We start from the raw sequence: 243,216 nt of genomic DNA, 5'->3' as shown, positions 1-243,216 counted from the left end.
CCATTTTCTGATTAGATCTGTATTGTCTAGTTTTATGCCAAATTGATACAAACTGAATGAAGGAGCCTCAATTGGGAAATCACCTCCGTAAGTCCTGACTGTAGGACATTTGCTTAATTAATGATTGATTGGTGGAGGAAGAGTTCAGCCCATTGCAGACGTTGCCATCCCTGGGCTGGTGATTCTGTGTCAGAAGCAGACTGAGCAAACCTGTACGAGAGCGCCAGTAAGCAGCACCCACTCCCTCCCCCAAGGCCTCTCTCTGCATCAGTTCCTGACTCCAGATTCCAGCTCTGCTTGAGTTCCTGTCTAGATTTCCCTCTTTAATAGACTACTGTTTACTGCTCTAATGGGTAGTGTGAACAAAGGAGAGTGGAGCCTACAAATGAGGAGCACTAACGTCTCATGCAGGAGATACTAACTCAGTTGAGAGCATCAGAGAATTTATCCTCTCAGGGTTAAAAGTCCAGTCACAAGATAAGCCACACGTGGTGGGCAAGCTTCATGTGGTAGGCAGATAAGCAGCACATGGCAAGAGCGTGGCTTTCTATAGAGGCATATAAACAAATAACAACGGCCAGGTGTAACGATTATCTAAAATAAACTTGTATCTGCTACATCTGGGAGAGATATGAAAGCACATTCCAAGGGCAATTTCGTGACTTTGAAGAAACTGAACTCACAAGACTCTTGTTTTCTTGGAGTTTTCTCACAAGCAATCAGAAGTCCCCTCATATGATTCCATGTTTTGGACTTTGCAGAAGTGTAAGCCAAATAAACCACTCCCCTCCCAACTTATTTTTGGTCATAGTGTTTCATCACAGAGATAGAAACTCTAACTATCTAAGGCAAGGTCTAAGGCCTGCCCCATGAGACAGAGCCTGCAACTGGAATTGTTAATAGGAATAAGAACCTGTAATCAGATAGGTCTTGGGCTCTAGAGAAGACCCTAATACTATAATTCTATTCAGGGAATATACTATTCCAACAGATCCTAAAGATGTTGTTATACCCAGAAATCAATGTATCTTTTAGCAATCTTCAGAGAAGCTTCTGGTAGCAGATGGTGATTAACATAGAGACCTTAGCCTGGTCAGTGTGCAGAGAAGATGCTCAGCCTGAAGTGGGATACATATTGTCCCCTTTCCCCAAGGCTCAGAGTTCTTCTCCCAAGAGGGCACTATAACATTATAAGAGCCAATGGTGATGGATAACTTAAAGTAAACTGTTTTGGAGTTGTCACAGTGATTGTGACAACGTGCATAAGACCTGTCCATGCTCAAACCAGACACATGAAGTCACAGAACCTAGCTGAGGAGCTTGAAAAGGGAGAACCAGTTTTCCCACACCAATTCCTGCCTTCTGGGTCCTGCCTCAAGTTCCTGCCCCATCACCATTAGTGATGCATTGTGGCCCAGAGTTACATAATGAAATAAACTCTTTCCTCCCTAAGTTGGCTTTGGTAAATGTCTTATCACAGCGACAGAAAGTAAATGAGAACTCCTGGGACCATTTAGCCTGGACAGTGGTACTAATGGAAGGTGGAGAGACAATAGGGATGAGAAAATGGCTAGTGAGCCACCCAAGACCAAGCGGGATCAGGATGGAGCAGGAGAAAGAAGCAAGGGCTGGCAGGGTGAAGACGGCTTGCTGCAGCCTTAGTGCAGCCCATCGTTCATGAAAGACGCACCTTTCTAGAGACCTGGCCTGTCGGATTTAGAGCATTAATTGGAAGGAGGCAAGCCAGACACATGTCTCAGCATAATAGAAATGACAAGAGCAGGGCAGGAGCTATGGTCTAATCAGGATGATGTAATGTTCCTTATAAGGCTCCCCTAGCCTGCTGCTTAGTGGAAGTTAGGAAAATGCATAAATATCAGTTGAGTTCTGCCTAGCTAAAGTGTTTGAGTGAGGATTTTATAATAGCTGGGGACATCCCCACATCATCTTGCTGGCTGGTATTTTATGACACTGAGAAGTGGGGACAGCACGTAGTTGAATCCAATCAGAAGGTCTGGAACACAGGAGTGATGGATGGCACATCCAATCGCAGAATTTCAGGCTGTCAGCTGTTTATATTACAGTTGGTGCTGAGGGATAAAAAGAAAACCAACTTAGCTATGAGCCAAAATACTGGCCTGGATTCTTCAGAAATGTCAGTCTTCTGGTTGAAAGTGAAAGAAGAGTGAAGAGATTAAAGAGAGGCCGTCATTAAATGCTGGACGGTAAATGCTCACAGATTATGCTCAGAAGATCACAAATGCTGTGCAGTGGTGATGGAGAGGACTGGGGGTATGGGACCCTGGCCCACAATCAGCTCAGGTAGAGCATCGCTTTCACAGGGCTAACATTTCTTAACTATCTCTGCCCATCTTAGAGAATATTCCTTCACCACTGACACTGAAGGAAAAGAGGGATTCTGGCTGCAACATATACTCAAATGATTCAGAAAAAAATGAAAATTATATATATATATGTATATATATGGGGGAGTATATAGAAGGAGATGCGTAGTAAATGTAAATATTTGTGTTGTAGTTGTATGTTAATTTGTATACAAAATATTCTTTTTTCCAATAAAAACAAGAACAAAGTGTCCATGGCACAAAGCCCTGTGTTTGGGAGGTAGTGATGGATGAGGATGGAGCACAGACCACTCATTATCTGTTTTTTACCTGGAAGGTTCTCAGACAGCAATTGCTGTTTCAATAGAGACTGTCGAAACCCTTCCTCTCAATCCCAGCCATGTCCCCTCTTCCTTTTCTTCCTCCTCCCATGTGACAGCTCTCTTCCTTTGCTCTGTCTCAACCTTCTAAGCACAGACAGAAAGTCTGTCAAAATAAACAACACAGCACCTCAAGTCTTCTGCCTGTGAGGGCTCCAGAGTACTGTCTAAAATCAGAAACCTCTGCAGAATGTAAGGCTGCTGGGTCTCTTTCTAACCTCCAGAAAAGAATAAAAATAAAAAGGTGTGGGGAGGTCTCACTGTAAGATCTTATTTTATTATCTATGCTCCTTTGCTTCCCATAGCTTGCCATACACCAAAAGGGCCAGAGAGTAAATTCAGGGTCTTTCTTGCATGAGAAAACTTCCCGGCAGACGACACTCATCCTTGGTTGACCAGAACCACCTGAACTTCTCACGAAAGGATTATTCAGCTCTACACAAGGTCTGGTATCACAGAGGCCCTGCAGATACTCAGATCTGGTGGATTCTTTCTGGACACAACACACTGCTCCAGGCTCTTATTCCCACTGGGTCCTTTCTTCCATTACTTTCTTCCTCTTTACCCCTCTACTCTACATTTCTCAACTCATTCATCTCATAGGTTCTCTCCCTGGTGACAGAGAATCACTGATCTTCACAGGAATTCAGATAGTTGCCAATCAACACGTGCTCTCTCTCAGCATGCTTCTCTTTTCCTCCTTAACATCTACTCTGTGGAAATGGCCTGGGCTTTCCTGCATTACTCTATGAAGCAGTTTTCCTGAGGTGTGGACTATGCATCTCTGTGTGATAGATGCTGATGAGGAGTTGAATAGGTAGCACCCTCAACTTATTCTTGTACATGTGAACCAGATGCCATCTGAAGTGATTTGCCCGTACCTAACCTGACACAGACTTAGGAGCTGTCTGACTAACTGAAGTGACCGTATCATGCCCACATGTCCACACAGGAATGGAAGAGGGAGGGAGTGAAGTCCATGTGGCTTATATCTGAAGCTCAAACACTTCACATGACTGTTCACTCAGCTGTGCTAAGGATTTAACACATGTCTTTCAATGCAGAAATTAACAGTGAGAAATTAAGAAGGATCTTAATTGAGCACCTTTTCATTTCCAAGATGGTTTCCCCTGTGGATTCTTAGAAGGGAAAAGGGAAAACCATCTTGGAAATAGAAAGATGTTCTTTACAGAATCTATTCTTATAAACTAATTATTAAGATGAAAACAACCATGAGGCTTACATAAGCATTTTCAGAATTATTCTTATCACTTTCCCACTTATTTAAATAAAAACATTACCCAGATGTGGTGGCTCATTCTTCTAAGCATAACACATGAAAAGCCCAGGTAAGAAAATTGCCACCAGCTCCTGGGGTACGTATTGAGCTGCCCAGGCCCCATTATGACAGCATGTTTCAAAGAACAAAGAAACAAAGATATAAACAAAAGTACTCTAAAGACAAATATACAGAGCTAAGGAACACTAGTATTCATAAATTTAATATGACCAAATATATTATTCTTTAAGAAAATGTAATTAACTTAAAATTATTCACATTTATTTTTCAGGATAACGATAAGATCTGGTGATGGCATCTACACAAAAACTATGGAAGAGCAAGGTGTCCACTATCAGCCTTTATGCAGGGCTCACTGCCAGGTGGGGGTGTCTCCACATTCCTTCCAGTATTAACCAACTCTGGAGACTGAAATGATGCAAGACAGTCATGCAGGACACAGGGGATGGAGGATAACCTTCATGTGCTCTCAATACATGGTTAAAATTCAAAGCGAAAGCCTGGCCTTTTCTTCTTGGGCGAGAAGCAGACATTCGGGATGAAATGGAAACTGCAGGGAAAGCAGATTATAGATCACGCGCTCAAGTTCAAAACTATTAACACACTTCAGTCTGACACCGGCGTTTTAATAATAGCCATCGTAATTATGAAATAGCATTGCCAGCGAGGACAGATGTTACAGAGTTTGGAAAGAAATTGTCATTTAGAAATTTTAAATTGGTGTAATTTGGGGGCTGGAGAGATGTTTCAAGTGTTAAGAGCACTTGTTCTTGCCAAGGGTCCAGGTTCATTTCCTGGTATCTATATAGTGGCTCATAATCTATATATGCAGTTCTAGGGGATATGATACCCTCATCTTGCCTCTTTGGTCACCGCCTGTGGTACACAGACATGTATGAAGGAAAAACACATATACATATGAACTAAAAGTTAAAGAAACTTACCTTTAAGACAATTGCATATCCAGTATTTTTTTTTAAACTGGCTTAAACAGAATTGGGTATGTGTTTGCAGAAAGCTATGAGCAGTTAACAATATTTAATACCATAAGTAAATTTAATTTCCTAGTTTTGTTTCAAAATATATGGTGGTGATTTTTGTTGTCTTTCACCCCCCCCCCCCAAAGGCTGAGATGTGCTATGTAGCTAGGGTAGTCTCAGTATGTAATCCAGACTACTCTCAAACATGTAATCCTGCCTCAGTCTCCTAAGCATTGAGATTATAGATGTTTCTACCAATCGTGGCCAAAATGCCACATAAGCTCATGTATTCTCAAATAAACATTATAGTTGACATTTAAAAAGTGGCCATTTTATTCCATTTTGTAAATCAGTAAACTGAGCTCTATGGAGTGTCAGCTACCTGTCAAGTTCACTTAGTGTAATAAGTAGAAACACGGGGCAGAATCAAGACATCCTGTCTTATTGCCTTCTTGGTTGTCAAGTACCACATTCAGTACAGTCTCAAAGTACTGGGTTAACTGTAATCATTTCATTATTGCAATAATAGACACCGAGCTTTCAGGCTACACTGTTAACTAACTGGGTGAATCAACTCTTCCAAGTACAGTGTTCAATGACATAGATGTCTGTATATCTGAAGTTATCTATGAAATTTACAGATTCCAAGTTAAAGGTACAGCATACTGTGGTTTCAAAGTGATCATTCACAGACAGCTGTATCCTACAAACAAACAAACAAACAGCAAAGTCGTTGTCTCTAGAAATGAGTTCTTTCTTTGCATCTGCATATGTTTCTTCCTCTGTGGTGCTAGGGATGGAAGCCAGGTACTCCTGCCTTTTAAGTGCTCTGTCTCTGATCCTCTCTTGCTTTCAGGCCTCCAATACTTCACTTATAACGTATTCCCTACGTCATCCCCAAGGGTAGGAAGATGGAGCGAGGTAAGCATGGGAGTGTGTTAAACAACACAAGGCAGTCTACAGCTATGGAATGAGGTTGCCCAGGTGGCGCTTGTGAGGGCACAGGTTGGTGGTGATAAAGCTTAGGGTTACAGCTCAGGAAAGTGTCACTCGGAAGAAGACTAGGAACCACTGAGGATCACGTCATCATCTTTACACAGAAGTCGGAGTGAGTCAATGAAATGCCACCACCAATGACTAGAAATCAGTGAGGCCCGAAAGAAAGAGAGATGATGAGACAAGGGAATGTATCCCGTATGTGCTGAGGGATGATGGTGGCCGAAGCAGGATCTCAGCCTGTGGGAAGTGCCCAGAACTCCCCCATCGCAAGCATGCTCCTCTTCCTGTCCACATAGCCTAGAAACAGCATCAAAGAAGACTGGAATGGTTGCCCCTCAAGTCGCTTACTTAGAATATTCTCTGAAGCTAGAAGCTCCGAATAACCACAATGGGACACTTGGTAGGGAGAAGGCCCACTGCAGAGTTGCAAACCGAAGCCCAGCTAACAGGTGTAAACTTCAGAGCACTCAGATGCAGAGAAAGGGTAGCTGCGTCAGAGTATAACAGCTCACTACTGTTGCGAGTGGGTGGACGCGAAACAACTCAGATGTATGCTTTTGAATTAGGCCCAATTTCAAATATTGGATTTCTACCTAGCAGCATCATCGTTGATTTGTTATTTTTCTTCTGTGTCATTCACTTTCCTTACCAATGAAGAAAGGAGCTAACATGCTTTGGTTTGGGCATTAAATAAAATAACACACACACACACACACACACTGGGCAGAGTAGGAGGCATGGCTTCTGATTTAAAAGATATAGCAAATCTCATCAGTAGATTCTTCTAGACCTGGGTGCTTATTTTGCTTCTGATGTGTTCTTACGCATAGTGAAATGGATAGTAATTGGAGAGCAAAATATGTCCATATCGATTTCTGAAAAAAGTAAGTGTGTGTGTGTGTGTGTGAGAGAGAGAGAGAGAGAGAGAGAGTGTTAGGAGATTGTTACTTTCTGTGTTGCCAAAGCCTGGTGGCAATTCCTGGGTGCTCCAAAGACAGCTTGGCACAGAAAAGTAAGAAAAAGCCTTGGCTGGTGAGGCAGCCATGTGCACTGAGGGGACTCCATACCCTTTTTGGTTTTGCTTGAGCCTTTGCTGCTATACACTAAATTATGTAGCTTCTATTAAGCAAGTACAGCTTTATAGAAACATTCGAAAACTTTTTTTTGGTGAGATACTAGTCAATATTCTATGAGGAGAGCGGACAAGAGGGAAGGAGCCGGAGAGCAATCTGTAAGGCTTCCTTTGGAGAGTTGCAAATCACAGGGTTATGAGTTAGACAGATATTTACAAGCTCGGCCCAGACAGAGTACAGTAGTCTATAAATGCTATTCAAATGATTTACAGAGGCCCGTTCTAGAACATGCACGGCGTCTGGGAATGTATTTAATTTATTCTCAGGGCTGCACGTCGGCATTATTCAAAACAAGCCATTTACAGGGAAATGTGCCGCCCTTAAACTAAAGTGTCTCTTGTGGGTTTGGAACAGTTGTAACTGTCTAATAAATGCGTCCATCCCCACTTACTGTACAAGCCAATGTAAATGTTCACACGCTATTCTGCAAGCACCTTATTCTGTGGGTTGAGGAAACGGTCTGAGGCATATGGCTGAAGACCACTCCCTAAATGATAAAGAGCCTGTGTGGAGAAGAACCTGTTTTCCTTCCTGGGATTTTACAGAAACGTGAAGAGAAAGCTGTGCTTTATTCCAGATCCTGTTCTGTAGACTTTCAGCTGTAGCTGTATGATCTGATTTAAACTTTTGAGGCTCTCCTAACAAGTTGGAGATTCTGAAGACTCTGGCACAGTTGTACCATTGAACAAATGTGCATTCTGCTAGCACCCAGGATAAGAAAAAAAAAAATCATGCTCTGGGCTTTTCTGCATTGCTATAAAACTATTCATCGATGCTCATCAGGAAGTACAGGGTGCGGGGGAAGGCAGCACACAGTCCCAGAGAGGACAGCAGAGAGCAGGCTGCCCCCCCCCCCCGTTAGGGCTTGGCTTGTAGGTTGAATGTTTGGTCTTCAGCTGGCGATACTGTTTGTGAAGGCTGTGGGATGATAGCAGATGGAAGCCCTCTAGCAGGAGATCACCGGAGACAGGCCTCAGGTTTCCCAAGCCAGCCCTATTTCCTGTCTACCCGGACCCCTGACTAGCCAGTGTGATGGGCTCCTGCTGCTATGACTACCCTGACATGGAGGACTGAATCCCCTCAGAAATGTGAGTCAAATGAAACCCTTCCACCCTGGGGGTTGGGAGGGGGGGTCTTTCATGTTCAGGGAAAAGAGGGCAAGGGAGTGAGAGAGGGAAGTGGCTGGGGATGGAGCGCCCAGCTAAAGCACCCATAGGTTTTATGCTAATGGTTTACACATCTCACAAACCCTCTGAGTAAGAAATACTAACTAACCTTGCTGTAGATATGACTTTGAACTGGTCCTCCTCCTGCTTGAGCGGGCATCATAGCCATATGCTGCCACACCAGGCTGCGATTCTAGTGGTTCATATTTTAACAGGAAATGGTGTAAGTTCCACTAGATGAAATTAGAAGCAACAACACTGTGAGTCCTTCGCAATCTTCCCCCAGGCTATGCTGTGTAGAGACTATTTCCTTTCTACACGGTTGGAGTTTGGACAACTGTGCTTCCCCATAAGGGATCTCGTGCAAACCAGCCTTTTCTTTTTCTTTTCTTTTCTTTCTTTCTTTCTTTCTTTCTTTCTTTCTTTCTTTCTTTCTTTCTTTTTTTTCCACTAACTGTCCTTTGTCCTGGGAGTGTTGATTGTTGGTCTCTGTCTTTTGGACATTGGTTTAGTATTTCCTTTTATGCATGCAAAGTCTTCAGAGAACTCCAAGCTGTCATGTCACTGAGTCTCCGAGCAGACAATCTTCCAAAGGAAAACATTAGTTCTTCTGCTCAATGAACCTTTGGGGTTGGAGATTCTGACATTTAGCTCAGAGAGCCAGTGCCTATTATCAGGCCTGATGGACATAGAAGCCAAGAAATCCCAACTTAGGTATGTAGGGCTTTGATAATACAGGAGTAATCCTAGGATTCTTTTAATGATTTATTTTATTTTATGTTCATTGGTGTTTTGCCTGTGTGTGTGTGTGTGTGTGTGTGTGTGTGTGTCTGTGTGTGAGGGTTTCAGACCCCTGGAGCTAGAGCTATAGACACATGTGAGCTGCCATGTAGGTGATGTATATTGAACCCAGGTCCTCTGGAAGAGAAGACAGTGCTCTTAACCACTAAACCATCTCTCCAGTCCTTCCACAAAGATTCTTAATTTCAATATAACATGGGTTGTATTGAACAGTCTATTTGCATATTCGGTCATCAATGGCAATAGTCATTTGGATTTTTTGTAAATTATAATAATAATTGTACCATTTCCCATGGGTAAGGAACCTGGGCTACCACAAGTGCTACTATCAAAATGTTATCTTAAGTCAAACATCACAGAGCAGCTTCTGAAATACGTATGTGACCAATGAGTAATGGTTACTGTCCAGTGTCCTACTGCAAAGCATTTCTATCCCACAACTGACGTGTAGTTATTTTGTTTCCTTATCTCAGGGAAGCCTTTGAACGTAATTTGAAGTGTGCAATAATGGAAGAGAAATTGTGCTGATCAATCCATGGTCATTAGAGCGCCAGCACTCAGAAGAAGACATGAGAAGGGTATCGCAGAGAAATCTGCAGGGGCAGAGATGAAAGAAAAATAAGCCAGGCATGGTGGCTAACTACCTGTTCTCATAGCATTCAAAAATTGACATAGGATTGCCTTACCATGTGGCCAGCCTGGTCTACATACTAAATTCTAAGCTAGCCTGGGTTAGCTATGGGGGAAGGGGGTGGGAGAAAGAAATAAAAAAGTATTCACATACCCACATTAATGCACTACTCCTGCATTAATTCAATTTGTACATTGGTTAATTTGATTGAAGTAATTTTACTTCAATGTATGACAAACTTAAGTTGACACACAGATATTATTTTTGATATTGCTTAACCATGATTTTAACATTTTTTGGTTCAGGAACAATCTAAATGAAGCGAAATCAAAAAAAAAAAAAAACTTTTAATAGAAATTTTTGCAAAGTTCACTGATGATTTCAAAACACATGCAACTTCTTTAAACTTGACAACACGGAAATAATTCCTTAATCCACCATTCCAGGTTTTGTTAATCTGCCCCAATAGAGTGATTCCTGTCGTTTAATAAGAACTGCACCATCCACAGATAAGCCAATCCCAGTCTGGCTCTGGGACACTCCATCGGGTGTCATGCCCTTTGCCTGTGGAGATTTACTGTGGGTCCTCCATTCTTGCAAGGTAATGGCTTTTGTCAGGCATCTTTTGCTCTTTCCAACTTAGAATATTTTATTGTCTTCTTAACAACTCAGTGACCTGTCGAGAACCACTTCTCTGGTCATATATATATTCCTACCAATTTTTTCCTACCAATTCTTTAAGGATGAGAGTAGCATTTAACAGATATCTCAAAAGTACAAAACAATATGCAAGTTCCCTAAACAACAAAAATAACTAAAGACTTCTTCACTTTCTGTTCAAAAATGATAGAAGCATTTTGAAAGTCAAGGCTCAACATAGTAAATGTGGAATTGGATATGCTGTGTTTTGTAACTATAGACAATCGTGCTGAAATCAATATGCAAATAAGAAGTATGGCAAAGAGAGGGCTTGAATTTTTGAAGCTATGTGTAGGTTAGTTAGCATTATGAAATAGTGCAAGGGAATGGGTCTATCTCAAAGGCCGGGAAGATGTTCCCATAGAAAGAATAATTTTGGCATCAATAAATCTAGCACAAGAGTGATATAAAAGGTTAGTATTTTAAAATTAATTGACTGCCTGTACAATAGGAGGCAGCAATGAGAAAAAGAAAATAGCAATACAATTTCACCTGCTGCAGTATCAAAATATGCAAACACAGCAGTAAATTAAGAGATGCACCCCCTCTGTAGTAAAAAGCTACAAAGCAATGCTAAAAGGAATCAAAGACATTAACAATAGGGCTGCATACCGTGCTGGCGGCTTGTGTAGCTATTTATAAGACAGCAGTCCTGTCAAAATTGATGTAGAAACTCTACATATTATCTATTAAAAACAAATTTGTAAGAAATTATCACTTCAGTTCTAAAATTTCTCTGAAGTATTGATATAAAATAGTTATGCTTCAAGAATTAAAAAAAAATAACAATGATTGCTATTACTGGATTTTGAGACACTCTACATCTCCAGTAATTAAGGCAGTGTCATATTAGTATGTGTACAGATGAGTAATCAATCGATGGATTAGGAACAGACCATTCTTAAGTATTCAGTTGATGGTCCCTGAAGGCAACAATGTAATTTGAAGATCCTGTCAAATGGTGCTAGAGAAAATGGCTATTTGAGAATGGGGAGTAATGAGCCTATGGAAGATATGCTTGGAGCCTTGCCAGAGTCTTTGGATGTTTTCAGGCATCTTTTTGTGCCTCTCTGCCTGACTTACTGCTGCTGACACGTGCCCAAGTATGTCCAGTGATTGCCACAGGAGCTCATCCGACCTTTCCAAAGCCCTAAGTAGAATCAAAAGTCCCTCAAAGATTTGCCAGCCACCCAGGCACAGCCATAAACAGTCAAGCGATACACTAGGAGACAGAACTCCCTGGTATAATGATGCCCATGAGATTCTGTCAGGGCCAAGGTCAGCCTAGGACTTCATCTGAAATTCTGATTTCTTTACATTTTGTCCTCATTTACTTTTGTCCTTGTTTCTTCTGGGGATTGTGGGAATATTTTTTTTTATAAATAATTTGCAATGGATTATTAGCTCAAGGTCTACTCTTGAAAGAATTTAACTAGTCACCCAGTACAATCACCACACACACATACACACACACACATACACACACACACACTCATTAACATACACAAACACTGCCAAAACACATTGCATACACACATTCACACACTGCACACACACATACACATATAAATTACTCAATAATCATTTTTTAAAAACATTTTTTTGTTTTGTTTTTCAAGATAGGGTTTCTCTGTGTAACATCACTGGATGTTCTAGAACTCACTCTGTAGATCAGACCAGCCTTGAACTCACAGAGCTCTGCCTGCTTCTGCCTCCTGAGTGCTGGGATTAATAGCATGCACCCCCACTACCCAGCAATAATCACTTTTAAAAGTAAGGTATTTAATTCTGCTTGAAGACTTTTAATAATTAATAATAATAAATGAAAGATTCCTTTAGCAGGGCTATCCTATTTTCTAAATATGGGCTAATGAGCAATGATATCTATACAGATTTTTAATCTTACAGTATACTCACAGTAACTACTACTGTGTCCATATTCCTAAGCTAGAAATGACACAGAAGTCCTTTAACAAGGAACACTTGATGGAATGGTTCTAGAGCCTTCACTCAATCACCCAAAAGGCAATGGATTTACCTTCCAACAACACACATAAATCTCATAAACACTGCGTTAAGCCAAAGAAGCAGAGCATAAAAGAACTGTGTGGTTCTTTTAACGTAAGCTGAAAGGCACAATGTTAACTAATGAAACCAACATAAAAGAGTACACGGAGTTACAGGAAGTTCAAAGCAAGCAAATTTCATGGGTGTAGTAGAAGGAAGAATAATGTCTAAGTGTAGATGAGAAATTGCATATGCAAACTGAAAAGTTACATCAAAGATTCTGTGGTGCACAGAAATTGACTTATATTTTTATGTTTGACAGCTAATAAGATAAATATAAAACCAAAAAACATTTTCAAAAGCTTCAGGTTTCCTAGGAGCAGAAACTAAAATACGTATGTAAAACCACAAACCTTAGCATATTGAATAACAGAAAAATGAAGCTGGATAAAGAAGCATCCCACAATAGGAGATGCAATTTCAAAATTAAAGTTGTGGTCTTCAAACACACTAACACGTTTGAACTTGGAATTTGTCACAGCCAAGTTAACATATGTTCAAGGCATCACTCCAGCTTGCTCAGAGTGGGTTTGCAAAATTACAATGTACATGATAGTATCTCACCTTTATGCACAAAAATAGTCTAAAAGGAACAGATGAATATTTTCTAAACAGATCTGTAAATAAGATTTATTATGCAAAACAGTGGGTGAAAACATAACCCTCTGTGTCTCTAAGTACAGTTTACATTCTTAAAGAGAGGAAGTTTTGGGGAGAAGGGAAGCAATGTACAGTATGTCATTAATTCATAATTCATGAGTTTGTTCCTAATTCAAAGTCCACCACATTTATATGCAGAGAAATATGCACGTAGAATATATATGTACATAAAATATATATTATATATTTTTATGAAAATGAAGTTAATAATTGCATTATTGATCTAGTCAAGAACACAATACATTTTCCTTAAAAGAAAGGCCGAGAATAAAAATAAGAAGAAAACTGTGTGAAGATACAGGAAAACATACAAACAGGAAAAGGAAAGAAATGACACTATTTATCAGATGAGTCCAAGGGAAATTTCGGAGGTAAAAACTATCAGCTGAACATTGCAGAGGCCAGCATTTGTGAACTTTATTGTGTTAAATAGCATGGTGCCAAAACTATCACCACAGCAGGAGTAATGTGATGGAAAAGTAACTATGATGGCATTCTGTAGTAGACAGCTGGAGTCTATAACTCCTCAATGGGCTAATGGCAGATAATGACTCAAAGATATTGAAAAATATAATAAATGGAGCTAACGGTTTTCAGTGTACATGTACCCTCACAAAAACAGTAATTTTGGCCAGAAACCGTGAAGTCTTAACAAATTTGAATCAAGCAGCACTCACCCTTGGACACATCTATATACATATATAATAGACATACATATATACATATATAATATATATATACATATACAATATATATAATTATGTATTATATGTATGTCTATTATATATGTATATATGCAAACAAAGATTACAGAATTAATGCTTAAGCAATTAAATGTTTTGAAATTTGAGAACTGACCTCTGCTTTGATAAGCTGTCCAGGAAAGAAGGGCATTTGTGGCTTACAGGATTTTGTGACGGTAGTGACAGTTGGAGCACCATGTGTCAGATGATAGGTCAGCATTAGGCCTGACTCCTTTAGCTGGAGCTGCCTTGCTCAATGGCTGTCACAGGTAAATTAAAAACCTCGGAAGTCTTCATCACTATACAACACAGCAAAGACATTTAAAAGCACCGTGTCCTACTTAGAAAATGTATATGTCGAAGCCAAAGATGGGATGAATATAAGAAAGAACTTAATACATGAGGAAACAAGAATTTAAAAATTAGAACCAATGAAGAATAAACCACTAAAACGAACTCCTGACAAAACTCCACAAGTATGAGAAACACGGCGAAAATTCCAGTGAGGCAAAAGGAAAGCTCATGTTTTCGTGCATAATCAGAAAGCTTTTATCCATGGATTAAAAAAAAAAAAAAGCTCAGGGATTCCAGGATTCCAGTCCTGTCTAGACTGATCAACTGAGGAAGTCACCGCCTTCTTCAGTCAACACCCACCGCTGGGTTCACAGCCGCTAGCTAGCTCACATTCTCCACTCTCTGTCTCAAGCATGCAGAAGTGCAGGTTATTACAGAGTACTGATGTGCTCAGTTTAGAACATCAGTGCCCAACAGGGGAAATTAAATCAACTCACTTAAATACACCACAAAGTGCTCCATTTCAATTATGTAACGCGCATACTAAAATAAGTTTCAGAAAACCAAATGTTCTATTTTAAAATGCAATGAGCTCTCAGTGAAGGGACTGTCTTTTAAAACCCTGTTACTAAAAAAACGTGTGAGATAGCGTCAGAGGGCATTCGTTCACACACACTTACACAGATCCTCATTGTGGCTCATGCTAAGTGCTCATTCAAGAAAAATCGTAACTCTATGCTTGCTGGAGAATAAATGATATATACATGCCCTGGGAACCAAAACTCGCCCAAGCATATGAAACAGTAAAACCCATGCACCCTATTTCCTTCAGTTTCTGCCTTGGACTGATTTAGTTTCCTTCACCTCCTTGTTATCCCCCAGTTCTTCTTCCCAATGCATTTCCAAAGCCCCCGCTACCATTTCTAACACATCGCTTTGTTCTAACTGCCTTGCAATGGGCAAGGTGGTCAGTAGCCCAGTGATTAACTACCCAGTGCCTTATTTGGTGGACTCTGATGAAATGAAACGAAAGTTACATTTCAGGAAAAGAATGTCTTCTATTATTTTGTCAGATGGAACAGGAATTCACTTGTGTGGAGGAAGAGATATTTTCTATAGAGTTTAGCGTGCCCTACGATAGGCCTCTAGTTTCCCACCCGTGTTGCAATCAATACAAGAGGTGTACTGTAGGCTTCTGCCCCATTTCTCTCCTGTCAACATTACCCTATAAGCACCCTCAGCTCATACATGTCATTTCTATCCTACACACCCTGGAACAATAGATACCATTGTTCTCATGTCCTCGAAGAACCCTGCAATCCACAGATTTAATTGCCATGCCGCCATCTTACTTGAAGACCTATAAAGGTCACTCATATATTGGCGAAATGGAAAAAGAAATAGGACTAAGGAATTCGCCCCTCTGATGTGTGTCACACTGCTGACTATTAAAAGAAAATTTGGTAAGATAACAGTGAGCAGAACTGTTAAATCAACACGTGGTACAGGGGATAATTATGAAATCATGGCTTCCTCTTCCTCAGGAAATGTGCATTAAGATGCTAATTAAACTTTAGGCACAATGATCCAGCTCTCTGTCTTTGCAATGCTCATCTCCATCGTCGGCACTGATTAGCTTTGAGGATGCCGGGGCATTATGCAAAGATCGCACAACTTGACACAACTGTGCAGTATATTTAGATATAGGGAAGTAATCAGCCGTGAGTTCTGATTCCCGTTCAAAGCCGCTCTGCACAGTGAGATTAGCATGGTGGCTGGGAGAAGATCCGGTGGTCAGTGTACCAACAAGGATCTGAGGATCTGACATTAACACTGTTGTTCTGAAAGAGTGTTACATGCATTCATCACAGTGATGGTCACCTGAGACTGCTCAAAATTATTATTGACGTTAGTCAAGGCTATTATTACTCCCATAATGCAACACTACACAAGCTTCTGAAGGAACAGCCTTGTTATTTCACACTGACAAGCGAGCAATTGGCTATATCATCTTGAAGATGCATGAATGGAGGTTAAAGCATTTTCTTCATCCCCACTTTAAAAACTCTCTCTCAAAAACAAAACAAACAAACAAACAAACAAAACTAAAACCCCAAAACCCAAGAATTATTACACTTGGAAAACTTAAAGACAACAGCTTTCCCAAGGGATCAAATGCAGATCGCCACACCAGAACAACATCAGAACTGTTCCTACATAAAGAAACAGCCCTTTCATCAAATGCTTTGACCTGAGAGCAAGAGTTCCATAGCAAAATGCCTAGAACTTTCTGGCATCTTCTGTGAGTAAGTTAGAACAGGTGAGGAGGGTCATAACCTCTTCATTTACTTAAACTTCCCCAGGCTTCTCATTCTTCCATATGTAGATTAATAAAGACTGAGTTAATGTCCATCTTAATGTTGGAAAGTATGTATCCTGTCATGGAAGAGTTATTCAGGCAGTTAAAATACTTTGCTATTGAAATAAACAGTACATTTTAAAGAAATAACTGTGTTCAGCCTAACTAGAACATAATTCTTCCAAAATTAAGTGAGTTAATGATATAAACCCCAAACCTCTGTCTTCCTCAGACACAATAAGTTTCTTGTCAGCTCAGGGCTTGATACACAGAGAACTTTATTCCAACTCCCAGCCTAATAGTCACCTACAGTAAGTAGTACTTAAGTAGGCAGATTAGTGATGGGACTAGAGGTAACAGTCCTACCCTGCGCCTGGCCCAAAGTACATGACCCAAAATGTAAACTCTCAATATATTTAAATTTCCCACAAATAGATGATGATGAACTAATAAGGAATAGCATTGAGATGGAGTGTGTTACTGGTGGGTCATTTTAGTACTGCATTACCTTCAGAATCACTCTGCAGATAAAAATAATACATATCAGAACTCACTGAATGTTACAATAATTAATAAGGATTCACTAATTAATAAATGCAAATGTGAGTTACTTATTTCAAAGATACTTTCCATTGTAATAGCAAGATTTCCCTAATTGTTCCACACTTCATGAGCATTTATTTATTTATTTATTTATTTATTTTCATTTTGTTTTTCGAGACAGGGTTTCTCTGTGTTGCTTTGAAGCCTGTCCTGGAACTAGCTGTGTAGATCAGGCTGGCCTCAGACTCACAGAGATCCACCTATCTCTGTCCTCCGAGTGCTGGGAGTATAGGCATGCGCCAACACACCCAGCTGAGAATTTAATTTGATGCATCCAAGTTCTTTCTTTGCACTATTTGGAACTCATTGTGGTTTTTCTTTTCCTATCTCCAAGCAGAAGTATAAGCTTAAAATATCAAGATTTACCATATGGAAATGCCATTTCAAATATGCTATTTGATGTTTTCCACATTGCTCTTATGTTTTCCTTTTTCTAAAAGAAGGAAAAATAAGACAAATAGTTAGCCTATTATTTTTTCAGCTCTGGAAAGAACAGCAACGTAGGAAAAAGAAGATCTCATCTTTTGGAAAATAGTAAAAGGCAAATACAGAGTCATGAACAGAAAGAAGCAGCATTGCGCAGTGGGCCGGCGCTCTTAGGGGGAAACCGATACTTCCAGGATGAAAACGGAACAGAACCAAGACATTATAAGGAGTCATTTGGTGCCAGAGAAGCCCCCTTAAAAAACGGTGCATGGTCGACTCTCAGCATGATCATTACAGGCTATTTTCCTTGTTCACATTCTCAATACGAATGCCTCGGAAGAGGCAACAGTGTTTTAAGTTGCTCATTCTTATTTGTAATTGGTCATTTGTTTTCCTTTTGCTTCCAGTGATGGGTGGGTTCTTGGGAAATATTCTTCTCCCGTGTCACTAGAGGAAAGCCTTAAAACTCATGTCGTGAATTTATAAAGAACAGAGAAGGGAAACCGTGGGAGATTCAGGCATCAACAGAGGAAATTACCTGTGGGCATTTGCTCCAAGTTCCCCACTCAGACATGACACAGTCGCTGGGACACAGAAGGGCACAGGCCTGGGTTTCTGAGGGAGCATCATCCTGGTTGCACAGGCTCCTGTCCACTGTCCCTCCTTCACTGCCAGCAGTACTCACACACCTGTGTGGATAAAGACAGACACATTTAAGTGACTATCAGATGGAGGAAAACAAACCGACATCTTGATCTTCTTCATCCACCGGTCTTTTATGGAGGCATAACTCAAAAAAGAAGCCTTGATACAGCAAGTAAAAGAATTTGGAAATGTCACAGGTACTGGCTGTCTTGTCCAGCTCCCTTTCTCCAGAGACATGACGTATACATATGTCCAGCCCTGAGTGCATAGTCCTTCAGTTTTTACACATCTTGAGAGTTCTAGTCTCCAAATACTGAATAGACGACTTTGTTTCATCCAGAACATTCATACTTTCTGTGCCTCTTGTATTCCTTTCTCAAAGTTCCCAAACCATCTTCGTACTTACTCCACACATCATAGGGAACAGGAAAACAATGCAAAAATAAGGAGTCATTAGTAAAGGCACATGGGTTTTACCTGTCTATGTGGGATGTGGACATCACCATCAAAAGGTGACATGCAAACATTTCTATGGCCCACACAAGCCCAAGGATATACCTTACACCTATATGGCTGATAGAGCATCAACTTCAACTTTAAGATGAAACATACACAATGATATCTGTCATCATGTTTTGGGTACACATGAAGAGAATTCAATCATACCTAAAGCACAGTGTTGTACCCAAAATGGTTTAAGGAAAATGCATGAATGATATCAAGGTTTGGCAAACGTGCCAATGATGTATAAATCATGTCACTCTGCTGGTTGGGAGAGTATGTAAAAAACTGGTTGAGAGTTTCTACTCCACACAATTTGGCATTTAAACAGAAATGTGTAAGACTCACAAACCATAAACTAGAGATGCTTACGGTGACAGTGTTCATAAACAGCCAAGCCAGGAGTAGTTCAACTGTTCAATATTATACAGCAGCTGTAGCCCTGGTCCAAAATGCATTGACTCCAATAAATGGTGAGGATGCATGGATTTTTTGGTACACAAAATGCCATGGGTGGCACATATATGCTATTAAAGGTAGTTGCACCCAGAGTCTCTATATTCTATGATGATCCTTTCACAGACATGTTGAGTCTGAAGGGGTAATAATTTGTGGAGCCTGACTAGTGGTTTCCCTTAGAAAAATGGTTAGTGACTAGCAGGGGCATAGGTAATCTTAGAAATACTTTGTTTTTTTTTACTTCGGGCGTGGCTGTGTGAGTGCACCAGTGTTATGAAAACTTACCTGGCCATATTTCCTCGGTGTGGCCACTTATCGATATTTGTATCTCAGAAATTTATTTTTAATACTAATACTAATTTATTTTTAATACTAAAGATCAGCTGGGCTTTTGTTTTTTTTTTTTTTGTTAGATGTCAGAAATTATTTTTTGGAATACTTATTTTTTTATTTAATTTTTTTGAGTCAAGGTTTTATGTACTCCAGGGTGGCCTTTGAACTTCCGATGCTCCCAGCGTTACTTCTTAAGTGCTGGAGATTACAAGTGTGGCCTGGCCTTATTTAATAAAGAATTCTGACGGCTTACTATTGTTCCAGGACCTGGTTATTGAGGTACAAAACCAGTAGAAAATTAGACATAGTCGCCATTATTTGTGAGTGCTTTTTTGGGGGGTGGGGGAGATAACAATAGAAGTGAACATAAAAATAGCAGTGATATCCAGATGGTGGATATCAACGTCCCAAGATGTAGGAGTCCGAGGCATGAACACTGTGACTGTGGGGCTGTTTGAGGCCAGGCTGGGACAGACAGATGGGACACAAGGCATTTGCTAGAGATACCAGGGTGCTCACTGCATTTTGAGAGTGATGTTCTGAAGCACTGTGGTGTCTCCCTCCACACACAAAATTATGCTGTCTTTCATCAGAAGAGTTTCTTTTAATGCATTAAAACAGAAAAACAACTTCGGGAAATGAGGTGGGAAATGAAAGATAAAAGTCTAACCGTACTGTACAGGGGAGCAACGGAGCAGAGTGAGTAGAAAGGAAGAGTAATGTCGGCATGGGGGGGGGGAGGCTTGGCACCAGGGCCTCTCTAGGCTTCCATTCCTTCCGAGTTAGGGTCAATAGGAGAAGGAGGGCACATAGAACGGCTTCAGTCTCTTTCACAGGACAAAATGAGGAAGCTAGAAGGTGCGTTCTTTCTAGATCTCATACACCGAGCTGGTGTTCTTGTTTCACTGAGAAAGAGAAGTTAAGTCTTCTGGCTAATGATAGCCAGTGGACATAGACATCGGTTTCTGCTCATTTCCAATATATCACAAGAGCAGTAAGTAACAAAGGTATTCGCCACCAAAGAGCACCTCATGGTGATGATTACAAGAGTCGCATTTTGCTGTAGCCACAGCTTCCTCTTCTCTCCTCTTGCAGAACCTCAGGAACAAAACTGTGTTCATAGTAATGGGGTGCAGAAAGGCCTATCTTCCAACTACCGGGCACCAGGTACAAGATATTTGCCACAAATTAGATGGCTCATATTGAATATTGAGCCTTTAAGAGACAATAAGGAGAGTAATTACATTTATATTATAGAAACCTCTCAAAGAAAATTCTAGAATTTGTAATACCAAGTATTTGGGATGGGGTGTTGGGGTGAAGATGGCGTAAAATGCTAGAAGGATTTTGGAAATGTGTCTAACAGGTATCTAGACCCCCAGATGTCCTCCTGCAATTCACACAATCTGCAAGGGTTGACAGAGAAGCAACTCTAGAAATGTTTCTTTGGTTTTTCAGGCTTCAGAAGTCACTGCCTGTCTTTGGTGCTACTTTCTTCCGCCTACAAAGCAGAATCCTCACAGTTCTTCATATCTTCCTACTGTTGTTAAGTCCTCTTATTTCTCACCCCCTCTACCACTTTTAAGTTTCTTGTGAATGAATGTGCCCACCCAGACAGCTTAGAGAGTTATTCTACAGCAAGGTCTTTACCTTAACCATACAATGCCTGACAATTCTCTCTCTCTCTCTCTCTCTCTCTCTCTCTCTCTCTCTCTCTCTCTCTCTCTCTCTCTCTCTCTCTCTCTCTCCACATATCAGATTCTAGGAATTAGAATGCACACATCTTTGGGGGCTGCTGTTTTCTCTGCCACACTAGAATCCTTTCACTGTGCTCCCAGAATACTGGCTATTAGAATTATCTGTTTCGCTCACGACTGGAGGAGAAGTGTTTCCAGAAACCCAGAGCGGTCCGCCAGTGAAGATTAAGAAGACTGAAATTGAAGGTGATTCCCAGATGAAATGCAGTCATCCATCCATTATCTACCCCATGCCATCAATTTTCTTGCCCATCTCCTCTTCAGGAATCACTCACTTCACTCAGAAGCTGCAAAACTGCTTTTAGGCATTCCTGGTGTTTGCTGTCAACACTTCCTGCCTTTTCTTCCCTCCACGGTTACATCTTGAACCCCATTAGTCAGGGTTCCATTGCATAGTAGACAATCCTCTTATCGGAGTCATTCTGACCCGCTATCACCAAGTTCAGCCATCAGTGCTTACCTCAGGGAACTCGGTGGCATTTGAGACAATTGATTACTGCATTTTTTTTTTTAAAAAGGCAAACAAAACTCTCTTCTTGCCTTTATTCCCTTTGTTTTCTTCTTATTTCCCTGGATATTTATTGGTCTCCGTTTTAGAAACATTCTCTTTGAGTCTTTCTAACTTATAAATGTTAGAGTTACCTAGGGATCAAAACGTTATCAACATATAGCAAATTTATAAGCTAATGACAGTGACGTTTATAACCTTAATCTCTCCTCTGAATACCAGCCTGTAATAGATCATTTGGAAAGCTAATATCATATCTCAAATTTCACGTGTTTGAAAGCTAACTTGTTTTCCTGTCAAGCCTGGTTCTCACATTTCCCAACTTGACAAATGGTTCCACCATCCCTCCTGTTGATCAGGCCAGTTAACAATCTTTATATTTCCTTCTTTCCCATTCTATGGCCATTTTATCATCATATACCATGTTCTGTAGCTTTGAAATTTATCCTAAGTTTGACATTCTCATTATCTTTAATTTATTAAACCCAATTCAACTGACAGCCTCTCTCACCTGGAATTCTGCAATGGCCTCAAACCTGTATCTTCGCTTCCAAATTTCTGTACCCTTCAGAACCTTCACTGTTCCACCCCTACCTGGTACTTTTGGACATGTATAAAGGGGACCTCTCTCTACCCCTCTACCCCCAACCTCCCATAGCTTCATGGCTTCATACTGAATAATGTACTGCCTTCACCTTCTTTAAGAATACATCATAGTTTTCATGCCAGCACCAGCTATATGGGACATCTGGTCATTCTCCAATCAAGACAGGCAGCATCTGTCACATGCTGCTTTCCCAGGGGATGCTCTTTTACACCCAGGCAGGTCTCTCATCTTATTCGGGTTTGTGCCCAGATTTCACTTTTGTTGACCGATCTCTCTAAAGTTGGACCTCTACAACTCCAAACCCACTGCTGTTTTATTCTTGGCATTTTAAAGAGAACGCCATCTTATCTTATAATTAATCCATGTGTTTGGTTTTTTTTTGCCATTTTTAGTTTTTATTGAGGAAACAGATACTCCTTGTTCACTATTTTACTTCCCATACCTAGAACCATGTCTGGGACATAGGAAGCAGAAAGATCATAAATTTGGCTTGGACTGAAGGTTATCACAGTCATGAACCAAGAGTGAAGCAGTATTCTAGCACTGAGGTTGTAAGAAAGGGAAGAGATACTCTGTTTCAGTCATCGTAGGTCGTATTAAGATCAGTAATAGTTTGTGGTCCATTGTGCCTGGAAGATTTGCTTCACATATGACATTAACAGCGAGCGCATGCTTGTCAGCTAGGACCACCATAGCAAACAGAAAAACATCATGAGAAGGTAGCATAGGCAATACAGATGTATTTTTCTCCTCATTCTAAAATCTAGACATCTGATTGTGTCCCTTTTCCACAGCGTGGAGATCTCAGCTCATTGTTGATTCTGCATGGAGACAGGCGTTCCACAACCCAAGAACATTGCATTCTTTTGCCCTGTGTCAATGGTTTTCCCTCTGCATGCATCTGTGACCTTATCTCCCCTTCCATTATTTTGCATTGTAGAGGGGGCCTCATGTGGTTCATGTTGGCCCCAAACTTCTGTTCCTTCTGCATCTGCTTTGCAAATACACCACCATGCTTAGCCTCCCAATCTCCTCTTCTCATGCAGATACCATTCAGATTGGACTAGGGCAGGTACACTGCCTGGCTTTTCCTCTAACTACCTTATTTCGTTTATCTCTACTGCAGTGGGAGGTGCCCAGGGGCCAGCACTTTGACAGACTGATTTGTGGAGGGGTAGAATTAGTATGCCACATAAGAACATCTGTTAGCTGTATTCATTATGTGTTTATTTTTAATGTATCAGGCTGCATATGTATGAGCTGAGAGGTATGGTTTCAAGGAGCTTAGATGCCTGTGTTTTCCTCCATTAGTGTAAAACAGTTCTGTCAGGAGCAATTGGTTCTTTTAAAGCTTTCTACCTTCCTTGAGGTTTCCTTTTAAGATTGCAAAGAGGCCTAAACAGGAAGGAAGTGCAAGATGATGTCTTATAAACCTGCTTGGCCAGTCACTTTTCACAGTCATGTGAGAGTATGATACAAGGCAGAGGTTCTTACAAAGAAATGGCCCAAAGTCCGCTAGAACCTGCGCCATAGAGACTGTGGACACTAGGAAAGGGAAGTGAGTTCTCAGCTAGCTTCTGCCTGGGCTAGTGAGAAACATCTTTATAATTCTGCCACTTACTATTGCTTTTGCCATACCTTTCTGAGCTCTTGAAGCACTGGAACTGCTAAAGTGGCCATTATGGGGTGAATTACTGAATGATGACGTTTCCCCGAGGTCACAGTCAACACAAGTAAGCAGTCTATTCCTTGGAGATAGGTTTCTAGCTAGTGTCCTCTATGCTTTTGTGGTGGGATTTTCTACATCTGGAAAACTAATGCCCTGTGCTATTCAGGTGGGTAATCAGTGACACTAATCTTCCTTCTTATTTTACATACTGCTAACTGTGTATCAATGCTTCAGCTTTTACTTGTCCAAATGGCATCATTTTATTGCTGTTGTGCTTTGTGGTGAAGGCAGTTGTTCTTGGGTTCCAAGTTATCTCTAAATGTACCAACCTGGCAAACTCAGATAGAGGATGCTTTTGCTTCCAGGGCTTAATGTACAGGACAAAAATCCTTTGACAAGCTTCCCCAGAGAGGCCCAAAATATACAACTGTTTTATAGATGTGCTTATTTTGTTAAGATGTATAAATATTATATGTAGATCACATTGAATTTTAGTATGTGGGGCTAATTATGAATGGTTTAAGTTACCCTTTTCAGTGTGATGCAATAGCATCCCCAAATAGATTAAAAGCCACCCGTGCTGAAATTGAGATATGGCAAAACAGTGAGAATCTCTTGATGTGTTAGCAGTGGTGGCTAGGAGTCAAGGAGAAGACACTGATCTACTCCTTGCAGTGAACTGTTCCCAGTATAATTAGGAAATAGTAAAGATCATAAGTGATGGACTACAGAGGTCTTCCCGCTGCTCACAGGGTAGGAGGCATATATTAGCTTCCATAGATTCTCAAGTTCAGCATAGTCAGAGGACACAGAATGGCTATCATCAGGTTTCTGGATAGCAACACCAGTATTTTTTTTTTTTTTAGGAAGCTCACTAATGCTCAGTCTGTTCAATGTCACACACCTGATTCTTCTAGATTGTGTTCCTTTTCCACAGCGTGGAGATCTCAGCTCATTGTTGATTTTGCATGGAGACCAGTGTTCTACAACCCAGGAATATTGATTGCACTCACTGTAACACGGGACCGCTTCATGAACCTGTCAAAAGCAGGGAGAAAGAAAGAAAAAGAAATCATGTGCAACTATTCAAGTCATAGAAACTCCTTTAGTAATGCCCGCAGAACATAACCTGAGAAGTGGCACGGTGGTCTATTAGCCAAATCATATCCTCCCCCAAGGAAGACATATGTGGCTGCTCTGAATTTAGCAAGCTGCCTGAAGAAGTACACAAGAAAATCGACTGAAGTCTGATGGTATTCCTTCACACACAAGAGCAAAGGACAGCCGTTCCCCACCAGGAGCAGACTTTCTGTAAGAGGCATAGGGAAAATAAAACCTCCTGACTCACAGAGAAGACTTGGAACAGGCAGAGTAGAAAAGAAGTATGCAGTCTCCTACCAAAGATGCAATTAAGCTTTTCCTTCTAAACAGGGGCCAAATATCTCTATCTTCTCATGTCCTCCTTTCTAATTCCATAAAACTGTAGAAGCCTGGGCAGAGCCCAAGTAGAAACACAGCCCGTAAGTCCCAGGTAAAGGCAAGGAAAAGCACAGTGTAGTGGGACAAGGGGACAAAGCTTGGAGCTCTGCCCGCATGCTCACTGAAATCACGTGTGACAAAGTGACTGGAGACGCTAGTTCTTAGGATTCGCAATGTCAGGGACTGTTTTTAACCTTGGAATTCTATTTAGCCCTGGCACACAGAGCTCACGAGGTAAAGGAGAGCATGGGGTGAAGACCGAGCATGGGCAAAAGCAGAGGAGAAAGGAAGACAGGATGTGTGTGGGGAGGGGGAGGAGAACAGAGTGGTAGCTGGGCGGTGGCGCACGCCTTTAATCCCAGCACTCGGGAGGCAGAGGCAGAGGCAGAAGGATCTCTGCGAGTTCGAGACTAGCCTGGTCTACAAGAGCTGGATCCAGGACAGTCTCCAAAGCTACACAGAGAAACCCTGTTTCGAAAAACAAACAATAAAACAAACAACAAAACAAAATAGAAAAACAACACAAGCAAACAAAAAAGAACAGAGTGGCAGGGTGGGAGTGGCAGGGGGACAGAATAAAGAGGCAGCTACTTACAGCTAAGAAAAGTCTGCTCCTACTCTCACAGGACAGTAGAGGGAAGAGAAGAATCTCCCAAAGCAAAAAGGCAAGATTCTATCAGACAGGTACTCAGCTAACAACCAAGGATTTATCTTGTCCAGGCACACCAGTAGAATGCGGCTTTCTCTGAATTTCTGTGTTATCTGTCCCTATCCTTTAATGCATAGTAATATGTATTTTCATAAACACTTTAATATGGAACACAAGAAGGCACAAAGAATCCCTTCAAGCAACTAAGCAATAGATCAAAATTAGATTTAAAAGCTAACCTGAATAGAAAATGGGTGGGAAATCCTCTGGGTAACATACCCAGTTTTCTTAAGCTATCAATACAAGAAGAGCTTACACGTCTACACCATACTCCCTCCCATGTAAGCCCCAAGATCAGACGGGAAATGAAAAACTGCTCAGATGCATGTACCTGCCTCGGCATGCATAGATTTGCTGTCTTTTATTCCCCCCTCCGCCCCCCCCGGGTGGTCTGAGAACCACAATGACAGACTACTGCAAAGCACAGGGAAGGTCTGCGGAGAAAGATGATGAGCCATCTTCTCAGTTAAGGGTAGAAAACCCACTGCCTCTTCAAAGACATTCTCCAGTCTTGTGGGGTTAATTGACGTTTTTCCCTTCTCCATGTGTACATTCCATTTTTTATCTTTAGTGCTGAAAATTAAACCCACAGCTTTGTCTAGGCTGAGCAGGCACTGTACTGGTAAGCTGTATTCCCAATCATGGTCTCTATTTTAATCCTGTTCATTCTCGGTGATTAATGCCTGTCCTCCCCTCAATGCCCAAGTAAATCCATTACCTCTGTCTCCATAGCCTGTGATGTTGAGGTCCAAGCATTCCAGCCCAGCATGGTAGTTAGGACCACCACAGTGTGCATGGCTGGGGAGGAAACACTCATGGAAGGCCTCAGCTCTACCCTGTCTGTGATTATCTCTAGGTCGTGCAGTATCTTAATAGTTTGTTCACTCTGGTTCTATTAAAAATCTCTATAATTTGGACCTTAAATAAGACTGAGCTAATATAGACAAACATATACAATTTATACTCTTCACATATATGTGTACTACACACACACATACACACACACACACACATTTGCTGAAGAGAGAGACAGAGACAGAGATGGAGGGAGAGAGAAACTTGTCAGTGTTTGGCAGGGGACAGGAGAAGGCTATGTTTTGGAAGATATCAATGAGTCTTAGATAAACCGAAACACATTTTTGAAGGTACCCAGTTTGCAAAATGTCTTTCATTTAACTCTCCCAGTGCAGCCCACTCTACAGCACCAGGAGTATTTTACAAAGGACAATAAAATGCAATGCAAAAGAGGTAATGGCCTTTTCCTCAAGATCTGGCATGAGGGGGAGCAATGAGCTCTGTCTCCTACAGCCCTTGTTCATCAGGCTTCCCCAGGGGAGGTGGGTGGTTCAAAACCACCCTCATTAGGCAAGAATGCAAGGGGAATTTTAAAAAGAAAAATTAACTCTTTGGGGTCTGATTTCCCGCTGTCGTCTTTTCTCTCCGACTGCTGGGTGTTGCTGTCTGGCCGGTGCTGATTTTATTATTATAGCTTTATAATGAAATGTGTTTCCACGTGGACTTTATCAGGGAATCATATGAAAATGTTCTTGCAGGAGAGAAATGAGCCGTGGGAAAGTTAAATGAAAATCAGTTCTAAATGGCACAAATTAGGGGAAAATAAGAGCTTTTAATGGGGCCATGGATGCTAACTACATTGCAGAAAACTCTAAATCCTTTGAGAGAGGCACCGTTTCGTTCTCCCAGAAATGAGTCCTATTCATTACGTCTTCACTGGGGACCTGGGTTTTTATAATTTTGCCAGGTCTAGATTCATATCATAAACTCATTCACCCAGTCAGTCTTTTAATATTCATGAAATAAACCCGCGCTTGCTGCAATGGATCTGTTTAATTAAGCAACACTTTCAGCCACCCCTTTCCAGCTAGATGGACTTCCTGGGCACAAGCTTGGAAAGAGGGCCTCTGTGGGGCTCGGAGTTTGTTTCTATCATATATCACAGCCTTGGAGTCCAAGGACCTAAAAAACCAACAAACAAAATAACCACATGGTAAAAACTATTAATGAATGAAGAGGAAGGAAGGGAGGGATGGAGAAGATACATTCACAGCCTCTGATGTGCTGTTGCAATAAACCTTGCAGCACAGCTGCCAGTGAGGACCTCAGTAGAATCCTTCAGCCCTCAGGCCTCCAGCCTCAACACTGGATACTTAGCACAATATAAAAATCTGTTCCGAGGCCCATTTGGGACCAAAGATCTTGCCGAGCCAGAGCCAGAGCCAGGCTCTGTCCTACTGCAATGAGATGGTCTCCAGGAGTACTAAGAGTTTTAGCACGATGTGCTTCCTTCTATCCTAAATGCTGTGAGCACTTTACCTGAGAAGTATGAAACTACCTCTGATGAAACCCCGAATCCTTGGCCATTAATAGTAAGAACTTTCCTTCTGGATTTCTCTGTTCATGTTGTCTCTCTGTCTTCTCCATGCCTCCCACTTTTTTTCTATTCAGATTCCTTCTTTCAGCTTACCAAATATGATCATTTTAGATTTACTTAATTACTTTACTCTTTTCCACCCTGACTTTAAGGTATCACATGGCTTCTAGAGTTTTTTTTTTTTTTTTCCCCTAGCTTCATCAGTCTGGCTTGCATGTGATTGCCCACAATGTAATACGTATGGTGGTGAACACCCGACCATGGGCAACTGTGCCCACATCCTGTGCAATTGTGACATCACCATCGGCAAAAGATACCACAACAACCCTGCGTGTAAGATGCTCTGCCTGAAGTCTTCGTCATCAGAGTCATTTCAGTTCAGCCAGGCTGGTGTGATCCTTACCTGTAGCTAAAAACAACTAAAGCTTGGAGAAGTAAATTCCCGAGCTGAAGTGTGAATGTGGCTGTTGCACTCTGGAGATGTCTGTTTCCCATAGGCATTATCTATATACTCAGCTTGTTGCAGCCAATCACCAATCAGCAGCCACCAAGAGATGACTAGTATTAATGACATTCTTGTGGCTGTAATCAAATATCTGGTGGCCAGCAAGGTAAGGGGGGGCATTTTATTTTGACTCATGGTTTGGAGATACAGTCCATGGCAGGGAAGATGCTGCTTGAGGGTATGGCAGCATGAGATGGGGCTGGTGGTACCTGGTCATCCGTCAGAGCGGCTTGCAAAGTGTCAGTCACTTCTTTGAGCAAGGCTCTACGCACTGAAAAACACTACGGTAGTGGTTCTTAACCTGTGGGTCGCAACCCCTTTGGGGTTGACTGATCCATTCACAGGGGTTGCCTAAATCCATCAGAAAACACAGGTTCATAACAGTAGCAAAATTACAGTTATGAAGTAGCAATGAAAATGATTTTTCGGGTTTGGGGAGGGGGGGTCACCACAACATGAGAACTGTGTTAAAGGGTCACAGTGTTAGGAGGGTTGAGGACCACTGCTCAGCAGAGCCTCCAAAGCTGTGCCACCAATGTGGCTGTTCAAACTGTGACCCTGTCCTGAACATTTCGCCTTCAAAAACTTAAGATTCCTGCCTGCTTCTTTCTTTAGTGGTATGCATGATGCTGGTAGTCAGCTCACACCACAACTCACACAACAAGTACTCAAAAACAAATCCTGCATCTGTAAGACTTTTTTTTCCGTTATCATTACTTTCTAAATAATGAAACAACTTTGTATTGTATTAGGCGTGACAAGTAACCTAGAGTTGACTTAAAGTATACATGAGAAAATGCACTGCCAATATGCTAATACTAATCTATTAACATAATATACTTGAATGTATAGACTTTAGTTTCTGCAGATAGTCCTGGGAGCAGTCCCTTGAAGATACTGAGGAATAGTTACAGTTTAAAATTCCCACAAAAGGAAAAACGTGAAGTGTTTGAGATTGTCTATCAGATAATGCTGTTTTTTCATATAGAAAAACTGCAAAAGTAACTTATTCTTAATCTGTGGATATGGGGACTCCTTTAACAGTTTCTTAAGATTATTTCTTAAAACATCAACTTCTGAAACCGAAGCAAGAGCAGACATACATCTTTATAGAGTAGCTGGAGTTATTTGAATTAAAAGTGTGGATTGAAGAGAGAAATCCATAAATGTTTTCAAACTGGTATCTGCAAGTGAATCATCCTGCCTCTGCTTTTATGCTGGGGTCCTGTTAGGGAAACCTGGAGCTGGCTTTCTGTGGTGAGTCTTTCTAGGTCAAGCGAATGGCTCAGAGATGTTGGCCATTATCAGTTTAGTTCAACTGCTGAATTTATGGTGAGCTCCCCTCCACTTTCCAGGCATTTTTATAGGTTGACTTCATCTGCATGGCTGTGGCACAGACATCCCCAGAATGCCATCACACCAGGCTGGTTAAGAGTCATCCCTAGATTTCCGTATGCATTATATAGTTTCAATTTGATATTAAAGTTGATCCTCACAATGCTGAACAAGCAGCACTATTTATAAAATCTATTGATGAACACGTTAAACAATAAGATATTTATTTTAAAAAAAAAAAGATAGTTGGTGGTGGCTGTAGTCCTTGTCTCCCTATGGCTTCCAACTGGACTTTGAAGGTCTGAAGAAGAATCCACACAGCAAACCTATCTACAAATTCAACGTACAATGTAATCTGAGCCCCGTTACTTTTGTCTCTTGTCAAAAGATGTGACACTGTTGTGATTAATGAAATTTTAATTTAACTTGAAGTGCCCCGTTGTTGCATTTGAATGAGGTCATCTCTCATCGGGAAATTTTCAACCTAGTCTAAGAGCAGAAGGTCCTGGTGGAAAAGCTGAGTACATAATACAGACAGGCAACACACATCTCCAGAGTGAACTCTCAGATAGCCACATTCACACTTCAGCTTGGTCATTTTAGATAATGTGGAAGGATCACACCAACCTTGTCAAACTCAAAGGGGCAAGGAACTGCCACCCCTTTACATAAATAGGAAATTAACTATCAAGAAGGCTGAACCCTAAATTTGTAATACTACCTAGATTTTGGTAAAAGGCATCCTGATGGGAGACATCATTCTATAAATATGTTTCTCTTATTGGTTAATGAATAAATCCCTGTTGGCCAATAGGAAAGAAAGATAGGTGGGACTAGGAGAGGTGGAAGATTCTGGAAAATGTAGAAGAGTTGTGACATGGTCTCGGGAAGAGAGGACGCGAGTCTGGCGTTCTTGGTAAGATAAGACCATGTAGAAATACATATGTTAGTAATTATGGATTAATATTTAAGACAGAACTAGCCAATAAGAAACGCTATTAACTGGCCAACAGTTTTATAAGTAATACAATATCTCTGTGTGTTATTTGGGGCTGCTGTTACTCTGGGACCAGGCTGGTGGAAAACTGCTTATTTTATTTTTGGAAAGGAATAGTGGAGGATTCTTTTTCTTCTGAAACGTTCGTTCTAAGTGCCGTTTCCCTTTCCTCTCTCTTTCCCTTTTCATTTGTTTGCAGTCTTCTTTTTGTTCTAAATCAGTTTCTTTTTTTTGAAAGTGGGTTTTATTATGTAGCCTTGGTGGGCCAGCTGGCTGGGCTAGAACTCAAGGAAGACTGTTTGCCTCTGCATCTGGAACAGTGAGACTAAAGACTTGTGCCACCAAACCTGGCCACATTATTCATCTTTTTAACACCCAGGGCTCAATATCAAGGCTAACACCTTCACCGAGGGGAAATTGTGAATTGCTCTAATTTGAATGTGCTTGTCCCCTATTTACTTTGAGGGCATGCAGGGTCCAGGACCCAAAGTGCTATGTTCATAAAATTGAGAGTGGAAATTCAGTGTGGCTATTGGTTTTCGAGTGTGGCTTCCAAGGAGTGATGAGATTAGGTCATGAGTCAGCAACTGTCATCACTAAAGCTGTGGTAGCTTCATAAGGACCAGGGGAAGAACATATGAGTGCAGAAGGACATACATTCTATCCACGGGGTGAGTCAGCCCAGGGGGCCTTGCAACAGGATGTGCGACTGATGGCCGAAAGTACCTCCCCATCCCAGGTATTTATTATAGAAATGAAAACCTGACTACAACATGAATGACTGCCACACATCTACTTCCCTCGGCTTCATGACAGGAATGAGACTACAGTATCCTAAACTGTGCACGAATTTGTATCCATGTCTTTCATGCACCCTTCCTTCTTGAGGGATGTCACATAGAGGCAAGCCACCACTCCAGAATGTGCTAATAGAAAGAGGCTGCAAGGTTCTCATTTAAAGGCCCAGAGCTACCTGTGCTGACACTGTTTAGATTACTCGCAACTACAAATAGCTACAAATAATTTAATTAAAAGACTCTATGTACCTTGAGTATCCCTAATATGATATCCAGAATATGGAATACTCTAAAACATGCAAGTTTTTTTGAGCCCCACATGACATCACAGGTCGAACATTCCAGGTCTTACTTCATGAGGTGGCTTACAATTAAAACACAGCTATACTAAAAATACTGCATAAAAATAGCTTCAGTTTATGTTCATGAACACAGATGATTTTCATATGTGGACTTGGTTCCCATCCCCAAGGCATCTTATTGTTTGGATACAACATTCCAGACTCAAAATAAATTCCTACATCCCAACTCCAGTATCCCAGACGAGAGTACTCTACCTGTAATGTTATGTCCTCACTTAAAGCCGATTTATGGTTACCCTTGTGTGCTATCTAAGTGAACAGGAAAATAAATCATGGGCTTAAAGTGAACTGAACCAGTCAGCAGCATAAATTAAAGTATTTTTTTTCATATGACCTGTGTAATATTCTCTGAGGACAACAGTAACATGCATGCATGCATACTCATCACATTTGGTGTAGCTTACAGAGCCGAGAAATCATACCAGCCAAGGCAGTGTGGGGGAGTTGAATTAAAAAGCCTAATTCTGCCCCACAGCCCTTGACAGATAATCACAACAAATATAACACAAGGAGGGGTCTCTCTCTAGGGTCTGAATGTCTTTGTACCTCGGGAGATGTTTCTTACTGACACTAGGATGGTATGAAGTCATGGGAGCCATGGAGATTGTTCACAGAATGCCAGGATTTCAGCCATGGTTGCCGTTCTGATTTTCATAGAACAGATTATAGTTATCTGTCAAACTCACATGAAAAGAAGTAATGCCGTGGCAGCAATGATTGATATTTCCAGAAAATACTGGATGAGGCAACTTCTTAGTATTTCAAAAGAGGAATAGGAAAGATCACAAACATAAAGACATGAAACAAATCAGTCACAGGAGGAGAGATACTGCATGATTTCACTTGTATCAGGTGTCTCAAGCAATCAAACAGACACAAGCAAAGAACAGAACAGCATGAGTCAGGGGATGGAACTGCAGAGATGGAACACTGCTAATCAAAGGATGCAAAATTTCCATTGTACAAGGTAACTTACAGAGACCTTCCATATGGCACCATGCCCATAGATGACAAATCTGTCATATATGTGGACACATTCAAAAGGGTAGGTTTCATATTTAGTCCTCTTATTACAATAAAATTGTTTAAAGATTGGAAAGAGAATGTTTGTCTCAGAGAAATTGAGAGCACATGGAATATTGTTCGCAGTTTAGTGTAAGAGCAGATGGATGACGGGTAGATGGGTAGGTATATGGGTAGATGCTAAAAAGATTTTAGGTAGAAATGGCAGATGAGGGCTGGGAAGATAAATGATAATTAGATGATTGATAGATGATAGAGATGATAGTATGTGATAATTATGGTAGATAGAAACATATATGGGCAGACAGACATATAGGTAGATAATAAGCCTGTGTCCTAGAATATTACAGCAAAAATATTCACCAAGAAAGCTATTTTCTGTGTGGTAACAGAAGAGAGACTGGGAGCTGAAGAGAGGGTTCAGTGGTTAAGAGCCCTTCCCAACTCATGCTTCCTGTAGCTCCACATCCAAGACTTCTGTGGGTTCCTGCATTCCCATCTGCACACAGGCAGGCACACACACACACACACACACACACACACACACACACACACACACACACTATATATATATATATATATATATATATATATATATATATATATTTATTTTAAGGGGAAAAACAAAAAAGAGAGATAGTATATTTTTTTTTAAAGGAGAATGCCTTTGCAGAATTTCCCCTGTAACTCACAGGAATAAGGTGGGGCTAAAATAATCTTTGGTTGACAGGTCTATTTTCTCAGGAACAATGTTCAAATGGGAAGTTAATAAAAAAAAAAAAATGCCTGGTGGCATTTAGTTTTTATCAAGAAAAGGAGAACGTGCCTGACTTCAAGCTTGTGGCTTTCTATTCTCTAGGAAATGAATGTTGTGAAGGGAAAAGGCTTTCTCTGTGGGCTTTCACAGGGAGAGGGAATTCCACGACAGAGCTTCATGCTTTTCCTGTTCTCTAGGATACATATACCCATCTACTCACTTGACATGTGCAAGAAGCCTAAGGAGAACATCCAGGAAAACAACACGATGTGTATCATTAAAAAAAAGTGTTCAAATAAGGAGGCAATGTAACCCTCGTCCTGTAAGTGTATGGTTAGACTGCCAGATTCAAATGCGTAAGGCTTAATAGCCCTTCTTATCTTTAATCTAAATTGAACTGATGTGGACAAGTGGGTTGTTAATCAAGCAAACAAACAAGAAATCTAAATGTAATTCCTACTACTAGTGCATGGAGGGTATGATTCATAAAGGATGAAGCCTGGGAGCTCGAGGTAATGGGGGAAGAAAATAGGAGAACAATAAAATAGGATTTTATAAGACTTCTGATAGTCACAGCAGGATTTATTCCAAATAAAGGTGGGAAAGACCCGATCGTGTTGAAGGTGGAGGAGAGGGTGTTGAGTAGGAAGGCTGAGGACAAAGGGAACTGGTGGGGTCTCAGCATGAGGTTGAGGTCACAGCTTAGTGAGCATGTTAGCCTCAGAGTCACCCTCTTCGGTCCTCTCAGGGAGCCTCTAACAACACATAGCGCGGAAGAAGACACCGTGAGATGCAGGCATGAAAATGAAAGAGGCATTCAAAACAGCCGTGTGACTCTTGGGAATCATTTAAGTTTAATGTATTCTAGAATGGAGGGGTCCATTCACGTTTTTTGCTTTATAACCCACAGTATGAGGGAAGGAAGAGCATGTGCCTCCAAGTGCTCCTGATTCTAGAGACTACTCATCCCTCACTAGAAGAGCAGCAGAAACTGCGGGGAACTGGCCAAGAAAGTACCCCTAACATACTCCTTATTCTCTTTTATGTTGGCTTACCTGGGATAAATCCCACACCAGGTGTGACCTGAAAGCAATCCAGCTTTCTGAAGATTTGCTCTGAACTGACTCTTGTCTCCAGTAACAAGACCAAAATTCAGTCTGACTTCAATTCCAGGAGCTAGTCCAAAAGGAAAGCCCATAGTTGACAGGAACCAACTTTTCACACCACCATAGCCATCCCTAGGTCCTAGGCCCAACTACAGTCTGTTAATCACCTCAACAAAAAAGCCTTCCCTACTATGAAATGCACCAGAGTTCTTGAGCACTATTCATCTGCAGGAAGTAAGAAGGTAAATAAGAAGAAACCATGGGCATATTCTTTATTCTGCTCAAAAAGACTAAGTTTTAAAGAAGTAAAAAAAAAAAAAAAAAAAAAAAAAAAAAATATTACAGTCTCTACACTGTTGCCCATTGTTCAAAATGAAGCCGTAGTGCTTGTTCATAGTAGGATGCAAAGGAAGGGATTATGGCACCATCCCAGAAGGCGGATCAATTACTATGATCTTGTAGTTCTGGGAAAAGCTAAAGATTTAAAGTAGTTAAAATGCACCCCTAAAAAGACCTTTGCATAGGAGACACCTGCTATGATTATCTACATGTGCCTGGACACACACACACACACACACACACACACACACACACACACACACACACACTCCCATAGAAAAGTGGAATGAAATGTTCTCTGCATGCATGGACCCCTAATAGGTCAGAGGTTAATGCTAGGAACAGCACAGAATGGTTGGAAAATATGAATCTGTACTCAATGTCCTTTCAGAGTGAACTTGACTTGTCTAGTGATGGGAGATGTCATTCTGTAAATATGTTTCTCTTACTGGTTAATGAATAAAGCACTGTTGCCCAATAGGAAAGCAAGATAGGTGGGACTAGGAGGCAAGGAGGATTCTGGGAGATGTAGTAGAGAGAGTCAAGAGTCAAGAAGATGTCCAGACCCTCTCTCTGGTAAGATAAGACCACGTGGAAACACTTAGATTATTAGAAATGGGTTAATATTTAAGACAGAGCTAGCCAATAAGAGACACTAGTAACAGGCCAACAGCTTTATATCTAATACAGAGTCTCTGTGTGTTATTTGGGGCTGACGTGGCTTTGGGACCAGGCTGGCAGAACAACTGCTCGTAACAGTCTAGGATGAAGTAAAGTGGAAGATAGGGCTAGAAATGGAGGTTGATAACCATGGATCACACAAGCTGACCTCTGTAGAAAGAGCAGCAGGATTGATTGAGTAATGGAATCCCTGCCATTCTCTCATAGAGAGATAAATTGGGATCTTGGCTTTGACTTCCACTCTACTTCTATCAATCCTACACACATAATAAGGACTAATTGAAAGCCACGGTTTTATGGAATAAAAAGCATTTTGTTCCAAATGTTCTTCCTCTAAGGCAGCCAGTAATGGAGACAGATAAAGACAGAAACAGCCTGGCGCCTCATCACAGAATAAAAGCAGAATTATATTGCTGAGAGAGAATGGTTGCCTAGAACCAAGGTGACTTAGCCTTCATCCTAGTAAAAAAGTAGCTGGTGATCTGCAGACACCACTCCCAGTGAGTGCAACCATCAGTATAAGGAACAAGTCATGGGAGCTTTAAAGTGTGGTTCAGAATTCTTGAGTTATTTGTTCATGTAAAGAGGATGACATTTATAAGCCTGTCTTGGATAATGTGGTAAAACATAAATCCACTTGTTAAAAATCACCAGGAGATCATGACTGAAAACTGAAAATGCTATAAGTCACATTTTCAGAAACAAAAACACAAAGTATGGCCGACTAGGAGAGAGAGGAAGACAGCAGACAGAACTGTGTACAGAGGGTTTACAACCTGTGCTGTAGAAGGACACACTGACATATGCAGTGAATGCAAGCTATGCAGAAATACTTCAGGGAAGGTGCCCCGGGGTCACACACTCTGATGCTGCTGTCACATAAGCTAAAGCTTCAGCCACTTTTGCTAATTGTGCAAGATTTGACAAATTTGGTACAATTTCATATCTAATTGCTCTAGCAATCCAATCCCACATCAGGATGGCTTTGGAAAGCTGAAATCCGAGGCCTTTAATATTTCGTATATTTATATGAATCCAAAACACGTCCATCCTCCTCTGATTTATCATAGTATTGCCGATAGTAACTGAAAAACATTACTAGGGATGTCCTAGGTTAATTAAGGACATAGATCGATAATTTTGCAAGCTTTCATTTAATTTTACCTCTGCTCTGTTCCAGGTGGGACTATTCAACATTTACCATGCACACCTAAAGGCAGACCCTAGTGCCATGGGGTAGATGGCTCGCAGTAACAACTTGCTCTCAGAAGTTAGTGCCTGTGTCTTAACATGCCTGTGTTGCACGTAGTGTCTGTGTGAGCTGGACTCCTGAAAGTTTCATGTTAATGGATGTGGGGGAAGTTCTAGGAAGCACAGAGTTTGTGGTTCCAGATACATGAGCTGTCCAACATTTGGGGCAGGAGTGTCTGTTAAAATATATTCTTCCTTAGCAGGAAACACACTGCTTCTAATTGATAAAATGACATCTTCTGGGCAGTTTAGGGGATGGGAAACATCAGGCAGTTTGTTCATATTGGATTCCTGTCCTTCACTGTAGAATTCCTTGGTTGGCTCCTATTAAACTGATAACACAATTCTCTCTGGGGGGTGGCTTCATCCAAGCAAAGGGTAAAGTGAGCTTTTACATCGTGTGAAAGATGATGCCTGGAGCGTAGTGAGCAAACCAGTCTGAAGGAAGCTTCCAGAAAAGGGCTTTTCTTCAGGTTCTGCCATTGATTTTTTTAGTCCACCCACTTAGGGGATCCAGCCAGCCCAGTTTTTCTCCTTATAACCTGGCATTATCAGTTACCATTTTCAGAAACATGAAGCAGAGATACATGTACTTGAGAAACCGAAAGAATTAACTGTATTAAGGAACATTTATTTTGAGTATTATTTTGACACAAAGGCAAAGTAATTCTGAAACTGCAAATCAGCCTCATTTTAGCCATCAAAAAAAAAAAAATTCCCTTGAACTCCCAAGTAGTCCAGTCCAATAAACTTTAAATACTTGCTAACACTGCATACTTAAAGCCTGGGAGAAGCAACAGAAAGAAATTAAATGCACACCTTAAACTTTTATGCTTTTACACCCTTCAAACTCTGATAAACTGCTGAGAACAAGGGCCTTGCAAAGAGTAACAGCTGGGCCAGCAAGCCACCCAAGTCACCTAAAATAGCTTCACTGTTGCTCATAAAGAGTCAAGAATGAGTTAAGTCCCACTGACTTGTCATCTCTGGGCATTTCTCTGGAGTGTGGAATGTTTCTTCCTGAAAAGAAAAATTCTTCTATGCTAAAACACGTAATTAAAATCACACCATGTACTACTAGGGGGCGACATTTTCTGTCTAAGGCAAACAATATTGGTGAGGAACACAAAGAAAGTGTATGGACCTCACAGAATGACTCCTGATTGAAGATAAATATCTGATAACCATGGCGACAGGCTGTAAATTTTCTTTTATGAAGTTTCCTTTAATTTCCTGTGTATGAATGTTTTGTCTGAATGTATGCATATGCTCAGCGTGCATGCTTGGAGTCCATGGAGACCAGAAGAGGATATCAGACCTCAAGAGGCTTTGAACTGCCTCTTGAATGTTGGGATCCAAACCCAGGGCCTCTATAAGATCAGTGAGTGCCCTTAACTACTGAGCCATCTTTCCAGCTCCGGAGAGTATTTTTTTTTTCCCAATTGAGTTGAACCTTCTTAATTAGTCTCACATTAATTCTACAGACACTTCTTAATGTCTACCCATTCTCCTCTTCCCCCATCAGCAAACCACTAACCAACCTCTGCCCTATGGAGTCTCCTGGTTTTGTACATTTCATATAAATGAATCAAATGCATTTGTGGTCTTTTGTATGTTACCACTTTCATATAATATCTTTTCAATGTTTATCATCCTTGTAATGCTACTATAGTCTATATAAATGGATAGTACTCAATTATATGGGTAAACTACATTGTGTTCATTCTTTCTCCATCTATTAGGCGTGGATAGCTCATCTCTATCTCTTGTTTGTTATGGCCAGGCATCTAGGAACATTTAAATGTCCGTTTTCTCATGAATATGTGGCATCAAAGCTGTGGTTTACAAGCCTGGGAGTGGAATGCCTAACTTGCATGGAGATGATGTTTACTTTTTGAAGAAACTCCAGAAGAGTACACAAGTATCTGAAATTCTTTCCAGTTCATTAGCAATGCATCTGGGTCACGGTAGCTCCTGGTCCTTGCCAATGCTTATGGTCATCTGACTATTTTAATATAGGCATCTAAATGAGGATGATGTCAGACTCATCTTTTGTTTTCATTTGTCTATCATATGCTTTCTGGCAATTTGTATATTTCCTCCAAGGAAGGTTTTGGAGAAGGGTATAGTTAAACTCATGTCCATTTGTTTTCTAGACCTACTTGTTTTATTGTAGGTGTTCATCACATATCCACGGTAACAGCTTCTCACAAGGTACATGATTTGTAAGGACATTTCTCCCCCTTTGTTGCTTTCTTCACATCAGGTTCTTGTTGTGAAGGGGAGGATTTTGATATCTTCTTCCGAAATTTTGTTGGCATTGTCTACTTTTTTTTTTTCCACTTTGCTTTTAGTGAGTTGTAGCTCTTATTCACACATTTGCTGTCTGCGGGAGAGCTGAATAACTATGGCCATATTGCTTACTAAGTCTTACATGTAGAACACATTATCCTTGTATCACTGTCCATTTTATACTGGATATTATAAACTATATTCAAACACTAGTTTTAGTTTTAGATTCTATTTTGAAAGTTTTGTATAGTGTTCCTCAGTTTCAGAGTAATTTCTAAATGTGACCTCTGAAAGTGCAATGTAAGGTAAAAATGATCTGATATTCTGGAGTTGAAGATTATTCAGAAGGAAATATGCCATGAATTAGGAGAGTGTCAACTCATGGTTTTCAACCTTAGAAATGACTTTAAGTCAACATAGTGAAACTTTGTGAGGCATGAAGTCCTATGTATCATGCAGGATAATACACAGCTCTCCATGCAATGGGTATTATTTGCAAACAGAGAAAACACTTCAATAGGATTAGAAGGTCTTATCTTGATCAACATTTACAACACTCTTGGGGGTTAAGCATGTGGACATGGACTATACTTTTAGTTTCACCAAAATCATCTTTTGCTTAAATTGGTTCTACACGCCAACTTCCACAGAGCATGAAAGGGTGATCAAGCTCAAGAATTGCAATATTTTTATAGGCCATGATGTAACCCTCAAAGGCCAAAGTGAAGCTTTGGGCACACCATAAAATTCTTGGATCTGAAATGCTACATGTGGCCACTGATCAGCAGAAGACTTGCAGGTCTAGAATCAAATATCTCACACATTCCCAGTACATGGGATCAAAATTACCAAGTCATTTTATTTTCTCTGCTTAATCCCTGTAAAGCTCTGAATGTGAGGGGAATGTGAATTCTCCTGTGATTGATAAACTCACTTTAGCTGCACTTAGCTCCCAGTCCCTAAGGCATCATAAACATCATTCCAGTCTACAGTGCTTCTAGTCTCTAAAAGCATTAGTGATGTTTTCGTTCATTATATGACCAACAGTATTTCAAACAAGAATCAGGATGGACTGAAATAGCATGTGGATTTATTTAAACTATAAAAGTAAGGAACTTGAGGTTTATATGAGATACTGGTGGAATCTTGAAAGTAGATTAATGGTTGTAAAAAAAATGGTATGAGTAAGGGATCAAGAGAGAGACAAGACAGATAGCGCATGAATTTTATGCGTGTGGTAGCTAGGAATGTGGTGCTCCTTGAAGCAGTGTGAATCTGTGTGTGGAATTCTCAAACACCGTTTGGAGCTATCCTGACTGTGCATCTAGAATTCCCCCAAGGACACTTTGAAAGCACAGAGCAGACTCCACAGCAGAAAGCTTTGGAGACTGGTACATTGTGCTGGTTGTGAAACCTTAGAGCACTGTTCTGTTCTCTCCCTCCCACAAACAAGCCAACCACAACAGACTCAAGCAGATACAAGTCATTCGGGGGCTGTCTGAAACAGCCATTCTGCTGCAATAAAGGAACTCATTTGATAGCAACATTTAAAAAAAATCTGAGTCCTCAACAGGAGGTTCCCTCGCCCCCCCCCCACGTGTGAATGATGTTTTGATCAGGATTTACAAAGAGAAAATAAAAATGCTGACTTGTGAAGGAAAACCATCGAAGCTTCTTTCACTAATGATAACAGTAAAGATGAGAAGAGATGGCAGCACCAACCTGAGCCTTTGTAGGATCCGTGTTAGCAGTGCATGACGAACAAAAGGGAAAGAAAATTATAGATGCATTAGTCGAGCTGCTATTACAACACAGAACTGAAAAAAAAAAAAAAAAGAAGTGAAAAGTCCTTTCTCCTGGTCACTGAGGATCGATGGCTACACTTGGTGTGTCCTTTGAATGCTTCTCTCTCAGTCCCTAAGTGAAGCACCCGTCTAGGTGGAAACCAAACTTGTGATTTGGGTATGGAGAGCACACAGATCTGAAAGACTTTCTCAAGCTGATTCCTAAGGTCAGGGGCCCAGGAACTGAAACAAAACCCTGCAGCTGAACTCAGACTCCTTAAGAAGAGCTGTTGTCACAGTCAATCAATTAGCAAAATGGCATAGAAATTGTAATGTTTACACTTTTGCATGTCATACTGACGAGATTGACTTAGAGCAGATTCTACCACAATTACTCTAACTAGCCTTCCCTACTCTTATCAAAGCTTACATTGGGAGCTTATTGGAGTGATAGACAAATTCTGTCATCTCTAAAACTGTTCTTTGATGGCATGTTTGAGATATTTCTATTTCTTACATTAAAGTCTTAATACTCAACTCATATTTGGTATGTAGCCCATATTTCAAAATTTGTAGAGAGATGAATGAATTTATGAATATACTCTCAAGGAAACAGATTGTAAGTACTTTAATATAACTGAAAAACTATAACCCAAATCTGAAATCCATTTTTATTTTAATTCAATGTTTGCTCTTCGATAGAAAATATTAAAATCTTAATTAACAGAATAGTGTATGTCAGGGAGCTAAACTGGGTAGGTCAACTAAATGTCCATGTATCTTTACGACTACATCTTTAAGACTACAATTACTTTTGAGTCCACCCATTATCATTTCAATTTATAAGTAATGGTAGCTTGCAAACAGAAATCACTGCACACAAACTCAGCAGGTAGTTACATTTGCTCTCACTATTACAGAAAGATCACCAAAATAATCATGTGTTGTAAATTGTATCAGCTAATCAGAAGAATCGTATATTTGGCCTTTGTATAGAAGTATAAATCATTAAAAATGCTTAATGGTGAGAAGCCCAGAAATATCCTTGACAGAAATGTCTGCTTCATAATCTGTGTAGGCATAAACAACTCAATGCCCAGCAATCAACGGTTGCCGAAGAAGGTTCACACAATTGGTTTACTGAACATCAGTGTCACATCTGTGCAGAGGAATATTCTGACTGACCATTGCTACCAAATCTTGCCAATGTCTGCCCATGGATTGAAATTTAGATCAGTAGCTATGGAGACTTATGGCCAGGATTGGTTCACTCCTACCTTTGTGTGGATCTCCAGAACTCAAAGTGAGTAGAGCTGTAGGGATGGACCTGTGCGGTAGCCAGAGTGATTTGATTCTGGTCCACTGAATCATTGCTCAGACTCATTACCTTATTCATTATTGATACTAAGTGGGTAAAGGGTCATCTAATTGAAAAACAGTGAGTGATTTACTTGATATGTTCATTTGATACGGAGTGACAAAGAAAAGGTATCAAAACTTACTTTTGACATTGATTAGGTCACAAGAATCTTCCAAGTCACCAACAACCATACTATACACAAGAATTTGGGTATACCATGAGAAATTCATTTGTATTTGAAATTATATGCATTGCTTTTTTTCATTCTGTCTCTTGTAAATACCTCACTATCATATTTATTTAATTCCTAGTTAAACTGTAAATTTCCCAAGCACAATGAATCCTCTATTGCTGTAGAACCGAATTCTTTAAGATTCTCCCCGCTGCCTTTCGCTCTCTACACAGCCTTTATCTTTCTCCTTAGGTTTCTTTAAACTACTTCTGTCTATTTCCTCTGTAAAATACTGCTTCTCTGCTAAAATTGATGTGTCAAAATTGTTTAAATTTCTCACTGGGGCAACTCTATCTCCATATATTTAAATATTACTCTCTTTCTCTCTCTTGAAAGATCATTTCACATTTCACTATTTCTTGCAATAAATTTTCTCAAATCTGTGCTTCCATGACTCCCAAGATATAGCAGATTCTATCTATCTATCTATCTATCTATCTATCTATCTATCTATCTATCTATCTATCCATCCATCCATCTGATATATACATACATGCTTACACACACACTATATATATATATATATATACACATACATACACACACACATATATATATACATACATATGTATATATATATATATATATAAACTCTCACACACACACACATACACACACACACACACACACACACACACACACACACACACACACACACACAAATTCTGTCTCCATAGACAGAGCCCAAGTCTGTTTTGTCAGTTTTGAGACCAGAATTAGTGGCTCATTTTGTGCCATCACCAGGGATACCTACTCTGCTCCCTCAGCTTTTTCCATGTGGATCCACACCAGTAACTCGCCAGGCAGCCTCCAGGGTTCCAATGTCACACTGGTGATACACAATCAGTCCATTTTGTCCTCAGGCTTGCAGCTTCTTGTACCAAGTGGTGACTTGTGCCTCTGGCTCTCTAGCCTGCAGACAGTTACTGTGGGGCTATCCAAGACATTTTTCTAGAGCCCAGATTCTTAAATCTTGGGTTATGATCCTACGTGGGGGTCATGCGATTGAATATGGAAGCTACAGAGACTTGAAGCAACAGTAAAAAGATTTCTTAATATACAATGAGGAAAATTAACTTGAGGTGAAATGCTCACCTCAGGTGTTGACTCTGAGTTGTTTCTGGTGGCTCTCCCATGTTGCAACATATGATTTCCCTTCAGCCTTGGCTCAGAACACAGAACGTGTGTGCCCAGCCTTGTGTATGTTATCACTCCATGCAGCATCAACAAACACGGTCTCAGCTCAGAATTAAGACTATTGTTTGTTTCGAACTGCAGTGTTCCCTCAATGCATGCAAAGTTTTCTGCTTTCATAGAAACATGACGGTTTACTTACAACAATGAAGACTTTTAATATGTTTCTACCATCATTCCTTAGCAAGGAACACATCAGGACAACTTTGAGCTGTATTCCACTGGAATATTTATTTTAAAAATTGCTATTTGTGCTGCTGACTTGCATTTCATTAGAATTCACTAAATGAATTTTTGCCTTGGGATTAGAACAACATTTCTATCTCAGAGTTGGCCTTAAATATACCTTTGTCCCTTTGCACTGTGTCGTTATGTGAAACTCAATCCTCAGCACTCATGATTATAAAATCAAAATATCGACCTACCCTGAAAAAAGTGGAAGACACCTTCCTACATCCTGCAGTCTCAAGTACTCAGCTAAGACTTCATATATGAGAAAGTGTAACCATCTCGCTGGTATGTAAATTTGCAACTGATAGCATATACAACAAAGAATCCTTTCAAGGTGAGTATCCATATGGTTTATTATCAGTAACATTTGGATTCTATGCTACTCATATACACAGACTCATGTAAAAAATGGTAATGCAAGGGTTATGAGTAGGAGCACTTAGGAAGCCAAGCTCTGAGACCAGCAACTACTCTGCTTCACCCTCCAGCACCTCTGGCTACATAATTCTTCCTAGTGCTCCAGAACCATGGCAGCATGTCCCTGCCTGTGAGTTCCTTCCCTCTGTCCTCAAGCTACCACACCACTTTTCTTCATGGCCTATACTCTCTTTGTCTTAAAGAACCATTTCCTAAACACTCTTTCCTGCAAGCCAAATTAATTTTATTCATATTGCCCTTCATCATCTGCAAATACATCAACACGCATGTGCACATACACAAACATCCCTGCATGTGCATTTCTTGGTAAATGACTTCCTTCATTAGAATACAGACTTCGTTGGAACTTTGACTGCCTTGAGGAAATGATGTCTAGGATATGTGAGATAATTGTTATTTAGTAAACAATTACCTCTTTGTATACCAAGAATCTACTATATCTTAACTAAGGACTATGAGGATTTATAACCACAGAATAAGAAAATATTGTGAGAAGATATATTGATGCTGTGTTATATTGCATGGGTCATTACACAGAGAAATAGGGATAGAGGCTTGCAATCTATCTTCATGAAACCAGATCTGTTCATTATGTGGAATGAAATATCATTTATAGCTAATGCAAATGATAATTGAGGTTCCTCATGGGGACATGTGAACACATGCTGTTCTTTAGGAACGGAAGAACATACATCTTCTCTGCAGGGCCACAGATTTCAACCTAGTGTGTGAACAACAATGAATCTGTATCACAAATCTGGAAGTGCTGGCTATCATAAAGTTCAATAAAATGCCAAAGAGTACATGAAAATATGTCCTTATAAAAACAACTGAGAAAAAAATGGAATGAATGGATAATTATGCAGAGCAAATCAGATCACATCCCTGGGGAAATACATAAATTGACTATACCTATTTGTTCTTGTGAATGTTTATAGTTTTGTGATTAAGGAGACATTATAACTAATGGCCACAACTATTTCTTTTTGCCATGAGATAACTTGCAATGGTGCATTATACATTTTTATATTAAAGCTCTCTGATAGGATTCCTAATTTAGAACTTCAGAGATGGGAATATTATGTTTACTGCTCAGATAAACTTATGTGTGTGTTTCTGTAATCTTAATGTGAGGTAGATAAAACTTCATATTTTAAGTATTTGTTTTGCATTTAGTGCATGGATTTATGCATATACATGAAGAATTGCATTCATCTTACAGGCAAAGCCAAGGAAAGCTAACAGTGTAGACACAGCTCCAAATCCCTTCCTTCTTCCTGGAGTGACTGCATTCTGAGGCCTCCTTCGAATCAGATAAGGAAGAAGATGCATTGTCCAAGAAACTCGCTGTGGTGTTCTGAAGGCAGCTTCTAGTTGGTCATAAGGTGCTCTCTCTCCCATATCCATAGTGACATGAAGGGGATCTCTGTACAAGACTTGGTAGCCACTAACAACACTAAAAATAGCTGCTCTACTCTTCGATCTCGTTAATTCTCTTAAATCCTTCGTAAATAGGAAATGAGACACGGGAAGAGATGGCTATTTGTTTTTGATGGCAGAGACATAAGCAATGAAGGAATGAGCCCAGGTCACAGGCAGGAAAGAGATGGAAGGATTAGGAAAACAATGAGTTTCAAATATTGTAGAAAACTAAAGTCAGGGCATAAAAGAATGTTTTCCTAAGTACCACTGTAGTGTATGTATGTGGACACACGTGTGTGTATGTGTGTGTGTGTGTGTACGCACATGCGCACACAAATGGGCATAGTTATTATATTTACTTTTAGACTGTAGATAAAGGAAAGCAATATTGGAGAGAGAAAACATTTAAGGATGTCACTACTAAACTGTTTAGTCAGTCTTTACTGTGTTTCATGTAATAAGAGAGGCAATCTATCAAGCAGGCAAACAAACAATGCTGTCAAGAGGGAATGGCTCATTCCCAAAGTGCTCTAATCCTATGCATCTCACAGAAACCTCACCCTAGGTAGGCTGACAGCATCCGTTCTGCATCCTAGGCCAGGACCCTGTGAAGACAGTTACAACAATTTGCAAAGAGAGAGATTACGTCTTTCTTTACAAAAGAGCTATTACGGAACTCTTGCCATTAGATTATTTGGAATCGACAGTGGGTCAGGTCACTAACCATGTCCTCTGTAAAAGCGGAAGATATCAAAGGAAAAAATGAGAGCAATGATGATAAATACTCAGACTGTTTTGCTATCCCATATCAGGATGGATGCGGGCGGGGGGGGGGGGAAGAGTTACACATGTGGCTTTGAAGGGAAGGATGAGAATGACGTTACTTTTTTTTTTTTTTTTTAAACAAAGCTTGCTGAAGATCAAAGTATGAAGCTAAGCCTCTAGTTACTCATAGAGGTCAGGCAGTGGTGGCACACATCTTTAATCCCAGCACTCAGTAAGCAGAGGCAGGTGGATCTCTGGGACTTCAAAGCCACTCTGGCCTACACCAGATCCATCCAGTCTCAAAGAGAAATAGAGCCAGGTGGTGGTGGTTCACGCCTTTAATCCCAGCACTAGGGAGGTGGAGACAGGGGTGATATGCCTGGGTGGAGAGAGGAATATAAGGTGGGAGGAAACAGGAGCTCAGAGCATCCAGTCAGAGGATTCCCAGAGACAGGATCTCCCAGTCAGTCTGAGGGTTCAGTAGAATAAGAACCAGTGGCTGGATGCTCTGCTTCTCTGATCTTTCAGCGTTAACCCCTTATATCTGACTCAGAGTTTTTATTATCAAGATTAACAGTTACTGGGTTTACCTAAGTTTAGACCTAAATAACAGCATGGAGATGATGAAAATGTCTTTCATGGGACTATAGAGGAGAGCTGACTTAACCAGTGTTTGAGGAACAGACCTCGATTACATCCATTCCCTTTCGACAGAAGATTCAGGAAGCAGTCTATGCAGAAGTGCAACGTCCTTTCAAAGATGCTCATACAGAACAACATTGACATATTCTTCTGCCCCCTCTTATTTGTACTTTCACTTAGATATGCTCACACAATGTATACATGATATTATATGATCACATAAAATCTAGGAACCGCAAATGAAAGAAAGAAAACAGATAATATCAAGACAGTCTGAGACTGCCTTAATTTATCTCCAGCTGCATCCACTTTCATGCAAATGACATAAGTTCTTCTTCCTGGAAGATACAATTTCCTCATGTCTATCACCCTTGCCTTGCCCATTCTTCGGTTGATGGCTCCGAGGCTGGTTCCATAACTTAGCTGTTGTGACTACTGCTTCAGTAACATGGGTGCACAAGGATCTCTACGATGTGTTGGTTTGTAGTCCTTAGGGAAATGCCCAGGGATGGACCAGCTGGGTCATATGCTTTAGTTTCAGTTTTTATGAATCTCCCTTATTGACTTTGATAGATATTGGACTAGCTTGCTTTCAATCAACTGTGTACAAGAATTACTCGAAGTAGAATGTTCATAGCTATTTTGAATACTAGAGGAATAAATCAGGAGTGGGTCTAGCCAAAGAAATTAATTTATCACTAGTGAATTAACTGCAATTAAAGACAGTTTTATGACTGAAGATAAAAGAAATATACACTGTCATTTTTAACATATCATAGATACATTAGTAAGAAAACATTATTTCAATGTACCTACCTGAATCATTACATATTCATATATGAATATCATTGTATGGTTTATTTATTATACTGTCTATTTATCATACATGCATATATAAAGATATAGGCACAGGTTTCTGGTTATATATGCATCCACAACTCATGTAAATATATATTATCTTGAGATCTTTATCTCTACACTCATTCATTATCTACTTTATAAATACATTTTTGATTATAAAAGTCAAAATATTAATTACTTAAAGAACAATTGAGTTTGTATAATTTAAAAACAGATAAAACAAGAGAGAAAGTCAGAAAAAAATAAGAAAGCCAATTGTATTCTGTACTTGAACTCTGAAGGACACAAACATGCTTTGTCTCTGTCTCTAACCAAGCAGCTTAATAGTTTGTAGCAAATCATTTAATTTCTTACACTCTCTAATGAGGATGTCTTATCTTTAAGATGTTAAGTTTTCCCTAAGGGCTGTGATTCCATGAAATTAAACCTAAATTAAATGTGTTTCATAGGAATTGTAAAGTAAATTATAAAGGTCATAGAAACGAAATAATCTAGAATCATTTCCTGCTTGATCTAAAAGGTTTTCCTTTGGTGTAACTAGATGATCTTCAGTTTCTTCAACAGTAAGTGCTATACGAGATGGGAGAATTTTTCTTTTAGGGCCCTGTTAGTATTCGGGCATCAGTACCGGCCTGTTCTTGGGATACTGATAGGATACAGATACAGCTGCAGCCACTAAGAGCACCAGCTGTGCACATTCACTACATTCCCCTTTAAAAGGGCCCACCTCCCATCTTTTCTTTTCTTTCTCTCCCGTCTCCTTCCCTCTTCCCCTTTCTCCCTCTCTCTCTTTCTCTTCAGCCACTCTTGTCCCTAGCGACCAGTCTCTGCCCCTACCCCTTTCCTTCCCCTTCTCTCTCTGTCCTCTTTCAATAAACCTCCTATGTGAGTCCAGTTGTACGTGTGACTTCTCTTCCTGGCATTTATTTTTAAATTACGGCAGGCCTGAAGTGGTAATGACTTCATGTGCGTCTATAAAAGCATTCATTATTGACATTTGATGTGCAGAACTGACAGGATACAGACTCAAGATTGTTCTAAGAAAACCACCATTGCTGTTTATTCATCTATCAAACATTCACGCACTCTTTCCATGCTCTCAGTATAACACTAAACAATTACAAACAACTTAAAACGCTGATGAGTTAGCATAAGACATGAATCCCTGGCACAACACACCTGGACATTAGCGGAAGAAAATGGTCGCATAGGTGCCTCTGCCTGAACTTCACCTTCAGGCGCTGCAATTAACTACAGGTGTGAAAAATTATGTGCAGTCATAATTATGCCTAAAAATACTTCACACAGGTGTAACTGGTCAGTTGAATCCTCCCAAGGGATCTGTTGGTTAATTGGGCCAGTTATTAGATAATTATAGGTATAATCACATGGATTTCCATGTAATTTTATTCCTTACAAAGTCTAGTGCCAAAAATAATATATGTAAGCCTAAGATTTCATACAACCTCCCTTGAGAGTGCTGTTTGCTGACTTTCAAGCACTGGACAGCTAGGATCTTTTGCTGGCCATTGTGTGGTTGGTACATACAAACTATCACTGTTTGCTTCAAAATTACTCCCTGTCCAACACAGGGATGAGGGTTTCATCTTCTTCAGGTTATTGTTGTTAGTCCAGTGTTAAGCCTTAATGTTGTAACTGACCATAGTAAGCTTTTGTGTATGGATGAGACAGCCAGACAGCCTTGCAGTCTCAAGAGTACAATCACAACGAACATCTGAGTATCATATTTGATAGGAAAAGTAGGACATGTACCTACTGGGTAGGACATTACTGCTAGAGGCTAGAATGCATAACCTCACAGAATAATCTTGCTTACTGTCATTTTGCCCCATATTCAGGTTATATAAGCAGCAAGTTTGTAATTGTCATAGACATAAATAATGACCAAAGCTGGCTGGCATTAATAAGCAATCTGTGTCAAATATTGCCTATTCTGATACTTGGAAGCACATTAAAGTTTTGTTTACTATGTGAAATCACATATCAAAATTCAAGGATCAATAATGCCTGTGTAATATTTCAGTAATTCAGCCCTTGCCATATTCCTTGTGGGACCAAATTCAGTCACTTATCATTATTATGGTAATAAGCTCTGCCTCTATTCCCATATGTTTTAGTTTGTTTTATCCTGGCTCTGTTTGCTATTTCCAGGCCTCCTGGCATACTTCTGGAAGAAGTATCCTGGCTCTATGTAAATCACTAGAATGCTATAGACTGAAGGTGTCCCCTTTAAAAACTTAGGTGTTTCCTGTGTAGTGGTACTGGGAAATGGGACCTGTAGATGATGAGGCTATGCGGTCTCCTAACTTGTAAGGGAGAATAGGTACTTTCTTAAAATACATATGCTGTGGTATTTAGTCTTTCTTCATCTTCCCTCTGCCCTTTGAACATAGATAGCATTTCCTCCTTTGGAGGATACAGCTCTCAGTAGATGGCTGAGACTGGACTTTGAAGCCTCACAAACATTAAACAATACATTTAATAAATGAACTACAAAGTCTGTGGCATTTTGTCATTGCAACACATCATGTACTGTGGTACCTTTTTTATTGCTTCTCTTTGGGTCTCCCAATTTTGCCCATAAACGTCCAATGGGTGAACTTTTCATCTTGGTAAATACAAAGTACTGTAGTGACAAAACAGTGTCATTATTTAAGCAAGGCAAGTGTCCAGGCTGTCTTGGAGCTCTTTATTAATCAATGTGGTGGTGGCTTATAGCCAGAAAGTATCATCACACTACCCCTCAGCCCCATGTACGTTATGCGTTGGTGACAGTGAAGTCATTGAAAACAGTACTGATGAACTCAGTGTCCTGGCAGGTCATACAGTGATGTCCAACAATGTCCCAGCAAGTCTCAATGATTACTGAACAGATCAGATTTCAGCATCTTGAGTTCAAAGAAAAGGTTGCAAATCCTTGGAATGTCCAAGCATGGCACACTTTATAGGGCTGGTGTCATAACTCAGCCGGGCATGGGCAGAGAATGTGCGATCCCTAGGTATGGTTCTGGCATCATCATTAATAAAATAATCTATCATCAACTTTATTTATACGGAGGGTATCTCTCTCCTTCCCTCCCTCCCTCCCCACTATCTCTAAACATATGATGACCTTCATCCTTATTTCCACATGGACTCTTCTGGAAAGTAACATTTTTAACAATCTTTCTGCCATCTATTGAATATGCTTTAGGAGTTGGCTCTCAGAAGTTCCAGTGTAGGCATAAGTCACATCTCTTGGGCCCTTGGGGCTTCACAGCTTGCTAATCAGTCAATGATTAGCTATTGCAAAGCTTTGGGAGGCAGACACATTTCCACAAAGAAAGGACCACTAGGCCCTTAGCAATAGACCAAGCATTGACCCCACTCTCTTGAAGACAATGCAGAACATGTTATGTTACCCATGGGAATTAGTTCTCAATTAGCAACCAATATTTAAAGGGATCAAGAAACAAATCCTAAAAAATCACTTTCCACTTAGTGTTTCCAATACCGCTCAAAGGGTGCTTCTTCCCTCTTTTGGTACTAACTGGATCATCATCCTCTCATCTCTCCAGTTCAAAGTATGTAGTAGGGATTTGCATGCCCCCGTGTAATCAGATGGAGATGCTGCTAACTTACCGTGGTCTCCTGTTTCACCTCAACCATAGCAGGAAAAAAAATAATATGATTTAAACCACCAGTTTATATATTCTGAATTTTTAAGAAATCAGAATAACTTGAAAAACTTTAATCTCCAACTTGACTGGTTTCTGTTGGTCTTTCAACATACAGGTGCATTGTGGATATCTTTCTCCTTTGTATTTCCTAGGGAGATTCTGTGAGATTCCTGGGCATTCCACACTTGCTAATTCCTGATGCCTATTCATTGTCCTCATCCAGGCTCCACTCCTCTTAATTCACTGTGCTTATGAGGTCTCCCTAAACAGCTTTTTATATGGGGACCAACATTAGCACCTCAGCATGCTTTTAACACATTTTAGGTGAAGGAGTTGATTATGCCCTGGCTCCACTGAAAATATCATTCGTGCTGTCTCTTGTATCCCCAAAGCCTGTCACAGTTATTAGTCTGTGGTTTATTCATTAAGTAAGGGTAAGGATACATGCTTGCAGATAGTCTAGTGGAGGAGAACGGGAGGGTGACAGTCCTGCAAAGTCATTCCTACAACCGAAAGGAGAAGCACTCTTTTGTGAACAGTGGGGGATTATGGAAGATTGAGTTTAGCTGCTATGACTCATGAGACATGGAGTTTGTTGAGTAAAGATGTTTTGAAGGAAAACAATTGAGTATATGCAAATGTAACATCTAAGAGAGTTGTGAGGTATGTGTGCTCAAGGAATGCAAAGAACATTTGATGTGGCTAGTGTGGGTAATGGAAGGGTGAGGTTGAAAATGCTCTGTTTTCTGTGTCAATCAGCAGGACCTTCCCCTTCATACTAGCTGCTTGGATACCAGCATGTGCTTCAGAAGCTTCTCATGCAGGAGGCTGGAGGTTTGTACTGTGACCGTCTCAGGAGATCCCAATACAAGTTCCTCAGATAAATTAGTGAGAAAGCTTACTGATATGCAGTGGGAAGCCCAGGGGTGAGTATTTCTGGAGGATTCTTACCCACTTTGGGATGAAGATGTAGCTACTAGGAGTATCACCTCTCAATGAAGATGTTGGCCAGCTTGTAATTCTACATGTTTGCTACTGACTTTATACAATAAAGCACTGCACCTGAGCAAGTCTGTAACAAGGCATGGGAATATGTTTTTAGAAATAATGGCTTCTCTCATTACCTAATGTATCACATCATGTATGTCTCATACAAACCTATTAGGTAGTTCATCACTCTTTCTGTTTAACAGATAAGGACAGAATAATTTGCAGAGGTGAAATGGCGTTCAGCATTACATAATGCAAACACAAGAGTGTGGGATATTAGTAAGGAAATGGACTTTGGGAGCCCATTCCACATAGAGGGAAACTCAGCCTAGACACATGGGAGAGGGCCTGGGCCCTGCTCCAAATGATGTGACAGACTTTGAAGACTCCTCATGGAAGGCCTCACCTTCCCTGGGGAGCAGAAAGGGGATGGGATAGGAGTTGGTGGGGGGGAACAAGGGAGGATGGGAGGGTGAGGGACCTGGGATTGACATGTAAAACAAGCTTGTTTCAAATATATATATATTTCCTCCATCACCAGGTTATTTTGCGAATGGCTGTGATGTAACTCCCAGGGTCAAGGCAAGCAATCAAGAAAGGAAATACAAACTGGAATTTGATTTTACTGAAGTTAAAAGTTCAGGTAATCTAAATAATGTGTGTCAAGACTTCTCCTGCCCATGACAGAAACCAAAGTCTAAGAGGTTTAAGCAAAATCACTGCTTATTGAATCTCATGGTTGAAAATTCCATGATGGACTTTAGAACTCCATCACTCAGGGAACCATAAAATAACTCCATTACATTGGCACGGGTAAGACGGCTTCATCCTTCAAAGATCAGGACCAAAGTAGAGAGAGCTTGCCTTTCCCCAAGCAAGCCCTGCTCACTGCTATTCTAATTGGTTCAGGGTCCATCTCAGATCAGCACCTATAATCTAGTCCACCTCTATGCTCTGATTGGCATGTGGCAGTGTAATGTTTGCCCTGTACCCAGTCCACAGTCAATGCCACTCAAAGGCAACAGTCTACATGAAGTAGGCATGTAAGGTTTCCTTGATGGGATTAAGAAGGGATATCCCCCCATGGAGGGAGCCACACTGACAGATACCCACAATGTTCAGTTAAAATAGAGTAGAAAAACTCACCTTGATTTTTTATGACCCTGACAAACAATTAAGCTCACTGATTAATGGGATGATGTTTCTTAAAATTCTTCATTTCTTTAAGGCATGCCACCCCCCCAAATGATATTTTAGCAAGAAATTTTATTTTTGATGGTTTCTAAACAGATACGAGCAAAACATTACCAAGTCCTACAAGTATGGTTTTCAGACACGAACCTAATCCATTCAAATAAAGTTATGCTGTAAACAACTGATGGAATTTCTGTCTTTTGTTTTCAAAATAACCCAGTATTCAATCAAATTCAAGCCCATTTTTAAACTTTAAACTAATTTGTTTGTACATATAGCCACAGTCATTCTTCAGCCCAAACACATGGGTCCCTTTAATCCTTTAATCAATATTTCCTTCAAGCTATTCATTTCTTGTTTTCTCTCAAGATCATTCATTTCTCCAAGGAGAGTGGCAGTTACCGACTCATCCCTTTGCCGGTTTACTACAAAGCAGATTAGCTTTCAAATTTCATTTACGAAATGCTTTCAAATGTTACTGGTTAATGACATTTTATTTTATGTCCACTTGAATATACCTGTTTTTAATCTCATAATTATAACGAAATAAATTAATCATGCAATTAAAAACCCCTGCTTCCTCTGTTATTAACTGAAAGCTTATTGAAGTTACAGTTTCAGGTTCACCTTCTTGGCTCCCATCAGTTTCTCCAAACACTTATGAGTTGACATATGATAATTGATACTGCTGTAATTGACTGTTACCCTTTTCAGAAACTGGGCTCTGAGGACTGCCCCCCTCCCCGATGAATTAGTGAGGCATAGAATATACTCTGTAGCCAGGTATCCTATTTAAATTCACGAGTCAGAGAGGGGGTGGTAGATCACTGGTTCTCTTCCCATCTTTGCATAAGCAGGAAGCTTAGGAGACCCAGAAGATGGAGAAACCAGAAAAACTGACTGACTGTCAGGCTAGGAGGGACTATCTGGATGAAATGTCTCCAGGAGAAGTGTCATCGTAGGTAAACAAAGAGAAGAGGTCAAAAGAAGGGGTCCGGTAGACTAGAGAGTGAAAAGCCAACTGTATACTAGCTTTGGCAGAGACTTGGGGAAGCCAGCTTTTATTTGATGCACTGGGGATGTATGACTACATTTGGAGCTAGGAAAGTGAGAGTAATTTAGATACATAGACACTTATCTAGCCCTCTCCGACTCACGAAATACTTATAAACATATGATTTCATCAGCAGCTTTTTGCTCTCTATCTTTCTTCTTATTAGCTACTACACTGTATCTATATTATTTCCATTTCTAGGCATGGCACATTATAAAATATTACTATTAATAATATTTATACAAATTAAATTGCACCATTATGTTTGCAAAATGTGGCCCACATCTATCAACGCGACAAATTACAGATGCAAAACACTGCTTAAAGTGCATAATGACAGCACATTCTAAAATGTATCCCTGAGCACTAGTTAGGAATTCCAAGGGAAGAGAGAAGAATTATACATAGCCAGGAAATGGATACATAAAAATAAATAACTAATTCTTGGAAAAAGGGCTTGCCTTATCAAATGCATGCCTCAAAGACATGCTAATGAACTGTCTCTCAAAGTGCAAAGACTTTTGTGAGTACCCAGGAGCTGACAGCTACTCTCCTTAGCATTCCAGGCTCTCCCCTGGAATGTTAAGAGTGAGAATACACTGGGATGTTTGATGTTAGGGCAAATGCTAGGAAGTACGCACGCAGTATACCTGCTTTCTCTGGAGTGAGCCATGCTCTAATATTTTGCCCTGTGAATACATGACTCATGGGAACACACTAGTCATGGGTGATCCCTGTAGTTTTGGTCCTTTTGGTTTCCTAAACGAACATCCAATATTTATTTCATACCTAATGCCAAGGCTGGTGCCAGGCCTGTGGAAGAATCTTTACAGGGAAAAAAGGTACCTAACAAAAACACCATAAACCACAAAGCATGGTCACTCATTGTCACCGAGCTAGTAGAAGACACATATGAAAAAGAAATTACATAAGAAGATGCCATCTACAACCCAATGGCTGCAGGTTCTAGACTGTGATCGTCCCTCAAACAGTGAGCAACTGGCTGCTATCCATCCATCAGAAAGTCCCTAGACAGATGAGAAAGGCCCTTGCACATTCATGGAATATTACTCCTAATGAGAAGGGTAGCCTCATGTAATAACAACTTCATCCCACTGTACATTATTTTCCTGACCTTATGAACATATAAACATATATGTATATATGTGTGTGTGTGTATACATATATGTATATATGCTTACAATTCAACATCATATATGTACTATATATTGTATATATATATATGTAAACTATAAATATATACATAGGCAAGTATGTGTGTGTGTTTGTGTGTGTGTGTGTGTATGTATTCTTTTTGCTACATAGTCAACACTTGGAAGACAGATTAAGGACACCTTAATTGTTGGGATCACTTCTTGGGCAATGTTTAAGATGGGACAGACACTTACATCTATAACAATACCTTTGGGACATCATAAATAAAGATGCAACTGCAACCTTTTCATAGCAGACTGTGTAGAGAAGTAACTAGGCAGCTTGTACTTCAAAGCAGCTCGCATTCCAAGTAGAGGTGAACATTTAAGAAAGAAACATGAGTAATGAGCTCTAACAAATGGAGGCCTCATGCTTGGCTAGCCAGGCAGTGCTTTCCAGTGGCTCATAGTGCCAAGGTGAGGCTGTAGCACATACAAACAGCTTCTTCACAACTTGGGAACAGCAGAAGCTCTACGAGCCAGCTGGGGACATTCCAAGGGCTTCCTGAATATTCCATTTGTACCTCAAGGCACACCTTTAAAATGAAATTTTGCTGCCAAATCTTTTGACATTTTGATAGCATACAAAACTTCCAGCATCAGGAGCTCCATGGCTGCCAAGTCTCAGGGTTCAGTGTAGAAAATACAGAGGCATTTTCAGTGATGGGCCATAAACAGAGTTGGCTGAACCTCAGAATTAATTAGCACAGTACTTCAATGGAGAAAACCATTAAAGAATAACTTCACATATAATGAAATCCTTCCATGTACCTTTTAAACTATGAGTTGAGAATATGTTTGTTCAGAATATACCACAGCAGGGACTTTAATCAATAGCTTCATATCTAGGCTATATAAAAGTGATGGTGCCTGAATCCCCCCCCCACACCCATAGCTGTAGTTCTGTTTAATTCTTACTTTATGCAAATGAATATTTTTTTTCTGCATGCATTTTTGTGTTCCCTTTTGTGTCTGGTGTCTGCAGAGGTCAGAAGAGGGCAGCAGATCCTCAGAAATTAGTTACGCATGGGTTATGAGCTGCCGCGTCGGTACAAGGAATATTACTCTGACCAATCTCACCCACCCCATCACTGAGATCTTTATTTTAAAAGTATCTGTTTCTAAATGAGGAAGATCTAGGTCTTAGGCTGGAGCAACACAATGTAGCCTAGCGATGTTTGTCTTCAGAGACTGTTTTGATCGTTGTGGTTACGCTGGATACAGGTCTACCTGAATATTCTTGGATTCAATGACCATGCCGGGGAATAAATGATGAGTAGGGTGGGGAATGGAACAGACATGTTGAACAACATGACATGAGGAGGCAGCTGACTGTGTCAGCCACACACTACGGTACTCATCTCAAAATCTCTCCTGGAAGTGAAAAGTGAGGGGGAATTTACCAACAAAGTTGAAAACAGGAGAGCCTGTCACATCACTTACTCCATCACCCTTCCCCTTTCACACGGACACAAAGGAATAGCTGGACATATCTCAGGAAATCCTGGCACTAGGTTCAATCATTTTTAGCTTCTTCTTACCTGTAAAAATTATGAAATAAGAAACAGTGTGAGATCCCAAATGCGAGGTGAAGCTGAGACTTCAGGCCTTTAAGAAGTGTTGGTCTTATAGAGACACATCTTAGCCAAATGACAAATGGCTGAAGATTGTATCAGCAACTAAATTAGTGTGGCGAAGTAACACTTCTTCAATAATGGTAGGAGAGGCCATTGAGAAAAGAACTACAACTTACAGTAAGGAGGATGAATATGTACAACCCATTTCACCTCGGTGAATCTGGAATAGGGTTTATACACTGCACTGTTCTGAGAAATGCGTATCACTGTGCAAAATGTGAGGGATATAGTATGGATGCAATAGTAATTCGCAAGCATATTTATTCAAACCATGTGTCTGTTGAGTAGCAGGATTCTCCAATGCATCAGGGATATTTAAAAATGAATGAAGTGCAATCTTTGCCTTCAGACAGGTAACTAGTTTGAGTGTAATCACCCAGCACAAATGATGGTCATCGACTATGTCCTAGATTGAAGAAGCTAATTCCTCGGTGCTCTTGTTTGCCTAGAGACTGCTCATCAAAATCTGTTCTTAACTGAGTAGCAGGGGGTCTGCTACAAACTTTTGTCTCCATGAAGCTGGATTTATCAGTGTCATTGAAATCATTCAAAGTATGAGGGAGAGGTGTAAGTGGTACCCAGCTACAATGGAAATTCCATAGGGGTCTTAATTCATACATTCTTCCTCACTCAAAAAAAAAAAAGGAAGAAAGGAAGAGAAGGAAGGATAAATTAGAAAAAATGGCAGAAATAAAAATTGAAAACAGAACTCCCAATCACTTGTTTCCATTTTCTTATCATTGGTTTATTCAACAAGCATTCATCGAGACTCCCCTTTGTGATAAGGAATAGATTAAATATTGAGAAGAAAGAAAGATGTGTAAACAGACAGACTAAATTCCTTGGAAGTTGTAGGGTTGTAATGGAACAAACAGAGATACAGGAATTAGTCTTATCTCTTTTGTGCCCAGATGCTGTGTAACTTATCTCAGAGAGCACAAGCAATATTCAAGGGACTTGTAGGACTCTCAGAACTATACATTGATAATTGTCTGAGTCTGGTCCCATAACACCTGTGGGTGCTATGGTTATCACAGCAACAGGAGTTCATTTGAGTTGCTCCAAACCTCAAAAACTGACAAGGCACCCAGCAAAGTCTTCGGGTTGAGTCCAGAGGAAAACAAAACATCATCTCTGTTTAGGAGACTTTCTGGGTAAAATTTTCCAGGAAGTGCTATGTACAGGAAGACAAAATTGTTGCCTACAAAGAGTGAGTCCATGTGCTGAAAAGTCTGTCAGGCTTTGTGGACGTCTCATGACTGGACAGGACTCTGAAGCTAAGTCCTGTGACCCAGTACTATGAAGCATGTTTACTCAGATTGCCAGACAAGTCTCCAAAGCTGGGCACAAGCCAGCACACCTACTCCTGTCCCTGATTGGACAGAATGATTTTGCCAGGTGGAACCTTCTTCTCTTCCAGCCACATTGTGACCACAAAAAGCAAACAGGGTTGAGACACTGACAACTGAATTCAACTCTCACTACTCTTTGCATTGAGAGCATGGTTAATGGAGGAGGAAGGAAATCCAAACTGAGGATACAAGGCAAAGAACAAGAATGTGCTTCCCCTGAATTCCTTTTCACTGAAGACTGGGTTCTATATTTTGTCTATACTATTGTAATTGAAAAAAGCTTTCTTCCCATACAGTACACAATCATTGATGACAGTCATAGTTGACTGGTGTGGCTACAATCCTTACCTAGCCCAGATGCTCCCACAAGGCAACAGCTATGCAAACATTTGTTTTTGTTCATCTGTTGTTGTAGAAAACAACAACAAAAACCATGTAATTCCATGGACAATGGTAACATTCTTATTTGCCTTAATAACCATTTTACCCTTTTTCTAGCAATATTACTACGAATTAGAGACAACCTGCACCAGATGAATGAATAGAAATGATGAATGTATGTCTTAGGGACTCTATTGCTGTGATAAACATCATTGTCATTTCGATGAAACAATGATAAAGTTGGACAAAACCATAGGAGAATTAACTAACCCATACTTTAAATTTTCTCCAGTGGAAAAGAGCAGCCCACACTCTACTAGTATATTATTAATATAACTCATGCAATCAGTAGGATTGTTGTGTGTTTAATTTGGGGTTATGGTTGCAGAGGGTGAGAGTTCATGACTATCACTGACTATCGTTTCAGGGAGGCAGCCATTGTGCTAGAGCAGAGCTGAGATTAGTGGGAGGGAGGGAGGTAAGGAGAGCACCACAGTCTCTAACTCCCACTGTAGAGATTTTTCACAGGGTTAATTACTAAAGAATAGGAAGTGCCTACAGGAAAAAAAAAAAAAAAAAAAAAAGGGGGCACTATGCAAGATCAAGAAATGGAAATTGTCTGCCTTTCAGCATCTCTGTCACTAAGGTCAGGTCACAATGCAGGACACACCTCAGACTATATCTTCATTTACATTAGCTGTCTTCTAATGCCAGGAAGAAGAGACAATAGGTATTCAGATATTGTATACATTTCTGCAGCGACTCCCTCTTTCTCTGAAGCATGTTTCTTTTTAGGGATTTTTATGCCAAATTTTATTCTTATATTTTAAGCATTCATTAGACCAGTCTAAGGATTTGAAAAACCTATAAGACATTCTAAAAGTATAAACCAGGGGCACTAATGATCACTTTCTGGCAGATACTTTCTCCTTTGCGTCCTCTAGGTGTGTTGGAAATGAACCTATTATCGAGTTTCAGTCCAGTGCATGTCCTCTCTGCCCCTTTAAAGTTCCAGAGTGCTAGAGCTGAGGTGTCAAGCTACCATGTGCAGGCTCCTGTATTAGCAGATTTCTGACCATGTTCTACCAATTAGAGGCCTCATGCAAGGATGGAAATCAGCAAGGAGCTAGTCATTCTCTTTGGCAAGCTTTCCTGTCATGGCAGGGATAGTGAAAGCCTGTGCTCTGATCATTAAACACATTAGAATTCCATCCAGGGAAGAGACAATGGCTCCCACTTATCCCAGCTGCCAAAAGCGCTGGTGATACTGACCAGAACTCTTCCGTCAAAGCAACTGCTTCTAAGACAGTAGCCCTGAGGCGGTACCATTTTTCTGGTACCTGGAGATATTATTCTCTTCCCCTTCTTTTCCAGCTTTCCCAGAACCTTGATAAACCTTCCAGAAAAAAATATTTTCTGGTGTTGATTTCCTGAATAGACAGTGACTGATAAATATCTTTAATTCTCACAATGACTCTTCAGCAGGCAGGTTTGTTATTTTTCCCTTACAGAGGAGGTAAATAATTGTTAAAATAGTTAACTGAGCTGGCTAAAGCAGTCTGATGAACAAGTAGAAGGGCTGTAATCAGAACTGTAGTTTCATGAGACATACATACCCTTCTCACCTGATATTAAGCACTATGCAAGTATGCTAGGAAAACATTAATGTATTATATTCCAATCTTGAAAGTGCACATGGCAAATAAATACAATTCACAATGATATATGAAACCAGTATTACCTTTTAGGTCTCTCAGTGAATGAGACATCACCTGATCATTGCTCATGGCCTTTGATTAAAGTGCTCCTCAGAGTATGTATCACATAGGTTGTCACAGGCAGAAAAACTGCAAGGCCAGGTCTGAGGCATTCATCAAAATTTCATCTGATGTATCATGGAAAAATACTAAAAAGCATATGTCATCACAGAAAGGGTGAGGGGCAGAGAAATGTGGTAAGGGACAGACACAGAAATGAGCTGTGCTGCAATGTAGAGATATTAAAATCACAGTCTACTAATGTGGTGCATTGATGCCTTACACACACACACACACACACACACACACACACACACACCCTTCCAGCTCTCTAGACACCAACTCTCTCCATTTCCAGTTCCTGGAGACTCCTAGCTTGCACCACTGGCTCATTTCCTACCTCTGATGGTTGATGGTTGCCTGGGAGATCTCTGATCAAGTTTGAGATCCCAAAGCATTTCCCACCGTGATTGCCCTACCTCTACCTGCCTGTAGAGCAAATCATTCTCAATAAAACACTCATACTTTATTAATTAGGTTATGTTTGGACAGTTTTATACTAGATGATTTTTGTCACATTTAGTACGTGACTGTATATTTTATACATTGTGGGTAGACTGAGGATCATGAAGGCATGTTAGTCCACAGTACTCAGCTCTTATCTTTGCTTTGATACTCCATTGGTCAAGCCTGTGTTTTATTCGATATGCAAGCCTAATTCTCTAATCCTCCTATTAAAATACTTATTTCCTGTGATTTGGTAGGGTGTAGCTAACTTCCTTGGGTTGGAGTTTTCCTTCCAGTACATTCTGTAGGGCTGGATTTGTGGATATGTAATGTTTCAATGTGGTTTTGTAAATCTATAGTGATTGAAAGCTTTGCTGGGTATAGTAGTTTGGGCTGGCATCCATGGTCTTTTAGTGTTGGTCAACACCAATCCAGGACTTTCTGGCTTTCAGAGTCTCCATTGAGAAGTCAGGTATAATTCTGATAGATCTGCTTTTATAGGTTACTTGGCCTTCTGCCCTTAATAGTCTTCCTTTATTCTGTATGTTTAGTATTTTGATTATTATGTGGTGGGGGGACTTTTTTTGTTATTTAGTCTATTTGGTGTTCTGTAAGCTTGTACTTTCATAGGCATGTCCTTCTTTAGGTTGGGAAAATTTTCTTCTATGATTTTTGTTGAATATATTTTCTGTACCTTTGAGCTGGGCTTCTTTGCCTTGTTCTATTCCTATTATTCTTAGGTTTGGCATTTTCAAGGTGTCCTATATTTCCTGGATATTTTGTGTTAAGGATTTGTTGGACTTAAGATTTTCTTTGGTTGATGAATATATTTCCTCTAGTGAATCTTCAACACCTGAGAGTCTCTCTTCCATCTCTTGTATTCTGTTGGTTATGATTGCATCTGTAGTTCCTGATTGTTTACCCAGTTTTCTATTTCCAGCGTTCCCTCAGTTTGTGTTTTCATTATTGTCTCTATTTCAATTTTCAGGTCTTGAACTGCTTGAGTTGTTTCCTACATCTGTTTGAGTGTCTTTTTGTTTTTTCTTTTCTTTCCTTGCTTTCTTTAAGAGATTTGTTGCATTTTTTATTTTTTGGGGGGTTGACATTTCCTCCATTATTTCGTTTGTTTTTTCCTTCAATTTCTTTAAGGGATTTTCTCATTTCCTCTTTGAGTGTTCTGTCATCTTCATAAAGTTATTTTTTTTTAGGTCATTCTCTTCTGTTTCATCTGTGTTGGGATGTTCAGGTATTGCTGGTGTAGAATCCCTAGATTCTGATGGTTTCATATTAGTCTTTCTGTTGAAGAATGTGTTCTTATACTGTTGTCTTCCCATCCCTTATTCCAGTCTGTACAGGCTGGGTCTCTCCCTCTCCTGGTGGGTACAGGTCCAAGGCTTTCTCCTCTTCTGGTAGGTGTGGGCCCATGACTGGAATGGCCCCAGATGCTGAATGCTTTGGTCTGCCTCCAGGTCTCTTTCCCTCCAATTAAAATATCAACCATATAGTAAAACTGTCCATTTCTAATGATGTGCTTTTTGATGATTTTCCAGATGTGTTGGAGTAAAATGTGCTCTCCTCTCAACTCATATCAGAAATGATGAATCTCAACATAATCTACTGCTTATTAATATTCTGATTCACTTATAAGTATGAGGGATCGATTAGAGATGTATAGTACTGTGAAAAATATGACAAGAAACCCCCAATGGCTTAAAATTGGAGGTCTTTGTTAATGAGATGGAGCTTCAGGAAAAGAGTGGGAAGTGTCAGGGGTCTGCACAACTTTCAGAGCTTTGCAGTAGTGTTGTTTGGACCTTTTCTTTCTCACAATTGGGCCAGCCTCAGAGGACACATGACAACCCTCGAGGCTGCTCTTACTCCCTTTGGCCTATGTTTTCCATGGTACGAAACTGGAGGATGTGTAGGATTGTGACCCACTGCCGTTTCACGAACCTGGTGGCTGGTTCTGCCATTGGGTAAGCAGTGGATCCCGGGCATGTCTTTTACTGTGTCTCTGTTCAGTTTATTCTTTTGAAGAATGAGCATAATGATTATGCTGCCTTGTTTTTATTCTAGGTAAAGTGTTTTAAGCATGGCACTTTCATAAATTGCTTGAAAATCTAGAACTGTTATTATATGCTTTTCAAGCCAATTAGATTCGCCAGTAGGGGGCTGGAGAAATGCTCAGAGGATGTGAGCACTGGCTGCTCTTGCAGATGACCTGAATTTGGTTCCTAGCACCCACATGATGGCTCATAACCATTCATAACTCTAGATCCAGAGGATCTGATTCCCTCTCCTGGCTTCTGAAGTCTCTGGTCCTCATGTGGTGCACATATATACATGTAGATAAACAAAACATTGAAAAATAGATCTCTAGAAGTTCTTAAACAAATGACAAAAACCAACTAGTCTTATGATTTACAAAAGCATTTAGAATAGACTTAAAGAAATTTATTTTTCCATAATGTCGTGATCAGAAAGGCATGTAATGAAACTTAAAACGAGTTTAAAATCTGTCAAATATTACCTAAAATAATCATCTTAGGGTACCGAAAATGGGATCATATGGCCTGGGGAGGGATCATACCAAGTTATTGGCAGTTTGATGGTTTTTTTGGGGAAGTCAAATCAGTTTCTTTCTGAGATGTGGCCCCTAAAACACAATCTCCAGTCGATGGCCCCACACCCATGCGTGTACAGGCAGAGCTAAGAGTACTCACGCAGGGAGTTAGGAGGGAAAGTGGTGGTGGGCACCATGGGGCAGGAACAGGAGGGAGGAATGGGGGTGGATTTGATCAAAACATATGTGCAGTTTTAAACTTTTCAACCATTACAAGTTCTTAATGAAAGAATGCCAAATTAAAATCCATTAATATAAACAATGATATACCCCAACACTAGAACTATCCTCTGAAATTAAGAGAAAAAACGAAGGTAGGTAACAACATGAGACTGGTTTATTCCTGAAACACTATGTGCTCTTTAGGCATGAGCAGTGATCTGGACCATAGGACTCGGGCATCTCCCTGCCCACAGTGCACAGTGCAGGCAGCCAGTGCCTCAGTCTTATCCTTGATATTTGCAGATTCGGTGTAGAGAAGGCGAGCAAACAACAGGAAGTTAGTGGGAAACTTTGAAACTGAAGGAATCCTAGAAAGGCTGAAATCAATTAGCTTTCCAGTCACCCCTGGTTGCCTTAAATCCTTCCGCAGAGGGCACAGGGGTGATCCGGGGAAGAACAGAAAGCCAGGGCAGAAGGAAGAATCTGCTGGGACCCTGAGGCCACTTGTCAATCAATGCAGAGCTCAGGGGGGCAGAGGCTGGAAGGGTGACCCGACTGTGACGTGCAGATGTAACCTCTGCAAATGTCACCGGCCGACCATAAAACAACAAGGGAATGCGACAATCTAATACTGAAAAGACATGGTGGAGACTGCACACAGCATAGCCTCCAAGCATCACAGTTTAAACCCATGGGCATTTAATTGACTATTTGAAATAAAATAAAACACACAGAAACAACACTCTTTAGGAATAAATAAGGACATGGGCAGAAAAGTAACAGCAATATGCCTCTATGTGTAGGTTCTCATAAAGTTAATTACTATTAGGCGAATAAGTGCATGAAAAAAAAGAAAGAAAGAAAACAGAGTAGTTCTCTGTATTCTCAGATTTAAAGAAAGTATATTCAAGGAATTAGAGGGAAGTGTGTTCAAATATTTTTAAATGGAGATGAGTGAGTAAATCGATTTGAGGACTTGTGTCCAATCCAAGGAATTAGACATGTGACAGAAATCTTTAATATAGTGTCAAATATTCCCATAGTCTTTTTTTTTTTTTTATTGTAGTTGAAAAGAGAAAGGAGAAGAAACGTAGTTTACTAAATGACAGACAGCAGCCCGAGCTGGTGAAAAGTATTTGTTTTATGCAACTAAGTATCTTAACACTACCACCCTGCAGGGACAAAAGAAGACTGTGTCAGGTGTGTGACAAAGATTGGACTGAAACAGCTTAATGAAGGGGATATTTATTCTGGCTCATGGTCTCAGGTCTTTCAGCCACACTTGCCTGGCCTCATGTATGTGGGAAGGCATCACAGCAGTGGATAAGAAGGCTATTTGTAAGTGATGGGAATAACAAAGAGGCGGGACACAGGCTGGGGTCCAGGCTGGCCTTTCTTCACCTGATTTCTCCTCCAAGTGCAGTGTCATATTATAGTATCGTACATCACATGACATCGTATATCAAGGGTGAGCTTAGAGTCCTCGTGGTCTGTCTCTGTAAATGCCTTGATGTGCCCCCCCAGGAGCAAGCTGCACTAACCGCCAGGTGATTTAATCGTATTTCATTAAGTGTCACAGAGCCTGTGCACAGGCTCTTGACAGACCAACTCCTGACAACAGCAATAAAAAATGAAAACACCAAAAGCGACAAACCGCAACAAATAGAAAGCGTGTGTTTAGTAGCAGAGTTCTCTTCAGGAACAATGTGCTCCAGGAGACGCTGGGATGACATTCAAACTGTTGACAGGAGAAGTGAAAACACTAAGAAGTTCATATCTAGCAAGACCATCCATCAAAGCTGAAAGACAAGACTTTTTCAAGTAACGAAAACCAAATGCAACTCATTGCAAGGAAAGTTTCACCACACAAGGTACTAAGATGTCCTTTAGATGGAAGGAAAACAACAAAAAATAATAACCTGCCTTACATAGCAGAAATGAATAGCACTGGAAACAGCAGGTAGGTGTACTAAACAACCACAGATATTCATTTCTCTTCACTTCTTTCAAGCTAAACATTGTGTAAGGAAACTCTGTGCCTACACTTTGGAGCTTAAATCACATACATAGCACCCGAAGAACATTACAAAAAAGAGTAGAATGTAAAGCATTGCTGAATGTTATCAAAAGTTTGCGTGGGTTATACTAGATTAACATAAATTAATGATGCATAGTAAATGTCTAATCATGTCAATAAAGCATGATTACACAGATAGAAGTTAAAGAGTGGGTGAGATGATTATTTAAATATGTAGAGGGTGGGGGCATGGCTCTGTCAGTAAGTACACTTGCTGCCCAAGTGTGAGGACATGAGTTCAAACCCCAGGCAAAAGCTTGGCATGTGCTTATAATCCCAATGAGGACCAGAGACAGGGGATCATGGGACAGGCTGGCTGCCAGCCAAGCTCCAGGTTCAGTGAAAGGATCTGTCTCTGTCTCAAGGTAAAGTGGAACATGATATCCATGTCCTTTCGGTTTCTGCACATGCATACACAGGCATATGCACTTGCATACACATATGTATATACCATAAATATATGTATCACACACATGCACTGTGTACCCCTCCACAAACACACCAATACTATCCTAAGATATGTAGAATGATAGGAAACAGCTGAATTCTGTATCTAAATCCAAATGTATCAATTACTATATTAAATGTGAATCCATTAAACTTGAAACAACAGAGACACTGTTCTCTAGAAGCAATTTGAGTCTCTGGAATCAGTGTGCCTGTGTTCATATGTCAACCTCATTTCCCAGGATTCTGGAAAGAGGTGCTGCTTCAGCTCTGAAGTGTGGCTCAGTGTATGTTCTGTGACTCACTGGCATGTTCTGTGACTTACTGATGTGTCCTAGGACTCACTAGATGTTCTGGGACTCACCAGTTCATTCTGGAACTCAAACAGGGTGTCCCAGAACTTACTTGTATGTCCTGGGACTTACAGGTGTGTCCTGGGACTCACTGTATGTTCTGGGACTCACTGGTGTGCCATGGAATTCACTGGTGTGTCCTGGAACTCACTGGTGTGTCCTGGAACTTACTGCTGTGTCCTGGAACTCACTGGTTCTTTGTGGGATCCACTGGTGTGTCCTAGGACTCACTGTATGTTCTGGGACTCACTGGGGTGTCCTGGGATTGCATGGTATGTCATGGTATTCCCTGGTGTGTCCTGGAATTCACTGGTATGTCCTGGGACACACTCTATGTTCTGGGACTCACTGGTGTGCTCTGGGATTCCCTGGTGCTGCTTATCTGAACACAGGGCAGAAGAGACTTCCAGAGCAGGACCCTGGAAAGCACCTGCACTGCAGTCTAGGGCTAAGTACTCCTAACAGTACTGTCCAGTCTTGACGGTTCTAGGCAGCAGGCATTTTCTGTCAGAAGCATATTCCAAATATACTCTCTGCTGAGAAGGTTTGAGGCCCACTCCTCTAGAGCTCAGGGCCACATGGAGAAAAAACTTATGCATATACATTCTCCCTGACTAATCTGCTTTCAAATGGTTTCTTTCAAACAACTGGAATCTGTGCTTGGCTCAGTTTGTCGTGTTTCAGATAACATGTTAGAATGCCTAATTTAACAAATGTAGCAACTACCATATGCAGTCAGTATTTCAGATGCGAGTGTTTATCTTATTAATATAACAAGCCCGTGAAGTAGACACGGCTATCTTTTTACTCCTGCTATCTTTTCAAGCTTTTGACACAGATGCACAAAGACTGGTTGTTTCCATACGTACGGGAGACAGATTTGATCACAAAGAGCCTGGTTCTCTAACAAGCATTTGTAATCTTTGCACTCTATAAATTAAAAGTCCGGATCCACTTAACATGTATTAATTATTTTAGCTAAAATCATCTTTTCAAAATATCTACTTTACTCAACACAACCAAAACAAAAAGGGGAGAACACAGGTAGAACAGGGAGGAGGGACTTGAACATAGTAAGGAAGAATCAAGGTTTGGAACCAATTTGTTTGAAAGGCATACATGACATTACTGCAGGATTTACAGCCCTTCATTGCCTAATCCGGATCATCATTGGAGCCACAGGAAGGAAAAGAAGATTGCTGGAGGTTAGGTACAAAGCTGGACAGTAGTAGCAAAGATCAGAAGACAGCTTAAAAATCACTGTGCTCATCATCTTCTATCTCTCCCTTTCCCTTAAACTTTGGGTCAGATTCCTCATCAACTCCACACTTAGACACGTCAATCATTTCAGAGGTACTCATTTAAGCAGGTAACCAGCCCCTCCAAATATGGACAATAAAGGCGACTTCAAATTTTGCACAGACATTTACAATGTCCTGGTACACATCTCCAGGTGAGACACCTAGAGATCTCCAGCCACTGCCCTGCACCTTCCAAGAACAGTTGAGCCAGCCTCGCAGGTAGCTCACCCCATCACGAAACTGGCCTCCCCAAGCAGAAAAAAAAATCTGTTTTAGGAAAGGGGACTCCTACTTCTGGTTCTCCAGCTGGAACTTTAAACCTCCCTTGAAGCCTCTGAAGTTCGCCCCCTGGTGGTCTCCCAAGAAAATGCAACTTCCTCTCCTCCAAATGGAGGTGACTCCATTGGCACCCATGAGGTTCTGCGAGCTGTTCAAGCTCCCCTCAACCCCTCTTTATTTATTTTCTTTATTTCCCCTCTATTTAATCCTAACGCTTGTGTCAGTTTGTGGAATGAGAGGGTTACGAGACACAGGCCTCCGTCCACGCTCTTGATCATGCTGAAAATTCAATTCCTGTCTGCCTTTCTCAGTTACTTTTCCATTTGATCTCTGGGACAAGGGGATGGCCCAGACGTTTTGGGAGGCCTCTTAGAGGAGCCTCGGACCTAGGAGAATACTAACGGTAGCACAGCAGATTGTCCGAATTAGCCCGGATGGGCTTTTCCATCAAACCTTACTTCAGAATTTCCAAATTGCTTCTTTCTCTGCAATGTCAGGGAAATTTGATGTGGTGAGAACAGAGGGCTGTGAAAGGGTTGTTGGCTTCCTATTCAAGGTCATCAGCATGCCTAGGGCTGCTCTGGGTGTTCTATAAGCTTAGTGTGCAGAATTCTATTCGGATGCTTACATTTTTACTATGATGCCAGGAGCCAGGCCTTCTTATAGCAGCTTCCAGAATATTCCTAGACAAGTCCATTTACAACAAATATGGCTTACATCATTAGGTCATCATAAAACTTGTAAAACTTACTGAAAAATCATGGGGGTCAGTGGCCTAGTCAACTTACAGTAGCAACACTGAAGCTCGCTCACTCTGCTTCTCCTATTCTTTCCTGGAAAGCCATAGTACAAGTTGTTACAGCGTGTCTATCCTATCATTCTGTTTCCTGGCAACCCAGGTATTGTCCAGTGTAAACTCCAATGTTGTGGCATGACCCTCCTCCCGTGTACTTGGAGTATGCAAACCGTTGTTTCAATGGTACCTGGCTGATCTGCTAATTACACTACGCCTACAGTTCCCACGATGACAATGCATCTTAAAACACTACTTGTTTATTATGGGAGACTACCAGCCATCCTTTATAAAGCATCATCTCAGAAGGCTGGTCATAGAATATCCATCCAGGGGTGATCATGTGACACAAGATGATACCCTATGCAGTGAATTTCACTTCGTGAGTGGACAGGTACAGACGTTTTGTGAACTGAGGCTTCCTTGACAGCATGGGGACACAGAAACATCTCCAGTGCACATGTGGGCTAATGCATGCACATGCTTCCACCACTGTATGCCAACCTGTCCCCATGCAGCTGTTGTTAATGGTTCCTGGGAGCTTGTGGGGGCAGGGCAGTCTCAGATCTCTCTCCAACCTCCCCAGCTCTTCGCAGACAAGATTTGCCTTCTCACCAAAACTCCCAAGCGCTTTTCATCCTCATTAAATTTGGACAGCGCCTTTGTGGTCGACGGGATAAACCTCTCAGTGCCCTAGGCCACTGAACGCTGATATCTTCAGTGCGTCTGCACTTTTGCCATGGTGCAAATAGCATTTTTTCCCCATGGCTGTTCCTGACCTGTGACTCACTGCACCAGAGACAGACACAAAGGCAGACTCACTCTTGGACCCCTGAGTCACAGACTTGGTTCATGGACTCTCCGGTGGCCTTGCCGAATTTCCCTTACGACTGACTTCTGAGAGGTCTGAACCAACCTTCCTTCCCTTATGCCATGACTGGAGGTCAGAGTCCAGGGCTTCCCACTACCACTCCATGAACACTTCCTCATAAACAATGCTTCTGAGTCTGCTTTGAAAAACTCTTATTTCTATGGTACTAAGACTGTACAAGAGGAACCCTGTGGATCCTGTTGGTCACTTTAGGTTAAAGCTAGTGATGTCTCCACCTGGTTTGAAGACAGGTTTTCCTATATTTGATTTCATTGATGGGTCCAAAATAGAAGGAAATGCTGTACCGTTTTGGACATGTCAACAGTAGTTTGTCTATATGGATTAGATGGGAGGGAGGCAATCCAACCTCAGCCCTCCGGGAGGTTCACTAAAAGGTGAGGGGGAACAGACAGGTGGAAAATGGCAGCACTCTCTCAAAAACAACAGCAGCAGCCAAACACACACAGGGGGAAAGACTTGGCCAAACGTATCCCGTATTAAATGTGGCTATCTCTAGTTTTTACAAATGTCTACAGTACAGAGACTGTTACAAGCCTGCTTCATCCTGGAAGCCAACATTACAAACCCATGGAAGCCAGGAAGACACAGGGATGAGGCTGGCTAGAAATGGTACTCAAAGCAAAGGCAACCTGAAGAGCTATGTAGAGACTCACGAGGATAAATATCTCCCCACTGGAGGAGTCACACATTTCATCTTACTTTCCCATCCATAATCTGCTCCTGAGTCTCACCTCCATTTAAAAGTCAGGGCTCACTGGGGCTAGGTAATAGCCATGCCACAAAAATGAGGTAACCTGGACCTTGAGAGCATGCCTGCAATGTGCTGAGCTCTGTGCTATTTCATTTACAGCATTGAAAACATTTGCCTCATGAGAAAGGCGTAACTATAAAATTACATGGTGATAGCACCTCATGTACAGAGACTTCCATTTTTCCAAACCGTTCCCTATGTTTCTGCTCTCCACACACGCTAAGCTTCTTTGTAAGGAGTGTGAGATGGGCTACACTCTGAGTTTGAGCCATGCCCTTCAGGTGAAAACAAGACAGTGATGACCCACAAGCACACAAAGAAAGCTTGTTGGGTGGACTATGGCAAACGCTCTGTGTTGGCCTGGAGTGTCAGTTACATTAAAGTGTGTAGTTGTTACATCTCACTCAGCAGTGCTTAGCTAGTACTGTACTTGATTATGTAATTAGATCTCACTAACACTGATTTTTCAAGACAAGCAAGAAGTCCCAAAGTACAAGAAAAGACTTTTATTACAAGTACATTTTGTTTCTATATGAACATATGCTCTCTGCATGACTTTCTGCAGTACTCTGAAATTAAAAACCCATCAACATAAAAGGAAACATTATAGCCATCATTCACAGAGTCAGTGATTTTGCACAAGGCTGAGATGGAACACAAGGGGTCATCATAGGAAGGGTAACCTGAGGACAGGTTATATTTAACCCTGCATCAGTGAAATTACTGACTGCCTCAGTGACAAAAATGCCAATTCATGACAATTGACACAGTGATTATAATGAAAAATCTAAACTTCTTTGAGTTGGCTGTCTCCACCACATTTCACTCAATAGTCGTTTTGACTCAATAGTTTCGTCTTAGCACCAGGGGCCAAGTTTAGGAAGAAGCTATCTTATATTCTTTCGTACCCAAGACTTAATGAAAGGCGTGAACTCTGTCCGAACATCAAAACTATTTCTTACCTTTCTCTCCTTCACCCATTTCCCGGCCCCCTTTTCTACATACATGTATATAGGCATCCAATTAACTGACACACATGTGTATGAGTATAACTGTATAAATGAGTTTATGCTGCATAGTGAGCTGGCTAATAATCTGGGTGAGTACACAGATTAACAAGATTATGCTCAAATTAGAAATTATCCAGACAAGAGAATGTTAATGTTGGAGAATAAATCCAAGGATCACATTCTTAGTGCACAAAACTGACTTCCTCACATTGGTTTCATCTGCTCTATTTTCCTACTATACCAACATGTTTCACAATGCATCACTTATTGGCTTATGAGTTTCATACATTTAGGTTTAGGAAAAGCACTGAGAGCTGTCAAATCAACATGATTAGCTATGCCCTGATCATCAGCGCCCACTTAGTCTTTTTCCTGCTTAAATTTCACAATTCATTCGACAGGATACAGCTACCAAAGGACTTCCGGTTGTGTGTGGGAGCAAGGCAATCTCTCTAACAGAGAAGAGCCTTGCTCGGAGTTAGTTCTGACAGTGCCTCCACAACAAACCACTGCATTTGACTTAATTGTGCTCCCGGCTGCATCAGAGATACGAAGCTCCTTCCTAAGGCAAACAATTTACAGAGAAAGTCATGGGTGTTTGTCTTGAAGAAGTCTTGAATTATATGCAATTTGGGAGTGACACTGTGTCTCCTAGAAATGTCAGAAGCTATTCCTGAGCAGTTTCACCAACATGGTTGTCCAAACATGACCTGAAGATGAAGAACACCAACAGACATGCTTACATGCAAGGGGGGAAGCTCAGGAGGCCTCGATCTTAGACAAAGGGCGCCAGGTAACTACGGAATGCTGAGAAAGAGCGCACCAACTAATTACCCAGTATCAAATGGACAGCTCTGAAAACACACACATAACAGTATAGAGACAGAGCAGGTTGCATTTATGTATTAAGTACATATGTAATAAAATTTAAAGAAAAGGAGACCATAAATTCGAAATAGAGCAAGGATATTGGGTAAAGGGGAAGGATTGTGGGAGGAAAGGGTAGAGGAAATTATGTAATTAAAACCTCAGGGGGGAAAAAGTATTTAATAAACTCAAATCACCTGAAGGACCCCCACAACACCATCACAGAGGGTCATGTAAACATGACTGTGGAACACAAACTTAGTACTTCCATGGTGGTTTCTCTAAAGCACTTAGGAGAGAGGGAAAAGCAAAGTGAATGGAAGGATGGTCTCATTTTCACAACGAAACGCAATAAAATATTGGGGGTACACAGATTCTGACCTATTCAATAATATACCTCATCAAAAATATCTTTGTATAAAGCTAGGACCAGAGCATATTGGTGTGCTGCTGAAGTGTCTATAACACAAGAAAGGAATCCATACAGCCATCCCCACTTAGCAGGTGTGTAGTCTATTATAGGCCCTTCATGGAAGACAAGGACATATTCCGGTGAGAGGCATTTCCTTAGATTGTGGACGCCTTTTCTTTTCAGCACTTGAATGCTCTTCAACATTGATAATGAGATATATTTTCATGCATCAGTGGTACCTAATGCCTAAAGGAATGGATGTAGGGAACTCTTTGTTCTGATCCAAGTAAGCTGAGTGTAGGAATACAACCCCTATAGAGCCATCTTTTAGTAGAAAATGTCACAATCCGAGGTGAGTGTAAACGTTAATTGCTTCTGCCATGCTGCTAATTTTAACTTTACCCCTTTGTGAGACATTGGGATTTTCAATCTTATACAGCAGGCAAAATTTGAAAATTCTCGTAAAAAATGAATACTATGAAAAATCTCACAAGACCTGAAAGGTACGAACTGAACATTCCAATGCAAATTTTCCGTAATCTCTCTTGTGCTTTACCAAGTTCTAGGCTCCAGATGAGGCTGGGAGGAGACATGGAACGAAGGACTTAGTGACATAGGATGTGTCATCACTGTGCCTCTTAGAAACACGCTAATACGTTTAGCTCATCTGTGTAAACAAATGAAGTCTACCAACGAGTTCTTATGGAATTCCAGACTCTATACTAAGAGCTGTACCCGTACCATTTTGTTTAGTTCTCATAGTATTCCTCCTAGGATTCAGAAACACAGGTACCATCACTTTGGGGCCATTACATGAGGAGGCATCCTAATCAGATGACTGAGTAGCTCAGTGTGTAGAGCATGTGCATAACATACACAAAGCCCTGGCTGGGACCACAGGCAGAGCAGCAGTCATGATAGCCAAGACTGGGAGGACCCTCTGATGCAGACTTGAAAGTGGAGGCAGAATTAGAGAAACGAATGTGAGAAAATAAGGAAGTCCTACACCGAGGGATGTGTTGTGCTGTTGTTGACGATGAAAACTCTCACTATATATAATAATGTGCTCAAGCTTTAGCCAGACTGAAGCTATCCATATGCACTTCCCCCTTGTAATCACGGAAAGATACACCTTCATACTTTCTTAAAACTCTCCAGATTGAATGAACCCTTGCAATCTCTATGTGATCTTGCTAACAGGAGGGCTGGACACTGTAGTAGAATAGACACTAGAAGCAAATATCCCCTGGTACTTGCTGCTAACATACACATGGCAATCACAGCAGCAATTAGCTGTCATACTACCATTTCATACTTGAATAATTGCTTTGCACCTTACATAATTCAAATTGGAGTGACATCGGAGTGTGGGGCAGAGTTCACCTTTCTCCACACTCGGTGTCCTGCATTGTGAAAAAAGGTGTTAACTGCCATGGAGAAGAAATTTTCAACAGGTAGGTTATTTTTAGTTTCATCTTGGTAAGAAATATAACCTTGAGGGTATAAGGATAGGGTTTCAAATGCTCTTAAGAATTATGCTGGTCTAGTAAAGTTTCACTACTGGTTTCTCTTTTACGATACATTATTTCACTAGGTGGTTGGCTAGGTTTCTAGTCCCAGGCATGATTTCCCTCCAGCTGAGAGGGCCTTCAGTCTAATTTGATAACTGCTGGTTCCCAGCCAGATATGAGCAGCACTATTATACCATTAGGGCTATCTTTCCATGCAGGTCACTGCTGTGATTCATAGGTGTCAAAGATCAGCAAGACCATTGATTTCTCTACTCCCCTGGTAGCTTGTACAGCTCCTCTAGCAAAATGAAAGCTAGATGGCAGGAAGAGGCTTTCAGGTTAGATACATCTCACATCTTCTTATTCCTGAGTCCAAAGTGTGCGATGTCTTCAGGACTTAGCTTCAACATCTAAGAGGTAACCAATGGCAACAGCAATAAGTATCTATAATATACATACATACACAAATATATACACATATAACTCATATACCATACACACACACACACACACACACACACACACACACACTTATATGCTTTATGTACTTTATGTAATGAAGATAATATGATTCCTTGAGGCTTTAGCAACACCTGTAGTTTGATTTCTTCCTCTCCCCTCCTTTTCCTTCTGCACTGACCTCCTTCCTCACTTCCCAATTAAGGCCCACTTTCCACATTCCCCTCTCCCTCTTCCTGTCACCTGTATCCTGCTGTTCTGCTCTTTAGCTTTTCCTGCTGGTCTCTTTTTACTCTGCTCATTTCTATGGTTCAACCATGTTATATGCCCGTATATGATGACTTCGAGTTAGCAAGCACAAACGGGAGAGAAAAGAAGCTTCTCTTTGCATCAAATGGAGATGGAAAAGTACAGTTTCTTATAATGCAGAGATCAACTGATCATGGTGATGGCATCCTCAATTGACAAGTCTACAGCACAACTCCTGCACACAAGGCTCAGGGAGCATCAAAAAAGAGGTAGCAGAATGATTGTAATGAGTCAGAGGAACAGGAAGTCTGTTGTGAGACTATGTCTGACACCCTGGAGTAGGTTTTAGGAAACTGAACTGTTTTTTTGTGGGTGCTGAGAGCTGACCTTGGTACCTCTGCAGCAGCAGTACACACTCTTAACCACTGGGTCACATCTCCAGTCACGGCCTTTGAATGTTTTGAGCTTTGAAATAAAACAACTTTCCAAAGACCAGCATTGATTTATTCTTGTAGAGTCACACCCAGGTGACTTTAAAACTGAGAACTATGAAATCTTCCTGCTGTTTAAAAGTGAGTAATTTCATAAAGGTAACCCTGTCTGGATGCCTCTAGTAGGTCAAGCTGTGCAATATTGCTCTTAGGGAGATAACTGCTGTAAGAAATAACCTGAGACATCATGACTCCAGAAAACAGAAAAGAGACACTATTAGTCCTCCAGAACTAACAACCCTATTGTAATAGTACCTGAGAAATGCATGTTAGATAAAGCACAAGTCAGGTACTTCAAAAGTAGGAATTATGAGTATGTTCAAGGATCTGAAATGAGATATTTAAAATCCTTTAATGAAGTAAATGAAAACAGACAGTTGAATAAAATAATAAAAACAGTTCAAGATCTGAAAGTAGAAATGGGATCACTGAAGTAACCTTAAAGCAGAAATAAAACTTAGGATGTAGAACAAAAATCTCAGAGGTAAGCCTTATCAGCAGACTACAAAATACAGAAGAGAATATTTCAGGTCTTCAGAGCAAGGTAGAAGAAACTGATACCCCAGTCCAATAAAATGTTAGATTAAAAAAATCCAGGCACAAAACATTGAGGAAATTTGGGACACTGTGAAAAGCCAAAATCTACAAATAATAAGAATAGAGAGAGAAGAAATCCAGGTCAAAAGCAAAGAGGAAATTTTGACAAAATCATAGAAGAAACATTTCCCAACATAAAAAAGGAGGTGCCTATCAAGGTGCAGCAAGCATACTGACCATCAAGTAGACAGGACTAGAAAAGAAATTCCCCATAACACAAAACAATGAAAACACTAAATATGCACAACAAAGTACACTAAAATTTGCGAGAGAAGAAGACCAAGTTAAATATAAAGTTAGGCCAATTAGAGTAAAACATAACTCTTCACTGTAGACTCTGAGAATCAGATTTCTACAAACTCTGACAGACCATAGTTGCAATAGCAGGCTACTATACCCAGAAAAACTATCAATCACAAAAGACAAAGGAAAACATTACATGATAAAGACAATTTTAAACAAATTTTATCTACCAATCCAGTTCTACAGTAGGAACTAGAAGAGTCAGTCTTAAGTGTTCAGTCTCTCTCTCTCTCTCTCTCTCTCTCTCTCTCTCTCTCACACACACACACACACACACACACACACGAGTTTAGTCACACCCAAGAAGATGCAAGGGATAAATAATCCAAGAATAATAAATCAAAAGAGAAAAAAATTCATGCCATAACAACAAAATGACAGGATCAATAAACATTTCTCATTGATAACTCTCAATATTATCTCAATTCCTCAATAAAAAGACAGACTAACATATTAGATTAAAAAACAGGATACATCTTTCTGCTGTATCTAAGAAACATACCCCACCATCATGAAGAGGTATCACCTTAGAGATGAAGAAAGGTATTTTAAGCAAGTGGACTCATGAAGCAAGTTGGCCTAGCCATTTTAATATCTGAAAAATTGCTTTCAAACAAAAACTAATTATAAGAGATAGAGAAGGACACTGTATAGTCATTAAAGGAAAAACCCATCAAGAAAATATTGAAATTCTCAGCATTCATGCCCCAAGCCCATGGGTACCCAAGCTCCTAAAAGAAGCACTGCTATGGCTAAAACTACATATTGAGCCCCACATAATGACAATGACAGTGAATTTCTTTAGTATGCTACTCTCACCGATAGACTGGTCATCTAGACAAAAACAATACCTAGATGCCCTAGAGCTAAATACTACCACAAATCAAGTACATCTAGCAGATAGCCTCAGAACATCACACACACATACACACACACAACCAAATAATACAGTTTCTTCTCATCAGCTTATGGACCTTATGCCCAAGTCGACCGCATTCTAGGAAACAAAGCAACTCTCAAAAGGTAAGAGAAAATCTGGACAGTGGTGGTGCATGCCTTTAATCCCAGCACTCAGAAGGCAGAGACAGGTGGATGGACCTCTGTGGGTGCAAGGCCAGCCTGGTCTATAGAGTGAGTTCCAGGACAGGCTCCAAAGCTACACAAAGAAATACTGTTTCAGGAAAAGCAAAACAAAGCAAATGGGAATAATTCCCTGCATCCTGCATGGGTTAAAGCTGGGTGTCAACAACAACAGAATCAGCAGAGGTTACAAGTTCAAGTTCATGGCAACTGAATAACCCATTCCTGAATGAAAAATGGGTCATGACAAAAACCAAGAAGGAAATTAAAAATGTTTTAGACCTGAATTAAAATAAACACACAGCATACCCAGACATATGAGACACCATGAAGTTGGTTCTAATAGACAGCATTCATGGCACTAAGTGCCTACATTTAAAAAAAAAATGGAGCGGTCTTATATTAGTAAATTAGTGACACATCTAAAAGCTCTAAAGCAATAAGAAATAATACCCCAAAGGAGTAGACAACAAGAAAAAAAATCAATGAAACAGAAACAAACAAACAAAAACACAAAGAATCACTGAAGCAAAGGTTTAGCTCTTTGAGAAAAGTCAACAAAATAGACAAACCCTAAGCTAAATTAACTGAAAGATGGAGAGAGAAAATCCAAATTCATAAGATGAGGGATGAAAATGGGGACATTACGACAGACAATGAGGGAGTTCAGAGAACCAAATGATATAGTTTAAAAATACGTACTCCACAAAACTGTGTGTGTATAAATATATATGTATGTGTATATATATATGTGTGTGTGTGTGTAAATACATATGTACATATATATGTATGTGTGTATAAATATATACGTGTGTATATATGTACACACACACACACACACACACACACACACACACATATATATATATATATATATATATATATATATATAAAATCAGCATGTCACCTGGTCATCTTATGCTGTTTCTTTAGCAGAATGATACTATTAGGTTTAACCCTAGGCCCATGATCTGTATATGTAGTCTCAGGTTCTTGGACACATAAACAGTGTCTTGTATGTGCAATATCTCATGGAGTGGGTTTTGATTGATTTCTTCCTTAGCACTTGTGACACTATTGTAACAGTGTATCTTGTAGGCAGGTCACTGGTGTAGGTCACAGGGTTTATAGCCTAGTGATATTGATGACTTCTTTTCTCCTCCAGTAGCATAAAGAATAACTTCCAACCAGGCTGGAGAAAACCACAGAAACAGCTGACCAGAACAAGCAGGGAGCTCATGGACCTCAGACTGATAGCTGGGAAACCAGCAGAGCAGTGACCCAGATTCCCTGAATGTGGGTGTTAGTTTAGCAGGCCTGGGTAGTCTATGGGGCCTCTGGTAGTGGATCAGTATTTGTCCCTAATATATGAATGAACTTCGGGAGCCCATTCCACATAGAAGGATACTCTCTCCTACTAGACACACAGCATAGGGCCTAGGCCCTGCTCCAAATGATATGACAGACATTGAAGATTCCCCCATGGAAGGCCTCACCCTCCCTGGGGATCAGAAAGGGGAAGGGATGGGGGTTGGAAGAACAGGGAAGGAGGGGAGGGAGAGGGAACTGGGATTGAAATGTAAAACAAACTTGTTTCAAATTTAAATAAGACATATTATTATTAAAAAAGAAAATAAATGCACTTAATAATTAACTAGACAATGTGCAGAGTGTTAGAGACTCTGAAGCATTCTTCAATGAGATGTTCTTTCATCATAATATATAAAAGGAGGTAGAAATATTTTGAGTCAACAATAATGGATGACTCCAAGGAAATGGTATCTTCCAGACATGATGGGGCTGAGGTACATGCGAACTCACAGTGACTGTGGTAATACAGACAAGACCTGTACTGGTTCAAGACAGACAGGGTCCCAGACCGGAGAGGGGAATGCAATGCAGATGTGGGTATCTCTCTCCAAATCAAGAAGCTATCTACAATGGATACCTGCTGGCAAAGAGAAAATTAGTTTTCTTCAGTGGAGTCATACTGGGCATATCAACCTCACTTCAGGTCAGGAACCACACCTAAGCGTATTTGGCCAATGCAAAACAAACTCAATGATATTTTTTGTTTCATTTTGGCAGGGGTTTTTATTGCTTATTTGTCTTACTGATCTCTTGCTTGTTTATTTTGATTTTTCCTTTTGTGTTTATGTGGGGTTTTGTGCTTCTTTTTTTGTTTGTTTTTATTTTTGTTTACTAGAGTTTTTGTTATTGAAAAAGAAATAGAAAAAAACATAAATTTGGGTGTACAGAAAATGTTTTCGATTTAAAAACTAAAAAAAGAACTTTTACTAGAACTTGAAGGAAAAATAGTTAAAAGTTACTTTATCATAAATGTTAACCAGAAGATTTTCATTTTCTTTTCCAACCAGGAGCCCAAATGCAAGAGCTACTATGAGTTTGGAGGGGAATGAGGATGTGTGTCGTGTGTGTGTGTGTGTGTGTGTGTGTGTGTGTGTGTGTGTGTGTGGTATGTGTGTATGTGTGTGTGAGTGTGTGTGTGAGTGTATGTGTGTGTACATGCACATGTGGAGTTTCACTCCTGGGAGTGCTAAAAAAAGGTAATAAACAATTTTTCTGCATGTCTTTAGCTGTATTACAGTTTGAGTGCTTGTTAGCTTGTATTTGTAGTATTTATTTACCTACATTGGGATTAAAATCATTTGAAAATTATGACTATTATTTGAAGAATGACTACTTCTCTGTAGAAAATAGAACGTCTATACAAACAATCATTTGATATTCTGCCTGCCATTTCTGATGACCCCAACTTTAATAATGGAATAGACATCTATAACTCCTCAACAGAAACCTCTGGATAAATTTACATATTTCTGGGGCCAGGCATGCTGTACTCACAAAACATTTTACTGAATAAAAGATCATCTTTATGAAAAAAAAGTTAATGAGAACTCAAACTCTATGAAATGAAATTAAAATCCATTTTGTAATTGTCCTTACTGAATGTTTTCAAGATAATGATCACTTGAGCATCCTCCTAATTACATGAGTTTGTCTTATGAATAAATAAATCAGAAATTTATGTTGTCAGCCATGATCAAACATGTCCTGTGTTTTCCAAACAGTGTGGTTCAAGGAAAGAAACTGTGGATATATTAGTAATGACAATGGTTGATAACTTGAAGGAGCGTGCAACAGAGAGAAATCTATGAAAATAATTACAGGCAACCGAGGAAAGCTGGAATGGGAGAGGTGGCCTTCCCTAGGGAAGAGCACACCAATTCGTAGTTCAGTGACAAAGGATTAGCCCTGAAAATATACATAAACGTAGCAATTAGGAAACTCCATGTGTATAAATATGCACCTATGCATACAATAACAGTAAAAAGTGAGACCACGGATTTGAAGAAGAGTCATGAGGGGTTTATGGGAAGGTTTGAGGGGAATAAAGGGAAGGGAGAAACTTTGTAATCAGATTCTAAACTCAAAAATAAATTCTACACATGAGAAAAGCTAGCTGTAAATTTGGAAGTGTGAAAAAGAAACATACACACACACACCACAGAGAGAGAGAGAGCATCCAATAACATCAGAATTGGAGAAGTCAGCCTATATGTGTGGTACAGTTGTGACAGGGAGCCCTGATTGGCATGTTTACATTTATCTCTGAAACAAGGAAAGTGCTAGGCTAGCTAAGCTGGACAGAGCATTAACTTCCTCATTAGGAAACCAGTTTCAGGACCCACCTTCCCTTTTCCTAGCTACAGGAGATTTTAGGAACATCATCTTACAGCACTAGGTCTGGAACCTGCCCACAACCTGAAACAATTCGAGGACTTGGGAGGTAAATTTCAAAGCCTATGATACTGTTAAAAAAAAAAATTGTCTTTCGTTTGTACATCTTTACTTGTAGGATTTCAAAGAATGGCTTGCATTGCCGCTCATCTACTCTAAGTTGTTCTTATATTGTGTGGTTTTGATCTGTAGCATATAATATTTTGAAGTAAGAATAAATCAGTGAAGTCAGAAAAGTCAGTCTAAATTGAAATATGTTTCAGTAGGTACATTTTGTTTTTTAATATGTAAAAGAAATTACCTAAGGATCACTTATGAGGAGAAGTATAATTTATCTGTTAGCTGTGGCAGATACCAGCATTTAAATGTTGAGAAGTGTATATTTCCTTCCAGTACTGGTATGAAGGATACACTGGAACAGAATACGTTTATGGAGAATAGGTATAGTTCCCTTTAATTACATCACCCCCTCACAGTTTACAAGAATGGAGAGCTGGGGCCTGCACAGTAAAGCTTCACGAATCTCTGAGTGATTAAAAACAGATGAGGTTTGGGTCTTCTAAATTACTAATGATTAGTCATTCCACAGCGTCTGGTGAGATATCCACTTCGCCAGCACCTGCTGCACTGAGCACGCCCATTGGGGCGTGGGGACAGGTGCAGGTGTGACCTGGTGGGACTAGGTCTGGGCTCCTGTACCCCAGCTTGCTCTGTTACTTCCTGGTCGGAGACAGAGAACATCCAGAGCATCCTTGGAACAGGAAACTGTGGCGGTCATCTTTTTCTGGTGTGAGTGGTTTCTCCCCAGATAAAACATCCATGAGCCTATCGTTTCCCAGATTCTTATTTACCATGCATTTTCTGGTGTCAGAAGTGTCTCCATTCTCACCAGTGCTGAGAAGAATCAAACAGATAAAACTAGTCCAGACCTTTCTGGATTCTAGAGTTGCTGTGGGTGAGTAAAATCTATTGTGACTGAGGGAGGTAAAATACCAGCAAAAGACAGAGTGGTCTGCTAAGCAGAGGCTTTAGGGCTATTGCTTCATTACCTAGTGGTAGCAAATATTAAACCATCCTGATTCCTTGAGAATCACGTGACTCGGAAAGTGTAGCCACTGACCTTCTTATGCTTTTATTCTAGATACTGCTAAATATAAAGTACAAATCCGATGGGCAGGAATGTCATCACGAGTATATGGTCTGTTGCACAGTGCAGGGACTCCGCCACACAGGACCAGAAAATCAAACAAAGAATGACATCATAGTGAGAAATGAGTGATAGAACATGCCCCAGAATTTTTCAGAATACAAAATAACACGTCCTGTGGGTTGGGATGGAGATGATGAGGTCACCATTCTTGGAGAAGGCAACTCACAAGGAATAATAATGCACAAATTCAGAGAATGGAGGAATGGAGCAGAATGAGAATGAAACAGATTGCATTGTTTGTGAGAAAGGAAGCAGGTTGGATGGAATTCTAGATGACAGGGGAAAAGGCATCCCTAGAGACACAGCCTCAGGCCACGAAAGGCCATGGTTAATATGGAAAGAACAGTGCACACCATCTTGGTGTAATAACTGGTGGCCACAAACCATGTTTTCTCAGTACGATATAACTTAAGAAATTGGAAGATATAAGTTGATTAATATAAAACATAGCTTAGGAAGCTGAAAGTTAATGCAAGATGCCAATGTTTGGGAAGGCAAGAGGGTTTTAGGTAGGGATGATGAGCTGTTGAGTACTTTCCCAAGGACATTAGCTTAGCCTGTTGCTTCCATTTGCTAGCCTAGATCCTTAAGAAGGCAGGAAAATGAGGTCATGAGCTGTCAACCTAGAACATGGTTGCGGTAGCCCAGGACTCAGATATAGTATTTCAAGCAAGTACTACATTCTTTTTATTACACTTGTAGTTGATTCACAGAAAAAAAGGTATTTAAAGAGAAACTAACAATAAAAGTAAAACTGTATTTTGAAGAATACGTAGCAGTTGTTGTCTGAGCTTTCCTGTATCTTGTTGATCTTCATCTATGGTATCATCATATGCAAAAGTGGTAACATTAAGAAAATTCAAAAGGTTCCCAGTCACCAGAGAGTATGCCAACTGTTCAATTCAGCATACTATATTCTATTTAATAAGGCTGTGAAGCAGACTAATAAATTTTAAGCTATTTCTAAGAGCAAAGATTAAATTAGTAATTTTGTGTTAACCACAGCTTAAAATTTAATAACAAAGACTCTTCATGTAACTTGGTGTAATCAAGAGGTGGGAAGATTGGTGTCTCCTGGGAAAGTGGTATACTGTTGTTTATTTACTGGTTACATTTTAGATTCAAAACAGCATAGCAACTATTATTACAAGCTCAACGGCTCCTTATAAAATAGGAAAGGTGCTATGGAATGCAAAGGTTTACACTGGGGTATATTAATAGCATCATTTTCAAGTAGTGTGGAAGCTAAGATACCCATTGGGGAGTAGCTGTCTGATTCTTGCTGTTGCAGTATGTTTATATAAAAGCATCTGGTGAAAACGAAAGAACAAAATGCTAAATACATAATATCACCCATTTATATGATGTCACTGTTTCTTGGTTGTTTGTCCATATTGTAGTTCACGTGGGTATGGCGTTGTTTCTTTCCAATTCATAAAGCAAAATTAAGGTTGGACCCCTGAAGCTGGCCTTCACCACCAGCCATTCTTTTATTTGGAGATGGTAATAGATTTTATTTGTGGTGGAAGCTGTGAATTCCGAGTGCCCTCACTCATCTTACTGTTCAGGTGTGTGAGCTGCTGCTGCTATGTCGGAGAGGAGCTCAGAAAGCCAGCAGGGCCATGTCAAGTTTTTTATTAGCCTTGGAATCTTCTTTGATTACATATAATAAAGTTAATCTTTGCTGACATTTAACTTGCCTTTTTGCAGCCAAAATAATAAGATTCGTTCTACAAGCAGACTGAGAAAGCAATTGTTAAAACCGTAAAGGAAAAGGAGAGGTTTCAGGAAATTTAGTACCCAACTTCCTATAAATCTCTATGGAGAATAACAATGAAGATTCATGCATTAAGTACGAATGAAATATGAGAACAACCACAGTATTGATGTCTCAGATTGTCCTTAGCTTACTGCCAAAGTACACGAGACTGTCCTTTGTCTTAAGTGCAAATTGCTTATGGCATTTAAGAATTCTGCAGCCCTCAGGAGGCAGAGGCAGGTATATCTCTGAGTTTAAGGCCAGCCTGGTCTGCAGAGTGAGCTTCAGGATGGCCAGGGCTACACAAAGAGACCCTGTCTCGAAAAACAAACAAATAGTAATAAAGAAACAGTATAAAAAAATTTAAAATCTTCTACTGACATATCCTGTATGAGGTGCGTCAGATAGCTCATCTAACTGAGTCCTAGTAAGAGCCCTGAAATTTAACTCCTGCTATGTGGAGGAAACTGTGAAATGAATGGGATCAGGATGGGGCTCCAGCTCTTTCCATTAAGTACCCCTACTCCCTTTATCACTAATTTGACACTTGAGCTATCTTTTAGAGGCACATTATCCCAAGGGGACAAACATGCAGTGCCTAAAAGCTACATATACCATGGTGTGAGGTGTCGATTCAGAGGCTTCTCCCCAAGAAATGAGTTGTTGATAACAGTAGAGGTGAGGTGGTTGGCAGGCCTAGTTAGCATAGTCATGGTAAGAGAGTCCCAGCAGGTAGGAATACTGAACTCTGGAAAACAAATCTCAGATGGAAAACAAAGGGTGTTTTTGTTAACTTCGACTTTATCATTTTGCTTAGTTGGCTCTCATTAACGGGGGTTGGAATTTGTTCTGAAATGAGCAAAAGGCATAAACGAAATTCCTTTTCCACAGCTTTATAACCGCCAGTAGATGTGTGTATCCTGAAGGAGCGGAAGAAGACTTGGGGTTAAATGTGATGGATAGAGTTAGAAATGGAGCTAATCAAGAAATTGCTCTGTCTCCCTTATTGAGATGCAAGGATTGGCTCAAACCAAGACTAGATTAGAAGTGATGCGCCTTAAAAAATGGGAACAGGTTTTGCAAATCTCAAACTCATCACTGATTGCTTAATAACGTCGGGTATTAATCAAGACACGTAGGACAATGGAAACTTGTACATTAATCTTCTGGGAACAACTTAATTCATTTCCTTCTTTCCTTCAGTTAACAGTAAAGTTGGGAATGCAAAAGCCTTCCTAAATAAGTCAGAATACAATTTCATCCAGTGTATCATAATCTTGACCTCAGCTTGACCTTATGCTCAACACAACATCCTATCCACAATGAGCCCTTGACTACCTGTCACAGTAAGCTTTATCTATCAACCGGCCACAAACCTTGAATCACCTTGGAAGAAGGAACGGGCATGTCTGTGAGGTATTTCTTTTAATTCCTAATTGACTATAGCAGTACCCACTCCACGGAGAGTGGTACCATCTCAGGAAGGTAGTACTTGGTGATATAAGATACCAGGCTGAACAAGCCAAAGTGAGCCAGCCAGTATGAATCATTCCCTACCATCTCCGCTACAGGTTCCCAGGTCCCTCTCTTTTTTATCTCCTGATGACGGACTATGACCTGTAAGTCAAATGTTTATGTTGGTCTTTATTTCATTATGGCAACAGAGAAGCAATCTAGAACAGAAATTGCCGTTAGGGTAGGGTCTTGCTGTGGCAGACCCAATACCTTATTTCAGGAGAGGATTGTGGAAGTGTCTGGAGTTTTAGACTGAAAAGCTGTTGAATGCTCAGAGCTTAATGGCACCTTGTGGGAGCTCAGAAGATAAGAGTGCTAAGAGAAATTAAAAAAAATGAAGGCCTGGTTTGTGAAGTTTCGGAGGGAAGCAAAAACTCTGTGGATAGTTTGAATTAAATCGGTGGTTTCTGTTATGTGACTTGATCTGTTGGGGTGGGCGGGGCTGGCAGTGGCACCAGGAGTTATGGCAGGGGTGTGGACCAGTTTTCCTGAGCCCATTTCCTATGGTGGGATAACTTGCTCAGCCTTAATACAGGGGTGAGGGGTATGGTCCTGCCTCAACTTGGTATGCCACGCTTGTTGACTCCCTAAGGAAGGCCTTACCCCCTATGAGAAGTAGATTTGTGAGAAGAAAGGGAGACAGGTGGAGTGGAGGGGAGAGGAGGAGGGAGGGATAACTGGGGTTAGTTTGTAAAATGAAAAATAAAACAAGTAAGTCTGTGGTTTCTGATCATCAGAGGCTAAAGGACTTGCTATAATTAGCAAGGGACCAGAACAGCAAATGGGAAGCCTTACTTTACTGGGACAATGGAAGCTAGTTAGCTGGGACTGAGAAAGAACCCAATTAATAAGAGGTCATATCATTCAGGCAAAAATCTTCTGAGAAGTATTTTCTCGGGGTCAGCACACAGGAGCTCTGGTCCTAAGAAGGCCAAGGCAGCATTTAAGCTGGAGGCTGACCCTGGCGATGCATAAGATTGTCTCACACAAGGCTGGTGAAAGGGAGGCAGGAAGGTGTCACTGAGAGCAGGCAACACGTGGCCCTGGGTTTCAGGGTCAGGGTCTTCCTGAAAGGAGAATAGGAAAAGTTGTTGGTGAAGGTGAAGCCTCAGTTGCAGAGGAATCCCCAGGACATTGAAGATCTCAGGAACTCAGAGTGTCCATGAAGGACAGGGGCAGAAATGGAAAGGCTTGTCTGAGCCTTTCAGCTCAGGTGTCTTGTGCTGCAGATGGTTGAGCTGGAGAAGTAGGGTTGCCTAAGCCTTTTGCATCCCAGAAGATCATAAGTGAGTTCCTGATGCCAGACACTGAGCTTTATCTATGGCTAGACTTGGGTTTTGCTTTGCTTTGATTGTAACTCTTTTATAGTACTTCCTTTGTGCAATAGGAAAATATGTGGTTTGTTTTGGACTTTACTGGAGCCCATAGATAAGAGACTTTGGATTTATAAAGAAAACCTGCACATTTAAACTGTCAAAAATTTTAGCGACCGTGGAACTAATATTGAATTGTATTTTATGTTGTGATATTAATATGAGATCTTGGGGACAAACAAGAAAGAAAAAGTTATGGTTTAACCGTGATGCATTTGTATGTCAAAGTTGACAAGGGGTGAGATATCATAATTAGTTTTAGCTGTCAACATCAGTCGCTGTGAAGGAAGGACCTCAACTCTAAGAACTGTCTCAATTAGATTAACCTGTGGGCAGGACTGTGAGGCATTTTTTTAAATTTCTAATTTATATAGAAAGGTCTAGAACATTGGTCAGTACCATTACTGGACTGAAAGGCAGCTGAGCAAACTAGAGGAAGCAAGCCAATAAGCAGCTTTTTTCCATGGTCTCTGTTTCAGATTTTGCCTTGGCATTACCTGATGATGGATGGCAACCTATGAGCCAAGTAAACCCCTTCCCCACCTACGCTGTTTTTAGGTAATGTTTCATCACAGCAACAGATAGCCAACTACAATACTGGCCATTTTCTAAATCTTCATCATACAATAGCAAAGTAGTGGTTATATACTTGAAAAGAACAAAAGACGATAGTTGAATATGTTGTCTGACATTGTCTACCGACAACTGAGCATTTAACATTTTGCCTAACTCCCCTGTATCCTGTTATGAGCCCAGATCAACTGGAAAAATGTGAAACAAGAAAAGACTTCTCTAATTATTGATGGATTTTCTACAATTAATTAATTCACAAAGAAAGATGAACATATTTTCTTTGTCTCATTTTTGACTTTTCCGTTTTCTTAAATCTGACGAGGGAGAGAAATTACTGCTTTTTTGTGCATATTTATGCAGTTGGAGGGGGAGGGAGCCATTAAAGTATAGAACCTCTTGTTTTGTTGAGAAAGGATGTATTGCATATAGAAGGTACTAAAATTTGCAAAGAGCCTATCTTCTGGAACGTATATCTCTGTAATTATTTGGATCCATGCATATCAAAGCTAAATGCATAGGGCTTAGTAGCTTGAATGAGATATTTGGGGGTATTTGAATACTTGGTCTTGAGTTGTTGGTGGTGTAGGTTTAGGGGATGTAGCCATCTGTCAGTGGGATCAGGCTCCGAGCTTTCAAATGTCACATACACCATTCCCAGCTCATTCTCTCTGCTTCTTGCTCATAACTGAAGATAGCTTGCAGTTTCAGCTGCCATGCCTGCCTGCTACCTGCTGCAATACTTCTCCGCCATGATGATATCTTGGCCCTCTGGAACCATAAGCCAAAATAAACTCATTCTATAAGTTGCCTTAGTCATGGTGTTTTATCACAGCAAATGAAACCCAAGACAGGGCTATAAGAATAAATCTGAAAACTTGCAGTAGTAGGTGTATTTGGGATTTAAGATTTTAATGTAAACGTTGCAGTGATCGTAAATATGAAGGTCAATAAACTTTTGAGAGCTTGTATTGGGATGTTTGGTTTTTACTTGAATAATCTCGGGTATACTGGGAAATTTTCCTGTATAAGAATTACATCTGTAGTTAAGAGATAGTCATGAATATATGTATACAGTGCTGGCGTCCAGCTCCAGATGAGGGCAGGGTCTCCTGATGGGTAGATGCAAGAGCAGTGATGAGAGTAATCAGACACAGGACACTTCTTAGGTTCATTTTAGGAGAGATTGACCGAGAGGAGTCATGTCCTCTGCAGAAATGCAGATCCTAGCAGGGGATGGAAGGGGTTGGCAAGATAAGGAATGAGCCAGGCCATGGTGGTCAGAAGAATCTTGCAGCCTGACTGACTATCAGTCAAGAGTGCTTTTCATTTATACAGAATTTAGTAAGCAGGGATACATCCATATCATTCTAAAACATAGATCATATCATTTTGGTTTGGGGCATGTGTTTAACATTTTTTATTCATCTTTTAATCATCATTAATAAACTAGGACAGAATAGTGACCACTTCCAATCATTTTCCCTCAAGTTTTGACATCATTGATAGACATTTATCTTTCATAACCATTTTTACTCATCAACCCTATAACCCAATTTTTAAGAATTAAGAGGCATACGACAGCCTGTTTTCAGGCAGGCAACTTTTATAGGTACAAGGACACTAGACCAAAACACTCTCCAAGCCATCCTGGGCATATTGTCACGCCCTAAAAATACATTGTTAACTCTTAATGGTCAGAGTGCCCAAGAAATATCCTCAGGCCAAAGCTGCTACATTCTGATATACTACAATATTCATGTGTTATATCTTTAAAGAATACTTTTATCATCTAGCTACATCATTCTTTGCCCATTAGTATAATTCTTTCTGCAGGACAGAGGTAACTTCAGCTAATCTAACATTGCTGCTGTATGTGTCACACAATTGTCTGAGTATATAGTAGCAGTATGATCTGTGGCCAACTCCTCTAGTCCACTGAATCTTGTTGACCGTTTTTGAGTTGACTTTATTTTGAATATCTTCTTCCTGCGTAAGTACAGGGACAGCTGTTTCAAGAGTGTCTTATAGCCTCATATAGACACCTCTGGCGTTTTTATGTGTGTCACAACCTCCAAGGCACAAGGAAGACCTCCAAGTAGATAAGGATATCTCCCTAAAAGTGGGACAGGTAATATTTTCAGGACTTTCCTAGGGAAGCTTAAAAGCAGTACTCCTGGAGAAGGCATCCATGATTCTCAAGAAATTTTTCATCAATCCAATATCCCTAAATTGTACAAATAATAAAAGTCTCTCAAGTATGCATCAATTTGAGATGAAAGCCAACGGTGGTGGGCAGACCTCACGTGCTCAGCTTTGCTGGATTTTGTCATGGCTGTGCTGGCCTTGTGACTTTTACTGTTCCCATCAGATATGGCTCTGCCAATATATAATTCTGCAGGAAAACTTGTTGACTTCCACACTATGTTTACTGTCCCTTGGAGTTTCTAGCAGGAAAAGCTCTTAATATAGAGGATTATCAAATTTATTACTTTCACTGAATATTTCTGTTAGCAATCTCAGATGGACAAAATAAAGTTCTTTTCCTTATATTGGTCAGCCTTGTCCAAGTTCAAAGTGAAAGTTTTTATTTTGCCTTTTTATATTTTAATTTGTTATGTCTTGGAAACATGGATGAATGGATGAATGTAAACATAGCCATTGGGTAAAGATTAACAACAAAACTCTCATTTATACCTCTTGGAGAGGGAAAATTAGTTTTGGCCAAAGGACTAACAGTAGGTATATCAACCACTCCAGGGCAGATCTCATATTCAGGAGTAGTTGACCAACAAACAATGGACTCCGTAGTTTATCATGTGTGCCTTTATTCCATTCCAGTTTGATGTTTATTTCGTTGTTGTTGTTTTGTTTTTGTTTTTCCTTTTTGGGTGTTATTATAGTTTGCTTTCTAGCTTTGGGGGATTTTGTTGTTGTATTGGGTTTTGGTTGAGAACAAACTTAAAACTGAATGGGTGGGGATGAGACGATCTGGAAGAACTTGTAACAGGGAAGACTATGAGCAAAATATATTTAAATTTAAAAGCTGTTTTAAATAATAAAAATAAAAAGATGTGCATTAAAAAGAAAAAAAATGAAATAAAAATAAATTAAACTTAAGGTAAATGATGGGTTTGTCTGGAATGATGCACACACACTCAGAGATTCTTCACCTATGACAAATGGAGCCCCAGGGTTAAGAGATGCTGTTCACACAACAGGCTACCAAGTGTGACACTACGGGATGTGGAGGTTTCTTGCTCTTCTGCTCAGTTTTGCTGTGACATAACATTGGCCTAAAAAATCCAGTTAAGGTGTAAGTAAAAGGTAAAAATAGCTGCATGTCTAAAATGTAAGGAGACTTCAAATAAACAATTTAGCACTGCATCTCAGAAACTATAAATGCAGGGGAAAACAAAATTAAGAAAAGGAGGGAGATAATAGGAAACAGCAAAAATAAATATAGTAAAGACACACAGTATAATAAAGTAGAGTTGTTTCTTCAGAAAAAATAAACAAAATTAACAAAACCTCTGATAAATAAAGCCAGAGAAGAAATTACAACTGACACCCACAGAAAGAGAAAGAATTATTATAGATTATTATGAATAAACATTGTTAACTCATTTGAGACAGAAGAAATTGGAAAATTCTTGCACAACTGCCTCAGCAAGATGAATTATGAAAAGACATAACACCTGAGCAGACCACTAACAAGAAATACAATTGCATAATTAATAATAGAAGAAAGCCCAAATTTAAGAAAAGCCAAGGACTAGATGACTACATTCCTATGTTCTCCCAAATATTTAAAGAAGTATTTAGGAATATATATGGATATATATGCTGGCACTGACAGTTAGTGGGGGAAAAAAGAGGCAATGAATTTGAAGGAGAGCAGGAAGGGGTATTTGAAAATATTTGGAGGGAGTAAAGGTAAGGGAAAATGTATTATTATCAAGGAAAATATTGAAAAGAAATAATATAAATTATTTCCAAAGCCTGGAGAAGCTTTTCCAAACATACTTCACAAGGACAGCATTACTCTAACACCCAAATTAGACAACAAAGAGAAAAAAATTACAGGCCAGTATCCTTATTAAACATAGACACAAAAGTCCTCACCAAGGTATATACAAACTGAAATCAACAGTACATTAAAAGCATTACTTACTGTGATCAAATGGGCTTGGTCTGCGAGATGCAAGAAAGGCTCAATGTTTGTAAATAAATGGACACGATACAGACATCAGCAAAGTGAAGGACAGAAACTTCAGGACTGCCTGAATCAGTAGCTCTCAACTTTCTCGATGCTATGACCCTTTAATACAGACCCTCATGTTGGGGCGACCTCCAACTTAAAATTATTTCCATTATCTTCATAACTGTAATTTTGCTACTATTATGAACTGAATGTAAATAGCTGATATACAACTCCCAAAGGGGTTGTGACTCACAGATTGAGAACTATTGGCCTAAATAGCATTTGCTAAAACTCAGTATCCTTTTACTACAAAATCAACGAATAAATTATGTATGGAAATAATAAAAGTTACTTATAGTAAGTTAACAACATTGCAACAAACAGTGAAAAGGCTGAAAGATTCTGGCCTAAGATGTTGAGCTGGCAAAGGTTACTAACTTTGAACACTTGTATGTAACTTATGACTGAAGGGCATCCCAACTGAAAAGTGGAATTGTGGCGGTGTCTTGATCTCAGAGACGAGAAAACAAATATGCGGGAGGTATTATTTCATTTACTTTTCAAAACTAGGCAGGCACATACACTGATTTTGTTTACTTTAAAAAATAAAATGTCAATATAAAACAATTCAAGTACATGCTTCTATACCACCTATTGAAAAGATGGTTCCAGAAAATCATTCTTTTTACTTTCATGACATAAAATTGTTGCCCTTTATTAGTACACGAGTATCATTTGAATGGCTAATGATTCCTGGTGGTCAAATACCACGGCTGGAATAAACACATTTTTTTCCCTGTGTTCCCTTTATACGACTGATAATGTCTCCAACCCTGCTAGCTAACTGTGATCGTATTGTTTGTTTTATATATTTGCACAGCTTCTCAGCAAAACTCAAATAATCATTGATTTCTCAGATGGATTTTTCTAGTGAATTACCATTGTTCTTGAATTGTTCAAATGTTTCCATTACGTGACACCACATTAAGACTGAAAAGAAGGCTGATCTATAGACTGTGCAATCCTCGAGGCATGTGGCAGAGAGAAAGGCGATAACAGAAGGATTGGTTTCCCCTTGAACTGTGGATGCTTTAATGGGTGGTCAGTGATCCAAACAGGAAAAATAAAACCAACAAACAAAAACCCCAAAAAACATTTCATTTCATGTCAAGAACATACTTAGAACCTGCTTGTGCACATGGTTATGAATGAACCTTGGGAATGATGCTGGATTCTGATCACACCTTCCTGTTTTTGACCACCATCTCATGGCTAACCTGAATCAGATATACAGACCTTATTAGTATTTTAAAGTCTCCTGTAACACATTTCCAACAATGCATTTGATTTAAATTTAGTTCACATAGATCCTAAAACTAAAACTCCAAAGCCGAACCACTTATGGTCACTAAGTTTATAAACACCAAAGAAAGAAAACTTAATATTCTTAACTGGAGAAAAGTTTAAACATTCTGTTTGTTATGAGATTAGGCATCCCAATAATTCCCCAAGATAAGTAAATAGTTCTTCCTTTGATGTACAAGAACTACATGATGGGAAGAAAATCAATCCTTTCTCCTATAAATTTTGGTCATTTAAAATTTAATACTAGTGTATTTTGTGATTCTTACAGAAAGACACATGTATGCCTGGTTACGTTGTGTCAAGTTGATGCAGTAGACACTTGGGAAGAGGAAACCTTAATTGAATAATTGCCTCCATCAGTTTGGTCCATGGAAGCATCTTCTTGATTAATAACTGATGTAGAGGACCCAGGCCATTGGGCAGTGACACATAGTGAGGTGGTTATGGGTTGATTAAGAAAGGAACATGAACAAGCCATGGGTAGCAAGGAAGTAAGCAGTGCTCCTCAGTGTCCTCTGCTTTGGTCCCTGCCTCTAACTACATCCCTGGCTCCTCCAGACAATGAACTATTCATCTGTAAGATGAAATAACTCCTCCCTGCCTCTAATTTCTTCTGGTCATGGTGTTTCTCACAGCAACAGAGATGCAAACTAATACAATACATGGACATCACCATCTTCTCTAAGAAATGGTCAGACCATGCCTTAGCTTGACTTTAGGAGACTGCCAGTCCTTGGTAACATGCTAAGTTTGCATACATGTGTCTGTGTGCAAGGACAGACGCGATGGAAGGCGGGGATGCTGAATTGACATTTTCTGAGTCACCGGCACTTCTCCCTCCAATGTCGAAATCATTCATTGAACATTCCGTATCTTAAAAGTAATGGGTAAAATTACATGCAAATCCAGTCTTAAAGATTTCCTTCTGTATTTAGTGGCTTGAAATGTGCCTTTTGCTGTAGATGATCCATATATTCCTCTATATAAATCATAAACATATACTGTTAAAATTAACAAACAGGAAATATATATATATATATATATATATATATATATATATATATATAGTAAATTTTACATATACTTAAAGTAGCTATGCATAAGTCAGAATAGCTTAATTAGTTAATGGCATTTATTTCACAACATACATACTGTGTAAAATGTAATTTATTATTGTATTTTTAAGGCTCTGTCAGTTAAAATGTTACACTTTTTCATTTCATCTCACTCTGTCCAGTATTGAGCATTTTGTTGTGTTTCAAATCCAAATACCCAACTATTGATTGGGAATCTGAAGCCAAATGCCTTAAGGAATCTCAGACTAAGCATGCTCACCACTATTCACACCATCCTGTCAAGGCAGTCTCTGCCCACTGATGGCTTTATCCCAGCAGCCACCCAAGCTTGAGAAATGAGTCTGCCTTCACATTCCCTGCCTCAAGTTCCAATCTATCAGTGCGTCCTGTAAGTTCTGTGAAATTATTCCTGAGGTTACAGCTGCTGTTCTTGACAACACTTTGTTCCCTGTCTGCACCGAGGCCTTCTGGTCTTCATTCTGCCTCCTGTATTGGAATCCTTTTGACCATATTCTATTTATCATAGTCCTGCAAGATCAGCTCATTTGTTACTTCTGTGAAATCTTCCCTAGTGTCATTGGCTAGAATTACTTGCCCCTGCTGTGGCATTCCTGCAAATCGCTCTACTGAATAGAATACATGAGCAAATAGATAGTAGCTAGAATTCAGTGCAACAGATGCTGTGGACGTGCCTTGAGAGAGAAGATCAAATCATATTTACTTTTGAAGGATTCTGGCACCTTGTCCACCATCTTTAATGACTGATGGGGGCTTCTGTTCCTGCATTCATGGGAGCTTAAGGAGCAAAAGATAGCTAAGAATCTGCACAGAAGCTCTCTTGTGATTTGAGTTTGTCCTGTGTTCATGAACTCTGAGCTATGCAACTTTTGTTTACTACATAAACATCTCTGAAGATCACTTTGTCACCTTGAAAAAGCATAAAACACATAATGTCTGTAAATATTCCGTTAATTATCTTGAGGTTTTAAGAATAATATGTCAAGTAGAGTCACCCGAACACTGAAATAAATGTATCTTTGATGGCTGGTAGCCACCAGGAAAGGAGTTGCCTCCTGGGATACAGACACTCTGTTTGCCAGTGACAGCCCATCCTTTTCCCACCATCAATATGTTAGCTAAAATCCAGCAGCATGCAAGGTGGTGAAGTATAGGCATTTAAATCTAATCATCTATAGTCACAGAATGCAACCTGCCACATTTTATTTCCTTTCTATAACTGTATTTGGTTTTTTTCCTCTCTGCTCTGCATCAAATTGTGAAGTTAGAATATGAACAGGGCAGGAAATTTTGCCTAAGGATTAAAAATTGAAAAGAGAAGAGTAATAATCTTGCTAAAGTCCAAATGGTTGCTGGGGAAAGGCATAGTTAACCCTCAGTGACGTTTTCAGAGGGCCAGTCATATTTAAAAATGCATTCAGGGATCCCCATGCCCAAGACTATCTGTGTGAATATGTTTCAAATAGTTTTTTGTGTACCATGCATGATGACTTGATAGAGATTTTATGAGCAAATATCTTTAGAGAATAAAAGATTGCATGTCTATCCTTCCCCTTGTTAGTCCACATTTTGTATTAGTATATTAAAAACAATAAATTCCACAGGAGATGTGATTTTGTAATATGAATATGTAAATACAAGCAACTCCCTTTGTGCTTAATAATGCCATGTTCTGATTTAATGTACAAACTATAGATGAAGAGTTGTCCTAAATTCACAGCCTAAAGCTAACTTCAAATTAAATGGAGATAAACTCAAAGCAATTCCACTAAAATCAGGAACAAGACAAGTATGCCCACTTTCTGTCTATTCAATTTAGACTTGAAGTTTTAGCTAGATTAATAAGACAACTGAAGGAGATCAAGGGTGTACAAATTGGAAAGGAAGAAGTCAAAATGTTATTTACAGATTATATGATAGCATACATAGGCAACCCCAAAAACTCTTCTAGGGAATTCCTACAGCTGATAAATACATATAGGGATTTGGCTAGATACATCATTAACTAAAATATAAAATCAGTAGTCTTCCTATATACAAGTGACCAGTAGACTGGTTAAGAAATCAGGGGAAGGAAACCCTTCACAATAGCCACAAACAATATAAAATATCTTGGAGGTAACTCTAACCATGACTCAGGTGATAACTAATGCTATTAGCAGCCAACAAACATCTGAATGAACTAATGTCTAAGCTCTCATATAATACTGTTTCCAGGATTCCAAAGGAATCAGGCCATTAGGGTTTACAAGCATTGTATCTGAAACACTTGAATGAAAGAAAGGTCTAGATGGATCTGCTCCTTTACTTATGTAATGTCTGAAACTTCATGTATCAGAGGTGGGAAGTAAAGTAAAATGTAGCATTCAGATCACATCCAGACTACTGTCTGTTTTGTAAATAAAGTTTTATTGTAACATAACCATTAGTTCACTATAGATCATGACAATGACTGTGTGGCAATACATAAAATATTTCTTCTCTGTTCCTTTGTTGAAGCAGGTTGGTAATCCTGAATTTTAAGAATTTTTTTTGTTTTGTCTTAATTTAAAAATCAGATGACAGGTTTCAATGAGTAAACTTGGAAAGAGTTATTATGATAATTCAGTCTGGAAAATGTGTAGTTAATAACCTTATCTATTGCCAGGACAGAACCTTGAGTCTGTCACAGATGCAAAAGTAAAACTCTGAAAGGTGACATTTTCCTGTGAATTTTGAAACCGGAGTAATGCTCATTGTCTTGACAGGTAACTAGAAGTTGCATGCACACGTCTGTTTGTCCTATAAAAACGCCCCGAAGACTGATGATTTTTAAGACAGTGTTTAATTGTAGAAGTGATTGGATCTGGTGAAGAGAGCTCTTTTCTAGCTGATATCTTCAAGCCAGCTTCAAGGGACAATGTGGCAGAAGAGTCCCTTCATGGGGTCCTAATCTTATTCATGAGCATTCTACTCCCATAGCTCACCAACTTTTTGAAGCACCCACTTCTTAAAGCTGATGTGCTAGAATTAAGATCCAGTATAAATTCTGTCAAAGTCACAAACCTTCAAAATGCAGCATGTAACCGATATAATTACTTTAAAATTCTGGCTTGATTTTAGAAGATTTTATGAAAATTTTTTTAATTATCCATAGACTTTCTTTGGCCCTTCCCATGGTTAAACTTTTAATCTGGTTAATTTTTAATGTACTTAAATTTAGCCTCTTCGGAACACTAATGAAAAAAATCTCTATTTGAATTATAATTAATTGGGAGGTTCTTGAAACATGCAATTTGGCTTAATCAAAAGTGAAAATTCTCATCTTTTCTCAATAAAGACAGAACTTCAACGTAATTGCTCAAACTGCAGAACACTCTACATGTAAATTTAATAAAATAATCTAATACAGCTCATTTTTAAATTGAATTATAGAACTTGATGAGAACTACATGGATACCTTGATAAATGTCTTCGATTAAATTACAAAGTGGCACAATATAATGTAAATCAAAATAAGTTCTCCACAGTTTCACAACTTGAAACTTTTAGAAAACCAAGAATAAATAACAAAAGGAGTAAATGTGAAGAAAAAATCAAACTAATGGCTGAAGTGAACTAAATAGAAAACACACACACACACACTCACACACACACACAACCACAGTTGGGTCTTTGAGAAAAATCAACAAGATTGTTAGACCTTCAGCCAACTTAACAAAAGATAAATATAGAGGAATGAATAGAACTAGAGATGAAATGGGAGCGATTATAACAAACACTGAGGACATTTAGAGATTCGTAACACTGTATCTTAAAAATTTATATTTCTCCAACTTGAAAAAACAAAAAGAAGTGGCTGAATTCCTAGATATGTAAGGCCTTCCAAAGTTTAACAAAAATGAGCTCAATAATTTAAGAAGACTAATATACCCTAGAATGCTAGCAGTAGTCAAAAATATTCCAATTAACAAAAAGCCCAGGACCCAGCAGGATTCAGTGCAGAACTCTGCCAAACCTTCAAAGAACTTAGGCCAATACTTTTCAAACCATTCCATAAAATAGAAACTAGAGGAACATTCCCAACTCTTTTTATGAGGTCAGCATTACCCTCATTCCAAAAATAGGCAAATACTCAACAACAACAAAAAAACCCCCATAAAATTATAGACAAATATTTGTTATGAATATAGGTGTGAAGACTATTTTCTTATTTTACTTCTTTATTCTTAAGAATTATACACATGCATACAGTGAAACATCCTCTCTACCACCCCACAAATTCCCATCTCTAAAACCACCCAAATCCTCCCAACTTCATCCATACCCTCTTTTGTTGGTTCTGTTAACTCACTGAGTCCAATTTGTGTATGTGTGTGTGTGTGTGTGTGTGTGTGTGTGTGTGTCGTCTGTCCGTCCGTCCATCCATCCATCCATCTGTCTGTTTGTGAGTACATCTGCTGGAGCATGGGAACCCTGCCAGTGGTCACTCACTCAATAAAGAACGACTCTCCCTCCCACAGCCATGATCACCCACCAATAGTGGCCCCGGAAGGGATAATAATGGATTCCTTGGGTTTGGGCAGGATACCTGGGAGTCAAGTGCAGGCTTCTTCCTCTTTTCACCCAGCACCCACCTTTGGAGAAAGTCTGTACTTGCTCTTCAGTTTGAAGACACTTGTTTTTTAGATGTGGTTTGTAGGGGGTCCAAGACAGGATTTGCTTTTTTGTTTATTTGTAAACCCACAGCACCAGTAACCATAATGTAAGAGCAGGCCGAGCCATTTATATAAAATAAATGCATGTTAATTATTATTATTATTATTATTATTATTTTTACAAAGCCCTTAAGGACAAACTTCAGGTACCTAAAATAAACCAAAACCTGGCAGCAATGATGCATAGGCAGTCATTGTAGATTTTGCCACTGAAATCCTAAAGATAACAAAACTGAGTTTTGAAATGTGCACAGGGAAACTGTAGAGTGGACTGAAGCTCTGTGACTCGCCTAAGAAAAGGCACCACAGGATGGGCTTGGGGAAGAATTGGCTTCCCTGATTCTGGAATAGCACTTCCGTGAGAGGGTGTGTTTGCAGATGCTCTGGGGCTCTCTCTTGCGTATTTTGCAGATAATTTCCCAGAAAATGAATGAAGGAAAACAGGTACTGGTGCTCATTTATAATGACAACATTCAAGGGAAAAATCATACTTTTGGAAAAGTTTCTTCTACCACCATGAGCTTGGGAGCCTCCCAGATCTTTCCTATGTTCATTGATGGTGTTAAAGAACATGACTGTTTAATTATATGTCAGATGCATTAACCTTTAATTGTGTATATTGTCAAATACTTTCTAAAAGACTAATGAAGGATACTAAAAAAATAATTCATGGCTTACAGATTTACCTAAATTACCTGATAGTCTAGCAGATTTTAAGATTCTGAAGAATAAAAAATGACTTTAGATTCAACATTGCCATTGACCATGTAGGGGGGAGACTATCATTTGCGAAGTCTTGCTCTAACATCAGGCTTTGTAATGGTATCTTAAATCACTATGAAACCCATAGAAAATTAGAGAAGTTTATATATATATATATATATATATATATATATATGTGTGTGTGTGTGTGTGTGTGTGTGTGTGTGTGTGTGTGTGTGTACATATATACATATACATATACATAAGTATATATATGAGAGAAATATATACATATGTATGATAGAATTTCTTCAAATACTTCATTAAACCAACCTATTCTAAAATACTGCATTTACATGTATAGAGAAGAATTTAGCTGTCTTCCATAGTTAACGAAATGTACTAATATGTTAAAACATTTCACACAACAAAAACTACACCATGTTTGTGAATACAGTCTTTTGTTTAGAAATTACATTGATATAGTTTAGTGTACAGTATGGAAGTTTTAATTAGGGTGAATTAACAATGTGTTTAAATTTTGGCTAAGGCAAACACAGAGAGATGCAGGCCATATGAACACAAGTTCTTTTGGGTGGATTTTGGATTGAAGTATAAAGGATCCTGAAATAGAATGTTTGAGCTGTGTGTGTGTGTGTGTGTGTGTGTGTGTGTGTGTGTGTGTGTGTATGTATGTATGTATGTATGTGTGTGTGCGCGCACCAACTTGTGTGAGGATGCCAGTGAAGAACAGAGTAGAGTCTTGGGTCCCTGGAGCTGAAGTTCCAGGCAGTTATAAGGTGCTAACCATGGACACTGGGAACTGAACTTCAGTCCTCTGCAGGAGCAACAAGTCCTCTTAACTGCTCATCTCTCTCCTCAGTCTAGAGACCTGGTGTTGGAAGTGTCCTTTCCTAAATGTCTGTTATTTGAAAATTTTCTAACTTTTTATCCTATTTCAACTGGAATAATTTCATAAGCGTTGTACATGTTTCACACTCTGGAATAAAGATGAGTAATTAACATGCATGAACAAACACTAAGTCCCGTAAACACAACATTACAAGGGACGATGAGTAGAAGGAGGCGGGTGGAACCCACAGCTGTGAACTCAAGCACCTGAGGATTCTAGGTGTGTGACCTAAGTCAGTACATAACAAAAGCCTTCATTAAGAACCAAGCCCTCTCCACTTCCACAAACCCCTCCACATTGCTTTTCTGTCTTTCATGTTAGAGTATCTAACAGAAACATAAATTTCAAAATCAATTGTTTCATTTGATGCCATAGAAAACAGTGGCACTGGTCACTGATGGTGCCGCCTTCCAGTTAGCTCTTGTGTTCATTTCTCAGAACCCTGAACCTAAGAAGTGATGGGAGATGTCATTCTGTAAATATGGTTCTCATACTGGTTAATGAATAAAGCACTGTTGGCCAATAGGAAAGCAAGATAGGAGGGGCTAGGAGACAAGGAGGAAAGAGGAAGAGTAAGGGGGAGTCAAGATGGAAGACGGAGAGAGCAGAAGGCCGGCGGGCTCTCTCTCTGGTAAGATAAGACCACGTGGAGATTAATAGAAATGGGTTAATAATTAAGACAGAGCTAGCTGATAAGAAACTAGTACCTGGCCAACAGCATTATATCAAATACACAGTCTCAGTGTGTTAATTGGGGCCAAGACCAGCAGTGGGCGGAAAAAAAGTACTCCTTACAAAGAAGTAACTCACAAATGGGTGTGGACAGGAATTGCTCCCACTCATAGGAGTGCAATTAGGGCTGAGGAGTGAGCATGTTTGACGTTGCCTGCAGATAAAGCTCGTACAAGTAAATGGGTGTCTGTGATGGTGCAGTGGCTGAAAAACGGAGTGTGAATGTCAGACTGCAGGTGGGCTCACATGGTACCACATTCTGCCCCAGAATTGTGTCAGTCCCAAGTCTGAATTTAGCTCTAGGGGTTGTGACAAAGATGTGTCTGTCAAAGCAGAAATAAAATCATTTTATATGTTATTTTTAGCTTGGTTTATAATTTAATTATAAAAGCAACATAAGCTGTCACTTTCTATTTGAATTATCTCCCCCACATCACATGTAATAAGACCAGCAGGGCGCTGAAGCTTAGCCTAAGAGATCCCTCACACTGACATGAAGACAGGCAATTACTGTTTATGAGCAGCTACTAAGAACCATTAAACGTAGCATTCCGATATGGCCAGGAGGGCAATGACTAAACCAAGCACTTCAAACCTGAACACCTGCGGATTCTGGGCATGTGATATAAATGAATAAAATAATCTCCTTTAAGAACAAACCACAGTGGATTAGAGAAGAGACTTAGGCTTCCGAAATACTACCGTGGAATCATGAAGACTAGCTTCTAGCACTACTTAGCAAGCCAGGCAGCCTGAAAAATGCTGTTCCAGTTCCAGAATGGAAAACCTTCCTCTGATATCATAAGCCTCTGGCACACAGCATGCGTGCGTGCATGCGCGTGCGTGCGCCAGAGGATGGGGGTGGGGTGGGGAGAGACTTAGACAGAAAACAGAAACCAAACAAACCTACCAAAGTAAAGTGAGACTGAAGAAGGATAGCCATTGTATCGCTATATTCTGTTTAAAGCGGACAGGCGTTCTCAGATTCAATTCACATTTACCAGACATTCCGACATTTAAATTCCTAATCTAAAAAAACTTGATAACAAACTTAAAGACTGATATCAAACCAGCAAACACTGAATAGGCCTCCAAAAAAACAAATCTGTAGCCAGCCTAGTTCTTTCGTCTGGTTTTGTAGAAAGTCTGTAATGCACAGGTTTACCAAGGCCTTCTCCAAGGACCATCAGTGGCATTGTGATAATAAGAACAAAGTCAGTTTACCAGCTACAGATTACAACATGCCTGGCATTATGATAGAGAGAGAGCTACTGAAGACTTCTTCTCAGCGTCACCCAAAATTGCAAACATGTCACTCCTGTAGTGAAGTTTTGACCTGGAACTATCAGTTTTTACTCGAAGGCAATACCCTTTACAATAATCCTTCTCAAGAAATCTGTTCATGTTTCCCTCAAAGCGTGGCTGCTGTTAAGTGGGAAGTATGTGGCATACATTAGAACAATTTACCTGGTCTGCAGAGGATTAAACCTTGGCACAACCTGTAATTAACTGAGTTAATCTGCTTCTTATATCGATTCCAGATATGTAATTCAGTCATAGGTTCTAGGCAAGTGAAACATCAACTCTTTTAAGAGATGTGAGCATTAGGCATTAAAAATAAAACAAAACAACAACAAAAATCTCTTGTTCTTGTGTCAATTAAACGACATCTCTTGGCTATAACTTTTTTTATGGCCTTTCCATAACTCCTTCAAATGCTCTTTTGGATGGGCTATAAAGTAGTTAATCAGAATAAATTAAAATTTGTTCTTAGTACTAAAATGTAAATTAATTGTATGTTTTCTTCCAAATCTAGTCATTTGAAACATCTGGTATACATATTTTAGTGCTCAATTCACTCTGATGGTGATAAGCTTCCCAGGTTGTTAAAAGTGCTTCTTGCTTCCTCACAATCGTCATTTAAAAGATAAAGCCAATATCTCAGCACCAGAGCATCTCTTGCAAACTCATTAGAACAACAATGGGTCCACTTTGATTCATCTTAAAAGGAGGAAAGTATTACCCTCTGCCCACTGCCACCAGATGGCGAAGCCATGAGGCTCACTGTAAACTGAAAAGTGAAGTTTCCCAGAACCAAGGGCATTACACACAGAAAATTAATCTTTGCATGCCAACTTTTTTACTTTTGCATATAAATTTTCCCCAGCTGTGACAGCTTCCTTTGCAACATCTGCTGGAGAGAAGAGAGGACGCTGTGACTGTAGTTAGGCACAGCGATACCTTTTTTGACAATTAGAGTGAACTGACTTATGGGAAATTTGTGACTCAGAAATGATATAATTAGGTAATAAGCCAGAACAGATTTCAGCATTTCCAAATAATGTACTGTTTCAAATGACAGCCAACAAGTCGTGTGAAGAGACTCATCTATTGAGTTCAAGATGCTCTTATTTCCTTCACCAAGTTCCGTCTATTTAGCTTCTCTTATTGCTCTCTATTTGGAGGTAAGTAGCTACCTCAACCAGTTAACACGGAATTTGTCCAACATTTCACTTGGTCGCCTTTCTTATTTGGTTTCCTAGACATGGTGCCCTTAGACTGCAATGCCTATAACGAATGGAGCTTTATTTTTCTGAAGCTAAGAATTTAGAAACTCACCCAGAGCACCAGTTTGCATGGCTTCGCTCCTTGAACTTTGTTAGACCCATTAGTCCTCTTAGCCCGCTTACACAATGCTTCAGCCGGCTATCAGAAAGCAGTTAAAAGGTAGAAGACACACAGGGACCAAAAAAAAAATGTTCAGTAGTTTTGTTTTTTTCACCAAAAGGAATAGAATAAGCCGCACTAGCACACAAGTACATCCTAGTGGATGAGACATTCTGTCTTCCTCTCTACCCCGGGTCTTGATTCTGCCTTTCTAGCTCCTAGGTCTGACTGTTATACATAGGGCAGTGCAACCACCAAAGGAAGCCTCAAGGGAAATAAACATAAGGCTGAAATGGAACATGAACATAAAGCATCTAAATACATATGTGAACTTGATTTTCCATAGACAGGTAATTCACTCACAGCAAAAAACAAACAAACAAAAACAGTAATGATTTCACTGTGTCAAAGGGCTTCAGCCTTCCAAAACAATCTGTTCCTAAAACTTTTTCCTCCCGTTCTTTCTATCGTTAGGATGAACTTGATTTTTTATTGTTATTATTTGAATTAGTTTTTAAAGGAACAGGTCTTCATGGGATTTTCATATTCTCATTGTTTATCTCATCCCCTTTAATCTCTTTGTTCCCTTTGACCAACTGTTTCCCCTTTCCTCCAGAATTTCCGCTCTGATATGTTGTCTCTCCCCAATCCTGAGATCCCCAGTTTTACTGGCCCCTTTGTATTCTACTTGACTTTATCCATATTTGTTCTTAATTGGATACATATATTAACAACTGGAGTCTAAGATCAACATATGAAGAAGAATCCACGTATTTTTCCCTCTGAGCCTTGTTTGCTCCCTTGATACAGTGTTTTCTGTGCTTCTGGTTTAGAAGATTTACTGCTGTGAAAATGGTGTATAGCCAAAAGCAACCCACAGATTCAATGTGATCTCCATCAGAATTCCAGCAGCATTCTTTATAGAGCCGCAGAAAGCAATTATAAGCAGAAAGAACGCAGCCAGAGGCATCACATTACCTGAGTTCAAATTGTACTTCAGAGCCATAGTGACAAATGCAATATGGTTTTGACACAAAAGTTAACGTACAGATCAATGAAGCATAACAGAAGACCCAGAGACAAACCGGCAAAGATGCAGACACCGAAGTTTGACAAAGGTTTCAAAAACAGAGAGCAAAACTCGCTGATGTGCTTGTGAGTGCTCAGCCCTTAGCAGATTAATGCGGCAACAGGAGGCAAGTCACCCGCGTTCAGCATCCTCAGGATGTACGGTGAGTGTGGGAAGACATGAGAGCGAAATGAACTGTTTCACCTATCAACCGAGAGTGCGCATACTAAATCAAGCTTTAAATACCCCATGCCTTGTCTGCACTGTCTAACCTTCCATCCACACTTACACTTACTGCCACGGTCCGGTCCCAGGAGGTTTTTAACTTTGAGAAACAATTGTGTATGGAGAGCTAAGCATAGAAACGTACTTAAGCGAACAGTTTTCACTGGGATTGCTTTTTCATCGAGGGCAGGAAAACAGGATAGGAAATGTGCTTGTGTGGTTCAGGTGTCATGTGTTTATCACAGGAGCGAGGCATTGGCAGGCGGTTTACACTAAATACATTGCAAAGGAGAGCCACGGGCAAGAAAATGTGCTGTCACAGGAAACTTTTAGCTGTTCTTCTAAACATTGATGTCTTAGAAAATGACTCACTTTACCACCTCAGTATGTCCAAAACGTTAATTTAATAAATCGTACTCATAGGTTAGGCATCCAAGGGAGGGGAAAATCAAGGGTGTACGGTGGACTTCTGGGTTGTTTCTCTATGTGCCTTCTGCTCCTGTGGCTAGTCAGTGAACGACTGAAATAATGTGTAAGTAATGGCACACATACACAGTGAGCTCCTTCCAAAGCTTTTAATTATTCGAATTGTCCCTTTGAAAACTATTGGCCTCCATCAGAAAGTTACTACTACCAAAAGTTCTCATTCGTGTCTGTACAGTCTGTTATCTTCAACTTCCTCCGGAAGTCATGTGGCCCCTATCATGGCACTTGTGGGAAGTGTCATAACTTTGACGAGACGGACCCTTGGGAGGCAGGGCAAAAGGAATTAGGGAAGTGCCCTTTAAAGGGTCAGTGGCACGCCATCGCTTCCTCTTTCTCTTTTCTGTTTCCCACCTACGGCGGTATGGGTGGTTTTGCTTTACCGCCTGTTTCGTCCCTCGATCCCTCGCCACACATTAGAAAACCACAGACCCAGCAACCGTAGACAGGAGCCTTCCAAACCGTAGCCACAGTTAGCGTTTCCTCTAACTGTGGAAGTGGAAGACACTTTTCTCCAGGACGTGTTGGAGCTGACTGAATGTGCACATGACACACGTCCATCATTTTACTCACTCACATTTTACTCACCTGTCTGTGTCTAACATCCCCCCCCTTGCACAGCGTGAGCATGCGCATGCAATATTTGTTAAACACACAGAGGAAAATGTGCTGACCGCTGTTTCAGTTTCTTTCCTGCCCCTAATGTTAGTATTTCAGTAAAAGTTACTTAATTTTCCATCTCCATTCTGCAAGCAACAGTATGAGGTCATTAGACATGGCATATATACCTTTCTACATATGGAGCGGTATATGACTAGCCAGGTATGCCCCCTCTCTATCTGAGGATCAGACAAATGTTAATCAACTATTCAGTTCAGTCAAACACTTCCCCAAATGATTCTTGTTTGTGGCCCAGGCCACTCAGTGTTAGTGGCTCAAGCAGAATCCAGGTCAGACTGAAGTACCACAGGATGAAGCCAGGATGCTCCTTTGTTGCCTATGAGAGGCTGCGAGTGTGGTGTTTCATTTGGTGTTCAATGAACACCTGGGTTCATTTGGATGGAAGGGATGTTCACGAAGGGAAAGGCAATAGGCTAGAAGTCAGGACCCCTATTCCAGTTGGTAATTAGATGTCAAGCTGCTTATGTGAGCCCTGGATACCTCGTTTACAAGACGATAGGTTTGTCTTAGACAGTGATTCTTAGCCCTAGCTGCACATTAGATTCACTGGAGAGTAAACAAATATGACCAGAAATTCTGATTTAATTGGTCTAGGGTTGGGTTGGGATGCACACTCAATAAGAAGGTCAGCAATGGATGTTTTGAGGTCCCTTGACCACTTGAGCTGTTTATTGTCCCCAAAGCCAGTCATCCTGGAGACTTATCTCTATCAGGGTGATTTCTTTTTCACATAGGAGGAACACTGTGTGACTCACAAGAAATCCAATCTCATACTTACACCAATTTTTAGGCGAACAAAGTCATACTTGGTAGCAAAGGTAGAGAAAGAGTCAGTGTATGATAAAGCCCAAGAATGAAATGGAGGATATATATGTAATAATCAGGTCATTCTAAGTCATTTGAATGCCCTTTCTGCCCAGGAGCTGGATATACATTGGTCTCTGTGTACAGATATATTTCTTCCCCTTCTGAAGATCCATTATTCACCAAGGACAAAGACTTGGCTTTAGGATGGCCACGTATGTTTAAGCAGCCAATGCCTATGGCTCTACCCTACTCCACAGTGAAGCATATTCTTTGTGGAAAAGAGCCACCCTTGTATTTGAGGTAGCACAGACAAATCTTTATTCCCAACTAAGAACGAGCAGAGTCACTTCCGTGTTTCTGTTCTAGTCACATAGTGATAACCTGACCAGCAATTCCTCACTGTGTTCTGGTCAACAATCCAACAGGCAGCAACTGAATTCCTGCGCTCAAGGGCTTCGTCCTGGCCAGAGGAAGGCTGCTTATGTTCGGCCTGGAATGCACTGACTTGACTTTCCCTCAAATAGGTAATCATAGAATTTGCAAGCTCTCGGGTCCATCGGGTGTGGCGAACCTGAGATACGTAATAGTTTGGTCTCCGCAAGGTTCCTGCAGGGCTGGTGGTACCTGGCTCAATAACCTACCTCTTATTGGCTTCATTCCCTTGTGTTCTCTTCCTTAATGGTGTTCCCTGGGCATTTGAGAGGTAAGATGCTTTCTCTAGAATGTGTTTCTAGCATTGCTTCTGGGGTACTCTGACCTCAGAGAACCTGGTTGCCAGCTTTAACTCGTGGTGAGGATGGTGGTGGCGGCGGCAACCGTGATGATGAAATACCAGGGAAGGAATAGAACATTCATGGAAAGAGAGACAAGAGATGGCTGGGTTGAAGTTGCATGAAGTAGATGATCAAAGAGGGAACAGAAATAAGCTGAAGTTTGGTAATATTTCTAAATATAACCGTTATATATGCAAAGTATAATAAAGTTCAGAAGAGTTGTTTATATTCTTCCACCAAAAGCAGAGAAAAGTGACAGCAACTTTACTCTTGTGTCATAGTTTCCAGACAGGTTCATGCCATATTGCCTGTGCAGGCATCTAGAGTCTAGTTTGTGTACAATGTATCAGCGAGCCAGGTCAATCCACACTTTTCTAACGTTGCTGCTCAAATTAATTTGCCTTCATTTAACGAATGACAAGATTGTTCCATTTCAGAGGAGAAGATGGGCTTTGGATAATGTGTGCTGCTTGGAGAAATCCTTTGGAAGTATACATTATAATGAGCTTTTTGTACCTGTTTTCAGCATTAATAATAAACACCATGTCTCTTCCTTGTCAACGGAGCAAAAGAAATTTCTCTTGTGATAATAAGACAACGACTCTATTATGTCTTAAACAATCTATATTTAAATGGCAGCGGAACAGAATTTTAATGCAAATGTAATAAATGTGATGGGTCTTTCCTAGAGAAAGGGTGATAGAAGAGATAGAATAGACCCAAACACCTAATGTCATTAAACAATGTCTGCTTATGGCAGAGTCGACAGGAAGGGGATTTCTGTAAAGAAGGGTCTGTGTGTGAGTCATCTGGGTGGTTTATCTGATCAGCCTGAGACCCTGATTCTCACACTTTCCGAGAAAGCCTCGCTGAGGGCTGACTGAAACAGAAGACGGCAGTCTACCATCCAGAAACTCCCCCAGCATGGCGGCCTTGCTACCCGAGCATGCCACTCCATGCTGGTAAACAGAGTTGGGGTTGATCACAAGAAGTCTGGGAAAACATATCACACAGTCTGCACTTCATATAAAGGTAAAAAGAGCCCTGAGATACATTTAAATGCAATCAGATTTGTGGTGCAGAAAGTTCATGAAGCAGCTTTGTCCACAACAGAGTGCAGGACAGAGAAGGAGGTTAGAGGTCAGCTGTTTGAGAGGAGGAAGTATTGAGTGAGCATGGAGGGGACACTCATGCACTTCCTTTGCCTGTGGAGAGGCATAGCAGTCTGTAGTAATCATAGTCTTGCTGGCCCGGGATGGATGAGGAGACGATCAGTTGCTGCACCTACATGAGTTACACTCCTATACACACCTCTATGGCTGAGAGGGTCTATTTCAAGTCAATGAATAGAATTAGGGAGTCTCTGTATGTAGGAAGACCCATGCTAGCTTAGAAGCAATATTGTGAACTATCCCCAAAGTTGGTTGCATATTTTACAGCTAGGAAGTCTGTTCTTTAGTAGATATGTGTGCACTAGAAGATTCAAACAGGAATGGCCATGGCAGTATTATCTGTAACAACTCCAAACTGAAAACAAGTTGATAGTCTATTAACAAGAAAACGGTATAATATGCCATGTCCGGCACAACAATGAATACTGCATAATGCAAGGAAGTAAATATGCTGAATTAAGAAAAAGAGATAAAGGAACAGAGATTGTCCCATCCGAAGGCATGGATGGCTCTCACAAACGTAATGTCAGAGAAAGGGAGGCAGAGGAGACAACATGCAGTTCCATTCCCAGAAGCTGTTTTTAGAATCTAAGATGACAGCATCGCCAGCCCGAAAAACAGCCATCTTTGGCAGAGAGAGGCAGCTGTGAAGGGCTATGGCGACATTTTGATTTGTCCATGGATGGGTTATTTTTACCCCCGGATAGTGCTTGACTGACAAGGTGTGCTTCTTGAAAATTCACGGGGTTATGGTTTTGCTCTTCATCTCCAAAACATTTAAAATGAACAAAAAAACTTCCAAGTTCATCGGATTAGTTTTAACTGCGCGAAAGCCTTATTCAGTTCTTTCACTAACAAAAAAGTATTGTGCCAAATAAGTGTGTGCTGAAGGGAAGTGAAACGACTTCCCACACGGAGAGGATTTTACTGAACATCTGAGCTGAGTCCTTACAGCCAACGTATTTGACTCCAAACCTCTTGTGGCTGGATGTATAAGTGGAGACTGGACAGGCGGGCTCCAAAAGGCAGTTATGTGCTAATGGTCAGGGAGAAGACAGTTATGTGCTAATGGTCAGGGAGAAGACAGTTATGTGCTAATGGTCAGGGAGAAGACAGTTATGTGCTAATGGTCAGGGAGAAGACAGTTATGTGCTAATGGTCAGGGAGAAGACAGCTATGTGCTAATGGTCAGGGAGAAGACAGTTATGTGCTAATGGTCAGGGAGAAATGGTCGTATCTAACACTTATCACACATATGTGCCAGGTTAGTGAGATGGCTTCTTAATTAAAGGGGCCTGCTGACAAACATGAGGACCCAAGTTCAATCCCAGGGACCCACATGGCAGAATGAAAGAAAAGGGTCCTCAGTTGTCCTTTGTCCTCCACATATATGCTATGGTACATGTGCATGTGAGCGTGCATGTGTGCGTGCATGAGTGTGTGTGTGTGTGTGTGTGTGTGCACATACATACAAATGAATGCATTGATTGTCAAGCAATAAGACAGAAAATGAGTTATTATTTTTAATTAGTTATCTATCTGAGAAATTATGAAAATTGAGACTCAGAAAATTCCAGCTTGAACCCAAATCTGACTGTGTCTTAGCATTTTAAATGTCCGGTGGGTAACACTGGGCAAGAGATGATCACATTCTTTACAAATTCATCTCCCCCCATTAGATGGAAAGGATTTGATGGTTTGCTCTGAATGTGGACCTAAGGAACCAGTGATTCCTTGTTTGAGTTACACAGGAAAAACTAAGTCAGCGACCAAGATGCTCTTTTTTAGGGCTTAATTTGCCATCATTTCCAGCTTCAATGAGCAGCTATCGCTATGGTGACAGCATTCACAAACTTCCTGACCAGAACAATCAGCACATGAAAACATTTTCATCAAATTCCCAGCCCCTTGGCAGTGTCCTGTCACAGCGTGGAGGGCAGGGTCCCGAGATACAGTCGCTATGGCAACCCCTCAGCCTCAATGTTCTCTTTGTGCTTGGGATCAATAACAGTTATAAAATAATCGACTCCGGCTTTCAAAAGACAGAGAACAGTCTGCTCAGAGAAACGACTTACCTTGACTCAAAACCAAGTCATCTCTCTAGAAAAGCTGTTCTGCTAGGACCATAAATTTACCTTCTGGGGGAAAAAAAAACATTGGAGGAAAAGAAATCTGAAAATAATATCAACCGAAGAATTAGAGAATCTGTATGCCATTTTGCCATTTCAAATCTACTTTCAAACATTTCTTAAGCACAGGCTTTCTTTTTTAAGAAGGCACCCCAGCCCTAACAGTTCGTGTGCTATGTTCTAACACTTATCTCCATATATAATAAACCATCTTAGTTCAGTTCAGATTCACATGCCTTCAAGGACTGAACAGGGAGGAGCTTCCCATTCCATATTTATAACTTAAACGGCAGACTTGGGAAAGACAGAAAAGAAGATCCTGTCGATATTCTTTCCTAGAAAGTGCTCAAGAACTTCTGCTTCATATCTGGTTAAGGAAAAAAAAATGGTTTCGCAAAATTGAAAACAGATGATGCAACATTCATATCAAAGTTGTTGTTATCTAATAATTTCAGTGGGGTTTAGAGTTATGGAGTTAGGGTTAGTATGAGGCTTGAGAGAACAATGAGAGAGTTATAAAACCAAACCTCACAAAATTTCCCTACTTTCTAAGTTTACAGTATCATAAAAGCACCATTTAGCAATTGTGCTATATGGACATTTCTAGAAGCACAGAATGAACACCGTGAGTAACACCTATGAGCTAATTCAAGTGCGTACAGAAGAGCAATAAGTCATATTAAAATAATAGCAACATTAATAATATCATAAAATGAAGGATGAGCAGACAATGGGTATAAATATGCTGCTTTCTTATAACTGGCTCTAGAGATTCTTAGTAAAGACGAAGGTTTAGAGGTGCTCACAAGTTAAAGGGGAATGGCTTCAGGATAATGAAGAGTAGGGTATGTGTGGCCACAAGTGTTGGGGGAGGGGATCACTTGACAAGAAAATCAACCATGTTTCTTGGAAATGGCAACAGAGCAAAGCAGCTTTTCCTGTGATCCCAATTAGGGCAATGCCTCAAAGTGCTCAGTTGTTCAGGCAGAAGGGCATCAAGGTTAAGGGCATCAAGGCTACAAAGGCAAAGCACCCCATCACGGAGGCTGTTTTACAACCCGTGCAGGTGTACTGAAGGGGCCTGGACTTTTGGGATAGTTGTTGTGTGAGAAAGGAAATGTGCTAGGAGTTTCCAAGCCTGCTCCGTCCTTCCAAACATTTAAAAGACGAAACCTGCCTGCAGCCTTTCATGCCTCACCACTCGATGTTCTCACTGAACCCAAGTTCTTATGAAAGGTACAACCACCGGTTACCCTCCCCCACAGGAAGAGCCCGTTGGATGTGTGATCAGGGGACAGTTTTGGTTACCCTCCCCATGACTCTGAGGGAAAAGGTTTCTTCCTCCACATCAGTCTGGGGTTCTTGCCAAAGCACTGAGTCCAAGCTGAGCAGCCAGGAAATGATTTGGTTTAGATCAGGGAAACTGCATGGGAATGTCCAAATGGAACACATCAAACTAAATCTTAAGTGTAGCCATGTTTTTCTGAGTCAAAAAAAAAAAAAAATATGAAGAGGAGGATGACAGTTATCTACAGTGGGCTTGAAAACACAACACTAATATAATGAAACAGCACGGATTGAACCCAGGCCAGTTCACACAGAACCCCTTGCTCAGCCTCAAGTCTTGTAAAGAAGATGTGTTCATGGTAAAAAAAAAAAAAAAAAAAAAAAAAATATATATATATATATATACACATATATATGTATATATATATATATATACACACACACACACACAAATTTACATATCGTTAGGAAGAGAGTATACTTTAAAACGTGATGGCCCTGGTTTGAAAAATAAAATGCATTGTTCTCATTTGCAAATTTAGGTCACCTTTACCCAGGGAGGAGACACACCTTTGAAGTGGCAAACATTCCGAAAGAACACACATATTTAATTCACATCCTCTAAGTTACTTGGAGGCATTAAAGTCCCCCAAAATGACTTTAGGTAGAGCATATCTTCAAAATATATACGTAATGAATCTCTTACAAGAATTGTGTTCAAAGCGTGAATACAATGCCTTTGACATATAAACAAAATGTGGTTTTTCTAAAGTGCCCCTGACTTCAATCATCTAAAGAACTTTTAAAAGGAAATTTAAGTCCAATGGAGCTTTATGGCCCTTATATTTAATCTGCTAATAGCATCATCTCAAAAGAAAAGAAAAATCAAAATATATAGTGCAAGTGCATTTAAATCCATTCAACACAGTTAGACTTAAAAATTAAAATATATTGTCTATTTTATTATGCACAACAGAGTCAAGGGCATCAGCCAACTGACCTGATAATCCAATAAACTGTGTAGAAGGCATTTATGCCTAGATAAGAGCTCAGGGACAGCTGCATAGTGAGCTATTTAGCATCACAAACACACTTAGCAGAAGCTACTCAAGGATGGCTGTCACTGGGACACATTTAGAAGAAGAGCTAGCGGGTTGATAGGTTTTGGTTTAAAAGGGAGGCTTTTATGAGAGATTATAAATATTGATTTCACTGAAGGAGTCAGAGCAGTTTATGTGTGTGTGTGTGTGTGTGTGTGTGTGTGTGTGTGTGTGTACATAATGCCAACCTTTCCATTTATATCACTGGGCTAGTCCTCAATGGGATCTAAATGTCAAAGTTTTCCAGGGCAATTTTGAAAGACCCTTTGGGAAACAATTTGGAGATTATTTATTTCTTCTAGAAGGACTTGTGCTTTTGAGGATGCAAGTAATAATTTGTACACAAGAGACCATGCTAATGTGTTTGCTGACTTCGATGGAGGCCCCCTCTCATCCACAGGGAAGGCCACATTTCATTTAGCCCTCTGATGACTGTAAGTTGATGACCCACAGGACCGTGCTCCAGAGGATGCAAAATACAAAAAGCAAAGCACAGAGAGCTCTTGCCCTCAAATACACCCCACGCCCAAAAGACAACCGAAATCGAAGAGGGAGAAAGAATGTATCAGAGCACTAACATTTACCCAGAAATATACCCAAGTAGTTCAATGTTCTTATGAACAGTGCACAGGACTCAATGTGACACACAATGCATTTTCCTCATGCCAAGGTACCAAAGAACTGTGCTTTTCTTGCTTCTGTAATCTGGTTACTTCTGACATAAACAGTAAAGCTGGCACTATTTTCTAAACAAGGGGAATCTCTGACAGCCTACATTCCTGTTAGGTGAACTGTGAAAGTATGAATTCCTCCAAACAAGCTCTATATGCAGTACAAGGCATACAGTCCTACACACATGCATGCACATATACACACACAAGCACATGCATACATATGCATAGACATACATGCAGAAGACCCTGCTACAGGCAAGGGCAATTATATAATGCTGTCAGTACAGATAACCTCCCACAAATGAATTGACAGGGATGAGTGGTCTTGCTTTAGAGATGGAATTAGTCCTAGGGGAATTCTTTTTAAATAACTCACTTTGCCCAATTGGAGTTTCCGTGGTCATTCACAGACTTATGAATGAGTGAAGGAATTTATGACATACCCTGATCAATTCACTTATGTTAAGATACAACGTGTGTATGTAAAATAGAACTCTTGTACAGGTTTGTGGGACTGTAAAATAGAACAGCTGTCATAAAAACGTATTTGACGGTTTCTCACAAAACTGAAAAAATAAAACATGATTCCACAATCCCGTGTCCAGTATTTTCCATGACAAGCTAAAATTAGTATGTCTTGACCTCCATATATGTTGCAGCACTATCCATGATTACACAATCAGCCTAAGTGAATGACAGCAATGATAAAGGAAAGAACACCTAGTCCATATACAAAATTGAAGCAAGTTCAAGGCCAATCTGAGATACACAGAGAGTTCCAGGGCATTGTGGGCTGCAGAGTAAGACCTTATTGTCTCAAAACCAAAATTTGAAAATATGTGAGAAAAAAGAGACCAATAGTTCATGTTCTCACTTAGGTTTGGGTTGTAAAGCAATCAGACTCAACAGAGAGCAGAGGGAAGGTTAATGGAGAGAGAAAGTTGGGTTGAAGGAGGTGGTGGTCACAGACTTCCTGAGGAGTTGTATTCTTTACCTGAAATCTGCCACAGCGTGGTTCAGGCAGTTAATGAAGGCATATCGCACATCTCAAAGTTGCTGAGAAAATTACAAATGTTCTTACCACAAAATGGTTGAAATGAGTGGCCTACTGATTATACTGATTTAATCACTTCACATTGTACTCACAAGATCATTTCGTCCCACTAATATATGCAATTATCATTTGTCAATTTGCAATAAAAATGAGGTTTAAGAATATAGAAAGTATGCACTGGGGTTACTTTTCCACTTGCACATGCATGCCAGGTGCCTGAAATTTCTATACAGAAGAATAAATTCCACGATAAATTCTACTTCTGTTCTCCAAAGTCTAGGATTCATTTCTGATCATCCCCAAACCAAATGGCTTTGGCTACAACCACCCTGTCTTTTTGGATTCAAAACTCAGAAACATCCCCTGAAGACTGACCTCCTTTGATTAATTTTCACTTGCCAGGTTCATCTAAATTGTTCTTGAACTTGGATTTAATTTTTAACTAACGCTGCCTGTCAAGGTTATGAGTGTTGTGTCTTAGGCAAGTACGCACATTTCCTCCGGGTCATAACAGTCAGACTTCTGCCACCAACTCCTTCCTTCTCTCACTTTTAATAGATGTGTTTGTGTGTGCATTAGCCCTCCACACTGAGAGGGGGGCTTGACATCTGTGCCCAAGAGAGCATACCACTGCTATACAGCCTCCTCATTTATAAAACAAGAATACTAAAATCAATGATTAAAGCTAGTTTTCTAAAGGCTCAGCTTTCATTGACTGTTTTGAAGAAGATGTGATGATAAATATAGATGCTCATAAATATGAGTGCTTAGCAGTACTTTTTTTTTTCCATTTTAAATACCTGAAAAAATCCCCAGAGACAGTCAAAATGTCTTCGCGGAGAGTATTCAACTGAAAAGTCTCCCTCCGACTGTGCACCTCATTACTTGTTTATTTCTGCTGTAGCTGGTCCTTCCCATTTCCATTATTTCACTCCTCTCTACTGGTCATCTACACCTATGAGGGCTCATCACTGTATTGATGCTATTTTCACAGCCCTTTGCTTTGTTTTCCATAAAACGTTTACATCTTAAGAGATGGTGTGGCTGGGTGGTGGTGGCGCATGCTTCTAGTCCCAGCACTCAGGAGGTAGAGGCAGGTGGATCTCTGTGAATTTGAGGCCAGCTCGGTTTACAGAGCTAGTTCTAGGACAGGTTCCAAAGCAATACAGAGAAACCCTATCTCAAAAAACCAGAGAGAGAAAGGGGCGGGGGGGGGGTATGATGGCTATTATTTTGCAAGTAAAAGACACTCATATTAATTCTGCCGAATTTTACAACTTAAGTATTTCTTGGTTGATTGGTAACTTTTTAATAAGTAATCTGTCTTTTGTAAGACTTTGGAGAAATAACTCACGGTATCAGTCTTGAAGTAATGCATGATGTTCAAGTCTGAGCCCTCCTGTACATCCTAATCAAACACATAAGGAACTGACAAATGTTACCTCCCTTCCATTAACAATGTATATGTTATCAAAACCAAAATGGGGTTAGGAGGAGGGAAATTAACAACAGAATTAGCAATAGAAGCCTGTGGAGTTATTCTGTTGAAAGGTTCCCAATAAAATAACAGATACAGCCATGTGAGATACATTTCACTACCCTTATGCTAAAGACCTTTTAACTGGCTTCATCTCATGTGCCATCTATTAAATTGATTTTTGAAATCATCAGTCCTAATCTACTAATCGGTATGCACCTGTTGATGAACTCTGAGTTCTTCATTGTAATTCTTTTAAGTTTAGACACTGGTTGAAAGAAGCTGAAATATGCTCTAGTCAACTCTGGCTGCTTAGTGTGACAGTTTTATTAGATAGCTATATGGAAAGGTATCCATCAGGATGTCACTTGTAAAAAAAAAAAAATAGGTCTGACTTCTGGGAAAATGTGTAGAAAAATAGTCAAAATAAATTTGGAGAGTTGTAGAAGAATTGGCAAGATTGACAGCAATGAAAATTAGGGTAAAAACTTGGGCAAAAGAAAACTAGAACATCACTTCTGGATTGTTAAAGGCTAGATTATGAATATGATATCTTAAATTATTTGATGGTCTCTTCATTGTATTGCTTACGTTTAAACAATGTATGTACACCTCTTACAATATCAAATTATGCTTCTATTTAAAATCATTTAGATGTAATTTTGTAAATGTAATTATTATGTGAGATCAGACAAAGCTTCTATTTCTTACTCTGCTACCTTAGTGACTGCCTGTGTTCCTCTCTCAACCTTGTGAGTCTCTCTGAAAGAGAATAAGTTCATTTTCACCCAGAAATAATAATTCAGGTAACTGAACTTTTTGTATGATTGTTGATTCACTTTACCTGATTCTTGAGATCCAATTTGGGACACGGACGACCTCCACTGTAAGGTTTTTCTTTTAGCCATTTAGATCGAATTCTTACTCCGATCCCACAAGATGAACTGCAAGAACCCCAGCTGGACCAGTCACTTAGCTTGCAATCAAATGGGCAGGGGATGATGCATTCTTCTTGAACATAACCTGGAAGAAAAAAAAAAAAGCTTTCAGTGAATACAGGAAAGCACCAGATGTAGAAGTCAAATTCTCTTCTTCCATCCTCACAGCCTGGATTTCTCATCACTGTTGCTATGGTGCCTTCAACACATTTCCATTTGTAAGGAGAGCAAAGTTGGAAGAGACAGATAAATATGGTTCCACCTGGATCCAGTTTGTGTCATTCTGTTTACTTCATTCTGAATGGAAGGAAGTGCTCCTGTCTCTGGCAGTTTTTACTTCAGCTGAATTCTCCCCAGCTACTGAGCTAGTCAGGCCCCTGCCTGGCTTTCCCAGCTTCTTGCTCATCTCTTCCTGGAGGTTTTCTGAGAGCCTTATGTTCTGTGTTTGGCACAATGTCATCAGACCCCAGCCCCTGGGTCTATATTCTTAGGGATGCACTGACCTCCTGCCTGTCACAGGATCTCATTCTCATGATCAGCCTTCAATGGCCACAATGGAGGTCACTTGCAGGCATAATTCGTGTGTCAGTTTGGTAGACTGATGTGACTTATGAATGGATGTTCCTGACTCCTCAGCTCCAAACTCTCAAAGGAGGGCTGGTCCCTTTATGCAAATGGAAATTAAAGTCCACCTGAAAATGAGCTCTGCTGAAATCCTAGGGGAGCTAAGAGGAAGAGCTTCCCCTGACTGAGTCTGTGATGGAAGTTTAACCTTGAACCACCCATGATACCCTTAAGCAGAGAGGAGGGAAGCAGGTCCAGACTCCTAACCTACAGAAACAGTGGCATAAGAAAGGTTGCATTGAGTTACAGTCTCTGTGGCATTTGGTATATGGTGGTCAACACCCAGGGAATGATCCAAGTTGGAAATCTCTTATCTCCTTCAGTCATTCTGAACATATACCAACAGCTATCATAATTCCTGTGTCAAAAACCACAAACATTTCAGATGAACCACATGTCCTTTGCCAATCCCTGTTTCATACTGGACCCCTGGGATGGCCTAATATTTTTTGACTTGTCTCTTTCCCCTAATCATTCTCTCTCTCTCTCTCTCTCTCTCTCTCTCTCTCTCTCTCTCTCTCTCTCTCTCTCTCTCTCTCTCTCTGTATTTTTCAACCATTCTGAGAAAAGGGTACTTTTCAAAATATGAAATGTTGATGTTGCTCATCTCTTTAAATTCTGATGGTCCTCCAGAGGCTCCATTAAAAAAAGGGCTAATTTATGTTATAAAAGCAAAACAAAATGAACTTTTTTTTTTAAAATAGGGTTTCTTTGTGGCCTTGTGGCCTTGGAGGCTGTCCTGGAACTAGCTCTGTAGACCAGGCCAGGCTGGTCTCCAACTCACAGAGATCCACCTGCCTCTGCCTTCTGAGTGCTGGGATTAAATGTATACTGAGCTTTTTCTTATGAGAGGTTCATTCAAAGCAATGGATGGAATAACTTGTCTATGGAATAACTTCATTTGACCAAGGTACACCACATACCAGCTCGGCCTGAATCTCAAAAGATGGAGCCAAGGAAGATGTAGCTTTTAAAGACTGCAGGGTGACTCTGATGCCATGACAGTCTGGGGACCACCTCAAGCTTGCTATTTCTCCTCTCCTTCTACCTCTAGTATCTTGAATTCTGCCTTTACAAGGTCCCCCAGACTCGCCTTTTCGGATGCAAATTAAGCCTGTCTTTACATGTCAGCATCCTTAGTTCTGACTTCAGCTTCTCTCCTCTATTATGACCAATCATCTTTTCCCAGAGTCCTTCTGCCAAGCCAGAGGCTAAGCTTTCAGACTTTGTTCAGCCCTTCATCCCCTGTGCTTAAAATAGGACAACCATCAGAGCTAGGAAAGTGCTGAATGAGTACTGAGGGCACTTCATCACATACTCTGTCTTAGCCTAGTACTCCAATGGCCTGGGAATTCTTCCGAGTTTCCTTCTCATTCACAACAGACCTTTCAAACCTTCTCCATTTTCTTTCCACTTAAACAATTACTTCTCCCACCCTGGAAACAACAGGAAGGCTGGAGCAGAATTCCTTCAGAGTCCTATGATATCATCCATACGCAATGCAGATCTATTACTTCTTTGTTTGTATTCAGCTGGAAAGGCACTCACTTTGTTATAGAAGGCACATTCTCCACCTTGACCTGATTCCCCCAGGTCTTTGGACTCTTCTTGGACCTTTCTTCCTCTCCTCTCTCTCCCCTTCCCTTCCTCTTTCCCGTTTTTCTCTCTTTCCCTCCATCTCCCTCTCTCCTTCTCCTTCCGTCTTCCTGTCTCTCTCCCTGTTATTCTTTCTCTCTTATTTTATTCGTATGATTGCATTTTCCTTACAATACTATTACAATGGCTTGATGTTATCTAGGCAATACTTATCAATAAATGAACATACCACACTTCCTGAAGACAGAAAAAATTCCTCTGGAATTTAAATAAAAACAGCTCCCATTAAGAATGTTAAAAAAAATATTTTTTTTCGCTGTTTAAAAGCCTTAATTCTGTAGCCATTTCTAATGAGTTTTTATAAACAACCAGATATTAGCAACATAGTCAAAGTTACACCAATTATTAAAGAGGTGTCTCACACACATTATATAATTTACAGAAAAAATAAGTCACAAAGTAACTTCATTGGCCACCAAACAAAAAGAATAGGATCAGAAATTAGCATTTATTCTCATGGTATGAAGACTTCAAATATGAATGTACAGACTATTTCACACAAACATTAATATCTGAGTATCCATGTAGTTCCTATTTTAAAGCACACTTTAAACCAGACATCCTTATAATTAAGTGAGACTTTAAATTATCTTCATCTCTGCTGCACACGGAAGGAGTTTAATCAGCCAGCCTCTGGCAGTAACTTTTGTACTCTTCCCATGATAAGGGGTAAACCCAGAGGATCCTCATGAAAGTCAAAGTTATAAATTCAATGAACATAAAATAATTTTGAAATTCAGCAAGACTAAGCAACAGTGGCATTTATTTTTGAGGAAAATGTTCATGCTAGAATATACCCCAAAGGGAAGTCCATAGTGAAAACAATTAATAACTGCATATTCTTACGCCTGGCTCATAATTGAAAAGATTAGTTTTACTCTCACACTTAATGCATACAGATTTTTGGCAATCAAGTTGGTTGAAATATAACTATCACCATGTTGACCTTCTATATGAGAATTCCATTAAGTAACGGTTGAAACCATACAAATGTTTTAGAAACTAATTTTCATATACTATATGACAGAATAGCTGTTTCCTGCTAGATTATTACTCCACTGGCAACATTCATATGTCTAAAGTCAATTTCTGTGAGGGAAGATTTACCAGAACTGTATTTTCTCCTGGAAGTCATATGCAGAACGCATTACTTGGACCACTGACTGAACCAGGGAAAACTTGTGGCTAGCTCTATTTCACTAAAGTGCACAAATACAGAATTAGATGTGAGGTAATCAGAGCAGAATTATCTGTGCAGCATGCAATCAGTTGTAAACAATATATATGGCACACAAAGCAGGTGAGCTAAATGGCTTATTATGAACGAGGATGGATTGATGAGGGTCCTTTATTACCATCTCTATGTATGATGGAATTGGAGGTATTTGTTCACTGGTATACAGAGAGACAGAATAGAATGGCTAGACCTTTGTCACTAATCCCCAAGCTTCCTCACTGACATGCATTAGGATGAACAGTTCTAAATACGATGGTTCCTTTAACGCAGCCACTTCCCAGGCTTTTTGACTCATGTGCCTTACTTCCTTCCCTAACACATTTTTCTCCCATTAAGATCTTGTTTTGGAGGATGTGAGAGAGGAAAATATTGATGACATGGAGGCCAAGAAAATAACCGAGGATCCACTTGCATTTTCTTACTCTCTAAAGCAGTAGCAACAAGCATCATATTTGGCAGCTCATGTCTTGTATTCACTGTCTCGGTGCTCAGATGATCAAAATAGGGAATGGAAAATGTTCTCAAAATGCTAAATCATTTAAGATCTGGTACAATCATGAGTTAAAATCATATCATACTCTCATTTCCCTGTTTCAAAGATCTGCTGCTTTAATTTTACATTTTAATACTTTGTGGTTTGTTATTTATTTAGTAAATTTTTTTTTTATTTAGTAAAAATGTAACAAGTTAAAACCACATTGAACTCTTTAAGGAATGTTTTCATCGGAGGGGGGAAAATTATTACAGGTATGTTTTAATATTCATTTTAAAAATAAAAATAATTTAGAACAATATTTCCACTGTCTAAACATTTTAGAGTTGCAGGTACATAAGATATAGTATATATAGGGTTATGGTATGCTTTACACAACTTATGCTTTTGCTGTGGAATGATGCTAAGAAGAGTAGCTGCCTGATCTCAAAGACAGTTTTATCATTGCTCAGGTCCCTAAAATGCTAGAGAGGGCAGAATTGGAATTGCCAAATGTTTGATAATCTCCTCTCTTGAAATATTTAAAATTTTAAAATGTATTTTGAAAATACTGTCATTTGACAGGAAAGCATTTTTACTCAATTAGGTAAACATCAAAGATATTAGAACAGGCAACTATTTCCTGGATAGGACTCTGCCAACTCAGGAGACAATAACAATAATTAGCAAGTTTGTGCCAAGCTTGAAATCTTTCTGCATAGCAAACTATACATAGAGTGAAAAGACAGACTTAAAAATGGGATGGCCTTTTAATAGCTATTCATTTAACAAAGGATTCATATAAAATAGCAAACGAGAATTTGAAAACTGAACACCAAAGAATGAATAATATAATCAGTTATTAGGCATAAGACTGAATAGAGAGTTCTTGAACTAATTACATATGACCTACAATTACTGAAAACCATCTTTAGAATCTTTGACATTGTGGAAATACAAATTGAATATTAGAGATTTCACATCAGCTCAGTCAAAATCAATTTTAAAAATGCTAGTGAAGAATGCATTTGTACTGTTGTATGAATGTAATGAAGTCCAGGTAACACTGAAATCACAATGGAATATGGCAATTCTTCAAATTAAACTACCAAACAGAACTAATTATAGGATCTGCTTACACTAATCCTAGGCATATACCCAAAGGAATAAAAACCAGCATAGAAATACCTGCACACCTGTGTTTAATTGCAGCACTCTTTCCAAGAACCAAGATATGGAATCAGCCTAAATATTCCTCAATAGACAAATGGGCAAAGTGTGTTATACCCATGGAGTATCATTTACCCAAGAAGAAGGAAATCATGTCACTCCCAGGTAAATGGATGAGTTGGAAATTATAACATAAAACAAAATAAACACAACTCTTGAGAAAATAAATGGGTCAGTATATACATACAGATGAACAATGCAAAAGTACAAAGGGCAGAAGGACTCCCAGGGAAGACAATGGTAGGGAGGGTCGATGTTACCAAAGTAAATTACATGACTATAACATTTCATAATGAATCTCATCATTTTGTGCAATTAGTAAATATTTTTAAAGATGAAAATGATGTAATTCAAGTACTAAAGTAACTAATTGCATTCTGAACCTATTATGATGCTTGAAATATTGCTATTTTAGAATACTCACAAAACAATATGCTGACCAGTGTTCTACTAGATTCCATATGACACAAATATTGCAAAGCATCTTTATTAAATACTTCACATCTACCAAAAATCAATTGCATGAGAACTGTTTTCTTTAATTAAAAATATAATTCAGTTTGTGAATGTACTTTAGCTGTTTGTTAATTACTCGCAGACCAGAAGCTTTCTTGTAAAACCCTAAAGACCCATCAGATGTAGAAAAGAACCCAGGACCCAGACTTGACTGAAATTTCCAACTAATCATCAGGAGGAGCAAGAGGTAATGGAGGAAAGCTATGAACCGGTATTATATGAACATGACATGGCTTTTGTGTATGTGACTCATGGTTGCCCACACAAGACTTACACAAGATCAAGCCTGTCAACATGCTAACATGGATGGGAGAGGAACATGAGACCCTTCCTTTAGTTCAGTTGTTCTTGGCAATTGATAGTCGCTAAGGATGTGGCTTGGAGTAGGTTGTCCATGTACCACTGAATAGCCCTGAACGCATGCATGGACTGCTCATACCAACTGGACTCTATGGGTTAGAAAGAAACATGAACATGTTAGAAAGAATATGAAAGAAAAGGGGAAAGTGGGTGGTGAGGTTCTGGAAAGAATGGGAAGGAGAGACTAGGAGACGGATTCAATAAAATATTCATGAATGAAATTCACAAGCAAAAAAATAAAGATAAAGACAAACAACTTTTAAGAGTGAAAATAAATACATAAATGTCCTCTAGTCCCCGAATGCTCCCTTTACTGCTATAGCAATAGGGTGTGAAATTATGCTACTACTGAGGTTAATTACTATCAGAAGCAGCCATTCTTAGATATGAGGAAAAATTGGTTATATTTTCAGAAACTTAGATTATATGATACAAATTCTATGATGATTTCAGGCAACATGAATAGATGCCAGCTTTAATTTCCTACTATCCGTGTGAAAAATACTTTGTACGGTAGATACAGTGCTTTGACTTAATTTCTGGGTCTGGTTAATGTGCTATAACTAAATGTCTTGGGTGTCAATTTAATATAACACCATAAGGAACTGATCTTTTAAATTGAATCATCCGAGCAATTTAATCAAGACAGTATCGCCAGTTGTTCATAGACAGAGTTTCAACAGGGACTCCCTGTGCCAATTTCCTCCAGGCAGAGAAAAGAGACATTTTTTTTTTCTTAGAAGATATTGAGGATATTAGGGAGAAAATGGAACACTAGATACAGAATAATCAGAACGGTTAGGACTGTACATATACCCACAGTTTCTCTCATTACTGCAAATAAGTGCTGTTAAAATTAAAGTGACTGGGCGCCTAACCACATAATAAACATGGCCTCAGCAGCATGGAATGACACAGTTTGTTGACAAGACAATACAAGACAATATTCCCGAGTGAGTCTCGGAACTGTGTCTGCAGCCTGTGTGAAATCCTCTTGCCCTCCCATCGCACCTCACTGATTTGAGAGAGTTGCATGGTGAGGTACACTCTGTGCTCTATACTTCACGTTTCCTTTGCAGTTTCTAAAAGCTGACCTCTAACTAAGCATTTCCTGTATCCATCAGGCTCTTCCCCAACCATCTCAGGTTCAAACCCAGGAGACAGGCTAAGATTCTCCTTCTTGCTCCTGAAGCTAGTTTTGACCTTAGTATTATCATTTCCAACCAGTTAGATGTGAGCAGAAGTGAAGCAAGCTTCAGAGTTGTAACACAACTGTTCATTGGTTCCCGTTGGGCCCAGTGATGCAACCGGCAGAATCTGCTTACTCATCCAGGGGGACAGGAGCAAAGGTGATTGCAAAAGAAGCCCAAGACCACTCAGATAGACAAGGACAGCAAGTGATCTCTTACTATTGGCCACTGCCAGTGAGATTAGGAACTTGCTTCTTTTGTTCATTGAATGTAACTTACTCAGACACAATGAACCAGCTTTGGCAGAGAATGGTGACACTCAGTGGGTAAGAGTACTTGGGACAAACACCTGGAATATTTGGGGAATTGAGGTTGCATCCTCATAAAATAAGACTATGATGCTTTAGCCATTAGGACAGTCTAAACAGAAGTGCCAATGAAAGTGATTTTGCAAAAGCTGGATATACATATATGTGTGTGTGTGTGTGTGTGTGTGTGTTTCATGAGCATTCATAATTTATTATTTAAAAAAGGACTAGCAATATGGATAATAAATCAGGTCTAACCTTATGTGATCTGAGATAAAATATTAAACCTCAATATTTGAGCTCCCTTGTGTTAAGATAAAAATATAACAATACTTCCCCTTTGTAACTCCCTATAATACTGTAAGGTCAAAAATATAATAAGTAGAACATCCTGGAAAAAGATTACCCTACACTATAAATGACATAACAATAATTTACCACTACTTAAATCTATTCTTTCTTTATCCTGTTTTTGGTAGTAATTATTGATGCAGAATAAAACTCTGAAAAGATAGCTATTTTAGCACAGAGATTATAGGATAAAAATTCTCAAATCTGGATGCCATTTCTCATTGCAGATCATTTCCATGTAAATGAAATCTGGGGTAACACTGACACATGAGGGATGCTGCCTTGGGTCAGTAAATCAGTTGTAGCTTGATCCTATCCACTCTTCCCAGATCTGCTACTAGGCAAGGTCAAGCATTCATTACATCCCAGATGGATGCTATAACATTCGCCTTAGTGGACTCCAGATCTCAAATTTCCTTTTCATCCAGTTGATGTCTGATCAGCGGCTATGCATATTCATACCCATAAAGCAAACCTCTAAACACACCATGGCTTCCCTTAAAATAAATAGGCTTTACAACATGGCAGAACTTTGATGAATAGATGGCATGGGAGAGAATCCACATTAAATAAAGAAATTGCAAGTCAACACAGAAGTATTTAGAAGGAAAATTTCAGTATGATCACATGGATAATATTGTCTAGATCAACGAGAGGCTACCCTAGGAAGTCATGGTAGAAGGCTTAGAAAGACGGTTAAGAATGTTCATTTAGTTTGGGTATGTATACACATAAACATACACATGCACACATATGAACACATACACATATGCATACACACATAAGTGCATACCTAATACATAAAACATAAACACGCACACATACACCTGTGTATCATGTACACACATACACATAAGGCATATATATATATGTATATACACACACACACACACACACACACACACACACACACACACAAATTAGGTACCAGGCTGTTAAAGTGTGTGGGTGATAATAAAACATTGCTCCTAATGTTTCTTACCTATCTGTGACAAGCACACATAGCTATTATTCACTATATGGGGAAAAGGGCTTCACAATGGCCGTGGTGATGCTCTTATGGAGAACTTGACTCCCAGCTCCGAGGCAGCTGAGATGTAACCACGCATGGCCTATGGTGTTCTCTACTCATGGCAGGGGCTCAGATATAACTGAGCACAGAGGGGAACTGCTGTTCCTACTGTCTTTGTGTCCTTGGCCCTTACACGCACTGTGACTTATAGTAGCTTAGCTACTATATTTGACCAACAGCATGGCCTCATTTATTGGTCTCCTGTGTAGTGAGATAGTCCTTCTGTGGCACTGACCACGCCCATTGGGGGGTGGAGCCATGGGCGGAAGTGACCTGTGGAAGGAAGTCGGAGGGAGAGCCGGAAAAAGCTCTCTGGCTGGTGTGACTCGGACAGGAGAGGATCGGGCAGAATTTCCTGGTGTTCATCTGTCTAGGTTGTAAGTTATTTCTCCCTGAATAAACACCTATTTGGCCTATTTGTTTATCCTGATCCTTATTCAACCGCGATATCTGGTGTCAGAAGCGGGATTAGGATTTTCACGGGACCTGGGTTTCACCCAGGCGGCAGATGCCGCTCCCCTCCCCCACCTTCCCCAATGGGCAGGGTTTAACCAGGTGGACTCACCACAGCTTTGGGACATTTGCCTCTTCCTTACTGCAAAGGAGATCTTTGCTGTCAAAGCGGACCTGATAAGGCACTCACCGCTTCTCATTTTTGCCCATTTCCGCACGGGACTTTGCATTCGTGCAGAGCCGCTCGGCGGCACCTGCCCTGCTTGAACGTTTAGTCTTGTGTTCCCAGTAATTCGAAAAGTCTCCTTGTAACAAAATTTTGCTTGCCATAGTTTGTTAAGAGCTATTCTACAACTTGCTTATTTGCTTGCTTCTTTGCCCTATTCATATATTTATTTTGAGTCCCTGAATTTACAGCTCAATGATTCCACGTGAAAATAAAGATTTCCGACTTCCCTCGAAAATACAGGTTAACTGAGGGCATGTGGGTATTTTGTCCAGTGTGGCTGACATCCGCCAGAGATGAATAGCAGGGCTTGTGTTCTATTTCTCCAAATCAAACAAATCAAAAACAGTCATTAGCCACATGAAAGGCCAGATAAAAATGAGCCTTCGTCTGAGTGGGCAAAATGGAAACACAGAGCTTTCCTAGGCCACAGGAAGGAACCCAGGAGATCAGCTGGGCCCCCATCCAGCCTGATTTCCCTAGGAGGAGTTAGGTTATGCCTTGTTGGAACTAAGTATACTGGTTGTGAAGATTATTTATCTGTGTTTTTTTTTTTCCAAAAGACAAAATTTTATGTTGGACCTGAAGTCACAAGCCTGTAATTGTAGCTACTCAGTTGGCTGAGGCAAGAGGATTATGAGTCCATGGCCTGCCTGGGCTACAGAGTGATTTTAAGACCATCTTGAGAAACTGAGTAAGAATCTGTTGCTTCAAAAATAGAACTAAAAATAAATTGTGTAAGTAGATTTATCTGAAAATGATTTGACAAAGGATCCCACGAACACAAGGATACTTTGACTTGACTTCTGCTGCTTCAGGCCCTTCACACTGAATGGAATTCCTAGAGCCGGCAACAGGAGGTGTCTCAGATCCCAAGGACAGCGTGGATATACAGAACATACTCATCTAAAACCCACGGGCCCGAAGTTTCACAACCTGAAAAAGCATCAAGAAATAGACTTCCAAGATGAAATTCCATTCAGAAAAGGTTTTTCTTTGTCTTACACCATTGGGTCATCCTGATAAATATTTGCATTCACGAACAATGAAAGAAGTTAATATAAATTCTGGATTGTGGATTACATTATGAAGAAAATCCACCTCCAAAAGCTTGCTTTTGCTGAGGAACTGTGTCTTTGGGTGAGTAATGCAGAAATCAATGTACTCGAATGAATTTGTAGTACATTAACTCCTTGCAAGTTACTGTAAAAACCTTTGAACTCTTGCCAAGATGCACAATTAAGTGCGACTTCTGTTCTTGATTTATATTTGCTGGTAACAGTGAATTTGTTTCACTTACCAATAAATTTGTTTCTTAATGGATTATACACTACAGATTTACATCTAGGATTCTCTAGTCTTCGCTTGACAGATATCCTATGCTTTTACTTGTGATATTTAATGATGCATCTCTTACAGGAATAATAAAAAAAGGTCAGATGTTTAAATTTATTTACCTAGAATGTATTTAACATTCTCCAAGAACATGTAGATAGCTATCAATCGCCCGGTTACTGTTAGGGTATGGGGGGACCCTGGGGAATCCCATGCTGGGTAAGAGACAAACAAGCCATGCAGGCAGAACCCAGTGGGGGAAGGAAGTAGAGAACAGAGAGGGAAAGAAGAGAGAGATGAAAGAGAGACAGAGACAGGCAGAAACCTGTCTGCCTCTTCAGAGGAAGAGAAAGAGGGGAGAGATGAGATAGAGACAGACAGACAGACAGACAGATAGATAGACACAGAGAGACAGAAACCTGTCTGCCTCTTCAGAGGAAGAGAAAGAGGGGAGAGATGAGATAGAGATAGACAGACAGACAGACAGATAGATAGACACAGAGAGACAGAAACCTGTCTGCCTCTTCAGAGGAAGAGAAAGAGGGGAGAGATGAGATATAGACAGACAGACAGACAGACAGATAGACACAGAGAGACAGAAACCTGTCTGCCTCTTCAGAGGAAGAGAAGGGGGCTAGGCAGAGTCTGTGGCTCCTGTGCCTGCTTAGAGCCAGGGTACCGCTTTGCCCTGTTTCCAGGTCTCCCAGGGGCAGGGCCAAGGTGTGCCTGGATGCCAGCAGTCACGCTAATGTGTGTGCAAGGGGGTGACAGAGAACCCCAGATCACACGCAAAGGAGGTGCTTTGAACTCAGAGCCGGAGGAAGAGTAGCCAGCAACAATTTCTGAAGAAATAAAACAAGATGCAAGAGCAAGGGAGAGCTGATGACTTTTCCAGAGCTTTCAAATTAGCAGAAGCTCAGTTGCACAAAAACAGCAAAACCTGTTTCCACCTAGCTGGCCACCAAGCCTAGTGGTTTGATTCTCCTGCATTCCAGAAGCCTGCTGGCAAGCTGTGTGCTTGTGGCCCTGTGATCCCTCTGAAGTTTATAGGAGAGCCATCCCCCCCCCATGTCTCTGCAGGTTTCCTGTGACTCCTGTAGGGTTCCTCACTGTGACCAGCAGACCTCCAAGGCCAGCTGTGCTTACCTTCATGTACTTCCCATCCGTGTCTTGTTTTTTAAAAGTTCAATTCTATTTTTTAATATTACATCTTAAAATGTATTAATTTTTTTCATGTATTTTTATATCCAGACCAGTTTCCCTTCCCTTATCTCTTCCTGCCCAACCCTTCCACCCCTCTAGCCTCCACCCTCACACCCCACAACCCCAGGGCAGGCTTCCCATGGGGGACAACAAAGCATGGTACATCAAATTGAGGCAGGACCGATGGAGGCTAAAGGCTAGGCGAGGCAACCCAGCACAGGGAATAGGTTCCCAAAAGCCAACTCAAGGGCTAAGGACAGGTCCTGAACCCACTGCTAGGAGCCCCACAAAGAGACAAGCTACACAACTGTCACATGGAGAGGGTACTTAAACTAGCCATCTCCTGTATTCAGACTGGTGACTTTTCTAATTGTCTTCAGAGAACCTTCATCCAATAACTGAAGGAAGCAGATGCAGAGATCCATAGCCAAGCACTAGGCCAAGCTCCAGGAGTCTTCCTCAAGAGAGGGAGGAGGGACTGTAGGAGCCGGCGTTGGGCGGAGTCAAGGTGGTGACAGGTGAACCCACAGAGACAACTGGCCTGGGCTCCTGTGAGCTCACAGACTCTAGACTGATAGCTAGGGAGCCTGCATGGGACAGTCCCAGGCCTTTTGCTTGTGGGCCACAGTTGTGTAGCGTGTCTTAATGTTTCAGACCCCTTTCCCTTCTTCCCTTCTGCAAGAAGGGCAGCAGTTAGTCTAAACCAGAACGACTCCTTTCCTAACTCAGGACATTTGCAAAGGCTGCAGTTATAAACAACATCACGTGCACTTATATTGAAGCTTAGAAGTAAACTGTGTCTTTTGAGTGACGTATTCATAAGGTGGCTGGACCCTGTGCTGAGGAACATGCGCCTGGGGACCCAGACTTTAGTCTCTATTTGACCTAGGGCATACCTACTTTTACACAAACTGTCCTTACCTTCTAAGCTTTGGTTTTATTATCTGCAATGGCTTGGTAAAGTGTGGCCTATAGGTAAAATCTAGCCTCTGTGTTCGAAGGTATAGTTTTTGTGAGATGGAGTCCAATATTTGTTCAAGCACTCGCCTTTGTTGGCTCTCATACTCTAACAGCAGAGGTGCCAGTTGTGACAGAGATGGTATGGCTTACAAAGTTGTACACACTGACCTTTATAAACACTTGCAGCTTCTCATTATAGAGTGGGGGTAAGAACAGATATAGCCTGTGATGAAGAGGAAACGCCAACCACACAGTAAGGCATCAATAAGGATGCTTGGCTGTTCCATTTATTTCCTTCCTTCCTTCCTTCCTTCCTTCCTTCCTTCCTTCCTTCCTTCCTTCCTTCCTTCCTTCCTTCCTAACTTTGTTTTACATTCCTGATGCAATTTCCCTTCTCTCCTCTACTTCCATTTACCTTCCCCCTCCCTTCCAGGGTCCCCACCTGAATCTACTCCTCCTCTGCTTGGAGGGCAGACCACCCATGGAGATCAACAAAGCATGGCATATCAAGTTGCTGTAAGACAAAGAACCTCCCCATGTATGAAGGCTGGGCAAGGTGACCCAGTATGAGGACTGGAGTCTCAATAAAAGAGTCCCAGACAGCCCCTGTCCCCACTATAAGGAGCCTTGCAAGAGGACCACGATACACAACTGTCACATGTATGCAGCGGGCCTAGGTCAATCTCATGCAGACTCCCTGGTTGTCAGTTCAGCCTCTGTGAGCCCCTGTGAACTCAGGATAGATGATTCTTTGGGTTTCCTTATGGGGTCCCTGACTGTTCCTAACAGAGGCACAGTGCCATGGTAAATAGCAAATGGCCGAAGAACTACAAAGTCCCAAACCCCAAATCAGCCTGGATGTTAGGCGCTAGTGACATTACAATATGACGGTCACTTAATTCCTCCATGTTTTAATTTCTCATCCAGAAACTGGACATAATTATCCCACTTACTTCACAAACGACTAACCAATGTTGCTATTATAATTTTTCAGGCGAAAAGGTGTAACGCCATCTTCAACATACAAGATGGAAGAGAGAAAGCAGGAAAATTCACCCAGGAAATACCATTAGGCAAAGGCCCAGCATTTTCTTGAGGTCAAAAGCTCTGTAAGAATCATGAAGAAGGGAAGATTGATACTACAAATTTACATCTATTTATTGGTCAAACAGACAGATGGTCTGATGATTGAGATTTAGCACAGCGGTATGCCCTATAGCATAGAGCTAATCTACACTAACATGCAGACCGAAGCAGCAGTAATAAATGTTGAGTAGGGCATAAAGACCATTTTGGCTTGGGATGTGTTCACAAGGCCTTCAGTCAAACTTCATTGAACTCATTATTGCCTCCCACCCTGACCAATACCGTTTTGCTTCCCATGTCCCCTATGGTTAAAGTCCAAGGTCTTTGAAATACAGCTCTTGCTTCTGTGGTTGCCCGTTGCTTTGAAGGTTCATTTCTTTGAGAGTACACAAACTTCCATAACTCGTCACTAACCAGCATGTGGCAACAACCTTGCTGAGCAGAGCTGGAGTTCAAAACGGTCTGGAGGAGGGTGAGAGTTACTTGCAACCTGCTCTCTGCCCATCTTAACTGTACAGGGATTTCATTTGTCACCCTCCCTTTAGAGATGAACACAGAGCCATGGAGGGCAGCAAAGACACTTTCTTGGTCTGACTTTCTAAGTCGATCATATCTGCCCATGGGCATATGACCGTTAACAGTTTTCAGTCTACCAAACCTCTTTTAAAAATTTATCAAGTTAGTGCAGGAAGCTCGCCCCACAGCTGTGTACGTTGAAGTACAGCTGTGATCCAAGAGGCTCTGAATTGTTTCCATCTGAAATTAAAATGTACTTCACACTCATCCTTCTAATGTCCCAAATAATGATTATCTCCAGATTAAAAAGAAAAACAAAAACAAAACAAAAAACCAAAACCCCTAAAAAAAAAAAAAAAACCAAAAAAAAAAAAACCTTAAGTTTAATTAAACTGAGGTATTATAAACTACAAAACATTTTAGGGTATGAGTTTTTATTTTGTGGAAATGTTGAAATGATCAGATGATCAGACAAAAACAACATATACATATATATGTGTGTGTGTGTATATATATATATATATATGTGTGTGTGTGTGTGTGTGTATATATATATATATATATATATTTCAGTGTATATAGCTTGCATATGAAATGACCTTTGGAGATCCTTTATTGAGGACTTGGACATAGCCTATGATGGCACTAATGGGCAATTGGCTCACAATGCCGCTGACTTTATCAGAGTATTAGGAGCAATGGTGAGCTAGTTCCTAAGTTAGTGGGTTATTAAGGGAAGTCGGAGGTTCAGCAGGTGCCTCTGATGGGTGTTTCTTGCCCCTAGTCTCTTGCTATCTCTCTGCTTCCTGGCTACCATGAGGTGAAAAGCTTTGCTTCACTACCCATCTGTTGCTATAATATTCTGCCTCCAGAGGGGACGCATCGCTGCAGACGGAAGCCTCTGAAATCCTAAACTAAAATACAAACTTGGTGCTTTTAGATATGTCAGGCATTTTGTCACCGTGGTGGGAAACTGGCTGACACTGACATAAACATAGGCTTCAGAGGTAAATGTTCTAACTCTGGCTTTCACTTCACCCATGAGCACCAACCTCTGTGGGCTTCTTGTGATGATGACCTAACCATGAGCTGGAGAAGGACAGCCAAGAGCAGCAGCAGAAGAAAATGTTTCTGCCATCCCACAGCTAACAACAATTTCCAGTTGGGTATATATCTGTTTTTGTTTGTTACTGGGCTGTTTTAGTGCTTCTTTGTGAATTATATTCATAATTTTTACATGATATCTTATGGTCATGTTGACAATTATGAAACCATTCATCACAGCCCCAACCGAGTGGTCAAGAAAATCCACTGAAGCCTGGGAAAGGAATGTACAGTTGGGTGTATGGTGTCTTCAGTGATAGGGTCTTACTGTCAAGTTCTGGAGGGCAGCCAAGAGCATTAGCAAAAGTCTGCAAGTCTATGCTTGCTCACTGGTCAACAACTCCAAAGGGGATAACTATTACTGATAAAGGACTTCTTATTTATTAGCCTGTCAAGTCTACTAAGCCTTGTCACTTCATTCTAGGATAACTCTATTTGACCTGTTGTTGTATGTGTGGATGTATATATTTTAGGAAGCTTCTATAGTAGTAGATTTCCTACTATAGTTTAGCTATCCTACTCCACTTTGTATTCTTTCCTCTACCCTACCCTGCTATCCTATACCCCAATTTAGCCCTTCCAGTTTCATCATTTACCCTTTATACATTTGTGTTCAAACACCTATTTCTTGAAAATATCCCCCTTAGGGCCCCTTAGTTTTCTGACCTTCATTGGTATTCCAAATGAAACAGACACACATGAAGATTCAAACTAACATCCACAAAGGAGAGAAATATGTGGCATTTGTTTATCTGAATCTAGATTACCTTACACAGAGCTATTATTTTCAGTTCTAGCCACTTACCCGCAAATTTCAATTTTTTTCTTAACAGTTCAACAATATTCCACTGTATAAATGTATAATGATTTTACCATATACTTATCACTTGATAGACTTCTGGGTTATTTTCATTACTATGGACAGAGCTTACTATTCTTCTAAATGGGCATAGCATTAAATCAACTACTATTGACTTATGGTTGTTATATTACTAGATCAGCGTGTTTCTCAATCATCATTACATAAGCTTCTTTATGGTAGTTAATGCAGAGACATATAAGTGGTTCAGGAGCAAAGCAATAGAGTTCTATCTGGGACATCTATATCACATTGTTTTCTCCCAAGTCTCAAGAATCATTGTAAGAGTCTTTTAGACGAAGTTTTTGGGAAAGGAAGAAAAGGTTAAGTGTTTCCAGTGCAGACAGTCTGAAGATGACCATTGCATTATACAGCCTGTAAAAGGTGATGGGACCCTGAGCAAATGGATTAAGAATAACTGTAAAGAAGGAAAAAGACGTTTTTAGCTGACATGAACTATAGGACAAGCCAAACTTGACAGGGAGAAGGGGCTATAGTGTCAAACTGTGAGCATGATACAAATCAAGACTAGATATCATCACAAGAAAATGGATCAGAGATTGAGAAAAAGACTTACCCACACCGTGTGTCCTATTTTTTATTGTTGTGATAAAACATTCTAGTGAAAAGTAATTTGGAGAAAGAAAGAGGGTATTTGACTTACACTTTTAGGTCACATGGCATCATTGAGGGAAGTCAGAGTAGGAATTGAAGCGGAAACCATACAGCAACACTACTTATTATCTTTCTCTCTAGTTCACTCATCGAGCTTTCTAGTAATGCTCAGGGCAATGAACTTAGGAATGGTGCCACTCAAAGTGAGCTAGGCTCTCACACATCAATCAAGACAGGTTATCACAGACATGGCTTGGGCCAATCTAATATGAATAATTCCTTGATGAATTCCCCCTTCTCATATGACTCTAGTTGGTATCAAATTGACAATAAAAATTAACCAACACACTCCTCCATGACAACTTGACAAACTAACATATTATTAAACCATAATGATGGTTTTCTTTGTTCCCAGGATCTCAGGTTATTATTGTGACATAAAACATGTTGCGACTTTTAAAATTCCCACCATCTTTAAAAAATTCCTGTACTTTGAAAGTTCAATGTTTCTTTAAAATCTCAAAGACCCTTAACTGTGAGTCCCTGCAGAATTAAAAACAAGTTCCATAGTTTGCAGAAAGAAATTCCTAGAGAAAACCCAAAACAAAATATACAAACAAAACAAAGCAAAATTCAAACCCACACCTTAGCAAAACCAAAGTTCAACAGTATAGCTCAATGTCTGACATCTTGAACTCATTATCCTCTGGACTCCAAAGGGTTTGGGCAACCCTACCTCTCCCGCTCTGCCATGTGCAACCCTGTGATTGTCTCAAAGGCTCAGGCTGCTGTCCTTGGCAGACATTCCATGGTCCTAGCATCTTCAGTATCCTGGCCTCTCCACTCTTCAGAGACTGACCCTGCCATGTGGTACCATGGCACTCTACATAACCTCCTCAATCTCGCATCTCTCATTCCTTCAAAACCAATACCACACAGGCGCCCCTTAAACTTCACCTAGTTCAGCTACTAACTTGAAAGGAAGAGAACATCTGTCCTTCAAATAAAGCTCCTGTGTACTGAACCTATGGATATCCAAAGATGTCACCTCAATGATACAGATTTCATGTTCACCTCGGCTGGTTTTTTAAAGTCACAGCAGACAAGCACTACAGATTCTTAATCTAAGTCATCACACAAATGGCCCTGGTAGCCTCTGCTTTCCTCTCAAACTTCAAAACTAAGGATTCTATTGTCTGCTTTTCTCTTGACATTCTTTTCTCCCCAAGCCTCCATTAAGCTTTAAGTGCTCAATATCTGTTCATCTCAACTCCAAAATCCTTCACAGCCCTCCAACAAAGTCATCTAAAAGACATAAAATGTCACACGGTCTGATCCATCACAGAAACCATAGAATGTGAACCCCAGCCCAGCAAAGAAAGACAGTTCTGCACACTTTAGGAAATGCTCTTTAGTTCCAGCCCACACTGTCTACTGCCTCCTTGCAACACTGAGTAGAGCTATGAACTAGCACCACACCTTCTCTCTTGGAATGCTGGATAACTCAGCCAGGGTTTCAAGCCATTAAGGTGGTTTATCCAGAAAAGCTGGGCTTCCCTGGTGGTGGTGGGGGGGGGAGGCGATGATGCTTTGCAGAAGTTTTAAGGGAGGATCTCTCACAGTGTCATACTGTGGCATGATCCATGAGCATACCTAAAGAAGGTGGCAGGAGGCATCACATTGAGGTCTTTTGGTAGATTCAGAGAACGTTATCTAATTTCCTTCTTTACGTGTTTATTGAACTTGTAGAAAAGGAAGAAGGCAGCAAAGAAAGGGATCTGACAAGAATTCTCTTGGTCCTCTCGTAAACAAATATGAGACACTGAATGGAACTGTGTATTTCCCCAGTCATGGAGATTAATGGATCTGTGCCATTCTGCCGGGGGGGGGGGGGGCGTCTCTCTGTACCTGAATGCTGATAGAAAATACTAGATTCCATTTTGAGTAACAACTTAGATACAGACACAGATGGCATGCTTATCAAATTCTGGAATGATATAAAGCCCAGAGTTAGACCTAATATGTTGGATGTCAGAGTCAAAGATTTAGAGCTCTTAACAAGCAGGAATAATGAAGTACAACATACACTCTGAGAGGGAATGAAGGTAAAAGCAGTTTTGTGTTATGATCCCCAAAGGGCTGCTCGGCATCTGTACTCAGAACGGGGGATACAAACCATTATAGCAGCTTCTAAAGCACAGACTTCAGGGTTTTTTTTTTTTTTTTTTTTTTTTTTTGATTGCAAAATGAAATTGTCAATAAGCACCATATTAATTTAGTTGTGCATTTTATCTACTTTAATGAAGATGTCATTTACTAAGAAGTATTTGAAAAGATTTATAAAACAAAAGTAGTACTGAAGGAGTTCAAAAAAAAAGAAAGAAAAAAAAAAACCTCAGGAAAATAGAGTAGAGCATGGAAAACACTGCACTGCTATTTAGTTATGCTTATTACCTACTATTTAGTTATGCTTATTACCATCTAGCAAAAATGTGCCCATGCCTATTGGCACACCCTTCAGGGTATTCCTGACCCATCCCCAGTATGTATCCACCATATAACTTTGGCCCTTTTCTCATAGCAGTTCAGGGCATATATTCTATGTGTATCTTCTTGATAGAGCTCAGAGGTTACATTACTATTGTTCTTTAACCTAACGCTCTGTTTCAAGCATGCAGCATGGTTTTTTTTAGCACAGAGTAGACCATTGAATAAATAGGATCTATATCAAATATTAAACGAGCAAAGAATTCAAGAGGACCAATGTAGAAATGGATAAATATACGGAAAGTTGATACCTAACATAAATCACATTTAAATCTCAGTGTGAAATTCAGAAAGGGTCTTCCTTAAGAAACTGACTTCTGTCAGGGATCAGAGTATTAGAAGGGGTCACCTTGCAAAAACGTCTCCAAATGTAATGGAGAAGCACATGCAAAGGAACTGAGTCAAGGAAGGGACATACGATGCGTGGGGAACAGCGAGAGGATGGTTGGAGCATATGGTACAGAGAATGTGTGCTGGAAATGACATTGGGACACCATGTTCTCTTTACCGTCATTTAAGCAATTACTGCCAACTGGAAACACATTGAGACAAAGCCAAGTCACACTAGCAAAAAGGGGGCTTGGCTGGTGCATGAATAACATTGAATATTTAGCCTGAATATGAGACATGGATAAATGTAAGGACCATCACAAAGCTTCAAACTTTTGAAATGCTTCTACACAGATTGTGTTTCAGGTTGATCTTTAATTTACTAAAACTAAATTAGGAACCAAGCTATGCTCAAACTGAACAAAGTGCTTTTCCCTCCCTAGTTTCAGAATTGCTCAAATGGGTATGGCAGTAATAGCTTCTTTTCCCTGAGGAAGCTGAAGCAGGCTCCTCCATCAGCCCTGCAGGACTAGTTCCTGAGTGGTCTGGCATCCCCTTCCCAGGTCAGTCCCTTCTATAGCCCAGCATGCTATCCACAAGGTGTCCTAGAGTTTACATCCCAAGTCCACAAATGCATTTCTTTTTCTCAAATTCAATCAATTAATTTCGTTTGTGTGTCTTTACATCCCTAGAGTTTATTGTGCTCTCTGTTCCCATCATCCAAAACTAAGTTTTCCACTTTTCAATTATAAACTAAACTTCAGTTTTCAATAGTGTTTATTCTTGACTCTATGCTACTTCTGCACCTCTAGTCGGAGTCACCTTTGGGTCTGTCTCACATTGACCTCCACCATGTCCCTGTGGTCTCTGCCTTTTGTATGTCTCATGGAAACATTGCTTCATGTCTCCCGCTTCCCCTAATTTCTCTAGCTTTGATTATAGCCTTATGAAATCCAACTTTAGCTGAAATAAACACAGAATGTGATCATAGCCCTGGGCTCTGCGTGTATTGGGTACTGGGAATAGGAAGAAGCACTGGGAAGAAGGGCCCTTGGGTCTCCTACCCCAGCAGGTGGCCACACTTGCCTAGCAGATCTTGAGTAGCCTACCTCTTCTGAAGCTGTGACCGCCATTAGCCTCAATGCAGAAGTGTCACCAGACTAACCACACTGAGAGACTCTGACCTAACACTGAGTCTTTCAACTACTGGCAGCTGTTTTTCAGGTGGACACTCAGTTTCAGAAACTGACAATTAAAAATTTGCATATCTTTCATTTCATTTAACTTATGCCTTATGTCCATAAGCAGGACAAACATAATTTTCTTTTGATATATAAAATGGTTATATATATATATATATATATATATATATATATAATACATATGCAACACAAATATAAACTTGAATAAATATATATAAACTTAAGTATATATATATTTTATATATATATGATTTTATTTAACAGTGGAGACCCATTAATTTGTCCCTTAAAAAAAGAAAGTTCAAATATTCTACAAAAAAAGCCTCCCTGAAATAGCAAAATCCTTTCAAGCTTTGAATGTCTTACCAGAAACTCAGCCCATAGTTGCCAACTAGACTTCTATATTTAACCTAGTCACAAGTACCAGCAGTGATAAAACCACATATCCTCTTTGCTCCATCAAGTCTCAAATTAAACAACCTCTCGACTGAAATGCTATTTCAAAGCCCAAAACAACCCCAGAAATAATCTGTCTTTCAGGTTACTCTATTCATATCTTCTTAATGCATTCTACATGTCATTGACTAGTGTTGTCTATTTTGGCATGACAGAGTCGAAACTACAGACCCTTCATGAGTCAAGATTCCCAGCGCCAATGACTTACATCTGAGTATGAACATGTGTGTGTTTGATTTTTTTGTTTGTGCTTTTAATGTCTTATAGGAAAAAAATCACCAAGACCTGTGTTGCTGAGATTATGGTTTCTTTTGTGAATTTCATGGTTTTGAGTTTTCTGATTATGTGTCTAATGAAACTGTGTTTATTTTTGAGCACGGTGTAAGGGAATGATCAAGTTTCTCTTTTAGTTGTGTGTGAATACACATTTACCCAACATCATTTATTGAAGACTGTTCTTTATATATTATGTGTTCTTAGCACCTGTGGTGGCTATTCTTAATTGGCCTGCATGTATGTCTGTATGAGGGTATCACATCCCATAGAACTGGAGTTACAGACAGTTGTGAGGAGAATTGAACCTCCGGTCCTCAATGCTCTTAAACTCTGAGCCATCTCTCCAGTCCCCAATATGGATCTTTTGAGGTTGGAAGACAAACCTTCAATCCAGATCTTTTGAGGTGGGAATATCCACCTTTAATCTGGGCCACATCTTCTGCTGGCAGCCTATATAAAGAACATGGAAGAGGGAAGCTTGCTTTCTCTTGCTGAAAAGTTCATTCCTTTACTGTCATTAGAGCCTACTTTGGGATTCTGGAATACACTGAAAACCAGCTGAGACAACATCCTGGTTGAATGAACAACTACTGTATTCTTGGACCTTCTTTTGGTAGAAAGTCATTGTTGGACTAGATGGATCTTCTCCTCTAAACCCAATCTATCGGTCTATCAATTATCTATAACCTCTATTTCTTTCTCTCTGTCTCTTCCTCTTTCCACTTAGCTCTCCTTCTACTCCCCCTCTCTATATATTTATATACAGATATAAAAATAAATATATTTATATAAATATACATGTATATATACATATGTAAATATATGTACATATTCATTTACTCTGTAAGTTCTGTTCCTTTATAGAACCCTAACTAACACCGCACCCTTGTGTGAGATCTATAGTCTTTTGGGGTTATTTCTGGGCTGTCTACTCCATTCTACTGATTTATGTATCTGCTTTTATGCTAGTACCACACTGTCTAAATCAATTGAGCTTTGCAATACTATCCAAAAACAGGAAGTGATGATTTCATTTCTGTTCTTCCTGCTCATTGTATTTGAGTTATTCAAGGTCGTTTGGCGCTCCTTATACTTTTTAAAAGTTATTTAACCTACTTCTCTGCAAAAAACCTTACCAGAATTTTGACAGTAACTACATTGAATCTATAAATTTCTTAGGCTAGAGTGGATACTTTGACAATATTATTCCTTTGATCCAGAAATGCAGATACCTTTCCACTTATTATGTTGTCTTCGATTTCTTCCAATAAGGTCTTTTAGATTTTAGTGAAGTGCTTTTTTATTTGCTTGCTTAAATTTATTGCCATTTTATTCTTTTGGGAACTCCTATAATTAGGATCATTTCTTAAATTTTAAGATTATAATATAATTACAAAATTTCTCCCTTCCCTTTACTCCTCCAAACCTTCCCATATACCTCTCTCCACTATCCTTCAAATTCATGGTCCCTTTTTTTTCACTAATTGTTAATGCATGAATATATATGTGTGTACATATATTCCTGAATATAACCTGTTCATTTTAGATACTGTTATCTATACGCATGTTTTCAAGGCTGGCCATTTGGCACTGAACAACCAATTGGTATTCTATTCTCCGGGGAAGAGCACCTCTCCAGCTCTCAGCTTTACTCAGTTGCCTGTAATTCTTTATGCATGGCTGAGGACTTGTGGGCTTCTCCTCACCCAGTCTGGCACATCTGTTGGTGCTTTCCCTGTTTAGATAAAATTTGAACAGGTATAATTAATTGTATGACTTTATGTGTGTAGCTTCTGATATTACTAGGAGACACAATCTACCAGAAAACTCCTCGATCCTCTTGCTCTTGTAATCTTTCTGCTATCTCCCCTACAGTGTTTCCTGTGCCTTTTGTGTGAGTGTTTTATAAATGTATCCATTGGGATTGATCTTCACATCTCTGTATTTTGATTGGTTGTGGCTTGCTGTTGTGGTCTCTGTTGCAAAGAAAAGTTTCCTTAACTACACTTATCTGTGTGTCTAAGGACAAATGCTTGTGAATTGTTATTAGGTATTATGCTATTTCAGGAGATTGGTGGTTCTAGGATCTCCTCCAATCATCGGGACTTCACCAGCCCTGAGTAGTTAGCTAGGTTTTCAGTACCAGTCACGATCTCCATTGAATGGGTCTTAAGTCAAATTAGAGAGCTTCTGGTTATGTGTGCCTCTATTAAGTGCACTCATAGAGTTATTGTGTGTGTCTTTCATATGGTTCATAGCATGGTAGGGATGTTGTTGCCTCCCCTGCCCCCTTCCCCCCCCCAATTGAAATTTACATGGTCCATCTGGTATTGTGAAAGCTATACCAGGGAGGGAGCATTCAAGTCAGCTCCAGCATCTCTGAACTCTGTTTCTAAAGTACATGGTGTTTCCACCCTAAGGGGCAACCTAGGCAACCGCAATAGGCTGCATGTTTGAGAGACTCTTGGACAGCCCTGGTGGACAACTCAAAAGAAGCCTTCCCATGTCTGGCGCTGGGGTTTTCCTTAGGTGTTTTGGCTCTTGGAGGAAGTACCATCTGTCCAGACGAGAAAGTTCTTTAAAACTGCATATGTATATGTGTATACTGAACTATGTGTTTTGTGATTTTATTTTATTTTTTTTAGTAAGAATAAAGTTAGCAGAAAGATTCCTCGTTGCTTTTTAAGACATCCTTATTTTACCCAGCTGCCTCCTTTTTTATTTGCCTCCCTCCCCCTTCCCTAATGAGGCTTTATTTCCTCGCAGCCTGCTTGTATCCTATTACCCTCCTTTACTCTCTTTCTACATTTTTCAGTATTTGCTTGCTTCTCCTTCCTTAAGGAACTCCCCTTCTCCATTTTCCTGATCAGCTCACCTGCACTATTTCAGTTTATTAACTTCTTTATTAGAGAGTTAGTTTCACTGTATAGGCATATAACTTATTTCGGTAGCCTGCAAATTAAGCAATTCCTGTATGAGTTCTAAAAGATTTTTGTCGGAATCTTCATTAGCTCCTCCATAAAATTACATTCTCTGAATAATTGAGCCAATTTTATATCCCCTCTCTTCTTATTTAGATGCCTTTTGCTTCATTCTCTTCCCTAATTGTCCCGACAACACCTACCAGAAAAATGTAACCTTGTCTTGTTCCTAAAATTAGAGAAAATATTTAGACTTCTCACCACTGAGTCCAGTGCTAACTGTGGGCTCACATCTGGGGGTTTGCCACACTCATGTCTTGGTGGAATTTAATCACACAAGATGCTGAATGTTTTCAAGGACTGTTTATACACTTGTTGAGATAGCCCTATGCTTTTTTGCCTTTGATCTTTTAATGTGACCTATCATATTTACATATCAAATCATCATATGTTTCATGTTACAAGTGCCACACATCATGTAACTGAATGTGTCTGCTGGTGTCATGTTGATGACTGTTGAGTGTATGTTCTTCAGGGGTTCGGAGTTGAGAATGTGTATTTTATGTTGTAGACTCATTTTCAACTTGGCATCAAGAAAACATTGTTTGTATGTATTGTTGATGGTCTATTCCAACACAAACACATTTCCTTTTGGTAAAATCAGCCTTCTGTTTTCCTTTTTGCTACCACTTTTGGTGTGACATCCAAGAAGATGCACCTGACATCAATCTAGAAGATTATTATCTCTTAATAGCTCTAAAGTTTTGGGCCATTTAGCTCTACACCCACTTTGCATTGAGTTTTGCTGGGGTGAGGATGGTTGCAAGCTTACTCCTGTTATATGGCTACTTTTTCCAGCATCACTCTTGGAGCAGAGTACTTCTTCCATTTGGAACGGACCTGGATCCCTTGCTGGACATCAATTGCTCACAATGACAGCATTTGCTCCAGTCCCAGCTCTACGCCGTTCTGCTATGCTCACGTGATGACAGCTCCATCCTGTATCTTTGTACAAGTGTTTCTTTGTAAGACGTTTTGAGATCCTGAATTATGCTCTTCTCTTTCAAGATTGTTCTTGCTTTACTATAACTCCATACTGCTTTAGGGTCATTCGAAATTCATTCAAAATAGCAAATCAAACTTTGGGTAGGGATTACACGGAATCTTTATGTCAACTGAGAAATATTTGAATTTCAACCATTTTAATATTTATCATCCTTTACCATGGTGAGTTTCCATTTATTTAGGTGCCTGATTTTTGTACACAGTGCACTTAGAATGCTATATTCCACATTTCATTTGTTAAAATTTGTTACGTACATTGAATTTTTCTGAGGTTATTATTTTTATTCAACATAATATTTTTATTGATTCTTTGGGAATTTCATATCATGTAGCCCTGACCACAGTCAGTTCCACAGTCCTTCCATGTCCAACCCCAGACCCTTGTGATCTCCTCCCAAAAAAAAACAAGTCTGATTTGTGTTATCTATATACGTACTGGAGCGTGGTCAAACTCTCAGTGGCCTGTCCTCAATGGCTTGGCTGCAGTGGGACAAAGGACCCAGAGAAGGTCCATAGACATCACCATGGCCTCAGCTGGTATATATAACATCTACATGGCATTTAGTGGTAACATGGGCCACAGACATTAACACAGACCCAAGCTGCAATATGATGCCAGACCCAGACATGGCCCATGACCACAGCATGAACCCAAACTCTGATGCTATGAACAAAAAAAAAAAATATCCATTTCAGTTACATTTTCTGATTATTTCTTGTTAGTATAATTATAGCTGCTTCTGAAATATGATCTTGTACCCTGAAAACTTACTGGATTCATTTATCAATTGTAGAGGGTTGGAGAAAACAGGGTCCCTTGAGGGTTTGCTCTTTTCAGGAGCACATTATTTGCAAGAGTGATGGTTTTGCATTGTCCTTTTAAATTGAAGCATTTTAAAACATTAGTTCATTTATTCTGCAGTTTGCCACATCGCCCGGGGTGGACTCTCCAGGGCAATGACTAAGGGAAGTGGAGTTTGCACATCTTATATGGTCCTCACCCATCTTATTTAATTTTATTATATCTTATTTTAGTGTGTGTGTGTGGGGGGGGTGCACATGCATGTACATGTATGGACGCATAGGCCTGTACAGGAAGTCTCTATCTTCTTTCCCTAGAAACAAGTTTCATACTCAAGCTGAAGCCTGCTGATTTGGTGAGGCTGACTGGAGGACCCTGTGCATCTCCAACCCCCAGATCCCGGGGATGCTAGGCCCGGGTAGCAGTGCCCTTTCCAAAGTTTAGCTTATTTGGGTTCTGGATGCTAGGGACCCTAACTAGGTCCCCAGGCTTGCAGCACAAGGATACTTACCCAAGGAGCAATATGCTCAGCCCCTAATTTACTTCTTAAAGCTTGATGGGTAATGAGTTACTTTTCATAGAATTTCTAACTGTTTTGCACTGAAGAAAACCAAGACACCTGTATTGATTAGTTAATTGAAACCACCTGTTTGCAAGTTGCTTCTCTTCTCGCTCCACGTAAACATATACCCTCTTCATTACAATTAGGCGGAAGGAAGTTACGCATGGTTTCATTTGGGATTCTCCCTTGGGAAGTATCAAAACACACCTTCTTTGCCCACATCTCTACTGGCAGGGCCCTAGGAATGCCTTCTTCCGTATCCACTACACTTTAGGAAGCTAGAGCATATGTCAAAGGGTTGAAGCCTTTGTAGGGTACTCCTAAAAGGATAATGGATGGAGCTGAGTGAGAACCTGAGGTGTGGATGAAGACCTTGAAAAGAGAGACTGTCTGTAGGCAAGGCTGCTATCGGCAAGCAGGACCAGCCTTAGAGAGAGGCCTTGGGAATGACACCAGCATGGTCACTGCCCAGTGCTTCTCAAGCCCTTTGGAGCTCATACTACCCCGCCATGTTCTGAGGATGACAGTCAAGTTTTGCATATTTGCCCCGCTAGGTGTTGGTCTTGCTTTGGTCTACTACTTCCTTTGTGTCTACCCCATCCCCACCCCATGACAGGAATGTAATCCGTGTCTGCTATTGTAATGCTAGAAATAGGCATTCCATTCAGTTCCATTTCATTTCCAGGGCTCACAACTAGGAGTTTACCCGGAGTCTCACAGGAAACTTTGAACTTGGAATTTTTGTGCCGTGCTAGAAGTAAGAAGAGTGTAAGAGCTCTTGGAGATGGACTGAGTGCAGTTTGTGTGATGAAGAGCAGTAGAAGTTGAGGGGGGGGGGTACTGGGAGGGCTGACTCTGACTGCCGATCTAACTGTCACCTTGAGTGGGGCCCAACGGAATAACTGTGTCCGGAAGTCCTACCTTGACTGCATATGGCACCATCTCCTACGCTGAAGTCTTAGACTGAATGAACATGAGGGAAAGGAGAAGGCCAGCTGGGCATCCACAATCCCCTAAGATGTGTGAGGGCAGATTCATATTCCTGCCACCACATCCATGAGCAGCTCCTGTATCATCATGTCTCCCTGCTCTGGAGGACTTTACCCTTAAGTCAAGAGCCAAGATAAATTCTCCCACTGCTGAACTGCTTTAACGGCATCCTATCGCAGGGGCAGGATGAGAGAGTCATTAGTGCAGGGGTGAAGGTGTGAAATGCTACAGTGAGAATGTGCACTGTCCTGCAGAAAGGTGCATATGTGGAGGGTGGGGTCTATAGCAGGAGGTGCAATTGAGAGGTAACTGGATCAAGGGGGCACTAGCTCCTCGGTGGGTTCATCTGTCGGTGAGCACATATTAAGACAATGACTTGGAGAAATGGTACTAGGGTCACACCTTTGAAAACCATGGCTTTTCCTTCTCCTCTGTCTGTTTCCTGCAAAACTGAGAGGTGAGCCGCTTTCCTCTGCCACACCCAAGAGTTATGCCGCTTCCTTACTGCAGGTCCAGAAGCAAGGACGATGCACTGAAAACTCGTGAACTTCACGGAAGCGTTCCTGCTTTTGGAGTTGCATTCCTGGGTATCTTGTCACCATGGCGGAAGAGCTAACTAACATAGCAACATCTGAAGGAGATGAATGTCTTTGGGGGTGAAGACTCTTTTCAACTTGCTCCACAGTTTTCGCCTTAAGGACAGTTCTTCATGTGTCTTTGTTGCCGCCATCCTCTCCTATCCTCCCAGCACGCCTTACCTTGGCTAATGGACATAGATTGCAGGGACGCTGGTTCCCGCTTTTAAGTCTTTCTGCAGACAGTAGCTGGAAGCATTCCCTTTGAAGCATGAATTGCATCGGTTGCACTTCCCCCTTATTGCAGCGGTTGAATGAGATCTGTGTTCCTGGGATGATTTCTTAAGACTCTTCTGACTTCAACCCCTCTTTGCAAAACTCCTCCCTCACTGTGCATTCAAATTACAAGTGTTCCTTTTGTGCTTTTATTTTCCGGAGCACAGCTCCTGCTTGAGATCATACTGAGAGGAATGGTCTTGATTATGCACTGTCACTCAACTGCCCTCTCATCCCAGACTGATAGCGCTACAGTGGGGACTCCCTTAAGGTCTAGCCAAGTGTTTGCTAGTCAGCATCCCCAGAGCTAATCAGGACTTAAATATCTTTTGTGTTTCTTTAAATGCCAATCTCTTACTGTCAAAGTTCTTCCCTGGTCCCTCTATAACCTTGCACTAGGAAACACAAATTATAGGAGAAAACTAGGTCTGTAGCCAGATGATCCCAAATCTCTGCATCCCAAATCTCTACATCCCAGTGGATGATCCAAAATCTATATAACAAACATTCAATATGTATGCTTTTATATAGTGAATACATAAAACAAATATGTCCATAGAAGCTGAATGCTACTAACTCTGAGTTCCTTAAAATGTGTTCATTTTTGGTGTTTAATATTTCTAAAAGTCAGATCACTCCATACAGTCCTGCAGATTAACCAAGGAGCAAGGGGGTGGCACTAATTCAAAGTATCACTGATTTTGAGTTGCATTTAAACAATGGTATGGATGTGCCTTACCTAAAGATGAACTAACACTTTGTTTATAAAAACCTGCCATTTGACTTACTCTCACATTAGTTCCAAATTTAATTAGTCACTTCTGGTGTTAATGCCAAATCTTTCTAAAAACCAAGATAGCACAGGCTAAGACTAAATGCTACCCATCTGCATACACAATTAACCAAACACGAACTTCCTCTTTCTCCACTCCTCTACGGAAACCACACCTTGTTTGGTTTGGTCTTAGGAATACAAGGTAACAGACGGGGGAAAACTAAAGACAGAAAAGCCTAGGCTCCATCCTGACTGCCAGCCCCAGATTTGCCCACCTCCTACACTGCAGCTGAATTCAGCCTTCCATTCACTCATGGCTCAGACATTCCAAGGCTCCAAAATTCAATCTTCTCTCCAAATAATGCCTAGCAAAGCTCACCCAGATGGCCCCATTGATTTCTATTATTTTCTTCACTTGTGTGTATTTATTATTTACACTGGAGACTCTGAAAGCCAGCTTTTCCCATTGATACTTTATCAGCCACCTCAGAAGAAACTCAAGAAGTGATTTCCTCCCACCCCATGTATGTGGTGAAAGCACTAATAAAAGAAAACCATAACATCTGCATTCATTTCTCTGGGCTTTGAGCTTTCTCAGTGAAGAGGAACAAATTTGCTGGCTAACAGGAAGTCAGTGACCGACTAAACCCGGGTCAATTAAGGAAGGACAGGGTTGGGGGTGTGGAGGTAGTATGGGTGGTGTTGGGAGGGGTCAAGAATCTGCAATTGGTGTGGTTGACAGCGGAGGGAGAGAGGTATGTGTGCATTACACATGCTTTGGTTCTATGGTGGCAGTGTGCTACTGACAATTGAGAATGAAATTCATTCCTAAATAATGAGTCTACCATACTTCCTAGACCTTGGGCAAGTCTACCATACTTCCCAGACCTGGGGCAAGCCTCCTGAGCTCTGTGAAACTTCTCATCCGATACCCCTCATCTGTCTCCTTACCCGAGCTGTTGCAGAATGAGGGGTCCACGGGTCTTCCGTTTTTATCAGAGCATGCGATTGCTCGAAAGCGCACTCCTACTCCACATTCCTTGTCAGCTCCTTGCACCCACAGGCCTCCTCGCTGAGGATCCCTCTTGCTTTCCGGTAGAATGCAAGCTGACCAGTTTCCATAAGGATGGGACTTGAATGCATCACAGGGGCATGGTTCCATTTGCACCAGAGGGTACAGGGAAGCATCCTGGCATTTCTCTCTCTTCTTGCTTTTCCCTGGTACAAAAAAGACATGCACTGGTGTTAATTTTGTATCCGATGTTCCATTGAAAGCCACTCACATTTTTGTACATACAACAACCACTTGAACATTAAACCTTAAGTTTCAATCTTTTTTTTTTTTTTTCTTCACTTTTTTCTTTTGCTATGGAAACAAATTCTAGGACAAGGTAAGCAGTATTCTGGGAAGCCACGAAATTCAAATTAATGTGAAAATAAAATGATTTTTGTTTTAAATGTAGCACAACGCATTATACTTGCTATCGCAGTTCAATAATTATAAATCTCTTGCTAATTTATTTTATAGATTTTTCTCCCATCCCAATACTAACCCAGCAAACCTGGCTTAGACAAGATGGGGGTATACAGGTGGTGTCACTCTACTCAATTGATAACAACACTTTGGTTAGCCTTGTCTTCTTTAAACTAATGACTTCCAGGGAAACCAATAAAAGCATATGTCGCAAGTCCTTTCCTTCTCCAGAAAATAATTAAAAACTAATTTCTCCAAAAAGCATAATTGTATTCTCCACATAACAAGCTCAAAACGAAGGCGGAGGTTCGTTCCTCCTTATCTTGTTTCCTGAAGTCAGACAGAATATTAATGTTAAAATTAACAATAAATTGAAATAATCAGAACACGTTTCATGGTTTGAGGAAAATCAGTGACTTCCACTTGAGCAATGCTTCGTCTTGAGAACCCTGGTGTCACTTCATCTTACCTCCTAACTTTTCGGAAGTTTTAACTGTGTTTCCACCTTTGAGCAATGACAATGGAGAAACATTTCCAGACCTGTGAATGCTTGATAACCTTGTTTCCTGACTCCAGCTCAGTCTGAGACTTGATGCAACTTCTCTGTCAACATGTTTCCCCTAGAGCACAAGAGACTTTCCTAGATGTCATGTAATTATTTCTTCACTTCTCTTATTAGTGAGTCATTAGCTAGAGTCATAACTGGCTATACAAATCTTAGGCAGCTTTACTGGTCTGCTTGTGGGCTTTATGGCTATCATGTAAATACTTGATATTAGCCGATGTGTGGCCAGCTTTCTCACTGCCACATGGTTTGCCTCATACACAATTCTCAAAATGTTGCCTAGTGGATGATTGACTTATGAGCATGCTATTCATGCTTGCAAATAATCTGGAAGGATTCCTGTGAAATCTGAATCGCTCCTGCCTGGTGTGAACAACCCCTTGACCCAGGATTGCCCAACCATGATGTGAGCCATCTATTGGCCTTTCAGGGTTCTGCATTCACTCATGTCTGCTGTTAGGGACACTTAGTTCAGGCCAGATCTCATCACTGCCCTGAGAGTTCTCTGACCACAACACATTTGTCACCACACAGTCGCTTTCTTTCCCTTCGGCCCCCGACTAGAGCTGTACTCCTCACATGAAATGCTACTGAACTTCATTTCCATCTACGCGTTCTCTTCTTTGTTTTCAGCCTACTTAGTCTTGGATGCCAAGTCTACCCTGGGCCTTGGCATCACTTTTACCAAAATGATAAAATGCATCAGGAAGCAATCCATTTTTTATCTTCCAAATTTGATTGTCAATGACCTCTCAGAATGTTGATTGTAAACTTATGTTGGAGATTTTTCTCCCTGAATTCTCTCATAATATGCTCCGTTGACCCTTCCCCCTGGTCTGGGTTGCAGCATCCTTCCAGCCACAGTTCATTATCCCTGCTTTACTTGTCTACTGAACTTTCTCCCTGTGTACTCCACGTAGCTGAAGAGCTTCCCCACAGGACCCTCCTAGGCTCTCATCTCTAGGCTCATTTAATAGAGCTTAAGTTGCTATTTATAATTCTTACACTCTACAATATTAATTATAACCAAAATTTATTTGCTTGTCTCTGGGCCACAGACTAGAAGCCTGCACCTAAAACAGCTTTTGAATTGGATGTGGCAAAACCAGCCCCCCCCCCCACCACACAGTCTCCCCTGTGTTTGCCAACAATGCCAGGGGAAGATTACAATGTTACACCTGAATTATTTTGGATCAGTCCCTACATAGGACTAATGGCAACATTTAGAATAGTGGTCCAGGAGCCCTTAGGCCATCTTTTCTCTGGCTTTCTAACAGACACCCCTCTGATTGCTCAAATCCCCAAGTCTCCAGCTTTATTCTCTCTCTGCAGTGGAGGAAGACGGAAGAAGGAGAAAGGGAATGACAAGAAGAAATACCAGGGAAAGAAAATGCCCATCTATAAAGCAAACAGAGGTTACCGTTCAAACAAGCATCCTGTACAAATAGATGCTGTCTCTGATTGCGATTTCCCTCTTCATTACCTGGCCACCCTCTTTGAAGGACTGAAACAAGTTGATGCCGAAAGGTTTCTCCCAATAAGCAACACATCAGTACCGGGGTTTCACTTTGATTACATTCTAATCAAAATCAGCACTGACCTTTAGACTAAGACCAAGCTAGACTAAACAAATCAATCCCTGGCACAAAGGCAAAGACCTTTCCCCTAAAGTCAAAGCGCGAGTGATATAGTACCATGTGTATATTCCCATACTTGTGTAATGAACATATCCATCACTGAATAAACACTTGCTTTAATTACCACCCAACCCAGGATCTGTAAAGATTAGTTTAGAAATAAACAAGGAACACCCAGATGGCAAGTGAAAAACATTTAGTAAAAGCTGCTGCAACAACAACAAAACTTGGTATTCTAGATGGCCAATACTCACCGCAGCGCCTTGTGTTGGGACCTACATGCTATGTGTCTGTGTCATAGGTCTAAGTCATATGGTTTCTATTGCCACTCACATTAGAGAACAGTCATTAAAATGTCTGCCAAGTATCATGGGAGAAGGCAAAACACAAGAATTAATGTCACAGTAATAAGCCTTGAGAGAGGGGGAAATAAGCCAGTTCATTAATGTGTCTTTGGCTTTATGTTCATCAATATTGTTCTAAATGGTCCTTTGTTTTTTCATGACTAATGCATTTTATGAGACTGATCAATTGTGTTGTCACCTAGACGGACAGAGTGCAAAAAAAATCAATTAGCTAGCTAAAATAGTAGCAGCTAATAAAACATTACAATAACTCCTGAGCAGCCCTTTAGTAGAAGTAATCACTAACTTTGAATCATAGGATAATTTATAACAGTTTTCAATATGTACTTTTATAGAAAATACATCTTAAAATTCAAATTCATTCAGATGTTAACAATTTATAACATAAACAGTGCTGGCCATAAAATGGCTGGTCTTACTTTACAGGTGGTAAATATCACCAGCAAACCGCTGAGACAAGGGGAAACCCTGGCTACTAACTACAACCTGTCTCACCATCGGAAGCTCTTTCACCTCAGAGATGTGAAATATTTCTAGGGCAATGGCTTCCAACACACTGTGTGTGTGCAGGACAGCGAAGTAGCTGGAGAGTGGTCTCTAAGTTCAGGTTTTGTCTGTTGTGTTTACACTATTTATTGGATTGCTTTTTCTATCAGGTGTTTTTTATCGGAACCATTATATGTAAGCAGTGTTACATATAATACATTGTTTTGTATAACGCAGAAAGGCCTGCATCCTGCATTTGCAACTTCTCCTGTGATGATATATTTTACCTTCACTTTGTATGTAGATTTTGAGATCCAGCATGTATCCAGAAATTCAGCAAAAGCCCTAGTCTATCAACTGAACCAGTTTTAGAGAGTTGGATTATTAATGTGATCAGGTAAGCAGTGCCCTTGAACAGTGGCCCTTGAAACCAAGAGCTACCTCTGTGAACCAATGCTCATCTGTGCTCAGTCCTTCAATGTTGATGCCAACTGTATCATCACAATAACTATTCTGGCATTTTTCTTTTGGTTCTACATTCCCTGAGTTTTGTTTCCTACAAACACAAATGTATACACACTTAAGAGAAATCGCATGGCATTATCACACAAACAGGAAATTTGGCAGCAGTTTATTTTTATATTGACAGCAAAAAATGTACTACTAGCATCTGCTTCCCTTTCCATTAACCTTTGCAGAAATGCACAGTATCTTATTACATTCTGACAGAATGGAGTAAGACACAAAAGAATCCGCATGTGTAATTTGACTTTTACCTTATACCATTAAAGTCTGAAAGGGTCAAATTGCTTATCAGGAATGGCAAAAGACAATAATGTCAGTTATTTCACCTTCTTTCTGGGGGGAAAAAAAGAAAGAAAGAAAAAAAGAAAAAGCAGTGACTTTTTTTAAGCTTGCCAAACTTTTGCTAAGATAACAGACCAGGAACCTTGCCGTGGGATAGGCAGAGTAATTCATTGCATAAGATTCGTCTCATGAGCATAAAGAGTATAAACATGTGTAGAAGACTCCCTTGATATCAGCGGTCCCATTTTCCATTCATCTCATAAATATTTACTACATATCTATTAGATATCAGGTATTACTGCAAGTCTTAAGGATATGGACTGGGCATGGAGAGGAAGGCGATGTCGGATCGCATTTCTTTCTGTTGGAAGTTACGTTCTACATAAGTTATTTGGAGCAGTGTGTCTTGGCTGGAGCTGCAGTGGCAGACGCACCCTACCTGTGAGCTGCCGCCTCCTGATCTGGGTTGCTTCACAGTTCTTGGAGCAGGGTGTAAACTTAGACCAAGGGGTGAAGGTGCAGTCTTCCCGACAAGGGACAGTGCATTCTTGCACCAGGGGAGGCATACCATTCATCTGCTTGAGGCATTCTGTCATTTCTGCAGACTGGTTATCATCAGAGATGCACGAGACAGCTAGGAAAGAACAGACATTCTTTTGTTATCGCTTTGATCAAATCAGTGTGCTGCTGTTTCTTTGACAAAATTGCAGAAGTCCCCGGTGTTTGAAAATGTGTGACTACATATGGTGCTCAGCATAGCTAACCTCACGGCTCCCTAGAAATTAAATTTTTATTGTTGCCGTTGGAGGTATTTGAGGATTTAATTGGGTTCATTATTAATCCAAACCTTGAATTGACAGGAACCAAAATAACTTCCAGTAATGTATTATATGTCCTCCTTAGGAGCATTTGATCCCTAGAGATGAAATAAACATAGGAAAGTGCATTGGTAAAACAGACAGAGACCAGAGTAGAAAAGGACAAATCCATTGTTAGAAAGTCATGTGGACATTTGCTAGGCTGGGTTTCTATTGGTTGGATAGTCAGATGACCATTATGGTATAAAAGTAATTCTAATTACATCAGTCAGTACTTAAAGAGGAATTTCTGCTAACTCTAAATAAGCTTATTTTCTCTTTATTAATACTTATTTTATTATTTTATTTTAAAATAACTTCCCCAGAACAGTCGTATTCTAACCAGATGATTCCCACTATAAACATCCTATCAGTTTCAAGTAAATTCTCAAAATTTCTTCCACACCCTTTTTCTTTAGGGATGTGTCTAGCTATATCATTAGTAGCAACTATGAGTTAAAACATTTGTGAAATTTCCTTTGAATTTTATTTGACGCTTTGGACTAATGTCTAAAATACTTGATTAAGAATACTCAACAGTTTGATTCACTTGATTAATTATGAACTCTGAAAGATGTATAGGACAGTAGGCTGCTCTCTTTAGATAAACATTTCTCAACCCCATCACTATTGGAAATTCAAAGTGGAAAATTTTTTGTAGTGCCTGAGTGAGGATTTTGCAAGGCAAGCTGTATAATGCGCTCCCTGGCCTTTCTACCCATTACCTGCTATAACACACACCACTCCAGGTTGTTACAATCTGAAATGTCTCCAAACAGACCGCTTTTGAACAAGTGGTTTCCATGGCTCTGTGCTAGTAGGTGTCCTATTGTCAGCATCTCTAGCAACCTATCTGGGGACACTTTTTTCTCTAAGTCTTCCATGTGATTTTAACCCATCCTTCACCACTGCCCATATTTGGCTATTGGACATGGTATCCATTTGGTTAGTTGATTTGATTTTTTTAAACCTTTATATAGTGATGATTTCATTTCCTTTACATACCTGAAAGTTTTGCTTTAGAGCAGTGGTTCTTGACATTCTTAATACTGCAACCCTTTAATACAGTTCCTCATGTCGAGGTGACCTCCCCAGCCATAAAATAATTTCATACTTCATAACTGCAATTTTGCTCTGTTATGAATCATAATGTAAATATCTGCTATGCAGGATATCTCATATGAGGCTCCTGTGACAGGTTGAGAACTGCTAGCCTAGAGGGCAATTTTGTTACTTAGGAACATTCATATGGTTTCTTATAAGGACTGAATTTATCTACATTCCTGTCTATAGTGTACAACAATTCCTTTTCCTCCGACCCCAACGTCCAGCCCTGTACACTTTTCTTATCTTTTGATGTTGTATGTTATATTTCTTATCAATCTTTATAAATACATTTATTTCTATTTGTTGTACAGAGTCCTAGGTTTCATAAGAACATGTTCATATAAGTATATGACGTATTTTGACAATGGCCCATGTAATTACTTCCCACCTCTCTTTCTTTGTTCACACTTTATTCCTTGTCCCTTTCTTCCTTTCTCCCTTCCCTTCCTATTCCTCTTGCTAGCATCCTCATTCTCTTAGACAATTACACTTCTATTTTTGTGTCATACATCTTTATGTACATGATATTATGTATTATGTAATACATAGAACTTATTATAATATTTGAATAACAATAATAATCTGAAGTTGAATCAATTTTCCTGTACATATAATTTGGTTCAGACAAAATAAAATTCTTTTGTAGATATATACAACGTCTTCTCTTTCATTTAAATTTTTGTTGTTTTTAAGAATTTCACATGAGTGAATATCATATCCATATCATTTTCATTTCTCCTCATTCATTTCCAACTCATCCCATGGCTCGCCCTGTCCCTCTCAAATTCATGATCTTTCCCTCTTTAATATCGTTACATAACACACAGGCAGACAGACAGACAGATGGATGGACACACACACACACACACACACACACATTCTACTGAACCCATTTAATGTTTCTAATATGTACACATGTTTTAGAAATCTTATCTCTGCAAAAAATTAATTTCACCCTCTCAGTAGCAATGAATTGCCTGTAGCTCTTGATTTATGAATGGAAACTGTTGAAAATCCCTCTTTAAATGGCCATGTTAACTAGTCAACTGGTATTATTTGGGTTTCTTCAGCAAGCCATATTGTTGAGATTTCAAAGATGTAGCTTTCCTATCATGGCTAGATGACACTATCTGGCAGTGAGTGTTGCTGTCCTCTGGCTTTTAAAATCTTTCTGCAAGTCTCTTCAGATAGAAAAAAAGTCAGTACCCTATACTCTATCTGATCACCATGGATGTAAAAAGCTGGATATCAACAAACATTAAAATGGCAGACAATATACAAACTTGTGGAAGCTGAACAACTCAATAACACATGAAAATTGAGTTAAGGCAGTTATCATAAAGGAAATTTAAAATGTTTTAGAACTGAGTGAGACTGAAAACACAGCATATTCAAATGCAAGGGACACCGTGGAGGAGACAGTTCAAAGAGGCAAGATCATAGCATTATGAGCGTACACACAAAAATCTGAAGAAATTCCACAGTTTAACTCAATGGCATACTTGGTATCTCTAGAAAACCAAGAAGAAATAATACCTCAAAAGAGGAGATGGTAAGGAATAATCAAATTTTGGGCTGAAATAAACAAAATGGAAACAAACAAACAAAAACATAAAAATAATTGATGAAACAAAGAGTTGGTTCTTTGAGAAAATCAACGGAAGTTGTGAAGCTTTTGAGCAATCCAAATTAAACCAAAGACATGGAACAAATTAAAGACGAGAAAGGAAACATTGTAACAGACATCAGAGAAATTCAGAGTATCATAAGGTCATACTTTGAGAATCTATATATCACCAAACTGGAAAAACAAATGTATGTATGTATGATGTATGTATGTATGTATGTATACATGATGTATCAAAGTTAAATCAAGATGAAATAAACGATTTAAACAGACCTATAATCCCAAGTGAAATAGAAGTAGTAATTAAAAATCTCCCAACCAAAAAAAAAAAAAAATCTTGGGGCCAGATAGATTCAGTGCATGGTCCTACGAGATCTTCAAAGAATGAACACTAATATACCTAAAATTATTCTGCAAAAGCAGAAGGAACATCACCTAATTCTTTTTTTTCCCCTTTGAGACCACAATTACCCTGACACCTAAACAGTGAAAAATAAACTGCAGAAGTCACCTGAAGGGAAGGCCTCCAATGCCTGTGAATTAGTAAGATTAATATTGGGAAAATGGCCACTCCCTCCCCCAAAAAATAACCTACAGATCCAATGCAATTTCCACCAAAATTTCTACACAAGTATTCACAGAAATTGAAAAATAAATCTTCAACACACACACACACACACACACTCACACAAATGGGGTAGATTTTTTAGAAATCATAAATAATTAAAGAGCTGCTGGGAGCGTCATCATCCCAGATATCAAGTTGCATTATAGACTATATATTATAGACATTATAGATTATAGAACTATAGTCACAAACACAGCAGGGTACTGTCTTAAGCCAGACACACTGGCAAGTGGAATAGTATTAAAACATAATTCTGCATAGCCATGGACTCCTGATTTTTTTTCAGAGAAGCCCGAATTACACACTGGAGACAAGACAGCATCTTCAACAAATGGTGCTGGTCAAACTAGACAGAATACGTTCTGATTTTCTTATGATGGCTGTACTGACTGGGGTGAGAGGGAATCTCATTTTTCTGATGGGTAGGGATGTTGAAATTTTTTCATATGTTTATTGGATGTTGTACTTTATCTTTTAAGAAATAACCATTTACTTCTTTCGCCGGTTTATTCTATTTTGGGTGTTTTGTCCGCATGTCTTGTATGGCTCTCATAGAGTTCAAAAGACGGCACCAGATCCTCTGAAACTGGACTAATGGATGGTGGTGAATCATATGTATGTTCTGGGAACTGAACCTGGGTCTTCAGAAAGATTATCAAATGCTTTTAACTACTGAGTCATCTCCCCAACCCCCTTAATTGGGTAGTGTGATTCCTAGCGTTTAGTTTTTAAATTATTTGTATATGCTAGGTATTAATTGTCAGACATGCAGGAAATAAGCTTTCTCCCATCCTGTAGGCTTTTGCTTCAATCCTCCTTTTCTGGTCAGGGGCTTATCAGCTTCCCGAGACTCAAGTGATCAGGTATGGACCTTACTTCACAAGTAATTAGAGTCACTTTCAAGAAGCTTGTGTCTATTCCTGTATCCTGAAATGCTTTCTTGAGTTTTCCCTCTTAACAGTTATAGAATTTTAGATCTGACATTAAGGCCTTTGATCCAGTGGGAGCTGGTTTGTATACAGGTGTGAGACAGAGATCTAATTTCATTCTTTCATGTGTGGACATCTGGTCTCCTCACACAATCTGTTGAAGATGTTCTCTTCCTTCGTGGCTTTAGTTTTTCATTGTAATGGTCTTCCATCTCCCTAAGTTAAGTTCATTTTTAGGTATTTTATTGTATTTTTCTGAGGCTATGGTGACTGAAGTTGTTTTAGTGTTCTTGTTCTGGGCATTGTTTGTCATTGGCGTACAGGTGGGCAACTGATTTTTACTGTTTTCTTTGTAACTTGTCAGTTTTCTCTAAATGTTTATCAGCTCTAAGGGTTTTCAGGTAGAGCCTTCAGGGTTTCTTCTATATAGGGTCACAGCATCTGAAGTTAAAAATATTTTGACATTTTCCTTTCCTATTCACATCCATTTTATTTCCCTCTTGTACATTATTTTTCTGGCTAGTAATTCAAGTGCTAGCTATATAATAAAGTGGAGGAATGGACACCCTTCCGTTCTGATTTTGGTGGAGATGCTTTCAGTTTTCTCCTCATTTACCATGATGCTGGCTTTAGATTTCTCAAATACAGCTGCTACCACATTGGGATATGTTCTTTTTGCATTTCATCCCTTCAGAGCACTTGTTGTGAAGGGGTTCTGGGTATCTTTTCAGAAGCCTTTTTTATTCCATATGTTGTGATGATTGGATGTTGTGATGTTGTGGTGATTTCTGTCCTTAAGTCTACTCATATGCTGGAAAACAGTTCTGGATTTGAATGTGTTGAATCAGTCTTGCACCCTTGGGAAGAAATTAACTTGGTCATAAGGAATGGTACTTTGATGTGTTCTTGAGTTCAGTTTGCCAGTGTTTCATTTAGACCTTTTGTATCTAACATCATCATGGGAAATGCTCTATAATTTTCTTTTTTTGTTATGTTCTCTGATTTTGGAATTGGGGCAATACCGGCTTCTTGAAAATAGCTTGGTTGCTTTCTTTCTTCCTAATTATGGATTAGTTTGAGGGGCACAGGTGTTAGTCCTTCTTTGAAAGTCTTGTGGGAACACAATGACTCCATCTGGGCTTATATTTTTTTTTTAAAGCAGGAGGACATTTTTTTTTCCTGATTATTGCTTCAATCTTCTTGCTTGTGAGAGATTTGTTTGTTAAGCTGTTTATGGAACCCTGGTTTATTTTGTTATTTGATATATTGTCTGCAATTTTACCCATTACTCTTTAATTTTATGGTTTATCGTAATATATTTTAAAGTATATTTTTTGCCATACTGTAAAAAAAATCATAGTTGGGGCATTTTATTACAACTCATTAATAGATGCCAGGTGACAACGTACAATGATCCCTAAATACAGGATGGATGCAAGTATGAACATTGTAAACATCTGTAATGCAGGCGAGTATAAATGCAGGCCCCTTCCAGTTTCCTATTCTTATTGTATTCTAAATCCCTTTCTTCATTCAGGGCACGAGAGAGAGCAAGTTTATGAGAATATTACAAATCCTCTTCAGGGCTGATGCAAGCCAAAGCCATTCAATGTTTTAAGGCCAAGAAACTAGCCCACATGACAATGGAAAACCACAGTACTTCCCATTTGTACATCTGCTCTATAGCAGGTGGGGCTATTCATTCATTTCAATTAGTTTTTATCCACATCCTGGTTTAAAAACATCTATTGCACACCAAGCCAACATCACCTGCATCTTCTTTGTTAGGAATATCACGGCCATTAGTGACGAAAATAGCAAAATACATTATCAAATGTAGGGCACAAACAAATGTTATTTGCATTTCACATTTAGATAACCAATTTGAGTCAATTTAGAGAAATGTGTCCTGCCAAGTAAATTTTTTTTTTTTCCAAGATGACGATACACTGAATTACAGGACAAGAAATTTAAATAGTTATAAAAGCACCAGCATCTGAAATATAATCCCTGATGTACATCAATGAAAATTTTGTCAATGACAAGAAAATGCTTTGCTCCTTTTCTATACTTTCTTATGAATAAGTTTAGAATTGGGAAGCTATGACAAATAATAAACTCACTGATGCTTTCATATTTCATAAACCAACTAAATTGTTACATTTAATTTTTGAAGTCTATATTAAGCTATTACAAAATAGTGAAGGAAAGAAAAACAAGATCCTATGCATGGCATGGCAGAAGAGGTCACAGACACAGGGAGAGAACTAATGCCACACTGACAAAGAATCTGACTTCCTTTGAAGCTGTTGTCTTTACATTCACAGTCAAGTGCATGTCTCACCCCTCATCCCCACAGCTTTTCTTTTACAACAGAATCTGTTGCAGAGAACCTTACATGGCCAAAAATGCAGAGAACAATATATGGACTGCCCATTCCGAGAGGGGATGTCTATAACATAACTCCTACACCCAAGGCTGGAAAGATTCTAAGAGACAGAGGACCAGAAGACTGCTGAAAAATAGTGCCTCTGGACTTGACGTGGATGCGACACCCCCAACCTCCTGAGAAAACTGTTACCTACACAACAGTACACCAGTCAACATTCCAGCTATATGGGCAAAGGTTCACTAAGTCCCACCTCTAGTTATGGAGCTGCTGGGGGAAGGAAAGTCTGTTTTCTTCAAGGAGAAGCCCCCGTATAAGCTCTTCCCCAAGAAGTCAGCTCCACACCTGAGTAGATATGCAATGGCAAAAACGAATTGGACTCATCAGGATGTGTGTGTGTGTGTGGGGGTGTGTGTGGGTGTGTGTGGGGGTGTGTGTGTATGTGTGTGGGGGTGTGTGTGTATGTGTGTGTGTGTGTGAGAGAGAGAGAGAGAGAGAGAGAGAGAGAGAGAGAGAGCATATGTTTTGATAACACCCATATCCCCCATATCCAAAGTTTTGTTAAGGAAATCCAATGTGAGGAGTAGCAGCTGGAAAACCGTGGACCATGCATTCATTAGGTTTGACTAGGAATTGTGGCTTCCACATTTTTTTCAATATCAAGTGTGAAAAGATAATTGGAAATTAAAACAATAGCAAGTGGCAATTTCCTTTATGAGAATATAATAGTAGTCTATTAAAAATAATTTTATTGATAAGAGTTTATTGAATGTCCATTGAATTACCCTGTATGATAAGAAAGGGCTGAAAAAATACTAAGTAAGCAGGTTAAAGCCCTTGAAAATAATCACAGGAAACAAAGTCAGGGGAAATGCAGAGAGAAGACCTAGATGAGGGACACAGAAGCCAGAGGCACGAGCTAATTCCACACCCTTTCCATTGTACAACCCACAGGCAAAAGATATTCTTAAACTATATCCCTTGCATATAAGCTATGATATGGCTCTGACTACATAAGGTATGTAGTCTCCTTAAGTCAGACAGCTTGTTATGAAGAGCAAATAAGAAGCAAGAGTTTACTTTTGAAACTGCAGGCTTGGACGTCAAACAGAACTAAGGGCGATCACACACTCTTTACAATGGCCCCACCCAGTTTATGCACTGCTCTTCAGACTCGACTTATTCAAGAAAAGGGGATGGTAATAGTAAATGGTAAATGTCTACTGATAAACTGATTGAAGCGACTAAGCAAAGCATATATTACATTAATTAGATAATGCCAGGATTACAACACTGTATTATCAACCAATTTAACCACTTCAACAGAATTAAGAGGCAGGGACGAATTCACTCTCCAGTTCTTGGTTCAAAAAAGGCCTCCCTAATCTTATTGATCTACTTGAGACCTAAGTCTACCAGAGCCTTTGAATACAACATAGAGTTCAGTAGTCTCATCTAAAGGCAGCAAGACTTCTGGAAGATACTGTCTGTTAAGTGTTAAGCTGCGTATTCTATTTAGTGTCTATAGGAGTGGGGCTTGTATGCTAAAGATCACAATCCCAAGGAAAGGTAGAAACTCAATCCAAGGCCTGATGGGAAGTCTTTCAGGGAACGCTAAGATTCAAGATCTTCAAGAACACCGAAGAAGGGATTGAAGTGAAGGCAGAGAAAGTGGAGCCTGTACATAAAAATGGTGGCCATCTTACGTACATGAGGCAGTCATGTCCACAATAAAAGTTACTCTTCTCCGCTAAGGTTAAATTAAGGAGGATTTAAATTTTAGCAAGAATTTAACTCATATGGTAAAGGTTTTCCAATCGTGATAACAATTTGGGATTCATTACCAAAGCGAAGAGATGTGAATTTAAGATACAATTAATAGTGACGTCTGAGGATTAGAAGTAAAACTGTTAAAAGTCACTTTTGCCCCATGCAGAGTGGTTGAGCTACTATACCCCGCTTAAATCCTGATCACACTCCAGTATCTGCTCGACATGATTGTTGAACTTAATTCATTCAATTGATCATACAGTGAGCTGAACACACACACACACATGCACGCATGCACGCACACATGCGTACACATATACACACACAGAGGGTGGGGTGGGGGTGTCAGAATGCTAACAAGGCGTCATGTATGCACAGAAGCATGTATACAGTTATGTATACATACACATATGCATAATGATAGGTACAAATGATCTGTTCTACTAGGCCATGGGAATGACAGTCACAGGAAAGAAGACAGATAAAGGGACACCATTGTCCTTTCCGTAATGGCGATAAACCCAGGGAAAGCTTAGGTTGGAGACATAAGTATGATGAATGGTACAATATAAGATATTGATATGATGGGGCAAACAAGACAAATAAGCCATAGCTGAGGGTTTATCTCTGAGAGAGCCACTTGGATTTTAGCTTAGTTGAATTCTAAGACATGGATTCTTCAGATCATGACAAATTACTTGCAGGCCACAATTCAGGGGAAAATTTCTCTTTTGGTGCTTTCAAACTTCCCAAGCACTTATCGTGCTAGTAGGAAATGATTTCCACTGGGGTAAGAAGACAGGTTCTCTTCCAACCTTTCCTGCTATGCATTTCCAACTGGACTGAATCTCTAAGGGGAGTGGTAATTCCATCCCTCATTACATTTCATTTATTATAGTTTTAAGGTTGCTGGCTTCACTGGAGATGGTCACACTCTGAGGTAAAAGTATTGCAAACAGATTCAGAAGGATCTCATTACTAGGCATTGCTTTAAATTCAGCTATGTTGAGCTCTGGACAGATAGCTCTGAGTGACTACAGGTACTATGGTGTTTCTTTGATAGAAATGAAGAATCAATAAAAATAAATAATTTAATTAAATAAATACAAAATTTAGTATCTGACTGGCTGTGCAAGGGGAACCTGAAAATTCTCCATAAACATCTTTATCTACTTCTGCCTTTTCTAGAGTCTTCCCAAGTATATAATACATGGGGAATTAGAGAGGAAATGGGTGTTATTAATTACTAGAAGAGGCACAGAACATAAAACTTGTGTGAATTCAGGAACAGAAATAAGAAAGAACTGCTGTGAATTCTCTGAGTTTTGAGGAGTCTTTAAAATGAGAGATGAACAGATAATTGAAATCATCAGATTTTTGTTGTTGTTGTTTGGTTTGTTTTGGTTTGTTTTGGTTTGGTTTGGTTTTGGCTATTACTAAGTGGCTGGCCTTTCTTCCCACTTTCTAAACTTTGATATCCAAGCACGCTGTGATAAGTTTCTCCCCCTTTTCAATTATGCTGTGAGGAGGACAAGGGTTAGTGGCCTTATGACAAAAAATGATAATATTCTGTCAGGAGACAAAATAAGGATGGAGCCTGATCCTTCAGAGCTGTCCAAGCTCATCACGCTCACCAAGGACATCCAAATTACTTTGTAACGGTGCTTCTGACCAGAGTTCAACAGTAATCACTGAAAGATAAGGCTAGAATGAATTTCTTTCAAGAGGTCATGGTTTCCAGGACTGACTCTATGAGCGTTGCTGCCCTACAAAAGAGGGTGGCCTAGGATGAGGTTCAGAACTCACTGCACACACATCCAGGAGCTGAGCAAGTGCTTAGCAATGGTTCAGCAAGCAAAATTTCATGATGCATTTACTTTATATGTGGTCCAATTGCACATGTAATAAACATGAAAATAAAAACCTACAAAATGCAGGTGCTCCAAGAGTACAGACACAGAGTCTCAGGCACTGAATAGTCAGAAGGGTCCGGAAAGGATCTATGTAATGAATGTGTTCAGAGGGTTAGATCATATGGTGTTGCTTGGAGAAAAGTGTGTCAGATGAGCTGGGTTCCTAGTCTTGCTGCTTGCTGCTCTTGGTAGACCCTCACCAATAATGTTGGCATTACACATTCAATACTATGTATGAGGTGGCAATACCAAGTTGTCCTTACCTTGGGGAAAAAATTTAGAACACAAAGATTGTAAACTCAAAGAGCTAAAGGCCATAACTTAAATTTAAAAAATATATAAAAAATCAGTTCTATCCTCCTACCTTAACAAATGCTTTATCATTATGACTGGGCAGCTAAAGTCCCTGGTACTTTAGTATAAGGGAAATTGCTGCAGTGCTTTTAATCCTATTTTTTGCCCATGGTGTGTTAGTTGATTGCTGCTAATGTAATAAATGGCCCATACAGTGAGTGGGTGAAGAGAAATCCATTTTATTAGAGTTCTCACCATTAAAACTCTGAAATCCACCTGGAAATCCAAAATGGCAACAGGGTGGGTTCATCTAGCAAACCCTGCTAGAGAGTTCATGGACTCAGTTTCCAGAGGTTACCCCCACTCCTAGCTCACAGTCCCTTCTTCTGACTACAGTTCCAAAAAAAAAAAAAAAAAAAGTCGTCATTCTATTTCCATCTGCCTCTGGCACTCCATTACAACTTTTTCCTAATTATGAAAGCTCAGCCTATAGTTTAGGCTTGTTCTAACTAGTTCCTATGACTTTATATTTGTATTAATCTACATTTCGCCATATGAATTGTGGCTGTTACCTTTCCTTCTATATATCCTGCTTGCTCTGTGTCTCCTGGAATCTCCAACTTTCTTTTTCCCAGAGTCCTCTCTGTCCCCAGAAATCCCTCCTATACTTCCTGCCTAGCTATTGGCCATTCAGTTTTTATTACACCAATCACAGCAATACATTTTCATACAGTGTGCAAACATCTCACAACATGTCACATCCCACAACCCTCTCCTAAGAACTACTGTGGAAAAAAAAAAGCTGTCTGGAGAAACCCACAGGATCTCATATTCATAGTTTTAACACATCCAGGTCCACAAAATATCTTCTTTCATGGATATTTTGTTAACATATTCTCAGGATTATGAATTAGATATCATCAGGACCAATATTCAGCCTACCATACTAGGTATCTCCTTATCCGTAACAACGAGAATGAAGCCAATATCACCTACTTCCAATAGCTGAATGAAAAATCGACTTGGCACTCAGGTTTTACTGACTTTCTATAATTCCTACTCTTACAATACTTGTTTTTCTATAGTAATTCAAATTGCCTTCTTCTACTTAGCTGACTGTTAATAGCTATTTCAATATATGCAGCTGGGATCTCCTTCAGGGAAGCAAACTGACTTCTTACTATAGATGAAGCATAATTAAGCATATACATCTGCATCAAACTGAAGTACATTCCAATGACAAAAGCGATTATTTGAATTATGGAAAATGCAAATCCACTTTCCCTCATCCAACTCTCATGGCTCAGTTGTAGGTTTTGAAATGAGAAGCAATCTCTTTAGAAGAGTATTTGTACTCAGAATGTAGTCAGAGTAGCTGGGAGGAATTAAAAGCCCTCTATCCTTGGCAATAAGGCTGCCTTTCCAAGGAAAAGTGGTGGGGGATGTCCTTCTGTATGCTGTGAATATATGTTTTTCTTATTGGTTGACGAGTAAGTGCTGATTGGCTAATAGCCAGGCAGGAAGTATGGGCTACCAGACTAGGAGAATGATAGGAAGAGGAAGGCAGAGAGGAGCCACCAGAGACACCATGTAACCACTGAAGGACCTGCATTACAGGTAAGCGGTGTGACAATGCATAGTTTAATAAAAATTAGTTAATAATTAAGAAAGAGCTATCCAATAAGGAGCCTGAGCCATCCATCAGCCAAGCAGTTTATAATATAAGCCTCTGTGTGTTTACTTGGTATTACTGAATGACTGTGGGACTGGGCAGGACCGAAACTCTATCTTCAGAAATGTGTTTAACTTGCCACTGGAGATATACTCTTAACTGTCCACCTCCAGTAATGACAGACACCTTTGACCCCTCTCTCTCATGCTCAAGATCCATCCTCTGGCTAGGGTGACGAGGTACATCAATATGGCTATAAACATTTTTTGGCTAAAGACCTTCCTTGTTCATCTTTGCCTGAATACTTAGACTACAAGAAAGGCTAAAGATTCTTCTCAACTTTCCTCCTAATGCTGTGACCCTTTAACACAGTTCCTCATGTGGTGACCTACAACCATAACATTATTTTCTTTGTTACTTCATAACTATAATTTTGTTATTGCTATGAGTCATAATGTAAATGTCTGCTGTGTGATCTCAAAGGAGTCAGGAATCATGGGTTGAGAACCTCCGTTGAAGAGTCTAAAAACTACATCTTTCCTCAGTTAGCCAGTGCTGTTGTTAGACAGAAGATGCAGGAAGAGTGTCCACCTAGCACCATTTCTACAGCACCAATGACACTCTGGCTTTCTGTACTGACTGGTTTTGTGAGTCAACTTGACACATGCTAGAGTTATCAGAAAGGAAGGAGCCTCAGTTGAGGACTCAGTGAGATCCAGCTCTAAGGCATTTTCTCAATTAGTAATCATTGGGGGAGAGCCCAACCCATAGTGGGTGGTAACATCCCTGGGCAGGTTATCCTGAATTTTATAAGAAAGCATGTTGAGCAAGCCAGGGGAAGCAAGCCAGTAAGCAACATCCTATCAGAATCATTCTCCATTTGAGTTCTGTCCTGATTTCCTTCAGTGATGAACAAGAATGTGGGGGTGTAAGCCAAATAAATCCTCTCCTAACAAACCTGTGTTTTAATCATGGTGCATTTTCATAGCAACAGAACAATGACTAAGACTGCCCTCCAAAATATACAAAAAAAAAAAAAAAAAAAAAAAAAAAAAACACCCTCAGGAAACTAGAAATCAAACTATCAAATAATCCAAATGGGTACAGATCTAAATAGAGAATTCTCAACAGAACAATCTCAAGTAGCAGAAAGACACTTAAGGAAATACTTAAAATCCTTAGTCATCAAGGAAATGCAAATCAAATCCACTCTGAGATTTCATCTTTCGGAGAAAGAACACTCCTCCATTGCTGGAGGGAGTGCAAACCTGTACAGCCAATTTGGAAACCAGTATGGTGATTTCTCAGAAAATTTGGGAATCAACCTACCTCAAGACCCTGCAACACCACTGTTGGGCATGTACCTGAAGGAGGCACAAAGACATTTGCTCTACTATGTTCATAGAAACATTATTTGTAATAGCCAGATCTTGGAAACAGCCCAGATGCCCCTCAACTGAAGAATTGTTTTTAAAAAAAAATGTGTTATATTTACACAATGGAGTATTACTCAGCAGTAAGAAACAATGGCATCCTAAAATTCACAGGCAAATGGACAGAATCAGAAGAAACCATCCTAAGTAAGGTAATCCAAAACCAGAAAGACAAATATAGTATGTACTCACTCATAAGTGGATATCAGACATAAAGCAAAAGATACCCAGACTACATCTACAACCCCAGAGAAGCTAGAACCCTCTCCCAGAAACAGATGGAAGCAGATGCAGAAATCCACAACTAATCAGTGGGCCAAGTTCCTGGAGTACAATCGAAGTGAGGGAGGAGAGATAATATGAACAAAGGAGCCAAGACCATGATGGGGAAACCCACAGAATCGGCTGACCCGAGCTAGTGAGAGATCACTGACTCAGGTCTGACAAATGGGAAACCTGCATAAAACCGAACTAGACTCCCTTAATATAGGAGACAATGGTGTGACTGGGACAATATATGAGGTCACCGGCAGTGGGTCCAAGACCTAACACTAATGCACAGACTGACTTAGTGGAGCCCATTCTGTATGGAGAGACACCTTGCCCAGCCTGGACACAGGGTGAGGGGGTAGAGAGGTGCCTTGATCCTGCCTCAACTAGATGATGGGACAGACTTAGACTTCCTGTGCAAAAGATGGGAGGAGAGGGGAGTTGAGGAAGTGGGAGGAGAGGAGGGAGGGGGAACTGGGATTGGAATGTAAAAAAAAAAATAAATGAATGAATAAAATGGAGGGGGGGGGGGAAGGCACCTTCCCGAGCCAACTTGCCATTCACAACAATGCCCAGCCAATCCCCTTTGACAGAAATCACGTGAGTGGGGGTAACTGACCCTCTCCAACTTAGTCCACTCACAAGATGGCCAGCAATCCCTTTTCTGTGACAACCACCAGCCACTGCAAAGACATTTTTACTTGCCACTTCTCCAAACCAATCAATGTGGAAGTTAGAGCCCGCTCCTGGCACGCCCTGTATGCCTCTGTTTTCCCCCTTGCCGGTGATCTCTCTGTGTGTGCAGAGCACGGTGGGGGAGCACGGTATCTGGAGGCTTCTTCTGCAAAACCAGTGTTTGAAGAAAAGCACAGGCTGGTGATTGCACGCGATTGCATGCTGACTGACGCACATGCAACCTTTGGGTGGGAGCTGCATGAGCTGTGGAAATTGGATTAAACAATAACCCTGTAATTGCTTGTTAGGGTATTTTAATTGACTCCTAAGTACCATATGTGGGGCTGGTGGGGCTGCAGGAGCCCAATTATAATCTTGCTTATGGAAAGATACAACTCGGTTTGCATGTTAGAAATTATTGTTGCCCTCTCCGAAAAGGAGACTTTTCAAATAAATAAAGACTGCCTGTTAAGCTCCTAGTACACACTTAGTCCCTAGGTAACCTAGAAATATTTTATTTAGGTTCTAATACAAGATCAGAAAATATGCATTTAAAAAAAATACCCTTTTACTTTATTCCCGGGCATTTGTTGAGCCCTGGAGCCCTCTATGTTCCCTGCTAACTAAAGAAATGTGCACGGCCAGGGTTCTTGGCTTCAAGCTATTTGAACCCTCCCTACAAACTACTGGTGAAAATAAACACTCCAAGAGAAAGAGTAAAATAAAATGACAAACAATGCATAAATATGATTTAAAGAAACACAGATATGTGCTGTTCCCAGAGGAAGATAAGACGAAACTAACTGCTAATCTGATGTGGACAATTCCAGAGGGGATGTTGGAAGTTTGGTCAAGTTATCCAGTCACCGTGGGAGAAAAGATGCCAGGACCAGCTCTGGGCTTTGGGTCATCACAGATGACCCGAGGTAACTTACTGGTCAATGCAGATGATCAGCTTCCAGCTGAGGAGAAAGCTAGCATGGGAATGAACAACTGGAGAGCCCCAAGTCCAAGGAGAACAGAAGAAGAATCGGGATAACCCGAAGGGCTAAAGAGGTGGCTCAGCGGGTAAGAGTACTTCATGCTCTTCCAGAGAATTCGGGTTCAGTTCCTGGCACCAACATGGGGGCTCACAAACACCCTTAACTACAGTTTCAGAGGCTCTGATGCCCCCTCTTCTAGCCACTTCTTCAGATACTACATGCACATGGAACACGGATATTCATGCAGGCAAGACACTCACAAAAAAAGAAAAAGGAAATCTACAGAAAAAAAGATTAAGGTTGTAAAATGTTTTTTAAATAGTTGCTTGAAGACAGTGTTTACAAGAAGTGACTTTGAGAACCACGCCAGTCTCCATCAGTCACAAAGAAACTGCCAAGATAAACACACGTAAGTTTAAACTGTAGTTTCCCAGCAAGGCAAGCTTCTTTTGGTGTATACGTGGTATACCTGTGTGTATATTCACACGTATGAGTGCAAATGTGTGTAGAAGCCTGGCGTTAATGCCACAATGATTCTCTACTTCATATGTGAAGCAGGCTCTTCTCCTGACTCATAGTTGTCGTTTCTGCTAGATTGCCTAGTCACCTTTCCTTGGGACTCTTCCTGACTTTGCCTCCATGATGTGATTATTGACAGGCCACATGACCCACCTGGCTTTTAATGCAGGGTCTAGTGATTTGAACTCAAGTCCTCACACTTAAACACCAAGGGCTTTCTCCCACTGAATTATTTCCCCAGCCCCCAAGACAATTAATTGTCTTAAATGGTTAAGTATCTTAAACCTCTGTTGGACTAGATCACATGAATGTTCATGCTGAATGGGAGGAGAGGGCGTGCTGTCAAAGTTCAACTTGAAAAGATGTTTCTTAGCCACACCTTTCATTTAGGCCACCTCTGTGAAGCCTTCTGGTGGAGGAGCAAGGGTTAAAGCCCGAGTTTGGAAGATCATTATGAATGCAGGTAAATCACATGCAGTAAGGGGTTTGCTAGCAATCATTCTAAATTAAGCCACATCAGGACAGGAGGGAGGGAAGATCATTGCAACCAATCTCGTTAATTTTTATTTCTGAATAGGTCCGCAACTCTCTGTTCAGTTTTATGGCACCTCGGGGAAACTCCGTTTATCTCAGTTGACTTTCTCCCATCAAAAGTAGTTCAGTGGGGAATGACTGCTAACGAGTTTGGTGTTTCTTTGATGGGGAAAGGTAAATGAAAGTATTGTAGGATTAAATACCAGAATTGGTGGCAAAACTCTGTGGACATGCTAAATCTCTACCAAGTAAAACATTTTAAAAAATAAATTTCATTTCAACAAGGATGCTATTAAAAGCTCTGAATCTTAGATAAATAGATAGATAGATAGATCGATATAGATAGATAGATAGATAGATAGATAGATAGATAGATATCTCCTCAGAAAAACAGTCCAGACACCATCCCACAAAACCACATAATTCCATGTTAGGTTTCCAGGGATCCTGGGAACCGCATGAATTTAGAAAGTAGTAAAGAAATTATATGCCTAAATGTTATGCTCAAAAATTATTTCTGCAAAACTCATAAACAACTGGACTGGAGATTGCTCAGCGCTACTGAGCATATAATACTCTTGCAGAAGTCCCAGCCCTCTCCCTGAGTAGTCCACAATTCCCTGTATCTCAAGCTCTGTAGGATCCTACATCTTCTTCTGGACTCCTTGGATACCTGCATTGACTGATGCACATACCCACACAGAGATGCTCAAGTACATACATAACTTTAAAACTTTAAAAAGAATGTACCACAAGTATTGATACTTTATTATTACCTTAGGGCTTGTTCTTTTCTATCTGGTAGAAGTCTGCAGTTCTTTTTTGTTCTATTTTTTGTCATTTTGTTTGTGTTTGATTTGGAGTATGAATGGCTCGAAACAAAGTCTATGTTTGCTCAGTCTTTTCTCAAACAAGCATTCATTCTGGGTCTGCCCTCTAATGCCGGGAAAACACATGTACTTTTACACCTGGATAACATAGTTTGTTTACACCACTGTCTTGCAAGTTTTCATTTTTAAACTTTTGTCTCCATTTCAGTTATAAAAAACACATTTGTCAGATTTTGGTGTGTTATTAATCAAGCCAGAACTCTGGTAGAATGCAGTCAGCTGACTATCCTATGTAAACAGAGTTTCTGTCCTAAGAAATTTACATAAGAATCATAATCTAAATAGATTTCCTCATTTGCAGAGGTAGGGAAAAATCAACAAATATACAATAGTTATGAGTCAACTGCATCTGAATATATTCATAATACCCAAGCACGGGGTATTTATTTGCTGTTTGAATTTCTTACTATGTTATAAAAATATAACTTCTCTCATAAATGTGAGTTATTCTGTTAGAAAACTAATGATGAGGTGCTTTCTAGGGTTCCCAACTTATTTTTCTCACCACAATTAAAAAGACATCAGATTCTTTCAGAAATACACCTCACATGTAAATTCTGTGACTTACTGGGTTGAAATTACATGACCATTTTTGACATTTCTTTTCCTATTTTTTTCCAGACAGGGTTTCTGTATTGCTTTGGATCCTAGCCTGGCACTCACTCTGTATCCCAGACTGGCCTCAAACTCACAGCGATCCACCTGCCTCTGTCTCCCAAGTTTGGGGACTAAAGGCATGCACCACCAATGCCCAGCCACATTTCTCTTGTATATACGAAAAACCTCAGGCATTCTCCATTCTACAGACTGTTTCTTCTTACAATTTGGAGCGCTAGAAGCTTTATGCTCCTCAAACGCCTATTTTATGTACATGGATGAGGAGGAAAATGCATATTTGACAGGTATGAGAGAATAAATATGCTAATTCACATACTCCATGTGGAAGGTGATTTATCCCCCTTTTGAAAGAATGTGACAGTATTTACGAAAGTTTTCACCTGTATCTCTGCTAACAGCTGTTGTGTAAGTAACTCCCAAGTCGGAAGTGGGGGGGGGTAGAAAAAGTGGCCTGGGGCTGGATAGGTTTTAACAGTTGCTTTGGGGTTGACAGATGATATGCTTTGTCATCTGCTATAGTTCATAAAAATGTCCCAGGGAAGAGTAGCGCCAAAGCATTGCTGCAAATAATGACAGATTATTTAAAATGTACTTAGGGAGCGAAAGGTAAGACTCTTACAAAGCTTGCCTGTGACTGTATGTGCCATAATACAAACTCTGCAGAACACATGCTGCATCATTTATCAGGAAGCTAAACTTTGGATCATATAATTATTCTAGTAGCAGCGACTAGGTACCAAATGAGATGTGAAACATGAATTGAGGAATAATTTGGCGTTCTGTATTGAAAAACAAAAGCAAAGACCCCACATATTAATTACAGAGAAAATAAATTACTATAATATCCCCCTATATTTTCACCACACATCAGAGGTTGCTACACCTTTGGGGGTGCTGGCTACTCCAAGGAATTACACTTTTCCTGTCTTAACATTTTTTCTGTTTTTCACTGAGATGTTCTAGCTGCACGTATCCCCGTATCCCGAGTGCACTTGATACGCACTTTAGTGCAGGTCTCCAATGTTTAAGGATCAGGTCAGAATAATTGGCACAGAGACGGCAGAAGACATTTGTCATTCCATTGTATTGAAAACAAAGCCATCTTTAGCTATTCAATTAGTTGCTGTCAACCATAGTTACCCACTGTGCATTAGCATGTTATCCTGCGATTGGGTGACAATGTGCCTTTTTCTATTGACATTCCTCTTGTGGCTCGCTGTGGGTACACATGCTTTACATTTGGTCATTGAAATAGATTGTCTATTACTACAAAGCCAACGCCATGTCAAGAAGGTATTAGTTTTCTTTTTTGTTTTTGTTTTTCTTTTTTTCCCACCTGCCTAGACCCTGCCAAGATGCTGCTGGGAGTGGGTTTATTCATCTTCATATCATCTTTGATCCCTCTGGAAATAGTGCATTTCCTACAATCTTTATGAAAAACACATTCATTACACTTCAATTTTGTTCTAGAATCTCAAACTTAATAAAATCCTATAGCACAAGTCTGAGTGATGGTAGATTTGGAGGAGTGAGCTGTAGTTCTTACGAGTGCCTATGCACTGGTAATTCAACTTAATGCCTCACACAATGGTTCCGGTGAAGAACAACACACTTTCTGTAATATGTAGATGTACTCCCGAGGGAAAAAAAATCAAGAAACAATGGGACAATGAATCTATTTTAATGCAAAGGGAACCCTGCTGGTGACAGGCTTTCCATCCAGGATAATGGCATTTAACCTCGCACTTATTTTTCATTGTAAACAACCTATGTTCTGCTATGTGTAATTGAATTTGCTTAAAGCAGTAGGCATTTCAAACTCAAAAAGAAATGACCTCCGATTTCTTGTGCGCAACTTCTACCTGCTAAAGCGAGCTAACAATAAAACATGTTTTCAAATATCTTGCCAACTGTAAGAACTTAAAGTAGGAAACCCACCCATTTCTACCACTGAACACCAAAAGAACAGTATGATGGCATTATTTTTGGAAACCATGTAACAATAAATAAAAGGGAAGTAATTGAAGAGATGAAATAAAATAACAAATTAAGATGCAAACAGAAAATATATGATAGTAACCTGAACCATATGACTGGCTCTCTGGAAGTTGACTCTGTGGAACACAGCAGAGACTGGGATAAGATCAAATACCCAGAACACCTCCTGGCAGTTACTTTCCACACCCATCCCCACCATTCCACACTAACCCTGATTTAGTAAGATGGACATTAGCTTATTGATCTTCCTTGTCTATTGTAAGGCTTGTTGTGCTTTGTTTCCTGGCTGTTGTCATGTGAAGAGCTTCCTTCTACCACAACCCTTCTGAGACAGTATGCCTCTATACAGACTTTGTAGTAAGGGAGTCAATGAACATGAACGCTCCAAAACAGTGAGCCAAGATAATTCCTTGTAAGTCCTTTCTGTAGGGTATTTTGTTATAGCAACTACATGGTAACTAAGACAACTCGTTAACAGAATTGAAAGCAGTTGACACAAATGAGGGCCAAAGACAAAAGTGATAGATACTTTTTAAAAGTTCGTACCACAGAATGTGAGTCTGTGGGCACACACGTATTCGATTAAATAATGTGTAAAGCTAAAAAAAAAAGGGGGACTGGAAAAAAAAGCAAATGTAATTTCCTTGAACTATTCTCATGCAAGCTTATACATTATCATTTTAAACATAAAATATGCCACGTAGTTCTTTATAGACAGATACATTTGTGTTTCATCTCTCCAAAATGTGTACCTCTTTATTTCTGATCTTTTTCAACCAAAATGACATGAGAAGAGACATATTTTTCTCTTTCACTTTTATAGCTTTTGTAGGGCAGTTTATCCATTCAGTTCATTATGTCTGAATACACACCAAGCGCTCTATTAAGTATCACAAAGCAAAAACGTAGAGAAGAAACCCAGTCCTTGGATTTTTGACTGTGTAAATGGACAGCTGGGAAGAAAGGTGGTCAGATAGTGACTGCAGTTTATTTTTAATACTTCAAAATTTAGAACAGGGCTTTTGATAATAGAGGTCTAAATGAAGAAGATGAAATGCGTGGGTAGCTTGCCTATAATGAAGGATGAGCTAAGAAAGCTAAGGCCTGCTAAACAACATTTCTGAGGCTGGGCTGTATGGGAGACAAGCGTTGTAGGTGACTTAGCAGTTCTGGGTTCACTTCCCTTAGAGTGATTCTGCTTTGTTCATGACAGTCACCATCTGAAGACTGTTGAAGTAGAAGACACATGACCTCGGATGACATCCCCACATTCTTCTATGTCTACTTCCAGAACAGCAGCATTCATTTCTACTCTGGCACAAAGACACAGTCCAGCACAAATGCAGATACTGAGACATGGATTCTGGAATTATGGGTATGTCTGGCCTTCCAAGTTGATGCCAGGAAGGCAAGCAATGCCAGAAGGCAGTATGAAAGACGGCTGACAGCCACACACTCACCCAGGCCAAACAAATCTCATTTTACTTTCAGCCAAGATAAACTCATTAGCAACTAGGAAGTACTTGCTTCCTTCCAAAACTCAGTAACCTTGTGGGGAAATGGAATGCAAATGCACAGATTTGCCTGAGGTTAGTAAAAACAGAAAACCAAAACAGAAACAGTAATGGGGAAGAGAAGCATCAAGTTCATGTCAAACCAATGGGTATCATGATGATAGAAAAAAAAAAAAAATAAAACTGTCTTATTTGTTGTAGAATACTTAAGGAACCATTAGCCTCCCAGTGTCATAGCAGCCTTTTTACTAGGAACATTGAGACATTGAGCCTTGATAACACATAACAGCTGATATGAAAAGAAGACCCAAATCCAAGAAATTCCCAGCAGAGTTCTTAGGCAGCTTTGTTTAAATATGACTGAAGATTCAAAAAAATTGTATCATAGCAATCTTCCTATGGTCAGGATACCAAGTGCAATTGGCATAATGAAGGCATTGTCATCATTCTTACCTGCATTATTCATAACTAGAAATTAATGAATCACCATGGAGCTCCTGCTCCCTGTACCTCAGGGCTCAAGACGAAACTCCTTTAGAAATGATTTTCCAAACTTGGAAGTTTAGACCATCCCTGTTTTCTGCAGTGAGATTCTCTTGGATCTATGATTATCAATTATGGTCTTACACGTTGACACTGTGAAATGTGTCTAGAGTCAGCCTAGACTTGAATTGGACAATGAAAATACGACTCTCTATGAAATGAATGGGTACATACATGACCTTTACAAAAAGATGCAGTGACAACAACAGAATTCATTTAGTTAATGTTGTTGTTTTTGATGACAAGGTTGCTATTAGGCTAGGATGAATCAAAATATTTGAATTACTTCTTAAATTCAAGTATGTAAAACCTTGATTGATATTTTACTGTTTGTTGATGAAAATAAAAAAGATAAACGTCAAATAAGCTGCCCTGTGAACAAGAAATGCTGAATTTAACTCTATGACATTTTAAAATATGGACATAGTTTATAGTTTTTACTTTATACAATTGAAGTACATTCCTACTTTATTCTGCAAGCTGGTAATTTTTAGTTTCCATAATACCAAAACCCAGGGGGATGACACTCTTGCTCTGCTTTTTCAGGTGTACGAAGGTCTTTATCCCTTCCAACCAGCCTTATGAAGAAAATGGCCCGGAACTCTTTAAATTCCTTAAGTATAAAATGCACTATTGACATTATTGGGGAAGGCCAAATAGGCTGTGTTAGGGCCTGGATGTTTGCGTCTTCCAAATCCATTGTTTGAATCTCCAATCCCTAATGTGGTGATATTTGGAAATGGGGCTTTTGGGAAATAGTTAAGGTTTTATTAAGTCTTGGTGGTGGAGTGATGACATCGTAGCCTTAAAGAAGATGATGCTCCCATCTTCCCACCTTACCCCTCCATTTCCTGTTTCTAACTATGTGAGAACACAGTGGGAAGCTATGTACTTGCAGCAAAGAGTGTTCCTGTCATGTCATTCTGTAAACACGTTTCTCTTATTGGTTAATGAATAAAGCCTTGTTGGCCAATAGGAAAGCAAGGTAGGTGGGAATAGGAGAGGTGGAGGATTCCAGGAAATGTAGGAGAGTCGTGATGTGAACTCAGGAAGAGAAGACATGAGTCTGGCATTCTCTGTGAGATAAGCCCATGTAGAAATACATATATTATTGATTATGGGTTATTTAAGACCCATAAGCCAATAAGAAATGCTAGTAACCGGCCAATAGTTTCATAACTAATACAGTACCTGCGTGTTATTTGGGACTAATGTGGCACTGGGATCAGGCTGGTGGAAAACTGGTCATAACACGGCTCAGGTTTCCAATTATGAGAATAAGTGATTGATGTTTAAGTCATAGTCCATGCATTTTGTTATAGCATAAAAGAAAATTGACATATCTATAAACATTATAAGACTTATGAGCTAAGAGTGAACTTAGAGGTGACTTATTGTGTGGGTCAAAACCTGGTGACTTTTTAATTAGATTCTACATAAACTTTATTTTTGTTTTTGTTTTTGTTTTTTTGTTTGTTTGTTTGTTTTTTGCCCAGGAAATTAAAAATGTATTATGGCAGAAAGTGATGGCCATAATTTTACTTAGCTGGTCACTTCAACTGCCTTATTCTCACCCTAATAAGACAGTCATATAGCCCACTCCATTCCACAACTGATTTCTGCAAACTCCCTTGTCTTATAGGTAAAGAAATCTGCAATGAAAGGAGATATACTCAACCTGAGGCAAAAGAAAAAAAAAAATGAAGAGGAATGAGTCTATCGTTCAAGTCTCTTGACTAATTATAGTCTCTTGAGTCTCTGTGAGGATATGATTCTGTTCATTTGCTTACACCAACACTAAAAGCATCAAATCATCTGAAGATGTCTACGAGGAGTATGGGCATCAAGAGGATGGGTATCAAGAATTTGGGTACCAGGGAACACAGGTGTCTGACGCGTGAGTACAAGAGAAGGTGGGCATGGGTATGTGAAGTATGGGTACCTGAATGTGGATATGAGGAAATGTAAATTTCTGAAGCCTAGCTAGCAGTGACCAGGAGAAGATGCAACTGAAGCCTGGACACCAGTATAGGTACCTGAAGAACAGGTCCCAAGAAAAGAGGCCAAGACAGGAGAAAAATGGACACTATTTGCTTTCATTATACGCATCTTCCCAGATGGAATAGGTCCAAAATAGGTGTCTGGTAGAGGAAGAAGATTCAAAGCCAACATACAAGGCAAAGCCTTCATACTGAATTCCCTGAAATGTTTCTCTTAACTTCTGACAGAGTTGAAGGGCTTAGGGGAAGAAAATGCAATCGAAGTTATCAGCTATGGAAAAACAGAAAAAGGGGTGATGGCTATGGATATGCTATGTTTTCATCTTCTAACAGAATAAGTAAATCTACTACAGTTTGTATGTTAAATGTGCATGACAGCCTCGTGCATCTGAACATATAAGCGCCAGTGGGTGGAGCTGTTTATCAGGTTCTGGAAACTTTAGGAGGCAGAGTCTCCCTGGAGGAAGTAGGTCACTAGAGGTGTGCCTTGATGTGCCAAGCCCAGGCTGGCTTACTTTCTTCTCTCTACTTTCTGAGTGTAGATACAGTGTGACAAGTGTCCTCCATACTCTTGTTTTTCTGTTTGCCCTACTGTACCCTTCAGACTGTGAGCCAAACTACGCCTTCCTTCCTTAAGTCACTTTATGTCAGGTGTTTGGTCAGAGCAACAAGGAAAGTAGCTAATGCATCTACTAAAATGTTTATATTTAAATCTAATTATACAAGACCCTAGAAAACATTAGATTATTAAAATCAAAGTGTTCTGTTTTTCCTTCCCATCTCTATTTATGGTGAATTTTCTTCTAGTTTTTTTTTCTTTTTCTCAAATGATACCATTAATACAAAGTTAATAAATGAAAAAAGGAGACAAACTGGGCTACTGAGGGTGTTCCTCAAACAGCCACCCAAGATCTGGAAAGGCTAAGAAATCAAGGAATCTCCATTGTGTTGATAAGCCCTGAGACCTCTGCTTAGCAAAGGCACTGGAGAGTGTAAATGTAATATGGCATGCAGGCTTGCTCACAGGAATTTCCATAGGCAGTGTTTAATTAGACACTTCCCTATACCCCAGGAACAAGAGAGGAGACTGAATATTCTAACAGGTGCTAAGGTTATGATCACTATACATTACCATCTTTAAAATGCAGCTTCGGAGGAAAGCTAGATGACTAGCCAGGGTTCTGTCTGTAGCATCCTTCCATGCCCATTCTATCACCCACCTTCACTGCGCACCAGAGCTGAAGAACCTGTCCCCTCTAGTAAGGAGCCCTAGGTGTCATCGCCAGGACCTCTTTGTTTTTGCTCACTGCCTCTACTCTGATATCTTCACCCTGACTCTGCTTGGCCTCAGCTTACCTTTAAGTCATTTTAAATGATTAAAGCTTTTCAATGTCCTGGCTGTACATCCTCCCAGAACTTCATGCCAAATACTACTACATATCAAGGCCCTCCCCTTTAAACTCTTCTCCTATAGGCCACGCCCCATTCAAACAGAGCCTGGAGAGGTGCTCCTTCAAGATCTCCTTCATAGGGTAAGAATGATGGATGTGGTTTTGTATGACCCTAGGAAGAAAGACAAATTAAAGAGAAGGAATATATGGCCAATTAACCCTCTTTGGACTGAAAACCAAGGTTTATGCATAAGAATACTATAAAGGTAAGCATGTGTAATATCATATAGGACCTTAGGAGCCATATTAAAGGTCTTACAGGGAATGGGAATATGTGGATTTATTCACAGAAGAGAAATATGTGTTTCAAGACATAAAAAAGCATAAAACTTTTGAAAATGGTTGCAAGCAGTCTGCCCGCAAACCCACGTATCCCCAACCAAGCAGGAAAGCCATATGTGAAAGTCTGTCATGCTGCTGGGATGACGGGAAGACTGAAGTTAGTTGGGTTTCAGTGAGGCAGCCACGCAACGCGTTCTGTCTAAATGTGAGACGCTGTGTTTGGCTCTGAGGGGCATCCAAAGCCTAAGCCATGGCAGCTGACCCTAAGCACTTTCCAGCTGGCTTCCCTGGAGTCTCCACATGGTGACAACTGACACCAAACATAGAAGGAAGACATCGGGCTGCAGCACAGTTCCTGAATGGAGAGCCAGTCTCCACAAGGAGATGCCATCTCCCATAATTCATCAAGGGCCTTCCTATTGTTTAAGACAGCTTGCCAAACGAGTCTGGCATGTTCACATCCAGGTTTAAATAAACATTTTTTTTTCTTGTACTCTTGAGTGGCTGTAATAAGTTTGCGTCTAAATCATCTACTCTCTTCAAATTAAATCAGTCCTTACTCATAACTAGAAGTGCTTTTGCAGCTGCTATTACAGGAGAGTGAAAGGTCAGCTCTGTTTTGAATCAATTTATAAAACAAGAGAAAGAGAAACAAGTTTCTCATTAGAACCTCGAGTAGCAATTAAAAAAAAAAAAAAAGTATGTTTTCAGAGAATACATCTGAGGAAATTTGAGTGGGAATCTTCCAAGGGAGAAGAAACAACTGGTGGTTCTCTCCTGCAAAAGAGGCTCCTCTTGTTTACAGGTGTTTGAAAGCAGTAGCTCTCTGGATTGTGGCCCGAGGCCACAGATGCTCCCTTCAGCAAAATGGGAAAGAAGATGGGAAATCACCACAAGAAAGGGAAAGGGCTGGGCAAAGACCCTGGAGAATAAACAGACATCGGAATAGGAAAAAGAGGCAGAAATGAGCAGCCAGCTAGAAGAAGCTGACTCGAACTGGCAGTGTGACAGTGTGACCTGCAGAGAGGCCCTCTGTGGCTCTTTCCGGGGTTATAGTACCCAGACATTGTGGTCACGTCTTGCACACCATTCTGCTCCTTGTGCAGTCCTTTTGGTTAAGTGTCTTTACAAGTGGAGAGGGAAGCTTAAAGGATGAGAGAACTAACAGCTGCTCATGCAACATGCCTCAAAAGAGAAGGGCAAATTGAGTTATTTGTTTTCTCCAATTTTCCTTCCCAAACACCAGTTCATTCCAGTAGCTTCATTTGAACTGCCTCCACACAGAGGGTCATAGTACTAGCAAGGTAATGCAAAAAGACAACAAACACAGTCCGCAGCTACCAAGACATTAGGATTTGGCACAGGCCTTATGAACACATAATCTGTTAACCACAGAACCCTATAAGTGAGCTAATATTGTTTTCATTCTGTAAATGAGAGACTGAAGCTCAAAAAAGCCCATTGTTTTTGCATCAAATCCAAGAGCTAGCAAAGAGTGAGATTTAAAACCATTGCCACCAAGTTGATAATTTTGAAACATATGTATATGTATATATATTTAATTGTAAATATCAAATCATTTTTCTTCATATTTGCTTTAAGACTGACTTTTAACAATACTTAGCAAAAATATTTTCTTAGACATTTATGAAATCTGTGATAATGCTAATCACACATATGTGATGCTTCTAATGATTTCTTGCCAATACAATGTGAAAATATGTATTTCCTAGGAATACATAATACACTTCCAAGACAAAACAGCAATGTGTGCTATTGAAGAATGCAAATATGCACCACACGTGTTTTTTTCTCTTTCCTTGGCAGAGGGATGTTTGGAATAGTTCAGGTTGAAATAATAGATGCAGACAATGCATCATGTATATATAACTGCATACAAGTAATCTTAAAATGAAGGATCGAAGCAAGTATGGCTTCTGAGCAACTCTGGGTCTGCCTGGCTCACCTGTAGACAGCTGGATATGGAACTGAGTTGTCACAATAGTGTGGCTGGACTGTTTTCAAGCGTATAGGTATATTCATAGAGTTAATATGTGGCTTCCTCATTTGGTTGTGACTGCTCCTCAAAAGGACAAGTTCCAAAGAGAAAATACTTTAAAACCTATGTTTGTGGATGCCCTGTTGAGCAAAACCATTCTCATGGGCAAGCACAGAATCTGTGCTGGAGAAGACTAACCCAAGGGCAAAGACGCCAGCATCTGAGATTCTGTATGATGAATCACTGTAGCAACCAACACAGATAGCTTTGTGTGCTCAAAGGCATTCTGCTGTAGGAATCTGATATCACAGCCTGTTGCTCAGGATGCAAAGAAAGCTTGTCCTTTGAAGATTCAATGGGGGAAAAGATGTCTAGTTTTTATGGACAATTCCTAAGAATCTAGAGTTGGGGGGATCTCAGCACCAGCGCAGAACATAGCCTCCACATAAGAAACAGAACTTTACATCAAGGTACACAAGTTGGCAATTATGCTTGCCAACTTGACTTGATCAACTAAAATGGAGTGTCTATGCAAACATGTAAAGGGTTTTCTTGATCAGGGTATCCCAAGTGTGGAGACCCACCCAAAAGTGGGTGGCATTTTCCAGTGGCAGCCACATAAAAGGACATTCTAGAGAAAAATCTTGCTTTGTGCCTCTCTGCCTTCTCATCTCCATCGTGAGCATATCTACCCTTTTGCTACCATCTCTGTTGCGTCTCTTTGATGGTGTCTAAACATAGCTTCTTTGGGCTTCTGACATGAACAAGAGACCAGGAATCTAGGCCTTCAGAACTAGGTTAGGACACCTATCAGGTTCTCAGACTCTCCATGTGAAGACAGTCATTGTTAGACTACTCAGACATGTATTGTGAGATAAGCTAGCAAGTCCATTTTTACATATGTATATTATTTTATTATGTACTTTGTAAATTATTATTTCATTTCATCAGTTCCCTTCCTCTGGAAAATCATAAGTAATAAATCCAGCATGGTACTCCCTTGACCAAAATTCAAAACTCACGGTTGTAGAACTGTTTCCACGCCCTCATTCCCCTCTAAACACAAAATTCTGACGACTCAGCAACACTTAAAGCCCATCAACTTTACAGATCAACTGCAACAAAACAGTCTTTATCTGCAACCGCTTACATTAGGGAGAAGACTCAGCTAAAGTGGACTACACTTATGCTTGACATCTCTTCCTGTAGGACAGACTACATAGCTATGATTCTCGGGCGAGACTATCACCAGGAGGCAGACAAAAAGTCTATCGTCGCTGGCCATGGTGCTGGATGCCTAATAGTCTCAGGAGACAAGCAGAGATGCCGAAGGATTTTGAATTTGGGGTCTGCCTGGGCTATATACATAGCAAGATTCCACCTTAGGAAGACAAGGGGAAAGAAAGGGATGAGAGGGCATGTGCACTGGAGAGGTAGACTAGGGAAAGATGATGTATGGAAGGATGGGGATGTCCGGCACAGTGTTGGCTAATTTTTTGCAAATTGCTTACTGTATGCCAGGTACTCTTCTGTACACTCTAGAGTTGGGTTCTATTAGCCTCCCACTTTATAGAGACAGAAACAGGGGCAAGGAAAGGTTAATTAACTTTCTATAGCCAAGGAGCTATTACACTGCAAAGGTGGGGCTCCAAGCCAGGAACCCTGGCTCCACAGCCTGCTTCTGAACCGCTAGTGGTAATGCCTACTGTCTACTGTCTTCTTTGGAATCGATCAATTAGAAAAACAGCTGTAGTAGCTCCATCTACCCCTGTTTGGAACTTCCATGCTGATTTTAAAAGCACTCACAGATTGGATTTTGCCAGCAATGTGTTTTATTTAATCTCAACCACACTCTGATCCTTTCGCAGACCTGTACACAAATTTGACTTTTTTTCCATGAAGAACTGATTTTTGTAACGCTTTGTATCATAGATTGTGAGAATATGTGGCTATTCATATGTACCTAAGAAGAAATTATTCTAATTCATACATCCTACTTATGGCTGTGTAAGTTACTTTGTAGTAAAAGAAATATTAACCCTAAGGTACTATTTATTTTGCAATGCAGCTTGCATGAGCAATTCTGCACTTTGGGCTTTGAGGTACTTAGGTGGCCGCCCACAATTCAATGTTAGACTCCTTGGCAATCACTTTGTTTTCACTGGTCTACATTCATAAAAGATAAAACCAATATATGAATATGGAGCTTTTAAAAATCCTTAAAGTTTGTGGTTCTTTTTTTTAATTCATAAACATTTGAGGTCTGCATTTCATTCATAAGTACTCCTTTCAAAAACTATCAGAATATGAGTCACTCCAAACAGACCTATTAAGGATCCTCAGAATGGATGCTCACTAAATTTTGTTTTTATTTGGTTGTTTGCTTTGCCATTTATCTCTGAGACTGCAGCGGTTGCTTGCTTGGCTCTTGCTGTTGTTGTGTAACAATCATTTCATACATTCTTGATGCCTCCTTAAAGTCTTATGATTAATGTTATGTAGAACAATTTTTCACTCACAGTATTCCCTTCTTCATTGTATGTTCAAGATATGAAATACAAATGTCTGCTTGGATACCCAAGGGTCCTGAAATATAACCCTTAGTTAAAAATGGACTGGTGTGTGTGTGTGTGTGTGTGTGTGTGTGTGTGTGTGTGTGTGTAGGGTATGTGTGTTTATATGTTTGTGGCCCTTCTCTGTGTGTCCATGTGTGTAATAAAGAGGTGGATCTCAAAAAACCTTTCTCTACCACTCTCCACCCTATTTTATTTGAAGACAAGTTCTTTCACTGACCTGGAGCTCACCAATACAGCAAGTCCACCTGGTCAGAAAGCTCCCAGGAGCTGCCTATCTGTGCCTGCCCAGAGCTGGAATTAGGGACGTGTGCTACTGTGCCTGGATTTTGACTTGGACATGGGTGCTGGGGATCTGAACTCAGTTCCAGCCAATATTTTACTAACTAAACCACTTCTCCAATCCCAGGTTAAAGGGCATTTGTATAAACAAAAGTCCTTCCACTTGGTCTTTTAATTTTATCAATACAAAGCTATGTACAAGATCATTACTGATTTCATAGCATAATATGCAACCATCAAGACAACTGCAGAATATCAATCAGAAGTGTTGGATGCTACAATATACATTTAAAACTCTTAGCAGAGGGCAATTTCTTTTGTGATAGATCTACTCAGCAGTTATTTTGTGGAGGAAAGTATAGAATTAATTTTTTGACATTCATAAAACTAAAATTGGCATGAGAAATTATTATTTCAAAAATATTTTAAAGGATTTAAATAGAAGATTAAAGAAAAATGAATCTAATTGGTCCAACTATGAATAAAATAGTGATGCTACAGAAGTGAGGTAGGTACTAGGTGTGGTCAGAGTGTTGTCAGACTAACAGAATGAGCTTGAGACATAGAAAAACCTGATGGTGTGGATATAGACATAGAAGGGCTGTAGACACACAAACGGGTCATATTGCTTTAAGACTGCCCCTTTCCAGTAAAAGAAGACAGATTGACTCAGACCTGTTCTCTTCTCTTCTTCTCCTCCCCTCCATTCTCTTTCTCAGTTGTAACTACAGCTTACCAATTCATATAAAGTTCTCTCCCATCTTAGCAGGACCTCTGCATGTTTAGCATCTTCATGTCACAAACTACATCTGGCCCCATACTAGTCATCATTTATGGATTAGTTATTGCTTACACTCTACCAAGACTTCCTCATCTACTTCCTCACTCCATCAGAGCTGTTTCTATTTAGGTAGAAATGTCTTGAGTAGAAATGTCCACTGATGTGATAACTTGCTTTGTCTATGTCTAGAAAATAAGGGACCTCATCGATAGTGGTCAAGTCATCAATATGTAACTTCAGTGTTCCCATCTAATTATTTGCGTGGTACAAATTGACTCTAAAAACCCATAGTGTTCTGAACTAGGACTTTAAATGCTGAGGTTACTTGGGCATGACTTTAAAGCTTTAGAAATCCTTTGTGTTTCTCATGCTGGTGGATCACATCCAACCCCAAGCATCCAACTCATCAGTCAACGGCTGCCAGAACCAGACTCTGGAATGAGTCGGTGCCTAGCTTCCTTGCTAGTTTCTTCCATGTTTCCATGTAGTTTCAGGTGATTCTCAGTATTGATGGCAATGGTTTGAATCTGCACGCATTCCCATATCACTGATCTTGTCTATTAAACATCCCTATTCTGCTGCTTCTAAGGAACGTTAACCTGGCTGAGTCTAAACATCAAGGGACAGTCTCCGTTTCCAGCTGTGCTCCCCTGCTTAGCCCTTTACGTGGCATCGTCAGCGCTGTGTTTCTTCGAGCCAGAAATCTGGGGCTGGTCCAAATACATGTCTCCTTTTTACATCTATATCCAATGTGTCTTTGAGAATCCATCCTTTAAATACCCCTTCAGCACGTTCTTCATTATCTGGTTCCACTGGTATCTTTATAACCTCTACATCACATCCCCTGTAAATTCCAAAGTAGCCTCTTACCTTTTCCCTCTCAATTCAGTCTTCCTTCCCACCCCTGCAGACAACCTGATTTCTGCATTGTTCTCTTTTAAGCCTGGCTGACCCACTCTTCGGCTTGACCTTTTAAGACCTTTCTACTGCTTTCATCATAGAGAACGAAGAGTGTGACTTATAAACTCACCCATGAACCCCTAATCTTTACCACTGTCAATAAAGCTCCCAGTTCCACTTTCTGATCTTCTCTGCTGTTGCACTGAATTTGGCTACAATGGATCTATTTGAATTATTTCAATGCCTGGAAGATTTTCACATACAGAATTTCACGTAGTATTCCATTCGTTAGCTACATCTTTTTTAAGAAAAGTCCTCTTATTCAGTCTTCTTTTGAATTGTATGTCCTCAGGGAAACCTTCAAGGATTCTCCAGTCAATTAAAGTCACTCACCGTAATTTTAGTTTTCATCTTGAATACTTATAAGGACAATAACTGATAGTTTGTATAGTGTATAGTTTACCATTAAGTCTAAAGGTGTGATGGTATCATATATACCACACACTTCATACTAATGCTTTATCCTTCATACATTATAGATTATTAAATCATATGCATCTTTAAGAAGGAAAACTACCTTATGACAACTAGCTAGTCACTGAGAGATACCATTAAGAGCCACACAGCAACCACAATCACTGTCTCCAGCTTCTGTGTATTTCGTACAAGAAGTATGAGAAACTCAGTTTCACAAATTATAATGAACAATTGATGCACTTTATGATGTATCTGGCACTTAGTGGACATGGCAGACATTTCAAGAGCCTTTCTCTTTCATCATCCCTAGTGGCCTTTTTGATGGTATAAATTTAGCATGTGGTGGTTGTCACTGGTTGGTCAGTTAAGGAATATTTTTTATCATGTGAACTTATTTTTAAAAATGACCGAAATAATTGAAATTCAAAATAATTATGTCAAGGAATGGCTTAGGTATCCAAGAGTCAAAGAAATATGGTCTCACTAAGTATGTTTATCACAGTAGGAGAAGGAAACAGCCTCCTTTGAAACTCTGTAGGGATGGAGTTTGCAAAAGCTCTAAGTGGGACAGACAGCTTTGGCCTCCTGGCATAAGTTTTGAAGGTAATTGAAAGGCTCATGAATTAAAGATAGGACTTTCTAAAACATCACAAATCTACAGCCATCACCTGGCACATTATTTAACAAATTGCTGAGGATTTTTATGAACTTTGGGCACGCCGTACATGATTCTTGCAAACTGTGCTGGGGACTGTTTCCTCGTTGGTGTTAATCAGCTGAGATTGAATGCAATCAGCATCACAAATTAATAATATTCCTTTTCATGATCATTTTTCTCATAAAGGAGTGACAAATGTGCAAAATGGCTGTTAAAAAAAATCAGAAAATAATACCTCCGTAGGGAGCATCAGTTAGCTTGATCTGAGGATGTGTGTGATTGCTTCTACCTGATTTCCCAGAGCAGTAAGTTGACAGAGAGTTCTGAAGCCCTTTTCCAACTTGATCAGTGACCAGACAGAGGGCTCTGCTACAGGGGTGGGGATGCCCTTAACTTTATCTCTATTTGTGGAATATTACAAGTGCAAACTCATTTTAGAATGTTACTGTTTGTTTTCAAAGTTTCAAATTCACTTTTATTCTTTTTTTTTTTTTAATTATTCTTTTTCAAGGCAGGATTTCTCTGGGTAGCCTTTGCTGTCCTGGAACTCACTATGTAGACCAGGCTGACCTTGAACTCACAGAAATCTGCCTGCCTCTGCCTCCCAAATGCTGTGATTAACTCTAGAGAAGTGAAGTGAAATACTCTGCCACTAAGAGATAGGCTATTTATATGCATACATCAATTTTTTTTCTTAGATAATAGAAATATAAAAGTGGCACTTAGATTTCAGGTCTGACCTTGCCTTCAGTGTTAAGTTGTATTTCTCTGCCCCCTATTTCAGCCTCTGAAGTGTAACTGGAGAGGAAAGAAACAGTTTAGAGGAATAGGATACCAAGCCACTCCATGCATTTCATGAAATACTACGACTGCTTCCAATAGACACTTTGATTTAATGTGCTCTGGCACACAATTTGAAAATTATGACTGAGCCCTTATGTGACATGCATACCCGCTACAAAGCTTGAATTACTCATTTGTTTATCTCATAAAGTATGGGCTGGCGCAACATAAGGACATTTCTAGCACACTCCATGGAGACATAATCCGTAACTGTTTAAAATAATAAAGGGCTAACAAAATGGATTGAACACTGCACAGTGAGGACATATGATTAACAGCACTCAGAAAATTATGAAGAAATAACAGAGAAAACACAAAAATACATGAATCTGAACAACTGTCCTTGCAGCCATGAACTCCTTCACTTGGTGCTTAGTGGCAAACAACTGGATTTACCTATTAAATCATGCTTGGCTTCTGACACCTGCTTGTGGACCTGAAAAGTCTATTGGTGATATTTTAATCATGGCTTCCTTCCAGTGTCCACATCATTTGGAGACCCCTAGAACTGCATGCACTTCTTTTCTAATATTTTTTTTTCTTTTACATGAGAGCCTTAAGGTGGTCTAAGAACTTCTGTGTATATTTTCCAAATTGTTTACTCAACAAAAATCAAAGATAATTTGTCTAACTGAGTGCAGCTACTTTGAACCTCCGATCTAGAACCACTCTAGTAACACCATGATTTTTTTTTAAAAAAATCTCAAATTATATTTACATGTGGCTCAGTTGAGTTCTATAATCCCTACCTGCGGCTAGCTCATGATTGTTTCCAACTCTGACAACACCTTGAAGTTCAACAACTAAGCATGACAGTTCCAGTACAACTGCAATATTGAAAACCATTTGTCATGTAAGTAAATGTTAACGTATTCAATGAGTCCAACTTCCTGGATATGGCAAGGAATTATAAAGCATTTTGATGGCCAAAATGCTACAGCAACATGTAGCTTTACAGAAGAAACTTTCCTGGAATCACACAACTTGATAGTGACCGAGACAAGAAGAACCAGTCCACTCTCCTACCCTGTATTCTTTAATTCCTCCCATATTGGTATCTCTGTGTGTTAAAAGTCAATGAATGCTGTCATATACTGCAAACCAGCCAATCCCTTTACTTAGGCTCCGCGGTATAGCCGTAGCTCCCCACCGCCTGCTGTTGATTTGTTGGTTAATGGAACGTTGCTGACTTCCACTATGATAACATTCAGCAGAAAGACACACTGGCTTTCCACATGCTCCCTAAGATGAGGATGGAGCTTCTCTACGTTGATCTCCACATGTCCTTTTCTCTTTGGTCTCACTTTTGTTCCCCTGCAATTCTGAGTTGTCAAAGCTACAGGTGTGTTTAACTTTCTCTGTGTTCTTTCTGCTTTGTCTTCAAGCAGAGGGTAGGCACCTTCTTTTATGCAAAGAAGGGAATCTCTATGTACTGTTGGAGATGCAGATGGCTCAGTAGCTGTGGCAATGGGTATGAAAGGTCAAAACAAAACAACAACAACAAAACCTCAAAACCTACTGCAGAACAAGACATATTGCTTCCTGGGTATTTATGCAAAGCAATCAATTGAAGATAAGATCTCAAAGAGATATTTGTACACGTAAATTCTCTGCAAAATTAGTCAGAAAATCCAAAAGGGGAGACAACTAAACAAACAAATATAATTTGTAATATTTGTAATAGAATACTATTTTGTCTTTAAAATGAAAGATAGAAAGAAAGAAGGAATGAATGAATGAAGGAACGAAGGAATGAAGGAAGGACAGAAACCCAGTCATGCATTTCAACACTCTTGATCCCTTGGGATATCATGCAAAGTGAAATGTTTGTTATAAACCAAATAAATCCAAATTCTAGATGATTTCACTTAGGGTCTGGAGTAACTATATCGTAGAAAATAAAAAGGAGGTTCCTAGGTCTCAATGGAAAAGGATGGGTGACCGACAGCGTCAGCTTTGACAGATGGAAATGAGCTAGAAAGTTATCACACCATAGCACCACAATAGGAGGCAGTTGGCACTACTACATGCATTTATAAATGATGAAGATGCTGTGTTTTATGGTACGGACTTTCTTTAAAACCAAGGTGAAATCCCTCAAAACAAGGGCAAAGAGAACAGGCAGAAGCCCAGAAATCCAAGAGATAGCCAACCAGCAAGCTCCTCTCCTTACTCACAATCTCCCACCTTGTCAAGCAACCCGGATGCTTCCTGTAGCTGAGGCTCTTTCACCTAATTCAAGCCTAGGAAAGGTCTTTGCTTTCTTTTACTTTGCATCTCTGAGTCACTCATTTTAAAGCTGTTTCCTCGCCTCATATATTGTCTAGTCCATGGAATTGCTGTCACCCCTTCCTTCTCCTGTCACCTGGGTTGGAGTCTATGGGTTTCATGCTCAGTTATTTCTCTCTCTTCAGTATTTGGTGTGTGTGTGTGTGTGTGTGTGTGTGTGTGTGTGTGTGTGTGTGTGTGTTCACAGTCATCCTTTCTCTTCCCCTTTCCATGCATCTCTCTTGGACTGTTTCTATCCCCTTTCCTCCTTTCTCCCCCGTCTTCATCCTTTTCTTCCTAATTCCTCTGTCTCTCCGTTTACTTGAATAGACTCTTAAATAGCTGACTCATATCTCAGTTTATTTTCTTAAATGGATTTTTTTTCTTTCAGCCCTTTAAGAGACTTCCACATCTAGAAAGTATTACACATGAATACATTTCAATTTCCCTTATATATGGGCAGGGGAGTGTGACATTGCAATAAAACTGGTGGCAGGTATCTCTGTCTTCATGAGGCTAGAGTAACCAAACAGGAACCCAACAACAAGTCTCACTGACTTCAACCAACTCCTTTCTTGTGAGCAATCATCCATCTGTTGAACTTTCTTTCTTGCTTTGGGGATACTGGTTTTGAATCAGAAATTGTATTGTTAATAATTGTTTTACCTGCTTACAATTAAGACTTGCCATAAGACCACATCGTCTATCAATATGTACCACATATCTAAGGATTGAACTTGTGTAGAAAAACCACAACTTCTGTGACTTATATTCAAGCCCAGAGAGCACTGTGTAGCAGAATAGGAGCTCTGAAAGCCAGTGTCTTCTTCCACCTGGGTGTATCACAGTTTGTGTCCTCCACATAACCTATCAGTGACCGGGCTACCTCTTATAAGACATGTCACCAGCATCTCTGCTTGACCCAGGCTGTAGCAGAGAGGACACATGAGGTGAGCCTGTATACTTCTGCTCTGTCAATAACCACCCCATTTGGGGCCTATAGACCATCATCATACTTGTTCTGTTTCTCACAACCACTCTTGCAGGCACAATGTGTCCTTGCTTCTGTAGTACTTGATCCTTACATAGGAAAATGGGAAAACTAACCCTTCTCAATTCCTGATTATTATTATTATTATTATTATTATTATTATTATTATTATTTACCATATGAAGGATACCCACAAACTGTTAAGGGTCCAGATATTTCCCTTCTGTGCTTCTTTCTCCCAGGGAGGGAAGAAAATTAACTGGGGTATTTGGAAATATATGAGATAGATAAGTTAGTATCTCCCTTCTCTCTTATTCTAGAGTGGGCAGAAATCATGAGTTCTCCCCAATACCCTGGTCCCCAGGCAGAAGAAACTTCTTTAAATACACACACACACACACAAAAAAAACCTACCCAGTCTAATGTTACCATGATTAGGTGGTAAGTCCCCTTTCTTTTTAGATTAGGGAACTCTACCTTGTCCAAAGATTTGTCCTCCTCCTCCTCTTCTTCCTCCTCCTCTTCCTCCTTTTTCTCCTTCTCCTCCTCTTTTTTCTCTTCTCCCCCTTCTCCTTCTTTTTTTTTCCAAGACAGAGTTTCTCTGTGCAACAGTCCTAGATGTCCTGGAACTAGCTCTGTAGACTAGGCTGACTCACTGACCAGCTTTTGCCCACAGATATTAACCACATTCTCCATGTCTTAGTTCACTGTGTTTATTCTCTATTGTTTCAGCACTGAACTGACAAAGGGATAGTAAATTGAATAGATTCACTTTTTAAAAGTATTTATTTTGTGCATGTGGGTATTTTGCCTGCATGTTTATCTGTGCATACATTGATATATAGATAATAGACAGCTGATAGATGATAGGTAGGTAGGTAGGTAGGTAGATAAATAGATAGCTAGATAGGTGTCTATAGAATAGATGCCTACAGAGGTCAGAGAAGATATTCTATTCCCGGGAACTGGAGTTACAAAGGTTGTGATAGCTATGTGGGTGTTTCTGGAAATCTAACCCAGGTCTCCTGGAAAAGCAGTCAGCACTCTCAAACTCTGAGCCATCCTGAACAGACCTCTTTAAAGACTCCAACAAGCCTAACTGATATCTTTATCTGGTACTTAATGCTAGCAATTTCTGGCTCATAAAATCTAGATATATTATAAAAGACTGAAGTTACACAATAGTTACATTTTATATAATTTCTTGACAAATAAATAGAAGTTGCATGTTCAGCTTGATATTAAACATGACAAATAAATACCTGGGGCTTCAGGGCCATGGTAGAACACTCACCTAGCATTCCAGAAGGCTCTAAACTTCAATATCCACACTGAAAACATCATCATCATCATCACTACCATCACCTACCACCACCGCTACCACCACCTACCATCATCAACAACAACTACTGCAAAAGAAATGAAGAAAAGTAACCTGAATCTCAGAGATTCCCACCTAGGGTAGCAATGCTCTTTGCATAGAGTTCACGGTAAAGAGAATGAAATCTGGGTGTCCCCAGGGCTGTGTGGCAGTCAGTGCCTGGGCTAGGGTGCTCTGAAGGACTGGGACTGGAGCAGTCTTCCATGGCCATTCATCCTGCCTCAACACCAGCAATGCTCCTCTTTCTAAGATTAGCTTATGCCAACACTGCAGTGACTTTTAAAAAGTTCTCCCATGGGCTGGACTACGGTGGCAGATGGCCTTTAATCCCAGCTCTGGGAAGGCAGAGGCAGGAAGATCTGTGAGTTTTTGAGGCTAGCCTGGCCTACAGAGCGAGTTCCAGGACAGCCAGAGCTACACACACAGAGAAATCCTGACTCAAAAACCAGAACAAAACAAAAAACAAACAAACAAACAAACAAAACAAAATACAAAAATAAACTCCCCACAACTTCTACGTCCTTTGGACAGGACTTTTACATTATATTTCATAAGTAACTTGGAATTTTAAAATGAGGTCTGAAGTTCACTTTCTTAAAGTTATACAATGGAGACTGTCTTAGATTTGTGTCTATTTGATTAAGGGAAAGGAAGGGAAGTAAAAGCCCAACTCCAGATTTAAAGAAAAGTGATTTCAGCATTTATTGGCTATAAATCACAATGATACAGTCTATATGATGTGCTTATACAGTAGACCAGGCACTAGAATACAGCAAACCGGGAAACCTGCTAAATCCCGGCGTGGGCAGTCAGGAGAGAAACTGGCTGGACACACGCCTGTGCATTTGTGCGCAGTCCCAGTCCCATCACATTGATGTTGTTGGGTCAGGTAGTGGTAAAGAGCTGAAGGAGGTGAGGCTGGTGACAGAGGGACATAGCTGAGGTGAGCCAAAGCTTACCCTCCTGCCTCTGTCCTTCTCCTATCTGTTCCAGACCTCACGCAAGCCACAGAGATTGCAAACTTGAGTTCGGGATTGCTGTCTTTCAGAGCCCATGTGGGTAACTGTGTAGTCCCTAGAACTCCTCATTCCCAACAAGTGGATTGATAATTACCAATGACTGCCTTAACACTTTCTCAACAACTTAATCCACACGTGCCAGGCATTTTAAAAATTATTCAATTCAGGCATTCATCTAAACCCGGCTCCGCTCCACCCCCGGAGATAACAGTTTTCATAGTTCCACTATATCTGGAGAGATAAATAGATGGCCTCTTCTGTTTTATTATCTCTTCCCGCACAGCACCCAGCATGGCCCAGAAGATCTGGTCTCATTTGCTTTTTTGTAGTTATTTTTGCATCATGGCAAACACACCTGCTCCAGTGACTCCAGATGTGCTGGGTGCTGGCCCGCTGGCAGGAGCTGTTGTGCTGGTCTGTGAGGAGAAGGACCACATCCCTAAAGCTGCAGGGTGACTCCCCACTGCTGACAGGGTTCACAGAAGCAGAGCATCTGAAGTCGGCTTCTAATTAGGTTTCCAAAGGTATTTATTCGAAAACTATGTATTTCCTGTTTCTTATCAAGTTCTAAGGGAAAGCTAGTGCATCTTTGTATTACAGAGAAATAGACCACAATATCCTGAAGTGGGGAGGTCATGATGTCACTGGGACTACACAGGGCACACATACACAAGTAACTAACAACCCATGGAAAAGACCAGTGTGTTAGTGCCCACAGAAACTTAAATCGCATTTTTAAAGGACAACTGCTCTATTTTATAAATAAAGGATCTCCAAGCATTGAGTGGTCACCATCATCGTGCTGATGGGAGGTAGTGCAACATTTAAGATGTGGACCTACCAGAAGGTCTTCAGATAATTTGGGGTGTGCCCTTGAAAGAATCATTGGGACCTGGCCTGTTCCTCTTCATCTTTATGGGTCCTGAGCGTGAGTGAGCAGTTTTCCTCCCGTAACACACTCTGCCCTAATGTGCTGACTCACCCCAGGTCTACCTGCAGTAAGGGGAGGACAAGAGTCAAAATAAATGTGTCTACTTCACATGGTCTCCGGTTATTTGTCGCAGCGCAGGAAAACCGACAGCCATGAACCTTCGTGTCTTTTCTGTCCTAACTCCCTCCCTCTGTACAAGGTTCTGCGACCAACATTCTGCACAGAAGCTATGGGACTGAGTAAGGCTCGGAGATTGAGCATTCTGCACAGAAGCTATGGGACTGAGTAAGGCTCGGAGATTGAGCATTCTGCACAGAAGCTATGGGACTGAGTAAGGCTCGGAGATTGAGGCATCGGACTACACCTGCGTGCATAAAGCACCCATCCAGTGACACACCCCAAACAGAAGTCTGCTTTAGTGAGGCATCATCCTTCTCCGAGCGGAGAAAAGGAATAAAGGACAATCCCAGTGTGTGTGTGTGGGGGGGGGCGAGCACACGGATGTAAAAACATGGAAGTCAGTGTGGGATCTGGGCTGATGCTTAAGCCAGAGCACTGAGGCCGGACAGAATGGGTGGGGCGGAGACAGATGAAATCTTAGCAATGTTTAAAGAGTTGATGATGTGTCATCAACAGCAGTTTCTCACTTAGATAATTACTATCACCCAACATGTGAGCAACAAGGGAGGCTACTACATAAGAAATCACTGTCTAATTATTTTTCTTCCTTTGTAGGTGATAAAATATTAAAATAGCAGTAAATATCAACTTAATTCGTGATTCAAATATCAGCATGAAGGAAAATAAGGTCTCACCTAAATTACTTCTTTTTTTTTTTTTTTTTTTCCCATGAAAGACACATACAGATGATTCTATTGAGAGGTTTTTAAGGGGGGGATTTTATGCACACAATGCTTCCATAAAAATTTCAAACCTAAGAAAAATGCTGATCTATCAATTGAGGTTGACACTTGTGGCTATGTGGTCTGCTCTCCCATAACACAGCTGTGTAAGGTAACTGCCATCCCAAATTTGATCACGACCACATCAGAGCTCTTCATGCTCTGGAGCACAAGGAGCAACGAGCTGTGGTTATTAATCCACTGAGCAGTCTGTACTCGTGCTAAACTGGGTTGAGTGAGCATCCATTCAGGATGGGGCATGAGGGAGGGAAGACGAGGGGATTCTCTGACACCCTCTCTGGTGAGCCGCTTTGGGTTCACAGCGAGAGTGTTTGACTGTTAGACAGTACCGATTGTAGAAAATTCTGTGCCACAGTTCCTATTCAACAGTTGAAGAAGGGGAAACAGAAGTCCCGTGGTAGAAGCATATAGACACGGTCATCCAGTTTCCAAATCTCAGAGGATAACAGGATTTGGGGTGGAGACCATCTCACCTGCAGGCTTTTCTCACACTGTAGCTTTAGCAGGCAGTTTCCTTTATATAATGTAAGTCTTAAATTGAAGGAGGCTCCCATATGGTAAAATCGTCTTGAGTGCTTTCCATGGCCTTTCCCTCCCATTCACTTCGGGATGCTTTTGTGTGCTCCTGCACTCCTGGACTGATCTTGACCAGTGTCAAGCCAACAGCCCTTAGCTTCTAACTAATTAGTAAGCATATACACTTTACAAACCAATAAACATCTACTTTCTTTAAAAATAAAGACTATTGTGCAATATCAATGAATTGTTCATGAGTGCAATGTCTCCGTTGCATTAGAATGACATCAAAAGACAAAATATGGAGAAAGAGAGGACGGAAGAAAGGAAGGATGAGAATTACTAAAAACTAAAACTATCATAAAAGACAAATGGACATTTTCATCATGACAGTGTAAATACTGTTCATTTAAAACTCCTAAAAACTTCCCCGAAGTGTGCTGCCCCTAGACTCCTAATCAGCATTCTCTTTGTAGGTGAAATCACTTCAAATCAACATGTTGGCCTTTCACAGGCTGTCATTATCTTAGAAGCCTGCATCTGATCTATTTATATAAGCTGCACGGAAGGGCAACAGCCACAACTCAAAATCACCTTCCTCCCCCCTGCCCTTAATCTGATTCCATCCCTCTAGCTACTGTAAAGCATGCCAAACATTATTTCTCTCCCCAATCCAATATCCTCACCAACTGGTGCTCATTTATTTAGAGGTAGAAAGCATGGGCTATTAACTTTGGCAGGAGAATTCAATGTGGATGAGAAAAACCTCCTTCCAAGAGGGAGAAATAAAAGAAAATTTAGAATAAAATAAGTAGAAATTGATGCATCAGCAGCTAATCTCTCCTGTGTTGTTTCCCCAACCCTTCAAGGAAAGAGGGAAGGAGGAAGGCAAGACCCTCCCTGTCCATAGTGCCTATACGTGGTACTATTTTTATGCTAATATTTTTTTAAATTTAAATTTGAAACAAGTTTGTTTTACATGTTAATCCCAGTGCCTCTCCTCTTCCTCCCTGTCCCCTCCCAATCCCCATCCCATTCCCTTTCTGCTCCTCAGGGAGGGTGAGGCCTTCCATGGGGGACCTTCAAAGTCTGTCATATCATATCATTTGCAGTGCCTAGGCCCTCCCCAATGTGTCTAGGCTGAGAGAGTATCTCTCTGTGTGTAATAGGCTCCCAAAGTCCTTTTGTATACTAGGGATAAATACTGACCCACTACCAGAGGCCCCATAGACTGCCCAGTCCTCCTAACACCCAAGTTCAGGGGTTCTGGGTCAATTCTATGCTGGTTTCCCAGCTATCAGATTGGGGCCCATGAGCTCCCCCCTTGTTCAGGTCAGTTGTTTCTGTGGTTTTCTCCAGCCTGGTCTTGACCCCTTTGCTCATCACTCCTCCCTCTCTACAAATGGATTCCAGAAGTTCAGCTCAGTGTTTAGCTGTGGGTGTCTCCTTCTGCTTCCATCAGCTACTGAATGAACACTCTAGAATGGCATATAAGGTAGTCATCAATCTCATTATAAGGGAAGGGCATTTAAGGTAGCCTCTCTACTATTGCTTAGATTGTTAGTTGGGGTCATCCTTGTAGATCCAGAGACATTTCCCTAATGCCAGATCTCTCTTTAAACCTTAATGGCTCCCTCTATTATGTTATCTATTTTCTTGCTTTCCTCCATTCTTTCCCTGACTCCATCTTCTGCTCCCTCATAGCCTCCTCTCCCCTCCTCTTGTCTCCCACTCTTTCTCCTTATTCCCTCTCCCCCCTGCTCCCAATTTGCTCAGGAGATCTTGTCCCTTTCCCATTCTGTGAGGAACCATGTATGTCTCTCTTAGGGTCTTCCTTGTTTCCTAGCTTCTCTGGCGGTGTGGATTGTAGGCTGGTGACCCTTTGCTCTATGTCTAAAATCCATATGAGTGAGTACATACCATGTTTGTCTTTTTACAACTATGTTACCTCACTCAGGATGGTACTTTACTTTTCTCTTGACCACTGATCACAACAATGCTGCTATGTTCCTATTTTTGGGTCCTCGCAAGATCCCAACACTAGACAATCTGTAAGTAGCATCAAGAAACATAATTTATTGTTTTCTAGAAGGTCACACGTTATGACTAATCCAGTTTAACTCTCTGAATAACACCTGTGTTTTCTTACTGAAGTAAAATATGAAGATAGTTTAGTTAAATCTAATTAATCTGGGCTGAAATGAGATGAGAGGCATAGAATGCTAAGGGAAGAAACCCATTTAACACATCTCTTTTTCTGTCATCTACATTTTGTCCTCTTACAACTGAAGTGGGAATGGGATGATCTGTAAAAGGGTTCAGCAAAAACTACCAACCAATGAAACAGCACTTCAGCCTGTTTTTAGATATTATTGGACCACAGCCACACCCAGTTTTCATCAATCAACAGAACCCAAAGTATCTAACGTTTTGGCTCTTGCCAAGAAAAGCCTGAAAACCCTTGACCTTGAATCTCAGTAAAGAATAGATATACATAAGGAAAAATATCATTCTTATCAAAGGAAGATTTCTCCATTTCACCCCTCTTTTCCTGAGCATGACCAACTTTTCTTCGTATGGCTGCTGTTGAATCAGAAGTTATAGATGAGAAGACAAGAGAGACAAGAGAAGGGTTCTAAGAAGTGAGATGGGGTACCAAGCTAATGATGGTGAGAATGTCCGCAAAGCATTAAGAAGAGCGAACTAACCATTGGCGCTATCTGAAGAAGGTGCCTGTTGTACAAAATGTCAGCCTAAGAGTCCACGGGATCTTCACTTATCAGTGGTGCCTAACTATCCATTGGCATGTGGTCTCTCATTGTAATGAAATGAGAATCTGTTTTCTTAATTAGGCAAAATTCTCTTTCACATTCACCATGCAGTCTCATACTAAGAAACTCCACTCAGTGACAAGCTGCACACATATCACTGATCCTATGGAGCCCCAAGCTTCCCATTTGCCAGTGTTGTCAAGGCTACAATAGCGCTACCTGTTTGTGCTCCTGCAAGTATGAACATACTGATGTTTTTATGATAGCCATCCAGTATTAGGTAGCACATACAATATATATTTACACAAAACTTAATAGTGTTTCTGAATTATGTAAATATCATAGGGATCTTCCACCATTATCTTCCTGTGTATCTGTCATCCTTATCAAATATGTTTCATTTTAGCAGTATCACAGGTGTGAATGAAGGTGCAGCTTCGTAAAGCTCATGGTTACTGCATCTCCTTGCATTAAGGAAAATCAATTAAGGTAATGTGCCTGACCTATACCATCCAGGTATATGGGAATACAAATTAATACTTGCACAATGATAAAAATCACCCAATAGCCTGATTCTTAGACCAGATCCTCATTTAAGTGATACGTGACTATGAATATATATCTTCTGTATCTTCTTAGCTTCTGGGACAATCCAGATGTCTGTTATTATCATGTCTCATTGGCAGTTTAGATTCAGAAGTCAGTAATAAGTTGAAGGCATTTAGAAACAAGAAAATGGAAGATTTAATCAGGTAGGTGAACAATCCAGAAAGTCCCATGAATTAAACATTTCTTTATAATTCCTAAAATAATGCTTTAATAAGTTTTAAAAATTAACTTTAGGAAACTGCTTTCAGAGAAATCTAACATTCCATCTTTTCTCTGATTGCTGTGCAATTTGTTTTTCAATACAGGCTCTGTATTGCAGGGCCAACACACACTGAATTTTATGAGTGGTCAAGTTCTAAACAAAGATACTCTGGAAGCATCCCATGGGAGGATAGAGGATTGAGTTCATGACATCTGCTGTCTCTTTCAAAAAGTACCCAGGAGATGGTTAATTGTCCGTTTCAAGTCCATAGGGTTTGATATCACCTTGTTTGGGTGTGTCTTTGTGGGAGTTTCCATCAAGGACTAAGATACACCCTTAATATGGTGCCATCATCCCATGGTAGAGGGTGTCCTTGGTTGAATGGAAGGGGAAATTAGGAGAAATTCAGATGAATACAGACAACCCTCTATCTCTATCAACAAATGGAGAAATTCCCATTACTATGCCTTCTCTGTGGATATTTTTTTTATGCTAATACCATGCTCTTCGGGTATTCTTAACCAAAACAAGCCCTTTCTCTCTTATGTTGTTTCTGTCTGATCATAGACACAGAGAGAGATAAAAAAAAAAAAACTGACATAATCAGTAATGGAAGAAGACCTCTGCAACTCTATTTGCTGCATTTGACTAGGCCCTCATAAATTGCCCTCAGGAGAAATTAAAATTCAATATTAACAGAGAACTAATAAAGTAATAGTGGCATGGTTTTATGGTATTCATTATGTTAACACATTATCTAATTGAGTCCTCATAATAAATATAATCAATATGCATATGAGGATTACTAACTGTTAGAAACAGAGTCTGTGGAAGACTGTATGTTTAAAAGGTTACACAGTTAAGTTGCCAGAGGAACCAAGCCTAGAATTCTGGTGTGGTGGTTTGGGTGAGAAATGCCCTCTCATATTTGCACAGCTGGTCTCTAGCCGGCTGCATTGCTGGATGCAGTTATGAGGTTATGGAAAGGCTTGCTGGAGGAATTACAACCCTGGGGTAGACATTTGGAGTTTAGGACCTAGCTTCAGTTCTGACTTGCTCTCTGCTTCCTGCCTTTGGGTGGAGATGTCCTCTCTCAGCTTCCCACTCCAGCTGCCTACGGTCTCTTCCTCATCATATGGACTTTCTCTCTCTGGAACTTTAAGTCCGAATAAGCTATTCCTTCTGTTAAGTCACTTTTAGTCATGGCATTTTATCACAGCAGCAAGTAACTAATACATTATCCTTTATTTGCCTTCCAGATTGGAGAGTTGTTAAATCATATAGTCATGAATCAGAGTTCCTAAGCATTAGACTCAGCCCTGAGAAATAGAGAGTAGGAGCTACAGATACACGTTAACAACTGAGTTCTCAACAGCTCATGGTGTGGTTTAATCGCATCACTGAGAAGCAAATAGATTCTGACCAACTAATCACACAGATTTATAAGTGGAAGTCGAGACAAGCATCATCAAGGCAGGACATGTTGCATGGGAAGCCTGAATGGGTTATAACTGGGCCAATTCTCTTGCTGAAGGGGGCACTGGTGGTTGAAGAAGGATGAATCTGTAAAGGAGCAGGCTGAAAAGAGTAGCCCATACACTCACGAATAAAAAAGAGGTCAGTGTGGTTCAGGCATAGAGTGAAGTGCAAGGCTTCACTAGCTTGGAAAAGAACAGAGAGGTGCAAGAGAGCTTTGCATGCCCTGCCAAGGACTGTGCCTTTGTCCTAAGATTAAAGAAATAGCACAAGGGTTTTCAGCCAGCAACTGTTATCATTTGGTTTGCATCTTTAAATTGTTTGGCATGCAGAATGAGGCTGTTATGTTGATCTGAGCTGCCTCTACGCTGGTAGAGGAGGTGGAAATGATTCAGGACTATTGAGAAGGTAGATGTTTGTCAGAAGCTGGATATGAAGGGAGGTTATGCATTCTAAAACACCAGGGTACTCAGGTCTCCCTCTCCAATTTATAGCTGTTTCTTCTAGCAGCTTCTGGGTTTCCTTTGAACAGCTTACGGTGAATTGATGCTGTGGTTTCCTTAGTTATTAGAAATGTGCAACTGGATTCCTCTCAGCCAAATATGTCACTGAAACATGCCATGTCAACCAGATGTTAGAGGACATGTACAGTGCAGAATAGTAAAAGCAGCCAGGCCTCAATGGATGGAACACTGACCTGCGGTGTCCATTCACAAAGGAAGAAATACAACTTTCCACATACTTTTCATAACCTTGCTTCCTCAGTTCCTGTTTGGCCTCAGTGGGAGAGAGATTAGGTTTCCACTTGTTTCTTACCATGAAACAAAGGAAAGGGAGTACGTAACTCATTTTGTCTTCATTAAAGTTAAATGTGTTTAATTAAAATTCAGATATATTTTCCAGTAATTCCATGTAACTATTCTTTAAGTCAAGGGAATGAGCAAATTTCTGCTATTGATGAAACTGGCAATTGAATTGTTCTCAGGTTCACTTTTCATATGTGGTATGTGCAGTGTGTGTGTGTGTGTGTGTGTGTGTTGTGTGTGGTGTATGTGTGTGTACATATGTGTATAGGTTCATGTGTGTGAGCATGTGTGAAGGTCAGAAAGCCAGAAGTTGACTTTGAGTGTCACCACTGTCACATTCCACATTATTTTTTGAGACAGAGTCTCTCACTGAACCTAGAGCTGGCCATGTTGGCTAGATTGGCCAGCAAGCACCCTGTCTCCATCTTCCAGTATGGGGTTACAGGTGCATGCCCCCACATGGCTAAATTCCTGGTGCTAGTAAAACTGATTATATATATTCACATTTTGTTTCGTTGTTGCTGTTGCTGTGTGACTTTCAGTAGAGAAATTCTTATGGGGTAAAAGGAATTCAATGAAAAACGTCATATATTTTGAGTTTATTTTTTAAAAGTAACATTCTGACTTTAATAGATTTGACCAGACATGATTTTTTGAGGGTAAGATATAAGCCTCCTGATCTCATGTTCCCCTTCTCAGAAGGAGTGGAGAGGTAAAAATGCCAGTGACTCATGGAAAAGGAAGCAAAACCCCTCACGTGTAAACAGGTGGGACTCTACTTTAGAGGCGTGGTGCTCTCTCTCTCTCTCTCTCTCTCTCTCTCTCTCTCTGTCTCTCTGTGTGTGTGTGCCCGTGCCCGTGTGCATGCGTGCATGCACACACGTCTCTAGAGGAATCCCCCCTAAATACAAAGCTCTCTTATCGACTTGAATAATCTGCTTTTGGAAATGTCAGCATACCACTCACAAATGTCCCTCAAAGAATTCTCTAGAACTTCCAAAGGCCACACCTGTCGATTTGATATCTTTTGTACAAGATAATCATTACTGTTTAACTATTGTGCTGAAAAGACATACATGTATATGAGCAGAAATCAATTTTAAAGGCATTCTTTAGCAGTCCTGCAACAGTGGCTTGGCTCACCGTTTGGTAGCAGACAGCACTGGGGCTGAGAGAAAGTTATGTGCGATGACTCTTCTCCCATCCATTCACTGAGTAATTTATAAACAAATGTGTAGCGTTCAGTGATGGGGTTAAGTAGAGGAGCATATTAGCTGCTGTTCTTGCTGCTGTGACAAAAATATCCAACCAAAGCAACTTAAGGAAAGAAAGGTTGCTTTTGGCTCACAGTTTGTGGGTACAAGCTATGATCTTGGGAGTCATGAGAAGGGGCGCTTGAAACAGATGGTCATTGCACCTGCAGTCAGAAAGGAGAAATAGACACACACAGGGGGGAGGGGAGATGGGAGAGAGAGAGACGGGGGGGGGCAGTCAGAGAGACCAGGATGAAGCTGTTTGTATCATCTGTATTGGATCTAAGACTCAAGCGTGTGAAGTGATGCTGGCAGAGTTAGGGAGGTTTTTCTCAACTCAGTTAACCTAATCCAGAAAGTCCACAGGTTTGTCTACTAGGTGATTCTAGATCCTGACAAGCTGACACAAAGCATTAACCATTACTGGGAGAAATGAATAAAATGAAAAGGTACGGAGGGAACAGAGAAGCATTCAGGAAAAGAAGCAGAAAGAAAACGAGGGCGTCATTGGAAGGTCACAGGTCAGAGGCTGGCCTAACTATACATCGTAAAACTATGTCCACTGTCTGATCCTGTCATAGAAATAAAACTCATGCTAATGGCTAATGGGTTCCTTCTAATACACAGTGGCTTGCCAGAGCTAAGTAATCAAATCCTCGAGGCCTTGGAAGTTGGCAGGGCCTGTGCTCTTGGGACAAATGAGGAGGTTGTAGGATATTCAGCAGATGTCATCAAATGCCAGACAGTCAGCCTAACTGTCCCATCCCTCTCTAGAAGAGCCCTGCTCTTTAATCAGGGGGAGTAGGGGGAGAATATGCAAATGCTGCAAAACCATGCTCAGCTTGCATGCAAAGATGACAAATAGCCACTCGGGCACCAAAAAGGAAGGAAAAATTAGTCAAACAGAAACAAAACCATGACATGTGGGGATGAATGTGTTTCCAGGAAAGAGCCATCAACCTAAGCATTCTAGCCGGAACCTACAAAGCCCCCTTACATGTCTATTATTTTCACATTTCAACATTTATCCAAAGCGTGTCTAAGCATGCCTGCTGTGTGTGCAGAAGAGCTTTTCATTTTCTGAGCTCACAAAGACTGTGTTTACAAAGCAAGAGGACACATATAGACATACAAGTTAACAGGCTGACAAACTTCCTTCGAAGCTTTCATTTTTGAGTGGCATTTGTCAAGGAGGGGGGCACATTCTTCTGCCATTCTTGTATTGATTGGCGCTGGTATCCTTTCAACTTGGCAGAACTCAAGGCATTTCCACCTGTGTTCATCCAATTCCGCCAACTGTGTTTCAGGCTTCCAGAGCATTCATTCTGGTGTCCTATTTATTTTCATGTCTGCAAATGGCCCTGCATTTGATAGATCTGAAATTAATGCCTTGGACTAACTGATGGCTTTTCTTACCAAGAAGGACAGTGTGGGGGGAATCAGTAGGGTGGGGGGTATATGGGGAAGTTTCCCAATGTAAAGGAAAAATGGAAGTGGGAATCTAGATGAGCTGGTAGACTGCCTGCCTGCCTTTCCTATAGGAAACACTGAGTGTGGTGACAAACGCTTGTAATCCCAGTACCTGAGAAGTGGATGCAGGAACCTAAGGCATTCATATGTGTCCTCATCTACGTGTTGAAGTTAAAACTAACCCGATGAGCTACTGAGACTTTGCCTCCAAATGAAAAATACCAACCGATTAATTAATTAAAATTAGAGCTACTGATCCTTCCAATAGTCATTCAGCTTCCTGTGTTTAGGAGACAGACTGACCCAAGATAAATGGCTGTGACGTCTCTTTAAGAACGTTTTGTTTGCTCAAGTTTCTTTCTAGTTATACATTTTGCTAAATATTTTTTAAGAGTGTGGTAGAGCCATGAGGAGCAAAGATGGAAGACACAAATGAATCTACATTGGGGAACCATTTCAGGCTACACAAAGATGTTCACACATCATCATCATACTGTTCATTTTATGTGTTTGTTTAGTCACTCTTCCCTTCCTGTGAGGAACGGAGATTTTCCTTTTGGTCTCTACATCTATTTGCTTCTATTATATTACGCCCTTTGCAGTACCAGATATAGGCTTGGTGGGTCTTTAGATAAAGCCTCTTAGAATGTCCGTGGGAGCTAGAATTGGAAATGAAGCAACCATTTATGATACTATACTCTTAACAGTGGTCCTGGAGTGGTAATTATCAGGACCTCAGTCAAAGATACACAAGGGAAAGTTTTTTTGGGAGTTTCTAGGACAGGGACTCCTTCAGTCTTGAGAGCAGAGGTAGAGATGTCAGCACCTCTTCTCATGTGAATATTCCAGAAACATGTGGATGCAAGGTTTGCAACTGTGTAGCCAAGGGGTGGCCAGGTAATGCAGATGCACAAGACAGTCCAGTCAATCAAAAAGCAGCGATAAATCTTGACTCCCGGAATGTAGAACACACAAGTAGTTTAAAATTCCTCACAGCACCCTTGCAAATAAATTTGTCTAATTTCATCTCACCTAGTAAAATTTGAGAAGGAAGGGTTGTTGCCATTTCACCTGTGTTAAACATAGCTAGACTGTGGTTTGTCAGGCGGTGCTAAACACACATGAGCACATTATTTCAAACAACTCTCCAAGGTTGTTGCTTTTATCATTTTATAGACCATGAAGCTGTTGATGAATAGATAATTTTGCCATGATTAAGACCAAACAAAACCTGAAGGGGTACAGGTCTGACCCCCGTGAGCCCACACACACAACACCAGGCTGCTTCTGCTGTTATTCTACGCACGTATATTTTCAACCTGCTTTACTGTTGTTTTAGATTTTTTTCTCAAGGGGAGGAAAACCAACAGCACATTTTAACTGCTATAAAGCCAGCTGAAGGAAATGATCAACTGCTCATTCTCGCTCTGTTCTAGATCCTTCTAACAGGCCCAAAGGAGCAGCTTCTCTCTATAACTAGCTTGTATTATTGTTTTAGTTTCTTTTTTTTTTTTCCCCTCAGACAACATGGCAAAGATGTTGAAATTCAGAGAGCTGATTTCTTATTAACCCAGAGCCATCTGTCCAGGGACTTCTCTTCATAGCACCACAATCCCGAAGAGACACAGCGCTTACAGCCAGCACCTACGTCAAATCCACAGGTCAGACTTTTTAAATAAAGCCAGCAAATCTGAGGACACCCGTCACAGCACATCATAGAAACTGAGCAAGAAGCTGCACGCAGTTAAGTATGAAATGGAGTTGGCTGACCTCTGTGCACAGGAAGAGATGCGCATTGATCAAGTTGACTCAAGGGCGAAGGTTTGCCTCCTCCTGGGAGAAGGCTCCTGGGAAAAGGTTTAGCAACACAGTTTTGCTTTTCTTCTGCACTGGTTTTAATTTGTCACTTTGTTCTTTCCTTAGCAGAAATACTTCCTCTTTTAAAACAAATAAGTATTTCCCTTGGCATTATGCTAAAACAAGTTTATATTTTACAATATAAAAGTATTTATATTTTCTTATAGACTTATATGTTTCTCCCTCATATTACCTATTGATACAAAAAGAAAAATAACTTTTCTACAGAAGTCAACAGAAGACAGGTGCAGTGTTGTGAACAGTTAATCTATAATATCATTAATATCCAGTTAATCACACTCGTTACAAAAGTAAAATCCACAGAGGCTATCTTTACATCTCACAAGATGCCTTGTAAACTTCAAAGGGAGAAATGAATGGAATCTGCAAGAGATGGCAATTTCTCATCGGAGGAAATAAACATAATGAATATAATTAATTATCGACTGACTGCATTTTTCTTGTTAGGAAACTAAGCACTGGAAAGTCAGACATGCTACATAACTCATTAACAGAGAGACCAAACGTTACTATTTTACTTTTTGGTATCTAATGACCAAAGAAAACCTTTGTGAACCCTAACTGTTCCATGAACACAGAGCATGGGTTATATGTAATATCAAGAAGTTGATCTTTTCTTCAAGGTATTTAGGACACTGAAAAGCAGTGAAAATTATACAACAGTGTAAAACTGAAAGTGAACATGCCTGTTCTACATGTCACATCCCCCAAAATGTATTTTCCTTAAGAGTTTTGACAATATGGTGCTGGGGAATGGATTCAATGGGTAAAGTTCTTGTCACAAAAGCATGGAGACCGAGTTCAAGTAACTAGCACCCAGATAAAAATCCTGGGCATTGTAGCCTGTCCTTTTGTCTCGGTAGTAGGGAGGCAAAGGTAGGAGAATCCCAGGGACTTGTTGGCCGGCCTGCCCAACAAGCTGATGGGCTGGGAGAGACCTTGCTTCAAATAATAAGGTAGAAAGAAATTGAGGAAGTCACTTGATGCTGATCTCTGGCCTCCGCATGCACCTCCTCCACACTCAGGAACACCACACACACAGACACACAGACACATACACACACAGACACACATACACACACAGACACACAGACACACACACACACACACACACACACACACACTTTGACAATATAGGAAAAGGTTTTCTGAGCCTGAAGCAACAAAGACTGTTCCATGGCTGTTCCTTGCTATGGACCTCAGAGAACGATGCCTTTTCTTATTTAAAATTCACTTTCAAAGTGATTATGACTTAGGGAAAACATGGAAATAAATGAAAGGTATGACTCTGACAATAACATGGCATTTTGCTTTGCCCGAGCCACAGCATTTGTTCTTGTCAAATAGAACCTAATTCATCTTCCTAAATTTTCTCATATAAAATGATGAATATTCGCCTGTGAAATTTATGGAATTAATATCTTTCAAAATTACCAATTCACTGCAGTTCGCTGCCAGTTTATCTCAGGGACAAATTTGTCATCAGGTTCCCAGTCAAACTCATTCACATAAGCAAGAGACTAAACACTCACCTAGTCCTAACTCCTTAATCAAAACATCCCCCATCCCCTCAATAGCTAATGAGTGTCAAAGAAGAGTCAGGCTCAGAGCTCTGTGAAGTCCAAAGTCTCCCGTTATTGACACATGCTTTTCTATTACAGGCAATGAAGAGTATGGGGCTTTAATTCTTTTTTTTTTTAAATGAAAGAAAATTGTTTGTGGTATCGAAGTATAGAGTAGAGAGTCAGGTAGTGATAACAGGTTACCTTCCCAGGCAACAATGGAGCAGGATTCATAGGAACATTCAAGAGCCTTTGAACAGCAAGCTTTGGGTGAGTGAGGAGGGTTGATGGTAGCCAGAAGGTCAAGCTCTTCATTCATAGTGTCTCCCAAGTCACCTCTGCCTCAACTTCCTATTTGTTCTAGTATGTGTTCTGTGTCGCCTGCGCTGATTTCTTACTCTTCTTCTTGGTAGATGTTTTTAATCTCGATGGCTTCTTCTCCTTCACAGTTGCTCTCATTCCAAGTTTCCAACTGAATGTGATCCATCTTGTTGCCGCCGAATTTGCCATCTTTGGGTTTCTGTGACATACCATATCTATGTGCTAACCCACACGGCCAATGAGCTTTTTTTTATTTTATGACTGGAAATGTTCAGATAAATTGAAACAATCTCACTTGCATGGGCATGGGTGTGTGGGGTGTGGGGTAACTTCATATCACAAAAGCTAGGGAGCAATCAGGCAGTATCCTGTATGAACTCATGGAACAGGTAGGAGACTCCTTCCTGTCATTCCGCATGTCAATCAACCCAGGCTTCTGGTCTTGTAAGGCAAAAAGGGCAAGGCTTTGTGACACTCAGAGGTTTCCCAAATCTGGAGATGAACTCATGTGCCACCCAGGGTTAAAATATACTTTGTGCCAGCTATAGGAAGAGTGTCAACCAAGACCCACGAAGGGCATGTAGGAAGCCAGCAGTAGACTCAAGCTGAGGGGCTTGAATATTGGCTCCATACTTTTTCCACAAATAACTTTGCTAAAGTTAGTTTTACTGACATTCAATCTCATCGTACATAAAATGGGTACAACCATAGTATCCACCTTGTAGAATTTAAGGACTAAACACAGCAATAGATAGAAGTCAGGATAGAGAGCTAACAGTGACTGTCTCAAGCAATGGCAACTGCTACATGCCTGGCTCCTTGCTATGTACTCTCATATAATTTCATTTAAATCATCACCACATGCCTACTGGGGGAATTGCTATTACTGGTCTTTGACAGAGAAGGTGGTAGATGGTGAACTTGAATTAAATTTTCACAGGAACTTCCAGCCCAGTGATTTGTAACTTTATAAAAGCTCCCACTCAAGTTTAAGATTAGAGCTTAAATTATGACCCTCCACCGGAGAAGAAAGGGGAGTTCAGGTTAGGAATGAGCAAAAGACTTTTTAAGGTTTCAAAATTATGTCCCCACAGTGGTATTAACACTTGACAACCTTAACGCTCTATAACCTTAAAACCCTGCTTAATTCAACATATGAGGAGTAATGGCGGCACGTGGGCTGCCACGATGCAGACTCTTGGAGTGCATAAAAAGCGTCTGCTTCCCCATAATGCCTCAATGAATCATTATGACAAACAGAAATAAAGCCAGTGCATCTCACTGTATAGCTGATGCTGCTTTTCTGCTCACAAGGCACAGAAGTTAATTACTATGAACAGATGTGCTTAGATTGGACAAGAATTTATACCCCATGAAATTCAGCATGGACTAAAACAACACAATATGGTTGGTGTGCTTGTACTTCTTGGGTGGCTGTTGAAAGAGAGGTATAGTGTACCATCTCAATGTTCATGTGAGGGCCTCGAGGGCCTAGAGTGCCTGATTTTCCAGTTGATACTCTCTCCAGACATTTCATGTTAGACCAATCCAGTGTGTGTGCTGGTTTGAATGAGAATTCTTCCCCATGTACCCATATAGTCCCCTGTTGGCAGTGTCCCGTTTTGGAAGATCACGGCATCTTTAGGAGGAGGGGCCTTGCTGGAGGAAGTAGGTCACTGGGGCTTTATAGCCTGAGGTTTTATAGCCTGGTCTCATTTTCTGTTCTCTTTCTGCTTCCTGCATCCCGAGGAAATGAGATTTCTCTTCTTCCCGACTGGCAAACTAGACTCACACTTCTGCTATTCCTTCCCTATTATGATGGACTACTTCCCCTCTGGAACTGAAAGCTAAACTAAAACCCCCGTTTCTTCTAAGTTGCTTTGTAGTCATGGTATTTTATCATAGCAACAGATTAGTAACGAACACATCTTTCTTATACATTGATACAGTGACATGGCCTCCTTCCTATAGTATCTATGGCTGGTTGCCTATGCTGTTCATGTGCTAGACAAAAAAAGCCAGAGTTATATGAATATCTCCACATGAAGATGTTAATTGTATTCAATATCATGCATGATGGGTCATTCTCTTCCATTCTGCTACAGGGCACCTCATGATAGAACATTCTCATTCCTTGTAGATAAGGTAACCAGATATCCATAGATTCATTGATCTTGTTTAATACTATGATAACATTTTCATTCCTTCTGAGGCAGGTAACTAGAGACATGAAGATTAATATGCCCACACAGACATTTCTTTAAGAGTTCAAAAAGGATGTATGTGATTTTTATAATCAGAGTACAAAATATGAAGTAATAATTACTAGTTCATTGAGTTCAAAGGATATTTTGAATTTGTTTGCCTCAACAGATAAATTACTTGCTACTCAGGCCCAAGATATTCAAAGAAGAGGAGGAGGCTTTTTTATTTTACCCCATATGTAACATGTAAGATGAACTCTACAGGGTACGTTCAGTGTTAAAGTAGAAAACAATTACTTTCCCCAAAACTCATAAAGAAGATAAGGACAAAACATCCTACACTAACAGTACTAAGTATGAGCGGTTTTCCTCATGAACATTAAGGTCATAACTACCTCATTTATTTGTTGACATGGTACATTGTTGTCATTGTTACTCTTCTAAAGATGTGACACTGGAGACTTAATGGAACTGAGTAATCGAAGAGCACAGGAGTTTGCAGACGGACATGGCAGCGCCATGTGACTGCAGATGCTTTGGCTGTCTTGCTTTGGGGAGTAATGGAGTCAGAAGTATAAGTACTCACTACATATACTGTGTCGCTGAGTTGGGGAAGGCTTCATAGGGAAGCTGCCGTGTGTTACTCAAGCACAGAGGAAGAGGGATTTTATAAAAGGAAGAAAGTTATCCAGATGTAACTTTGCTCTAATTCAAATGTATCCCGATTCCCTCATCTTCTAAAACACTTGTCAAGCGGTTGGTGAATTCACTGTGTGGCTTCTGCTTTCCCTGAAAATAGTATAAGCACTGTCTTCATTTCTTGTGCAATTACAGCCTTGACATTGATCCTCTTACTTCACTCATTTCCTAATGATCTATATCAATGATAATCAACTCCAAATTCATAAAACTTCATGAGTGATAACAAAACAAAGCAAAGCCCTCCCTAATGTTATTCTCTTGGCTAAAAATTGGCTAAATCTCAGTGCTAGCATGTGTACACCATCCTGTACAGCCACTATTTTGGTTGAGCATGTGTGGTGGTTAGAGAACAATATACAGGACCAGTTCTCTCCATTTACCATGTAAGCTCTTAGTCTGGGACTCTGATCATCAGGGTTAGTGAAACCTCTTTTACCCTATGAGCCACCTCACCACCTTAATTTTTGAGATTGGGTCTCTCACTGAATTTAGAGCTCACTAGTTAGACTACACCAACTAATCAATGAGTCTTAGACATTGGCATCTGTTTCTACAGCCCTGGAATAACAAGAGCATATAGTCACATATTGCCTTTTATGTCTGTACTGAAGATCTGAATTCAGGTTTTCCTGATATGTACCAAGCATTTTGCCCACTGAGCAAATGTCCCCAGCGCTTTTTGTCCTTTGTCTCCAAAAGTCCCAATTTGAAGGTGACTATTCTTAGGGACTTACAGAACTATACAGAACCATCTTGTAGAAGTTTGAGACTGGGGAAATGTTTGAGGTTCCAAAGCAAGACAGTGGTAAGCCATTTCCATTGTAAAATTCTACTCAGATTAGTCTTGGGAAAGCAAAATAGAGCAGACAACTTCAATAAGGGCATTCTTGTCATAGCTGTCCATCAAGCTTCCTTCTCTGTGAAACCATTCTGTCACCCAGAATACCACATTAAACACCTGACATCACACTCCTGACATCACAGCACACACCCGAGATCACATCATGTGCCTGCCATCACACTGTACACCTGACATCATACAGCTGACATATCACACCACACACCTGACTACTGCTCCTCACAGCAACTAGTTCAGCTAAATGATTAACTTGTACAAATCAGAATAATTTCACTTCCTGGGCAAACTGTTTATTAAAAAGTGGACATGAGGAATATATTCATCAAGGGAACCTGTATTGCGGTAAATAAGGATCAGGATAAACAAATAGGCCGAATAGATGTTTATTCAGGGAGAAATAACTTACAACCTAGACAGATGAACACCAGGAAATTCAACCCGATCCTCTCCTGTCCGAGTCACGCCAGCAAGAGAGAGCGCCTTCCTGGCCCCCTCCGACCTCCTTCCACAGGTCACCTCCGCCCATCGCTCCAAACCTGCTAATTATTTCTTTCTGGCTAAAATGTTAAACATTATTTTGTTATAGAAAATGAAGACTGAGTTGTTGTTAGATCAATAATTTAGTCCTCCTTTTGGTTTCAGTTTCTTATCTCCAAGGACTCACTGAAACTACTGTGGTCAATTCTTTTTCTTTCACACATGCAGGCTACCTAAAAACTATAACCTCTAAACATCTATGATGATTATCATTATCAATGTAGCTCCACTTGATTGATCCTGCTGAAGTATTGTGATTTACAAAAAACATAGATGACACTAAAGGATCTTGTATCAAACATGACATCAACATATAAGAGTTAAAATAAAAGTGAATTAAAAATGTACCTGGAAATATAAATACATATAATTATGGAAAGTGTGAAGTAGTAAAAGATAGTTTCACTAGATGTTGAAATTTATTGTAAAATCATTGATTTATGAAAACATAGATCAAAAAAAAAAAAAAATACCAAGACCTGGCTAGATACTCTGCAAGAGTCACATGGCAAACGTCTTTTAAAATTGTGGAGTCTGATGACTGAGCAGTGAAGAGCACTTGCTGCTCTTGTAGAGGACCTGTATTCTGTACACAGTACCCATACCAGGTGGTTCACAATCACTTGCAATCCTAACGCCATGGGATCTTATGCCACTTTCTGGACTCCATGGCATCATGTGTGTAAGATACAAATACATCTTCAAAAAAGCATGGAGTGGTAGGGATGACTATTTGGGGGAAACATCCTACCAAAATGTATTCAGAGGAAGAAAGTACAGTTACACATGTTCATAGTTTCAAGTGGGACTTATCTAGAACAACATCAAATATAGAGACCACAAGATAAAAACTGATAGTTAGATTTCCAGGAAGATTTTTACCATTGTGGATATCAGGTCCTGAATGCTGCCATGCTTCCAGTCTTCAGTTGAGGGGCATCTAGGTTGTTTCCAGCTTTTGGTTATTACAAATAATGCTGCTGTGAACATTGTTGGGTATACAGTTTTGTAGCCTGGTCTGTTTGTGGGAGCCCTGGCAGTGGGACCAGCATCTGTCCCTAAAGCATGAGCTGACGCTTTGAAGCCCATCCCAGGTGGTGGGATGCCATGCTCAGCTTTGATGGGGGGAGGGGCCTGATCCTGCCTCACCTGAACACTCCAGGCTTTGTTGACTCCCCATGGGAGGCCTGACCCTTTCTGAGGAGTGAATGTTGTGGGTTGAGGAGAAGTGGAGGGTGGGGTGGAGGGAGGAGGAAGGATGGTTAGTATGCACAATGAATTAAAATGAAAACATACACACACACTCTCAATGTTCAGCACAGTTAGCTGTCCCCGCTTTCCCTGGCATGTCTTGATGTCTGAGCCCTCACAGGTTCCTGATTTCTACTGGCCACATCGTTTTATCTTTTATCTTTCCTGGTTCTTTTTAAAGTCTCCAGTCTCTTAACTCTGACTTAGCCCTGTCTTCCCCCTAGCTGCATGTTATCTTTCTGGCTGAATCTCATACCATCCAATACCAAACTTGGGCTGATGTTCCTCCAAACTACATCTCTATTCATCCCGGGATAATAGTTCTCTGAAGCCATGTACAAATCTCATCACTCCTACTCTTCAAACACATCCAAAGTCTATTCCTTTCTTCCCTCTGTGTGTGTGTGTGTGTGTGTGTGTGTGTGTGTGTGTGTGAATGTGTTAGGCCATGCTCATAAGTAGGGGGTTCTTGTGAACCCCCTCTAATTTGTATCTTTGCTTTCCCTTCTACTTATCATCTCTCATATGCTCAGTGGCTACGTGAATCAAGCCCATCCTTCTCCTGAGTCAAACCTGCTGTCAGGACCCATTGCACTTACAACAAAGATTTGTACACCTGGATGCCATCTCTCCACTTCTCTGGCCTCCTTTCTCACTTTTTCTCCTGCTGGCTTTTCTTGCTCAATTTCACTGTCCTTTGATAGTCACTGAATGCTATAGGCTCTTCCCTATCTGAGAGTTTCGCATCTCCCAGGCATAAGCATCCTCCACTCCACCTCTCCTTCAAGTAGCTGCCTGAAGGTCAAACTTTCTCAGCAAGTGTCCCAATTACTGTAACTAAATTTAAGGATGCCTTTAACTCCACTCCTTCCTTCCCTTTTCTATTCCTATTCAATTTGTCTCCACAGCATTCACCACCACCGACATCAGATAGTAGCCTTTCATTTGTTGCTAAACTACTTTCTTCCGCACCACATTTATTATAGAGGATAAGGGATGTTTACTATAATACTAGAATCCAGCATCTAGAACAGGTGCCTATCATATAGTAGGTGTTCATTAAAGCTCTTTAAAGTGAGCGAATACATCAGTGAAGGGATAACATGCAATCATGCCAGATAGAGCCAGAAGCAAATACAGAAAGCCACTGAGGTCAGAGCCAGTTGCCTGGGAGCCAGAGAAGGGAAAGCCAGAGCAGCTGTTCATGGAGTAGATGAGGGCAGTTGGGTTAATGCCCATCATAAACATTAACGGGCCAGCTGTGTGGCGGTGCTCCACCACAATGTTTTGAGGAGAGGAGGGTTCAATGTCACAATACAAATTACAGGAGAGGTTATAGGTTCCCGCTGTGAAAATATTCTCTTCCTGCACCAGAGATGAGAGAATTGCAGAGAATACCCCAGCTCACACAGGCACCCAGTTCTCATTGTGACGTTTCCCAAGCCTGGAATTTTCCAGAGTCCAGCATTTCCTCCACCAGACCCTGCTGCCTGTCCCTGTTGGTCTGGCTTGTGCTCTATTCTCCTCATTTGCCACACGAGCTCCTTCAAACTTCTTTCACATACCCTTGCTCAGCCACTTCTTACCCTTCCCACATTCCAGCTCTTCACCGATGAGCACAAGCCCAAATGCCTTCTGTCAGTTGTTTCCATTGCGTCCTGGAGTCTACTCTAGCAATGTTATACTCGTGTGGAGTCTTACGCATCTTGAGGCTTTAGAGGGTTTCAGGCAGTATGATGTACACGAGAGGAAATTATCCCCTCTATTTTACATAGATTCGGCAACACAGTTTGAAGATTTCATTTTCCACTTGGAGAGGCCCTAAGGCATAATCCCTGCATAGACAATACGGATACACAAGCATATCCAGTAATCTTTGGCTGAAGTGTGAAACTTTAACTAAGAGAGGGAACAAACACATGATAGAATTATCATTAGAAGGAAGGAGAGAAAGAAAAGGAGAAGGGAGTTGTGAAGAAAGAACTGGGGAGGAGGGAAGCAATGAAGGAAGGTAGTCAGACTGAGTTTTCACAGACTTCTATAAATTACAGGGGAGCTTGTTAGGGTGAAGTCCTTAATTACAGATGATTAAAAGATATTGCTACAAGAAATGTGGGTATTTTGTGAAAATAAATTAACTTATTTCTTTTTTTATTTTGTTTTACTTTTTTTTTTTGGTTTCGAAACTTGTAAGGGCATGGACACTTAGGAATAAGAAGCAATTTAAAAGGCATTAGGTTTTTAAATGCTAAGTATAATGAAATTCCTGTTTGATTTCCCTTAGTACATGAATTGCAGCGGAACAATTCTATCCGTGATACAGTTCTGTGAAGCCGTAATCAACCTTTATCTGCTCTTACTCATTTCACAAAGTAGATGAAATATTTTCATCAAGCATATAACAGTGACACATGGCAATTCTCCTATCAGGGATATTGTTCAATATTTTATTACCCAATTGAAAGAGCTTTGCAAAAGACTGTATACCGTAGCGTGCTTTATAGTTTAGAGACAATTTACGAAAAATACAACAAATCTATATATAGAGAAAATTTACAGCTCCTATCTGTCATTCACTTACACCAAATCAATTTCCTATCCTGAGTAGGGGAAAGGGTATGAGGCAGGAGCAATGATTCAGACTTAAAATTGTGTGTAATATTTAACAGTCAGCCATGTCTACACATTTATACATTCTTTACATGTACAATGAGGTTTCATTCTTTAAAGAAAATAGACTCAAATCTTTCTATATTTCAGCAGGGTTTGGCAGCTGCAATAAAACATTCCTTCCTAACTGCCTCTCTAAGAACAAACTCTAGCATACAGCACAATTAACAGCTCTTGTAGCTTACCTTAGAGGTGCTCGTGCTTAAATAAAGACTACTCCAATTTAGATTAGTGGAGTTACAGTATGTTGCCTATGGTGGAGAAGATAGGCACTTTGGGTTTAGTTCATGAATGTAAGAGGAGCAATGATGGGCAGTACCTACTTCATAAGGATGCAACTTCGTTGCTTTAAGCTTAGACATTGCCATCTTTATATGAGTGACTTTTGATGGTTGGTTTACTTCTTTTTATTCGAGAACTTCTAACCTGAACTCAATATGTTTACATACATAATGACTTGGAGCTTAGAGAAGGGAGATAACCCATTTGATATTTACTGAGGTCCCTCTCAACCTTAACATTGAAAAGTCTTCAGAAACGACAATAATCCTAAATATCAATATATAAGGCAAGCATTAACGTTAACACACACATGAGGTAGATGTGGTAATTCTGGCCTGTAATTCCAGACTTTGGAAAGATGAGTCAGGAATTTCATGAGTTTGAAACTAGCTTAGCTAAATAACATTTCCAGGCCAACCTGAGCTACATGGTGAGACTATCAAACAGTTTTTTAAAAATTAAAAAAATAACCAAGAAGAACATGATAATAATAATGAACTACTTTAGCGGAAATGAAATAGGACAGGCAAAGTAATAAACATGAGTCAGATATTTGACTCTGATGTGCCAAAGATAGAGATCTCAGCTTGAGATTGTGATGGACAGGCCAAGGAGGAAGGAGTCACAACATCCAGCAGCCACTGTAATGTAACCCTGAGGACCCACACCAGATGTGGGCCCAGGTGTTGGGGTTGTGGCTTCCAGTGATGAGGAAAAGGCAGCCATAGAGTCTTCAAAAGATCTGGAACTTAGGTCTCCTGGATGCAGAGCCTTTGTTCTTAGAAAGTGCCATATAACAACATACTCATCTTTCACCTTGTTGTTAATCAACCACTACTAAATTTAAACTGTGCAAGAGGATTTAAATATCCTCTCTGAAAACTGTGAGTCTAGAATCTCAGGAAACCATATTGTTCCGAATTCCAGAATCTGGAAAAAAAGATGAGACTTTATAGAACATTTGTGATATGTAATAAGTCAGCATCAATTATTTAATTAACACAGGTTAGTCCCTTATACTTGAGACACTTGCATTTCATGGAAAGTTCTCCATTTATTTGGGTAGTAGAGTGGCTACAGTAGACTAAATGAAATTAAACCAATGAAAGCAAAAACCAGAGTCTTTAAGGATAACTGAGTAAAGATGAAAAAAAACTGGTGGAAAATAACCATTAAAAACAGGACCAATGACTTACATTTACAGGCAACATTGGTACTGTAAATTCTCTTGTCTAGAAAGTTATTGATCCATGGGAAGCGAAAAGGATACCGTTATAAAGAATGACAGAGAAAAAAGAAATGGGTATTTTCCAGGCAAATAGGTCATTCCCACCACATAATCTTATCCACTTCAACAGAGAACGAAAAATTTATGTTGACACTTTGAATTAACCTCTTTTAAAGTTAAAGATAATGATAATTTTTTATTACACAATGATACCTATAAAATATGTCCCATAAAGAAAAGTTCAGAGGGCCTTTGTGTCCAGACAACATAGTTAGAGTTAGATAATTAACAAATTGAAATTAAGAAATAATATTAGCAGACATCAGCAACCACGGAGACACAATTATTTTTCTGGTAACGTAAAGTAGAAAAATTACTTATTAAATGCCAACTGTGTCACCACAAATTGGATTGTTACAATAACACCAATATAAATTAAACTGAGCAGGCCTTAAAATATAAATATGCATTAAATAGCTCTTTATATGGAGTATAATTACATTGTATATGTCACTCCAAACCCAAATACCCAGGGTAGTTGCTGATAAGACAGCACATTTCTCAACATTTTCACCCTGTGCTAGTGTTTCAGAATTTAATTATGAGTGTGGAGTTTTGAAACATTCATATTTCCATGGACCATCCAATTGTAAATTGTGAAGTGCCTCAGATCCACATGTTGAAACAAATTATTCTTTAAAAATGTGTTTAGCACTACTCCACGCAGAAGTACATTAGTAATTAATTTGCAGCCATACATACAGTTAAGCAATTAGCTTGTTATTAACCGTGAGTGCATGGGATAGGAACTGTTAGTTGTGTGGGCAGCATTTTAAGTAGTCCTGGAAAATGAAAGAACATTTTTTCAAAGTAGATGTGTTTGAACAGGAGAGTCTGACGCTACAGTCTACCTCTGATCACACAGCAGATACTCTTGTTACCTCAGTGTGGATAACATCAGAGCCAGAAGAGGGCCACCCTCCACTCTCTAGCTATGGCCATAGAATGTGCATCCAGGGCTCTGCAAATGCCCCTTGGTGGTGAATTCATGCATGGCTGACTAAAACAGCTCTAGAGAAACAGAGCAGAACTTTTTGCTCAAATACTTACGGAGGGGGACATGGTCCCATCCTCATACCCATCTGGTGAGTAGCAGCTGATGAGTGTTTAAATCATGAGCTAGTGATATTTTATCTTCAACTTCATATTTATTTTTTATGCAATTTATAAAATGCATGCGCTTGGAATTGAAAGTCTTTTCCTGCTTGGAGATTTGTTTCTCATAAGCAGAATAGTTCCTTTTTTCTACTACCTGAACTAAGTACATGGACTCTATTTCTTAATAATTTTAATGTCATAATTCTGACCTTATTGTAAAATGAAATAATATGCATATTGAAAAAGATCAGAGGAATACGTCCATCCCCACAGTACAGTTGAACATTATTAAATATGAGTAGTTTCTGTTTGATGCTATCACAGTTGTGAATTCTATGTTGATCTTTCACTGAGCCTTTATTATACTGAAGCTGGTCATGGACTATCTAATGGATACTTCCCTTACAGTTGACAGGCTTACATATAATAAGCCCCTCATTGTCAGCTAACCAGATTGCTCTCATGACCTCCTAACTGCTTTGAACATACACTGGATGCCTTGAGAAAGCTGAATTGCAACTACAGCTGTATGCTACTGAAGTGGTCAAATGCCAGGCCAATGTCAATCCACAACTAGAGTAATGAACGAGCTTCCAACCTAAGAACCTAAAGCCATAGTATCCAGCTTCCAAAGTCTAGGATTATAATAACCTAGTCCTTAGGATATGAGCCTGTAAGCCTCAATGCATGCGGCTTTGGCACTCAAGGGCCCAATTCTGCTAATACTTGAAGAGCTAATTCTCATCTGTACCCAACTTCTATGTGGAGCCCAAAAACTTCAGGTACCTGATTGGTAACAGTATTCCACATATTTTTATTTTCATATTATTTTTTGCCAGCACCCTGTACTTCTTATATTGTCACACAGATAAAACATTTATTATACACATGTAAGGTGGGGATATTTAGTGTAGAGGCACAGGGGATACCATGGTGAATAAGGCACATACCTTACATTTCAAGAGTTGAAAATCCTAACATGGACACATCTAAGGTATGATACAATGGTACCAAAAAAAGGACAAAAAGTAGGAAGTTCACACTGAGAAGCTGAGCTGCATGAGGGAGACTAGACTTGGTTGGGGAGGGCAACACCTGAGATTGGGCCAGGAGAGAGTGTGGTGGGGGGGACAAGTGGAGGGAGATAAAAGTGATGCCCAGAGCGATGAATGACTCTGGAGTTTGGGCAGCACCTCATCTCTGGCTAGCCTGGGGTTCTCTGAGGGCTAGCAGCAGAAGTAAAATAACACCTAGAATGGGAAGATGGTTCACCCTTACAACCACGGAATGGATGAGAAAGAACAGGCATGGAAAACAAGCAGGCAAAGGAGGCCATCAGTCGAGCTACCTCTGCAGGTGACTAAAGCTTCACACTTAGAGGGATTGCTAAAACATACACTTAGACACAGGGAGAGACAAGTGGTCTAAGAAAATGAAGAGATCACGGAGGCTTCCAGAAGATGGACCTGCCAGGATCACCGTGCTGATGTTCTGTCAGTGGGCGGTTGCAGCTCATGAGATGGAGGAGCTAAGAAGAAAGCGCTGGTGTCTGGAATTAGGAAATCAGTTCCTCTTAGAATCAATGAATTTTTACATAACGGTATGTTTGTGAGTGGATGATGCTTAGGTGAAAAACTGAAAAATCCTGGAGTTAGAGAGAAAGATTTCTGTTGGGATTATCGTGGGACATTGTGGGTCAACTGGGTGAATATCATATTCAGAAAAAAAGAGATCATGAAGATGGCGTGCAAGTTTGAGTGTAGGGAACCAGACTCTGAAGCTGGGGGGAGGGGGGTCTGACTATAGAAGACAAGCAACCAGAGAAGAGAAGCCCTGTGGATGAGCTGAAGATATTGCCAGATGCCAGGTCAGGTCTCAGGAAACTACTGGGGAGGGGTCTGTATAGGCACAGAGCCATTCCACGAGACATCAGCTGTCTCCCTCACTGTTCCTGCACCCCATTCTGCTTCCCCATTAGGGAGCAAACGGGGGGGGGGAAGGACTGCCTTCTTTCTAACTCATGAACTCACCTATTCATTCAGTTACATCCCTTTTGCCATCTCCAAACAGACTCATACACTCATTCAATTATTTCTAACAGCTTCATATATTTCTTCCACTGGTTGTTTTCGATGTTGTTGTTTGTATTTGTGCAGGATAGACATCCCTCGTCTTTGAACTCTGAGCTATAGTGTACTCCTTTCTCAATGTTCTCTGACAAATGTTTGTAATATTACCCATTCAATATCCATGTCCTCCGGGCCCTTATTTTCAAAACTGAATTTTTTCGATCTCCAGTTAAGATACCGAGACAAAACTTGCTCTATTTGATTTTATCTATTCAATTAACAAATATATGTATTTTCTGTCTTATAAAACGTTTGATAATGTCACACTCACAGCTTTTTAAATTTTTTACCTCCATGAATTTTTCAATAGTCGGAAAACTATGCTGCCATCTCATGAAAAAAACACTAGACTGTAGATAAGGGAGTATGGAAAATATTATTGCAAAAACAAAACAAAACAAAAACCCAAGTCTTTTCACTGAAGCAAATTGAATAACTTTTCACATGCTAACTCTTGGTCAAACATTTCCCACCAGAAGATGCTTTGCCCCACAGCCTCCACCATTTTCCACAGACCTCCCCTGATCCCCAAAAGTTTACTTCTAAGAACCACACTAGTAATATCCATAGCCCCTCCGTCCAGTGTAATTATGACTATCATGCCACGCTTGCAAGGGAAAGGAGATCAATGCTTCCAGAGGTACTATCACCATGTGTAAAAGCATCAACACGATGAAATTATTCCACCTAGGAAACTTAGTGCTTTGAGAAAAGAGCTAACACAGATGGACCAACCTCACACAAGTACTGAGAGGCAGAACCAGCCTTTGAGACATACTGCTTTGTATTTGAAGAAAAAGGACTATTCTTTTGACCCTAGTCTTTCAATACTTGCCCTCTACACCTTTTTCTCCTGCACCAGCAAAGCACATGGTATAATCTACAGCTTTAGAGCACAGTTCTAAACATGCATGTGTAGAAAGGGTGGCTCTTGATGTCTATTAGGTTGGTCTGAATGTTAACTTGCCACATTTGGAATCGCCTGAGTAGAAAGCCTCATCCTTCCTACTTGCTGATTGCCTTGATTGAAGGGGAAGACCCACCCCAATTGTGGGCAGCCTGTTCTCATAGTAGCCTAGATGAGAGTCATCAGTAAGATCATATCACCTTAGGTTCCCTTGGCCTGTTCTGTTCCTCCAGAGAACCCTTACTAAAATATTAACTAAAATAATACCCAAAAGAAGCCTCTCTCTGTGTGTATATGTCATATACTTGTTTTCTAATCAATAATTTATCCCAACTATTTTTTTTTCATCTGCATTGTCCAATCCTCATTGGTCTATACTGAGTACTTTCAATGCACTGTGATGCTTTCCTTGGTGTGTAAGATTAGCTACTGGATGACATTGATTTCTTCTTCTTAAATGCCTTCTATATGTGCTCCTTCTAATCCATCCTCAGTATTGCTGTTGTAATGCAGGCTTCCAAATTCCTCCCTGGCTTAAGCTCAAAGGCTACTATCCTTCCTACTTTCATTTCTTATTTTCCAGATGCTTCCAGAAAACAGATGATTTGAAGTGGTCGTTGACTTTAATGACTCCTGCAGTCCTTTAATTCTCACTTTCCATACACCTGGATTAAAACTTTTTTGTTTGTTTGACCTGCCACGTGACTTCTTTGGAGCACAGCTGGCCTCAAAAGATACTGTTCTGAAGCTTGCAAATCTGTTTAAATTCAGAGTTTCAGTAGAGTTTAGGCTTGATGCACCAGAGTAGATTTTTACAGCCACTGGCACATGTGTGAGCTTCTTGCTCAGTTGCTTCTACCTGGAAGCAGCATCGGGGTTTGCTTTTCATTTGGAAATGCACACAGGTATGCACAAATCTATCTCCTTCTGCTGCACTCCCAAGAGGGAGCTCTGGATAAACAGAAACAAATGCTTAGACCTTAGTTACAGCAGTGCTAAGGGAAGTCAGGAGATGCACTTCTACTTAAAGACATGGGATTTGGCTCTGCACTAAAGACATGTAATCCTATTACATGTACACAGTTTCCTGCAGACTTTGAAATTCATATCAGCCTTCCTGAAGGGAACATAGTTCCGTAACTGAGAATAAGGAGAGAAACTTCTCATTCAGAGCTTTGCAAATGAATGCATTCTGCAATTGAAGTGTTTCCCCCCCCCCCCCATTCTCTACAGCAGCATCCATTTCATTAGTAAAATATATTCTGAGCATATGAGTGAGGTGGACTTGGGGGAGGGGCCAGTGTGTCCTTGGACTCATAGCTTATTATATTAAAAGCAGAGAGGCTAGTGAAAGGGGTTGATACTGAAGCAACAGTTAGTTAACACCGTGTAACTAAAGCATTTTTGCCTCCGGTTGCCCATCTCCTTTAATATTTATATTTAATTTATCGCCGAGTTTTAAAATATGCATATTTTACCTGAAGCACCCACAAAAGCCACAGAGATAATCCTACCCTGAAACACATAAAGAAAGTGAAAAATGCCTGCAAGAGCTGTGGCTCACTTCTATTAAAATGCAATCTCTGCTGTGAACTGAGCACCCTGCTCTCAAAGCCAATGCCTCTGGTGTTAGCAAGCCAGTCCTGTTGTTCTGCTCACAGGATAGTTTAATTTTGAGAGTGGTCCTACACTGTCAATTTAATTTCCACAGCCTAGCCTGGTCATGCTTATTTTCACATGTTCAGCAAGTATATTTAAGGGAGAGATTTTTTTTTTTCAAAGAATGATTCTTTAGGGCTGGAGAGATGACTCCGTGGTTAAGAGCACTTGGTGCTCTTACTGAGTGCCCAGGCTTGGTTTCCAGAACCCACATGGTGGCTTATGGGTGCTCTGTAACTCCAGGTCTAGGAGATTCAACTCCCTCTCTGGCCTCCTTGGCACCAGACACGCAGACAGTGCAAAGACATACACATACAGGCAAAACACTCATGCACGTAAACTAACAATGAATACGTTTTAAAATGACTCTTATACGTGTGAATAATCTTTCGGAACTTGAAACTAAGGAATTGATTGAATTGATAAAGAGAGTTATGTGCTCCGATAGTACATTCTGGCCCTGTTGTCTTTATGTTATTGGTACTTTGTTTCCATTAAATAGGTACTTTACTATGTAGAGAAGGGTGACTTTGAACTTGTGCTCCTTCTGCCTCATCCTCCTGAGGTGACATTATGGTCCTGTCTGCTTTAGGAGTGTTCTTTAATAAAACAAATACAGAAAGCCCAATCACATTTTCCCATGGGATTAACACAGTTATTCTAATCAACTTCACCAAAGTTATCAGATACCTAAGTGTACTGATGTGGTAAGTGGAGTCATGTCCTCCCTTTTACAAGGACTTGAGTTAATGTGTAAAGAATAAATGATGCCCCGAGTGAATGTGTTGTGGGCATAAGCATGACCATGTCAAGAACCACAATGCCTCAGACACATGGGAAAGGCAAAGCTTCACTGTGTGTAGAAATTAAAGACTATAGCACCCTCCTGTATATTAGCAGCCTGAGTCTGCTTCCCTACAGAGACCCTCCCCCACGTAGATTAGCTAATCCTCCTCCTCCTTTGGCTGTCTACAATGAACCAGTCTCCTCTAGTCAGACACATAAAACAAATGCTCTCAGTTTCCAGGCTACTGCAGGTCATTCTCCATCAGAGCAGAAGGCTCAGGTTTTCTGTACTGTTTGTATGTTTGCCCTTTCTTCAGTCTCTCATTCCCCCACTCAGGTTTCCAGCATTAAAAGCTGTGCAAGGTCACTGCACCCTCCCATAAATCCACAGAAAATGCATAGATGTGTCTGCCCCTTACAAAGGTCATATCGCTGAAAGGGTTTCTTGGCGTAGTTGATTCTCCATTCCTGAATGGCCACGCCCACAGCCGGAGATAATGAAGCTCATTTCTGTTTAAGTCTGAAAGTACACTCTACTCTACTTTTCTTCCCAGAAAACACATTCCTTCCTCCGTCAGCAACGGACACAAACCAAGTGAAAGAACAAAGGCCAAATGCCTATGTCTCTGACTACAGCTCTTGATCGTTATAACCGACGCCTAGATACAAGCTTCCCATAGCGAATCTGCAGAAACAACCTTGTGATTGTGGTCTATGTAGGTGAACATGACAGAATCAACCTGTGTCATGGAAGTAGGCTTCCATTTGGGAGATGAGAATGCAAAGATTTAGAAGTCTGCTCCTTGTCTCCCCGAAGAAATATACCTGCCAGGGAGAAGGGAGCAAGAGTGGCTGATAGCTGCGCTCTGGATCTTGAGCGTTCCCTGAAACTTCCGCCATTGACACCAGCAGGGGTGGGTAGTGGGTAGTGGGTAGCGGGCTAAGTGGAGGAGGAATGGGGGATTGGGAGTTGGATGGGTGGAGGAGAGTTGGGAGGTGGAGGGGTGAGAGCTTCTTCACCAGGAGTAGGAGGAGGAAGGCAGATCACTGAGGCTGTACTCTAGAAGGAGATGCTCCCAGGAGCCTAACTCTTTCCTGGGTGTCTCTTATTTTTCATTGTCACAAAGTGAGCAAGCTTCTCAGACACGAAGGCCTGCTGTGACATTCGGCCTCACCTCACTTCCAAAAGCAGTGGGTCACCTAACCATGGACTGGAATCCCCAAAAATATAGCCAAGGTACCTCTTCCCTCTAAGTTGACTCCCCCTCTACCTCCCCCCCCCCCCAAAGGTATCTTGTCACAGTGCCAGAAATCTAACACTCAGATCTGAAAGTTTAGCTTTGACATCTGGTTGGCAAGCTATGATGTCTTATTTCAGGCTGGTATTTGTACAACATTTTTTGCGTTTTCTGGAACAGGGTGGTTGATAAGATAATGGTGGGTGGTGATCTTTATATCTCCCCTTCTTTCTATGAAGGCAATGGCACTCAAGACAAAAATTATTCTCAGAGAATTAAAGTACTCAGATTTGCAATATGAGTAGTTTGTTGTGAATCCAGCTTATATAAGTTATTGATTGGTTTGTGCGCTTTATGAATGTACACTTTACAGCATATAATTTGTTTAAGCTTGGGAACTGGATAAATCAAATTTTACAGGCATAAATTAGATTATGAAATAATCTAATAAATAAATTAGATTATGAAAAATTATGACATCAAGCACAACTTACCAAAATAACAGACATACAGATGGACACCTGCAGCACATATATTTCCATCCTTGGAAACCAAGTATTGTTACTACTATACAATGAAAATTTTAGAGCACAGTTTTACTTAAATTTTTTCTACCTGTTTCTTTGAAAGTAAATGACATTATTTCATGCATTTTCAAAAGTACAAAAACACTTTAATTTTTGGGAGATTCTTTAAAGGCAAAGCATACAGATTCCCTTAAACGACCCTGTGTGACATCTATGTCTCTCACTGTGATGAAAACTGATTAAGAAAGAACAAAAAGATTTAATGAGGATTAGAGGCCTGCCATGTTCATTTCACATAAACATTATTCAGTGAATCCAGGCACTTCGGGATGCTAAGAGCAGCTGAGACATAAGGATACTATCCTCTGTCTCACAGTGGCACCGTGTTGTCTTTCTGATAACAGGGGCCATTTGAGACCTGATGAACGAGATGCTGTCCAAAAGGAAACCATCTGGGGGTCTCCTGAGCCACTTTTAAAGAAGTCACTATGGGTAATAAAATTAAAATTACCCCACAAATAATTACACTCTTTTATGAATTCCAGAGTCCTTACTTTTTCTCCTTAGTTTTTCTCTATGTATTACTTTAAGCATAGTTATTTTTTAAATAAGAGAATGCATATTTTTCCTCTATATTATCATCAATTATCTCAAAGGATGAGCCCATACTCTTTTTCTTTTATTCAAATTAAGCACAATTAACTGGGTAGTTCCTCGTGTGGTGATGAGTCTCAACCTTCACATTATTTCGATGACACTTCATTAACTGCAATTTTGCTACTGTTATGAATTGTAATGCAAATATCCAATAGGCAGGATATCTGAATTTCAATTTCTGTGAAAGGGTCATTTAACCTCCAGAGGGGTCGTGACCCACAGGTTGAGAACTGCTGCTCTAGACACTCTCAAAAGTTTCATTCCAGAAGTAATGACTGCAAAGCTGGTCCCAGTGTTTGCCGGCGAATTGTCTAGAAACAAACGCACCAGCCAGAAATTTTCAGCAAGGCTGCCTGCATTCCTCAACAGTATTGAATTGCAATAGGGAAGCAGGACTCAGGGTTTCCTGTATGATCTAAGCTCATCTGCTCTGAGCTACAGAGGACCGAGAGAGAGAGAAGATGAAGACTTTCCACATAAGGAGTCTCCATAACAATGGATTCAACACACACACACACACAGACAAACCCTTTGCAAGCAAGTCCAGTGCCACTGTAACCCTCAGAGAAGTCTCACAGATAAGACTCCTTGCAGCGGCGAACTAGGAACTTCAGAGTGAAATTATTATAGTTAGTGGTAGTAGATCTAGTAGGTTAATGTTTCTCCGTATAGCACATTGCCACGTGTGCAGACTCCTTTGGTCTCAGATTTCCCCCACCCCCTCTCTCTTACAGAGAAAATGGCTTCTCTTCCAGGAATTCCCAATTTTTATGTTTTGTGTAACACATCTTCCAGATGCCTCTGGAGATGGAATGTGTTTAGGTAAATGTTAGGGGATGTTGTTTTCCACAGATATTTCCATCTTACTCTAATCCTTGGGTGTATGATATACACTAAGACCCTGCCCGTCAGCCCTTAGGGATTGCTTTGCTCCTTTTCACTTTCCAAAGCTGATGCTGAGAGTTGCTGTGTTTGGGAGATAGGCTTATAACTTACTTTGCAAGGCTGGAGAACAGATTGTTCCCTTACGTCTTCGAATTTTACAATGACAGGTCTGATGTAAGTCTTTTTCAATCATTGATATTGTTTGACCAAGAGATGCACAGTTTCCCAGAATGGCAATTTTCTTGGGTTACCCATCTGATAGTTTTTCATACATTGGTTTTATCTTTCTTGAACTCTTAGAACTTTGGTGTTCAACTTCCTGTATTGGTTTTCTGTTTTATTCGTTCCTAGACATTGCTTTCTGATTTCCTTTTTTTTTTTTTTTTTTCATACTGGAGGTCTTTTCCAAAACCCAGTGACTCTTTTTCTTTAAAAAAATAATTTTGTAACACTAATATCTAAGAGGGGTTTTAAGGTTGTCTGCTGGGCAGTCAAGAATATCCAATGTGCAATATCTAACAATATTAATTCCTAAATGTCATTATCTGTAGGTCAGAGAAAGAAACCCAATCCTGTCTAAATATGGTTGTGCACAGGAAGTAGGGAGTGTTTGTACTGATGCTGCCTGGCTAGGATGCTGAAGCAGATGAAGGAAGAGAACTGTGTGCTGTAACTCCCTGTCAGATGCTCCACGGGACCTCTGGATTTCAGTCCAGTCCCTCTTGTCCTTTACCCTTTGAGTGTTTCCCAACACCACAACCTCTCTTGTCCCGTGACTGGATAATAAACCAACAAGCTCCAACACAAGCAGGGAGAACGGGAGTGACCAAGTTCTTGCATCTTCAGAATAAAGTTCTTGCTATCATTTCTCATCCACTTAGCAACTATATTTGCAATGAGGCAGAAAAGGAAGCAGTGTGAGTCACTGGCTGCTTTTCACAGAGGATCATAGTCAAACACCACTAATGCAGACACAGAAGCCTCTTACTACACCTTTTAGAGTTCCTGTGCATGTTAAACACATAGTAAACATACATACACACACACACACACACACACACACACACACACACACTCATGCCACACCAGGATCAATAGGCGTAGTCAATTCACCCAGTTATGTTTCCATTCATATGTTTAATCATCTCGTAAACCCGCAATATAAACAAAGTGTAATGTGTACTTTCAGATCTGATTTTGGCATCGTCTCAACATCTTGGCTGATATCCAGCGTACATTCACAATATGGACATGGAGGGGAGTCATGACTGAGACATATTTATTTATTATTTTGCTTTATCACTGAGGTGCAGTGAAAGGTTATGGCTAAATAATAATATTTAACTAACAACACTTAACTAATGCCAAGAGTAAATTTAGTGGTAAATACCAATAGCTTAATCCAGAAATATCACAACTTGCCCAATATAAGAATAAGCAGCCAAAGGAGGGAGGACCTAGACCCTACTCCAAATGACTTGACAGATTTCGGTGAGCCCTCCTAGAGGGCATCACTGTCCATGCGGAGTGCGGGGGGATGGACTAGGAGCCAAGTACAGAATAACACTACTTTAAACCACACACGAACAGGAAGCGATTTAAAACTCGGCTTACCTCTTGTCTGCAGCCCCTTCCCACATGCCTCGCTGGCGCCTGACCTCCCCTGCCTGACAGACTCTGGAACCAAGATACAGGGGCTCCATTTCTGTAGTTTCCACCTGTGACCACAAGGAAGAACACAACAGAATGTTTACCACAACTGATATGCAGAGGGAATACTTGGAATGCTTGACTTAGAGATGCAGACATAGAAAAACCTGGGTCCAATTAGCTTGAATTTGAAACAAGTTGTGCCCAGCACTGTAAACCTTGCCAAGTATCTGTGTCTGGTGAGGTCATGGACCCCAAAGCAGAACCCACTATCCCTACTTCCTTAAACTAGTGTAATCTCTAGCTGCACGTTAAACTCTTATCTTTATACCCTGGGTAAATGTAGCTCTCACCCTACAGTAAAGGAATGTCTTTCTGCAGCAAATTGAGACTATTAGGCTATTGAAACACTCTACAACTGTTCAAAATACCCAAAAAAAGTAACCACAAAAAACAAACAAACAAACAAACAACACACCATGGAGTTCCCAACACTAACAGATACATCTACAATGCAGCCTCTACTCCTAAGGCTCAGGAAACATCATGAATGAGGAGACCAAGGATTTTAAGAGCCAGAGGACCAGGGCATCTGCACTGAGATAATGACTTCTATATATGACAGGGAGCTGCAACCATGAAATCTCAAGAAGCTGCCAGCCTCAATAAGACCTTCATAATGACAACATAACTTGGCATGCCCATATAAATATAAGACATCTCACAGGGCCCCAATCCTATATGAAGAATTACAGGCAGGTAATTAATGTTGAAAGATAATCATTTTTGATTCTCATAACAGGGCTGTCAAATCCTAAGTTGTCAACCTTAAACATATATACATATTAAAAACATTACATATACCTTTATATTCTATTCATAAACATACACACACACATACATACACACACACACATACATACACAGTATGTTACAATAAAGAAATAAAATAAAAGCCAACCCTAGCAAGTGTTGAGGATAGTAAGAGTTGACTGTTGACTTCATGCTCCATCCAGTTTCATGATTAAGCTGTGATTCCAATTTAGAGAATTTGGACATTTCACATGTGAATCTTAGTTCATACAAAAAAAAAAAACATAAAGGAGAAGCTTAAAACACACAGACTAACCTGTTTACTTACCACCATTTTAAAAATTAAATGTGAAGTAGAAAGGGGAATAATCCTTGTCTCTACCAAGACAAGAAGATTCAAAGTCTGAACATCTGGAAGCTTGGGGTATAAGCTTCCATTCATTCTTTTGTCTTTCTACTCTCTTTTTAAATACGGCACTTCTAGGATTCAGATGTCACTCTACCATTTCCATCAGTATGGGACAAAATGTAAAAGGTGGCTCTAGGGAACCAACCTAATCCAAAAGTTCATCTTAGGGAAAAGGGATGGATGTTATCTGATAAGGCATCAGGACTTGCCTTTCTCTGAGGAACTGGTCCCCGAAGAAGTCGCCTGGCTTCTCTCTGCTTACCTTCCTCAAGTTAGTAAAAGTGTCTATTTTTGACACAGGGAGGATGGCTTCTGTTCTGAAAATGATTTCTGCACAATATTCCAGAAACAAGACCAAAGTCTAACTATGGTTTTTGTTCTTTTTGTTAGTGTGCTTTTATGGTCCATTTTATATGAGCCAAGAACTCTGTTAAGACAAGAGCTGCCTTATCCACCAGCCCTCACCTCACAAGCTCCTACAAAAGTATGACCAGGCAAGAGAAATATCACTGTTTGCCTCCGAGTGGCTTCCTTTAGGAGAATGGCTAAAGAGTTTGGTTGGGGAAATAAAGGAAACGTGAATAGAAAGCATGTGTGATCAAATAAATCAGCAATTAACTTCTACAGTAATAATTTCAATTTGTTTATACATAGATTCCTTTCACATAGTCACATCCAGAAGAACTAAGGTGATGATGGACTCCTGGTCACCTGTGATTCATGTGGATTCCTTAAGCTAAGTTTACTGGAGCTTCTCTGACCAAAATGAAACCAGGGTATTCACTGTGGTTTAGCTTGCTGTGTAGACAAGGTATAGGAGGAGTTTTCAGAGGTTTGAGATGACAAACTAGAATTCAGTGAGGGTAAGTGAGATCCTCAAGCTGGACCATTCTGGTTACTTGCTCATTGGCTCTTGGTTACATCTCACTGCCAATTCTGTGTGAAGATTATGTCTTCCTGCTGTTTTCTTCTTTAGTGTCTAATTTAAGGTAGTGGATGATGCAGGATAACGCAGGTGGGCATTTCAACTCTGTTCTTATTTGAGAAATGTGGATACGTGGCCTTACTGCAGTTAAAATAATGAACCAGGAGATAGCAATTAAACAAAATACCTAAACTTGTTCTTTTTAAGGATAACTTCATCTAGTATACCAGTGTAGGGGAAGCAAAATCTCACTTGAACCACAGTGATCAACATTATAAGATCTTTTACAAGAGTCAGAGAGTTGTGCTAACTTGGACACAGTTTGCAGTGCACATTAGGAAATGGGATCTGGATACAGCATAACTGATTTCTGGAAAAATGGCAGGAGATGAAAAACAACCATTCAAACATGGGTTACACTGAAGTGCTGTCAGGACAGTGGAGCACTGAATGGCCTATCAATGGTTTCTGAGATCTCTGCTGATTATAATGGACCTGGGCTTATTAAAATGTCTGATAATATTTGATTTGGCTAAGTTCTTCACTTGGCTACTTTCCCCAGGAGCGATTTTTCTGGAGGTAGAAGCTTCAATATTTGCCCACAGCACACGAGGATGATTACTAACAGTGATTCCAAGATGGCCCCATGGTTATGGGAGCAAAGAGCAGCGTGGGCCTGATTCCAGTATTTATCTGCACAAACTGTCCATCAAATTGGATTGATGGAGTGAAGCATGGCAGGGCAGTGGGATTGAACTTGGCAATGGCACTTTCACCCTGTACCTAAAATTAAGTCTTGCTGAAGAGCACTGAAACTGTGTTATTCCTGAATAAATTAGATCCTAAGCTTCACGGCTTTAAGATACAGTTTCTAAAATTATCAGGATAAAACATTAGATAATTTTGTAAAATACATTTTGAGTGAGTTGGTAAAACTATATGATTTTTAAACCATGAGCTATTCTCATAAATCAGTGACTACTTTTAATCTAAGATTATTTAAAAGTGATGTTATCATTGAATTTGTAATCTTTAAATTCTAAAAGACTGGGAGGTTAAGACTTGAAAAGAACTTGGATATGGTTTCATAAACAGTAGCTATCAATTTCTAAAAGGGAAGGTAGAGGGAACATAAAACATTTAAGAGCTATCCTTTTTCTTTTATTAAAAGGCGTGTGGTTGGGAACAGGTATCAAAGATACATTGTATGTGTGGATGAAATTTACCAAAAACAAATAAGAATTACATTAAAAACATATCATCTAGGTGTTGGTCAATAAACTTCATCTGATTTATTGTCTGAGATGGGAATGAATATATATGAAGATCACACACACACACACACACACACACACACACACACACACACACACACACCTCCCAGGATGGTCTCCAATTTATGATCTTCTGTGTAAGCCTCCTAGAGCCAGATTATGGATACATGCTACCTAGTTTACTTTTTCAATGGCTTGTTGAAAGTTCTAAGATGAGAACAACAAGAATATTATGGTACCTCATAGTGTGGTAGTATATCTGTGTGTTTGTGTGTTTATCTGTCTGTTTAGAAATTTGTGTGCATATATGTGTGAATATGTATGTGTTTACAAGATGTTTGTGGGTGTTTCTGTGTGTATGGCTATGTTTGTCTGGGTATACATGTGAGTGTATATGCAGTTTTGTGTATTTCTCTATACACATATATGTGTCAGTGTGTATTTTGTATGTGTGTCTTTTTCTGCTTGTAATTGTGTCTGTGTGTCTGTATGTCTATCTGTGTTTATGTGTTTTTTGTGTATATGTTTATGTGTATGTTTGCAGCATATGTGTTTATAAGTCTCGTATATGTGTATGTGTTTACATATAAGTGTTTATATGTGTTTGTGTGTATGTATGTGTGTTTCTAAATGTCTCCATGTGTGTATGTGCCTACAGATGTATGTTTGCATGTATCTATGTGTGTGTGTTTATATATGTTTGTGTATGATTGTGTGTATCTGTCTGTATGTGTTTGTATCTGTGTGTGTGTGTATGTGTAGGGCTATGTGTGTTTGCATCTATATGCATGTATATGTAATATGTTGTAATATGTGCATGGTGTGTGTGTGTGTGTGTGTGTGTGTGTGTGTGTGTGTGTGTGTGTGTGTGTGTGGTGTTCCAGATAAAAAGCTCACCCTGTCTCTTTCTGGATCATTATCTAGAAAGCTGATTGCAGAAGAGGCAGCATTCCAGTAGCTCACACTCACATATAGCCAATCATGCTCTAGTTCTACTCTCCTGCTAATTAGGTATTCATGTTCTTTACTCCTTCTGAATACATTCTAGTAAAGAGAAGAAAATTACTGAATATTTGAAGGTATAAAATGTGACATTTTAAAAAAAATCACTAAGCAAGCATACATAAAAGAAAATATTGTACAATTATGCTCAGGCCTAATGATAATTCAAATGTAACTAATTACCTGTATGTAGGACACAATGAGATATCTTCACACTCTCTCTCTTCAAATAAGGTATCTGGGCACCCTTGACCTCCATTGGCAGCTTCCTGGATGATAATCCTGTACCGTGACTGTTTTATTGTGGTATTTCCTGAAGGAAATAAGAAAGAGAGTAACTGGAAGACAGGTAAAAAATAGTTATCTTCAGCTTATTTGTAAAGGCAAAGCAAAGAAAGGAGCAACAGATGCTGGGAGCTGGTGTTCCATCTTCCTCCTGTGTGAGACGAACTCTACACCGAGGCGCTGTAAATGTTACTTCAAATTTGGGTATTTTGATCACAAGCATTGTTTTCTACTGTCTTGATGCATTTTAAGTTAAACAGTATGTAGATCTATAAACCAAATGAGTATCTGAAGCTTGGGAAGGGCAGAAAAGGGCATCCAACCTCTGGATCTAGAGTTACACACAGCTGTGAGCTGCCATGTGTGTAATGATACTTGCAAGAGCAGCAAGTGCTCTTAGTTATTGAGCTGTCTTTCCAACTCCAAATGTATTTTAAGTTAATGCTACCCTACACTTCAAATGGCATGCAAACACCATGGTCTAGGGCTCATATTCCCTCCTTTGGCTCAGAGAGCAGCTGAAGGGCCTGAAGTTTCATTGTGCATCTTCTCCTTCAGTTTGAAGTTTCCCCTTATAGTCTGCTTTAAGAGGCAGAAGCTCTACTACTAAAACTAACAGTGTCCGTATTATTGATTGATACTTAGTCTCTATAATCAGTGTTTGGGAAAGACAGTACAACTAAGAGGGAGCAGAATATTGCTTATTTCAAAGTTTTGCTGAGAAATACTAGTAGGCACCTCAACAGAAAGGCATGCCCTATCATCCGATGCCTTCTGCATCAGCCACAATTACCAATTACGCCACACTGTTTAGAAATGATTTCAATGACCACATTCAGGATGTATTAGCAGCAGTAGGGTTGCAACTAAAAGCCCAGAGTTACGCGATTTACAATGAAACAGGAAGTGAAGGGAACAGATAAAATCCTAGTAGTAAAGAGTCCTGCATTTGTTTTTGACTTAGGAATCCAAAGTAGCTGAGGGAAAGCACGGGTTTTATTTTATTCTGAGCCTGGAAAGCTGCATAGCAAAATTGCAGTGCAGAGGACAAAACCATTTTGGGTAAGGGAAGAAGTTTTGAGACAAGACTGAGACGGGAGGTGAGAGGAATTTATGGAGGAAGCCGCGGAGCATTCAAGGAGAAAGTGTGGGCTCATGGGAGCAGAGAGGGGGCAAGCAGAGCAGAGGCACAAAGAAAGGAGGAGGGGGATGTGCAGGGCACAAGGGAATTAACTGGTGGACATGGGGCAGGTAATGGACCTAGCCGCGTTAGTGAGTTAATTTCTAGAAAGCCAGTAAACTAAATGGTGCAAAACAAAAGAAGGAGAAGAGCATTTGTGGCAATTAGGTGGGCACATGGATTTTTAAAAAACCATCAATACAAGAAGACTTTCAGAGGAGAGCAACTGACCCTCAGCTCTCCTACCTCTGCTTCCCCCTTTAGAAGGAACACCTTCAACCGCTCCGTTTCCGTATTTCAGTTTGGCTATATCCAAATCTTATGCTCCTGGATGCACTCACTGCCTTTGAAGTTGCATGACGGCCTTCTGCGATGATTAATGGGAATCTCCCTTTCACTAATTCAGTGTTTTATAACTGCTTAGATGTTTCTAAGCGACTGTTTTCTTTCGTTTGTCCAGTCTCCACTGCTTTGAAGTCCTCCTAACTCAGTGGGCTTTCCTCTTGTTTTTCCACCATTGCACAATTACGTTGTGGCTCCGTTTCTTGCTTCCCCACCCTCTGCCAAGGCATATCTGTTTTCTGCAAATGAGTTTTGATCTCCTGCCCAAGGACAACCCTTTCCTTTTAGTCTCGAAAAGAACTGATTACTTTTTAAATCCATTCCCACCTTTTGTGAGATCTTCAGAAGCAAAGAGGAGCATAGCACTTGGACATGTCCTGGTCTTGAGCCAGAAGTGCAGATGTATAGGATTGGCATGTGCATTCCAGACCCTATGATGTCCCTGTATAATCTGCTGTACGCATGGGGAGAGAACTAGCCATTAGCCCCCTTGCACACTGGATCATCTGAAGTTTGTCTGGTGAAAGATGGTCACAGATGGGGAAAGTAAAAAGGGAACAGGAGAAAAGAGATCATGATTATTCCATGCAACACCTCCTTCTGAGTCAACCTCCTGTTACCCCTCCCCATTCTCCTGCTAGCCACCATTCCTATAGATTCTTACTGGCATTTGTCTCTGGCTTTTGCCTTTTGGTTTTGTTAACTGTATCCTCCAATACCAATGTTCAGTCTCCTGAATGTCACTGGCCTAGCTCTAAACTACTATCTTTTTTAGTTCATGAAAACATGGTCCATTCCATGGAAAATGTCCCTTCGTTAAATTTTTCTCAGTAGCCAGACATGTTTCCTACCAGGGAATGCCAAAGTTCCAACAGGAGATGCTTTTGCCATCGAACAGAGCAAATGATATGATCGTCTCCCCGCTAGGCAGCATGTGAAGGGGTGTAGAAATAGCAATATATAAAGAAAATGGTCACAAAGCACTGCTTCAAGATCACAGTATCTTCACTTGGGTGTAGACAGCCTTTGTAAATAATTATGTCTTTAGAATAAAGTCTCTCTACCCACTCCCAATCAATTCCAGCTGCATTGTGCTTATTTTGAAAATTATTATTTACCTAGAATTTACACATGAGCGTGGGGTTGCATGTATGATATTCACATATTACCTTAGAAGTCTTTAAACAAATATCAAGGATAATGAGAAGAAATGAGTGATGTTGTTATATAACATTAAGAGGGCAGTTAATAATCCTTGTGGAAGGCCTGTCCCTTCCCTGGGGATGTATAGGCAGTCAATGGCTGCAGGGAGAAGAGAAACATTTTCTTCCATGGTATCAAAGAAACTAGTAAGTTACTACAACCCCTTCACTCATGACCCTGTAAACAACCCTAATGAATCAGGGTGGGAGGAGGGAGGAAGGTAAATGGAGATACAGAGAGAAGGAGAGGGGGGGGATGAGAGAGACACGTACGCACACATACACACACACACACACACACACAGACGGACAGACAGACAGACACACACACACACAAAGACAGAGATAGAGAGAGAGAGAGAGAGAGAGAGAGAGAGAGAGAGCACCCAATGAAGATTAGACCTATTGCAGGACTTGGTGAATCTCATTTTACTCCTACACCATACATACACAATACTCTCTCTCTCTCTCTCTCTCTCTCTCTCTCTCTCTCTCACACACACACACACACACACAGACGGACAGACAGACACACACACACACACACACACACACACACACACACACACAAAGACAGACAGGCAGAGAGAGAGAGAGAGAGAGAGAGAGAGAGAGAGAGAGAGCACCCAATGAAGATTAGACCTATGGCAGGACTTGGTGAATCTCATTTTACACCTACACCATACATACACAATACTCTCTCTCTCTCTCTCTCTCTCTCTCTCTCTCTCTCTCACATACACACACACACACACACACACACACACACCACACCACACACCACACACTGCCTTGATATTGCAACTCCACATTGAATGTTCAGAGGCTGTGTTATAAGAGTCACACTGATAGCCATACCCAATGGTTATTAAGGTGGAGGTAGACAAGATGGATTCTATGGTGGAAAAAAAAATCAATTAGCATACAGGCAAAATTTTTATAGAAAGGAAAACAATGGTTACTTTATGTAAATGGAAGGAAATGTACAGGACTTTGAAGAGGGATGCAGAATTAATAAGGAGTTTGAGATATGGAAACAATACCAGGATGTGTAGGACATCCATTAAATTCTGTGTGTATTTCTTTCTCCTTGGATAGCCATGGCGAACAGTCAGTTCTGAAGGGTTTTCCCTGAATTTGTCATGAACAGCAGTTTTGATACAGTGATCCTGTGGCAAAGACAAGGGCAGGCAGTGTGCACAGCCAGAATGATGCTATAAAAGATATTATCATGCCATCTCTATGTGCAGATCGGTTTCAGGGTGATGAGCTTGCAGTAATTCAAGGGAAACAAGAAAAAAGAGTGCTTTGGCAGCTTTTATCCATGCTGTGAAGCCAGACAGGACAAGGTAAGCCAAGCTGAGGATACTCTGATGAAATTACACTAAACAAAGTCTTCCTTCTCCATTAACTACACAAAAAGATGATTTATGGGAAGCAGACATGGAAGTAGATATGGTGGCTTGAAGACAGAAGATACTTGGAAACATTTAGACAAAAAAACCAAACAGCTTACAAGAATTGTCCATCTGCTTAATGTCAGATCCACTCTGAGCATTTTGTGCATACCGCCTTATTTTATTATTATAGCTCGTGAGTTTTAATACTATCACCATTATTATAATTGTTATCATTTTACAGATAAAAGTGGACAGTGGAAGAAGGAAACATTTTCTCAAAATCCCTTTAATATAATTACACTGTCTTACACAGACATTGAATCTATGATATTTCCATTAAAAGGAACATTCCAGAGGAAAGATTTCTAATCACAGCTCATGGATTCCAGTTTCCTTTCCAGCCATTCTTCAACAGCCCACATATCTGCAGAAGACTTAAATGTCAGTAGCGTGAGTGATGTTTCCTACCTCATTAGGCCTATGAAAAATAACAATAAGTTAAAATACTCTTTTGCAAACATAAACAATTGCTTTAGAGTGATTATGGCTAACAAACAATTCACCTAAATACGGTTTTGATTTATGCATAACCTGTCATCACTAAGTCATGAGGGATAATTAAGCTTAAGTTATTAATTATAGTGGAAAGAAGTAACATTTAAAAAGATGATAATTTAAAGATCAAGAATTATATTCAACGTGGAAAACTTGAGAGTGGGCTCCAAGCACTAAGAGATATTTATAGATTCACGGTGACAGTACCACCGTTTCCCAGCACAGTGGCAGCAACAACAGATGAAATAAGTATGTAAAAATGACCTGTGGGATTTTGCATCTACGTCAACAACTGAAATATATCTCACTGAAGTGAAAGCCACGGGTGTTGAGACCTGATGCTGGATGATATTCTATTAGAGTTTTGGCGTAAAGCATAGATACTAAGTTTATAACTGATGGAACACACCAGTGCACATGGTGAACATGCATGACAGAACATGGTTGAAGACATGGTGTTGGAGATAAATCCACATAGTGTGAGCTCCCAGAGACCAGTGGATATACAAACAAAACAAAACAGGATGGTTGGATATTAGCAAAACGAAGATGTTATTGCAATATCACCTGCAGTGATCTGGTTTTCCAAGTGGCATCCAAAGCTCCCTCTTGTCTCATTGCTGATGGACCTCAAGGAGGCAACATGCTTCGTGACAGGGATGCTCCTCCAAGTATACTGCCTTGAACCTCTCCTTCTTACCCTACTCAGTTTCACAGAGGCACTCTACCATTATGAGAAAGAAATATGCTGGTAACTTTTCTCCAACCACCTGGAAGCAAAAACATGCTTCCAGTAATATTTTAGAATTCATTTCTCATGCACTAACTACCTTCTAGGGCCAGCTGTACCTCTGCAGTTCCAGTAGCTGCTAGAATTCAAAACTCTAACTGCAACTCTCCTGGATGCACAACTGGACAAAAATGTCTCTTGTTCTTTATTGATGAGATGCTGCATATAAAGAATATGCACACTTCCCAGGATGGTGACTTTTTATAGTGTAATTTTAGTTCATAAAAGAAGGTAAGAAGAAAAATAAAGTGAATAAAACATTCCAACAATCAACTCATTTCCAATTTTCTAAAAGGTAAAGAGACATTGCAAGCTATTCTTTTATTCCATCTTGTGTGCATGCAGGAGAGACTATCTGACCTCACATTTTTAGTGAGGGAAACCTTCCCCATCAATGAAGAGGAAGAGGAGGGATAATCGGACACCACGTTTGTGTTGAGAAGCCCTAGTTAATGTTGCTATCCATGGCTTAACTCGTGATAGTTTGTGGGTTCACTTTTTACAAGTGCCTCAGTTTTCATGAACATTTCAACCACTCAGATCAACACCAGTACCATCCATCTGAA

At 40.1% G+C, this 243,216-nt stretch overlaps 2 protein-coding genes across 2 annotated transcripts in view; both read right to left on the bottom strand.

Moving 5' to 3' along the window:
* Positions 1-15,771: 15,771 nt before the first annotated feature.
* On the bottom strand, positions 15,772-162,334 carry LOC127236397 (thrombospondin type-1 domain-containing protein 7B-like). Its single transcript, XM_051204015.1, has 8 exons — positions 162,277-162,334; positions 155,798-155,992; positions 150,976-151,242; positions 119,781-119,959; positions 24,970-25,103; positions 18,125-18,275; positions 17,527-17,593; positions 15,772-16,019 (listed from the first exon to the last, which is right to left on the bottom strand). The coding sequence occupies exons 1-8, from the start codon at positions 162,332-162,334 to the stop codon at positions 15,772-15,774; spliced, it is 1,299 nt and encodes a 432-aa protein (XP_051059972.1).
* Positions 162,335-228,162: 65,828 nt separating this feature from the next.
* LOC127236396 (thrombospondin type-1 domain-containing protein 7B-like) overlaps positions 228,163-243,216 on the bottom strand; it is a 177,878-nt gene continuing 162,824 nt past the window's right edge. Inside the window, exons 10-14 of the mRNA XM_051204014.1 lie at positions 237,080-237,209; positions 233,958-234,012; positions 232,438-232,541; positions 228,342-228,456; positions 228,163-228,228 (exon numbers count right to left, since the gene is read on the bottom strand). Coding sequence (XP_051059971.1) covers positions 228,163-228,228; positions 228,342-228,456; positions 232,438-232,541; positions 233,958-234,012; positions 237,080-237,209 — 470 coding nt within the window. The remainder of the gene's footprint in view (positions 228,229-228,341; positions 228,457-232,437; positions 232,542-233,957; positions 234,013-237,079; positions 237,210-243,216) is intronic.

Source organism: Phodopus roborovskii, unplaced genomic scaffold (assembly GCF_943737965.1).
Source record: "Phodopus roborovskii unplaced genomic scaffold, PHOROB, whole genome shotgun sequence".
Lineage (NCBI taxonomy): Eukaryota > Metazoa > Chordata > Mammalia > Rodentia > Cricetidae > Phodopus > Phodopus roborovskii.
Note: the sequence above shows the minus strand (reverse complement) of the source record. Positions and strands in the feature narration are given on the sequence as shown.

Bases quoted from the DNA above. Each gene is read 5' to 3' on its own strand.
- LOC127236397 (XM_051204015.1), bottom strand. From the start codon at position 162,334: ATGTATTTTGCTATTTTCGTCACTAATGGCCGTGATATTCCTAACAAA. The intron at 25,104-119,780 runs GTAAAGTGAATC...TGCTTTTGACAG, and splicing joins AATTGGATCTCAAGAATCAG to GTTCATGAAGCGGTCCCGTG. The intron at 16,020-17,526 runs GTAAATCTTGAT...TGTTAATGTCAG, and splicing joins TGAAATGGCATTTCCATATG to ATCCTCAGATCCTTGTTGGT.